This window comes from Antechinus flavipes, chromosome 1 (assembly GCF_016432865.1).
Source record: "Antechinus flavipes isolate AdamAnt ecotype Samford, QLD, Australia chromosome 1, AdamAnt_v2, whole genome shotgun sequence".
Taxonomy (NCBI): Eukaryota; Metazoa; Chordata; class Mammalia; order Dasyuromorphia; family Dasyuridae; genus Antechinus; species Antechinus flavipes.
In genome coordinates, this window is record NC_067398.1 from 497,012,611 (window position 1) to 497,300,968 (window position 288,358).

General features: G+C 34.5%; 3 protein-coding genes across 5 annotated transcripts; 1 reads left to right on the plus strand and 2 right to left on the minus strand.

Annotated features, from left to right (window-relative positions):
• Positions 1 to 3,568: 3,568 nt before the first annotated feature.
• Positions 3,569 to 17,375, minus strand: SNRPD1 (small nuclear ribonucleoprotein D1 polypeptide). The gene is made up of 4 exons (XM_051970355.1): positions 17,259 to 17,375; positions 9,872 to 9,948; positions 5,187 to 5,378; positions 3,569 to 3,750 (listed from the first exon to the last, which is right to left on the minus strand). Exons 1-4 carry the CDS (start codon positions 17,270 to 17,272, stop codon positions 3,674 to 3,676), a joined length of 360 nt encoding a protein of 119 aa, XP_051826315.1. The 5' UTR covers positions 17,273 to 17,375; the 3' UTR covers positions 3,569 to 3,673.
• A 7,046-nt stretch (positions 17,376 to 24,421) lies between these two features.
• Positions 24,422 to 77,150, plus strand: ESCO1 (establishment of sister chromatid cohesion N-acetyltransferase 1). 3 transcript variants are annotated; one of them, XM_051970357.1, is made up of 13 exons: positions 24,422 to 25,961; positions 37,267 to 37,313; positions 39,218 to 39,275; positions 41,844 to 41,941; positions 42,151 to 44,336; positions 46,233 to 46,347; positions 48,227 to 48,290; positions 49,573 to 49,690; positions 52,789 to 52,920; positions 65,777 to 65,866; positions 70,492 to 70,635; positions 73,039 to 73,226; positions 75,931 to 77,150. In XM_051970357.1, exons 5-13 carry the CDS (start codon positions 42,153 to 42,155, stop codon positions 76,076 to 76,078), a joined length of 3,183 nt encoding a protein of 1,060 aa, XP_051826317.1. In that variant the 5' UTR covers positions 24,422 to 25,961; positions 37,267 to 37,313; positions 39,218 to 39,275; positions 41,844 to 41,941; positions 42,151 to 42,152; the 3' UTR covers positions 76,079 to 77,150. The 3 variants fall into 3 exon arrangements, with proteins under 3 accessions (XP_051826317.1, XP_051826318.1, XP_051826319.1); XM_051970358.1 differs by having other exon boundaries at positions 41,902 to 41,941; XM_051970359.1 differs by lacking the exons at positions 70,492 to 70,635; positions 73,039 to 73,226; positions 75,931 to 77,150 and adding an exon at positions 65,093 to 65,214 and having other exon boundaries at positions 65,777 to 65,865.
• Positions 77,151 to 78,946: 1,796 nt separating this feature from the next.
• GREB1L (GREB1 like retinoic acid receptor coactivator) lies at positions 78,947 to 219,149 on the minus strand. The gene is made up of 33 exons (XM_051970360.1): positions 219,079 to 219,149; positions 199,704 to 199,863; positions 199,306 to 199,503; positions 192,117 to 192,293; positions 185,210 to 185,386; positions 181,942 to 182,064; positions 160,438 to 160,566; positions 154,193 to 154,309; positions 153,779 to 153,898; positions 152,639 to 152,776; positions 149,183 to 149,368; positions 142,858 to 143,184; positions 141,572 to 141,700; positions 141,118 to 141,252; positions 137,786 to 137,983; positions 129,128 to 129,308; positions 127,275 to 127,467; positions 125,576 to 125,709; positions 116,470 to 116,809; positions 108,650 to 108,765; positions 106,580 to 106,824; positions 104,282 to 104,838; positions 103,149 to 103,251; positions 98,118 to 98,273; positions 97,582 to 97,721; positions 94,996 to 95,157; positions 94,717 to 94,921; positions 91,891 to 92,056; positions 91,144 to 91,371; positions 89,951 to 90,092; positions 87,647 to 87,847; positions 85,996 to 86,134; positions 78,947 to 82,729 (listed from the first exon to the last, which is right to left on the minus strand). The coding sequence occupies exons 2-33, from the start codon at positions 199,858 to 199,860 to the stop codon at positions 82,566 to 82,568; spliced, it is 5,883 nt and encodes a 1,960-aa protein (XP_051826320.1). The 5' UTR covers positions 199,861 to 199,863; positions 219,079 to 219,149; the 3' UTR covers positions 78,947 to 82,565.
• Between the last annotated feature and the right edge of the window lie 69,209 nt (positions 219,150 to 288,358).

Genomic DNA, 288,358 nt, shown 5'->3' on the forward strand with positions numbered 1-288,358 from the left:
GGAATTTAAGTGGTTCACTAAGGGACCAGAATGGAGAAATCAAGTGCAGCAAGAGCAAGTGTGATATAAATACAGGAGAAGAGGAATTAATGATGAAATAAACAATAGAATTAAGGGTAGGAATGAACAGGGAGAGATGGAATGATAAAAGATGACAAAAGAAAAAAAGTATTTCAAGGTTTTGAACATGCAAGTATAATATTTGTGGAAAATGATAAAATGAAGGCTATGACCATCCTTCTACATAGTTGGGAAGGAAATTGAAACAGCTAAATGGAAATATGGTATATCAATATGCATGTGTCAGGATCCCCATGCCAATACCACTCATCTTTTTACTATTAGGACAGTTTTCTAAAGCTAAGGCCCAGCACGCAAGCTGTGCTCTTAACTTAATGTAACAATTCTTACCCTCTGGATAAACTAAGCTGCAACAAAATCCCAAAATTGTTTCATACCAGGCAGTTCCTCAGTTCAGAAAAACACCTGCAAAGATGCATGTTCCAGTCAAAAAGTCCTGCTATTCTGCTATGAATCAAACATCTCATTGTCGCTATATCCCTCATTGTCACTCCATAACCATTGCTATATGTATTAAAATTTGCCGATGCTAAAGGATTCCTTCTAGAAGTCCCAGTATGTGTCCAGTTTATCTCCTTCAAAAGAAAAAAGAAAAGTTTTTTGCTTTGACTGCTGTTGGCCCTGTTTTTATTTTTTTTTTAAACATTAACAGTGATTGTGATAAACTATGTGAGCTTCCTGGGTGTTTTTTTTTTTTTTTTTGAGTTGGCAAGCAATTGATAACCCCTTGTGACTCTTTAGTCATTTATTTTCAGAGTTAATACATTAAAATTTATGTAAGGATTTGGAATAGAAAAGAACTTTGAAGTAGATATTGAACTCATTGTGAAAGGAGGCAAACTTTTGGGAGACATAAAGAAGTTAGTAAAACTTACTAGATTTTAGATTGGGTGATAAATTTAAATAGCGTGAAATATAGTTTTTAAATAATGGTAGAAAGGGAAAAAGAGTCTAAAATTAGCAATGGATGACGAAGAATGATTCCTGCTTGGACCAAAGTTCAGGGTATGAGAGAAAGTGCAACTAGTACTAAAAAGGACTGCCAGAGATGCAATGATATTACCTAGAGGTAACTAGTCTCAGTTTTATTAGACTGAAGAAACAAAAGGAAATTTAAAATTAAAAGAAATTTGTTAACTATGGAATGGGAGTTCTAGAAGATACACTTGCAAAGTACACTAGCAAATTTAGAATGGATACTAGAATGTAGAGGAATAAAGAAGCAGACATCAAGGAGTCAATAATGTGGATTCAGTATTACAGGATGGGGCCTGATAGAATAAAAGAGAATAGGAATATGCTAACCACTGGAGACTGAGTTTAGGCAGAGAAACAGCAGGTCCTCAGACAAAAAAGCGTAATATAGCTTCTGGTGGTATTGTTTAGGGAGCTTCCAAAAGCCCATCTCATGATAGGCATGAGCAGGAAGTAGTCTGTTCTAGGGTGTCCAGGAACTAAGTAATGAACCACCAGAGAACACTGAGTAGGTGACAAAGTCACAAGGGAGTTTTAGAAAAATCGTCTTAGTAGATATATGGATGGATTAGAGTGGATGAATTAGGTGTTAAAAGTCCTGACAATGCACCATCACCACAAACTTTTAACCATCAGATTCTGTATCACCAACTTTCCCACAAATTTGCATGTATGCATGCAAATCCATAGTACAGATAGCGATGGAGCTATATAACACTGCCCTCTAGTGGGATAATTCAGTAGTACTACTGTGGTTTACTTCATATAGTATAACACCTATTTACTGTATTAAATATTCATGATCACACTACATTTATGCTGTAGATTAAAAGCTAATAAAGTTCATTTAAATTTTGATAGAATTAATGGCTTATCACCTAATGTGATTTATAAAAAGACTTACTGTATATTTGTCATTGTAAAGCCTGTGAATTGTCTCCTTGGCTAATTTTTCTGGTAGGAACCATGTGGTAAATTAGTAAAAAGCAGAAGTCAATGAACTTCTAAATATTAAGGGCTAACAGGAAAAGACAAGACGTAAGGTCATCTTCATATGAGGTAAATTTTCATATATTATTGTTAATAAAAAATTAATCAGAAAAATCTATCTTAATGATAGTTTTCTATGTGCAAGGATAGTCTATATAAATTGTGCTAGTTGATTACTTTAATCACTTCTGAACTCACTTAAGGAATATGTTATAATATAATTAACTTATTAGTGTACAGTTCTATACTTGAACATTCTCAAATTATAATACCTTCTCTAGGCAACTCTTTTTTAAAATAAAAAACAAAAACAAAAACAAAACACCCACCACAATGCTCTTGGCTAACTTTGAAATCATTCTTAGACTTTTAAAAAAGTGTTACATATGACTTCCTTCTCATTTACAAAGAAATCATAATTTAATACAGATACAATAAAAGCTACATATTTAGTTTAATTTCCTATTTTTATTTCTTCCTACCACACAAATAAAATAGCATCGATATTTGCAAAAAACCATATATAATGAAAATGAGCAATTTTTCTCCAAACCCTTTCTCTTGGAGACTAGATTTCTTCCTATCTTGCACAGGCTAGAAGTGCAGTGCACACTCAGGCCCAATCCTAATAATGATCAGTATGGAAATCTTAATTGCTCATTTTTCCAGCATTATTAGGCAGACCTCCTTAGCCCAATTGCACTCAGTCCTAGGGGATCACCATATTAGTCAAGACTCCAAACTTTGATGTAGTCCTATTGAAGTTCAATAACCCTGAACTTAATGCCTCTTTTCTGTAGCAGGAATCAGTCATATACCATCATGCCAAGCCTAAACTCTTAAAAAAAAGACAATAAGGATTTTAATCAGGTTACCTTGCATTGGGAAAAATGTGAGTCTTCTTTAAAGGATCATTCTGAAATACCTGTTACTGATGACCAAACTTTCAAATAAATCAACAAAAAATTAATTTAAACAGAACCCACAACTGAGGATATATAAATGTATTTATAACTTCAATTTGAGAGTAGAATGTAAAATTATCTTCTGCTGGGAACTTAAAAAAATAAAAAGCGAAAACATGTAACAAATAATATTGATTATAACAAAAGTAATTCTTAACTTAAAAGATAACTTTTGCTTATAAAATATCAATAGCTTAGAACTTCCCTCACAATACTATTCACCACAGAGTGAAATTCAGGGGAAAAGAATACATTTTAAATATTCTAAAGTTTTAGTTTCAGATATATTAAACATAACTCATTTCACTTCTAGGTCCCAAAAAGAGGAAAATTATAATGAGTATTGAAAATCTTCCATATAAGAGATGAAAACACATTTTTAGGCTAGAAAAAAAGAATGATTAGAACATGATAAGTTAGTTAAGTCAGAATTTAAACTACATTTATGAAGTCTTTTTTGCAGCTCAACTATTTTACATTTGAAACTATTGTACTAATACTAAGAAGTAGACCTAAGAATACTGAAATCTTAATTGATGACATATTCAATAGACAACTCTTTGCCACATTTGTGTTTATTAAAAACCGATATCATAAACAAAACCTGTACAAAAAAATATCCTGACTTTTGTGGTATTGCATAACAGTATTCATGGAAGAAGTTATCGTCTGGGACCCCCTCTTCCTCTGCCACGGCCACGTCCTCGTCCTCTACCCCGACCTCGGCCTCTTCCTGCAACTAAGCAAATAAGAGAACAACAAAGTTAATTTTTCTCATGCTTTAAAAGTTACCTGAAGTAACTAAAACAATCTATTCTAATAAGTTAAGCTAAGGAAAAAACTTTTATAATCAATTTCCACTTCAACAGAAAGATGTTGTGTGGAAGCCATCATGTCACTATACATTCTTCTTTCTTAGTTCTTGCATTTGTAAATCAAGGGGCCTGAAACTGTTTTTGAATTTTGGTCTTTTTGACTTGAGGGCTGATGCTCTATCCCTTGTGCTATCTAGTTGTCACCCAAGAAAGTTATTCTAAAAAGGTGTGTGGTTTTTTTTTTTAAGTTATTTAACTCCAAAGATTTCCCCAATTCTATGGTAACAGAATTTTAAAAATTTGTCTCTGATGAAACACTAACTTTCACAAGCGTTCAAAAGAAATGTAGGTCATTACGGCATTTTAATGACGAAGAAACTAAAAGTGAAAGCTTATTTGCCGCAAATTACAAAATTAAAAAGAATTCTGATTACTAAATAAACTTGAGCTAATACTTTTCCCTTAAAATTGACTATCCAACTTCAACCTTTCCCAATACAATACCCTACAATTCCTTGCTTTTCTCCAAATGCAATATTTATTCATCCTATACCTAGTGTCTTCAAATTTCCATAAAACTTGTAATTAAGTCTTTTAAAATATTTAAGCTCTACAGTGTCACATTTTCACTGCTTAGCAGGGAAAGCCAATTTAAGTGATGATAACATTTGAATATATTTTTAGAGTAGTCCAATCTTTTTGTTTTCATAATCAACATAAGAAAAATAATAAAAAGTTTATTAGTATGCACAGTTTGCATATTCCAGCTCTGGCACAGCAGTTTCAAATGCACAACTTTTTCAGTTAAAACATTAAGGGAGAAATTCATTGAGAAATTAAAAAAATATATACACTACATCCAGTCATAGGTAACAAGACTATATCTGTAAAAGATTTTTAAATAACCAACATGATACACATACAAACAGTTTATAGAGAGGAGTTATAGGAAGTGAGGATAGAAAAACAGAATAGATCATTATTCTGGAGAGCCTAAAATGCAGAATTTTATCATTACTTAAAGGTCTAATAAGATTTACAAATAAAGATGAAGACAGAACAAAAGTAGAAATTGAAATCTAGAAATGTGAATTAAGAATATTCTCTAAGCCAAATATTTTCTCAGACAAGCAGATGACAATAATGATTTATAAAATTCTATTTTGACATATATAATAGTTGTTATATAATATAAGTGTCAACCTGACCATTTCTATATGCTAAGGAGAGGAATTTTAAATGTATAATCCTATTGGTTTTCAGAAATTTGTACAAAAATGTGTTAAAACTGTAACTTTAAAAAGCAATAATTAAGTTTTATAATTCTAAAACAAGAGTCTCTCAAGCTTTACCAACTTACCAGCTTCCCTTTTCTTAGATTTCACCTTTGGTTCAACGTCCACAAGTAAAGTATCCAGAGGTAAGCTGTCTGGGAGGATGAAGTACCGAATGTTATTTCCTCGTATGCTCAGTGTTTCCAATTGTACAGGCTCTCTGTTCTTAAGGGTCATTTTCACAGCTTTAAGATGTGTATTCATACTGACATCCACACCTGAGGGAAAAAAATTAAAATGATCAAGTATGGCAAAAATGTTACTGGTTTTTTAATTAAAATTTTATTTTCAAGACATATACATAGATAATTTAAGACATTCACCTTTGCAAAAACTGTATTTCAAATTTTTTCTCTTCTTTTACCCCTACTCCCATCCCTAGACAGCAAATAATCCAATATATGTTAACTATGTGCAATTCTTCTAAACATATTTCCACATTTATCATGCTGCACAAGAAAAATCAGATCAAAAAAGAAAAAAGTAAGAAAGAAAACAAAATGCAAGCAACTAACAACAAAAAGATGAAAATACTATGTTGTGATCCACACTCAGGTCCCATAGTCCTCTCTCTGGGTGGAGATGGTTCTCTCTCTTTGGAACTGATCTGAATCATTTCATTGTTGAAAAGAGCCACAGTTGATCATCACATAATCTTGTTATGGCTGTGTATAATGTATAATGTTCTCTTGGTTCTGCTCATTTTACTTAGCAACAGTTCATGTAAATCTCTCCAGGCCTTTCTGATATCATCTTATTGATCGTTTCTTATAGAAAAATAATATTCCATAATATTCATATAGCATAACTATATGAATAGATTAAAAAAAAAACCTGGAAATACTTTTTATCAACTCATGCAAAAAAAAAAAAAAAAAGAGAGAGAGAACCAGCACAATGTACACAGTTATAGCAATATTGTAATAATCAACTACTTAGCTATTCTGACAAAGGCAATGATCCAAGACAATTCCAAAAAATCCATGGTGAAAATGCTATCTACCTCCAATGAGAAAACTGATGAACTATGAATGCACATAGCCAAAGAGATTAAAAAAAAAGGGAAAAGGACATACTTGTACAAATATATTTAAATAGCAACTCTGATAGCAAAAAATTAGAAATTGTGGAGAATAGCCATTAATTGGAAAATGGTGGAACAAGTTGTGGTATGATTATGACGGAATACTATTGTGCTATAAGAAATGATGAAAATATGAAAAGATGCTCTAAATCATTATCAATCAGAGAAATGCAAATTAAGCAACTCTGAAATCCGACTACACACTTCTCAGATTGGCTAAGATGACAGGAAAAGATAATGACGAATGTTGAGAGGGGATATGGGAAAACTGGGACACTAATACATTGTTGGTGGAATTTGTGAAGCAATCCAGCCATTCTGGAGAGCAATTTAACTATGCCAAGAGTTACTGAGCTGTCCATACCCTTTGATACAGCAGTATTTCTATCGGATCTATATTCCAAAGAGACCTTAAAGGAGGGAAAGCAACCCACATGTGCAAAAATGTTTGTAGCAGCCCTTTTTATAGTATCAAGAAATTGGAAACTGAGTGGATGACCATCAGCTGGAGAATGACTGAATAAGTTATGGCATATGAATGTTATGGAATATTATTGTTCTGTAAGAAATGATCAGCAGGATGATTTCAGAGAGGACTGGAGAGACTTACATGAACTGATACTAAGTGAAGTGAGTAGAACCAAGAGATCATTGTACACAAGAATATTATACAATGATAAATTCTGATGGACATGGTTCTCGTCAACAATGACATGATTTACCCGGTTCCAATGGTCTTATGATAGAGAGCCATCTGCAGCCAGAGAGAAGACTGTAGGAACTGAGTGTGGTTCACAACATAGCATTTTCACTTTTTTTGTTGTTTGCTTGCATTTTATTTTCTCTTTTTTTTTTCTGCAGCAAGATAATCACATAAATATGTATGCTTATTGGATTTAATATATTTTTTTAAAATGATGAAAAGAACCCAAAGCCCCTGTTGCTCTATGACCATTAGGTCAACTGTGCATTTCCTGGTGTTTGTGAGATGGGCCCTTCCAGATTCCCTCTGGCCTATTGGGTTTTACCACTTGCCCTGCTGACTCCTGGGCATTGCTTTTTGATCTGATGATACAAACCAAGGACCCTTGGGCATGTTCACTTGCTCTGAAGTTGTATCTTTTTCTATGTTGTCTTCTTCAGGTACAACATAAGCTCCTTTAGGGCAGGGACTCTCAAATTTCCATTTGTAACCCTACTAATTAGTATAGTGCTTGGCTCTCAATAAAATGTTCCCCCCCCCCTTAAAAAAAAAAAAAAAAAGATGATGAATAGGATTATTTCAGAAAAACCTGGAAATACTTTTATCAACTCATGCAAAGAAAAGTGAGCAGAACCAGTACAATATACAGTTATAGCAATATTGTAATGATCAACTACTTAGTTATTTTGACAAAGGCAGTGATTTAAGACAATTCCAAAAAATCCATGATGAACATGGTATCCCCCTTCAGTGAGAAAACTAATTAACTCTGAATGCACACTGGATAATCTTTTTTTTTAATTATAATTTTTTATTGACAGAACATATGCATAGGTGATTTTTTACAACATTATCCTTTGTACTCACTTCTGTTCTGACTTTTCCCTTCCCTCCCTCCACACCCTCTCCTAGATGGCAGACAATCTTATACATGTTAAATATGTTACAGTATATCTTAGATACAATATATGTGTGCAGAACTGTACAGTTCTCTTATTGTACAAGAAGAATTGGATTCAGAAAGTAAAAATAACCTGGGAAGAAAAAGAAAAGTGCAAATAGTCCACATTCATTTCCCAGTGTTCCTTCTCTGGGTGTAGCTGATTTTGTTCATCACTGATCAATTGGAACTGAATTAGATTTTCTCTTTGTTGAAGATATCCACTTCCATCAGAATATATCCTCATATAGTATTATTGTTCAATGTATAATGATTTCCTGGTTCTGCTCATTTCACTCAGCATCAGTTCATGTAAGTCTCTCCAAGCCTCTCTGTATTCATTCTGTTGGTCATGTTTTACAGAACAATAATATTCCATAACATTCGTATACCACAATTTGCCCAACCATTCTCCAAATGATGGGCATCCATTCATTTTCCAGTTTCTAGCCACTACAAACAGGGCTGCCACAAACATTTTGGCACATACAGGTCCCTTTCCCTTCTTTAAAATCTCTTTGGGATATAAGCCCAGAAGTAACACTGCTGGATCAAAGGGTATGCACAGTTTGATAACCTTTTGGGCATAATTCCAGATTGCTCTCCAGAATGGTTGGATTCATTCACAACTCCACCAACAATGCATCAGTGTCCCAGTTTCCCCCACATCCCTTCCAACATGAATACTTTTTAAATCTTATTTTTATTATTTTACTTTGTGTTTTGCTTGCCTTCTCCAAGAGAAAGGAAGGGAAGAAGGAAGGAAGTGAATTTAGAACTCAAGTTTAAAAAATTACTTAAAAATTTTTATATGGTTTGGATATATTTAATAAATAAAATACATTAATATAAACAAATAAAATAAATAAAAATAATTTTAAAACAATACACTATACTGGAGTCTTGTTTAGAATACTAGAGCTAGAATACAGAATCAGATTCTATAAGAAAGAACCCTACTGAGAGTTTCTATCATAACTTTAAATAGGAAACTCTTTTAGAAGGGTAACAGATGGCCCTGCTTCATATCATAATCGATTTCTTTTAAACCAAACAATGCTGTCAGGAAATTATAGATATGTAGTACAATAGAAAAAAGGCTGGTCCTCAAAAAATTTGATGGATCTGAGTTCAAAATCTGATCTTGCCAACTTCTCTGAATCTCATATTTAAATGAAAAGGATGGACTAGATATCTGTTAAGGATCTTTCCAGGAATATCATTATTTGTTCAATCATTTTTCAATTATAATTGACTCTGTGACTCCATTTGGGGTTTTCCTGGGGGAGATACTAGAGTGGTTTGCCATTTCCTTCTCCAACTCATTTGACAGATGAGGAAATTGAGGAAAACAGGGCTCAGTGACATGCCCAAGATCACATGGCTAAAGTGTCTGAGGTCAGATGTGAATTCGGAAAGATGAGTCTTCTAGACTCCAGGCCTGGCCCCCTTTTAATATTGTACAATGTAGCCCAAGTCTTATAACCCACAGTATTCCTTAATATCTTTTTTTAAATACATACATTCACAACTTAAAATAGAATGTTTATTTTTCTCTAATGACTCTAGAACCAGAGGATTTGAGGTCAAATATGCATTGAAATCCATTTATATGAGTTGTCTCTTCCTTGAAAGGAACTCCTTGAAAGCTGACTTACTGGTCTATCTATGTACCCTGAATTAAGCACAGCATTTGGCACACAGGAAGTATTTAGCAACTGTTTTTTAATTTTCTTAATCCCATCTCTGACCCTTATTAGTGACCTCAATAAAGTCATTTATCCTCCAAAGGCCTAGCATAAAATTAAGTTGCACTAAATGATCTCTTTTACCTATACATATTTAATTATCATCCACTTAACTGAAATGACTATTAATAACAAAAGGAATATCCCCTTTTGCAAGTGCACTAGATTATTCCTTTACAAAGTACATTTTAGTCTAGCATTTCAGAAAAGCTCTTCATCTGCTTAAACGTTCTTACCTGTGATTGTTCCATGCACTTGCGTTCCATTCTTCAATTCAATGGTTACAGTTTCATGACTCAATTTCATCAAAAATCTGCAATTAAAATAAGTAGAACCATTAATTTCCATTTTCATTAATTATATGAATCTATTGACCATCAATTGGAGAATGGCTGAATAAATTGTGGTATATGAATATTATGGAATATTACTGTTCGTTAAGAAACGAGCAACAGGATGATTTCAGAAAGGTCTGGAGAGACTTACAGAAACTGATGCTGAGTGAAACGAGCAGAGCCAGGAGATCATTACATATTTCAACAACAATACTATATGATGATCAATTCTGATGGACCTGGCCATCTTCAGCAATGAGATGAACCAAATCAGTTCCAATGGAGCAGTAATGAACCAAACCAGATACGCCCAGCAAAAAACCTCTGGGATATGACTAAGAACCATTACATTGAATTCCCAATCCCTATATTTTTGCCTGCCTGCATTTTGGATTTCCTTTACAGGCTAATTGTACAATATTTCAGAGTCCAATTCTTTTTGTACAGCAAAATAATGGTTTGGTCATGTATACTTATTGTGTATCTAATTAATACTTTAATATATTTAACATCTACTGGTCATCCTGCCATCTAGGAGAAGGGGTAGGGGGAAGGAGAGGAAAAATTAGAACAAAAGGTTTGGCAATTGTCAATGCTGTAAAATTACCCATACATATAACTTGTAAATAAAAAGCTATTAAAAATTTAAAAAAGAAAAAAACAACAATAAAAAAAATTATATGAATATATATAAGTAACAGTCTGTTAATTATCTTTAATAAAAACTTAGGAAGCCCTACATTGTTCAAAAGCTTGATTAATGAATAATAATAATAAAAAATAACCAATGAATATCTGCCAAGAGCTGTGTGAAGTGCTGGGACCACTATAAAATGCTAACGCCATTCCTGCTCTCAAGGAGGTCACATTTTAATAAGGGGAGACAACATAGAGAGGAAATTTCAAATCCAAAAAATAGGAAAAAGCCAGTGATCCTTAGGGAGCAGAAAGTAATGCACCTTTCTTAATGTGATCTTCATAGATTAAACCATATCTATTTCTAATGCTAAATTCTTTCAAAGTGATAAAAGTTGGTGGTAATAATGTTGTCTTTGCACAATATCACCCACAAAAACACAGCACTTGGGGTTCCTTGTAGCAAGATATCCCATGCTGATCCCACAATAGAGCTCCCCAACTACAATACATTTGATGAGCATATGTCTCTCCCTTAATATTATTAATATTAATTTAATTACTCTTAAATTGTTTCATATTAATAATTTAAGCATCCAACACATTTACTTCTGTTATATTTTTCAATGAATTTTATGTAATTTTGAAAGGAGATATGATACTTTGATGAAGAAGCACTGTTAAAAAATTGAATCGCATGCATTTCTAAAGTCATTAAACAGTAAGCACAAGGAGATCTTGTCATTTTTTGCATCTTTTCAATAAATCCCGTGATGGTAAAAATTATTATGAAATAATGCTTATAAAATACGACTGGTTTCCTTCAAATGCCTATAGTCCAAAATATGATCTACATTGAATACAAAACCTTGCCTTCTCAAGGGGAGGGGAAGAGGAAGAAGGGAGAGAATTTGGAATTCAAAATTTTGAAAAATATAATGCTGCAAACTGTTTTTAGATGTGATTGAAAAAACATGTTAAAAATATAGTTCTTTGGCAGCACAAAAAGTTGCCATACTTATTCAATAAGTCAACAAATATTTATTAAATGCCTACTATCTAGCAATATGCTAAGTACTGGAAATTTAAAGAAAGGAAAAAGCCAGTCCCTGTTCTCAAGGAATTGAAAGTTTAATTGGAGAAACAACATGAAATCTATGTATAAAGAAGATAGGATAGTACAGACAGGATAAAATTAGCATTAATAGGAATCAGGAAAAACTTCTCACAAAAGGTTAGATTTGATTTGGGACCTGAAAGAAGTCAGAGAAATGAGAATGAGAAATCTTGGCATGAGGAATAATAGCCAACAGTGAATATAACATAGCACTGAATCAAGATACAAGTATCTTGTTTAAGGAGCAGAAAGATGATCATTGTCACTGATCAAAGGTGATCATTGTCACTGATCAGGTCAAAAGGCATATATATATGTAGAGAGAGAGAGAGAGAGAGAGAGAGAGAGAGTTTGGGAATTTCTGGGACATAATTCCAAAATATGTTTAATGGCTGGCCTAGCTAACAGCTCCAAACATCTACAGCATTTTCCCTTTTTACCAATTTTATTAATCTAAGTAGTGTGTTAGAACCTCTGAATTGCTTTAATTATTATTATTTTTTAAATCAGTCACTATTATTAAAAAGCTCACAGTTTAATGGGAAAAACAACTATGTACAAACAAGATATAGACAAAATAATTTAGAGATGACCTTAGCTGAAGGGAAGACAATAGCATTTAAGGGGGACCAAGAAAAGTTTCTTACAAAAGGTAGAATTTTAGCTGGGACCTGAAAGAAGCCAAGAAAGTCAGGAATCAGAGATGAGGAGGGTAAGAATTCTGGATATGGGGGAGGGGGAAGGAGAGGGAGAGAATTAGTAAAAATATGCAGTCAAGAAAAAAGTGTATTGTAGGAGCAGTAGCAAATAGGTCAGTATCACTGCTTTTCAGAAAATAGTTAAAACTGAACAGACCTGAAAGCAATAATTAAAGAACATAAAGTCCATGCTGAATAAAATACTTGCTGTAAATTTATATAAAGATAGGAGACACAGGTATAAATGCATCATTGCAGGATCATGCATAAGATCACTAATTAACTAGAACCCTACAAAAACAAGATATACCAATTTAACACTTAAAAAGTCTACAAAGTTATTTTTATCTCATTTGAACCTCACAAAACCCTGAGATTATTATTATAGGGTTGATTATTATTCTCATTTTATAGCTCAAATAACTTGCCCATGGTCACACTAATAAATGTCAGAGACAGGATCCTAACCCAAATTTTCTTGATTCCAAGTGTGTCTTCTACTCATGCCATAATGCTTCTTGTGGAGTTAGTCCAGCAGTAGATAGATGTACATTATAATAGATAAATGATAAACAGTCTGAGTAAGATCAAGATTAATAAGAGGTTGGATCACATTTATAAAATTATAATGTTTCAATAATCTCAAGCTGCTCCCTGCCACCAAAGCAAACCTTAGCAGCAATTTCTCCAGTAATGCTATTTTGTCTGTTCTCAGAAGAATCAAAATGGTGAGTGACTTATAAGGAAATGAAAATAAACATGTTAGGCTTAAATGGACTTTAGTTTGAAAAAACCAAAGTGTAAGAAGAATAAAAGACATTATCCCAAATATGATGAGAGGAAGAATGATGTAGCAGAAAGGACACTGTTAAACTTCATATTTACTGGCTATGAACTGAGTCAAATCAGTTATCTCTCAATGACTTTATTTCCTTTTCTGTAAAATAAGGGGATTAGAAGTTGGGACTCAAGAAATCTGTTAAGATCCCTTGAATTTCTAAATCTAAAATCCATGTATAATCTAAAAAGTGGTAGCCATATAAATAAGAGCAAGGAATAATTAGTATAGTGAAAAGCATCGAGACATAGAAGATTTCCAAAGTACAACATAGTTCTATGAAGAATTTATAAAAGAACAGGAATAATAATTTCACAGAAAGTGAGAAGGTAATGTATGGGTAGAGGTTCATATCTATTTTACTATGGGAAATTTTATTGTTTAGTCATTTCAGTAGTGTCCAACTCTTCATGACCCCATTTGGGATTTTTTTGGCAAAGATACTGAAGTGGCTTGCCATTTCCTTCTATAGCTCATTTTACTGATGAGGAAACAGATTTAAGGGTTAAGTGACTTGTCCAGGAGCACACAGTTAGTTGTCTGAAACCAGATTTGAGCTTAGGAAGATGAGTCCTCCTGATTCCAAGTTCAGTAAATGTGTGAAAATACATAACTACTATATGAAAATCTGTTGGGATATATGTAGATATCAAAACAATGCGAAATTACAAACAGTAGGATTTGTCCTTGTTAATGAAGGAGACTAGTGATATAAATAATAAAACACCCCACCTCATTTATCCAAATGGCAACCTCAACTATTTAGAACAAAGGCAAAGATCAAGAAATGACAAAATGCCTCTAAACTAATACTGATCTTACAGAGCCCATATTCTTTACTCTTAAGCCCTATATTCTACTTCAAACGGTCTCTGAAGAAACCTGGGTTCAAAAACCAAAGTCTTAGTTCTTCAGAGGTAAAAGAACAAAATATCCTTTCCAGTTCTAAATCTTTGATCCTTTGAATTACAAGAATGGTTATCTGGTTTCTAAGATGATAGCCAAACAAAAGTAACATAAATATATGCCTTAAGAAAATAGGTTGCAAGACTCACTGAAAACATTAACATACTACAAGGAGAGAGACGGAGAGAGACAGAATTATAAAAATAAACAGAAACCTTAAAAACAAGTTTAGTCCACAGGACAAATACACATTAACCTACCTCCCACTGTCTCCTATGTTTTCTAGCATTATAAAATCAAATAGATTAATGTCACATTTACCTGGCATATTTCGGTGATGAATAATCAAAGAAACATCAAATTACATGCAGAAAAATAAAAAGGTAAAAAAAGTATGTAATATATTTTAAAAATCCAAATTGGGAAAAAAAAGTATGTTTAATGTCATTACTTCAAAATTTAATTTACAGTCAGGTCCTGATTACTATACACTATATCTAAAAGATTCACCTTTACACAGAAAGGATGACTTAATTTGTTTCCTCCCTATTTATTCATATGTATCAGACAGTACAAAAGGAAAACTAAGTTATGCTTAAGAAGAAAAGACTAATTGTTTTTGCAAAGCTCCTTTAATAACCCCAAGCTTCCAAGGAAAGCAAAGGTCCATTTTTCTTAATATCAAAATTATACTGGTGTTTCTATATACTCTGATTCTCTGTTCATCAATGTCAGACTTAGCAATCACATGGGACAGAAATTTATGAAGAATTTAAAATCAGTGTTACAAAGGGGAATAGAGATGTATTGTGAGTATAAACAGGTAACAACAGAAAACCAAGGAGGGATTCCTAAGAACAGGAGTGAAAAGATGGGGATAATGATAGGGAATAAGACAGGAAGTGAAGATGGACTGGTCACATGGTGAATGACAGCATGACAAAAAGACAACTCAGAGTACTCCACTGACAACTTTCTGAAGTGAGAAAAAAATTTAGTGAGATCTCTGGCCTGATGGCTGGATATGGTGACAGATTTATAGAAGAACAGTGAGGAGAGGTACAAAATATGAACAGGAATGGATGGCTGTAATCTGTGGAGATGAAGAGAACAATCTAATTCAAAGAAACTAAAGATCAATTGGATATTCCACATAATTACAAATTCCAAACAACCTTTTTTACTTTGTTTACTTTTTGGCTGACTAAAAAAAAAAAAATCTATAAATTTATAACTGGAAAGAACATTAGAGGAAATTCAGTCCAATTTCTGTGTTTTGCACATGAATGAATGGATGTTGAGAATTTAAATGATTGGTCAAAGCCAGGCAGGCAATGATTAAGTGGATGAGCCAAGATTGTCTGAATTCTTTAAATCCAAAAGAGTGCGATTACCTCTCTTACAGAAGGAATGTTTTATCATTTTTGTCTGGATACAAGTTGGCTCCACCAGCATAAAATAAACTCTCTGAGGGGAAGCCTGCTTGATTTTTTTTTGGTGGGGTATGGTAGCCCCTAATGCCTAGTTTATACAACTAGTAATTATATATTGTTGATGAAAAATTTGGGGGTTAAGCAGAAAAAGTAATTTAAGCATACTTCATTTTGCAAGAGATCACTGAATTTACATTTGTTATTTGGGTGAGATTGAGTAGTTATTAAAAGTCATATTCCAAAACGTTTTCACATTCTGATTCTTAAGTTCTCATTTCTCTACACAAAGAAAATTTAATAGCAATACTCGGAGGACTAGCAAAAAGGAATTTTTAGATTTGGGACTTTTTCAAAATATTTTATTCATTGTTCAGTTACTCCTTTGAATGAAATTCCCTTAATGCACAACCCCCTGAATTGAATCCCATCTTCTTCCTTCTTCCCTTCCTCTTATTTTAAAACTCAAATTAGTCTCTGTATTTCTCAGAGACAAGTTAAGTTAAAAGTCTAAAGATGAAAGAAAATTCCCTTTAAGATTATTCTCAATCAAAGTAATCTAAATCTGAGAGAGTCAGTTAACTGTAAATTTATGGTCCACTTTTTATTTCCAAACAGTGTAGAGGTGGAATTTGTAAACTTGGATTAAGACCTGGAGTCTGTGTAATACACTATTAACTCTCCATTTACGCTTGGAATAGTATGGTTGGCTTATATTAAAAAGTTGAGTTTGAATGACTCCTCCAAACTAACTTAGAACCACTTATGGTAAAATTTAATCCTTTAGTTTATGCGATTCTCTATAAAGTTGACTAGCGGAAATGTTCAATTGAGGAGAAACAATTTAAAAGATAGAGGAAAAACTGAATTGTATAACGGTTTTCAAATAATCAAGAGTGGATGCATAGCGCTGTCATTCTATAAAGTGGGTCCATTATGTAAGGTCCCACATTTAGGGAGCTGCTCAGATGCCACAATCTTCAGACGATCCCATTTCAATCGTTAATCGATGGAAAAATAGAAAAACAAAGCGGCCCCCGTTCATATCTCACAGGGTCTCCCCGTTTCTCGCACCCAAGGATTCCCAGGGGGAAGGCTAAGAAGGTACGGGGCTGGCATCTTAGAACCCAGTTGCAAACCCCGGCTTTCAGCAGATCATTTAGCGCTCCTGGGCCTCGGTTTTCCTAACTGTAAAATGGCAAAGGGAAGGGGTCCCCTAGCTTCGAAGTCCTTTAGAACTCTAATTCTACGATTCCACCACGTGAAACCGGTCAGAAGGTTTGGAAATAGTCAAGTTAAGAGGAGCCTGGCCAGATCAGAGGGCCCGGGAAGGGAGAAAAATGCGCCGTCACGTCTCGCGAGAGCTTAAAAGAAAACGGTCAGACCCACGAGTCCCCTATAGATAACGGCCGCCGCTTGCTTTCCTTCCCTTTCTCCCCACCCCGCTCTGAAGGCGCTCGTTTGTGAGGCACGAACAACTGCGCGAGGTATTGAGCGGGTGGAAGTACTGGCCAACGGGCGGGGAGGGGCCGCCGTTGTCCGGGCCTATCTCGCGCCCGCACGCGATTTTGGCGCCTCTTCCGACACTAGCCACACCGCGCCTGGTGACAAACCTTCAACCCAAACTCTGCGGCGGCGGCCAGCGCTTTAGCAGTTTCCTCACCTCACGAGCTTCATCCTTCACGGTGCCGTCAACCTTTCGGTCCAATAGGCCGCAAACCCACGACCACTACGGCGGTAACACGGGCTGAAGGAATGAATGGCCGGAAGTACTTCCACCAGGGCTACCGGAAGTAGAATACTCTACTGGAGGAAAACTCGAGACTGCTAGAGGCGGATGGAGTGGGTATACTTCCAGGCACACGGGGTTGCTGCAGCTCCCCCTAGAGAGCGGAGGTGGGAAGGGCGCCCACAGGATAGAAGACCTTAGAAAAGTTTCTCTTAACAGGGTGTTACTTTTACAACTTGAGGAAGCAAATAGCTTCTGTTTAGCAAAAACAGCAGGTTATTGGCCTTAGCACCTTCTTTCATAGAGTGCTTAAAACTAAAGTTTACTTAAGTTGAGAAAAACACAAGTGCCCTCTGCAATTAATTTTAAAGAAGGAATCACATTTAGTGGAATTTCTGAACTGTGCCTGGTATTGTTTATGTGTCCATATTTGAGTGTGTGTATATACACAAAGAAGGGCAGCTAGGTACGTCAGTGAATAGAGTGCTGAGTCTAGACTCAGAAGACATCTTCCGGAGTTCAATTCCAACTTCAGACATTTTTTGTGTGATTCTGGACAAGTCACTTGCCTCCTGTTTGCCTCAATTTCCTCATCTGTAAAATGAGCTGGAGAAGAAAAGGGCAAACCATACCATGTCTTTGCCAAGAAAAGCCTAAAAGAGGTCGTAAAGAGTTGGATACAATTGAAAACAACTAAATATACACGAAAATCTTTTTTTTCCCCCAAATGAGCCATTTTAATAAAAATTGATATGTCCCCAGGTAAGAAGCGTTTCCAAAAAGCAGTTAGAAAACAGTTCAGAAAGACTGAGGACAGCACCCACATTATTCATAATGGAAATCAAGAGGTCAAGGTTAACAAATCAGGCCAAATAGCCTTTGAAAAGATTGTATACATTGATTAGGCTAAATTCAAAACAATGATCCTATCTGATGGAAGGATCTAATTTGCCCCAAAGCAGAATGCTTTGGAAATTGCCAACAAAATTGGAATAATACAATTAAGTCCAAAGAGTCCACATACAATAAAGTTTTCCAATATTTAAAAAAAGAGTGGTAGCCATCTAAATTAAAGAAGCAAGTCTAAAAAATAGAAGAAATCAATGGTTTATGAAGGATAAACAAGGGACCACCTAGTTGCCCTCTATTATGGTCCTGGAGTCAGAAGTCTTAATTTCCTCAGTTCAAAATCTGTTCTCAGACACTTAGCTATATGGTTCTGGGCAAGTTATTTAACCCTTTTTTCCTGAGTTCCCTCATTTGTAGAATAAGCTGGACAAGAAAATGTCAACTATTCATAATATTAGCCAGAAAACTCCAAGTAGGGTCACAAAGAGTTAGATAGAAGTGAAAAATGACTGAAACAAGTATGAAAAAATAGAGATTAGTCATTGAAAACAGAATTCCTAACAAGTCTGTATTGTGTGATATTATACAGTATGTCAAACTTAAATCAAGCATTTATGAAATTCAGTCACTGTTGGGCCCTGGAAGCAAGAGGTAGAAACGAAATCAGAGAAAGATTTCATGAAGAGTTGATTTTTGAAAGAAGCAAACACTTGGGGTTCTGTTTTAAGGAATGAAGTTATCTCCCTTTTTTTCAGAATTTTTACCCAGAAAGCTATGTATTGTGTACAAACTACACAAATCACACATATCAGTGGAGCCTAAGTTAATGAAATTTCACCAGTTCCCTATGAAGATGTAGACAAATGTAGGGAATGTGGAGATAGGTAATGAAGAGAGCTGCAAAAAAGTATCCAAGGTGTTAAAAAGGAAGCAGGTTGTTAAAGTAAGTAGATAAGGGGGGCGGGGAGGGGGAGAAGGGGGAAGGGAAAAGAGAGGAGAGGGTGAGAAGGCAAGAATATAAAGTAAGACTGTGGAAAGAGCAACATTTGAGCAGATCATTAAAGCATAGTCAGGCATTAAGCAAGCTAAAAAAGGAAACATTCTAAAGAAAGGAAATTATGAGGAAAAGTTAAAAGGAAGAAAAATTCAGCATATTAGTGAATCAAGCATATTAATAAAACAGCTAAGTACCGCAGATTCAAAGGAAAGACTAACCATTTCCTCAAGGAAGTTACAATCTACTGTGGGAAAATAATAAAAAAAACAATTATATACAACCAAGCTATATGCAGGATAAATAAGAAATATCAGAAGGCATTAGAATTAAGAGGAGCTGGGAAAGGCTTTCTATAGAAAATGGAATTTTAGTTGGGGCTTAAAGGAGGCTCTTTTAATAAGCTGTCATTCATGGCAGGGTAATGAAAAAGTAAGTTCTTTTAGCAAATATATTGCATTCTTTCCTAAAACACAGTTCCCTTAAGTATATAAATAGCTGCACTAATCAGGTCTTTTCTGTACATATTATTTAGGTTTCCCCTTCTAAGCCTACAGAGAACTTGAAGGACAATATAAGCAACCACTGAGATTTTCTCTCTCAGGCTATGAATGTCAATAAAAAGCAATAAAGCTAGACAGTTCTTCAAATAACAGATTCTGCCTTCTTCCTATCAGTTTGGAGGGGCTATAGCACACTCCTCCAAAGAAATAGTTCTGTATCAACTGTACAACCTTTTTTTTTTTTTTGCTGGGCTCAGCTCTTGTATTTTTTTTCTTTTTATCTTTCTGCAAGGGGCTTCCCTTGTCATTTTCTGTGTCTTCCTGTCTCCTCCTGCTTTTTCTCTGGTTACTTCTGGCTTTAATCAGGCCCTCCTCATCAGTAGTGACCCATCTCCAATTCAAGTGGAAAAAAAACTAAAGTCCACAATTCTGTCAGATGTGGCACAATTGAATATTTTCCCATAGTTCACAAATAGCTCTGTGATTTATAATTTCTCAGCTGTTTCCTTCAAAACCCTGAAAATAGTTATTTGTAAATGAGCTAATGGATAGCAATGAGCTCCAGTTCCCTGCCACTCCTCTATCTTCAGCATGAGAGATTGTTCTATGTGCTCTGCTGAGAAGCATCTCTGTTTCTCCCCAAGTCTTATCTGATGGGCTGCATTTCCTTTCTGGTTGATTTTATCACACAAATATCCTTTTTTTGATCTTTTCAGCAACCAATATGTCCACATTATAACTAGACCCTTACCAACAAAATGTTAAGAATTGGACTAGATGATCTCCAATATTCCTTTCAATTCTCTCCTAGGACTAAGAGACATATAAAACCTTGGTTATATATAGTATATGCTCTGTTGATCATCAGTAGGAAATGTAAAAATAACAGGACTAAATATAATCCCATTGTATAGTAGAAGCAAATAGGGTGAAAGATAAATATGTACAAAAAGAAGCTGGGACACAAAATCAGCAGGTTTAGAAAGTTTCTATTATTGCTTAGTCAACACAAAGCAAAAACTAATCAAGGAGAATATGCAACTTAGTAAGATAATTTTGCATTAAATCAGAATAATGAAAAGTGGATTTAATTCAAATGGATTGAAACCTTATTGATGAGAGTATTCCCTCCAAAAGCAGAGATGGAAACTCATTCATGTTGGCCTATCTTACATTGTTCTTGTCCATGTCTTCCAATAAATTTGTTATAGATGTCCGAGCAACACAACTCATGAAACAAAATTATCAGGGTATAAGCTGAATGATTATAGATCCACATTTTTAAAAGTCAGGACAGGAAAAGCAAATTTTAATCTTTCTACTTTAATCAAAATAAATTCAAGTTCCCCAAAGCCAAATATTAAGGTAGACTACTTTATCCTATATTCCTCTCTTGAAATGGCAGACAATTATTTTATAAAACCTTGAATGTAATCTGGTAAGAAGATAAACATAGATAAGATCCTGGCTATGTCTTTATGTTATCTATCTAAACAGAAATATCAGAGCAACAAAAGTGTGAGGTATTTCAAAATCCTGTGTCTGAAATTTTGGCCAAAGAAATTTTAAAATGTCCCTAAGACTACAATATGGAAACCATATATTTTAATTAGAAGTAATGATTTATTTTATGATATCTGGAAGCAACCTTCATTTACCAAAAGTTGGGAACAGTTTATTTTTAAATTTTTACTGATTTTTCTAATTTTGCATAATAATAATAGGAAATATTTATATGTGCTTTAAGATTTGAAAAATACTTGAATCTCACAACAGCCTTTTGAAGTAGCTGCTATTATCTTCATTTTACAAACGAGGCAACTGAGGTTGAGAGAATAAGTAACTTTCTGAAACACAGAGCCTATAAGTGACTAAGGCAAAAACAGAACTTTGGTCTCCTTGAGTCATACTAGATGAGCTTAGGGGAGAGCTAATGGATCAGCCTTCCAGTTCAATTTATACCTAAATGAAATCTAGATTGAAACAAACCAGACAGATACCATCTTAGACTCTGCCTGACCACATCCAAAAAGGGGGAGCTCACTACCTGAAGTAGCCCATTCCATTTGGACATATTTAGGTGTTAGGCTATTTTCCCCAGGGCTACACCTAAATTTGCTTTACCCACCACTCCTTATTCTTCCTTCTGTGGCCAAACACAATTAAGCTGATCTCTCCTTCCATATGACAGTCTTTCAGAACTTGAAAATAATCATATCCCCTCCCTCTCAATTATGCTAAGCATCATTGTATCTTCACTTGATCCTCAAATGATTTGCACTCAAAATATTTCACAATCCTGCTTACTCTTCTTTGGAAACCACCTATATTACCAATATCTTTCCTTAACAGTCATTCACAGAAATAAACATAAGTACATTTGTATTTTATAGATGAGAAAACTAAGAATTAGGGTCTTGTATTTGTCTAAGTCCATACAACATGTAGGGGAAACAAGACTCAAGGATTTCAGAATTGGTAATTTGAATTTCTCATGTGTATAATTCAAAACAATGTTAAATAAGTTATTGAAAATTGACAAGAACTTCAATGGTAGTGAGATTTTTCATATAATCAGATTTAAATCTCAACTTTAAATTGTCATATTAGCAAATACCTGTTATTTATTTATCTTATAGCTTATTTTCAAAATATTTTCAACATTCACCCTTGCAAAACCTTGTGTTCCAAATTTTTTTTTCTCTCTCCCTACCTTTCTTCTCCCTAGACAGCAAGTAATCCAATATAGATTAAACTTGTGTGATTCTTCTAAACATTTGTTATGCTACACAAGATAAATCAGATCAAAAGAGAAAAAAAATAAGAAAAAAAAAAGCAAGTAACAAAAAAAGGTGAAAATACTATGTTGTGATCCACATTCAGTCTATACAATCCATTTTCTGAGTGTAGATGGCTCTTTCCATCACAAGTCTATTGGAACTGGCCTGAATCACTTCATTTTTGAAAAGTGTCATGTTTTTCTTTGATCATCAGAATTGATCATCATATAATCTTGCCACTGCCATAAAAATGATCTCTTGATTTTGCTCTTTTCACTTAGCATCAGTTCATGTAAGTTTCTCCAGATCTCTCTGAAATTATCCTCCTGATCATTTCTTACAGAAGAGTAATATTCCATAACATTCATATACCATAATCAGCCATTCTCCAGCTGATGGGCATCCATTCAGTTTCCAGTTTCCTGCCATCACAAAAAGGGCTGCCACAAACATTTTTGCACTTGTGGGTCACTTTCCCTCTCTTTAAGATGTTTAAGATCTCTTTGGGGTATAAACCCAGTAGAAATAGTGCTGGATCAAAGGGTATGCATAGTTTGTTAATTTTTTAAGCATTGTTCCAAATTGCTCTCCAAAGTGGCTTAATCTATTCACAATTCCAACAAGAATGTATCAGTGTCCCAGTTTTCCCACATCCCCTCCAACATTTGTCATTGTCTTTTCTTGTCATCTTAGCCAGTCTGAGAGATGTTTAGTTGTAATGGGCCAGAACTCTGTAAAATATACTTAGGCAAGGATTCTTACAACGTGTTAACTTAGTGGAATTGATAAGACAATGGTTATCTAGTTTAGCAAGGTGATTAATAGTTCTCTAGTTTAGTTCATGTACTTAGTACTTACTATAGTTCTACAAGATTCACACCTATGAGGATGTAATTAGAATAGAGAATAAAAGAGCCAATACCTTTGTGGTGGCTGGCCTATCCTCCTTCATTTCTCCACTGAAACCAAGTCCCATCTGAAGACCTCCAGAAAGCTAGCTGAACCCCAGGCAAGGAGACAATAAAGACTTTTGGACTTTATCATCTGCCTATTCTCGAGGTGATTACTCTGCTAAAATGAAGGCTGGTCCCAGACCTCCAGAAAGCTAACCAGAACTTTATTTATAATGGTACCTCAGAGTTGTCTTAATTTGCATTTCTCTGAACAATAGTGATTTAGAGCATCTTTTCAGTCTGCTTTTCATGTAATATTTAAGACTGAGATAAAATCCCATCCTCTGCAGGCCTTTCCTGTTCTTTTCCCCCAACTCCTTTCTAAATCACCTCTCATTTATACCATATGAATGTATGTATATTTGTAATTATTTTCATATTGTCTCCTCATTGGAATATGACCTCTTTGAGAGCAGGAACTCTGTTTTTGACCTATTAAATTATTCTATTAATAACTGTTTCTTGACCAATAATATCTAATGTTGGTAAAAATTATGAACAATCTGACAATTAAATGATTTTGTAAAGCTTTTTAAATTATAAAATAGATTTCAGAGTTCTGTAGGGAAAATAATGAATATAAAATAAAAATTTACTACAAAAGTTGAACTTAAAAATTCATTAACTATATATATATTATAAACTTATTCCTGAGATTTAAAATGTATTTCTGAAAGACTATAGGTAAATATAATTTTATTCATTTATTAAGGATTATTTGAGAAAAATGAGACATGTGAAAGTATTTAGATTTTTTTTTAATTTAAGGAAAAATATTCAAGCTGTTAAATACTTAGAGAAGTCAAGACATTTATAATCTTTGAGATTTTTATATCTTATTTGTACTTCTATATAGTAGACATAAAGATAAATAGTAAATAGTAAATAAAATCATGAGGATAAATATAGAAAATATAAAGATAAAAGCATACAAATAATATATTATCAAAATAATACAAATAGAATATAACATCAATAGCATAACATTAATATGTAATAGCTGTCATTTAAACAATTTTTGCAAAGCCCTTTCCATGTATTATCTCTATTTTATCTCATAACAATGGTATTCTCTCCATTTTATATGTGAAGAAATTGAGGCTCAGAGAAATTAAATGATTTGACCACAGCCAGGAGAGAAAATCAGTTCCTTTCTTTCTTTCAAAATTAATAGATTTTCCATTACGCCAGTCTAGAGAAACATCATAAATACTAAGGGTGTGGTCCATGCCTCATGCCAGGTCATGTCTGTCTCAGAAATGGGGATAGCAGGGCTGGTAATTAAAGACACAGAATGAAAATTCTATCCTGGATTTTAAATTTCAGCTTGAGACCAGAGTCAAGCTGGTCACATCCACTGATTTGGAAAGAAAGGGTTTAACAAAGTGGGAAATCTGGGTTAAAAACATTGTTAATGTTAACAACTCTAGGATTGTGTAGAGACGAGTTTAAATATACATGTGTGGATTTTTGTATGTGTGCATGTCTTTTCTCCATCTCTAGTCCAATGAGGCAGCTAAGTGGTGCAGTGGACACAGCAGGGCTTAACCGCAGGAACACTAAGTTCAAATACAGTTTCAGATCTTTACAAGCTATGGGATCTTAAGTTCTCGCCTTATATCGCTCCTCCTTTTTGTTGCTAAACTTCTTGAACTTCACAATACTCTCCTTTATGCTGCACTATTTCTCACTGGAGAGTATTAAATAGCATCTATCTCAAAGAGTTACAACGATCAAATGAAATACGCGGCAAATTCTCTGTAAACCTTAAAAAACACTATGTAAATGTTGTTATTATTAATAATGTAGTGACAGTGGACTTTAGAAACCTGAAATCCATAATAGGGGTAAGAGACATCAGACAGGGGCAGATAAAAGAAAGATACAAGGGAAAAAATGGAAATAGGACAAAATGGAAGGTCTGGGACAATCTTGGATGAAAAGCTATGCAGCAGCCCAAGAGCTTCAATCTGGCCTAAACAACAGAACAATTCCCCTCCTCAACCGCCAGGGGACGTTGCCCCACAGCTGTGTCCCGCCTCACCCCGCCCCTTTACTTTCATTTCCTTCCTACATGCCTCCAAATGGGGGCGGTCTCTAGACATTCCCCACGCTACGCCTGCGCGAAGAGGAGTCTCAGTCGCCAGGTCCCTCGAAATTGAGGGCGGAGGTAGCTGGGGAGGGGGGTGGTGGTCGAAAAGTCCGGCCCTAGGCGAAAATCGGCTTGACGCGCACCTCGCGTGGCGGCCATCTTTAGCCCCCGGTAAAAGCAGTCAGCTGAGTAAGGTCTAGGGGGCGAAGACGAATCGCTGCGCAAGCGCACCCAGGAAACTTGCAGGTAGCTTTCCATCTGACTAGCGAGCGAGGCGGTGCCCCCGCCGTCGCCGTCGCCGTCGTCTCAGTCGCCGGAAGTTTGGGGTTTCCGCGCCTCAGAGTAGCCGCAGCCGGAGAAGCAGTAGCTGCTGCCGCCGCCGCCGTCGCCCCCGGGGCTGCTCGCGGTACCCGGATGTGAGGTGACTAGCCGGCTCCCGTTGGAAGCTCGGCCGAGAATGAAGAAGGTGCGCTTCCTTTCCTTCCGAACACCCCACCTCGGGCCCCCGTTCGAGCGCCCAGCGCTGCCCCTCCGCGTGTCCCCACGGTCGCTCCTCTCTCGTCCGGGCGGATGCCGGCTCCTTGCGCCTGCCTCTGGGGGTGGTGGTTGAGCGGGGCCGCCTCTGCCGCTGAGGTAGGCAGCCTTCTGGCCGCTTCACCTGCCACCGCCGCCGTGGGGATGAGGGAGTCCCGGGCTAGGGCTTGCGCTGCGGGCCAGGATGGGAGCGATCCGGATTTGTCTCTGGGATCCCGGTCGGAGGTCCAAGACGCCTTCCCCGGCTCTTCATCCGCCTCTGTCCCTCGTTCCCTTCCCGCGGTTTTGGACCCTAGCCCAGCCAAAATCCCGAAGAATCGGGGCCGTATCCTCGGGATCCGAGGAGGCCTCTGCTTCCCTGCGGGTTAGGATGCTTCCCAGATGGGGTGAGGGATTAATGAGCCCGGGAAAGCCGGACCAAGGTCACAGGGTATCCGGGAGGGAAGTGGGTGTGGGAAAATGGATTGCAGAGCTCCTCATCCTCAGTCAATTTGGGGGAGCCCCGATGAATGGAGATTTACTCTTTAAGGGGGATGAACCCTTCTATTCTAACCTTCATTCCCTTAATTCTAAAGAATGGTAATTATGAAAGTCATGCCGTTGACTAGCGGTTGCAAATTCTCCTTTGTAAAGTTAAAATGCTAGAATGGAGAAGCTAGTTTTCAAGCATTCTGAATACATTATTTTGTGGCTGAATTGGGTATCTTGAATAACATCTTTTAGCAGTATTTGATTGCAGCATTGATGTTATTTGTGTGACTAATCGATTTCCCTGAATAACTAGTGAGAAAAGAACACTTGAAGATGTATTTGCCTGGTAGCTGATGTTCTAAGTATTTTTTTTTTATTGTTGTTTGTTTGTTTCCGTATTTTAAAATTGGGGGGAGGGGAAGAAGAGTAGGGAAGTTAGAATTATGGTTTATCTTTCTGCTTTTTTTTTTTTTTTTTTTTTTTTTTGTGAGGCATTCGGGGTTAAGCGACTTGCCCAGGGTCCCACGGCAAATAAGTGTCAAGTGTCTGAGGCCAAATAACTCCTGTCCTGTCTCCGAGGTCGGAGCTGTATCCACTGCGCCATCTAGCTGCCTCTCGCCTACATTTTAAGACTCGGCCTTTTAATCAAGTATACACTTAACTATTCTAACTTAGGTGCCTAGACCTTGTGCAATATCGTCTTTCCCCTTGAAATTAGGAATCGGAATAGAATTGGAAATGTTTACACGTGTCAGATTAAGAATTAGGAATTTAGCCGTAATATTTTTCAGTATTATAAAACAAGTGTGTTGGAAAAAAGCAATCTCTTTTCCTTCCCTCTCATTGTAGACTTCCCTTTATTATCACTTCCTGAGTGATATTCCTGAGTTCCTGAGGTATTTTGGAAAGAGGTAATGTTGTGCAGGGTAGACTGAATGCATAATGTGGATTCAGTTTCACACTTGAAGTTTTGGGAAAGCTATTTCCGCTGGTTCAAAGTTTTCTTCCACATATGAATATATACTGATCAACCAGTCATTCAGTCAGCAAATATTAAATACTGTGTACAAAACACTAGGTTAAATTCTAAAAATCTAAATAAATTTAATTATAGAGAAATTCTCTATGCAATTATGTTTCTCCATGTTTTAGATTAGATTTTTAGATTTTTATCTTAAATAATATATTAAAATTACTTTTGAACATGCAAAAATGTTTTCATTTAAGTAGTTGAAGGGAACCAGAAATACATAGATATGTCTACTTTGAAGCGTAGTATAACTAAAAGGAATTATTATGTACTTTCGTAAACATATATAATATCAAACACTATTACTGATTGCCTGGCTTTAGATTTGGAGTGGTCCTTAGAAATCAATTAGTCATTCACCTCATTTTACAAAGTATAACTGAGGCCTAGGAAAAAAAAAGTTCCTTACTCAAAGAATACTTAAGATTCCAATGCTCAGCCATTCTGTCTAGGATTCTAATATTCTGTTTCTTAGTTTATATATTCCAAATAGTGATACTCTTTGTAATGTTTTGAATGAATGAATTTTTGTAGAATATCAAATTCAAATAAAGGAGCCAGGTTGCAATTCCAAAGTTACAATTTAAAGAGAAACCTTTAAAATTCAGTGATAAATATTGGAAACATTCTGTTTGGGAATTGTCTGTGGCATTTTTTAGTAAGTGCTGTGTGGTCTAACTTTCCTAGAACTGGTTGTTATTTCTGGTTTCTTTGTAATACTATGAACTTAAATTGATATGGTTAAGAAAAAATGACAATGTCACTGGTTATAAAGACTGTAAAAGGGAAGGATAGTTAGCATATTATCAAGGTCATAAATATGGCTTAAGACCTTTTCCACAGGAAAAGTTATCATGTCAGTTTATATCAGACTTCATTCCTTCATTGTGTCATTATGTGGAAATGATGAGAATAGGTTCCTTCTAAGAAATTTATATTATAATTCAGGAACAGGTACTAATGACTTGATAGTAACCCAGATCAAGGTAACAAATAGTTGGGAGTTGACAAGTGCTAAGATGTTCTTCTGTCTTCCCTTCCTACTAAGGACATTGGTCCTAGACTTTGAATTGTATATATACTCCAAACATATGACAGTGTAATTAAATATCTGGGTCTTGAAAACTTCAGAAAATACATTATTACATCCCTTTGTATTCTACACTTATCACTGACTTGTTTGATCCGAAGTTTGATGAGTTCATTATTAATGAGGACTTAAGTTGGTAGATTCAGTTATATATTTTTTTTCTGAATCTAGTTTTTTGGTATAAAATGGTAGCATGGAGCTGATCCATTAGTATGTCTGTCATGGATAGTTACTGCAAATGGACAGTGACCTGGACCCAGAATTGAGTGGGAGAATTGACTTGATTGCCTTTTAATAACCACAAGCATCTCATTGATATTAAGATTTATCTCTTAAAGTCAGTATTTTTTTCCACTTTAGGTCAGGGAAGGCCACATCTGAAAAATTAATGTTATAGGTCACCCAAAGGCCCTGGAAAGGTACATAGTGGAAATAAGTAGACTTCAGCATACTACTAGCAAAGAGTGAAGACAGTGTTATAAAGATGTATGAAGAGTTACAACCCACAGATTTAAGAAGCTGGGATCTAGAGGGCCCCGAAGGTCTCCCCCTCCCATTTCCATCCCTTGTCAATTGACCCCTAAATAGAATATCTTGAGGGAAATGAACAGAAGTAACATACAAGATGAGAAGGTTCATTGAATATGTTATGAACTGAATCATTGGAAACCACCAAATGAAATAGTATGATGTAAATGGGGATAACTTGCAGTACTTACCTCATAAAGTTATTTTAAGTAACACATCAGTTTAATCAAATAGCTCAAGTAAATTGCCTTATAAATATTATCTTTTCTTACCATTAATGAAGTGTGCCTGATTTTCACAAGTATGTGTAATATATTGAGTTTCTAGATTTCTTAGTCATAATACATTTCTTTGATGCTGGTTTCCAGACTGAGGTCTAGTATGAAAGCCATACTAATTGTAAGTGAAATCAGAATATAAGTAGTGGTTAGTTCAGCTCAAGTTCAACTTAAAACTCTGTTTAAAAAATATACTCATTCTTTATTGAATATAAACTTGTCATATAAACACATATTCCAGTACAGTCTTAGGGTCTTGGAGAAATTATGTGACTTTCACTAGATCACAACTATACCCATTTCTTCACATTTGAAATCTAGTTGGTTTTTAATATAACATGTTTCTCTAGAGTATAGATTTACAAAGAATTTGCCTTAAAACTCTAAGGTAGTTCAGTAAATAAATAGTAATAATATCTCTGCCTTAACAGTGAAGGGGGGAAAATTCTTAGAGAGGTCAGGTGATTTGCTTATGGTCATAAATGATAATAAATATAATTTTTAAATTAAATAAGTATTTGTATTTTGAGCTTTTTAGTTGCACATATAAAATGTGAAGCTTTAAACAAATGTTATATTATTTGAACCAGAGTGAGAAACTTAAAATATTTTTATGCAGGCAGTTCAGGCTTAAATTTCCTGTTGGTTGGAACTGCAAAAAAAAATAGACAACATTCTTTCTGTTTCCATTTCCAAATGATTTCCTAATATTAAATGACTTTATTCATATATTAACAGCTTATTTATTATTCACCATTCATTCAAGTGGAGACTTGGTGTGACTTTAAAATTTTATGAGCAAGTGTACCCTTTGTCTCATTTTAGGCTACACTTCTCTCCTTGCCTCTATATGGGATACACTCAGATTTCATGTTAAAGAATCAGTGTTGTTTTTCAAATTTATACCTACTAAGTGAAGAAAGTTAATTTCAGAATAATATAGATCAATTTTTCAAGAGAGTGAGAGCACAGACAACTGAGGTGATCAGGAAAGGCCTTATGTAAAATAAGATAGGCAGATGAGAACTGTCAAGCTTCTTTTGAGATGAGAGGAGATGGGCTCAATTGATTTGCTTCTCTTTGTGTCCTTAGGATTTGATTTTGTGTGCTTTTCAACATCTTGTGCTGACTTCCCTATAAGACTTTTAGGCCATACGATTCTAATTAAACGTTTTCTGAAACCTTTGAAATCTGCATTATTATCTAGAATTGTACTTTATTTTCTTATCATCCCTTTTATAAATTTTAAAATGGTATGGTCACTCCTCCTTCCTCTTCCCTCTCTCCCCAAGAGAGTTTCTACTTGGGGAAAAAGTGCCCAGGGAAAAGCAAAGTGGAATCTGTCTGTGAATTGTCATCACCCACAAGTGTTCCACTTGAGTATTTTATGCACTCTGTATTTCCCTTATCTGTTAGTAATTTCTTATCACTCCATATTTTTCCATGCTTTATTTAACCCTGTTCTTTGTGTTCACATGATGGTCAATTCTTCTGCTCTTTAGTTTCATTTTCAAAAATTTTAATTTAGTTTTTAAAATTAACAAAAATCAATTTTTCTCTCCTTTTCTTTCCAATAAGGAAAAAAAAAATCCTCTAACAAATTTGAATTGTCAAAATAAATTCCTTCTTTGGCCATGACCAAAAAATCTTACCATGGTAATATTTCACCATTACTCTGCATTGGCTAAACTCCTCTTTTCCCTGTCTTAACAACATAGTGAATCAGTTCAACACTATGTTAGTCCTCTACACTTATATCTCTTGCTCTTATTCTGTTGTCAGTCATGCCTTTCTAAACCCCAGCTTTGAACTATTCCTATTCTCTGACTTTTAGTGCTATATGGAACTGAGGAGATCACAAATACAGATTTATGTTACATAATCTCATCTAAGCCTTCACTGTTAATGCTTTCACATTCTGTAAATGATATAATACCTCATCACCATAGCAGCCATTCTAAAACTTTTCATTCCTCAAGTCCTTTCGTAGTATCCACCTTAGTTGAGCATCTTACTTCAAAAAAATTGAGGCTTTTTGTCAAGAACTCTCTCTTTCTTTTACCCCTCATCCTTTCTTACAGTTGATATACTCCCTCCCTATCTCTTCCTTTACCCCTCTATTGCATGAAAAGGTGATCATTCTTCTTGTCAATTAAACAAATGTGCACTCATGCTCTTTTCTCTATTAGGTTGCCATTACTACCATCTATGGGCTGACGACTCCTACTCTTGCAAACATGGCCATTTCCTCTTCATCATTAAAAAAAAAATCTTTATTTGATTCAGTCACTTATGTTAGCTATCATTTCTTTCTCATTCCTATTCTGGCTGGGAAAGTGGTTTTATCTGAGTCCCACTACTTCTTACCTTTTCCCTGGATTCTTTGCAATCTGGCTTCTGGCATCATTGTTTCTATTAAAAACTACTCTCTAACTAGAGTTGTCAATCTACTGGCTTTTTCTTAATCATCCTCCTTGATTCCTCTGCAGTCTTTGATGCTATCAATTATCTTTTCCTCATGGATTCTGTCATTTTTAGTTTAGTGTGTGTGTGTGTGTGTGTGTGTGTGTGTGTGTGTGTGTGTGTGTACCATTGTTCTGGCCTGGTCTTCTTCTTTCTTAACACTTCTCCCAGTCTCTTTGGTAAATCTTCAACTAGATCACATCTTCTAAAGTTCTTCTTTTCTTGTTTTCTTTTGTGTCTATACCAAAGCTTCTTAATCTGAGATCTGAGAATTTGGTGGTGGTGGGTTTTTTTTGTTTTTACTATTTTGATAACTACTTTAAGATTAGTTTTGTTTGTAATCCTTTATGTTTTATCATATTTTGTTTTGTTTTTTATTTATTTTTTGACAGGGCATAAGAATGTTTTATTACACACAATATAGTAAGTTAGTGTATCTGTTTAGAGGAATCTGATACTATCACTCCTAAGGTATTGTCCATTGTCTTTCCTTGAATTCATCTCCACCCCCCCCCACTCAAAACAAACAAACAAACCTTATGTTCTTTACTTCCCCATTACTTTATTTTTGTTTTATTTTTGTAACACTTGAGTTCAAAGTTGTTTCCCTCCCTTTCATTCCCACACTGGAAAAGGACAGCATTACACACACATAAATAAACAAAACTATATAATTGATAGTTCCATATATTATTTCTTTTTCTGGAAGTGGATAGCATCTTCCTTCATAGGTCCTTTGTAGTTGATTTAAATATTCAGATAACTCATAATAGCTAAATCATTTACATTTATTCTTCAAACAACATTGTTGTTACTGTATATGTAACATTCTTTTGATTCTTCATATTTCACTCTTCATTTCATGAAGGTACTTCCATGTTTTCCTAAAATCAAATTACTTATTATCTCTTTACAAAGTATAGTAGTATTCTATTATCCCTATGTATTGTAACTTGTTCATTCATTCCTCAATTAATGGGTATCCTCTCACTTTCCATTTGTTGTCACAGAGCTGCTATAAATATTTTAGAATTCCTTTTTCCCTGATCACTTGGGAAACAGATGTAATAGTAATATTATAGGTCAAAGAGTACATCTATCTTACCTATTTGCAGGTTAAAGAGTATATGTATGTTTGTATCTATCTACATACACAATTGTAAAACTTTTTGAGCAATTATTCTCCAAATCGATTGAATTATTTTATAATTTTGCCAGTTATACATTAATGTCCCAGTTTTTCCACATGATCTTAACGTTTATCATTTTTCTCCTATCATTTTAGCCATTCTGACAAGTATGAAATAGTTTCTTCCAAGTTTTAATTTGCATTTCTCTAATCAGTGCTGATTTAGAGCATTTTTTCCATATGATTACATAATACTTTTGATTTCTTCCTTCCCAACTACTTTTTTATTTATGTAGTTGGACCATATATCAACTGGGGAATAACTCTTTGAGTTTTAATGTTTTGTTTTGTTTTTTAATAGTTTTTAATTTTTTCCCTATTACATGTAAAAATAGTTTTTAGCATTCTTTTTTATTTATATTTTATTTTGAGTCCCAGATTCTCTTACTCCATTTCCTACCTCTTTCTGAGATGGCAAATAAGTTATATAAGCTATATATTTGCAGTCATACAAAACATACTTCCATATTAGGTTGTGAAAGAAAACACATACCAAAATCAATACCACTCCATATACAAAAAGATAAAATGGAAAGTAGCATACTTCACTTTGCATTATATTTCTATCATTTCTTTCTCTGAAAGTGAATATTACTTTTCATCATGAGGTCTTTGGAATTGGCTTGATTTATTGTATTGATGAGAATGACTTTCTTTCATAGTTAATCATTATATAATATTGTTATTACTATGTGCAGTGTTCTGTTTTTGCTCACTTTATTTGGCATGAGTAATAATTATGTCTTTCTAACTTTTTCTGAAAGCATCATTTCTTATAGCACATTAATATTATAATTCAGTCATAGACCACAACTTGCTCAGCCATTCTCTACTTGATGGGCATTCCCTCAATGTCCACTTTTTGCCACTACAAAAAAGTTGTTAAAATATCAAATAGATCCTTCCCCCTTTCCCCTTTTTTGGGTGGGAGGGAATGGGGGAATCTTTTTGGGATACAGATTAGTAGTGGTATTGTTGGGTCAATGGTCTGCAGAGATTAAGAGCTATTTAGATATAGTTCTAAATTAATCTCCAGAATGTCTGGATCATTTCACTCTTCCAACAGTGGAATGACTCAAGTTTTTAATTTGAGTCCTTACCCTCAAGTTACTTACAGTCTAATGGGAGAAACAAACAAACAAGTTTATACAAAGCAAGTCTTATATGGATGAAACAAAAAAATAATTAACCGAAGGGAAAGCATTTGAATTGAGGGATTGGGCAAGGTAGAGAATGGGATTTTTGTTTGGACTTTAAAAAATGCCAGGGAGGTCTTGTTAAAAGTGAGGAAGGTCAGTATTTCAGTCTTGGGGAACAGCCAGAGAAAGTGCTGGAAGCTAAGACTTGCATTGGCTTTTTTCTCACCTTCAGACTTGTAGTTTCCTGGCCTCCTTCAGAGACTCTACTCAAATTCCTCCTTCTGCAGATCTTTCTTCTTCCTTTCCCTCTCTTTACTCATTGCCTTTCCTTTGAGATTACCTTCCATTTACACTGGGTGTGTTTTTATAGTTAGCTGTTTCCCCCTCGAAATTGTGAGGTTCCAGAAAGTAGGGACTGTTTCTGATTTTCTTTGTGTTCCCATTGCAGAGCATAGTGCTTGGCTCTAATATAGTAAGCTTAAATATTTCTTGTTGTATCATGCTTATTCTATCTAACCCCAGAGAACAAAATTCAGACTAAAGGATAGAAGTTGCAGGATGTAGATCTTCTGCAATTTAAGGAAAAGTTGATGAATAAATAAACCTGTCCAAAAAAACCCCAGAATGTCTTGCTTTAGGAAACAAACTCCCCATCTCTGGAGATCTTGAAGTGTACAAAGGGGATGTTGTAAAGAAGATGTTTTCAGTATTGACCTAGATGGTCTTTTAAGTCTTTTTTGATTTGTCATGTATTTTATATTTCATTTGATAGTATTTGCAAATTTTATTTTCTCCATATAAATAACTAGAACAGGTAAAATATTTCCATGTGGTTGAAGTTGGTCCTTCCATTTTATTTAAATGAAAAAGAAAAGGGTATATACTTTAGTGACATGCTTGTATTTAAAAATATTAAACTATATAACATACAAATTTAGCAATCATATCCTCTGAGTTTTAATTATAAACTCTATTGTCACAAACAATCTTCACTTGAACTGATTGTTAATTTAAAAATACAAATAGTTTAAAATTCAGTTAGGATTTCATAAAATATTTTAATATAGCTAAAATGATCTTAATATTTTTTAGATTCACAGCATAGTTGGTCCATACTGAGCTTGCAGTCAAGCCTAAGCTAACTTTTTTCCAACACAAGTTGTTGCTAAGCCAGGTCTCCATCATCCTATTTTTCACTAAAGTTTCTGGATTGAAATAAAATGCCTTATGTTTTGGGTTTTTTTTTTAGCCTATTAAATTTTCTTAATTTTGTCTACCATTTTAGCTTGCAAAGATAATTTTAAATCTTGATTTTTTCCACCCAGCATATATCATAGCCAGCAGTAATATCCACTTGCTTCTCTTAGCATTGTCTTTGCAATTTTAATCAAGATGTCTTCTGTGTCTTCATGCATATCACTATTAAAATATTGTAAAGGTCAGAGAAGGTGACAAAGTCCTATGACATATCACTCTACCTTCCTATAGAGTGACATGGAGTCATCCATTTTAGCATACTTTCCCCTCACTGTACTTTGATTCAGTCTACATTCTTCCATCTTGTTGACAAGGATTTCATGAGAAGTATTTGAAATGTCACATAGAGTAGGTTGTCACGTGTTGCTTCATGAATAGGAAATAGGAAAAATAGGATGGAAGTCAAATTAATAAGCATTTATTATATGCCTATAATGTGTCAGGTAGCTTTAGTTTTAATGTAAAGAATCACTTTTTAACAATCTTCCAGAGTAGGCTGTCTTTTGTCCTTGTCAGGTCTTTAAGGAGATGATGAAATACCACTTTTCACTGTTAGAAATTACTGTAAAAGTTGATTTTTGGATTTTCAGATATGAGTTAGAGATATGTACCCTTTTGAGAACACTTCCAACTCCTGTGATTTTTGAGTTGATACATTTACTTTATTACCTTTTAGAAAAGAAGTCTCTTTTCCTTTCTACCCATATATAGCATTCACAGTCATATAATTTGAAAATAACAAGATTTCATCCTCTGTCCAGTTATAGAATCTCCATGTAGAATCTCAGTCTCAATGAGGCTCAGTAAAGCCTCAACTGTGGTGGTCTCTGGTTGCACCAAAATTTGAATTTGCCAGTGCCAGCTCCTCATAATTACTGTTGGATGCTAATGATGGTGTCAACCCCTCTCTTTCCACAACCTTCACTCCTAGGAAAACAGAATCATATCATCTAGCTTTAGGATCAGAAGTTTTAAGTAAAGAAATAATCAATAAATAAAACAATACATTTCTTGTGAGAAGTACTTCTAGAATAGAACATCTAAAAGTTGCTTATTCATGCAAATCTGATACTCTAGATATAGATATTACTTGAATCTATTACATAGTTTTAGGAGTTTTTTTGAATAAAAACTGAATAGTATATAATAGCTTATTTATTTTCCTAAAATAATTAATTAACAGGCTGTAATGAGTCTTAGAAATAATTCAGAACATACTTGAAAAACCTTTTCAAATTTATGGCCACCTGAGAGATCAAATTATTCTTTGGCCTATCCCAGGGGGTCTGCTCTTTCTATGTCATTTCTTGGGTACAGAATTAGATCTAAAAGCCTAATTGTTCATGGAATCATCTTAGCATTCTGGGGTTATGTGTGTGAGGTTGACTAAAGGAGAAGATTTAAGACATCTTTGTCCATCTAAACTTTTGTAGGCTGTACTGGATATAACCGTCAATGTTTGTGGTTGAAGTGGCATTTTCTTGTTAAGTATCCTTGTTTAGTAATTGCTTCTATTTTCCATTTTCTTTCATTAATTTGGAGCCATGTAAATTGGTGTTGAAAATGGATTAACCATTAACATTGCTTTTTTCTTAGGCTCAAAATAGAAATAAATGTTTCCAAAAGTTTAAAATAATTGTTTTTTAAAGTTTCACTAATTTCTTTTGTCTGGAAAAAGCCACAAAGAAATAAAATAACAGTATTCTTGCTGATTGTATACTATAGAGTTTAAATCATATATTTTATTAAGATCTAAACATTTTTGACATTTTATTTTATGGTTTTAAACTAGATACTTCATATTTTGCTGGGCTTTCTTCGTGGAGCTTCCTTTCAAATGTGAGTATTATATGTAAGTTTTATAAGTAAGTTTTAGGCTACTTGTTTGAAATCTACATATTGGCTATTTTACAGTAATACTAAAATCAACATTGTTAAAGTAGAGACTATTATGCAGCTGATGAACTAAAAGATTTAATTATGGTTTTTCTTATTAATTTTATACTTAGTTATTTTCTTTCCAGGATAAGTCAGTATTGAGCTACATTTATAAGAAACATTTACTTCATTACCTTTTAGAAAAGAAGCCTATTTTCCTTTCAATTCATATATAGAATTCATAGAATTCTACATATTGAAAATAAGATTTCAGTCTCTGTCTAGGTATAGAGTCTCAATATCTGAGTTACATCAATTAGATGTTGGTAAACCTATAGCTTAATTAAAAAATTTTTTTTTGTACACAATTCACATTATTTTTCTTTTATGTTCTAGTAAAACAATTTAGGGATTAGTATTAGACCTCTTGTATATTGCCAATCAGATCCTTGGCTAGAAATGTAGTTTTGTAAGCTGATAGTTTTGAGGTTAGTTGTTAGCAATTGATTTATAAGGTGGTTAGGAAATTAAACAATTTTATAAGATAATTGGCTCTATACATCCTCAAATTAGATCTAAGCCCTAGGCATTTGTCAGCCCCAATTCTAATCATTTTTAGAGGAAGCTAAAAAACATAAATCGAAAGGTAGGTTCTTCTCTTCTTTTCTGGGTAGAGATCATTAGGGAAAATGAAAGGAGTTGTGTCATATATAAATATATTAGCCAGTGTATAGTACTAGCACAAATGCCAGACTATAGAGAGGAGTGGAGCTCTGTAGAGAATCCATTTCACAAGAGATGAGCGATGAAGACAGGAAGTATAAAAGCATCTAGTTCCAGAAAAGTACTGTCATGACCACTGAAGAATTTAGGATAGTTCTAGAAACTTTGCAGCAAAATAATTCAAAAATCTTTGATAAACACTTGGCCCTAGAGTTGGATAGTTACAGCTTGTTTAACTATTGCCATGCTAATTATAGTTTGTAACTTGATCACTGTAATATAAAAACCTAATGACCACAGAGTATCAAAGTAACAAGTATAAAATTTTAGAAACAATGAGATATCTCAGCACTACTTCCTGAATTGTTTGGTACCCTAGGAGAAAATACTTTTTCTTTTTGTCTTTGATTCTATAGAATCATGACTTTACTGTAGTATTCACTTTCTGTGTAATTTTTTGATTGAGGCAGTAGCCATAGATGAGTTGTTGCAGGTCTGAATTGTATTTGAAAGCTATCAATGGGGATTATATATAAGGATTCATGATCTAATTAACCAACAACTTTACTTCCTTAGATGTAACATTATACAGAAGAAATGAATGTGATCAAATATTAAATTAGAGAATTTAATACAGGGTGAAATTTATATAACTAACAGTTTTGGTGGATAATTAAAGAATTATCCATTTTTCTTTAGCCTGGAACTATTCTAATTTTGAAGACATTTAATGAGCTAATTTAACCTGAAATATTTAATATAGAACAATGTACAAGTTAATGCATCTTCTATTAAATTATTACTGGTAATATAATTATCAAAGCACATTTTAAGTGAACTTTTTATGTATTTTCCATAATTATTCTACCCTTAAAGCCTACCCTATGCTAAGTTAAGAATCCTCCTGGGGGAAAACGGAATGCTATGAAAAAATGGGACATTGGGTCTGATTGAAAAGTGTTTGTATTTTCTGAGCACAATTATAGAAGACAATGTCAAGCCAACGGGCAAGTCAGCTTTAGTTTTTTAAGATAGTTTAGTGAATCATTTTAATGAAAATTCTTATAAAATATTTTTATGATGGCTTTTTTAAAGAGTTCATTGATGTGTATTAATGTACTATTCTCCCCCTTTTTTTATAGAATTATAAAAAAATTGGCTATCCAATTTTTAAAAAGTGATCTCAAGTGTTATTGTGAGGTAAGTACTTAATAATTCTGTTTTCCAGGATGAATTACTTGATGGTCAGGGTGTCATGTATTATTACTACTTTATTGAAATTTTAAAAGGGGAAAAAAATTCACTTAACCAACTCACCACAGAAATAGAATAAATTGTTAACTCAGTTGTATTAATATTATTCAAATAATTTTAATTGTCCTTTTATAGAGAGTTGACACATAATTTAAAACTACTAAAAATAATATGTAAAATAAGATTAATTGTAAGGAATCACATTTGGAATTTTAGTTTTGACAAAAAATTTCTGTCATTCTCAGTCTCTAGATGTCTTTTAAGTAGAGATTGGATGACCATTTATTAGAGATTTTGGTTAGATTGCTCATGCTTTAGGGATGAGTTGTATTAAATGATCTTAGGGATCCCTTCTAATAATGAAATTCTGTGATTCTAGAAAAATGTTATTGAAAATTTTAGTACATTTAGATATTAAATGAGAATTTTAGTGTCAGATAGCCATACAATCATATAGCGTATTTCCTAAGAGCTTTTAAGACTTGAGAAAAATTTAAAAGCCCTTACTGTTTTTCTGTAATCCACTGCTTTGGTTACATCTTAAAATTAGCTTATATTTCTTTTATCTTTAATCATTATCATGAAAATTTTCAACATATTTGTTATATTAGCTGTAGTGATCTCTTCTTTTCTAAAATATATGATTGTTCTCTCTGGGGGAGCAGGTTTCTTGGGGAGGTTTTCTGGAGGCAACCTTAGTTTCAGTTTAGTTCTGAGTAATAATCATTTCAAATGCAGCCAGCTGATAAAATCCAAACATTTATTTTCTCCTTCCAAGTCTTGTCTCTTTCCTTGGGCCCGATTAGCTTTCTTAGAGGCCTATCTCCTTCCTTGGTTCCAAGAGCTCTTGCCGCTTGTCCTTTGTCACCTCCAGCTCCCTCTGAATCTTGGTTTTGAATCTTTATAACTGTCGCCTCCACTCACTCCCCTCAATCTCCCAGAGTGCTCTTTGGCCTTGAGAGCTTCTTGCTTATATGCTGTACACTGAGTACACACCAATCATTACATCACTGGGAAACTATTATTTGTTGTAGGATTAAATCAATTCTAAACTAGATTTAAATATTGTCTCCTCAATTCCACTTAGTACCTTGTTTCAAGTTCTGGCACATAACATCTCCTTGTAGGATCAGATCAATCATACTGAACCATGCTAAATTAGTTAATTATTGTCTCTATCACTTCTAATGGCTTAATACTTTGTAAGGATTCCAACAATTAACTATTTGTTTTGAAGAATTTAAGTTGCTAAATCATGGAAGTGATTCCCAAGTTCAGATATTGTGGCAATTTTTTTACTACTTGCTTGCCACATGCAAAAATCATGTCAGATTGATGCTTTTAAAGGAGACTAGGAAATATTGATGTAATTATATCTACTGGAACAAAAACTTCCTGGTTCTTTCTTTAGAACCTTTTGGGATAAATAAGTTTGTTATTCTTGTACCCCTTTCCCAAAGCTTGACAATGATAGTATATCATCTAGACCAGATCCTTTCAATCTTTCTTCTCCCTTTTCTGAACTCAGTTTGAATATTTGACTGATGGTAAATAGGATGTATTGCTTAGCATGGTATAAGCAAAGAACAAAATTTGTTGATATATCATTGGATTATATCCTTTTAAATCTTTATACCATAGTTATTCTAATTTTACAGGGGTGTCAGACTGGAAAGATGGCATTTGAGGGAGAATGAGAGGCAGTTCTGGTAGTCCAGGTATGAAGAGATGATGACCTGTATCAGGATAGCATTATTAAAAGAAAAAAGGACATTTGTAAGAGATGATACAAAAATAATATTGACGAGCCTTGACAACAGACTGGATATGGGTGAGAGAGAATTGGGGAGTCAAGGATAACATGTAGGTTGTTAGCATGGATATTAAGAGAGAAAAGACTGAAAAACATCAGTTACATAGATGGAAAACCAGGAGAGAGATGATAGGGAACTCAGAAATCATCTAGTCTAGACTTAAAATTTTTAAATTAAGATTAAGTGACTTTTCTAATGTCACAAAGATAGTAAGTGATAGAATAAGATTAGATTTCAACCCACTTTCCTCTGATTTTTCAAACTTGGTATTATTTCCATTCTAACCAGGCTGCCTTCTAATGATTGTTTTAAATGTGACTAAAACAATTCAATACTGACTATTTAGTTGTATAGAAGTCAGGAAGTAAGAAGTATTGTTGGAACCATGTAATAGTTCTATAAATACTATGATGATTCAAGTTACAGAGTACACTTTTTACATATTTGATCTTTTTTAATTTTCACAATTGGAATTGGATCATGAAGGTTTTAACTTTATTTTCTGCATAATTGAAGCTCAGATATATAGAGGATTTGCTCCAAAGTTTTATAGTCATGAAGTAGCAGACCAGGCTCCAGAAGTCAGGTGATAATTGATATACTAATGCTTCCCTGCTAACTCCCCACTATCTTAGGAGAAATATTGCCATTGTTTTCTTTCATTAAACTTAAATGTTTTCATACATAATCTTCCTTTTAGGTAAAATGTAATGTGTCAAGAGCAAGTTTATAAGGAATGCTTTTTGTCATATTTTCAGAAGTTAAGGTGGCTGAAGTTACGTCCTTTAGGGAGAAACTGTAAGTAAAACCATTGTATATATTGAACTTAAACCAAATTGTAGTCAAATAAGAAAAGTTATAGTTTAAATATAAAGGTCATCAATATGTACCATCTATGTAATCCTGTATAGATTAAGTCAAATTAAAAGTTTTAAATGTTGGTAAATTGAGGCTATTTATGTACATTGCCTTTGTAAAAAAAAGTTTGGTTTTTTTTTAACTTGCAGAAATGGCAGCACAGAAAAGGAAATCTACACTAGTAGAACATTCTGCTAAACGGAGGAAACTAGATAACAGCAAACTGACAAACTCAGCAAACAGAGAAAGAAACTTTGAAACACAACATGTATCAAATAAATCAAAGTCAAATAACTGTAAAATACAGAAGAAAAAATCTCCCAAAACCTTTGTCAAAGCTGACAGGTCAGTGACCAATAAAACCACCAATAATTTTGCTAGGTCATCTTATCAAACTAAGTTAATTGAAAAGTCACAATCTGAGCCTGAATTAAATAGAACCAACCATAAATCTTTGTCATTAACAAAATCGGCACTAAAATCTCCAAATAGGATAAATTCACCTCAGACTACCCCCAAATCAACCAAAATAAAACATAAGAATCCTTCAGAGTCCAATCATACCATTTCTAGTAATGCCCCAGGAAAGACAGAGAAATCTAATTTGAATGAAACTAAAATTTATTTTGAAAATGAATGTCAACGTCAGTTGAAAACAGATTTTAAGAACAGTTCTGGAATTGAGAACACCAAAAATACTAGGCATTCAGTATTAGATTCTACACGGACAAAAAAAACTATTCAAAAGGGCCCTGAATCAGAAATGAAATCTACAAAGGGAAAATCAAAAGAAAACAATTCTGCTGCATCAACTAAAATAGTAAAAAATAACAATAAAAAAGGACAAGGAGTTAAAAATTCTCAGAGGAATCTAACAAAATCAGCTTGCAAAGAATTAGAAAAGCCATTGAATAAATCTTCCAGTGGCTATAAAACAAATGAATATGAATTAGGAACACACATGGCCACCAGGTCAACAAAGGCTTTCTTTAATGAGAAAAAGTCTAGTAACTGCATTCACAAAACTGAGGTGAAGAAACATTCACAAGAACCAAGACAAAATAGGAAACCTCAGAAAAAATCAGTTAAAGAAACTCCTAAATCAAAATGTGGCAATCAGTTGAATGAACAGCTTAATCGGAGATCACAAAGATTACAACAGTTGGCTGATGTTTCAACAAAGTCCTTGCGTAACAGAGAAATTAAAAGTCAAATTCTTGAAGTAAAGCAAAGTATATCAACTAATAGAGCAGAGTCCTGTAACAAAGTGAAAACTAAGCTTAATAAGATTAAAGTTACACAGAAAAATTTGAAACGAAAACTCAAAAGCTCAGGCTCTAAAGATGAAAGCACAGCAAGTGAAGTATCAAATTCACCAGAAAGAAAGAAAAGTAAGGTAAATAATAAATTAGATGGTGCCTGTGATCCTCAGTGCAAACAAGGATCTCAAAAAGATCATCAGCATGAAATTAAAAAAGAAGGAAAAAACTCAGTGCCTGTCATTTCTTCCCGAGACAAAAAAGCAAAAGTGACCACTTTGCTGATTTCAAAACGGAATGAAGAAATTACCAAGAAGGAGCTAGTTCATCCAAAATTGAAAAGTAGAACAAAATCAAAAAATTGTCAACCAACAGTACCTGAAGGAAACACGGATAAACCTTCAGAGGAAGTTGTAAAGACAAAACGTTTTAGCATCCTTGAACTGTGTGAAGAAATTGCAGGTGAAATTGAGTCAGATACAGTTGAGGTGAAGAGGGAATCTTCATTAATTGAAGATGGAAAAGAGGATGAGAAACCAACAAAGGTGGAGCTGACTGAAATTGAAACACAAATGATTGCTCAGAAGGAACCAAGTGAAAATGTTCAGTGCAAACGTTTCTTCCCCAGTAGAAAAGCCAATCCTGTAAAATGTGTATTAAATGGTTTAAACAGATTAGCTAGTAAGAAATCCAAATGGACCAAAATTAAACTAGGGAAAGCCAACCACTTATGTCAGAATAGTTTAGGTTCTCCAGTTGCTCCTAAATTGGATCTATTAAAAACTAAACCTAAACTTCCACAAACCTCAGTTCATCTGATAGCTTCAGAAATGCGTCTTCCAAAAAGTCAAAGCCAGTCATTAATACCGAAACCATGTGATGACAAAGATTTAGCTTACCAGGAGGAAAAACAAAAAGAGATTTATTTTCAAGAAGTCAAAAGTAATGGTAAAACAACTGAAAAGAGCAGAATTACAGAAAGGACTATTGAAAATGGTCAGTTGGATAATCAAATTAAACTTCACAAACCAGTGGATAATCAGATGAAACATTCTCTTGAACCAACACTTGATGAGGTAATCAATTTCATTGTGTATAATATCAGAGGGACATGGGTACTTGGTAAAAAATAATTGGCCCAAATAACTTAACCATCATGATTTTCTCTAATTAAAGTGTTTTAGTTTATAAAAAGTTATTAGTTAAGATTAGATTATGTGCATAAGAGAAGTACAAACCAGGTACTAATTAAGACATGAACAGGTAAAGGTCTTTATTAATTTGGTAAGAAGATCATGAAACCAGTGGAAGGTACTTCCTTTATAGCCTTGAAATTTTCATGGAAATTCCAGTATTTTTTGTGGTGTTATTTTTTTTTTTAATGGTTCCTTATTTATAAATTTTTTGCAGAAAACCTGTTTGTCTCCTGCTTCATTTAACACACTGCCCACATACTCTCTTAATTCCTGAATTATACTTGAATATATAATTTGATAGTGAAAAAGTCAAATCCTATGAGTTGAACCTGCTGTTTTTAACTAGAGTTGTCTAAATTGAATATAAATTGGACAAGCCTGTTTTTATCAAAATTTTTAGTTATATTTTAATAAGTGGTTTTAAAAACCTGAAACATTGATACAGATTTAACTATGTATGACAAAAAAAAAGGTTCAGCCAAAAGGTGCCAAGCAAAATAAATGGAATCATTTAGGCCAGATAAGATTTATATGTTTATAAGTTGTGACTGTATTTCTTCCAATTCATTTCTTCTTCAGGTGAAATAACCTTTCATTTCTTTCAAGTGATTTTCAATTCATGTCACTTCAAACCCTGTATAACTTCATCTGGCTTTTTAATTCAGAACTTGAGTTTTATTACCACAAGCCTGAAATGTAAATCAGTGTGTCTTAGGACACCCCACAGAGTGAGAAAAAGGAACATAACATAAACTTTTTTGTTCCTTTTTTCATTTCCCTTACAGTTTAGTAAGGAAACAGTAGCGTATGACCTTTAAAAAATGAATGCTAGCTGGAGATATGCTAGAGCTAGCCATTTTGCTTTGCTAACAGAATCATTATTCATTGATGATTTCATCACAAAAGTTGCTATACTGGATTGCATCATACTAGTTTTACTCTGATCTTTCTAGATATTTATGTAAATTGTCATATCATCTCATAACCCAACAAATTATATCAGGTCACGTTCATAGATGACTTTGAAATTAACAATAGACATACTTTTTTATCTCAGTTCTTGAGTTATTCTGTGTAAGTATTATACTCCATTTTACAGAAAAGGAAAGGGTCTTGAAGAGTGTTGTCAGTTTCAAAACAGATTTTAATCCAAATCATCTGACACCATAGTATTGCCTCAGTTATAAAATAAGATAAAAGACTGACATGATTAAAAAAGGGGCATAAGAATGGGGTATGCTGACTTCAGGAAGAATAGGAAAGGAAAGGAAAAATTGCCAGAGCCAAACTGCTTTCTTAATAATAATAAGGTCTGATTAAGCCATCCATAAGCTTCTAAGGTTAGCTCATTCAATCTAGTCCATCCTGTGGTGAATCACTTGGTTGTTTCAAATGCTATTCTTTGTCACTTGTGCCATAGACCACTAACCCTTGAAGAAAGAGGAAGTCATAATTGGGGAAAAGGTAACAGTTCCAGAGTTGATGTAGGTTTTTAAAATTATGCTGAATTTTTTTTAGGATTGACAAGTCTTGAAAGAATCAATTCTCTGAACTTGTAGTTTATTAGAGTAAGAATAGCTCATGAACCTTGTATTTTTGAAGGACTTCCTTAATATTAGTGAGTGAATTTCTTTGTGAATATAAAATGTAATTTTCTCTTTATGTATTCTCAATCACTTTATCATCTAGTGCCTTGGGTTAGGGGATAGAAATTAATATAGAAGGAGAAATGGTTTGATTCAGAATGTATTAAAATTTTGAATTGTATATGTTCAGAGTTTCAGCTTATATTTGGAATCTAGTCCAGAAAACACTCCAATGAAAAGTGCTGCAATAGTGCCACCTCTTCTTAATCAAACCAAAAATGATGCAGCAGAAAATAAATCTCCAGGTAAATACTTTGAAATTAATTTACTTGAATTTATCAAGGGTCAGATATACTTTTTGTCAGAATAAAGGAAAAAACTTCCTCCATAATAACTTGTTAACCTCATTAAGCATTGTTCAAATACTTTAGAATTACAGGTTATTTATTTCTAGATAATGTGCTGCCTTTTATAGTGAGATTTCATTTTCCAGAATATTAAACATTTTGCGCATTTATCTAAAGTATTCTTATATTGCTTATTTATTCTTGTTTGTTTTCCGAGAGCTTCTTAATCTCTATTCTAGTACTTTTTGTTTTTATTTCAGAATATTTATAATACTCTTAAAGCTAGTCAATAAGCAACTGTAGAGCATTGAAAAATATGAACTTTACTTCATATCCTCAATTATGACCTTCAATTACTGAAATTGTACTTGTTTAATGCTAACTCAATATTAGGTTCTTAATAAATTTAAGAAATGATTCCACTTTGATCATACAAATATGTATGACAACTTAGAGAAAACTTGTAATCTTGGTGAAACCTATTCCCTTGATAAAATGATCTTATTTGAACCATTTGGTCACTGTTTTCTTGACTATATTGGCAGTTAAAGAGAAAGAAATTTATGATTATTATTCTGTTAAAGGAAAGTGTGTTTATGACAAAAGAGAAAACTTAGGCAGGTACAGACATGTACCTTTCCTGAGGTATTTTCTTAAAAAGAATAGAATAAATCCAAAAATTAGTAGATCAGTTGAGGAGCAGGTTTTAATTTTTTAATTATAAATTTAAATATAAGGAACATAAGTATATTTCATTATACAAAGAATAGAAAAAGATTATTTATAAAACTTTTTTGTTTCGTTTTTTGGTGTTTTTCCTTGTTTTTCTTCTGCCTCTCATTGGCATTATTTTTTTGAAAAAAATTTTTTGTTACAATTTTTAAACATTTATTTTCTCTCTGTCCCATTCTCCTTCATCTATCAGTGGCTGGGAGAAGAAATGCAAAATCTCTTATTTAGACATAGTCAAAACAAATGTCCACATTGGCCATGTCCAAAAATATGTTTCTCACAAATCTATCATGAGTTTGCAATGTTTTTTATTGTCAGTTTTCTGGGGTTGTGTTGGTTATTGCATTGACCAGAGTTTGGTTCTTTCACAATATTCATTTTTTCAGATAGATGTTATAGTATAAATTGTTTTTCTGGTTCTGCTTACTGTAACTTCATCAATTCATAAAAACCTTTCCATATTTCTCTGAGATGGGCTTAATTTCTTATTGCACAATAGTATTTCATTACATTCATATATCATGATTTGTTTAATCATTCCCCTAATAATGGGTACCTACTTGGCTTTTAATTCTTTACCACAACAAAAGGAACTGCTATAAGATTTTTGAGATTTTTTTTTTTTTTTTGGACACATGTAAGCTTTTCCTCTTTATTTGGATGTATAGACCTAGTCATGGTATCCGCAGGTGAAAGAGCATGTTCAATTAAGTAACTTTTGGAGCATAACTCCAAATTGATTTCCAAAATGGCTGTACCATGTTACAATTTCAATGATACTGCATCAACATACTTGTTTCCTGTTGCTCTTCAAACATTTGTCATGTAGTTCATTTTGAAAAATGCATAACTCATTATTTTATACAGGGATAATTTTAGATTTCTTACTCTTTGTTCTTTTATTCTTACAATTCTCTTGTATAAGACCAATATAACTTTATTGTCTATTAGTAGGAAAGAAAAAGAATCTAATGATTTTATTAAATGAATTTATTAAATAATAATAAGTTTATCTTGTATAACATTTTGACTTTATGTAGTAAAGTTTGACCAATTGTTAAGTAGCTAAGATTGTGATCTTTTTTTTTTAAATATTAAATTACAGATATAACTCCTAAGCAGCTGATAAACACTTTTAATAACCAAATATCTAAGACCAGTGATAACAGGTAATGATGTTACCTTTATTTAGATGAAAAGATGAATTCTTAAGCTATTTATGACATATTGAAATTTTGGGGTGGTAGAGGAATGTGTACTGTTCCAGTGGAGGTCTATAGCTGCTTTGTATCTTATAGTCTTACTGGGTCACTGACAAGTTAATTGGATTCACAAAGTTAACCCAGTATTAATCTGGCTTCACAGAGCCAATATTTGTTAAAGGTGAAATGTGAACCAGCTCTTTTTAGAATTAGCTCTCTTTTATACCATGTTGCCTTTCTTAATTGGTTTATAATTTGATAAAGCATTGTGTTATGTATTGAACAATGCATTAGAGAATCAAATAAAAGGGAAACATTGTAAACTGACTCTAAACCTGTATTTTGGTAATCCTTGGGGGAGAAACTGATCCAAATTTATTTTGTAGTTTTTACCATTCTGCCTGTGTTACAGTTTGAACTACTATTTAGATGTTCAGCAAGGCTTTTTATCTTTTGTTTTTTTAAGAAGCAAGTAAATTCCTGCAGAAAAAAATTATAATGATAGTGTTTGACAGAAGAATACTTGTAGCAAATTGACAAGTTAGGTAAATGAAAAATCAAGTTCAATAAGAGGAAACTGAAGCTAAAAGATGATAGATGTGGAAGTATAATTAACAGAATACCTAACTTTAGAGCAAAGAGATGTGTTCAAGTTTATTTACAGAGATTGTGTAACGCTAAGCAAATCCCTTCCTTATGCAGTATTGCAAGTGATTTTTAAAACTAAGTTTCAGAACATTTGTTTAATCTGCATTGGTAGAGGGACTTTCTTATCTATCATCTCCTTACACCAGCTAAAACATAGATTTAATTTTTTTTTTAAATCATGACTAAGATTATTAGCTCCTGTATTTGATCATATTAATGAAAACTGAAAAAAATTATTTAAAATTCTCAAAATGTAAAAAGTGTTGCAGTTTTTTTAGAATTTTTTTCCTAGGTTTTATGGCAGATTTATTTTTGTGCTGTAATAATATGAAAATGTACATGTACTTTGAAAGACTATTGTACATATTTGAAAGAGTAAAGAAGCATAAAGCTAACAATTTTCAAGATTGAAAAATGCACAATAAGTCATCTGCTCACTTTCAGATTCTTGATTAGCATGCTCGTTCATCTAGAAAAATCTTTTTTCTTAGAATTCATTATTTATTAATGAATACTATCGTAAATGCTATATTGTTTTAAAAAATGTTTGAAGTTACTAGGAGTTATAAAATTCTATGTAATTTATTTTTTAAATTTGAAGGGGGAGTTTGCCAAACCATTCATCATCAACAAATTGCAATTCACCTTTGGAAATAAAGATTTCAAAAGATTTAAAACTAAAAGAAGCAGAGAAAGATGGTGATAAGCAGTTGATCATAGTAAGTTATTTTTCTATCTTAGTCATTTCCGTGTATACCCATAATTTCCCAGCCAACTCTTGGAACAATAAGTACATTTTCACATATGGCTGACTTTTTTTTTTTTTTAAATAAAAATATTTTATTGATTTTTTTTTTAAGTCCAATTTCTTCAAGTAAAATCTCTTTTTTCTTTAACTTCTTTCTCCCTTATCTCCTCCCATTAGAAAAAAAGTCTTTGTAAGAAATATAATCAAGCTAAATAAATTCATGCATCAGCCATATCCAAAAAAGTAGACGTCTCAGTCTGCACCTGAGTCTTACCTCCTTTCTCTCAGAAAGTGGTACATTTTATCATTAGTCTTTTGGAAATATGGTTCTTCATTGGACTGATTGAAGTTCTCAAGTTTTTTAAAGTTACTTGGCTTTATGATATTGTTATATGAATTTTTTTTTATTCCACTTCTGCACATTTAACTATCAGTTCAAATAAGTTTCTAAAAATTTTCAATTTTTTCATTTTATCATTTTTTACAAACAGTAATAATCTATTAAATTCATGTTTCATAATTTGTTCAACCCTTTCTCGTTTGGTGGACACCTTTTTATTGTCTGATCTTTTGTTGAGGTATAGGCCCAGTAATACTATTGCTTTGTCAAATGCATGATTTAGTGAATTTTTAGACATTGTTGTAAATTCCTTTCCTGAATAATTAGCCTTTTTTACAATTCCCTTAACTATGCATTAATGTATTTTTTCCTCACATTCCCTTCAACATGTATTATTTTGTTATTTTTTTTTTTTTTACTTTTTTGTACTTTTTTATTACTTTACTTTTTTATTAACTTGATTTTGTCATTGAAATTTATCTGATAGTAATAAAGAAGGTAGTGAAAAATTTATTACGTAATGATTTGTATTCCATAATCGATTACGTGAGCAACCTGAGGGTATTCGGGCTTTAGAGTCCATCTTTACATTGGTTAAAAATTAAAATTATAGTAGGTGAGCTTTTAACCTTCTCTTGCCTAGAAATAGGTTTCCATGTACCACTTCCTAGCTATCTCTACACTGTGCTGTACACCAAGCTGTTACTATTTTTTAGTTCTCATGCTCCCTTCCATTTCTCCCTATGTGTTTTATTCCTAAAATTGTATTATAAGCTTTTTTTGAAGGCAGAAACTATATTTGCTTATATTTGTATTCCCTGTACTTATTAGCACAATGTTATGTAGGAAGCATTATCTTATAAATATTTTAAGCTTAATATATCTAAAACTGAACTCTCTTTTCCTTTAAATTTTGCCCTTTTCCAAACTGACCAATTTTTGTCAAAGACCCTGCATCTTTCCATTGTGTAAAGTTTGTAATTTAGTTCTTACTCAAATCTCACCCAACTCTAGTGTTTCCTATTAGCTATTCTATTATTAATAGAAACTCCTCTGCTTAGCTTTTGAAGCCCTGGGCAACCTGTCTTTACAGCCTTTTTAAATGCAGTCAAATGAGCTTTTCCTCTTTTGCTTACACAAGGTACTCTATTTCACATCTTCTTATCTTTTCATTGACAATATTCCCTGCTTGGAATTCACTTCATCTGAGTGTCTCACTTTTTCTTTAAGATGTGTCACTCACTATTGTCAACATAGAACCTTAACTGATCTCTCTAGCTGCTGTTTTCTTTTCTTCTAAATTAACTTGTATTTAACTTCTTTGCATGTATTTGTATTTATATACTTAATTTTATGCCATCTATATTTTTATATGTATTCTACTTGACCTCTTCCCCTTTTATTCTAAAGTTCCCTTGTGAGTAGGGATTGTTTCAATCAGTCACTCAACTCACTGTTCAAGGACTGAGTGATAGGATACAAAGATTAATAAATATTCATTGATTAATTGATTTATTTATTTAATGCAAGTTTTTATGATGATATCAGAATAGTACAATTTCCATGGTAAAACTATTGAACATATAGTTTTTTTTAATTTAATTTTTTTCATTATTTTTGAAAAAAAGGAATTCTATATTCTATATTTCCCATGTTGGGAAAAAAGCAAGAAAAATATAACTTCTTTGCATGTATTTGTATTTATATACTTTATTTTATGCTATCTATATTTTTATATGTATTCTACTTGACCTCTTCCCCTTTTATTCTAAAGTTCCCTTGTGAGTAGGGATTGTTTCAATCAGTCACTCAACAATCACTGTTCAAGGACTGAGTGATAGGATACAAAGATTAATAAATATTCATTGATTAATTGATTTATTTATTTAATGAAAGTTTTTATGATGATATCAGAATATTACAATTTCCATGGTAAAACTATTGAACATATAGTTTTTTTTTATTTAATTTTTTCCATTATTTTTGAAAAAAAGGAATTCTATATTCTATATTTCCCATGTTGGGAAAAAAGCAAGAAAAATAAAGTGAAAAAATTATATTTTAGTTTGTACTCAGAGTACAATAGAGTCAAAGGCTTATATGTAGTTTTATAGTCCTTTGGGCATAGTTGCACATTATTCTCCATATTGGTCTCCATAGTGTTTTTAGTGTCCTTGTTTTTCCCTATCCACTTCAGCCTTTATCATTTCCTTTTCATAAAAGTTCTTTTGAACAGAAAAATATTAAAAAGAACTAAGTTTCAAATGTTTTGTATGTGAAATCCATAATGTGGTAGTAACATTTTTCTTTTGGTTATAATATTTTTACACTGTACATATATGCATGAAATTATTTCATTCAGGAAACATTTTCATCATTACAGAATATTTGGACTCTAAATATTGTAAAACTTAATGGTAAGGCCCTAAGATTTTTATGTGTATTTCTTTATTTTGTATTGTTCGAGGATAATATAATAATATAATAAGAGATCCATTATATTTTTAAAACTGCTTTTTTTTTTCTAAAAAATTCCACACATATTAAATGTAACAACTTCTAGTTCATTTATTACATATGGTTTTCAAATTACTCTTTTTAAAGTTCATTTTTGACTTTATCAATTTTTCTCTTCACATTTTATCTTTTATATAGTTTATTATATTCAGATTTGTACATTGTATTCAGTTTCCCAGAAATTTTTGAGTAACATATTGTATTATTCTTAGGATGCAGGACAAAAAAGATTTGGAGCCATTTCCTGTAATATTTGTGGAATGCTTTACACAGCTTCAAATCCAGAAGATGAGACACAACATTTGCTATTCCACAACCAGTTTATTAGTGCTGTAAAATATGTGGTAAGAGAATTTCATGGTTCTTTAAGGGTAAATGGTCAGATTTTTAGTGAAATAAGTTCTCAAAAAGATTAATTCTTTAATGGCTTTTAAAATAATATTGTATATTTTTCCAGTTATAATTACATAAAATAAAACATACAATTTCTGGAATAAACTGACTTTTTTTTAAAAAAGAAATTCACTACTTATGTTGGTCAGTATTGGTGGAGATTTTGTTTTAAATAAGCATTTTATTGCCTTTGTTCTGGGCTTCTTTGGGAAATAATGTTGTTCCACCTGTTTAGTTCTTTCTTTATGAGTTTAGAAAGATATCAAAATCCCAACTTAATAGTCCAATGACTTGGAACAACTTTGTATCTTGTAATTATACAATAATATTTTGAAAAATAGCATCTAGATGATTTTTACATTATTTCTCTTTTGCCTTTATAAGAGTCTACTCTGTAGAAAAGTACTTTTCTACTAGTTAAAATTTCTGAAAGTTTGTTAAAACTATTTAAGTTCTTTTTTCCCCCAGTTTAGTGGTATAATGAAATTTTGTATTTTTTTCTTTATATGTATGCATGTTAGGAATATTGGGTAATTTTTTTGCATTTGAGTTTAATGTAGGAAAATTTTCAGCAATTTTGAACTATTTTAGATATCTTGTGAAAATAGCGATTTTATGTACTAAAGCTGTTCCCACATAATCTGAAATACCAACTGAAATCCATATTTACATGCATGTTACCTTCAGTACTGTACACTCACATAGACAAGACCTCCAGGATATCTGAACTGAGATCACCTACTCATTTCATATAAGCATTCAGATTAACAGTAGATAATTATTCAGATGTTCTTGTTCTGGCCCAAGTTAGAGCCATTTTACCTTAAATTAAAAGACCTAGAATAATCACATCACTTCAGTCATCGAGTTATCTTCCTCACATAAAATTTGTATCTTTATAAGATACAAAAAAGTTAAGACTTTCTGTTTCTAACTTTTTTTTCCTCAAATATGCTAAGCAAATTCTCATTATGGAGAATCAATTGAAAGATACAGATTTATTTCATGAAACTTTACCTAATTTGCTTGTATCACTGCCCTTTAACAAAGTGATGTTTTAGTATGGGACTTCTCAGTTCCAGAATCCTTTTTGTAACCTGCCAAAAAAGCAATATATATGTATAATATACATACATCTATGTGTCTTTTTATATATATGTATGTATAATATATGTGATTCTGGATTGCAGCTCATTTTCAGTGAATATATTTCACTTGATTTTACTTTGAAAAATAGTTTAAAATTTGTTTACAATTTGATTTAAATTGCTACTAAAGCCATTTTGGTATGGTCAAATGCAAGTATTAATGTAATTAGTGTTAAATTCTCATTGAGGTAAAAACTAAGAGTACATTTCTGAGAACAGAATTGAAGGTTTTGCTTTAAAACATTTTGTTGAGTGAACTAAGAATTGGAGTTAGTATTTCACATTTCCTAGAATTTGTTAACTCAGTTGATTATCTTATGTAAAAAGAAATAAAATTGACCTTTTCAATAAGCTACGATTTGGGGGTGTGAGGGTGAGATTCCAAAAAGAATTCAAGGATATTTTTTCTTTTTCTTTTTCTTTTTTTTTTTTTTAATTGATGGGACAGAGCTAAGGGTTGCTGTTTAAACAAATTTTTTTTTAATGTAATTTTTTGTTTCATTTTCTTTTTAACTTTGAGAGAAGGAATTGAGTTTGGCCGATGGTCTTCCTTTGCACTGAGGTCCAAATTCTTATTTACCTTTTTATGTTATGTTTCCTATTTCATACATACGTGTAGTATGAAAAATAGAAATTTAATAAAAATTATTTTTTTAGTTTTTAAGAAGGTGAAAATATTGATGCCCAAAATATATTGAGGAAAACACATAGCTTTGATTTCTTATAAAACCAGAAATGAATTTCGATAATTTTGTCCTTTGACACTGATGATTTTGTTTTATCTTCTGTATTGCCTTTTTTTTGTGTTTCTTCAAGTGAAGAGTATGCTAAAAAAAGGAGTTTAGTGCTTTGGCCTTATTAGTCCTGTTAAAAGTCACATTCTTTTAAAATTATTCAGTATTTTTGTTACACTAAAGGATATTAAAATCCAAAATAAAAGGGATAATTCAGCTATTTTTTATTTAATTAGGAATCTTTACAAATTATTAATGCTTTTGTTTTTATATAATTATCATTTTCCACTGACTTTTCTCCTTCTTTAACCCATAAAACATGTTTATTTGTAACACATAAAATAAGCCAAATGAATGAACGTATTGGCCATGTCTGCTAATTTAGACCTCCTTTTGCACCTAATATCTGCCTGCTGAGATGTGAAAAGCAGTTTTCCCTATCAGTCCTCCAGAATAATGATTATGGATATTGTGATGAGAGTGCAGCAATAAAACAGTGTTTTTCTTTCTTTGGTAAGAATTTTCCCCCCTAAACTTATACTATGTATCACAGTGGTTAGTGGATCTAGGTGGTTTGGGGTTTTTGAAGGTTGTTAGCATAGTGGATACTCTTTCTGGATCCTTTAAAAATCCTAAAACTTTCTGTGAGTTGTTCATTAACCAAAATGAATTAGAAAGGCATTCAGGTATGGTCTTGTCAATGGATTGTGTTTGTGGTTTGAAGATCAGTGTCTCTCAAAGTAACTTGTTAGCAGAGATTGGGCTACCAGGTATTGAATTCTTTTTCTTTAACAGTAACTTAAAAAACTAATTACTAAAGTGTGTAGGTTCTTTATTGACGAAATCATAGATTATTGAAGTATAAAAAATTTTCTCTAGAAACTGGATTAGTATTCTTTTTTTTAAAATAGTTTTTATTGACAGAACATATGCATGGGTAATTTTCAACATTGACCCTTGCAAACACTTATGTTCCAGCTTTTCCCTTCCTTCCCTCCACACCCTCCCCTAGGCATGGCAGGCAATCTCATACATGTTAAACATGTTAAAGTGTATCTTAAATACATGAATTAGTATTCTTAAAATAGAACATTTTTTTCTTCTTATAAGATCAATAATATTTAATGATGTGACATAACAAAAATCTTCTTAGTTTTTTTGATAATCTCTTCTCTGATTTTTGGATACTGTTTGGAAAGAAACCTTTGGACTAAACCATTGGAGACTTTAGGATAGGTTCCCTTATTAAGGATCATAATAATTGTTTTTTTGGCAGAGACCTAGAAGCTTCCTTAATATATGGAAATATTAGTTTCTGTAGGAAAAGGAATTCAAGATGACTTGTGGACAGATTTAGCTTTTTTCTATATGGCCAAGTCAGAAATTTGTCCCAGATCCTCTCAGTTGTAACCTCAAACTCCCACTAGATGTCCTGAATCACCTTTAGTTTTATTAATGATTAATATGAATAGCATTTGGATTCATTATGAAGTTCTTGGTTTAATCTCCCCCTCCTTAAATCTTTCATATTTGGGTGGTGTTTTTTTTTTTTTTATTTCAATAGTATTTTATTTTTTCAAATATATAGATAATTTTTACCATTCATTTTTGTAAAATTTTATATTCCAAATTTTTTCTTGCTCTCTAAGACAGCAAACAATGTGATATAGATAAACATGTACAATCCTCCTAAACATAGTTCCATATTTGTCGTATTGTGCAAGAAAAATCAGACCAAAAGGGAAAAAAAAAACCATAAGAAAGAAAAAGGAAACAAACAATAACAAAAAGGAGGGGGGGAAATAATATGTTTCACATTCAATCTCTATTAGTTCTCTCTCTGGATGGCAATGGCATTTTCTATCCAAAGTGTATTGGAATTGTCTTGAATCATTGCATTACTAAGAAGAGCTAAGTCCATCATAGTTGATCATCGCATAATCTTTGTGTTACTTTATACAATCTTCTTTTATTTAGGCTCACTTCACTCAGCATCAGTTTATGTAAGTCTTCCAAGGTTTTTCTGAAATTTGTCTGCTCATCATTTCTTAGAGAACAATAACATTCCATTACATTCATATATCATGACTTATTTTTTATAATGGCTTTTTATTTTTCCTAATAGATGCAAAGATAGTTTTAAACATTCACCTTTGCAAAACCTTATGTTCATTTAGGTAGTCTATTTAGGTTAAACATGCACAATTCTAAACATATTTCCATAGTCGTTATGCTATGTGAGAATGATCAGATCAAAAGGGGGAAAAATGAGAAAGAAAAAAAAAAGCAGATACTACCATCAAAAAAAAGTGAAAATACTATGCTTTGATCCATGTTCATTTTCTATAGTTTTCTCTCTGGGTGTAGATGGCTCTTCTTTCATAAGTCTATTGGAATCACTTCATTGTTGAAAAGAACGAAATTCCTCTCAGTTGGTCATCATACAGTCTTTTTGTTGCTATGTACAATGTTCTCTTGATTCTGTTTATTTCACTTAGCATCAGTTCATGTAAGTCTCTCCAGACCTCTCTGAAATCATCCTGCTGCTCATTTCTTATAGAATAATAATATTCCATTACATTCATATACCATAACCTTTTCAGCTATTCTTCAACTGATAAGCATTCATTCTTGCCACTACAGAAAGGTCTGCTACAAACATTTTTGCACATGTGGGTCTCTTTTTCCCTTTTTTATGATCTCTTTGGTATATAGGCCCAGTAGAGACACTGCTGAATCAAAGGGTATGCACAGTTTGATAGCCCTTTGGGTAGAGTTCCAGATTGTTCTTCAGAATGGTTCACAACTCCAACAAAGCATTAGTGTTCCAGTTTTCCCACATCCCCTCCAATATTTATCATTAATTTTTTCCTGTCATTTTAGCCAATGTAAGAAGTGTGAAGTACCTCAGTTGTCTTAATTTGCATTTTTCTAATCAATAGTGTCAAATCTTTCATATTAATAAGTATTTGTATATAAGATTCTGTCCGAGGTATTTGTGGAGGATGCAAAAAAACAACATAGTCTCTCTTCAAGAAATTAATACATCCCTCCCAGTACTTCCCTGCATCCCTCCAAAAATCTTTTCCAGGTTAATCCCAATTCCTTCAATATGTTCATTGAACTGGTAAACCCTTTCCACTATATTTGTTGTACTGTTTTGGACCCTTTTTTCCTAGTAGATTGCTTTCCTTATTCATCTTGAATTTTCAACCTCCTCTCAATTGGTTTTTTTTTCCCTACTGATCACATATCTAAGTCTTCCTCATCCTTAAAATACCCACTAAGCCTATCACCCGTCTCTCCTAAAAAGAGAACTTTTTTCTCATCTTTAAAAAGCTAGTTATGTTTTTTGCCTCTAGTTTAATACCTTTCAGTCCTTTCAGCTTTTTGCAAGCTAGCTTCTAACTTCATCACTTATTTCAGACAGGATGCTCTTTTCACAGTTACTGGGGATCTTTCTCTAAATTGCCAAATGCTCTAGTCTTTTCTCTGTCATAGTCCTTTTTACAAACTATATGCTTTATTTGACATTGTTGATCACTCCCTTCTTTCTCTTCTTTCTAGCTTTTTATGATACACGTCTATCTTGGTTTGCCTCCTACTTCTCTGATTCACTCCTTAGTTCCTTTTTCTGGCTCATCAATCACATTATACCCTCTCATCTGTGAGTGATCCTGAACTTTCTAAATCCTCTCATGGTAACTTTGTTGGCTCCCATGAGTTTTAAACTTTCATCTTTGTGATGATTGCTTCTATATTTTTATACCTAGCTCCATTAGCCTGAAGCTAGAAGGATAAAATGGACATTTTATTACCATTTGTCTTTTTAACATTTCAAACTGGATGTCCTAGAGTTGTCTTAAACTCATTATATCTGAAACAGAATCTTTCCCTTTAAATTCTTCACTCTTCTAAACATCCTTACCAACCTTTCAGTGTCTCAGATTTATAATCTTGGCATCATCCTTGATTACTCCTATTCTCCCTACATATCTAGTCAGTTGCCAAATTTTGCCATTTCTTCTTTCATAACATCTTTTGAATCTAATACCACTCACACAGCGACCTTAGTTCAAACCCTTATTTTACAGCCATCCTTTACACAGCTGCCAAAGTAATTTTCTTTAAACACAGATCTGATCATAAGTCTTATTAACTTCAGTTGCTTCTAAGATAAAATTGAAATTCTTCTTTTTGATTTTTAACACCCTGTGTAGTCTGTTTTTCCAATCTATTGGACAATACCCTTCCCTTGCGCACTCTGGTCCAAAATGACTTTGTCTTTGTCCCTTACTTCAGATTCTCACTTTTCTTTCTAGATTTGTAGTGGTTTCCCCCCTAGGCACTTGTTTCTTTTCTGAATATTTCTCTCTTTAAAGATGCTGGTTACATACTATGGATGAAATCTTTCTTGCTCCTTTCAACTGTTAAAACATTTTCTCCCAAACTACTTGGTTTTAACTATTTTACATATACTTAATTGATTATACTTATATGTATCTGAATTTGTTTATTTCCTTCATTAGAATGTAAGCTCTTTGTGAATAAGAAGTTTTATATCCTTTAACCTTATATCCCCAACCCTAGTGCAATGTCTAGTGCTTAATATAATTCTTGCTGACTGATTATTTTGCGCTTCTCTTTTTTTTTTTTTTTTTTTGAGAGGCAATTGAGGTTCAGTGACTTGTCTAGGTCATATAGCTAGTAAGCTTTGAATTTTTTAGGCTGGATTTAAACTCAGGTCCTCCAGACTCCACCATCAGTGCTCTATCTACTGTGTCATCTAACTACCCCTTGATTGATTTATGAATAGCCATCTTAAATTCTGGTGCCTTGAACTGAATACTGTGGACTAACCAGATAAGAGGGGCTAAGCATACTTTCTTATTACTTGAAACTGTATTTAATGCAGTTTAAAATGTGCTAATCTTTTTTGACTTCTGTATGACTAACTCTGTATTGAGCCCAATAGGACTCAATAAGAACCCACTAGGTTTTTGTCAATCAAACTGTTATTGAAACCATGTCTCTCTCATCTTTTATTTGTGAAGTTGTATTTTTTTGAACCCAAGTATAGTATTTCACATTGATCTTATTACATTTAGTCCATCACTTTAACTTGGATACTGCCTTCCTTTAAAGAGCTAAGAGCCTATAAATAATAATTAATTGTAGATCATAGAACCATGATAGAATTTTAAGTTAAGCACTTAGTGAACTTTAAAGTGTTACAGAAATGAGTTCTTTTTTTTAGTTTCCTTACTTTTCAGTATGATTGGCAAATATCCTACTATTATTTCTCTCCAGTAGATGTTTTAGTATTACTTCAGGTATAAAATGATCTTAATGGATCATTGGTTTGATTTAGTATATCATTTCTTAAATTCTAGTCATTTGAAGTCTGATCACTTGTGATTAAACACACAGAAGATCAGTGCCAGAGAGAGATGTTTTCTCTATATCATATTTAATAATAGAGGGTTATTTTAATATTGAGAGAATCTGTTATTTAAACTATAAAGATACCAGTATCTTAAAATATAGGCATTCATATTTGGATAATTAAGTTAACTTATATGACAATTTGGTTTTTTTATTCGAAAGAAAGTCACATGGGGTAGTTGAAAGAACACTTGATTTCTAAGTTGAGTTCTGACCCAGTCACTTAACTATATGTTCTAGAACAAGACATTTGCGTATGCCTCATTTTCCTTATTTGCAAAATTAAAAGGTTGGAACAGATTATCTCTACCTTTTAACATTCCAGGATTCTAAAATTATGTCAGTAAAAAGCACTACAAGAGGGGTGGTGGTGGTGATATTATGACATATATTTTCTGAGGAACTTATGCTTTAATTTTTTTTTAAGAGCAAAATTAAGAATTCTTACTTTCCAAAGCACAAGATAGATTTTCTTCAAGGTAATTTGGACATCACTTTCCATGAAAGCTGGACTAGATTATATCTAAGGTCTACAACAGTTTTGAGTGTATTCTTTTTTCTTGTATTATATTGTATTCCTTCTCTTAGGGGAAAATTTTATGTATACAAATTAACATACCTCATAGAATGACTTTGGTAAATTAAGACCTGAAGTTCTCTTATTCTTTTCAAATGCTTCAATGGATAAATATTATAGCATTGTAAAAACTGAAAGGTAATTTTTAAACATAACTCTTTAAAGCCTTGTAGGCCATTATCAGAATCTAGATTAGGAATTAAGATCCCTCCCCAAAATAAAAAAGTAATTAAGACCTATTTTATTTCACTAATTTTTTCTAATAATTGTACTTAAAAAGTTTAAGTAGAATATCCTTTAGTGTATGGGTAGTTTAATTTACAATTTAAAGTAGCCTGGTGGTATTGCTGTCACAAATTGTTGTATTGAAATGTAAAATAAAAGTCATTATGATGAATTATACATGGGCTGCTTTCTAAAGACAGTTACTTTAAAGAAGTAGCTAACATAGTCCTTTTAAAAATTAATTGTTTGAGATGTTTAGGTATTTACTTTTTTTAAAAGTTAGTTTGACCCAGATATATACACAACACACGCACACACTTAAAAACCTAAGTATGCTGCACTTGACATTTAAACATTTTTAATAGTACTTCTTTTACTTTTCAAAATATATGCAAAGATAGTTCACTCTTTTTTATTTTTTAAAGCTTTTTATTTACAAAGCACATGCATGTATAATTTTTCAACATTGACCCTTGCGTAGACCTGTGTTTCAGATTTTCCTCTTCTTCCCCCCCACCCCTTCTCCTAGATGGCAAGCAATCCAATATATATTACACATGTTAAAATATATGTTAAATCCAATATGTGTGAACATATTTATATAATTCTCTTGCTGCACAAAAAAAATCAGATCAAAAAGGAAAGAAAATGAATAACAAAAGACAATGCAAGCAAACAATATCAAATAGAGTGAGAATATTATCAACATTCACTTTTGTAAAACTTCATGTTCCTTATCCTCCCCCCATTCCTCCCTCTCCTAGACAGCAAATAATTCAATATAGGTTAAACATGTACCAAGCTCCTAAACATATTTCTACATTTATCATGCTTCACAAGAAAAATCATATCAAAAAGGAAAAAAATGATAAATAAACAAGTAAGCAAACAACAAAAAAATGAAAATACTATATTGTGATCCATATTCAGTTCTCACAGTCCTTTCTCTAGATGCAGATGGTGCTCTCCTTCCCAAGTTTATTTGAATTGGCCCGAATCATCTTATTTATGACAGATAGTTTTAATGTATTTCTTTCATTAAACCCTTGGCTTATCTTCAAAACAGATAATTGGCTAGATCTGTGAGTGTTTCTAAAAACATAGTTCTCAGTCCATTCATGTATTAACTTCCTGTGAGAAGCTTGTTCATATCCTGTAAATGTTCCATAGGAATCATATAGCATGAAAGTTTTTTGATATTATAGATTGTTTTGGTTTTTTTCTGTGCCCCTACTAGATTGTGTTGGGTATTTTCTGTGTCCCTACCTCCAGTGTTTGGCACATAGTATTTGTTGATTGATTATTAGATGTATAGCTTGAAGGGCTTAAAAACTATTTATGTAGTCCAACTCGTTAATTTAATGAGGAAATTGAGGCCCTGAGAGAAAATAGATGATATAGTTGTCCATTTAAACCCAGGTCTTTGTTCAGTTTGCCATATGGAGTCTTTGGCTGGTTTTTCTGATTTTATGTGGTTTCTAAGGCATTGTTGAGGGTATTAGTTCTCTTTCTCTTTTTCTATATGTTTGGCTCATCTTTTCTGATCATTTGACTCTTTGATAATATTTGTGGTACTACTTTTTCTTCAGTGTACTTAAACAAAAAATTAAATATTGCCATTAGTCCTGTGTTGCCTCTTTGTACTTTTGCAATGATTATGCAGGAGTAGTGAGAAAAGGTGCTCAATGTTAAGGATTTTTTTTTTTTTTGACTATAAATATGACCCATGAGTTGGCATACTATTGGCAAATACAACAAAGATGTTTTAATGCTTAAGAATGACTTCTGAAGCCCTAAGCATTTTAAGGGGACAAGTATTCTAAACTGAGTGAATATAAACATCAGTTTTGATGCAGAATGTGTTAATTATTAGAGATAGTGATTTTATTTTCAAACTTATAAGATTATTTTTGTTAGTACTTCTTTTTCCCTTCCACAGACACCTTCCTCCCTCTTTTGACAATAAAAAGAAAAAGAAAACCCACATAAACATTTATATCTATCAAAACAAGTTTCTGCCTTGGCTATGTCCAAAAATGTAGGTTTCCTGTTCTGTATTTTAAGTATCTCATCTCTCTGGTGACAAGAAGTATGTAGCATATTTCTTCTTCAGTCTCATAAAGACCTGTGACTTATTTTATTGATCAAAGTTCCATAATCTTCCAAAGTTTTTATAGTGTTACTATTGTATATGTTGTTCAAATTCAGCTATTTGACCTGAGCTCTCTCATTTTAAAACACTTTGACATCATTTCTCATTCTTTTCCCTCACAGAGGCAATGATATTAAAATCCCTGAATAAATTGATTTCTGATAAAGTGTTAAAACTGTTATAGTCCTTGTAAATATCCTTGTAAAGTAAGTGTGTGTGTGTGTGTGTGTGTGTGTGTGTGTCCTTTAAAGTTATCCTTCACAGTCTCCAGATAATCTTGAACTACAGAGTTCAACTCAGTTCTCCTTCAAGAAACCAGAAATAGCTTTGTCTTCTTTGTCTACATAGTTGTTGCGTGTGTGTGTGTATGACTAATCAGTTGAAAAGAAGGCAAATAAAAGACAGGCAGTTTCATATTCTTGAAGATTAGGCTAATTAGTTCTCTTGTTGTTTCTTACCTCTTATTTTAATATATTTAATAAGTCTATTTTTCAAGTATCAAATTATTAATTAGTAATATGAACAATATAATATCATTTAATCCTAACAAAACCATTGGTTATATAATTGGTAGTGTATATTGTTTTTTTGTTGCTCTCTTTTTCATTTGTTAAAGCCTTTTTTGTCAGCAGGAAAGGGAAAATTATATTTAAAATATAAATAAGTCATCACATTGTGATAAAATTTCTACTTCTTTAATTAAATTTATAAGCTTCTAATGAGACAATAATTTGTATAGACCCTCAAATTCATTGTCAGAACGGGAAGAAGGTTGAATTAAATGATGTCTAAGGTCTATTTCAGCTTTGATTCTTCTCATCTTGGTCTACATTTTAACTGTGAAATTATTTTAATAGGCTCTCATAAATGTGGACTATCGTTATTTTTTTTTTAAGTGCTTAGCAAATCATATAATAGCAATTGAATGTGATATTGACGTAACAGTTGAACCAAATGAAATAAAGTGCAGGGTTGGATTGTCTTCAAATAGCTTAGAAAGTCTTGCATTAAAAGAAAAAGATACTAGATTATTTGTTCTTTAGTAAAGAATTTATAGTTTAAACAAATGAAAACTTCTAGCTTTTAATGGAAATTAGCTTTATTTTCAGAATTCATAAAATTATTTGTGAAAATACTATGTTTATAAAGAGTGATGTGTATGTGCCTCTAATTTGCTGATTCTTTGTTATTTGTATTGGGATATATGAAAGAGAGTGAAGAAAGAGTGAGAAAGTATAATAGTGGTGTAATTTGTCATCTAGACTTAATTTCCTCTTTTAAAAAAATCTTCTAAGACTATTCTGCTTTTTTTCTTTTTTCCTTAGATTAAAATTTGAAGACAGCCATACCAAGCCAGAGTTATAGGATCTTAACTTGTATAGCCCTTATAGATGCTATTAGAGTTAGCAAAGAAATCTTAGAGTTTACTCAGAAATTTCACGTTTGATCAAATGTTCATATCATCAAGTCTTCTTCACAGACTCTTTCTAACCAACATAACAAAAGTAGCATCCCAGTTCATTAAATAACAAAATTATTCTAAGCTTTGTCAACAGTATTAAATGAAATTAAGTTTTTAAAAAGCCTTTATCTTGGTTTCATTCAGCTTTAACTTTTTTTAGAAAGCACAGATCTCAGAAAGAAGATGATGGTTTATTCTATTAGGAAGTACTAATATTGCTTCTCTAAAGGCCTTTTTGCTTGGTAAGACAAATGGAACAACCCTTTCAGCTCATTCCTTCTGTATTTATTTCGAACTTCAAAGCTCCTAGTTTTAACCTCTGGTTCAGTCCCATCTTACTAGATTTAAGTGGCTTTTTGTTTTTTTTTTTTTTCATGCAGGTTCTGCTCATTAATCACCACGAGTGTGGATCTGAAGAAGAATTAATTACCTCTATTTTTTTGAGTATGTTTAACTTCAGATACACACAACGTAGCCTCCTTCCCCATTAGATTCTTAGAAGGTAGTTATATTTTTTATAGTCTCCTTCTTGTGACTCTTGATAGTTGTGAACAATAAGAATAAAAATTATACCTTACATACTGGGCTACTGCATGCAAATCAGTTCATTTAAAACCTCCTGGAGGTCTTTCGCATGCCAGACATAAAATCATGAGTGTGTGTTTGTGGAGGTAACCATGTTCAAAATAAATTTGAGTTAAGTTCTTTTCACAAGAATCTGGGGAAGGGTTACTTATGTTGGGGGACCAGTAACTATTAAGGGGCTTCATGCAGTATGAGTTAAGACCTTTCAGAACTAGTTTCAAGTGGGAAATGTTATATTGATATTTTCTAAATTAGGAAGTGGGAGGGTATGTTTGTTTAAGTAGAGTTTAACTTGAACTTACATTGTGCTTAATTAGGTATGTTTAAATGGGCTGACTAATTGTGCCATGCCCTTGTAACCAATTGTTAATGTATAAGAAAATTCATATTGATGAAAATTTCTAGATAAACTGATGCTGCTTTTTTTCTTTTAAATGGTTATATGGAATAAAGTATTTGAATGTATCCAATTTGTCTAGGGATGGAAAAAGGAAAGACTTTTAGCTGAATACCCTGATGGAAAGATAATAATGGTTCTTCCTGAAGACCCAAAGTATGCACTTAAAAAGGTAAATTTCCATTATAATTTAATGTTGAATAGACAGTAAATTTCCTTTGTGGTTTTATAATAATAACTAGGTATGTATGCATCTCCGTACTAACTTTTTTTCTTCTTGGTTTCCAATTTCTTTAGATCACCAAACGATGTGTCTAAAGCTTAGGGTTTGTGGACTCTGATTTTATCTCTCTTTGCCTCTCTTTTTGAAGAGATCTCTGATTGTGTTTACTGGTTGTTGATGTGCAAATTACTTTGCTCTATTACCTTTTATTTAATTCCCCCTAGCAGCTCTTCTAGTTCTAGGTATGTGTTTATCCCACTTACTCATGCAGAGGAAAGAAACTATTTGACATGAGTTTCCTTAACTCCTCCCCTTTTCTTCAGAACTTCTTAGAATCATTATATGTATTTCCCTTTTCTGGTTGATGATAAATAACCTGGTATCTAAAACTAATCTCTCCCCCACCCCTCCATCGTTGGTCCCATTTCTTCTTTTCTTTTCCAAGACCTTGTTCTATCAATCATCCCTTTTCTTAAATGCAACAATATCTTCCATATATATTAAGCCAATGCCTCGTCTCTCTTCCTCTGTCACTACAATTTTATTTATTTACCTTAATTTTCTTCTGAAAATGTTCTCTCAAATTTTACCAGTGTCCTCCTAGTAGCCAAATTCAATGGCCTTTTTTTTTCCTAGTCTTTATTTTCTTTGACTTCTTCAGCTTTAGCCACTGTTTGACTACCATCTTTTATTTTTAAAAAAAATTTTTATTGATATCTTTTACATCATCATAGTTTACTCCACACTCTTCCCCTCTTAGAGAGCCATCCCATCTAACAAATGCTTTTTGACATTAAAGACAAAAAAGGAAAAGGAAAAAAATTAGTACAACTAATTATTATGTTGGAAAGTCCAAAAAAAAAAAAAAACCTCGGAAGGAGTGAGATTGCTCACTGATATTTCTTCTTTTGAGCCATATTTGTTCTTTATAGTTTTGCAACACTTTTTATTTGTGTGTGTGTGTGTGTGTGTGTGTGTGTGTGTGTGTATGTTTTTTTCCTTTCCATTTGTTTGTTGTAGTTATGGTACATATTGTTTTCTTGGCCCTGCTTATTTCACTCTGCATCAATTCATATAGATCTCTCCATGATTCTCTGCATTTATCATGTTCTTCATTTCTTACAGTATGGATTCTTTTGCATTTATGTATCACAATTTTTTTTAGCTATTCATCTGTCATTGGATGTCTACTTTGTTTCCAATTCTTTACTATCACAAAAAGTGCTGCTACATATTTTGTTGTATGTGGAGACTTTCTTCTTATTAAAGCCCAATAATGGAGTTTCTGCTTCAAAGGGTATGAACATTTTAGTTATCTTATTTACATGATTCCAAATTGCTTTCTGAAATGGTTTAACCATTTAATAGTTCCACCAACAATGCTTTAGGATACCTGTTTTTCCATAAGCCTTTCAGCATTGATTTTTCCCAGTTTTTGTCATTCTCCCCCCCTCCCCACCCCCCAATTTGCAGGATTTGAGTTCAAACTGCAAGATTGTTTTGATTTACATTTCTTTCTTTTTTTTTTTTTTTAATAAGTTTTTATTGATAGAACGCATGCCAGGGTAATTTTTTACAGCATTATCCCTTGCATTCACTTCTGTTCCGATTTTTCCCCTCCCTCCCTCCACCCCTTCCCCCATATGGCAAGCAGTCCTTTACATGTTGAATGGGTTGCAGTATATTCTAGATACAATATATGTGTGCAGAACCGAACAGTTTTCTTGTTGCACAGGGAGAATTGAATTCAGAAGGTAAAAATAACCCGGGAAGAAAAACAAAAATGCAAGCAGTTTATATTCATCTTCCAGTGTTCTTTCTCTGGGTGTAGCTGCTTCTGTCCATCTTTGATCAATTAAGGCTCTCTTTATCGAAGAGATCCACTTCCATCAGAATACATCCTCAAACAGTATCGTTGTTGAGGTATATAATGATCTCCTGGTTCTGCTCATTTCACTCAGCATCAGTTCATGTAAGTCTCGCCAGTCCTCTCTGTATTCATCCTGCTGATCATTCCTTACAGAACAATAATATTCCATAACATTCATATACCACAATTTACTCAACCATTCTCCAATTGATGGACTACATTTCTTTTATTACTAATGGTAGCATTCTTTTCATATCATTGTGAATACTTTGCCTTTCTTCTTTTGATAACTGTTTGTTCTTATCTTTTGACCATAGCTCTTTTTTAGGAATGGCTATTGTTCTTTTATTTGTATCTGTTAATTATGTATGCATCTTGAATACCAAACCCAAATTAGAGAAATCTATTGACTATTTCCTTTTTTAACTTAGGTACATTAATTTTGTCTAAGCAGAAGGGTTTTGGGTAAAGTTATTTATTTTATCTTTTATAATTGCTTCTATCCCTTGTTTGGTTAAAAATACATATCTTATCCATAGCTCTGAGAAATATATGATCTGTTTCTCTTGTAATTTTTAAAAATAATATGATCTTTAATATTAAGGTTATATATCAATTTAGAACATATTGTGGAATATGAGATAAGATGTTGACCTAACCCTAATTTCTTTAAGGTTGTTTTTCAATTTTCTCAGTTGTTCATAACTAGGGAATGCTTTCCTAAGTAATTTTATGTTTTCCAGTTTACTAAACACTGGGTTATTAAATTCCATTGTCTTTTTATTCTCCTATGTCTAGTTTGTCCCATTGATCTGCCTCTTTTTTAAAATAAATATTTGATGGTTTTGTTGATTGATACAATACAGTGAGATCTGGAAGTGCTTTTCCCTATTTATCCCTATCTCTTTTCCTTTAATCATTGTTTCCTTGATATTCTCCATCTTTTGCTTTTCCAGATGAATTGTTGCTTTATCAAGTTCCAGAAAGTATTTCTTTGATGATTTGGTTGATATAGGGTTAAAAATGTAAATTAACTTTGATTGTATTGTCATTTTTAGCATGTTGGCTACAGTCTAGTCATGAGCACTGAATATCCCCCTGTTACTTCAGTTGTTCTTTATAAGAAAATTGAATCTGAACAAATTCTCTGTGGGTATTTTTGTAGTCTGATCACTACATACTTTATGTATTTTATAGTTATTTAGAATGAAATAGTTACTTTTTTTGTATAATTCCAAATACTTTCCAGAATGGTTAGATTAATTCACAGCTCTGCTTGTTTTTTTTTTTTTTTTTTTTTTTTTTTGTGTGTGTGTGTGTGTGTGTGTGCATGCACATACAGGGAAAAAAAAGGCTTTTAAAAAAATTTCATTATATGCCAAGTCCTTTAATTCTGTAAGTGTGACTATTGCATTAAACAGTAAGCACCAAATTACATGTTATATGTGATACAGAAAAAGAAAGCCTACATTTATTTATAGCCCAGAGATCCTGGGCAGGTCATTACCCTTTTCATGCTTTAGATAGCTCTAATAGATAGGTTTTTGCTAAAGATCATATTTTCTTTTTAATCCTGTATATTTTATTTTATGCATTTTACTACATTTGTCAAAATTGTGACACAAAAAGATCAAGAACTCCAGCTCTAAAGCTATAAGTTGCTACAAAATTCCTGACTAATAATAACACTGATAATAATGATAACACAGTATACATAGGTTCCTGTGTGTGTGTGCGCGCGTGCATGTATTCACATGCATATTATATATATACATATAGGACTTATAAGTGCTTTACAAATATTCTCATTTGATATTTGATCCTTACAGCAAACTTAGATGATATTATGAGGCAGATGGAGTAAAGTAAGCAATTTTTTAGATGGTATTACAAGGCAGATGGAGTAAAGTAACACAACCAATAAATGTCTGAGCTAGATTTGAAATAATGCCAGGTTCAGCATTCTTTATCCACTATAGCATTTATCTGCCTAAGTATATTTGTAGAGGGAGTTCTCAAAATCTGTGAAATCACAGTTATCCCTATTATGCATAATCTCCTGAATTCAACATAGAATTCCGTTGTATGCAGGATATTTCCTTACAGATTCATAAGTTCATTAATACAGAATTGGAAGATCATTGAATCCATTGGTGGAGTGGAAACCAATTCCCCTAAGTGCATATTGACTTATAAATCACAAATTAGCATTGTCTGTATTGTGTTGTATTTTTATTTTTGTTAAACTTTTCCTGATTGCATTTTAACCTAGTTATGGCTCCATTGAAGAGGCCTTGAGTTTGACACCTCAGATCTAATCTTAATTCTTTCATTTTATACATTAGAAAATTGAGATTGAGGAAAATTAAGTAGTTTGACTGCATGAAATAAGCACTCATTAAGCACTCGTTATGTATAAAAAACTGTGCTTAGCACTGAGGATACAAATAGAAAAGGTAAGATAGGCACAGTTCTCAAGGAACTGGAATTCTAATGGGAGAAAGAACACATGTGGAAAAGTTCTAGCACTTTAAGGTGCAGTGAATATTCTGCTTCTTTGAGAAATTTACATAGATACATACACATAGACATACACACGAGAAATAGAGCCAAGATTTGAACCCATACCATCTTACTTCAAACCTAGCATTCTTCTGTACATCATGCTGATTCTTATTTTAAAAAATTTCTCTTTATTTTGCAGGTTGAAGAAATTAGAGAGATGGTAGACAATGACTTGGGATTCCAACAAGCTCCACTCATGTGCTCTTCTAGAATTAAGACTCTTCTCTTTATTTCTAATGATAAAAAAGTTGTTGGATGTTTAATTGCAGAACATATCCAGTGGGTGAGTAGTTTGTTGAAAACTGATTGCAGTAATTTAGAATACAATGAAATAATTTACAGGTTATTTTTAACAGTATGGTTTAGATAAACCTGCTCTATTTCAGGAAAGTGTTGAGACATTTAAATTAAACAGTCATAATCTACACACTATGATATTGCTCTTTGAATATTTTAATATTCAATGCACACATCAAGTCAGTGAAAACATGTATTTGATAAAATATTACAACATGAGCAAACAGAATTATTTTGATTATGATAGATGATAGGATATTTTGTACTTTAACCTAAAACTCCAAAATTTTCTAGATATTATTTAAATAGCAAATTACTAAATATTGAATAGAGTTTTTCAATTAAAAAGCATTTGTTGTCTACTCACTGTTTATTACACGTTCACCTCAGGTGCTACTGAATCTATGAAGCCTTACCTGATTTTCCCCAGATGTTGGTGCTTCACTCATACTGCCCATATTATTTTGTGTTTAATCATCTTTGAATGTATTCACTGTAAAATATAGAATCGTTGGTGGCAGTCCGTGCTTTATTTTATTTTTCTTTACAAACCTAAAATACAGCTTATATCTTGAACATAAAGATAAAAATGGGAGTAGGAAAAGGCAGTAGACCTATGTTCCTTTGTATAGGAACCTATACATATAGTATACCTATGTACCTATATATAGAACCAAGCCTATGTATAGGCTTTGGACCGACCCTCGAGGTGTACATACTTTCTCTGCATCTTAAAACTTTAAAGAGTTGCCTAAAGCACTGAGAAGTCATATCATGAGCTTGTGACAGAGGCACATCTTGAACCCAGTTCAAGTTTCTAGGGTTGTTTTCTGTCTGCTCTGCCTTGAATAACAAAAAAAAGGGTGATGCTTTTTGTGTCTTTAAACTAGTTAAATATATTCTTCTAGCTAGTAATTTGCTATCTTAAAATAAGTAACTTATTTATATATGATGCTTTGTATAATAAATTTTCTCATTCCTCATAATAATAATACTATGACATTAATATTTCAAGTAGTAACCATTCACCAAGTATTAATTAATCCATTACTCTGTTCCAGTCACTACTAAACACAGTAAGTGGTGAAAAACGCTCCTATTCCTAAGGAGCTTATATGGGAGAGAGATAGAGAGACAGAGCCATATGAAATATATAAATAAAAACAAGATCCATGCAAAATTTGTAGGTGAGACTCAGGTTAAATGATTTAAAAGTCCAAGACACTCAGTTGTCAAATGGCAAAGCCAGTACTAGAGCTCACATCTGACTTCATATACAATTTTTCACCTGTTGTGGCCATCTTTTAAGAGCTCATGGCATATGAGCCCTTTGATCTTAGAGGCGAGATGAATGAGGCAAGGAACTCATAGGGTGTGAAAAGAGCTCTAGTTTATTAGGCCACAGAGCCTTGTTGATATACATTTTTGCAAGTGTGATTAGTGCGTGGACAGTAGGCAATCCCCAGTTACCATTCAGAGAAGCAGTTTGTAGGTTTTGTGTATGCATGGTATCTGCCAATGGGAGGAGAGCCAGTCCAGCAGTTCTGCAACTCATTCACAGGCGAGAGGCCCTGTCAAGGCATCCCTGCTCATGATCAACTAGCTGTGATCCTCTGGCTTAACACTCATTCTCATGATCATAAATTATTGCTCCTTGCTCAACAAGGATGTTTCTGCAACGTGACAGAAAACTTATTGTGCACCCAAGGTCAAAGTGGCCTCGCTATTCCCTCTTGGTAGAATCCCATAGCCTGGCATTCCCCTTCACACACCATGAGAATCTCTGTAAAGGAAACTCATTTTTTGTTGAGGCTTAGGGCCCTGATTTTCCCTAAACAGGAAAAGAATGGTAACCTCTGAAGATTCAGTTTCAGTGACCAGTTTAGTGAAAATATATCTAGTGACAGAGAGAGAGAAAGAGAGAGTCCATATTTACTTATATAGTACTTTGAAAAAAGTTTAATTAGAAAAAGAATTTTTTTCCATACTCTGTGACTGCATTTATTCTTTTATGTATTCTGCCTCATCCCATCATTACAGTTGCCACATCCAGAACTGAGCTGGTTTGATCTCACAGAATTATGAAGAAAGGTTAAAAAAGAGAACAATTTCTGGACTCTAAATTCATCAGAGAGTTTGGAGGATGGGGCTGGGAATATTCCATTGAGCTTTGGAAGAAAGGAGATAGTAATTATTCACATAGTAATTATATCCAATGACCCTGGTATGCTAGAAAACTAGAGACTGCAAAGGTAAAAATATATTCTTAAATTTAGTGGAATTTGACAAGATACCAGACTTCATACTTGGTAAGCCTAGTTAGGTCAAAGTAGATATAACTTAAATTATTAAAATTTTTTGTCATAATGTATTTTAAATTTTATTATAGGGTTATAGAGTTATAGAAGATAAAGTCCCAGATGTCAATTCAGAAAAAGAGAAAGTTATATTTGAACGGCAAAAAGCCTGGTGCTGCTCAACCTCTCCTGAACCAGCTGTTTGTGGGATAAGTCGCATCTGGGTATTCAGCATGATGCGTCGAAGAAAAATAGCTTCTCGAATGATTGAATGTCTAAGGTAAATAATTTAACAGTGTGAATTTTTAAAGTGTTTTTTCTTGTTTATTTATAGTTTATTTTCAATAACAAATCAATTTCACAATATGAAAGTAGTTATCATGAATCAAATCATTTAGAACACAAACACAATATAGAAGAATCCTAAACTATGTATATCATTCAATGTAGAGTATAGGAGAGTGTGTCCATTCACATAAGTATAGGAATTAGGGACATTTTTTTCTATCAGTAAATTTCTGAATTGTCTTCTAAGGCCAAAAGATTTTCTTTGCTTTGTTATAAAGTTAGGATACTAGAATCATAACTTAGGTCTGCAAATCTAAGCAAATCTCATATGAACCAGAAAAGCTAAGTATTTCTTTAAAAGGTTTCAACACTTTCCTAACTGTGTGACCCTAGGCAAGTCATTTAACCTAAATTGCCTTGGGGTGGGAGGAGGGCAAGAGGGAAGGTTTCAACACTGTGGCAGTTATACTATATTAGATATCCTAAATAAAGCCAGCTTTATAATTTACCTCTTTAATTTTAATATTCTGAAGTAACGAACTTTTACAGTAGGCCATCTTTAGAATATAAGGTATTTGATATGTACAGAAATAAAACAGCATTTGAAAGTTATTAAAGAGGTTATGCTTTAAAATTTTTTGGAATTAAGGAAAGCAAGTTAGTTAATCTAAAATTTGGTTGGCTTGGGTAGTAATGGGAACAATCAGGTTTTAATTAAAGTTATGCAAGTCATTTCTGAAATACATGAGAGGATAAAGCTCAGTGATTCTCTTTTTGGTATCCATTTAAATAGAAATGTGAATATTGTTTATGCCATCTAATCATTTTATAATCATAGAGATAGAGTGGACCAAAATGAAAAGATGACTTCCATACCTTCTCTTCCTTTTTACTGACTGAACTCTATTTATTCTCAAAGCAAATTTCTAATTCTCCATATTTTCTAGGCCATATTTAGTGAATTTTTTTTTGAACTAAGTGGTTTTGAGTGCCAAATCTTTTCTTATACTGGGAAAATCTAACTGCTTTAATCACTAAAGTCCAACATCATTTACTTCCCTGAAATCTTTCAGATACTTCTCAAGAAACTACAAATTTGGAATCAATCCTTTGACCCTCTGATTACAGATATTCATAAATTTATAGGGATGGAATTGAATGGAGTTGGTCAAGAATATTGACTTGTTTTGTTCTGCCCAACACTGATTTGTAGGTGCAACTCATTCAGATGGTTTGGGAAGATGGTTTAGGGAGCAACACAGATTATGTTGACTGAGTTTCTTACCGGTAGAGATATAGAAGGAAGAGTATGAGGAAGAAGACACTGGCAATTAGTCATCTGCACAGAATTTCTGCTTCCCCAATTTAATAGACCTGTAAATGTGTAAATACTGCAAGAGTGGTGATAGTCCCAGAAGAATTGTTGCTTGTACTTTTGCCTTTTTGAGAATAAATCCACTTAGTGGAAATGAACAGACTTTGTCTGAGGTTGTGCAGATCAAATCTCTTTGTGATTTATCTTGGCTGCTTGCTTCTTCTGTTTCTCCTTCCTCTCCTTACTTATCTTGTACAGCTTTATGTGTTAAAATCTCTTTCTGAGGATGGCAATGATAGAGGAGACACAACTCCAAGACAAGTCTGCTTTCTTAGCAGCTTTAATGGATTAAGAAGTTGATTTTTTTTTCCCCTCAGACAATTGGAGTTGAGTGACTTGCCCAGGGTCACACAGCTAGGGAACGTTAAGTGTCTGAGGCCATATTTGAACTCAGGTCTTCCTGACTTCAGAGCTGGTTCTCTATCCACTGAGCCACCTAGCTGTCCCAGAAGATGAAATTGTTAACTAAAATGATCATATGTTTAGCATGTTTAGCAACAAAAAGTGAAATCTTAGCCTGACTCCCTCATTTTACATATGAGACAACAGCCCAAGAGAAAATGACTTGTCCAAGATTATCCCTGGAACAGTGATTTCAGTGGGATTTGAATCCAGCTCCTCTTCCTTCCAAATCCAATCACTCCACTCCATGATTCCCAAGTATTATTATGAATTTTGTTTATTTTATCCTGGCTGTTCATTTCTACAGATGAAACTGGGTGCTACTTTTCTTTTTTATAATTTAGTTTTCCAAGAATGAGGTCTCTACCAGTTCTTTATGAACTCATTATGGAAGTTATTAGAATGGCATGATGGCTAGTTTTGAGGGTGTTAAGTATTCTTGCCTTTCCTTCATTCTAATGAATTCAGAATTGGTAGTAACTAAAGTTGTTAGATTTTATAAAAATTGGAAACATACATAGCCAGAAGAGCTCTACATAGTTCCAAAAGAGTTAATAAACTCTTTTCCTATCTCTCTCTTCTCACTGTCACTTTTCTCAGCTAAATTATTCTTCGTCCCTCTTGTTATCGAGCGCTTCAGTTACACAAGCACAACTTACAGTTTTGAGGCTAGCCATACAACAGAATGTTGTTTTTAATTGAAAAGTAATAGATTTAGGCAAACTTGTTAACAGTATGCATGATGAATAAGCATTTATAACAGTTGCTTTGGAATTGTATTCTATTACTGAAGGTATCTTCCAATCCATTTGTCTCCTGTGATTTAAAAAATAAAAATTATTGTAAAATAATAGTATTTTTAATGTGGTACCATGTTTCCTCATTCCCCTCCCCCCCTTTTTTTTTCTTTTTAACTTAGGAGCAACTTTATATATGGCTCATATTTGAGCAAAGAAGAAATTGCTTTTTCAGATCCTACACCTGATGGGAAGCTCTTTGCAACACAGTACTGTGGCACTGGCCAGTTTCTGGTATATAATTTTATTAATGGACAAAAGAACTCTTAATAGAATCTTGTTTATGTTGATTTGACTACATCTGCTGGATATTTGGATTGGTTGCTGTCTTTAACCAGGAACTAGGGCCATTTTTATTACAATGAACTCAGGACTGGTAACAACCAAATGGTTGTTCCATTTTAATAAAATTGGAAACAATGCAGTAATAGCTTAATTTTTTGTTTGTTTTTTTTAAAAGAAGATATTTTGTTATCTTTTACAGAAGTTTATGATTGTATTTTATCTATAGTTATTTAGTCATGTTTACATGCAGCAGATAATTAATTGTTCATAGTGGACTGTAAACTAATGCAAGGACTATGGTCTCAGTGATAAGTATATATATTGAAGTTCCTAATATGGTAATATATCAGTGCTGCTTAGTACTGTATCTTTTTATACTGAACTGCTGATCCTAGTTTTGTTTTTTTAAATATAAAAGTTTAAAGATTGTATTTTAATGGAACTGAAATGCTTCTGGGAGATAATTAAAGGAGGGACAACACTATGTTTTTTAGAAAACAGTGGCTAAGTTAAAAACTCCAGGATGTTTGTATGTACTTGCCCTCATTTGCACTTGCACTGAGGAAATAAGTATGTGAAATATTAAGACTTTTTTTTCCTTGATAGGCAAGAAAAGTGAAGTAGGACTTAGTCAAAAGAGGATTGGGTCTTTCCCTTTGGAAAATTTCCTGTAACTTGAGTTGAATGGGGAAAAATAACCTGTAGGAGCAGACTATCATACATCTTGCTCCCACTTGTTATGAAATGCTTTTTCTGCATATTCTACAAGAAGACGATAGCCCAGTTATGTCAAGTTTACCAAATTCCCAAAAAAGAGTTTTACAATTTATTGATAAGATTGAAGCTAAATAAGAATGGTCCTGGTATCTGCTTTATTTTTCCTCTGAAATACTGCACTGGATGTATGCCTTTATTACTGGACTTCACTTTTATACTTGTCTGTATAATGCCCTCTACTTTTAAAGGGTTTATATGTTGAAAAACTGCTGTGGCCTTTCTTGATCTGTATATAATGTAGAATAAAAGAATAAATAACTTGATAGACTTTTCTAAACGATACCAGTACTGGAATGTTGTGAAATATTTATTGTTGTTTTGAATTGTCATTGAGTTCAACCCCTTGAAACTCTATTTAAAAGTTTTTCACCAAATTGGAACCCACCCACTCATCTCCCACCACTTTCCATTTGTCTTCCTGATACCTTTGCTCATTATCCTTTCACCGAAAGTGTTTCTTAATCACCCTTTTAAGAGATGCTTGTTTGTCCATGAAACTTCCTGATATCTTAAGTGGAAGGGATCCCTGCTTTTTTAGAACTTCCTAAAATGTTTGTACCCCTCACTACTTTTTCCTCCTGGTTTTTTAGTTCTCTCTGTGGCTCTAATACCTTCCTTTTCAAAGCCACCCTTTCTTCTTCTGTAAAATTGAGGTAATGCTTGTATACTTTTATTACATAAAGTAGTTGTCTCATAAGATAATGTATGTGAAAAACCAACTATTATGATGTTCCTATTTTACTCTAAACTAGACACTCTTCTTAGCTCCTTGAATGAATTAGATGATCAATTTTTTGTTCAGTGACTGAGAACAGAGGCCAGAAATATCTAGCATTTATATAGCACTTTGGGGGCTGCAAAAGGCTTCACAAATATTGTCTAATTTTGTCCACACAGCAACAGTGACTGGTAATTGCTCCTTTTATGATACAACTTCATTTTACAAAGGAGGAAATTAGGGCGTGGAGAGGTTGTGACTTGCCTAACAGTGTTTAAGGCTGAATTTGAACTTGACTTCCTCACCCCAAGTCCCAAACTGCCCACTGTGCCATATAGCTGCCTTTGAAATGCATGTGCTTAACAGAATGATGAAACACATTCATCTTCTAAAGATCTGGGGTATAGAGGTACTATAAAGGGTGTTTTCAAAAGATAATTTATTAGGAGATCAAGGAGCCACTTGCCTTGAAGATTTTGTATATGTCAATGCATTTTGGGGAAGAAAATCCCTCTTTTGTCTTAGAAGCCTCACTAACTGGGAGGTATGTCCATTTAAATATGATCTGATTTTTGTTTTATATGAAACATGCCTTTGTTCTTAGAACAGCATGCTAAGCCCAGGTTATATAATGCTTCCATCCCATGTGGGTTAGAAGACAAGGCAGGACTCTCACAGTCAGCCATCACCTTCAAGGATCCCAGAGGAGAGTAAGTTTGGGTAGTTTCCACTAGCATGAAAATGACTGGTGGGATCATCTTGGTACAAATGGGTACACAGAGCCAGGATAACAATAAAAGCTTATTCACTGAACACAATCAGATGGAAAGAGAATTGGACTTGGAGTCGGAAGGCCGGAGCTGTGTTGGAACTCTGCCACATACCAACTTAGGTGACTCTGGATAAACTACTTCACAGTCTCATTTGAAAGAGAAGCTTTACTGTATACATCTTTGCTCTCTGGACTTGCTGTCTTTATTATAAGTCTAGGTCTTTTCCAGTGACTCAGGCACAACTGCCATCTCTTTACTGACTCTAGATTGGTAAGGAAGGCCAGGGAAATGAGAGTGTTGTGGCCATAGTCTCTCAGCTGTTTTTCCACTCCCCCTAGAGTTCTAAATGAGCTCTTTATAACCAAAATTTATTATTTGCACCTAACTAGAAACTCCTTTGTCCTCAGAATCATACCTCTGGTGATTAAGAAAGCAAATGTCTGTGATATTAAGTGTAGTCTCTTTGTAAACTGAAGTGGATGAGGAAGGACCAAAAACACCTCAACAAAATCTGGGCAGATTGGTAGGTAATCCCGGGTGGCTAATTCTAGTCAGGTACAAAGCTTTTTTCACCCATCAGCAGAATCAAACACTCCAAAATGACTGATTTATTTGACCCTTAACAGAACTAAAACAGAGACTAAGGCCAGAAATGACAAATAACATGAAAAAACAAAATCTTATGCTGCCATTATCTTGCTGCAGTCTGAAATTGAAACTGGAATTACTTATTGGCAGAAAATGCCTTGAAAGTTTGTTTGTTTGTTTTTTGAGAATGTATGCCTTCATATTTGAAAGGTACAGAATTCCATCTATAAATCCATCAGTGTTTCATTTAGCTCAGATTCAGCCTCAACAAGGCCAGGAAAGACACATTTTTTTTCTAATGATGGATCTAAAAAGGCAGCCTTAGAATTTCCTTAATTTTTTGAATAAGGTTTAATTTGATGGCCAAATATGCAAATGAACACGGATAAATAATAAGCCTTGGCAGAGAGCTTTGGGCTATTAAATTGAAATCATCACTTCTTAGAGTAGATAGTACTTAAATTCTTCATTATGTTGAACCAGAATTCTAGACTTAGCAATATTATATAAGCTTTTTGTTCTAAAAATTTAGCAGAAATGAAAATTGGTTCTTCTTCCTTTAGGCAGTAAAACTAAAAAATACACACATATAGATATGCTTTTCTCAGATTAACTTATTCTAGAAGGAGGCTTATAATTTAAAGAAAATGCAACTTCTTATTAAAGGGAAATTTAATACATTCACCAAATTAAATGAAAGTACATCATAAACATACTGTAGGCACAACTTCAGACAATTTAAAATCATAAACAATAAAATGTGAGGTAGACTGACTAGTGAAATTCACCAAGTTTTGGTTAAGAAAATTTTACAGTAATAAAGTAACACAGGTGCCCCCATTTCCAAAAAAAAAAAAAAAAAAATCAGAAATTACATAAATTACAGAAAAAAATCGAATACAATGATTCTCATTCTGATTTTTTAGTTTACATTCAGTATTAACCTGTGAACTGTCAAACATGCCAAGATTTAACATGTCTACAGGTAAAGTATTATTTGCTGGCCTATTTAATACATTCATACCACACCAATATTCTCAGTGATGGCAAGGCTTAGAGCTAAACACACCAAGCAACCCAAACCATAGCCAATATGATTGTGATGTCCTTTGCTTGTGCAATTTTCTCCTTTTTGTATTAGGATCTAAAACACTAAACAATTCTATTGACAATAGGACATTTTCAAGTTTTGGGTTGGTTTGTTTTTTTTTTTTTTTTTTCACTCAAAAGCTTAATAAAAGTTTTGGAAAGGAAAACAGGCCAAGTTGGCATCTAATGTGTTTTTTGGAAATGGTTTGATTTTTTGGTTTTATTCTGGCACTGCCACAGGGCTGAAATTAGTCACTTGTATTCTTCGGCCCATATTAGAAACATTTAAAGGAGTCCTACATGTACAGTAATAACTCTGGACAATGTCCTAAGATCACGGAGCCAGAAGAAACCATAAGAGGTCCTCCTCCAGATAAGATTATTTCTAATGGTTTCTTTACCCTAAAGTAAAAAGAATATAACATTCAAAATGCAGTATTGCACAACAACAAGTTAACTTGATTTGGTCAGCATCAAGCCCTGCCAGCAAAACTGGAACTTTTGAAATACATTCATATCTAATTGAAAACTTCAGAACGTACCTTTATGTCCAAAATTCTGCCACATACAAATTAAGGTGTATCTTTAAAGCATAAGGCAGGTCCTCTTTGAAGGACAGGTAAAAACAAATATTTAAAAATTGTTCATTTGAAATGTGCTACATTTGCAGCATTGTAATTATTAGCTCTATTAAAACCCAAAGATCTGCAAACCATTTTTCCTCAAGCTTCAATCAAATACATTTTGTTTTGTGATTAGCTGTAAACATCTTTCTCACAAGATAATAAAGCTGCTTGATTAACACTATTTGTTCTAAGTAAATGCAGTTGTAGCAGGCCCTTCTCAGTAGTTTCAGATCAGGGATCAAAGGTTTTTTGTTCAAGGGGGAGATCTAAGCCATTTTTTCACTTTATCATAAACGGTGTGTTCAAAGGAAGATTGCCACTTTTATCACTTTACAAAATGGCAAAGAAATGTGTGCGGGACAAAGTAGTAACTAGGTTTTCTGAGAAATTTAATCCAAACTGATTTTGTAAAATGAGAACTTTTTATTTTCCACAGCACCTTGGCTTAAGACCTATTTACCAACTAAGCCCTAAGCCTTTGTTCATTCTTGAATACTGAAATGGAATTTGGAGAATTGTGGAAATCTTTATGTAGACACAGACATACCTCATCACCAACTAAACAAAATGGATCAAAAAAAATTTCCACATCAAGAACAAAGCTATTTGGGATGACTGCTTCCATGGTAGTGGGGTTTTCTGTGAGCTAGAGAGGAGAGGTAGCAGGCTTGGCCCTTCTGCTGCCCTGTCTGAAACCTGGCTCCCCAGCCATCATTCTGCTTTGGTATTTGTACTTGGGAGCAGGGGATGGGAAGGAGGAAGTAGTTTTCTTTAGCATAAAGTTGACTTTACCTTCAATGAAACCTGTCTTGAAGTCTTGCTATGTATGAAGATGTGAGAAGAAACAAAATTGCACTGGCTCCGCTATGTACAAAACTAAAACATGACATTTCATAAGAAATCAAAGTCAAGTAAAATCGGTTTTGCTGGTGCCCAACTATACAGAAACTCAAACCAAAAAAGACAACAGTTTGGGGGGGGGCAGGGAGGGGAAGAAGAGATTGGATGGGGAATCCAAAGTCTCTAAATGGCCCCCCAAAATTCTCAGGTTACTCTTTGCACAGGAAGTAGTATCACTGCCAAACCAAACGGCTTGTTAGAGATTCACGTTAATGCAACGTGCAAAGGATTCTGAAAATTTTAAAGCTAACAGGAAGAGCAAAGACTAGGAGAAGCTACACACATGTGCAGGCACAGGATGCCTGCTCTGCATTTACTGCCTTATTTGTTCAGGTTTAAGTAGTAAACTTTTAACTCCTGTGGAAATTTTGCCAAAAGTTTCAATACATATAAAATTACAAATCTTAAAACTAACACTGCACAGAGAAAGAACAAACGCTACTTTTTTTTTTAAATACAAGTATCTTCTACATTCTGTCATTTCAAACCCCTGAGTAATACTGTACCCGCAAAGTACAGTTTTGAAGAAAAACTGAGGATTCAGACCTCGGACGTTAATCTTCACCGTGTCACACCCCTGGTGTGAATCTCATGTAACACATTCAGGCTAGCTGATATTGAACATCAGTTTTTTTTTTTTCTCCTAGCACAGATAAGTCAAAACAAAACACCCCCCAAACAAAGCAGTAAGACGTTGAGAGCCGCAAGCTCTTCCATCTCCAAAGCATGTCACTTCAGTCACAGCTGGCAGGCCGTTTTCTAAGTAGTTTGCATAACTGTCTAGGGCTGGGGCCCTTAAGTCCCAGGTCCTGGGGTTGGAGCTGAAGTGGCACAGATGCCCTTGGGGTATCCAGGTCGGGTGGGGGAGTCTTTGGAGGGCATCCCAGAGTCACAACCGTTGCACTTTGCTCCACAGTGATTGTACTTAAGGAAAAAAAAATCCCATTTGATCACCTCATTCCCTCTCCCACCCCCACCTTAATTGTGGTCTCTTTTCCTGCTCAGACATGGCGTCCAGTGAGAAAGTAGAGGGGTTTGTCCTCGCTGCTGTTGGCTGTTTGAAATTCATCCCGAAGTCGGAACTGCCATTCATCTTCTAGTTCTAAGCGGACGATTGTTTGCCGTAAAGAACTTCTGTCTTGGCAGATGACGCACAGGGTAGCACCTTCAAGGAAAGGTAGAGACTCCCCGTTAGACAGAGATTATACCTTTTAAGGTACCTTCCCTGAACTGCAGAAATGCATACTCATGGTTTTACATCTTTGTCTCCAGTGACAAAAGGGTTTAGGCTGCTGGGTCATTGTGTGTCCTTAAGGAAATTCAGTAATACCTGACGTCAAACTGCATATTTATATTTTTATTTCCTGCTACCCTGTACATGGTAGTGATGGGGTAGTACTGTCAAGGCAGGGAAATGTAGCATGCAACAAATGTTTTGTTGTTGCTTCAGTTATGTCTGATCCTTCATGCCCTGTGGGAGGGTTTTCTTGGCAAAGACACTGGATTGGTCTGCTTTTTTCCTCCTCTAGTTCATTTTACTAATGAGGAAAATGAGGCAAACAAGGTGAAGTGACTTGCTCTGGGGGCACACAGCTGGTAAGTGTATGAAACTACATCTGAACTTGGTTATTTCTGACTCCAGGGCCAATGCTCTATCCATTGCCTCACCTTAATCTAGTTAAATTAACCTGACAAGCAATAAACAAAATTTACTCAACTCTTATTATATGCACGGAACACTTAGAACTTAAATGCCTCATTATATTACAATAATAATGTTTTTTAAAAAGTATTACAGGTGGATTTCTATGTGCCAGGGTGCCATAGTCAATTTTCTTAACGTTTACTTAGCAGATTTAAGAATCTTAGGGAGTCAATATGATTTTTTTAGATTATTTCTTTCTAAAATCAGTAGCACTGATTTAAAGTATAGCCATAACTTAAATTCATTTTTTGAAGACATAGCTATATGAGGGATTATGCTGGCTTTGCAATCTAAAGAGAAATAATATATAATATAGTAAGGGGATAGGACACAATAAGCTTCTAATACAGTAGAGGGGTAAGTACACAAATTACTGTGATACAATGTAAAATATGGCAAGGGCCACATGAAGGTATACAAAGTACAAGGAGGGAGCAAACGAGAACAAATCCTACCTCTTGTTCTGTTCTCTGTTTACTCTGTACCACATGACATTCATACTGAGTCACCAAAGTTTTTTGAAGAGGGAGTATGTAATATGCCATAAGTTTCTACAGCTAATTATTCCCATGTGTCATGAATTTGAGGCAAATTATTCAAGTTTTCCACCTCTGGCCAATTTCTAGTTTACCAATACCTTGCTCAGAACAGAATATAGCACCCTTGTGAGCAGAGTACAGCAGGATCATCATCTCCTCAGATGCTTCTGGACAGCATCCCTTTATGTCTTTAAGACTACACTAATTTTTCTGGTTGATCTGTCATCCTGATGACTTATGGAATTTGTAATCCATAAAAATGATTAGTCCTTTTACCAGATACCTCTATCTTCTAGTTGCAAAGATGATTTTAACCTCAGACTACTTCTGTTAAATTTAATCTTGATTCATTCAAACTTGTCTAAATCTTTTTTTTGAATCCTCACTCTGAGGTCCCAAATATTGCTATCCCTTTTAGCTTTGTGTCATCAATGAATCTATGAAATGTAATCGTGCCATTGATGTATACAGTCAAGTCACTGATAAATGTCAGCTTTGAAATCTGCCTTAAAAATCTGCATTTGGCCTTGGGCTAATTACCATTTATCATTAATGATTTCTTTAGATCTAGCACTGAAACAATCTCAAATTGACTTGTACTTATCTTGCTCTCCTTTTTTTCATATTTTCCAGAAGAATTGTAAATCTAGGTAAACAACATCTATACTGTTTTCATCTGTTATTCTAAATAACTTCATCAAAAGTTAGTCTGACAATCTGTTCTTAATGAAACTATGCTGACTCTCTATGATTATGTTTTCCTTTTCTAAATGTTCAATTAACATCCCTGTGATAATAACTCTAGAACTTTTCTAGGAACCAAAGCTTATTGAATGCAGACACCATTCTTTTTCCCTTTTGCCCTCGTTCAAACTTGTAGTACCTCTCTAATTCTCCATGACCTTTCAAAGGCCAGTGATAAGGGTTCTTCAATCACACCTGCCAGTTCTTGTAGTGCCCTAGGTTATAGTTCATCTGAGTCAGACTCCTAGATGCTGTCTCGTTTATCTCGTTATTTACCTCCTCATTATTGGGGTATCATTTCTCAATACTCATTTTTATTATATCTATTCAATTCCAAAGTCAGTTTTTCTTGGCAGAGGAAAAAAAGGATACAAAAAATTTTAGCCTTTTTTCTGTCATCACTATTATAATTCTGTTCAATTTTAAGTGGCTTGCTTTCTTTTCCTCCTCCTTTTCTTCTCTTCCCCAATATAGCTAAATCTAGTCTTATTAATCCAAACTCACCCTCGTCCTTATTACCTACAGCACTAGTCTTATCATGCTATATTTGGAAGTCATCCTCCATTTGCCATTACTTTAAATAGGACTCACTAAAGGTTTATGAAAGAGATTAATGATCATGGCCAGTTTTTAGAGTGATCAATCTGAGAATGGTGGCTAGGGTGGACTGGAAGTCAGATCAGTTAGGTTATTTCAGCACCAAAACTGAAGTAGAAGCTGTAGAGGAGACAGTAAATTACATTATCTTTTGTCACAATCCTTCTCTAGTTCAATAATAAAACATTACTTTTTATGTCGTGAAGCAGTTAGGAGAGAACACAGTGGATAAGACAACAGGGCCTGGAGTCAGGAAGACTTGAGTTTAAATGTGGCCTCAGGCATTTAATAGCTTTGTGACCCTGGGCAAGTAATAGCCCAATTTGCTTCAGTCTCCTCATCTGTAAAATGAGCTGGAGAAGGAAATCACAAACTACTTCAGTATCTTTGTTAAGAAAACACCAAATAAAATCATGGAGAGTTGAACACAACTGAAAAATGACAGAAAAACAATTTACATTCTGGGTTTGGACAAAATGTTACTGACAAAGATCAGTATTTCTTATAAGGAAGCCCCCCTTTTAAGGGGAAATAATGAAATGGAAAGAATGATGCTATGTCAGAACAAACTTGGATTTAAATCCTGCCTCTGGCACCTTTGTGTGCCCATGGACAAATTGCTCAGCATTTCTGAGCCTTAATTTTCTCATCTATAAAATGAGAGTAATCCTACTTGTAGCTGGTAAACTCCTACATAAGCTGAGCCTTATGTAAACTCTCAGGTAAGATAAAGTAGAAGAAACACTTTGGAAACTGTAAAGAAGGAATTAGTCTTTTTAACTGATCTTAGAAGAGAGGGAGAAGGCAGGGAAGAAAATAACTTGCAAAGTACTAAAGCAGACCTACCTTTAAGGAACTTAAATTTCTTAAGAAAGTCAGCACCTACAAAAGAGTCACAGAGGTACAAGAGGAGTCCACTGAAAAATACCCCTTCACAGTTGACATTGATAGAATGTGGTCTGGAGCTCACATAGCATATGGCCACCTGAAACATCAAACAGAAAGAGGAATATTTTACTTTCAAAAAATCGTTTACAATATATGTGTGTGTATGTGTATATATGGATATACATATGCGTGTATTTTGTGTGTGTGTATGTATGTGTGTGTGTGTGTGTGTACATGCCATTTGGGTTCATGTGGCTTAGGGCAGTACTATCTGCAGGAAGTTTCTGGGATAGAGAATATCAAGTCATAAAGACTTGAATGGAGGAATCCACAGGAACAAAAGACATTTTAAGCTTTGTGTAATACAAAGTGACCCAAATTCCAAGTCTATTTTAAGCTATTAAAATTTAAATAGGTTAAAACCACATTGAGGCTTTGGGGACACCTTATTTAACCAGTGTGAGGAAAACAGAGGATTTACGAAGGAAAAAACTAAAATCACTAAAAGCAAAGGCTTAAAACATCATTTCCCTCTGTAACATCCTTTCTCTCACCTCCCCTCAAAAAGATTAATTCCTGAGAAACTATCAAATGAAATATCTTGTTACAATCTGAAACCTATATCAAATTAAATTTAAACAACACCGAATTAGATAAGGACACTTTTTATGTAGACAGAAAGAAATGTGAGCTAAAATATGATGAGTACTCTGGTCCCTTGAGATTGGAATGTCAAACTTTAAAAATTCTAGAAAAGAGATGTCAGAGAAGCTCACGAGTTAGAGGAAAGCTGAGAAGCATCGGAGGTAATGAGGCACAGTGCAGGGCTCCTGGTGGAGGCTTTGCATGTTGGCAGACACTTTTGCCTCTCTAGTAGCTAAGAAGTAAAACACTTAAAGAACTGAAATCCAGAACCCCCAGTTCTGGTCCTGGCTCTGCCGTCACTTAGTGCAAGTCTGGCCTAGTTCTCCAATCTCTCTGGCTTTACCTTTTGAACACATCTGTAAGATGAAGCGTTTGGATTAGAGAGATGCTCTCTAAGCCTCCATCCAGCTCCACCATTCTATGAGTTACACTCATAGTATGGATTGTTCTCAAAATTGGATGAGAGTGCCAGAGGGGAGAGTCCAAATAGGACTAAATCACCTTTTTAATACCTCAGGGCTGCTACTGAGACCAAGCAAAGCATGAAAGGTTCCCCCTGTACCCCTGGGAAGGCCTTTAGAGAGGCAGGAAAGTGGGACACAGAAAGAGAGATGGCAGAAAGAAAACTGAAAAGGAGGAAAAATAGAAAAAAAAAAAGAAGAGAAATTAGTGTAGGGGTGGGTTGGTGCCACAATGACAGTCTCAGGTGCATCTTGGTAGCTTCCCAGAATCACGAGTAGACATCCAAGAGAATTCTAAGGTTCCAGAGATCTTTACATTCATTTCATTCCAGATAATTTGAACTTTGAAGAAAGATACTTGGCCACCTCATAGCCATGAGGAAACAAAGAAGGAAGGAAGGAAGGGAGGAAAACAAAGGGAGGGAGAAAGGAAAGAAAGGAAGGGAGGAAAAGGAAGGAAGGAAGGAAGGAGTGTTTTTTTTTTTTTTTTTTTTTTTTTTTACCTCAGGTCCAATGTTCAGATAGCAATCGATGGCCAAGATGGGGCTCCTGAAATTGTGGATGGCTTTTGGAAAGAGTTTGTATGTGGCATGCTGAAGGAACTTCTCAAGAAGAAACTGGGCTGGAGCTGCCAGGAGAGTGTGCTCACTGTCTGGAGCGCAGACATACTGAAGAGGCAAGATGGGTGCTATGCTTTCCGATAGCTGTAATCAGATGCAAAACAAATATTTAAAATACACTGTATGTCCCTTCAATGCAAGGGATAAGATCACCCCTTGTGACCACCTCCCCAAATACAAACTGTAGCATAGTCTTATCGTCCAGGGTAACTCTATGCTCTTGGGTTTAGGAAGGAATGGAACTTATTTGTACTGAATGCTAAGGGGAGAAAGATGAAGAGCATGCTTGGGCAGTAATCTACAAGGAGAACATCAAACTTAAGTCGAGCCCAAGGACCGATGGAGGTGTGCCCTTCTATCTCGTCTGTTCAAGTCTGAGGGGTCCCCCCACAACAACACTCAGCTAACAGTGACAGAGTATTAATAATGTTTACAAACTGTCCGACACCATCAGATAGTGCAAATATTAACCCCCCTCCCATTTTACAGGTGAGACAAAGCTCAGAGAGGTTATTTTTCCATACTGTCACAAGAATAATAGCAAAGAGTTGATCCCAGAGCTTGTGATTTGAAGAGTAGCTATCTTTTCACAACCCAAACTGCCTCCTATCTCTCTTGTGACCAATGGCCCACATTTTCCAACTGTAAGATAAGACACAACCATGCTTCAGTACGAGGGAATTCTAAGTCTCAGAGCTGAAAGGTACCTCAGAGATCATTTAGTCTCACCTGGGTTCAAGCAGGAATTCACTGCATACATCATCAACAAATGGCCAGCCTGCCTTAATTTGAAGGCCACCAAAAATGGAATATTCATCTCCTTCTGACTCATGAGCAGCTCTAATTGTTTGAAAGGTTTTTCCTTATATAGTTGTAGAGTCTAATTCTATAATTTCTATTCACCATTTCTAATCTTGCTTCTGGAGCCACTCCAAAAAAAAATTAATCTCTCTTCCATATACTCGAAGGCAATTATCATTTCTTCTAAGTCAATGTGCACAGTGCCTGGCACCTATTAGGCACTTAAATGTTTATTGATTGACTGATTGACTGATGAACACTTCATCAAGATACCTGATAAAATGTTGAAGAGAAGGATGGCCAAAGACAGCACTCGATACTCCTTCCACAGGCATTTCTAAGTGGTCACTGATTAATTATCACATTGCTCCTCAAACTAGTTCTGAATCCATCTAACAATACTACTATTCTCCAGCCTTTTATCTCCCCATCTCTCATCCACCAATATATCATGAGGCACTGTAAAGACCTTGCTGAAATTCAAATTGCCATGTCTATAGGATTCTCTTAATTTGCCAGAGCCATCTCTTTGTCAAAAGCACATGAATGGCATCAGTCTGACATGTTTCTGTTGAACACATGCTGATTCACAGCAGTCGTCATATTCAATTTTTATTCTACATCATCCCTTTGATAATTCATCCTAGAATTTTGCCACAAATCAGGCAATTCACTTTTCTTTTCTTTTCTTTTTTTTTTTTTGCCTTTTTGAAAACTGGAATATTTGTTGATCCCCACTCATGTGTTATCTCTTCCTCCCATTCGCCATGATTTTTGAAAGATCACCAATGATAGTCCCTCAGTCAAATCCCCATCTTCCTTCAATACCCAAGGATACATAGAGATCCATTAATTTGAGACTATTGACCATCTCCTTATTTACCTTTGTTTTCAGTTACCTGTTAAACCACTTTTGATCTACATTTTACTCTGAACACTGTCCTACTTTTTAGTAAAGAACACAGAAATAAAATGGAAGTTGGATATCTCTTGCCTTCTGTCTCCTTCAAATTTTATCACATTACTATTCAGGAAGGACAGGAATATAATGTCACATTGAAATCTTTTACCAATGTCGTTCTAATCTCATTATGGCAGTTTTCTGAAATTCAAGGGCCCAGAGTAATAACTGAGAAGTAAGTATCAGAAGGGAAGGACATTTCGTTTACAAATATTTTGTCTCCTAATAAAAATTTACCATAGACTAATACTAGTCTGTGTATTGGAAAATGGAAATACCTCTCAATGTCTACTTCATAATAGTAATGACATTTTTCTCTTTTGTTGTTTCAGTTTTTGAAAAAACAACCATTTAATATAAAAGATATTAAAGGGAAACTTTACTCTCAAGAAAATAATTCTCTCTTCCAAACTTGAAAAACTTACACTGATTTTTGGTTTGACATTAAAGTCCTTTTGTCCTCCAACCTGGATATGTTTCTTCATGAGACTGAAGTTGTTAAATCGGCAAATAAGCAGGCCGCTGCTATTGGTTCTCAAGTTAAAGTCAACATCTTCACAGAAGTACCTAAAAGTTAATTATAGCAATACAGAGCTGGGATTCAGTAATTTATTCTGTCTCCAAAAAACCTCATTTAAGATTATTACAAAAAAGAGAAAGAGGTAGAAAGTATTAGAAGACAGCCTAGAACAAAGATGACCTCCCTATGATCCAGAAAAATTCAAATGTGATCTGCAATGGTGCCCGTGGATTGTTAACTGAACTAAGGAAAAAGGAAATTTCTTCAGTCAGTGGAATGGAGAGAGATCTGATGGAGGATCAATGGAGATGTTTGGCATACTGTTGTTCAGTCGTGTCTGACTCCCATTGGGGTTTTCTTGGCAGAGATGCAGGAGCAATTTGCCATTTTCTTCTCTACCTCATTTGACAGATGAGGAAACTGAAGCAAAGTGACTTCTCCAGGGTTACACAGCTAGTTAAGTGAACTGTCCTATCTGACATGCTCATATGAGGAAGCTCTTTATTTTCCTTCCTCTTGTACTCCAATTCCTACCAATATCTGATTTATAAATCTGGCAACCTCTTCCCTTCTCTCTGAACTTATTTTATGATAGAACCTTTTGTGTCTGGATCACATATCCAGTTGGAGCTTATCTTTGTATAAGCTTTTCTATTATCCTGTACAGGAAGGGAGGGAGAAATGAAGACGAGAAAGAGACAGAGAGAGAGAGAGACAGAGAGAGAGAGAGAGAGAGAGAGAGAGAGAGAGAGAGAGAGAGAGAGAGAGAGAGAGAGAGAGAGAAAGAGAAGCATGTGTGTGTGAGAGAAGGGAGGGGGGAAGGAGAAAGAGACAGAGACAGAGATGCAGAGTGCACATCAGAGTAAGATACAAGACTTACATGAAGTAAGAGTAAACATATTTCTTTGGGTATCACTGGTACTAAAACCACCTTGATTAGAGAGGTATCATTCATTCAACATTCATTCAATCATGACACAAACTTAAATCGTGCCTTTTATCTGGGTGTACAAAGACCTACTTGCAGGCTAACAAGTAACAGCACAGTGAAGACCCCAAACCTCAAGCCGGGAGCCGAATCTGTGGGGGATTCTTTACCTGTTGAGATCATATTGCACATTCTGCGTCAAGTCTATGTTGAGCAGTATGAAATCATGCACGTGGCACCGGGAGAAGGGAGTCCTGAGGCTTTTAGAACTCAGCTTGCTGTTCCACTTCTGTATCCCCAGGGTGGCATACTGTACAATCTTTGGGGTGGCTTCCATGTGCTGCAGGACACTCTTTAAGGACACATTCTTACTGGTAATTCCTGGATCCACAGACTGGCTGCTAGATTTAAAATGGAACAAGTGTGAGAGGGAGGCCGCAAGGGCATCCAAGAATGAGTAAACCTACTGTCTCCAGAAGCAGCACAGCAGAGATTCTGGAGTTTTCCTCTTGGGTAAGATTGAGGATTCTTCTTTTGATTGAGCTTTCTCCCAAAGAGAAAGCTCATTCATTATGTATGTCTGGTTTACATTCTCCTACATATCTTCTCTGATTTCTGTTTTGCTATAATTTAGATAAATGGATTTCTTTGCTATTCACTACATGTGTTCATCATGGAATTAGTACTAATTTGAGAAAAGGCTTACATATGGTCTTCTCTCCCTTTCAATGTAAGCTTCTCTCCTTGAAAGAAGAGATTGCATTCTTTGTATCTCCAAGGATGATTTCATTCTTTTTAATGTCTAATTCTAACACTGAACTCAGGGCCCGGCACCCAGCAAGAGCTTGATAAATGTTTGTTGGTTGCTTGATTTTCCTGTCTCACTATAATCACTGTGTCCATAACCAGTACTATACCTGGACTGTTCCTGAACATTGTGAATGTTCCACAGGACGCAGGAGTCATCCATGACCACTATGAAAGGCCAGACACATTGGCGTTTGACTCCCAGTTCCTCCAGGCGGTTTCTCTCCAGTTCCAGGTTGTGGTAGGAGAGCTCTTTAATGAGGAACCTTGCAGCACCTGAAAAGCAATAAATACTGTTTGCACTGAGCAGTTCTGGCCTGAATATTCTCCATAGGATAAACCCTCAAGCCCTAAACCTACCCCCCCTGATGTTCATCTGGAAATTCAGGAGTCAAGCTAGGTCTCTGGGGATTCCATGTCCCCTTAATACAAGATATTCTGAATAGAAGATCTATTTTTTTTTTATCCACATGCCAATAGCTCAAAATAGCTGTAAACAAGGCTTTCCAAAATCCAAGAAGCCACTCCCAAGTGCTGACGAGATAACTGGATTCGGTACTTTGATTACTATTTCCTCAGCTCAGGTTTCATTCACTCATACATTCATTCATTTGTGCATTTATTCATTTATCAAAAACTATTAAGTTTCTATAATAGGCAGAGTCTTGAAGAAACAGAGTCTCTGAAAAGGGTCCAGGATACTGGAATCCTGGTAATGGCAAGAGAGACTTGGGTTTGAATTATTACCTTAGATATTTACTAGCTGTGTGACTACGGTCAAGTTACTCAGGCCCTGGAGCCTCAGTTTTCCTCATCTGTAAAATGAGTAATAATTATGCCCATAGTACCTAAATCAGTGGAATGTTGGGAGGATTAAGTGAGATAATGAATGTGCTACTGTTAGTATTCTTCTAGAAGACTCTCTTGCTTATTTTGAAGGCTAAAGGTCAATTCTGCTTTCTAAGTGGGCCTCCCTAGATTGTATTTTGTATTGCTTTTTACCCTTGGGAGTTTTCACATTTATCCTTCTCTTTACTATCATTTAACTAAATGGATGCAACATATTCTCCTCCGTTTATACTTTATGGTTTAAGCAAGAAAGCTCCTTGAATAAGAAGCTGAACTTGATGGTAGAGGGGATCACCTAGACTATCCCAGTCATTTTCAGAGAGAAGGGACAATACACGAGAAAGAAAGAAAAGGTGAAGAGAAAGAGAGAGAGAGAGAGAGAGAGAGAGAGAGAAAAAAGAGAGAGAAAGAGAGAGAAGAGAGAGAAAGGGGAGAGAGAGAGACAGAAAAGAGAGAGAAAGAGAGAGAAGAGAGAGAGAGAGAGAAAGAGAAAAAAGAGAGAGAAAGAGAGAGAAGAGAGAGAAAGGAGAGAGAGAGACAGACAGAAAAGAGAGAAAGAGAGAGAAGAGAGAGAGAGAGAAAGAGAAGAGAGAGAAAGAAGGGAGGGAGGGAGAGAGAGAGAGAGAGAGAGAGAGAGAGAGAGAGAGAGAGAGAGAGAGAGAGAGAGAGAGAGAATAGGAAGGGATAAGAAAGAAAATAATGTGAAGAGGTCAGGAAAACCATTCAGATTTTTAAAGTAAAACCCATCACTAAAGGAACCAAAGGCACTAGGATTAGCATGTTCTCCAAACAAAAGCAGAAGAATGATTAGAACCCCCCCCCCCAAAAAAAAAGAGTGTGCATATAAATTTGCTATTTATTTCTAGCTACAGGAGAGAAACTTTTTTTTTTAATCAAAAGCCACTGACAAAAACTCAAAGGAGAACTGATTGCAAGTAAAAAAATTGCGAGTAATTTAATTTTATTGGCTTTATAATGAGCTAATTATTTTTGAGAGTGAAATATACAAAAGGTTCAAATCCTCAAATTTAGAATCAAGAGCAGGGAATATAAACTATTACTTAAGACATATAGCTAATCTTTGAAAATGTGTAAGAAGTCAAGGGGAAAGGAAAAAAGAATAGGGGAGAAAAAAGAGACAGATTAGACAGAGGAGGGAGGGAAAAACAATTATAACAACAAAGAATACAAAAAGAGAAATATATAGATGATGAGAACTATTATTCTAAAGTTTTATTTCAGGTAAAGAATACTCTGGTGGCACTGTGACACAGTCATTTGGGCAGAGAGCCGAGTGAATTACTAGCTGTCATCACTTCCCCTTGAAAGGTCAATCTGCTGATTAACCACTATTGAGCAGCTTATTTTTAAACCCTGGAAAGCTTCATTCTGAACTGAAGAGCCACGGCCCAGTGCCCAGAGCAACTGGGCCATGCTCTGGATGGTAGCCCTGACTGGCGGTTTCCAGACATCACCCCTCTATTCCCTTAATAGGTCCCTAGAAGGAGCACAAACACCTTTATTGGTCAATCAGATGGATGTTATCAGCACCCGTGATATTCTGAAGTTGGTATCCATAAAACTGTAGGTGATGCAGACAGAATTGGGCCTCCTGGAGCCTTTTTTGATGGAACTGGCTCACTAGATATTACCCAGCTCAAAACTATCTCTCATGGAATGAGAATATGGGGAGAAGAGGTTCATCTAATTGTTAACTTAATGAACTATGGGATCATTCCATGACATTTCCTATCCTAAATCCTATCCTTTACCCTTTCCAGTCTGGTTTTTTGTATATACAGTCAGATGACTTCCTCAAAAACTAGTCCTTGGAACTACAAACCTTTTAAGAGAATATGCCGCTAACTAGAGTCAGGGGAAAAGTTAAACTAAAAAAATTATTTTTTAGAGAAAATACTAGTGCTAAGTCAACTTTAGAAATGTGACAAAGACCATTTTTTTAAAAGGAAGAACTTGGTATTTCTTAACCCTAAAAAACTGCTACTTCTTGGGTCTTAGGCTGTAAGGATGAAGTAAAAGAAGTAGCATTTCTCACTTAGAGTCCCCCAAGATGGGTAAGTGCTTACCGACGCCGGCGTTGTTGAACATGCCGGGAAGCACCAGCATGATGTGGTTGGGCCAGTACTTGCGGTACAGCGGCATCTCATACTCTTTGACTACTAGGAGGTGCAGGTGGCTGATGCCTTCCATTGCGTGGTAAAGGTTTAGCAGGCCTTGTTCGTGTCGCCCACTGGAAGGAGTGAAGATCGGGCTCTTGACCACATTCAAGTTCTGCTGAAAGAACTAGCATTAGCTGCTGCAGTTCTACCCCTGTCCCCCCTCCTTCCGGCTCAGCGCTCGCCCACCTTGTCAGACACCAAAGGCAGCCGCATACTCTCCAGGTGTTTGCCCTGCTTGCTGAAGACGAAATGACTTTCTTTGGATTTGGGGATGATGAAGTGGAGCTGAACCTCCTCTCCCAACATGGAGGAAGAAAACGTGAATGCGTGGAGGGTAGAATCGGACATCTGCATTGCCAAGGGAAAAGGAATAAACCTCTCAACTTGTTTTCCAATAAAGAAACAGGGTCGGCACTAAAAATAACTAACAAGAATTTGAAATCATCCCAAACCCACGTTTGTACACAAAAAGAACCACAGTGGACAAGCATTTCCTTTCTTGAGAGCTGTTGTTAATTTTTGGTGCATCTTTTCCACAGCTTTAATAGACCAGATACTGCTTAATTGAATTCTGTATCCATTTCCTTTGAGCTATAATTACTCTCATGCAAAATACCAAATTGCCTATGAAGCAGCTTGTCTTGTTCTAAATGATCCACAAACGGTAGGGAGAAAAATGTTTTCGTTTTCTTAAGATTACATCATAAGATTACAGAGTTGGTGGAAGGAGCCTTAAAGAGCAGGAAGAACTGAGTTAAATCTAGCTTCAGATACTTACTTATTAACTGTGTGACATTGGAAAAATCATTAACTCTATTTGCCTCAGTTTCCTCATCTTTAAAATGATCTGAATAAGGAAATGGCAGACCATGGCAGTATCTTTGCCAAGAAAATCCCAAATGGGGTCATGAAGAGTAGGACACACGAGAACAACAAAAAGCTGTGGATTTAGTCAGGACACATGACACACTCCAAGACAAATAAAAGTCCAATAACTTGAAAAAATTTTCTAAAGGGTACATTTTATTCTCTTTCAGTAACTGAATCCAGTGACTGATTATACCATTATCTTCACATGATTTACAAAAACTTAATGAAGCTGCCAAGACTTGACTCAATTCAAGGATAATTTGTCAAATTTATCTGTAAGGTACTAGAAGATAGTTGGGTATATTTACTTAGGAATAACTACTATATTCCAAAATAGAAAAGAATCATCCTAAGTATATTTGTCTAAATATTGTATGTGTGACAATTCAACAAAATCCAAACACACAGAAATAACTCCAATATTTTAAACTCCCCCCCCCTTTTTTTTAAAGAAAAAAAGCACATTTTAACACAAATGTCTTTATTAAAATGTGCTTTTAAAAAAAGCATTTTGTGCTCAGGTCAAATCTTTTAGCCCCATCATATTTTGGATAGCTAGAAGTCACAGTGTATAAAGTATTGGATGTGGGGTCAGGAAAGTGTCTAGTGACTAACCTGTCACTTAACCTCCACCTACCTCATTTTTCTCATCTGTAAAATGGAAATAGTAATATCATCTACCTCTCAGAATGGTTGTGAGTATTAAATAAGTTAACATATACATATTTCGTAAAATGTCACATAAACATATATATGCTAAACTACTGTTATTATTGACGAGTAAAAGTAAACCAGATTTTACCGATGCATTTATATTTTTTTAACCAACAGTTTTAGCTTAGCTTTAGCTAACGCTGAAGAACTATGAAAAAACAATGGTCATCATGAGCCAGGATATCTATCTTCTGCTTAATTTTTTCCTGGGGTGATAGCAAAAGATCTTTAAGGGAGAAATGCTAGTCTGATCCATTAACAGAATAATTTTTCTCCAGGTAGGGTGGGGAGGCAAATGCTTTATTGATTCCTCAAAGATGTGAGTGGCTTCTGCTTCCTTCTTTGCTGCTCAAATATGCCATAAGAAGATGCTATGATGATAAATGGATTCATGTCTCCCTATTTGATTCAAACTGCATACAGCAACAAATAATTCTATTTTCCAAGTTTTCTCATCAATTGCATTCCAAGCCAGGAATGCAGTGCTGGCCCAGAGCAACTTAGCAGCCAAAAGGGAAATATAACTTGAAGTCAATAGTCTTATTTTGATTAATGAAGGCTAATTTTCTTTTTTCTTTTTCTTTTTTTATAATAATAGTTTTTTTTATTTTTCAAAATACATGAAAAGACAGTTTTCAACATTTACCCCTGTAAAATCTTGTGATCCATTTTTCCCCTCTCTCTCCATCTTTCCCCTCCCCTAGATAGCAAGCAATCCAAAAAAGGTTAAACACTTTCAATTTGAAGGATACATTTTTAAAAATACAACTTTCCTACTTACCTATACTTATTTAATTTAATTATTTAAGGATAGTCTTTCTAGTCTAAAACCAAGTTGGACATGAAGGACTTTTGGAACCTCTAGGTAGAATGTAGATCTAATAATATTCTATTCTCTTCTCTGTCTAATAACTAATAAAAAATTATAGGTCAACTAATAAAAAAACAATCAGACCCAAACTCTGCCAGATTATTGAATCACACATTTTGACCACTAGTCAATAAGTTTTTGACATATTCAGGTATAAGTTTCTACCAAGAGTTTGCTGGGACAATCCTATAGAAAATCATAAACAGGAACATTTTCCATCTTTCCTTTCCTCAATTCATATCCTCCTTGAGATTCCCTGTTTAGCCCAGCTTACACTCCTATGCCTTTATGTAGTAGCAGGGATAGGTAAATGTTACCTGGGACGCCGGGCTGATATCCATGTACTGGTGACACTGTTCACAGTGATGGAATGTATTGTAAGCCGCATACTTGGTCAGCATCATAGAGAGAGTTTCTCGCTTCCGGGACTCCTCAAATTTGCCTTCTTTTTTTGCTTCTGTGCACAAAGAAGGGGGAAAACCCAACCCAGGATTCGTTCCTGAATACTTGAGAAGAACCCACTCCTGAGTCCTAATAAAATAGAAGGGGTTCTCTCCCACTACTAGGGATTTGAATTATAGCTTCAGAAAATCAAAGTTTGTAACTTATATATGATTGAGAAAGAGATAAAAATAGGAAGAAAGGAAGGAAGGAGGGAAGGAAAATAAGCTAATAAAGGGAGTGAGAGTTTATATAATTCATATAAATATGTACACCCACCCACACACAGACACACATACACAGAGTCTCCACAGGCGGCTCTTAGGGATCAGTTGTTCCAGGAGACTAACTCCCCAGACTCCCAAGAACCTTGACATTCAGCACTGGAAAGTATGATTCAATCTGCACTAACCTTGCTTGATTCCAGCCAACTTTTCAGTGAACACTGGACTCCTCAGATTGTACTTGGGATCATGTACACTGACATCAAAAGGCATTTTGCCAAAGTTCTCAATGTCGGGCCAGGGATCCCTCTCCGACAGAGTGATCTCACTGTTCTCACTGTGACCTAAAGTAGAGATCAGACAGAGGTGTCAACTTCATGCAAGTCAGAAAGAAAGGAAATTCATAAAAAAAAAAGACCGAAGAGGTAAAAAAGAGACATTTCAGAAAAATGGGGGATCTTCTGTTACAGGGTTAGGAGATAATCAGAATAATTATTATCAGAGCTGTGCACTGAAAAAATGCAGCTTTATTATGTAGCTTTGGGGCCTTTGTTTCTTGATTCAGAAATCTAGAAATCTATGGAACCAGGTTCTAAGTCCAGGCCCATCACCATACAATTGCAGGAGGCATAATACATTTGGCAATCAGCAGCTAACTGTGCAGGAACTGCCTGAACTTTCCCAATGTCCTGGCTTTTTAATACCAAACATTTCTCACCCCCAGACATTCTGAGCCGTTAGCTTAACCAGGTTAGAACTGCACATATGTAGAATCTTTCAAACTTAATGTCTTTTCAATTGTAAAATTCATGTGGGTCCTCAAATGTACATGTGTTCGTTCCCAAAATCTTTTCTTCAGAATGGAATGCTATAGTCAAAATTTGTAAGCATGGAAAAATAATTTATATTAACTTTTAGTGACAAAGAAAAAGAGCAAACTTGTTTCCAAAAAAAAAAAAACATGATTATGGGAATTACCCTTTTATCCTATATAGTAACATTATTTATTTATCCCTGAACACAGCTGCAGGAATATTTCAGTGTGGCTTTTCAAAAGTCAACTTACATCTATCTTAATATGGGGGGAAGAAGTAAAATTAACATTTTTTTAAAAGATGTAGATTTTTCCATGGCAGCTAGGTGGCGCAATGGATAGAGCATCAGCCCTGAAGTCAGGAAGACCTGAGTTCAAATTTGTTCTCAGACACTTAACACTTCCTAGCTGTGGGACAAGTCACTTAACCCCAAATGCCTTAGGAAAAAAAAAATAGAAGATTTTTCTTATCTGCCTTGTTCATAGCTCAATTGTCCTAAAGTCATTTTTATGGATTAAATGGTAATGCTATGATACAGAAATCATCACTAAAATTCTATTTAGTCTGGTGTCACATTCTGCCAAAGAGGTGGTCTTGGGTTCTCAAAGGTTATTCCTGGAAGACAAAAGTTTAGTGAGATCAGACCATCAAGTGATATAAGTCGATGATGGACTGTATGATCTGTTTAAGGACTAGCCTAGCTGGGTGGTTTAGTGGGTAGAATGTTAGGCCTGGAGTCAGAAAGACCCATCGTCATGAGTTCAAATCTGACCTCAGATGCTAGCTGTGTTAACCCACTTAATACAGTCTGCCTCAGTTTCCTTATTTGTATAATGAACTAAAAAAGGAAATCACACACCAATCATTGCCAAAAAAAAAAAAAAAAACCTCAAATGGAGTTATGAAAAGCAAGACACTGAAAATTGACTAAAGACATACACAAAACACATTAGCTAATCACTGGAAGGCTATCCATCGTGATTTTTTCTTTGCTAGAGTAATTCATGAAATCCACAAACAAAGGTATAAAGTAAAGAACTATACATTTTTAATATAGTACTTACCCTGTGCCAGACACTAAACTAAACACACATTATAAGTATTATCTCCACCGATCCTCTCAACAACACTGGGAGGTAGATACTATTATCATCTCTCTAGGATAGTTGGAGAAACTGAGGCAGGCAGCAGTAAAGTAACTTGCTTCAAGATCTCACAGCTAATAAACGATGTTGGATTCAAACTCACGTGATTCTGCCTCTGGGCCCAATGCTTTCTAGCCACCTCTGTGGCTCTAGCCCCTGTGATCTATACAAGTAGAGGGAATATTCAGTGGTAAAATCATGGATTCCACAGAACCTTGCCCACAGTAGCATTAATAAAGGTTGAGTGGAATGGCATGGAATCTTCTGAAGTAAGAAATTACGATGGTAAGGTTTCTTCGGGGGCATTGGGGATGTTTTATGAGTAACGAGATGCCTGGGATTAAGAGCATTTTAGGCCCTTATACTCTGGAAATAAATTTAATTCTAATTTAGCCCCAGGGCAGAGGCTTGAAGGATTAGTTTTGTGTCTGGAATAGCCTTTAGAGGTCTGCTCCAGGCCCATTTAGGAGCATGCCAGGGACATAGTCTGCAGAGTTCAGCTAGAGGTTTCAGCTCACTTTATTTTTTATATATCTGGAAAAAAGGAAAGTATTATAAGAGTAATGTTTCACATTACTGAGAAACAATGTCTCAGGGCAATCAGAAAGTAACCTGCCTAATCTCTGGTGGCTCATCTAATTCAGGCCTACCTTGGAGTGAACTCTCTCTCTGTATAAATTTTAAGAAATGACTCTAAGGCAGCCTAGAACTTAAAGGTCTAATCTATATTGAAGCAGAATTCATAGACCTTTCCTGTTGCGGACTGAGAGGACGGGAGGAAGAAAGAGCTGGTAAATGTTTAACAAATGATTTTCTGTAAAATTAATTTTTTAAAAAAGTATGCACAATAGTTTAAAGTTTAATCTCTATTATCAAAAATTTCTCAATATTATCCCCAAAGGGCTATGTGCATAACCTTTGATCTAGCAGTGTTACTCCTGGGCTTATATCCCAAAGAGATCTTAAAGGAGGGAAAGGGACCCACATGTGCAAAAATGTTTGTGGCAGCTCTCTTTGTAGTGGCCAGAAACTGGAAACTGAGTAGATGCCCATCAGTCGGAGAATGGCTGAATAAATTATAGTATATGAGTGTTGTGGAATATTATTGTTGTATGAGAAATGACCAGCAGGATGATGTCAGAGAGGCCTGGAGAGACTTATATGAACTGATGCTGAGTGAAATGAGCAGAATCAAGAGAACAATGTACATGGCAACAAGATAATGTGATGATCAACTCTGATGAACATGGCTCTTTTCAACAATGTGGTGATTCAGGCCAGTTCCAACAGACTTGTGATGGACAGAGCCACCTCCATATCCAGAAAGGATTATGGGGACCGAAGGTGGATCGCAACATAATATTTTCAACTTGTTTACTTGCTTTTTTTTCCTCTTATTTTTTTTTCTTTTTGACCTGATTTTTCTTGTGTAGTTTGACAAATGAGGAAATATGTTTAGAAGATATATTTGATCTAGAATTAGGTTAAATTAAACCTACTTAATTACTTGCTGTCTGGAGGAGAGAGAAAAATTTGGAACACAAGGTTTTGTAAGGTTTTAAAAACTATCTTTGTATATATCTTAAAAATAAAAATTATTAAAAAAATTTTTTTTTAATTTCTCCATCACTTTTTCTAAGTCTACACACCAAGATAATAAATCAAACCCGGATTTGTAGCATTTGCCAACTTCTTTGGTACAAGTGCTCAGAAAGAAAATTTTAACAATCAGTTCTCCTAAGCTAATACTAGCTGACTCTAGCATATTCCTGGTACTCTAGCATCTGCTCTGTTTCTAGATGGGGTTTGCCAGATAGATTTCTTTCTTAAGAATCATGCCTTAAATCCAAATCACTCTGGCTTTCATTGATTGGTCAACAATAGGTCTCAGGCCAAGCCCCACTTGGTCAGTTTGGGCTCTGATTGGCTCAGAGTAAATGTAAGTAATAATTGTTTCCTTTTTGGCCAGAAACCCCGAGTATCTTCTCCTCCCAAATTGATTATATAACTATATCTACATATTTTTGAGTAGGTAATAGAAACCATTTTCGGCCTCATTTCTCACCTAGTTTAAATGACTAATTGGAAATTGTCTGTCAAACTGAGATCTGTTAAAGACCTTAGCTTAAAAAGGCCCAGTCATCCCAATCTATATCTGGCCACTGGACCCAAATAGCTCTGGAGGGGAAAGGGAGGCAGATGACCTTGCCCAATCCTCCTTAACTTAAATCCAATTCACTTGTATGTCATGGTATTACCTCCTTGAAGTCTTGGTCCTCTTTGACAAGACCTGTTCTAATAATAACAGGTATAAGCAAGTTAGGAGATCATTTCCTCCCTAGTATCCAATCTTATTGTTAGACTTGAGACCAAGGAGCAAGATGATTACACTCAGGAGAGTGAAAACAGAGAGACCAAAATGGAAAAGAAATATGGGGAGATAAGGCCTTAACTTACTGAACTTTCTCCTTCTCACCCAAACAAAAAAGCCTCTCTTTGCCTACTTTATAGGGTTGAAAGCAAAGAACTTTATAAACCTTAAAGCACTTCATAAACTTGAGTTTTTATCATTACCAGTAACTGGAGTCATTTGTTTGACTACTGTCCTCACCAAACCCTGTTCCCTATATCTTATTAGAAATAAGAAAAAGATTTTAAATTCTAATTTCTTTAGCCGTTTAATTGCCTTTTTAATAAAAATAGGGACAAAGCCCAAAAGAGACAGAGGCTGACTTAAGAATACATTCTGGCTCCTTGGACAACGTGAGAATATGGACACGTTAAATTTTATCCTATCCCACAATTCTCAATTCTTTGATCTTCTCATTACCATCTGCCTTGATGATATAATCTAAAAGGCCTTTCCATTTTCCCTGCAGGCAAAACCTTTTATATTTTTCTACATTCTCCCATTTTTAGAATATAAAATTCTTTCAGAAGCAGGGAGCAGCTCACTTTTCTCTCTCTCTGGTGTTCAGCACAGTCCTCGGCACATAGTAAGTAGTGAACAAATGCTTTTCCATTCATTTCCATTCATTCACTCAACAAATAAATTACTAGGCATCTATTAATTCACTCAGTATGATGTCTGTGGGAGTAAAAAAGAAGGCTTCATTCAAAAGGCTTTTACAAATGAAATTCCAGAGGATGTCAGAAACATGGGACAATTTAATTTTCTCTGTAATCTATACTCTCCCTTCTTTCCCTTCTACATTTTACTTCACAAAAAGGCCTTTGAGAATGCTTGTGCTACACTTACTGATGTTAATCTCCTCCTCATCATATACGTCGACCTCGAGTAACCTGATGAGCATGCGGAAGAGAATCCTGAGGAACTGCAGATAGGAGCCAGTTTTTCCCACCTGATGAAATCATTTTGAAGCAGAAGGAGGAAAACAGAATGGAAAAAGGAAAAAAAAATTTCATTAATAATAAACTAATATTACCTTAGCATAAAAAAGGCATCAGTTATTTCTAACTCAGAAGGGATTATAATAAGGATATTATTTCTTTTCTTTTTCTAAACACATAAAATACAACCTTTACTATAAAGAACAAAATAATATAAAATAAATATGCAATTCAATAAAATATTTTCATCATCATTTTCATCATTTACCTATGGGTAAAACTGATGGGTTTTAGAATTATAAAATTTAGACTTGGAGGACATACTAGAGATCATCTAGGACAAATCACATTAGGTAGCAATGTGGTGTTGTGGAAGACCTGAATTCAAATACAATCTCTGATACCTATCAGCTGTGTGACCCCAGGCAACTGATGTTGTTTGCTTCAATTTCCTCATGTATAAAATGAGGATAATTACAGCATCTATCTTTCATTTTATCCTTAATGTGAGTTAACATGTGTAAAGTGCTTTGCAAATATAAAAATGCTTATTATTAACTATTTTATCATATTATTATACCTTTCATTTTATCCTTGATGTGAAATAGCATGTGTAAAGTGCTTTGCAAATATTAAAATGCTTATTATTAACTATTTGATCATATGTATTATGTTCTGATGCTTTGGATTATTTCTTAAAGAGCTTTTCATATTTTTTATGTTCCTCGTACTGGAAATTTTAATTGTATTATAATGTTCTATAATAATATAATTTATTTAATTTCCCTACTGGAAATTTTTTTGGGGATATACATAGATTATTTCTGGTTTGGTGGGTGGGGTTTGCAATAGGAAATGATAGAGATTTTTCAGCAGAGAGCTCTGTTTTTCTTTTATAATATTCTTGGCTTATTTCCAACAGTTTAATTACCAGGTGACCTTTATTCTCTAGGTCATCCCTTATGCCATTCCTAGATGTTCCTATCCTACAATGGGTCTCTGGCTTCCCTGCCCACTTCTCCCAGTTAAGAGGGCACTCACCTGCGGGGGCCCTGTGAGCAGCAGCCTGCGGGGATGGAAGCTCCGGGAGCCAGTGGCATCCCCCTGGTTGTTGTAGTCAGCGTGATGCTGCCGGGCAGCGGTCCACTGTCGGTAGTAGAGGGACTGCTCCTCACTGGTCATGTCCTTGTGCAGAAAGGGTCTCAGAGAGCTCACCCATGACACGTCGGCGTGGGGAAGGAGTGAGGAGGAAGAGGGCATCTGTCCGCTCTTCTGAGAGCCCAGGAGGCTGTAGGCGGCTTTGGACAGTATCACGATGCGTGGAAGGGACATGTGCAAAGACCGGCAGTCTTTGTTGGGCTGTCCTGGCCATTGGAAAGTCCGGGACATGGAGGAGGAAGAGGAAGGCTTGGAGCTGGTGCTGCTTGCCATTTGATGGCCCAGGGAGTCACACTCCTGCTTCAGGGGTTCCCCCGTGGCTGGTTCCGGAGAAACGCCTTCCTCAAGCCTCGAGCTGTTGGCTGCATTGTGGAAGCTGTGGGTTGAGGACTGCTTCTGGGCTGCACAAGAGGAGCTCACTCCGTTCTCTGCTATGGAACCTGGAAGAGATAGAACAGATACCGTCCCACAACCGCCCATCAAGGATGCTCGACAGGAGCACTGCCCAACCTTGCAGAGTCTGGGGAAGGCAATGTTGGCTGCCTGGTGGTAAAGAATCAAAACTATTCCTTCAACGATTCAGACCAGTTCCGATGTGATGGAGAGAGCCATTTACACCGAGAGAGAAACTGTGGGGACTGCGTGTGGATCATGACATAGCATTTTTTCTCTTTTGTTGGTGTTTGCATTTTGTTTTCTTTCTCATTTTTTCCTTTTTGATTTGATTTTTCTTGTGTAGCATAACTGTATAAATATATATGCATATATTGAATTCAACATATATTTTTTACAGTGTTTAACATATATTGGATTACTTGCCATCTACAAGGTCTTGCAAGGGTTAATGTTGAAAAATTATCCATGCATATGTTTTGAAAATAAAAAAAGCTTTAAAATAAAAATAAATAAATTTTTAAAATAAATAAAAGAAGGAAATTACTTTAAAAAAACTAGTTACTCAAAATCCCTGTGTCTCTTGAGGAACTACACTGAGCCTGAATGTGTAATACCAATAAGCTAGAAGCATTTTCTGGAACATGGAGGCTGGATAGAGAATATTATTGGCTTTTCAATGAGCAAGGTGTTACCACAACCAAAAAGAATAGTGTTTTCCATACCTTTTGAATCTCTAAATCATCTTTGGAAGGGCAGAAGATTTTAGGGATCATTTCCTCGCTGATTCCCAACAGCTACTACCAAAAAATACCAACCAGAATAAAAAAGCAGTATTGTTTTTGATGAGGTACTAATTGGCTATGTAATTGTAAGCAGACTATTAATCTGGATCAAATTCTGTTCACATTACATTACAAATATTTATATAAGAGAGTAGTCTGCAGATCACCTGGAGGATTCTTATAAACTTTCAGTAATGAACTTCACTACCTCAAAGAGAATCCTGAGACTCGATTACTCTCTCCCCCCATTACATTTGAGCAACCAGTTCTTGTGCAAAGAGGTCTAGGGGAGCAGTAGGGAAATGAAAATCTATTAGCAGCTATATCACTCTCATTAGAACACAGCCAAGAAGAAGGCTGCCCATATAAATTACCCATATTCTACTTAGAATCACCAATTTGGTGGCATATTGGGTAAAGGAAAAAATGTTAACATCATAGCTGGGTTAATATTTATCACTGGAGTAGCTAGCCAAATTATTTCAGCAAATGAACATAAGCTCAAAGCCTCTGCACTGGAAAGAATTTGGCTATGGACAAATAACATTGTACCCTACCATAACATCCAGCACGATTTCAGTATTTTTTTTGCTCAAGCAATTAAGGTTAAGTGACTTGCCCAGGGTCACATAGCTAGGAGTGTTAAGTGTCTGAGGTCACATTTGAACTCAGGTCCTCCTGATTTCAGGGCTGGTGCTCTATCCACTGCATCACCTAGCTACCCCTACTTCTTGATACTCTTAAGAATGAAGGGAAATTGTGAAAATGGATGTGAATACTCTGGGTGGTTAACAGCTTTTTCATGAAATGCTTTGTTATATTACTAATTATTGTTTTCTAGAACTCTGTGACTGAGGTCATTGAAAGGTACTGTAAAAGCAAAATCAAATTCTATCTGCTCTATAGTCCTAGCTAGCCCTTCCTAATTCTTTATACCTTATGCCTCTTTGCCTGGAGAATCCCTCCTAATGAAAGACATAAGAAAAATGAACAAATCACTAACCTGATGTTCCAGTGACTACACTGCTATTGCTCTGGGGTCTCTCCAAATCAATCAGCAGCTCATCAGAGTCATTTTCACTGCTGCTGGTTCTCTCATGCTCCTTCTCACTAAGATCCAGGGCAACAATGGGCCCTCTGATGACTTCTTTGGAGACATAGCAACATGCCAAGCCCACCTCCTGTTCTAAGGCTGTTCGAGTTAAATAGCTTGAGTCGATTAACCGGAGATCACAGTACTTCAAGGATCTGTTTAAAAAACAAATGTGTTCACTTTCTGAACTTTGCATTTTGAATGGAAACAGCTTTGTACAAACGTTTGTTTATTTGCAAGAGATATTTCAAATGTCTATTGGATCTGGTATGGGACATGTACCATTTCCGCCTCCATCCCTTCTTTATCACTGACAATGACACTTCTCACCTCCACAAAAAAGTACATGGGGAATAGGGTTGCTTAGGGAGACTACTGAGGTAGACATGGCTACTGCTCCAGCAATGTGGTTCTCTGGGACTTGTTTTGACCCAGGGAGGCAAAAATCCTTCCTATTGCTGTCTACACTTATAGGCTCCTCCTCTGAAACTGACAAATGAGTGAGGATGTAAGGGATGCTCTCCATCTCTGGCTCTGTCTGTCTGTCATTCTCTAGATTATAAATTCAGCACTGGGACAGCATTCTCATGGATTTTTCTTAAAGGTTCAGGTGCATCCAAATTTTAAAAATGTAGCCTCTCCCCCAATAATAGGATAGGGGCTGGATGTGTGATTCTTCTGAAATAGGAAATTTCCAGATCAGTTGAGGAAATTCCTCTGTCAACACAAGTTAATTACTTTCCTAAAATTTTAAAGGTCCAACAACTTGCTAGTATTGGTCAGATCAGTACAAGTCAAAGGTGGGAGGACCCGAGCACAAATTTTCCTGGCTTCAAGGCTCTGTCTCCATCCATTATGTCACATTATTCCTTTCCTGAACTTCTCTCAGGTGATAATTAAACATTTTACTAAATGATCCATGAAAGGCTAATTTGACTAATTCCTCACACTGTGAGACTTTGCTCACAAATTTAATATGGTCTTTATTCAAGAAGGATTATTTCCCATTATACATAGCAACAATAAAACTGTGCGATGATCAACTATGATAGACTCAGATCTTCTCAGCAATTCAGTGATCTGAGGCAATTCCAATAAACTTTGGATGGAAAATGCCATCCACAGTCAGAGAGAGAATTGTGGAGACAGAATGCAGATTGAAACAGACTATTTTCACCTTTTTTTCTTCCTGTTTTTCTCATGTTGTTCCCTTTTGTTCTGGTTTTTATCTCCCAACATGACTCATATGGAAGTAGATTAAAAAAATGAATATATTATATTGGATTACTTGCTGTCTGGGGGGAAGAGGTGGGAGAATGGGGAGGAAATTGGAACACAAGGTTTTGCAAGGGTCAATGTTGAAAAATTGTTCATACATATGTTTTGAAAATAAAAAGCTTTGATAAAAAATGAATGTACATGTATAAATCTAAAAAGAAGGAAGAAGGGAGGAAAAAAAGGAGGAGAAGGAGAAGGAGGAGGAGAAGAAGAAGGAAGACGAGGAGGAGAAAAAGGAAAAGAAAGAAGAAGAAGAAGAAGAAGAAGAAAAAGAAGAAGAAGAAGAAGAAGAGGAGGCAATGATGACATGTTTCCAAAGCAAAACACATTTGTGTTACATATTTGAATCAACAGGAATAGACCTAACAGGTCAACAGGATATATTGTTTCAGCCACCCAGAGTACAGGGTACTTTTTCACTCACAGTAGGCAATATTCTCTTGTGCAGCTGCCTTCCCCATCTGGTTGCCTCTTCTAAGCCTGTGGATTTCTCCAAAACTAGGATATCTTTTATTTTTAAGGTAGCAGCCTCTGGATCTTACAGATGGAAGAAAACCAGACAATGTTTCCTATCCTTCTTTACCAAGCTGTGCTCTAAGCACAAAGAATAGAATAGGTGGCCATTATTAACTTCTCTTGGCCTTAACCTTTCACTCTAAATAATGACTGGTGGAAGGTGAGAAATGGTTGTTTAAACAATACCTGGGAAAGGTTTCTCCAAGAGGGTCCTTTCCAGTTAATATTACAATACAGGGTAAACCTTCTAAATCTTGATAGGTCCGAGGAACCCATTCTTCTTGTTCATTTCTTCTCCAACTCTGCAAAAAAAAAATTCACTTAATAAAATTAAGCCTCTGTTATTTTCAGTTAAATCCATCTTCACTTAAATCTGGGGAACTAAATTCTAGACAAGGTTACAATCCCAAAGACATTTAGTTGATGAATATGAGGGATTGATAATTTTTAATTTAGAGTCTATGAACTTAATATATATATATATACACATACATACATATGTATATGTATGTATAGATAGATAGACAACTGTATCCAAATGGAACTGATTTTATTTATAATCTTATGTATTTTATTTTAAGCTTTTAAAAACATTATTCTGAGGAGCTCATCTATAGAGTTAAGAACTCTTGTAATACAGGGATGCACTATCCCACAGAGGAATATCAATTCAGTCTAAGGCAGAATGTGACATAGTTTTCATTCCAATTTTTAACACTGGATTACTATTAACAGGAAAGAGAATAGCTAATGTGAGCATCAGACAAGATCATATATTTGAAACACCATGTAAATTTTGAACAATAAAACAAATTTTAGCTATTATAATTTTATAGTGATATAAAATATGATGAAATAGGTAACATTATACATTTTCGGTCATCTGGTCTAACAATGAAAATGACCCCAAAGACACTCTCTTCACAAATAAACACCCTGGAGTTTTTGTCTGAAAAAGTTTTCCTTGCTTTCTAAATTGCATTCTGGACTCTCCTGTCTTCCTCTACTATGTCATAGATAACTCTTCACCATGGAAGCTCACTTTGCCCCGGACTTCACACACTGGAAGTGCCCTGCAGCTGCTCTCTTTGATTGACTGATTTCTCTCAGAATCTCCATTTAAGGTCAGCCACATCTTTGTTCTTCAGGCTATGCATCTGACTCTCCCATACTTTCTCTACAACATCTTGGTACCTGGTATCTTTATTTTTTCCTTCCTCACCCCTCAACCTGACAGGTTTCTTTTATGTCATGTCTTTCTCCATCAGAATATAAGTTCCTTAGATGCATTTAGGGACTATATTTCTTTTCCTTCTCATATTTGATATTTCCAATGCTTAGCACAGTGCCTACAACTTAATAATCCCAATAAATAAATACCTGCAGACTTGGACTCCCAAAAGGCAGCTTTATATATAAATGATGAATTTGTAAACTTCATTTAAATAGATACTACTTTCAATCAGAAAATTAATCACCAAATAAATATTTCTTAGAAGCTCTTTGCCTTTCCTTTGTCAAGTTTGCTTTGCTTTAGTTTAAAAATTGTAAATTGCTACATTTCTTTTAAGTCAAACAACATAAACTATTGCTACTTAGGACTTCAAACTTACTAGCCTTTCCAAAAGGTTATTCTCCTAAAGACTGAAAATATAACTTCTTTAAAGATTTTCAAATATGATAATCATGTTATTTCCATCTTAGTTGTGTACTATGCTACAAAAAGTTCACTCTCTAGCATAACTACAATTATTATTATTTTGAAATAAAATTCATAAGACTTTGTGTTTATGCTACCATTAAGGGTTTATACAGCAAGAATTAGGCTGGCTTAGTGACTATTGTTCAATTGTATCTGACTTATGACCCCATGGATCATAGCTAATGCAGGCCATGAGTTTTTCTTTTCAAAGATACTGGAATGGTTTATCATTTCTTTTTCCATTAGATAAAGGTTAGATAGTGGTTAAGTGACTTGTCTAGAGTCATATAGCTAGTAAGTGGGTAAAGGAAAATGAACTCCAGTCTTTCTGACTGTAGGCCCAGAACTCTATCCACTGAGTCCTATAGTTGTTTCTAAGGTCTGATGATACTGATAGTCAAAAGTGAAAACCAAGGAGCAGGGAAGAATGATATGGGAAATGATGAAAATACAGTCATGCATGCATTCAGAACACTTATACACTTAAAAATAATCAGTGGGTGACAAGTAAAAACTAGAATTTTAAAAAGCCACTGAATAAAATAATATTATGATAGAGAATGGGAATTTTCATCTGCTTATGTCCTGATAAAGAATGGAAATCTATTGAAAGGAAACTAATCTTTTTTTTTTTTCCACAGCTGATCATCTTATATTATTGCTGTTACTTTGTACTTTGTACACAGTACAATTCACTTTGTATGAACTCATGGAAGTTTTTCTAGGTTTTTCTGAGAGCGTTATGCTCATCTTTTCTTTCTTTCTTCCTTCCTTCCTTCCTTCCTTTCTTCTTTCTTTCCTTCCTTCCTTTTTTTGAATTCAACAATATTTTATATTTTCCAAATACATGTAAAGATAATTTTCAACATTCATTTTATGTAAGATTTTGAGTTTCAAATTTGTTCTTCCTCCCTTTCTTATCTACCCCTCCCCCCAAGACAGCAATCAATCTGATATAGGTTATACATGCACAATCATTTAAAACATATTAAGGAAACTAATCTTCATAAATGTATCCACAATTCCTTCAATTTGAAACTGTCATTAAAGAAATTCCAACTACAGGTGTCTGAAAGCAGAAGAGCATAGCCCAATTTGTTTAGCTGTCATTTGGAACCAACCATTCTGAGTTATTAGTTTGAAGGGCTTTTGGAATCTTATGATTAATTTCATCAGAAAGAAAAAAATAAAACAGCTTTAGGAAAAAGATGCTTTTGGAAAATATTTTTCCCCACATATTTGCCACATGAAAGAGAACTCAATATTCCTTCATTTGATTGATGCATATTTGCCGAATTACCTTGGTGAGAAAATTCTTTCAAAGAGGAATGATGCTGTTTATTTCTTTTTTCCTTTTTAAGCACTTCAGGGTTTATTTTGATGCTGATTGCTCATTACTTTCTTATCTACAGGATTTAAAGAGATTCTTCTGGGAACCTCATCAGTCTACTATACTGCCAAGTATGTTAGAATCAGGTCAGAATGGTGGGAAAACAGTAGCTACACTGAACAGCTACAAGGAGTTTTGTCTTCAAAACTTGATAAAAAATAACAAACATCATTTATAATCTTGGCTAGTAGCACAGAAAAGTATTTTTTCATTTACAATGTTACTTGCCCAGATATCTTTCCCAACTGATCACGGACTTAGAATGAGATTGCCCTCCAAAGGAGTTTTTAAACATTAAAACATTATCACTTTTATAAATGTCAGAACAGTGTGGCTAAATGTTTAGGCCAGGAAATGGCCTTGAAGGTCAATGTCAAGGAAGCCTATTTTTTTTAATGGCTTCATCTGTTCTAGAGAAATTTCTTTCTCTATTTGCTACCTGCCTCTCTCTCCATTTCTTTTGAAATTGAGGCAAGTAAACCGAATACAATATAAAATAGGGCAGTTAAAATTGAGACAGTGTAACAGAAATAGATAGGACAATATCTATTGTCCTACTTCCACCCTTAAAAGGGGAGGGAAATGGTAAAGAAATAAATTGGTAAATGTTGGACTATTTGACTGAGCTGCTACAGTTTTGCCTATGGTATGAAGATCTTAGAATATTTTCACATAGCTACTTCCCTCTCTGATAAAAGAAGAGGTTACCAAAAGGGTCTTGATCTGTCCTTATAATTTTAAGATTTTAAGTCATTTTGACATGGAGGGAGTTGGGTTGGGACCTGGAAGAGTAGGTGATAATACAAACTGTTTAAGTGTACTATCTAGGCGTTCTTTCAAGGTATCTCTAGAGCTGTTCTGGAGTCATGGGATACTATGTGGAACACAGTGCAAGACCGAAATTGAAATTATCTAAGGATATTCTAGCAGTCTGGGACTATACCAGGAAGCAAGCCTAGATTGGTTGAGTGTGGAATACTGAATTCACATGGATGATCTGACCCTGATTTATGCTGGTTTGAAGCATTTGGAAGGTTCACATAGATTCACAATCTCAGATTTGTTTGGATCTTAAGAGATCATCTGAGCCCAACTCCTTAAAAAGATTTCTAATAACAAAAAGTAATTTTACAAATTCTATTTCAATATTTCCAATGAAAGGAGAACCAGATTGGGTCTGGGCCCTGTGACTATTTGTATTTTTGGAGTTGTTTTTTTTAAAGGAACTTGTTATGGATGAAACAAACTATATAGTTGTCCATTGGGAAGTTCTGGATTGGGATGTGTTTTTAAACTCACATCTTTGGGACTTTGCAATTAAATAGGATGTCGGTTTGAGAGTTTCACAGTCAATATAAGCTTTAAAGGACAGATCTAACAGTGCCTTTAAAGACCCTTCACTTTTATTTTTGTTAGTGCAAAAAATAGCTTTAATATGTTTTAGTTTTCTCCTAAGGGACTCTGAACTAGTGACTGGGAGTATAAATAAGCCACCAAGTTAGCATGGATAAAAGGATAATTAAAACAGGATAGTATTTATTAGAAAAGAAATCAGAAAATATCTTTAATTCTAATTCTCACTACTCTGCAGCACCAGGACACGAAGCACAAGGAAGTAGTCTTACCTGCCTGAAGTCCTTCACCTTCCTTATTTTGTTATCACTGTTCAAAAAGTATATACATTATACATCTCATTCAGCAAATATTTATCAAGTGTTAATCTGGGCAACATACTTAATATATTGCTAGGCCATGAATATCTTAAAATCTTGCAGTTAGGTGGTGAAATGGACATAGCACTAGACCTTCAGTCAGGAAGATTTATCTTCCTGAAATCAAATCTGGTTTCAGACACTTATTATCTGTGTGACCTTGGGCACTTAACTTCATTTATCTCAGTTTCCTTATTCATAAAAATGATTGTGAGAAGGAAATGGCAAACTACTGCCAAGAAAACCCCAAATAGTGTCACAAAGAGTCAGAAATGACCAAACTATGATAAAGTGCAGATGCTCCAAATAGCCAGTGGCAGATTATAAGCAACAGGAGTTTGCAATGGTGATCTAAACTGCCACTTATGTGATCTGAGATTTTGTGAATAATTACAAGTCTTAGAACTTAGGAGAAATATAAGAAAAAAATGATATGTAACATATGTAACATTCCATGAACTCAATGTCACTTTACTAAAATCTCATAAATTACTATTATTCATAATTGCAAATGTATCATATTCCAACAAAAAATCAGAGGGAGATATGATATTTATCCAAAAAGTACCATACTTCATGACTCAATAAGATTGCTGATTTTAGTAAAAATCAAGAGTTTCTTCTACTTTTTGGTTTGTTATGTTATGTTCTCAATTGCTGTTCAACATGACACAAGGCACTCCACAGAATGCTTTTTACAGAAGAAAATTAGTGAATGGGTAATATTCTAGATAGGATCTTTGATATTTCAGAGAAATAAACCTTCCTTATTTATAATAAGATAAAGGTGTTATATTCATTCATCTTGAATAATCAGTAAATATTAGACCAAATATAGCTATTTCCTTTTTTGTACCCGTAGCATGAATACCAACTCAAGATGCTTAAAAGGGACATTAATTTTTGAGCCAGAAAAACTCTTGGAAGTTATTTAGATCAATTCTTTTAGTTATTTTATAGATGAAGAAACTATTCCAAATCATACAATAGTAAATAGCAGAATTAAGATTTGAATCAATGTCCTGGCTGTAAATATTTTGCTTTCATCTGTACCATTTCCTTTTGATTATTGGGTAGGCATATAAATTGCAGGATAACTGAAGACAAGGATCCTTGAACCAGAGGCTGAGCTTAAAATCAGGCAAAAACATGTGTATGTATACACACACACACACACACACACACATATATTTTTATATCTTTAACAAAAAATGCTCACTATTTTAGGAAAAGGGGAGGGGAGAGAGAAAAGGAGAAAAATCTGGAACTCAAAATCTTGTAAAAATGACTACTAAAAATTGTTTTTACATATAATTGGGGAAAATTATAAAAATAAGTTTTAAAAGAAATTGAATTAATCAGAATACTAGTCTGAAGATACCACCACTGAAGAAGTGGTGGGGGGTAGGGAAGAGGGACAGGAAGTAATCTTTTTCTTGAAGACATCCCAGAAATAACAGAACCTAATGAGACTCAGTAGAATCTATGGTGGGAGCAGTTCAGCCAAGATAGGTTAAAAACTGAAGTTAATTGGAATGAGGCTAGGTGAGGCTGGGATAATTCTTGCTCTCGGAGTATAGTTGTAAAACTATATCTATAATTATAAAGATAATTACATCCCTCAAAAAAGGAATCATAGATCTAGAACTGCAAGAGACCTCAGAGGGATCTAATCCAATTCTCTCATTTTATAAATAAAGTATCTTAGGTCCAGAGAGACTGAATGAGCTCAGATCACATGGTCAGTGTCAGAGACAGAATCTGAATCTATGTCCTCTAAATACAGAGCCAAAGGCTAAGCAGCAGACCCGACAGAACCCTGGACTTGGAATGAGGAAGGTCAGAGTGCAAATCCCACCTCAGATACCAATTTACTATGTTACCCTGCCCAAGGGATTTAACCTAAGCTTCAGTTTCCCTATCTATAAAATAAAAATTATTACAGACCCTACCTTATAGAGTTGTAGTGAGTATTAAATGAGATAACGTATATAAAGCACTATATCAATGCTGGTTATTATTATTATTATTTCCTCTCTATACTATACATGTTGTCCCCTTTCTTAAAACTGTCACAAAGATTAAATACTAAACATAGAATATAATACTGAATAATGAATTTGTTCATAGCTGTTGCAAAGATCAATTTTTGGAGCATCTGAATTGTGGCAGTGGATAGAGCACTGGCCCTGGAGTTATGAAAATCTGAGATCAAATGCAGCCTGAGAAACTTAGCTTATTATACATATTTATCTAAATATATATTATATATAAGCATATATATTTGTGTAAGTTTATATTATATATAAATATAATGATACATTGTATTTATATACTTAATATATGATATATTATATAAATTAATATTACATATTTGTAATTACATAAATATAACATATATAACATATTTATATAACATATAAAATGATTATGTAAAATTATATATAAATATGTAAAGTTATATTATAATATAAATGAATTATATTATACATAAAATATGTTATATAAATAAATCACACAAAATATATAAATTTTATAAATATATAATTATATTGTAATATAATTAAATTATAGTGCATATAAAATTATTTATAGATTATAAAATCTATATATAAATTACATTATGATATAAATTATATATAAAATATATTTATATGGATTATAAAATTATATTATGATATAAATTATATTATGTATAAATATATTTATATGGATTATAAAATTATATATAATTATATTATAATATAAATTATGTTGTAATTTATATTATATATAAAATATATTTATATAAATTATATATAAAATATATTTATACAAACTATAAAATTACATCACAATATAATTTATATTATACATAAAATATATTTATATAAACTATAAAATTCGATTATAATATAATTTATATTATGTGTAAAATATATTTCTATGGATTACAACATTATATAATAATATAAATTATAACATGTATAAAATATATTTATACGGACTATAAAATTATATATAAATTATATAAAATTATATTTATATATAACTATGTGAGGCTGGGCAAGTTACTTAACCCCAATTGCTTAGCAAAACTAAAAACTAAAAACACCTAAAAACAAATTTTAAAAATTAAACCAAAGATCAATTAGGCATCCATGCTAGACTGGGTTGAATAACTGGAAACATGAAGGATGGAAACATCTTATCTGTTGCTGACCCTTATGCGGGCTACGAAGTGGCTGGCGACTTGGAGTTCTGAAGCCGGGTTCCCGAGGATGATTTCAAAGCGGTACTGGAGGCCCAGTTTGTCCCGCACCTCCTGCAGCCGTTCCTTTGCCAGCATGGCCAGCTGCACCGAGGGCACCCTGATGATCAGCATGTGCCCCCGCCCACTCTTGTCCTTTCCTGGCGAGCTGATGAGGTCATCCATGATGCTCAGCGTTTCTGGCGTGCTGTGGTCTCGGAGGGACGCCATGGTGGTGAGGGCCATCAGTGCTTCTGAGTACTGTTGAATGAGAAGGTAGCAGCGAATAACCATGCTGTGAAGCCTGGGGTACCTTAAAGAAAACATGCACAATGACGTTACTTAGTATAGTCGGCTGAACTCGGGCATCTCCGGGAGGGGCTCAACGTCGGACTGAAGGCAGGCTGGTCACCTTTGCCGATTGAGGCTCCACCACACTGAGATGCTCTTCTGAGAAACTGGAAAGAGCCCGTGGCTAGGCTGCGAAGGGCTTTAAAAGGCAGATGAATTTATATTTTTGTCCTCGAGGCAACAGGGAGCCACTGGAGTTAATAAGAGAATGACACGATCAAATTTCTGTTTAATGATCACCATAACTAGCATTTACCTAGTATTTTAAAGTCTGCAGAGCGCTTTACAAATACTCTTATTTTTATCCTCACAAAGATAAGGAAATAGATGCTATTATTACCCTTCTTGTAGTTTAGTTGATTTCAATCATATCTGATTTTTTGTGACCCCATTTGGGTTTGTATGTTAGTTTTTTGCCAAAGAGACCAGCGAGTTCTGCCATTTCCATCTCCAGCTCATTTGACAGATGAGGAAACTGAGGCAAACAGGGTTAAGTGATTTGCCCAGGATCTCACAGCTTGTAAATATATGAGCCAGATTTAAACTGAGTTCTTCATAATTCTGGGCCAGCTGCCCATTCTTATCCTTATAGATGATGAAATTGAAGCAGATAAAAAGTTAAATGACTGCCCAGGATCCACTATACTATCTCGTCTTGAAGTTTAAATAAAATTGCGTTAGCAGATACATAGAAACAGACATCGAAGACCAGGGTCACTGCACTGCAGAGCCTGGAAAAATAGGAAGAGGTCAGATTATGAAGAACTTTAAAAATCAGAGTTGAACATCAGAAAATACAATGAACACATCTTTCTATAAAATATTCCCTTTGGGGGCAAGTAGATGCTGCAATGGATAGAGCACTGGCCCTGGAGTCAGGAATACCTGAATTCAAATCCAGTCTCAGATATTTTATACTTACTAGCAGACTCTAGGCAAGTCACTTAGCCCTAATTGCCTTCCCATTCTCCTATCCCCCCCGCCAAAAAAAAAAATACTCCTTCATTCTATTATCATAAACAGAATACTTGCCACATGGATCTGGCCGAGTTTTTTAATATTCAGAAAGAGACATTTATAGCAAATTACTTTCCAGAATTTAATAATAAGAAATATTATAAATATACATCTGTATACTGCCTATTGACTACTTCAATACCACCACAATGTAAACTATGAGAAAAAACATGGATGTAAATGTAATGTAAACTATGAGAAAAAACACTGGAAAAAAAACACTCTATTCCAGGCATTATGCTAAGCATTTTACAACTATTAATTAACTGAGTAGAAATACGGTCTTTTACTATGAGATAAATTCAATATAATAAAATTCCAATGTAACAAAAGATTTTACCCCCAAATCAGGCTGAATTTAAAGAAGAGTGAGAAGCCACATATTGCTTTTATGTAAAAACCTATTTCACAGAGTCACCTTACTAGGTCAACTCAGGTTAGGGAATCTATGTTTGAAGTCTAGCTCTCAGACCTATTTTTAAAAACAATGTTTTTCCCCCAATTATGTATTAAAATAATTTTTCACACTTTTAAAAAAAATTTTGAGTTCTAAATTCTAAACTTCCCCTCTTTTTCCTCTTTCCTGCCTGAAAAGGTAAATAATCAATAATCCAAATGTAGGCTATCCATATCACATCCATTTCCTATATGTTCTTGAATAAGCTTCTCTGGACTTAAATTTCTTCTTCTGGAAAAAGAGAAGAGACTAGAGTAAATGATCTATTACATTCCTTTCTGTGATCATATACTTACTTCCAAGTCCATTCCAACAAACATTTACTGGGAATCATTATTAAGTATTGAATTAATATTAAGTGTATGATAGGCATTAGAGATATAGAGACAAAATGAAAAAAAAAAATTTCTGCCCTCAAGGAGCTTACATTCCACTGGGAACAAACAACATTTAAACAAGCATATCACAAAAATTTGAGGAGGAAGTGAGGTCAACAGCTAGAGGGATTAGGAAAGGGCTTCTTGGAAGGAAAGGTGAAAAAGATGAGTATTGAATAAAGTTAAGGATTCAAAGAAGTGGAGATGAGAATGAAGAGAATTTTGGGATAGTCAACCTGTAGAAAGGCAGAAAGAGGTGACATCTATTTCTGTTGATTAATAGGAGCAATCTCGTTAGAAAAATGTTTGATTTGTCTTAATGGTGTCTCTGCTAGGGAATTTATCTTTTTCCTTGTTACCTGCTAAAACTGCTTTTAAAATTAGATAAAATTAGCTTTAAAATAGCTAATTGCCAAAAACCCATATGGATTTTGCCCAGTCTTAGCAAGCAGTGTAATAAAAATTTTGCCCCTTAACTTGGGGAAAAAAAAGAAAGAAAAGATGAAAGATGCTATGAGTTTGGAATTAGTTAGATATGATCGATGTGTCACTTAATTTTGTTTAGCTGATTTTTTTCTCCTTTTGCTACTGAGAGGGAGGAGGGAAGGAAGATGTATGCTGGAATGATTGTGTTGTTAAAGACATAAATAGAAGACTTAAATAAACATTTAAGACATAAATAAAATTTTAATAACATAAAATGACTAGATAATGAAAAAATAAAGAAATTTGTCCTGGATGATAAAAAAAAGGAAAATGTATGATTCTGTTTACATTTATCCTGTCTGCATTTACAAGTATCAATAACTTTAGGTGACCTGAGTTTCTGGTTTGTCCTCGATTGCTTGGGCAGGTCATAGCATCATAAGATTGCAGATTGATAACTGGAAGGGATCTCAGAGGCTATCTGTTCCAACCTCTTCACTTAACAGATGTGTAAACTGAGGCCTAGGAAGGTTAACTAGCTTGACCAAGGGCGTACGAATATTAAGCATAAAAAGTAGGATTTGAACCCTTTGTCTCCAGAACTGAGACCGCACCAAATTGGGCAGTATTCTACCATAACTGTAGATCAATTCTCTTTGTTAAGGAGGCCATACATAAAATTGAAATGGTCAAAGGGTCATTTCATACTTAAAGCACTAAATTCTATTTAGAGCTTGAAGCTAGATAGAGCTAATTAACTGGGAAAATAATACCCCCAGGATTTTGAAAATGTTAGGTTAAGATAAGTTTCCAGTGCCTAAACGGAGATAAGATAATACACATCTATATGTCCTTGTCTTCTCCCTGTTGCATCAGTCTGGGAGTTTTGGTTAGATGAAGGGGAGTGGTTCATTATCCACTCCCTCCACCCTCTCCTATTATCCACTCCTTCCACCCTCTCCTTGTCACTTCCATTACTGTGCTGATGGGTCAGTCAGACAATAAAAATTTATTAAGCGCTTAGAATGTGTCAGACCTACAAGGATACTGGAAAAAACCACTCTATTCCAGGCATTATGCTAAGCATTTTACAACTATTAATTAATTGAGAAGAAATATGGTCTTTTTCTTTTTCTAATTAGGACTTTCCTCAATAAGGGAAAGTGTAAAATAAACTTCTATTTTTATTCTTCATGGAACTCTTCTTTTGAGACTCTGAGCTACTGTTGTGATGTCCTGAGACATTCTGGGTGAGCTTATGGTCCACTGAGGTTTAACTGCTGAATTGTGTGATATATACTCTTGTTATTTAATCAAACAATCAATACATATTTGTGCCATGTATAGCGTGCTAAGCTCTGGAGAGCAAAAGACAAAAAAAGAACAGATTTTATACTCAAGGAAATTATATTCAAATAAGGAGAAAATGTACATATATTCTATATGTAAAGTGATGTAAAGTTGTGGGGGCAGGAGAAGCCACTCTAGCAGATGGGAAAGATTTTTTAAAAGGCTCCATGTAAAATGTATTGGTTGAGCTGAGTCTTGAAGGAAATCTAAGAGACAGACATGAGAAGAAAGTGCATTCTAAGCAAACAAAACAGCCAGGGCAAAGGCATGGAAATGACAAATGTATTACCCATATATGAGGAACAGTAAGAAAATTAGTATGGATGAACTATGGCATATGTGGAGGGGAATAATATATAAGAAAACTAGAAAGGTAATGAGGAGTCAGGTTGTAAAGAGCTTTAAATTACAAACAGAAGAATTTAAATGCAATAATAAAAATAATAGCTAACATTTATATAGTGCTAACCATGTGTGCCAAGCACTGTGCTAAGCCCTTTGCAACTGTTATTTCATTTGTTCACAACAACCCTGGAAGATAGATGCTATTATTATTTTAATTTTACGGATGAAGTAACTGGGACAAACAGAAGTCAAGTGAGTAGACAGCAGAGAAAGACCCAGTATATATAAAGTGAATGATGATCAGTATGTGTGTATGTGTATGGGGGTGGATAATATTGGGGCAATCTACTGCAGAGACAGAAGGGATGGAATCAAGCATAATATGAAGAGGGGTTGATCTTGGCAAGGCAAAGATTAAAGTAGCAGCTAAAGTAATGAAGGAAATAGTGGAGGATGATATCAAGGGCTTGTAAAGTAAGGAGAGATGGAAGAGGAGGTCTTCCTAATGGCCTCAATTTTCTTGGTAATGGAATAAATGGAATAAAAAGTTGATTCTCTAAGAGGATGAAGGGAAGAGGTATTATGGAAGATTTAGGAGAAAAGAGAATGTTTTATAACAGTTGCATGGAACTTCTGAGCCTGAAATTACCTTAATGATTAACTATTTCAAATTTTCTTACCCTGTTTTATAGATGAAGAAAATGAGATCAGGAGCATTATTAACAGATCTAACACCAGAATATAGATCTCCTGATTCCCATCTAAGTATTTTTGATGTCTTATAAGAAGTTAAAGTGAATATACTGAAGAAAAGAAGGAATGGTTTGGTCCAGACCAACACATTTAGTTTAGATATTCAGAAAAATGATTATAATTATAAAGTTGGGAGGTACATGAGACCCTATTTGAGTCAAACTGAAGTGATTGAAATAGAAATAGCTCTGCAATACAGATATCTATTTTATACTCTGAAAGAGGGTGTATGTGTATATGTACAGAGACAGAGAGAGAGAGAGAGAGAGAGAGAGTGTGTGTGTGTGTGTGTGTGTGTGAGAGAGAGAGAGAGAGAGAAGTTTTGTCTTAAAATGTATATGTAGTGTTTTAAGTATTTATAAATTGTAACAGAAATGAAATAAAGATTAAATATAAATGATAAGTATCTGAATGAAAATATATTGAAGGGAGATATAGACCAGGTGGCCAGTTTTGGAAGGGGAAGGCATAAGATCTTGGTGGAGGTAAGGAAGCTTTCATCTGGGCTAGGTGGATAATTATAAATCCAAGAAGAGATTATTATTATTATTATTGCAATCATTATTGCAAATCTACTAGCAGACTTCTTGTGCTAGGCCAAAAAGCACTAGTGAAGGGAGGAGAGACCCAGGTTATAAAAGGAAGAAAAGGACAAGTAAGGATGAATGCAGAATATCCAGGAGGCTTTAAGACAGAGGAAACTCAGACAGACATTGTTAACAGCAAAAGAAGCTTGAAAAGGCTCGTGTAAGTATGAGAAAGTAAAAAGAGATTTCTGTTGATTTTATATTCTTAGACTAAGAAATTTGGGGGATTTTTTTGCCAACATTATTTTTGATCATTCTGTATAATTTTGACACTATAATTTGACACACCCTCTTTTTGATCCCTTTATATGGGTATTTCCTAAGAATCTGTCCTTGGCCCATTTCTCTTTTGGAGCCATATTGTCCCTAGGTAATCTCATTCTGTCCCAGAGCTTCATTGTATAACTCCCAAATCTAGTTTCTCTGTTCCTCATCTTTCTGCTAAGCATTGGACCTGTATGTCCGTTGCTTTACAGTGACATTTTGCTGGTGTTTCAAAGTCAACATGTTCAAAACCAAACTTATTATCTTTCCCTGTAAACTAATCTCTCTTACAACAGATCTTAATATTTCTGTCTAAAGAGCCCTATCATTCACTCTGTCTCAAATGCTTACAACCTTCAGGTTTTCTTTTGACTCTTCTCTCTTTATCACTTCTGATGTTCTATTTATTAAATCTCTATAGGATCTGTCCTACTCTTTTCCCCTTCTGTGTTTTCACTATCAATATCCTAGTACTGGCATTCATTAACATTTGCTTCCCCTGTTACCTGATGAGATCTCCTATATCAATGCTCACTCCCCTTTCCAACTTATCCTATATAACATTACCAGAAAAAAAAACTTTCTTATGCATTCCTGGGATATGATAATATTGCTTCTTTTATCAATCATCTCAAGAATAAAGTTCAAATTCTTTTGAATTTTTCAGCTAGATGATGTGGTCAGCATGATAGTAGATAGAGTAAGCTCTGTATAACTTGGACAACCCACTTAAATGTAGCCTTTGTTTTCTCATCTGTAGGGATAACAATAGCACTAATAGTACCTAAAGCACAGAGTTGTGAAGATTATATGAGATAATATACGTAAAGTGCTTTGTAACTCATAAAGTCATGTTAGCTATTTTTGACACCATCATCCACTTTCAGATTTATTTCATATGTTATGCAATCTATAATGTAGACAAATTGGACCAGTGTCCAATGCATCTCCACGCATTTGCTCCCTATGCCTAGAATGCTCTCTCATTTATTGAAATTTACAATTTATAAATACTTAAAACACCACATATACATTTTAAGACAAAACTTCTCTCTCTCTGTGTCTCTCTGTACATATACACACACACTCTTTCAGAGTATAAAATAGATATCTGTATTGCAGAGCTATTTCCATTTCCTATCTTGCATTATCTTCTTTATGTTGCTCTTGTCAATCACTTCAGTTTGACTCAAATAGGGTCTCACGGATCTCCCTACTTTATAATTGCAATCAATTTATTTATACCTTCTCATTTATTGAATTCCTGCCTATCCAGAATTACAGAAGCTCAGAGGCCTTATAGTTCATTTATACCTAACCAAAAATCCTTTCTATAGTATCTCACCTTGAAAGCTTCAGGCAATTAGTCTAGTCTACATTTTGATAGCTCTAATTTGAGCTGCATGTTTCACACACATGGCTGAAACCAGGACTCATGGTTTCTGGTTCTACTCTTTGGGGGTGCAAATCAATTATTTAATAAGCAATGCCAGTGTCCGCATATCCCCATCTAGTTTCTGAGGGCATTCTGTCAGTGTATAATGCATTATCTATTAAATATGTACTATGTATCAAGCACATCCAGGGATACAAAAAGAGGCAAAAGATACAAAAAGAGGCAAAAGATAATCCCTGCCTTTATAGTTAATGGTTGAGACAACAAAAAATAACCTATACTAGGGATTAAAAGGAAATAATTAAAAGAAGGAAGGCATTAGAGCTAGGAGTTCCCAACTAGAGGATGGGAAAAATTTCACATAGAAGATGGGATTTTAGTTAAAACTAGAAGGAAGTCATGGAAGACAGGAGTTGAGAAGAAAGAGCATTGCAAACATGGGCAAACAGCCAGAGAAAATGCTCAGAATCAAGGTCAGTGTCACTAGCTTGAAGAATATGTAGCAGGAATAAGGTATAAAAATCTAAGTAAGGGGATAAGTAAGGAATAAGGTGTAAAAAAACTAAAGTAAAGAATGAATATAAATTTCAAGATTAATCTCTCCTGCAGTCTTCTTCCTCCTATCTTTGGAACCCTCTTTGATCAATTTGTCTCTCCCTCCCATTCATCTTTAAGCTGCCTCTATTGGCTACTTGCCATCAGCTTACTAATAAGATAGTCCTTTCTTTTGATCCTTCCCCAGGCTCTTTTACCCACAAATTAATCATTTGCCATCATTGTCAAGCTATTCAGCAGTCACTGTCTCTACTTCTTAAGCACCACACTCATTCCTCAAACCACAGCAATAAATTAGCAAATGTTTCTTAAGTGTCTGCTATATGTCATGCACTGTGTTAGATGTGGGGAAAACAACTAAAATTGAAATAATTCTTCTATGCAAGGACCTGCATTGTAAAAGGGGAGATAACAGACACGCATACAGACAAACATACAGACAAATATGTTGTAGAGGTAGAAATGAAGACATTTAGCAACTGTTAGCTATGTAGGGTAAAGGAAAATAGGAGCTAAGGATACGACCAAGGTTGCAAACCTGAGTGATTAGGAGGATAGTTGCGTCCTTGATAGAAATAGCAACGTTTAAAAAAGAGATGGAAGGTAGAAAGGCATTAACCAAGGGTTGTTATCTGGAGATGAGCCCAGAAATGCCCTTCCCTAAAGGTTGGCCCTTAGATGATAAATATTTTAAGCCATAGCAGTTCATGGAACTGTCCATTAAGATGTGGAGGTGCCTTGGTCTACACTTGGGAAATATTGGCTCTTTTGAAGTATGGAGTTTATAGACCAAAATTCCTCATACTACAGTGAAGTTTGATCTTGTACCTAATCCATTTGTACGCATTAGATTGAAGTAAGCTGGTAGAAGAAAGATTGTTTACCCCTAGAGAAGCCACAAAAAATTGGTAAATAGGCTCACAGTTTTTGATGAAAGAACTTGTCTCAATTTTTACCTCTAGGTGGTGGCATTTGAGCACAAAGCCAAGATCATCCAACACATGGAAAAAGAGACCTGTTTTTACCACACCCACAGCTATTCACTGCCATTACATAAAAGACTAATTTTATTCCAGATCTTCAAAACATCATTTTCACAGGTTACAACATGTCCATCACAACACTGGGATTCACTATATGCTTGCTTGTTTCAGTTATGTAACTACAGCTGGATCAAAGATTATGCTTTTTCATTATTTACCTTTCTAAGAGCGTGCTGACCATTTTCTCAAAAGTTTCATCACATCTTAGAAGTGGACTAGTGATTCCCCACTGCAAGGACTTGCTGTACTCATTCAAGCCAAAATACAGTTTTTCTTCACCACCCATTTCCTCCTAATTAAATTTTTTAAAAAGAGAGAGAGAGAGAGAAAAAAAAAAAAAGAGCGAGAGATATGGTGAGGATGTCATTCCCTGAAGGGTGAAAAACTTGTTTAGTCTTATAATTTGTTAGTAGTTCAGCAGTTGTAGGATTATGGCTTCAGAAATCTTGTTCTGCATTTATTTTAACATATTTAACATGTATTGGATTACCTGTCATCTAGGGAGAGGGGAAGAGGAAAGAGGGGAAAATTTGGAACACGAAGTTTTTGCAAGGGTCAATATTGAAAAATTATTCATGTATATGTTTTGAAAATAAAAAGCTTTAATAAAAAAAGAAAACTTCTTCAAAAGGACTTGATGGATGAGTAAAATTCTAAATTGATTTCTTTGGATATTTAAATAGAAAATCAATGTATTCTTTCTCCTTTTTTAAAATTGTTCCCTAAAAAAAATACACTTTTTAATTTTTCTTGAATTGTTCTTTTGCTCACTTAGAATCTCAGTCTGAAATTTCTGCCATACATTAGCTATGAGCCTTGGACAAATTTTTTTTGTGTCAACTAATGGTTTATTTTAACACTAAGGAAGGTCTTTTTGTAAGACTTTGTGCTCCAAATTTTTCTCTCTCTTTCTCCTCAAGACAACAAGCAAGCTATTATAGGTCAAATGTGTGCAATTAGACAAATCTTTTAATCCTCCTGAGCCTTAATTTTCTCTCACTGGACAAAATGGGTACAATAGTGATTTTTCTCTTACCTCACAGTATTGTTGAGGGGATTAAATAAAACAACCTATTAAAGCATCTGGTAAACTATAAAGCATTATATAAATTTTAGTTACTATTAAGATTAGTATTCTCTTTCAGAAAGCCTTCAAAAAATTAATTACTACAGAACAAATGATTGAGAGCCATTTAAAATTTTGTCATATGGGTTGTCATGGCTAAAATATATGTCACCAAATGGCTGACTTCTTGGATACATGCTGCTCTATCAGTGAGTCAATATACATTTATTAAGCACTTAGACTAGGCACTGTGTCAAATGTTGATGATACAAAAAAGGGCAAAAGACAGTTCCTGTTGTCAAAGAGCTTACAATCTAATGAGATATAGTCTCTGTGACTGGATAGACTGATTGGTCTTTAGGAAACAGACACTATCTGTCACTAGATCATATGCTAAACTTTTTGAGCATTGTCAATCTGGCTAGGGTTTCTTCTGGTGGATAAAAGCACTGAAGCCAGTCAGAAAAACGAATTCAAATCCAGTCAGAGATGTCACTATGTCACTTAATTTCTTTCTATCCCAATTTCTTCCTCTGTAAAATGAGGACAGTATCTTCCAGGGATAAAATGAGACTATAGTGGTTAGAACTTTGCAACTTTAAAGTACTATATAAATGGTATTTATTATTAAGAATAAAGGACCGTTGGCCAAGGATTCATTCATACTATGATTTTCACTTAAAATGTTTCATTTAAAAGCAATGGTCATTATTATAACACCTTTCAAACTTCTAGAAGAAGGGCATGTCTAGGAAGATAAGTTCATCTTGGACAAAAGAAAGCAAACTTACCACACCGTCTAGTGGAATCCAGTGCACTTCATTGGCAGAGCTTATTCTGGACTGTTGTGTTTGCAGGGCATATGGGAAAGAGCTAACCTGAAGTACAAGGAGATTGAAAGCTTCGAGGACTTCTCGGCAATTGATAACTCTATCAGCCAATCCATGACTTGGCTCCCCATGTGACAGAGAACCTGAGATGACACTGTGAAAATCAGCAAAGGTACAATTAACATCTTATACAGATTAAAAATTAATGAATACTACATAATTAATAAAATTAGGGTTAAAATCAGTATTTTATATATCTTCCTTAATTAAATTAGATGAAGAAATAACAAGAAGGAAGGATATACAGAGAGAGAGAAAGAGGAGGAAGGACAGGGTGAAGGTGGAAGCGAGAACAGAAGAGATAGATTGAGCAAAAGGCAGGGTTGGGAAGGAGAGAAGGAGAAGGAAGAAGAAGGAGAAAAAGAGAAGAAAAAGGAAAGTTATTATACTGGTTTCCAGAATAATGCAATTTCAGGTGATAACATTTTAAATTTGAAGCAAAATTGAAAACACCACAAATTTAGCTTAGAAGGACATTTATATAGATTTCAGAGATCCTTTGAAAGTTTCTTCTGATATAAATGTATAAGATACCAATTTGGGAAATTCTCCCTATCATTTTCTCTGCAATGTATATTCTTCTTCTTCTTCTTCTTTTTTTTTTTTTGCTGAGCCAATTGGGATGAAGTGACTTGCCTAGAGTCATATAGCCAGGAAGTGTTAAGTGTCTGAGGCCAGATTTGAACTCAGGTCCTCCTGACACATATGCACACACATATGCATACATGCATATATATGTTTACAAATATTTATAATGGGTTTTGTTTTTCTTGAGAAGAGAGGGGGAACTGAGAAGGAAAAAATAAAAATTAATTTAATGATAAGGTAGGAAGGGAAAAGCTTATGAAAAGAAAAGAGTTTTGACAATTTTCCTTTCTAATACTTCTCCTAAAAACTCCCTTTTTTCATCCCTGAGAAAGAACTTTTGAGTTCTATGATGTTTTAAAGAGGGTATTTAATTTGAGTATGTATGTGAATTTGTTTTTAAAAATTTTATAATTGATTTTCAATATAATTGGTTTTCTTTGCATCATATGTATTTTATGTATCTAAAAACATTCTTCTGAGAAGGGAACCATAAACCTTAAGAACACTTATGTTAAAGTAATATTACCTGAATAAAAATTTCTGACTCATTCCAATTAACTCTGCTGACTGTCTGTCTTTATATCTATCTATCAAGATGTTGTTTTTCATGAGCTGCATGCTCCATCTTCACCTCTTTAAATAATATTTGTTAAGCATTTACCACTGTGCCTGACAAAATATATGGTTAATAAATGCTTGTTCCCTTCCTTTCTTTTTCCCTCTTTTAGTTTTCCTAGCTTCCTACAAAATTCAGCTCAATTCCTACATTCTACAAGAGGCTTTTTCCAAGTACCCTGAGGAGTTAATGTTTCCCCTTGAGATGAGTTTTAATATTCTCTGTACCTATTTTGCATGTACCTAGTGAATTGCATGTTATCTCCCCCATTAGAAGGAGGCTGAACTCTCAAAGACCAGGACTATTTTTGCTTTTTTTATGTCCTTGACATTTAGTGCAGAGCCTGGCACATAGTAGGCATTTAATAAATACTTGCTGAATCACTGCCTTGGTAGTTAAAGGAATTTTTAAAATTGCCATCAAGGTAAAGAACAAATGTATATGAGGAGATACCAGAGGTTAAAGTCCTGAGTTTTCTTAACTGCCACCTTTTGACCAATGACTCCTGCCTGAAAAGTAGCTTTTTACTTGCTCACTCTGAAGCAATCACCTTGTCAGCTCCACATGAGAGTTGTCATGAACCAAGACAAAGAGTGTGTATGGATTCTGTTTGACCCTTCTCATAAAAACTTCAAACTTGGCTTGAATCTCATTGTCTAGCCGAACAACGTATTTTTCTGCTCTCTGATAAGCCATTCCATTTTCTTCCAGACCCAAGTCTACAAGAACACCTGCCCAAAGGAAAAATAAAAAACACGTATTTTTTTATTTGCATGGATAAATACAAAGAAAGTACATTAGGTGAAAAAACAAACAGCTTTAAATGGTGATTCCTGATCTGTGGAGCAGTGTTAAAAATAAGCCTTATTATTAACAAGTTCCTGGATTTAGTAAAAAAAAAAAAAAAAAAATTCCCTCTGTGCATATTGCCCATCTCAAATTTGAAGAGCAAATATATGATTTTCATTCCTCTGTTCAACTTCCATCCCCTCCTGTGCCACAATCCCCTCCTGCAGTTGGCAAAGTGGTTTTGAAGCTTTGAAGCATTTGTAAAAGCAGTTGAAAATATGTAAACTGAAAATATATCTCATTAAAAGCTCTTTCCCATGAAGGTGATTATTGCTGTTAATAGTCACTGAAGTCTGCAAGGGAAAATCTTGCTTGGAGCTGTAGTTCCTCTAGAATCTAGCAGGGAATTTAGAATCGTTTGAATCTAGCAGGGAAATTAGATGATTAAACAGAACATGGGGATAGCTCTAGGAAAGCAGAACAAGGATTGCCAATTCTTCTCTTGAAACTTCCACTTGCTGTTTCTCCAGAGAGAGACTTTGTCTCCAGAGAGAAGGAGAAGGGAAGGGAATAAGCATTTATTAAGTGCCTCCTGTGTGTCAGGCACTGTGTAAGTTCTTTACAAATTTCTAATTTGAGTCTCACAATAAGGAAACTGAAGCAGAGTTTAAGTGACTTGCCTAGGGTCACACAATTAGTGTCTGAGGTGAATTTGAATTCAAGTCGAAATCTAGTACTCTATTCACTGTAAAATGTAACTACCAAAACAGCTGCCGCTGCCATATGTTACTAAACTTTCTCTTGGCCAAATTGCTAACATTATCAGGGGGACAGAGTCAAGAAGATTTGATTTCAAATCTTCATTCATACTTTGTAACCACTTAACATTCTTGGATATTAACTTTCTCATACATATTTATATATGTAATTGTTATTTCTCCCATTAGAATATAAAATCCTTATAAGCAGGAATTGCTTTATTCTTGGTGTTTGAAAGCTCAGTGCCTGACATATCATTGACACTTAAGAAATGATTGTTGATTTGAAATGATTGAGAGAATTGATAGAATTAAGAAATGATTGAGAGATTGAGAGATTTGTAAAGAACACTGTAAGGTATTGTAAAGATAGAGATTTGGACGTGGAGTTAGGAAATCTCATCTTTCTGAGTTCCAAACTGGCCTCCAACACTTATTAGCTATGTGACTCTGGGCAAGTCACTTCACTCAGTTTCTTCATCTGTAAAATGAGCTGAAGAAGAATACTCAAGTATCTTTTGTCAAGAAAACATTAAATAGTGTCACAATTGAACAAAAAACTTAAAAGCACTATGTAAACGTGAGCTTTTATCAAGATCTAGTCTCTAGCCGAAGCTGCTGCTAATCTACTGAAGCTGCCTTCAGCTGTTAGGAGATCTTACATAAAGGGAATGTTATCTCTTTGGGGATTTTGTTCCTGCCAAAAAAAATATCTAGGACTAATCAGCGCATCTTTCAGTTCCTTTGTTACTTAGGATAATAACTACACTTGCCCAGCACAAAAAATTGCAACTCTGGTCAAAGTCTTTCCTTGGACCAATTTATGACCCTTCAGCAAGAAATTCCTCACAAGCCTGCTTGATATGTAGGTTGGAGTAAGTGAATTCCTTTTAATTCTTATCATACTTCTGGCAAGTAGGGCCAACCCAGCAAAAATTAACTTGGAATCTAAGTGAAAAAGTCTGAAGGGAGAAGGTGGAGCTAGTAAAGTTTTCTTTCATTTTCTGCAGCTATATATAAAAAGATCTTTGAAATGATAAACTAAAGCTATCCTTATGAAAAATTTAAAATGAAAATTTTGATCCTCTATCCTCAATTTTCATAAAGTCTTTATCATTTTTACTCCTACTGTACTTCATAGGAAAAAATAGTTCATTGCCTTCCAACTATATGTGTGTGTGTGTGTGTGTGTGCGCGCACATACATGCATATATAAAAATATATACATATAAATATATATGATATCTACATTACATTTAAGCTTTCTAAAATATCTTATAAACAATATCACTTGATCCTCACAACCAGAACCATAACTAGTAATTCTGTTGCCTGGGCCAGATTTATTCTGCTGTAGTTGGGGGAAGATATCAGAAGACAGTTCATTCTGGTCAAGTGCAGTATCATCAGGAAAGGCGGTCTCAGGCCTTGCAATCCCAAGAAGGAAGGTGGGGGGAGATTTGCAAGGTAGTGGAATAAGGGGTTACCTATGGAGAACCACAACATATGGTTGTGGTTGGATAGCAAGCTGGACAACTAACATGAGGGAGAAGTTGACCTCCTAAATGTTAGCCCTCTGGACAAGGTTTTGGCCACTCCACCCTAGTTACAGCTCTGCTCACAATAAACTTGTCAATCAGGGGCTAATGGCTTAATGATCACCATTCCACTGATGCAGAAGCTGAGACACAAGATACTTTTAAGTGAGAGACCCTCAGCGTATCTGAATAGAAGTATCTCAAAAGTTCTCAGTTTCTACCCTTTGACATGAAGCTGTAGAATATAATTGTTAAAAAGCACTGAGTCCTTATTGCATACTAAAAAAACTGAGTGGCTCATAAAACTTTTGGGGCATCTTTTTTTTGATGCATTCTCTATTGCTTGTCCTTCCATTAATCCCATCCAGATTGTTATTTTTTTGTGTGAATTCATATTTTTACAATTTAAGATGGCACAAAAAGGAAAGGGATATTTTTATTATACAAAAGCATTAATAGGGACAGAGAAAACCATTACATCACGAAATGAGTAGAGCACTTTTCAAGCACCTTTTTACCACTTCTATACAGTTTCTGCCCCTATAGTTTAGACTAGCAAATGACTTGACTAGAGTCACACAGTAAATTTCAGAGATCTCAAGTATTCCTAATTCCAGGCTGAGCACTCTATCCACCTATTCACCAGCTGCCCTGAGCATATAATAAGTGGTAAATAAATATTAGCTGCCGTTATTATTTAAATGGAGATAACAACAGCACTTATCTCTTAGGATTGTTGTAAATGAGATAGTATGGGTAAGCTATTTAGTAAATTTAAAAACTCTACACAAATGCTAGTTTTTGTTATTATCACTATTGCTATTTTTCATCTTTTTGAAGTTCAGTTTTCTCATCTGTAAAACAGAGGTAATATATACTATATTATATATATGTATGTATAATATATAAAAACAGAGGTAATATATAGTATATCATATATACATAAATGTGTACATACATCTATAAAACAAGTAATATGTGCTATATTATATATATATATGTAAATGTATAATATATCTGTTTAAAAAATTCCAGAGGTAATATATACTGCATTATATATGCAAATGCATCTGTATAATATATCTAGAAGATAGAGATAATATATACAATATCTACTTCACAAGATTGTAAAAATAAAGAAGAAAATGATTATAAATAATAATATGAATGTCTACTATCAATCTCACTAAAACATGAATTCTGTGATGGCAAAGACTATATCTTGTATAAACTTTTCATTCTCCTTCTACTCCTGCCTCTTACTCCTGACACAATACTCTGCATACAGAAGGCGCTTAGTATTGAGTAAATGTTTACTGAAATTGAATTCTGATCACCTTCTTCTCTTCCTCTTCCATGTCTTCATTTACTGGCTCCTTTTCTGCTGAAGCCTTCCAACATGTCCAAGTCTCCTTCATCTTCACAAAAAACTTTTACTTGATCTTTCCATTCCCTTAAACTGTCTACTCAATTCAGCTTTCCTTTTCCCACTTTGGCACTTTTGCCTGGAAGGTAATCCATTCCTGCTTCTGTCTTTTAGAATCCCAACTTTTTTTTTCTACTAAGCTCAGGTTGAAGAAGCTTTTACGGATCCAACCCCAACTTGGTGCCATCTTTCTATTACTACACACTACTGAAATGCCCTAATACTGACTTGTCTGTATGCTGCCTCTCTCATCTCCATCAATTAAATGTGATTTCCTTAAGGAACAGGGCTGTCATTTCTGTGCTTATTTCCTCAGTGTGCTATATACATCTAGACTCAATAGATGTTTGCTGAATTATAACATTTCATGCTATAGAGAAAGGACTTTGTGCTGAAGGAACCAAAGTTATCCACCTCACCCTAGACCCTAAATCAAGTTATAAAAGAAAATTGTTCAGATATCCACACATATTACAATAAGGAATGATCTAGCCACAAGAGCCAATTTTTTGCTTTAAATTAAAATGGAAGTAATGTGAAAAAGACTGTGGAAGGGCAAGAAAAAAAGAACTCTCTGTCCTTAAATGACAAGCAATAGAAACTTCAATTCTTTCCTGCCTCTGAAATGTGAGTGGAATAAACCCAAGAAGTCATATGTCAGTAGTAAGAACAAAAGTAGATGAACAGAATCAGAGGGGTAAAATCATCCACTGTCCATCACTAAAAAGAGATAATCAACTATAAATACAGTAAGAGTTTCAAATATTTCCCTTCTTCTGCAACTCAAGGAAAATTGATATGGATTGGGGAGTTCTATGATGTCCATGTATGAAAAAGATCAATCCAATTTTTCTCATGTTTATTTCAAGATTCATGTTTGTCATGTTTATAAAATATGTTCAGACTTGTAAGGTGTGATTTTTTTAAAAGCATATATACACAAGAGTTTTAAAATCTTTCCTCTCTTCCTCAAAAACACTTCTTACATATAATATGTCGTAGAAAATAAAAGGCAATCTATTTTAGCTGCCTTCCCTGTGAATCCAAATATTTGTTTAATTTTATGAAGTTTTAGATGTATCAACAATTTTCTGACCTTTCAAGGGCTTAAAGATAAAAGGAAACCTTAAAATAATCACTGCACACTCATTTTAAGTATGGAATGTTTGGAGTCAGGAATCTTTGGAGAGATGTGTTGAGAGTGAGTAAGAAATTTTTAAAAGCAGATCTCTGATCTGCAAAATGAAGGAATCTACTGATATATTTGGAGGCCTGGGGCACTTACAAATCTTATAGCCATCCTTCTGTTTCCCCACATATCTCAGTGACAGCGATTAAATAATTCTTTTCTGCACCCCAACCAGAGGAGACCGTTGTCTACACTTGGTACGGCTGGAGACATTTGGCTGTGTTCATACAAAATACTCTTTCTTGGAGTATTAGTCCTATAGCTTCCTTCTCTATTTTCACTGAATCAAGAAGGAGTGGGGTCAGACTTTATCCCTCAACCACTTGCAACCTTCTTGAATTTCATTTTCCTAATCATTTAAGGGGATACAAAAGCTTATACCACCTGCCCACAGGACATTGTTGTAACCCCATTTGGGATTTTTCTAGCAAAGATACTGGAATGGTTTGCCATTTCCTTCTCCAGCTCATTTTACAGATGAGGAAACTGAGGCAAACAGGATTAAGTGACTTGTAAAGGTTCACATAGGTAGTAGACATCTGAGGCTAAATTTGAACTCTGGAAGATTTAACTCTAGGCCCAGTACTCTGGCTGCACTCCCTTAGGATTACTAAGGAAGCAAACATAATGTAAATTGCGGTATGCTACATAAATGAGTTATCTACATATCTTTCTAGCTTCCACTTGGTCGAAAAAGGTATGTAATGCATACATAAGGGACAAAAATACTTTGTTTCTCTCTTTCCTATGTACTTACCTTAGTGCCTGGCCTACATAATAATAAATGTTACTGAATGAATGAATTCTTCTGGACTCTATGCACAAAAATGTTTATTACATTCATATTCTTTATATATTTATAAGTATAAATGTGTTTTCTATTAAATATTATTTTACTTTTTCCTTTTTAATCCCCAGAGCCTAAGATAAATGCTTATTGATTACATGGTTGATTTAATGCCCACATTCTTTGTTATTTTTTCTCATCAAACACAAGTTTTGCTAAATATATATATTCATATATGCACACATATATATGTATTATATATATAGGTTATTTGTTGTCTGAAAACTGTAATTTTAATAACAATCTTTATAAAGGATTTTACTGTTTATAAAAGAAATTTCTTCATAAATCTGTGAAGATAGGCAGTGTATTATTCTTTTTTTGGGGGGGTGTGTGTGGAGAAACTAAGGCTTAGAGAGTTTCAGTGAACTACCTATCCACCTAGCAAGTTCCAGTGCTGGAATCTGAATGCTGATTTCTGGACTCCTGATCATCTATCTATTACATCCTGCTGTAAATTTCTTGGTTCTCAAAACATGAATTCATTTTTCAGGTAGATTTATTCAAAGCAATTCTCAGTTGTTTTTTCTCCAAAAGCTTTATAGTATGGCCAGACCATGGAAAAATGGCCTTGAAACCAGGAAAATGTGTGTATTTCAAGTCCTACTTTGGACTTGATGTCTCATTGTTCCAATCACATCTCCAGGAATATAAATTACAGTGAAGGTCCCAATTTGCATTGGAAGAGGGAGTTTCCTATGTGTTCCTGTCCATTCTCTACCTCTGTTTTTCTCTCCCTTCTTCTCCCTCTTTCCTTACAAGTATAGGGTGGTCTGTAATTTACATGCAGCAAAAAGTGAGAGCTGAAAGAGCACTATCTTTAAGTTATACCAATGAACCAACTTAAAGGAAAGAAATTCAAAGCAAGGAGAGGTATCCAAAAAAAAAAATGGAATGTATTGCTTTTCCCTATTATCGGAGAACTCTAAATGAAAGATGGATGACAGCTGTTAAGTATATGGGAGACAATATACACATTTTAGACAGTAATTGGATGAAATGACTTCTGACTTCCAGGCACCTCATCATTTCTCCCTAGCACTGTCACAGTAATTCCCTCATTGGTTTCCTCTGTCTCAGGTGTCTCCCCTTTCTAATTCATCCTCCATATAGTTGCCAAACTGAAATTCCTAAACACATATCTGACCAACTCACTCAGTTACTCAATGAATCCCAGTGACTCCTCATTGCCTCTAGAATCAAATGCAAATTTGATATTGGTTCTATTTTGCCAACTTGTTTCCAATCTATCTTTCTAGGCTTGTTATACATTATTCCCCTTCACTTACTTGCTACCTACCAAACCAGTTCTACACATGACAGTTCACTTGTCTAGCTTTGCCCAGGCTCATATCTAAAATGCTCTCTTTAAGAATTTTTTCTCTTCCAAAGCTCAGCTCAAAACCTACCTCCTAAATGATGTCTTTCTTAATTCTCCCAGCAATCAGACAGTATCTCCCCCACCTCTCAATTATCTTTAATAAATGCTTGTTGAGGGATTAAACTGATGAGCCTTCCTTCAAACTCCTCAGTGTCTTAGAAAGCACATTAGCCTGAAAGATGGAAGTCCAAGGTTTGGGTTCCAGCTCTGTCATTAACTACTTGGGACAAGTCCCTTTCATTTTCATGTTCACATCTGTCAAATAAGGGGGCTAGAAAAAAGATTATTAAAATTGTATTCAGCTCTAAAATTCTAACATTTAACATGAGTTTCCATTTTTATTCATTTTTATTTGCTTTTTTATTTGCAATTTTCTAAGAACATCTTAAGTTTTTTACTTTGTATTTTTCAAACTATAGAACCTTCAGTTTTGTTACATGCCAATTCTGCCTGTAGCTACATTTATTTTGCAGCTAAGGAAACCAGAAGCAACTTCACATTCACACTTCTTTTCATGTTGTTTTAAAACTTGATTATTTTCACAAGTACTTTTCCAATGTTCTCTTTTTCTCAGAAGCACTTCTATTTTCTTACATTTTTAGGAACAATCTTTATTTTAAATATCTCTTTATTTCTCTTAGATTTCTGAAGCTTTCTGCTTCTACCTAGACAAAATAGCATTTTCGTGAAATGAAAAATAGCATTTTCTTCTCCTTTGGATTTATTTTGTTTGAACAAACGTACAAGAGGCAATTTTATCTTTTTTTTTTTTAAGATAAAGCTTCTTCCAAAGTGAGTCAATCTGGGCAGGTTTGGGGGTTGGTATAGCACTGTATTTCTAAGACAATTTATTTAATTGATCTAAACAAATCTTTCTAGAAATTCTGGTGGCAGAGAACTTTCTATTCTCCATCGGGGTACTGTTGACCCAAGAAGTTTCACTGTATAATTTAAATTATCTCTCAATTAGCTGGTGGTGGTGGAAAGGTACAGTTAAATAAAATATCAAATATCCCATTCATACTGGTTAACTCAGGTTAATTGCCATGTTTAATTCCCAAATAAGTAAGCTGCGCTGTAACTGACATACATTTTCTAGAAGAAAAATAATGACAGTCCTTTGATGGAAAAAGACTTAAAAATTCCAAGTACTGTCACCATCAGCACAATAATGCAATTGGCCTATGAGCACTTGGATTAAAAAAAAAGGGGAAAAAAAGGCGGCTTTTATTTAAGTCTGTATTTATGCTGGGGGTTCTCTTTATGTGTTTCCAACTTACCTGATTGTCGAATTCGTTGAAGAGTTTGTTGGACTAGAACTTCTGAACGTGGGACTATAATGATAAAATCCACCTTGCTGAAGTGGCCCAAGTCCAAGCTTTGATTGCCGCTGTCTGCTATGGCACACACCTGAGATAAGAGTTTCCTGGCAACTGTGAGCTGTGGTTGATAAATTTGGAAGGTGTCATTATCTATATCTAAAATGAAACAAAAAAAGCCATAAAGATAGGATTAATTTGCCTTGATAATGGCAGTTAGTAAAGCATCCCACATGTCATGGAGCCTATCACACAGAGTAGAAGGAAAAGTGTCCCATTTTTCTAAAATTAGCACTTTCTTCTTTAAATTTTTATTTTTAAAAATTTAGTTATATAGTACCTTCATTTTTTACATATTTCCAAATGAGTTATGTTGCGAGGGGAAAAATCAGAACAAAAGGAAAAAATACAAGAAAAACAAAGCAGAAGGAAAAACAGGTGAAAATAATATGCGTTGATCCACATTCAGTCTTTACAGTGCTATTTCTGGATGCAGATGGTGTTTTCCATCCAAAGTTTATTTCAACTACCTTGGATCACTGAAATGCTGAGAAGAACCAAATCTACTATAGTGGATCATCACACAGTCTTGTTGTTGCTGTGTTCCTGGTTCTGCTTGCTTCATTCATCATCAGCTCATGTCAATCTTTTCAGTTTCCTGATACTTGGCTATTCTGATACCATTAGAAAACTGGGACAGTTCCCTTCCCAGTTTATCTTTGAGATCCCTGAGAGCAGGAATCATCTTTTCTTTCTCTGTATCCCCAGACCTTAACACAGTGGCTGGAACATAGTAGGGGCTGAATAAATTTTTATTGAATGACTGTGAATCTAATTGTTTAAATGTTCTCTCCCTCATTAGAAGGCATGCACTTCAAGGGTGGGACTTCTTTTGAGGAGGAGAGGGACATTTTTGTATCCCTAGTACTTGGCATAGTGTCTGATACAAGCATTTAATAAATGTTTGTTGATTGATTGACACTGTTCATATTAACTATTACAAAGGAGTAGCTGTACATCATGAAAAATTTGTCTCTCTTTAATTATCCATCCAGCAATTTTTACATTGAGAAATAGGAAAAATGCTAATAAGTCACTAGTTATCTAGGAAAGAACAGAATTTCTTTAGGAATACCAGTAACATTCATAGAATAACTGTGACTACATATGCCAGAATTTAGGTATCTTAGGATATGGAGGGATATTGCCCAGAAAAAGGTGATTTGAGCCATTAAAATATTTTAATATATTTAACATGTATTGGACTACCTCTCATCTAGGGGAAGGGATGAGGAGAAGGAGAGGAAAATTTGGAACAGAAGGTTTTGCAAGGGTCAGCAGTGAAAAATTACCCATACATATGTTTTGTAAATAAAAACCTTTAATTTAAAAAATGGAATGGTATTATGCCTGAGAAGAAATTTGAGGAATCATGTGACTGTATATTTCACTGAATTTTCCTGAACTCTGTAGCCTAGTCAACATCCGGTAAACACTCTCTTTCATACCTGACTAGTCTGTGGTAACATTCTAAGAAGTTCCTTTCTCTGTGATTTGATAGAAAAAGTTTTACTTTTCTTTTACTGTTGTTATAATTTTGCAAATGGACAGTGACCTGATGTCTTTAGATTGTTCTAGTAGGATTCTAATGTTAATGCTTGTACTTACTGAATTGATATGAACCCTACCATAGCTGGCTGGTCCCTAAATAGGTAACTCATTTGAAAAACAACATCACCTCATGCTTTTCAGTGTGTTCAAGCATGTCAGTGACAGAACAGGACTCAGTAATTAGTTAGGAATAAAAGGACAAAACCCCGCCAAATAAACCTAAAACTAAAAAAAACCCTCCACCATACCTACTTTGCCAAAGACCAGAGCTCATGCCATTTAATTGCTTTTTCAAAGAGCTGGCTTTTATATAGAAATCTATAGGAAAGCTTTATGGAGAAAATACTATAATCATCCAAATAATATATGCTTAAATGTTTTATGGAATCAAACCTAAAAGCAACTCAATTTAAAAAAACAACCACCCCTGAATACCAGGGGATATCTTCTCAGGGAACTTGTTACTTCCCAGGGAGCTTGATGACTACCAGGAAAGCCCAAGCCCAACATCCTGTTACTTATAGCACAATGCTGTTGATATTTAATGCTGATAACCAAGCACAAAATTACTATAAGTCTTCTGACTTTTATAAGGTGATTTCTTTTGTGGGTTGGTTTTGTTTTGTTTTGTTCCTTGGAGAAGAGAAGGGAAAGCACAAATATTAACATGAGTTAAGAGGATTTAAGACAGGATAATAGATTAATTCAGTTTCAGCACATACAAAAATCTCTTATGTTTTCCCTCTCTTCAGAGAGATGCTCCATATTCTACTCATAGTTGGTAAATGTTACAGCATTAATGGAGAGCATTACTTTATAAGGTATGAGTAAGAGAGAGGTCCAAGACCATTTTTCTTTATAATGATCACCTTGGCCCTCTCAAACAGCTTCTCTAGATTGGCTTCTTGTCTGTTTTTTCTTTTGTTCTTTCTTTTCAAAAAGTAGACTGGATGTACTTAGAAATTTATGCCCTATACCCTATTATCCACCCAGAAGCCACTTTCTCCTGGATCTTCCCTCCTTCACTTCCTCCATGTTGCTGAAGCTTCAAATTGGAGGCCTTCTACTCACTGTACTTCGGAACTATTTGTTCAATGAGTTCCTCATAGCTTTCGTGATACAGAAGGTATACAGATTTTGTTGCTGTATATAATAAAATTAGTCTTTTACAGGTTAAGTATTATTGTAAAAGGCTATGAAAGAAGGCCATCAAAACACAAGACAGAGTTCATCAACTCTGGGAACATGGACCTTGTCCAGACAAATCTTGTGAAGCACCAAACCGAAACCAGAGAAATATAACTAACAACTAAGGAAAGAACACTGAATTCAACTGAAGTCTTTTGAGAAATAAAAATGAAAATCTTAATTTTTTTCAAATTCTATTAACTCATTAACCAACAATATTAGATTGATTCTACTGCTAAAAGGAAACAATTTCATATGGTAAAAAATAAAATTATCCAAAAAAAATCAAAAGACTATATCCATCCCCACCCCCAAAACAAAAAATGAGAGAGCTTATGATTTTTAGCATTTTCTTTACAGAAATATTTTCTCATAATCACCCTGAGATATTACAACTATTATTTCCTTTTTATAAAAGAAGCTCAGGGGACTTAAGTGATCCAGATAATAAGTACCAAGAACTTATTTCCACATCTAGTTTAAAGAAACATTACCCAAGCTCTGTGTGGGAATCATGGCAGCTGCTTCCTGAGATGACACACATTCATTAACGTCTCCATTGAAAGGGGTAACCACATTGTCCCCTCTTTTTTGCTGCATCTTCTCTAATAATTTATCTAGATCATCACCTGTGAAAGAAACGATGACAGAGAGAAGGGGAATAATAAGGAATGAGGCTTTCATAAACCAGAAGTCCCAGGGTGATTGGGGCTTTCCAGTTAGACCTGGCACTCAGAGTGATTGCCAAGCATTTGGCATTTTTTGACAAGGAGTTCACAGCTGGCTGTCACCATAGCTGTTTACTTGTCAGGCTATTAAAAAATTACTGAGAAGTGTACACTCTGAACCTCCAGGATCAAGGAGAAAAGCACAAGTCTCACAAGATAGGCTATGACAGAATCTGAGAAGCAATCCAGCACAGAGCTCCTAACTTCTGTATCCACTTACCTAAAGATGTGTTTTTGAAATGGGATGCCAGGAAGCTGACTTTTCCTGTGATGAGTTCATAACTAATTTCTTTCAAAAATTCACTTGTGGTAAGCATGCTCTCTGCCAGGGCTCTGGATTGATACTGACCTGGAGGGGAGGACACAGAAATGAATAACTGCAGCAGGCTGTCTGGATGAAGCTTCTGGGCACATACTTTTATCAGCCTATTACATAGTGTTCTACATAGAGTGATTATTTAATAAATGCGTGTTCATTCACTCCTTCAATCCATAGGTTGCCAGGATTACAGTCATGAGGGAAGGAGAAGACAACAGTGAAAAAAGGGACAGAACTCTGAAAACTCTATGGATGACTTCACAAAGGTCCCATCTCCTTTTTTTCTGAGATATTTATAGAGATATTTGATAAGATCACTTGATTTGATTTTTTTAAAGTTCTTTTAATACTTATAGAAAAATAGCATCAATGGAATCACATTCTATAATTTCCTGCCTTTTTATCAAGTCAGCCAATTATGATATTAAAAACTTTCCACTGAATAAATAAACCCTGATGTGTCATAAGCACTCTGGGATAGTTTGACTCACTGAGCTTAATCCTGTGTTATGTTATCCAAAATTTCTCATAATGAAAGTTACATATGGCAGTCAGTCAATAAATAAACATTTATTAACAGCCTAACCTGTGCCAGAAAAGTGCTAACAGAAAGGCAAAAAAATTGTTTCCTTGTTTCAAGAAGCTCACAATGTAATAGAGAGAAGCAACATGCAAATTACTAGGAATAAACACAAATAACATAGAGCCAAAGTAAATTGGGGATAGTCAACAGAAGAAGGCACTGGTAGTAAGAGGCATTAGAAAAATCTTGTAAAAAGTTGGATCTTATTTGAGACTTGAAGGCAATCAGGAAGGCCAGGAGGCTGAACTGGGGAGAGAACTGCAGGCATGGGGGACAGCCAGTGAAAATGCATGGAGTCAGGAAATGAGGTGTCTTATATGGCAAATAGCAAGGAGGTCAGTGTCACTGGGTCACAGACTACATAAGTTGCAAAGTATATGAAGACTAGAAAAAGGGCACCTGGTGCAGTGGGCAGAGCACTTTTATATTTTATGTTTTATCTCAGAGATTGGCCAGAAAACACCCAACTAAAAACCAAGTAAAACAGAAAATTATACCTAAACATGAAAGAAATGTACAGAATAAGGAGAAAGAGTCTGCGTTAGGTCATTCAGCAAGAAATGTTACTACTTTATGTTGGTGCCACATTCATAAAATTACTCACCTAGGACCACCACACAAAATTCATTCCCTCTGATCTTTGATGCACAGATTGCCACCACGTAGTCTGGTAGTCTTTGTTGATGTCTCATTTCACTAAGAGTTCTCAGTGTCTCTGAAATGCCCTCAGCCAGAGAATTCTGGGTGACAATCACATGAACCAAGTCTTGAGATACACTGGCAATTAGTCTAGCAAGCCAGGGGAGTTGACCTGGCGACACAGAGATACACTGAGCATTCATCTGCAAGGATCTCTCTCTCAGAGTAAATTCCTGCATAGCTTTCAGCATGATCTGCTCAAATTCTTCCCTGAGAGGTATCTGATCAGGACCTGAATTGAAGAGAATCACACTTGAAATTAAAAGCCTGTCCATCAAATAAAGAAAGAGAGAAAGAGGGAGAGAGGGAGAAGAGGGAGAGAGAAAGGGGAGAGGGAGAGGAAGAAGGAGAAAGAGAAAGGAGAGGGGGAGAGAGAGAGGAAAGAGAGAGAGAGAAACAAAGGGAAAGCGACAAAAGGGGAGAAAGAAAGGGGGAAAGAGGAGAAGGAGAAAGAGAAAGGAGAGGAGATAAGGAGAGGGGGAAAGAGAGGAGAGAAAGAGGGGGGAAGAGGGAAAAGGAGAGGGAGAAAGAGACAGAGAGATGAAGGGAGACAGAGAGAGAAAGAGAGAGAGAGACATCATAGGCTAATAAATTAGCCTATGGAATGGACTTTACTGATCATTTTGACCAATATTCTTATTAATGAGTTTAGTCTATCTCAGGCCAGTCTACTAATGGTTCAGATTCAATATGGAACAAAATGAGATACTGATAGGTCATTTAACAGTTCACAAAAGGAGATTGAAGCAGGAGAAGTATATTTAACACCTTAAATGGATGCCCCTGAGTAGTTTTCTTGTCTTCAAAGATTGATCAGGCAAACATCAGCACGTGTGCCTGGAGCTCCTCAAGACAGTTTTATATTCAGAAAGTGATGTCAAAAACCTGACCTTTAGTCCCTATGAAGCAACCTAATCTTAAAATTGCTTCTAACATCTTTTAAGGAAAATCTAGGCCAATTTACATGAAGAAGCAGGAGTTAAGATATTATTCCTCCCAAAACATCTCCTAATTTCACAGTTTACAAGAGTATAATAGTCATTCACAGATCGAATTGCATTGCTGATTAATGCATAAATTTGACTTAATTTGTTTCTAAACTAGGTCCATTTGCCCCTTCTAGTTTTCCATTCTTAGGGGCTCACCATATAAGCCTTGCACTTGGTATGGATACTCATTGGATATTAGTCTTACAGCAATCTTCAGTGTTGGACTCTAGAATTCAAACAACCTACCCACCACAGCCTCCACAGTAGTAGGGATTATATACAGGTTTGTTGTGGGTTTTTCTGGGGGGTAGGGAAAGAAAAGTTCTCAGCTTTTTAGGGAACTTCATGTTTTTCCCCAGAGAAAGAATGCGTTTTCCTTTTATTAGTTAAATTTTCTTCAGTGCCTCTTCACTCTATTCACCATGATGGTAACTGTATATCATAAACCATGGCCGAAATTTCCCGAATCCTATTTTCTTTTTCTGTTTTCAAACCCAAACAAGTTTTAGAATATAATAAGCAGAATGGAGTATGATATTCAGGGAATATAAATGAATGGATATTCCAACTTTTAGTTTATACTTAAATTCAAGAAATGAAAACAAATACTTTCCATTCCTTGCATTAGAACCTGTTCAGTTTTATTACTGTCTCATGACCAGTGAACTCAAGTGAGGTATAAACCTGTTTCCAGGGGACCTCAAATGCCACAATACTACAGACAACATATATTTATTAACCCAAATTAAGGAAGACTTCTATTGTATATAAACTTCACAGAAACAAGCAGGTCTCTTTGGTCAGATTAAGGTTCAGAGGAGGCGCTGATCTGCCACCCTGTAGGGAGCCATCCCCAGTAACTCTAGAAATTATTATCTTAATAAGATGATTTAAATAAGGAAAAAAGGGGGGAGGAAAGAGAAAAACCATGAAAGATTATCCATTTTTTTAAAAAAGTCTTTTTTGGAGTGGAGGGAGGGAGGGGAAAAATTGGAACAGAACCAAGTGCAAGGGATAATGTAAAAAAAAAATTATCCTGGCATGGATTCTGTCAATATAAAGTTATTATAAAATAAAATAAAATATATAAAAAAAGAGAAAACAAGCAATTTGACATAGTTTATACATTGTAATTATGCAAAACACATTTTATGTAAGTCATTTTGTGAAAGAAAACACAGACCAAAAAAAAAAAAAAAAAAACAAACCGAGGAAAAATAAATTAAAGTAAAATTTAAAAAAAAAGTCTTTTTTTTAAAATTAGAAAACAACTTTTTTTTTCTGCAAATAAAAGTAGGCATCCTAGATACTTTTTTCTTTCTTTATGTATAGACGTACATCAAGTCAAAATATTCTGTCTTCTTACAGTTGATTTCTACTTTCTACATCATTATTAACTATTACTAATTAACTACTTTTATAATACTCATGAAGGTCACAACTAGATTAAAATTTGTCATTCCCCTCCTTCTGTTATCAACTCTAATACTGGTATTTTAACCCATTTAGAAGAAACCAAAGGTCTAGTATTCCTTTGTTCTGCTAAGACTGCAAATATAAAGGAATTCCTGATTTCTATTCTGTGTAAGCATCAGAATTCCTGGTTTCATTTAGCTCAAATGTGTTAAGATTGTGGTCAGTGGTAAATAAGACATGGTTCTCAAACTTTATCTGCTCATGTTTTAGTATTATTTGCTGCCTGAGGAAAAGGGATCCAAGAGAGAGAAAGAATGCATACACATACACCTCCAAAACAATAGTTGCAAATGTAATTTCCTTATCATTCACAAATAGGTGATACAGGCCTAGAATGAGAAAGCCCTAAATTCAAATGCATCCCCAGACACTTAGCAGTTGTGTGACTCTGGGGCAAGTCACACTAGCACCTACTTTCCATGGTAAGGATCAAATGAGATAATTGTAAAGCACTTAGCACAGTACCTGGGCCCCAGTAGAAGCACTATATAAGAATTAGCTATTATTTATTTAAAAAACTCAAAGGACACTAGTGGGCAGTACCTTAACACCCTCTTCAAGAACTTTTGAGTTATCTATCAGTTGATATATTTAAAAATGCTGAATCTAAAAATGTAATAAATTTGTCTAAAGTGTTCATAATATTCACAATTCTCTTGAAGTAATTTAGTATAATTAGGCAGGCACTGAGCTAAGGGAGCCAGGGTAGGATGGGAAAGGATATAACAAGTTAAATCAGGTTAGTAAGCTTCTTCAAGAGGGGAGAGAATAACAGGTTTCCATTTATTTCCAATCACTTTCTTAGGCTCAACCACTAATGGACAAATGACTAAGTCTGTCCCCCATCACCAATCCCTTTCACCAAGCCTGACAATAATATTAATTTTTTTCTTTTTCAACAAGCCTGACAATAATATAATTTCCCCCCCCTCATCAAGTACTGATCTTTTCTGACTATCTTCAGCCCAGATATCAATTCTGATGAGATTTTCCACTACAGTTAGCTACTTCAAGAGGAGAAGACTGGATCCCAATATATTCTGAACACTCTTAACAACTTAATCAGACCCAGGATTTGGGGCATTAGCCCTTCTCATAGTGTGGTTCAAAAGATTTTTTTGATAGAGAAATCAGAGCAATTGGAGAAAGTGAAAATTATAGTGGAGAGTACTGATTTCGCTAAAGAACACTATCCTAGCTTATAAAATCATTGAGCAGTGATGCAGCTACCTGAAGATCAAATGTCAATGCTGATCATTTAAAATGGATAACTCTAGGTTTGGATTTCCTTTTTTTTTTTTTTTTTTTTTTTTTTGGATAAAACCATAATGTGGAAGTATTATCTCTGCAAACAGTCACTCAATGCCTTGTTCAAGACTGAAAAATTTATCTAGAAGAGCATTACCTTCCAAAGAGTTGGCTGAACATTATGTCCTTGGGGGTGAGCAGGAGAGGGGCAAATGTGAAATTGATTAAGATTTTTAAAAATATATTTACAACTGCATACAGGGGAACCTCTGCAGCAAAAGGCTAAGAAGGGTGTTTCAGAATATGCATCATGGAACCCAGCTTTTCTTCTTTATTTAGAATAAAATGTCTCAACATAAAAGTGAAGTGATTTTAAGCATAACCTGACTTGTCATTAAAACAAACCAGCAGGTATTTTGATTGCACATTACATTTCATTCACTAGAAGTGAATTTTAAAATTTTCATCAATTTAGCAAAAAGAAAAAACAACTTAAGCCTAATTTTCTCAAATGTCTAGACTATATAGTCTTGTCCCTTTGATTTTTGAACCTAAATTGTTTGGTCATGAATACATGATAGTCAAATTAATGCTATCAACTGACTTAAAGATTAGATTCAGGTGGTTTCATAATTAAAAAAAAAACAATAGTAATAGAAATATCTATCTTATTACTTTAAGGTTTCTGCAAAGATTTTCACATGTATTATCTAATTTGGTCCACATAACAATACCCCCGTGCAAGATATATGTTATTATTACGTCTAATTTACAGATTAGGAAACTGGAGCTAAAAGAGATTAATTGCTTTGCCAGCATCACACCACAAGGATTTCCTCTGTGGTATTTCTCCATGTCTGGAATGCCCTGCCTCCTCATTTCTGTCTTCTGGCTTCCTTCGAATCCCAGCAAAAACCTCATCTTAGCCATCCCCCAAACCTTTGCTGATCTCCCTTTAATTCTTGTGCCTTAGCTCGATTGATTAACTCCAATTTAGCCTGTACATATCTTATGTAAGCAGTTTTTTCCCCACATTGTCTCTCTTAGACTGTGAGCTCCTTGAAAGCAGCAGCTGTCTTTTCTTTTCTTTATATCCTTATCACTTACTATTAGCACACAGTAGGTACTTAATTAGTATTTATTGGCTGACTGTGCGCAGGTAGAAGGATTCTAACTCTTATTTCCCAGACTCTTAAATTAAGGATTAAAACCTATTACACTACTTTTCCTCCAATGTGCCTTCTTTCTTGTTATGTAAATGAGAATAATTGCAGATCTCAGGCTTCCAAAGAAAGACTGAGGAACATAGGAGAAGATCTGGAGCCCTAAAATATCCTTAATCTTGTGCTTCTAGGATCTCCCTTAGAGCACTCAATTATACAGTATTTTTACAAATCTCCCTAAGCTGCTCAATGCCTTGAAGGCCTAAAGTCCAGTGGGGAGCCTTTAATTAGCTTGCATTTGGGATGAGTCACTTTGAGTTTGCACAATACGGTTCATTTCCATGTAAATGTTGCATAGCCTAGCTGGAGGTAACTGCACACCTGCGAGCACCTGCTGTGGAGCCCTGGATTATCCACGGTGTGTGGCCTGGGACTGTAGCTAGAGAGGAGGTAGCAGTAAATATAGGGAATGAGGGCCAGGAGCCCTCACTTTATACCACCCCAAAGGTCCCCATGGACTTCCTTAGTCCCAAGTGCAAACTGTGCTAAAATTGGCCATTATTCGGGAGAGGGTTGGCGGGTAATGGTGTAGGCTAAGGAGAAAAAACAAAGCAGGACCTGGGTGTGAGGCAGTGTTCTTCAAACAAAATACAACATGCAAGTAGGTCCATTTGCATATAAGAATGACTGCATTCCCATGGAATCGACAAAGCTAGTTTTCCCAGGGAAAGCCTGGGAAACTAATGCACCATTCTTGCTTTTAGCTGGACTGGCCAAAACTCTAGAAAAAAAAATCTTTTCTTCCAAGTCCCTAAAAAGTAGAAGGCAGGAGAGGGGAAATAACAAAAGTAGAGGAAGGACCTGAGAAGAAAAAGAAGCGGAGAAGAGGGGAGAGAATGGATAGTAAAGGGGAAAAACACCAACTGGAACAAGAAATGGGAACAATGTGGAAAAAATACTGGTGGATGTCCTCTCATAAGGATAAGGAAGTGAGGAGAGAGAGGGCGAAGGAATGGGAGATTGAAGGGAATGAGAGAGGAAAAAAAGGAATGGGAGAGAGGGAAAAAGAGAGAGACAGAAGACAGAGAGGAATGAACGAAAGGAAAGGAGAGAAACAAAAGTGAGTAGGAAAACAAGAGAAAAGGGAATGAGAAGAAGATGGTAAAAGGGGGAAAGAGAGGAGAATGAGAGAGGAACAGAGGAGGGGGAAGAGATAGAGAGAAGACAGAGACAGAGAAACAAAGAAAGAGAGAGGGAATGAGAAGGAAAAAGAAGTGAGAGGGAGAAATAAGAAAGGGAGAGAAAAGGAACAAAAACATTAATTACCAAACACACAACAACAGAAATAGCTTACCAAGCCGTACAAGGTACTGTATAGTTAAAAGAATCATATTTTCCACGCTCAATAATTGGCTTCCATTCAATCCCAACTGCTCCAAATCTCTATTTTCCAGATGTGGAATCTTGTAGCAATTCACAAGCAAAGGACTGACTACAATGTCACCAACATTTCCATAGAAATAGGGTAAAGTGCCATAACCTGTAGTAAAAGGAAATCCCCAAAGAACATTAACATTAGAAGGATCATCCAGCTTGTCCCAGTTCTAGCTATAATGGTGCTGTGATAGTCCACCAAGGAAAAAGGACGCAGGCCCTTTCAGAAATATCTACACCAAGTTACAATTTGTTTTCATACTCTCTGCCTTTACAAATGCTAGATTTAGGTGACAGCCATTATCCACGTGGGAAAGGAGTCTTATCTAATGAATGGACAGGGTGTCCTGGATATACTAGACTGAGTGGGGGGAGAATTGGGTTTGAATCCTGGCTCCAACAACCCTGTCACCTTGATCAAGTCACTTTCTGAACTCAGTTTGCATCCCTGTAAAATGGAAATGATGATAATCTCTCTATCACAGTGTTATGGTGAGGAAAACCATGAAGTTATAGAAATGTGAATTTTTCATTTCAACTAAGGTTTCTGTATCTTTTTATAAAGTTCTAATTGAAGATTTTGTTCATTGTGTTACTCTATAAACTTTATAAAAACCAATAGCATAAAAACCACTGCTTGAATTTAGTTCTAGAAAGGAGATCTGTTCCTGGAGAAAAATTTTTGCATTTCCTCTTGTAAGATGACAAAGCAGAATCCTATTTTCTTTTTTTTTTTTTCTCCTTAGCTGGAATCCCAGAGCTAAATCCATTGCTCAGTTCAGGGGATCTATTTACTAAGTGTCTGGTAGACCTCATTCTGTGTTATCCTTAAATGTCTTATTTTACAATGTACTAACCTGTAAGCCACTTTTAAGTTTTCTTAGAAGTAGGGATCAGAATGAAAAAACAGGATTAGTTGAGATTTAAAGACTTACTCAGCCTAACATTCTGAGCTTCTATAGAACACATTCTAGTTAGGGTAAACTGCTTCTTTTTTCTTACCAATAACAGAAACTAGAGAAATTAACAACAACAACAAAACTCCTGAGGCCTTTATAACATTTTGGAGAGGAATTTTCCTGCAAAAACTAACGGTATTATTGGGAGCCCTTATAAGCAGCAAGGTGCAACAGGATAGAGTGCCAGGCTTGGAGTTAGGAAGACTCATCTTCCAGAGCTCAATTCTGGCCTCAGACACTTACTAGCTGTGTGACTCTGGGCAAGTCATGTAACTCTCTGCCTCAGTTTCCTCATCTGTAAAATGAACTGGAGAAGGCAATGGCAAAAAACTCCAGTATCTTTGCCAAGAAAAACCCCAATAGGATTATGAAGAGTTAAACCCATCTCAACAATAGAAGTCCTTTTTCTCCTTTTAGATTCTATATGTCTTCAAAGGCAATAGTCCAGAAAACGCTATGGTATTTTAGCAAAATTTTAATTTCATAGTGTTAGTAGTTTTTTAATACAACTCTTTTAACAGGAATACTACACAATTACACAGTAAATAAATATTAATATAATGATACTGTGATAATTAGATAGTGTCCCTGCATACAATGCAGCTTCTGTATAAGAATCACTTTGCACACACTTGGGATCTAAGTTAAATAACTCATGTCAACTAGTAGAGGAGAGATAAAGCCCCAACTCTGTCCCACATCACTCTAGATAGAGATTTTCCAATTACTTGGAGATTCTCAGGATTAGGGCACAGTGAGAATTCTTTCTCTGGACCAAAAAGTATGATAGAGGGACAATTTGTGCTAAAGAATAACCTCAGAAATTAGGGCTGACTGTGATGGGAAGGAAAGCAGTGTTAGTTTAGTAGGGTCTTTAGGGATCTAGATAAAATTAGGTTCTTCCAGAAATACCAGAAGTCCCTAGGGGGTCTTGAATCGAATACCAAGTCTGGTTATACCCTTGGACCAAAAAGGAAAGAGACCCTTAAAGTTGTCCTAAAATGGTCTCCTAAAAGCATGCACTAAATTTTCCAAATTCTTGTATCCAAATGGGATACAGTCATAGGATCCTAGAATTGAAAGAGAACCCAGAGTTGACTTAATCCAATCCTTATTTAAAAAGCATGAATCTCCTTAAATTAAGAGAGTTTTTGCTATTTCGCAGTAGAACCAATTCCATTTCAGGACAGCTCTGATTCCCAGAAACTACATCAATATACTGAGCTGCAATTTGCCTTTAACTGTACCCTAGTTCTGCCCTCTGTGACCACCTGTTATAGATATAATCTTTTTTTCCACATGATAGTCTTTTAAATATGTGAAGATAGCAATCACAATTTCTCTAAGGCTCTTCTTCTCCGGGGTAAACATCTCCAGGTCATTTAAGTAATCCTCATCTAAAATGGTTCTGAACCTCTTGTTCAGGTTAACTGTCCTTTTCTCAATGAATTACAGTTTATTAATTTGTCTCTCTTAAAATGAGAAGCCCCAAACTTAACAGTACTTTAGATATGTTCTGACAGGCAGAGAGCACAAATAGAACTATTATTTCCCTTATTCTAAATATTAAAATTCTTTTAATTCAGCCTAAGATCTTCTTTATTAAGCTATATAGCGTGTGCACAGGTGGATAAAGTGGAGTTTAGAGACAAGAAGGCCTGAAACACTTACTATCTGTGGAATCCCATGCAAATCACTTAACTTCTCTCAGTCTCTAGTTTTCTCATCTGTAAAATGGACATAATGAGTACCTACTTCAAGGATTGTTTGGATCATTTGTGATAACCTGTGCATGGAGTTTGTAAACCTTAAAGCACTATAAAAATATAATCTTGACGGAGAGGCTTCCTCAGTAGAACTAACTGGCTAGAAATGCTTGCTTTTTCTCCATTGTTTGGGGAGAGCATTTCTAAACTGTATTCAGGATGTATACACTCCAGAATGACCTCTCAGGTTCTTTTATTGACTTCTCCTTGATGGTGATAGTGATTCTAAAGTGGGTTTTCTTAAAGGATGGAACACTTAGGTAACTTAATGGTACTCTCAGGCCTGGTTTAGAATTCATAAGCAATAGTCTCTGGAATAATTAAATACTGATGGTTTTCCATCTCCATTTAAGAAGGACTTAGTCTTTAAAAAAAGATAGACAGGTTATAGACCTGTGATTTCACGGATACAGGGAATTAATTCCGTGATGAGGAAATTCTCTCCTCCAACAAAGGTTGACACCTTGTCGGCAATTTACAATTACCTAAGTGGAAGTTATACTACTTGGGCAGAGACACAAAGAGAGGACATGTCAGAGATAAGATTTGAACCCTTAGCCCCAAAACTGGCTCTCTTTCTCATCCTGCCACACTGCCTTTTGGGAACATTGATTAAGAAGGCTTGAAGAGTCTAGAATTCTTTGAGCTTACCTATCAGAATCACAGGTCTGATTCCTGAGTTACTCAGCAAGTTTTCAGGAACAATTACAGTTTCCCCTGCAGGAATGGGTCGAGGTTGTAAAATTCCAGTTAACATAGACTGAGGAACGGGGACAGATAAAAGGGGCTCTGCAAAAAAAAAAAAAAAAGGGAGGGGGGAGGAAAAAAATCTGTTTGTTAAAGAAAGTGAAACACAAATAAATCTATCTTTTCCAACCACCAATAATATCAAATTGAAAGCATTAAATTTTCTGCAATATTTTAAAAAATTGTTTATATGTTTTTTGTATGACTTTCACATGTATAATTGACATCATATTGCTTGTCTTCTCAAGGGCAAGGGAAAGGAAGGAAAGAATTTAAGACTCAACATTTTAAAAAAGAATGTTATTTTTACATATAATTAGTAATTATTTAATAAAATAAAAATTTAGGAATCTAAAAAAAATTGCTAAATTCAAAGTCAGTAATTCTTCTATATCACCATAGAGAGAGACAGATAAAAACAGAGAGACACACACAACATACAGAGACACACACAGAAAGACAGAAAAAAAGAAGGACAGGCAGAGAGAGAAACACATATACACACATAGAGACAAAGAAAGAGTGAGACAGAGGAGGGGGGGAGAGGGAGAGAGAGAGAGAGAGAGAGAGAGAGAGAGAGAGAGAGAGAGAGAGAGAGAGAGAGAGACGAGAGAGAGAGATCGATCCAGGGAGAGGGAAAAAGGAGGAGAGACAGAGGGACAAAGAGACACACACTGAAAGACAGAAGCACAGAGACACACACAGAGAGAGAAACAGACTGACAGAGGCAGAGAGAAACAGAGAGATAGAGATAGACAGACAGAGATACAGTGAGAGAGAAACAGAGACAGAGAGCATATAAAACTTGTGTATATATGAGACTTGCCCATGCAATAGGGGTTCCTAAAGACATAACTGGGCATTATTTTAATCGAAACCTATTATTTTCAATAAGCAAACATAACAAAATAAGTAGCATCACATTATATGAGTTCTGAATCTTGTTAGAGATAAAACCTGGAATCTACTGATATAGTGAAAAGAAAAAGCAACACTACTTGTCAAGAAGATCTTTAAAATCAGTTTCCTATTAAATAGTCTCACCAGTTCTTGCAAGAGGTCGGACTGTAGGAACAGGAACAACTAAAGCAGGTGGAGGGACAGGCGACCCAGGATACCATCCCCGGTGTCGTTTCTTTGGTGGCCCTGAACTGGACATGGATGCTGTGAATATAAGAATAGAAAACCAATATTTTAGAACAAAAATCTCAGTGGTTTCAGAAATCAGCACTGGTCTGTCATCCAAAAATGTACAAAGTGCCAAAGGATGAGAGACTTTAACAATGATGGCAGGATGCACAGACTTTAAATTTGGAATGTAACTTTGATTTAAATGTTATAATAGGTAAGAAGTGCTACATAAACGTGATGTATTGTCATTATTGGCCTTCTAGGACGGCCAAAAAACTACCAAAATTAAGCCTATCATTTCCAGCCTCCAGTTTGGTTTTCACGTACCTTGGTCTCCTGCAGCAAAGCCAGGTCTGGGCGACACAGAATGAGGCACTGGGCGAGCGGGGGTGGAGCTGGATGTATTTGTTCTCCCTCCATTACTACTGTTCCCATTAGCAGCATCTGCAGGACACCATGGAAGGAGAAGAGAAGCTGGTCACCACAATGTACATATCTGCTAGTGATCCAGAGAGACTGGATTCATATGGCCAACATCACGTTGAAGGAGTCAAGGTTGACATGACATGAGGCAGTCTAGATAATTTAAATTACCTGCCAAGATGTATCAATTAAGTTAGACTGGATCATTAGCTGTTCATTCCTATTCTACAGACTTAGAAAAGTCATATATATAACAAGAACTCTGAGGGTGATCAGGAGTTGGAGAGCCCTTAAAGATAATATAAAATTAAATTTTTCTGGCAAAAAAAGTTATTCTAGACAGGTTAAGTGGGGCAATGGATAAAATGTTGGACTTTGAGTCATGAAGCCTCAAGTTCAAATTCTGATTCATACACTTACTAATTTTGCGATACTGGGGCAAAGGACTTAACTTCTGTTTGCCTTAATCTTCTTATGTATAAAAATGAGAATAATAATAGGATCTCCTTCTCAAGGAGTTATAAGTTGCTATTACTACTACTACACTACAAGAACCATCATTATCACCAGTACCACCACTATACTACAAACTACTGTTATTATCTAAAATTTCAGTGTCTTCCTGCTTATAATCATAATATATTATCATATATGGTTATAATTATTATAATATATGCATATGTCATATATAAAATCATATAACTAGGAGGTATCCCCCCAGGAGTATAAAACTATTAACAGATTGTCAATTACCATAATGTTCTACCCATAGGCTGGCCAGAATCATTATTAAGGCTAGTTGACCATTGTTCCTCATCGTTTCTATCCTCTTGAATTCCTCCCAGAAAAGTGCTGAATTTCAGGTAATAAATTCCCAACTACCTTAAGGCATGGTCCAACTTGGTTGCAACCAATCCCCATGTTAGTGTAAGCTACAATAGCTTGTGGTAGGGGCATTAGATGATGTAGGAAATGGCTTCTAATGATAGAATTTAGCTTAAAATATAATTATGGTGGGCTCTTAACAGAAAAAATCGCCTAAGTATATTACCTGAGAACCTCCTCTTCTCTCCTCAAGTGTGTTATGATACTCCATCCTTGCACAAACTCAAACAAGGATCTTGCCCTGTAAGTGCTTGACTTTTCACATCATCTCCTACTTCCTCTTCCCTTGCTCCCTTCTCTGATGAGGAGGTATGGCCTTTTGTCTTGTCTGGGCTAAGCTAACTCTTTATGTGTGCCTATGATCCCACCTCTTCCCATCTTATTCAGGAAACTCCTCTTCCAATCATCCTCTCCCCATCCTTTACTATTGCTCTCTCTCTGTCTACTAGTTCTTTCCCTATTGCCTACAAACATGCCCTTTCCATAAAAAAAGCAAAAAACAAGAGAATATCTTTAAATATTAACAAACCTTAAATGGTATCATCCTACAGCTCTTCTTTCTTTTAATCCAAAATTCCTTAAAAACAATGCCCCTCCCAAAATGTCCACATTCATTCCTCCTCTACCTTTGCAATAACTCTTTTCTAACTCTTTACCAATTTGGCCTCTGACTTACTCAATTGGAAGAGCTCTTTTTAGAATTTACTAGTCATCTTTTCTTTTCCAAATCCAATGGTCTTTTCTCAACACTCATCCTCTTGAGTCTTTTGTAGCATCTGACACTGTTTACCACACTTTTTTCTTGTATGCTTTTTTTCCTTTGGGTTTTTTAAAAATACTGTTCTTCTTTTTAAATTTTCATTTCCATATAATATCCCTTAACTGTGGATGGACCCCTCAGGGCTCTTTCACATATGTATATGTGGGTATATATGAACACATATTACATATACAAATATTATTCTTAAATTTATGCATATAGTCCTAATCTTTCTTCATTGCTCCAAGTATCAACGACTTCCTATTATATATTTCAAATTCTCTACTCTCTAGGTATCTCAAAATCCAAGGTGTCCAAAACAGAACTCATTATCTTTCCCCCCAAATCTGCCCCTTTTCTAAACCTTCCCTTTCCTGAAAAAGATACCCACCATTCTTCTAGTTATCCAGGTTAGCAACCTTAGTGCACCATCCCTAACTTTGTCCTTTCCCTCATTATATGACTATATACCATAAATCCAAGCAGGTGCCAGAGCTTATCATTTCTACCTCCACAACACAATCTCTTATCCATTCCCTTTAATTCAACATATCAACATTCCTTTTCATGTTCTCATCACCTTCTGGATTATTGTAATAGCCTCCCAATTGTTCTCTCTGCCTCAAATATCTCTTACTTCTATCCATCTTCCATACCCTTAACAAAATGGGTTTCTAAAAACACAAGTCTGACTGTAGGAAAACCATGGAGAACAGCTTGAAAGGGCACTGGTTTTGGAGCTGATTGGCCCAGGATCTTATCTCTGATATTGCATTGCCTTGGACAAATGGCTTAAACTCATTGGGTCTCAATTTCTTCAACTACAAAATGAGAAGACTGTAATAGATGGCTTCTGATCTCTTTTCCAGCACTGAATCATGAGCCTATCCATTATACTACTCCCTTAGACAATAAGCTCCTTTAGCTTCCTATTACTTCTAGGATGAAGTATAAATTCCTCTGTTAAATTTAAAGCACATCACAAACCAACCCTCCTTCTTTGATCTTTCTTGTCCTATTATCATTACTTTCATAGCATATATTATAGTCTAGCGAACTGGTCTTCTCATCAGGTCTTATCTATAGTATTCCATAGGGTAGCTAAGTCCTAAAAATGGTCACAAAGAGTTAGACACAATTGAAAAATGACTGAACAAATGATACGTTATCTCCTATCTCCACCTTCATGTCTAAAATAGACTTCATCTCACTTCTGCCTTTTATAATTGCTAGTCTCCTTGAAAGTTCAGCTGAGACATCACCTTTTACATGAAACCTTTTTTGAGCCCTTCAGCTGCTACTGTTATTCCTCTCCAATTTTCTTTTATTAATTTTGAATATGCTTATTCTGTCTGCTGTCCTCCTTCTTTAAATTATAAGCTCCTCAAGGACAGAAGATAATTCACTTTTGTCTTTCAATCCCCAGCACTTAACAAAATGCCTGGTGCATAGTATGTGCTTAATATAAATACTTGTTGGATTTTAATGAAGTAGAATATCATGAAGAACAAACACACAGTAGGAAGAATAGCAGTAGAGATACCCAGAAGTCTCCAGGATCCCAAAACAAAAATGAAGATTGCAGTAAAATCTATATCTTAAAATGTCTACATACAAATGCACAAAGTATAAGGTTTTTTTAATGATAAACTAGAAAATCTTAACACAAAATTGATTTCATAGCTATCAGTGAGATTAAGTAAAATGGAACTCATGGTAAGAATACTGTATTTGAAAAAGAAGATGACAGATAAAAAATGAAAAGAAGTGGGAAATAGCTAACATTTTTTGTTGTTCAGTCATTTCAGTTTTGTCCAATTCTTCAAAAGCAGAGAACAGTTTTCTAAGAATTGGGTCAAAATGAGCCTAGCATGGGAAACTAAGGACCACAAAAAGATAGAATTCTAAGGTTTTCTTTCCAAGAAGGGAAAAGAGCCATTATAAGTAGGGAGATGGGATTATGAAAACTAAGAATGAGAAGGCATTGATACTCAATGATTAATTTATTTATATCTAAGATAACTAAGAGTATGGGAAGAAAATATGTATCTGTTTTCATGAATAAAAGCCACTAAACTCAGATGAGTTACAGGCTAGAGTATTAAAAAAAGATGAATGTGATGGCCAACTAATATTTTTAAACATGAAAAAGAGATGAAGATGAAACAAATATGTGCCACAGAAATAGAAGAGAACAAACTTTGTTCTTAGTTTTTTAAATGGAGGTGCGAACTATAGGTAAGAAAATATGTTTAATACCTGTCCAAATTCTGGAATTTAATGTTATTATAAAGATGGTTAGTCAACATTAGATAGGGAGTTAGTGATGAAAAAGAACAATTATGATCTTTTTCATTTTTTTCTTTTTTGACAAAACTACCAAACTGGTGAATCAAAGGAATACTGTGGATATGGCTTAACAGGATTTTTTAAAAAGCATCTGGTAAAGTCATTCATATTGTTAGTCAGGAAAAGAAAGATGTGGACTACAAAATTATATAATTATCTAAATTAGAAATTTTCTGAAAATCCTAATACAAAGAGTCGTCATCAATGATTCAATGCCAACTTGGAATGAGATTTCCAGTGGAGCTCACCAGGCATCTCTACTTAGTTTTATATTATTTCACGTTTAAATCATAAATTGGATATAGGTATAATTACTTACCAAATATACAAATGATTCAAAGCTAACAATCTGAATGGAAAAGTCAGGACCCCAAAAGATCTTGGCAGCCTAGAATACTGAGCAAGCTTTAAGATGAAATTTCACAATGATAAATGCAGAGTCTTACAAGGCTTAAATAACTTCACAGGTACAAACTGGGATGGCAATTTTTGTAAAAAGATGTGAGGGGTTTTAGTGGGCTCCAAACCCAACAGAACCAAGAATATAATGACAATATAACCAAAAAAGTTAAGACTACCTGAAAATAAGTATAGCGTCCAAGACAAGGGTGTGACTATCCAATACTTTGCCATGATCAGACCATATCTGTAATTTCCTATTCTTGAAGTCCCTTTTTAGGAAGGATATTAATGAATTGGCCAGATGAGGGCAACCAGGATGATGAAGGGCATGAGATCATGCCATATGAAGATGGCTAAAAAGAACTTGTGATATTTAGCCTGAAGACATTACTTAGAAGAGTTATGATAATTATCTTCAAGTGTTTGAAATGTGGTCATGTGGGAGTGGGATCAGGCTTATTCTCCTTGGACTCAGAGGTCAGAACTGCCTTGGGGAACAGTGGTTTCCCCAGCACTCTAGGTCTTAAAGAGAAATAACCATCATTTCACGTGCTGTATATGATATTCTTTTTTCAGGGAAGAATGGATTCTGATGGACACTGAGATCCCTTGCACACTTAGATTTTGCATGATTAGATCCTAAAACTTATCTCCATTTCAATCCTAAAAATAAACACTGTTGTAAATCACAATAAGATAGCTTCCCTGGTGGAGGTATATTCTGTTATTATATCAAGTTAAGAAAATAGAATCCATGTTAGAAGCAAAGGAAATCTTTTCTTTCACAGAAGTTGAAATTGGAAGAGACATAATTCCAATATAATAATAGCTAGCATTTATATATAGTGCTTTAAAGTTTGCAAAGAGCTTAACATATATTATCTCATTTAATCCTCACAACAACATTGGGGACTCCAATGCTATTACTGTTCTCTCTTTACAGATGAGGAAACTAAGTCTGAGAGGCTAAATTCTTCTTTAGGATTACACTATTGAATCTAAGTTATTATCTAAAAATCAACTATTTTGTTCACTGTTCTACCTAGCTACAGAAGTATAATTCCTTCATTTTACAATGAGAAAACTTTGTATATAATTTTGTCTATAAAGAGATTAAGTATTTTGCCCCAAACTGCCCTCAAATTAATATAAACTAAGACTTGTCAATCTGATTATACATTCTTCTGAACAAAGATACAAAGGGCTATATAATATGACTTAGGGAACAGTTAAGTAGTCCTATATGCTGGGAAATTGATAGTTCTCTGTCTCCAGACTTCATCCAAACAGTATCATTATCATACCTGAGTAGTCACTTCTAAAGCTTTGTGGGGTTTTAGTCCTGGAATCACAAATCTAAGAGGCTCATGGAGAGAATTCTAGCTCTCCACTCATCCTATAACAACCTCTAAAAATTATTGAAAGCAGTGGAAAAAGTCTTTGAGGTTCTTCTATAACAAGGACAACCAAAAGGCCTTGAGGACTCACTGACAGAGGAAAAAATATCTCTTTGGAAGAGGAGAAATTGGAGGAAGCAATTCTCTGAGCATAATGCAGAGGACACAAGGCTTCAGGTCTCTAACTCTCTCTTTCCCTCTTTTTTCATTTGACAAACAGGCATCTATCTATTTATCTATTTATATTTACATATGCATGTCTTTTTGCTCTTTTCAATTAGTCACAAAAATTACACAAAGAATTCTTTTTGGACTATGGTTTTACAGGAGAATTGAAATAACAAGGAAAACATTACCTGAAGCGTACGTCTTCCCTACAATCTGCAGAGATAAAGCCAGTGGTTTCACAAGGTTCTTGTTCCTGGGCAGCTCTTGAGTTCCACTTAAATTAACAGCAGAATTAGCTGGACTGAGGACTGGTGAGTCTTTAAAAAGAAAGAAGTTTTCTCACTAATAATATTTAAAACAATAGCTGACTAGTCAAAATAAATCAAATTAATAAACTTAATGAGGGCTGGGCTGGTGGGGAGTGGAGGAAATACATGCATGGTATTTACTGATGGCAATGAAAATTATTAACACAGTCTTTTTGGGAAGTAATCTGGTATGTACAAAATGAGTGATGAAACAAATCCCACCTTTTGAGCACACTATTGCAATACAACCTAAGAAAAAAATTTAAAAGAAAAAATATCTACAGATTGCTTTTACTTATACGATTATATATGTGTACCCATGTATATACAAACATATATATAAACATTTATGTGTATTATATCAATATAAATGTATACATAGCAAAACAATTAGAAACCATCTAAAGTTCCAAAAGTGGGGGAATAGAAAAATATATCAATATGGCTATTGCCATAAAAAACTATGAAAAATCTTAAGTAATAAGAGGAAAAGAAGGAAAAGGGAATAAATAAATAAATATCTGTATATCACCTACTATGTGCCAGGCACTGTGCTAAGTGCTTTTACAAAAAATATTTCAATTGATCCTTATAATAATTCTACAAAGTAGGTGCTATTATTATCTTAATTTTACAATTGAGAAAACCAAGGCTACAAAGCTTAAATGATCTGCTCAGCATTTCACAGCTAGGAAGTATTAAATATTCAAGGCGATATTTGAATTCAGATCTTCCTGAGTCTGGGGCCTGTGCGCTATCCATTACACCATTTAGCTACCCCAGCATGTCTCTGTGGAATGCTTCTGCAACGCCTCTCTAGGTGTAATGTCTCTGTTAGATGGGTTGCTTAGCTGGTCTACTAGGTTTTGCTCCTTCCTACCACCTGACTTTCTTGAATCCAAAATCTTGAATGATTTAGATCTAGATTTAATTTATTTAGATTTAGATTTAATTTCTGTAAATTTCAGTGTTTAGTTGTTTTATATATATATGTATATATATATATACTATCTATTAAGATATATATATGATTCTGTATACACATATATGTATATAGAATCATTAAAATGATTATTTAAACAATTTTCTCTAGCTCTTTCTACTGGGTTTTATTGGTATTATACAAAAATGTTGATGTTATATTGGATTGCTTGCTGTCAAAGAGGGAGTGGGGGAAAGGGATGGAGAAAAAAAAATTGAACAAAGTTTTGCAAGAGTGAATGTTGAAAACTATACTTATGTTTTGAAAATAAAAAGCTTTATATAAAAATAAATAAAAATAAAGTGTTGATATTAAAAGCTCCGTGTATGTGAACTTATTCCATATTCTACAACTTTGCTAAAATTACTGTTTCAGCTGAATTTTTGACTTACTAAAGTTTTCTAGATAAATTATCATATCATTCCCCAAAAGTAATAATTTTGATTCTTCTTCACCTATGTTTATTCTCTCAATTTCTTTTCCTTTTCTAATTGCTATAGCTAGCAATTCTAGCACTATGTCAGAAAGAAGAAATAATAATGTATTAAATGCCAATGGATGTGTTTCATTTACCCTGATCTTTTTTGGAAAGAACTCTAGCTTATCCCCATTATGGATAACGCTAGCTCTTTGTGTTATGTTGCTTTAGCTTCTTTGAAATTTTTTTCTATCAAATTTTTGTATTATATAAAGGACTGCTTGCCATCTGGGGGAGGGGGTGGAAGGAGGAGGGGAAAAATCAGAACAGAAGTGAGTGCAAGGGATAATGTTGTAAAAAATTACCCTAACATGGGTTCTGTCAATAAAAAGTTATTTAAAAAAAATTTTTTTGTATTCATGTCCACTATGCTTTTCTTTCTCTGTTTTGACTCTACCTGCTTTCAATATCAAGATCATGCATGTCATGAAAGGAAAATTTTTGCTGTTTTTGCAAACTCTAATATTGGAATTAACTGTTCTTCATTTGATAGAATTTACCATGAATCCCTCTGATTCTGAGATTTCTTATTTGGAAATTCATTGATGTCTAGTTCAACTTCAGTTCTCTTCCATTAATTTTATTATTTTAAGTTTTTAAAAATAACCACTAATTTTATTTATCAGTTCTATGAAAAGTTTCATGAAGCTAGGCAAAAAATAGTTCAAAAATATTCTTTATTTCTTCATTTGTTGTGAATTTCCCTTTTTATTTTGGAACTTAATTTTCTTCTTTTTGCATTTCAATCATATTAGCTAATTGTTCATTTATAATTTTTAAAAGCTCCCAGTTCTATTTATTTTTCAAACATGTTTTTTGTTTTCTATTTTGTTAATCTTTTCTTTGTCAGGATTTTTATTCTGATGTTTAATTGAGTCTTTTTAATTTGTTGGAGTTTTTCTAGTTGTATGCCCAACTCAAGACAGTTTACTCTCAAGAAACCATTCCTTGTTTGAGATAAGTCAAGAGGAGATAAAGACTGTTTTTGCTAGCTAGAGTTTTCAAGGTTGAGCACAGACCAAAATTCGTCTCTGACTTTGAAGTAGGAGGGCAACTTATTCAGCTAACACAGGAAACAAGCCAAGGGATTGAAGGTCAGAGACTCCTAAGAGAATTACTAATCCAACTCCTTTGAGAGCTTGAGAAAAGCTTACTAAAAGAGTGGTTTTATTTTTAGTATTAGAAATAATTCAAAATAATTTTAAAAATAAATTTAAACTTAGTTTTCTATCTCAATTAGTTAGTTACTTCTTCCCAGAAAATCTGAGGGGTTTTTTGTATTGCTATATTTATTGCATTGTAAACTTCAAGGCATTAAATGATCCTCTGATGGTTATGTAACACTCCACTCTAGAGCTGCTTCCCTCTCCCTTCATACTTAAAAAGTGAGAATTTTGGATGGGAGAACAAATGAGGGGGTACCAGGCTCAAACTCAAAGGAGGTAAATGATATTGATGCAAACATGACTCCTTCCTGTGATTGGATTTCAAGTCCACTCATCTTGTATCACACTGGACAGTCTGAGACTGAAGGTGATCAGGTAGCCAGCACAAAATTAAAGAATTGAGACCGGAGAGAGCATTAATGCTCATGAGATCCAGTTGTCGCCAGATATTAAAATTCCACACTGGCTGAGCTGAGATAATTAGCCTACAATTTCTGTTTCTTCATCCAATGACTAGCCTACTGGATGAATGAATTGAATTTCTATGTTGTTGACTCTCTTTTGCACACTCAAAGAGAGTAACCATCAAGAATGGTTCCACTGTGTATTTCCTAAAACTCCTGCATTAGATTAATCCTTTGGGAAGTAACTTCCAGAGTATAGGAAAATGTCAAGCTTGCAAGCTGCTTAGTAGATGTTTATCATTATCATCATCATCATCATTACTATAATGCAGTTTTCTAATTATGATGTTACATTTGTTTATCAATTCTATGCTAAAAGTAAAAACGGCTCTAAGTAGCAGCTAAGCATATTTGTCTGTTTTTATGGTGGAAGGTTACATTATGCCATGTTCACATGACCAGAATTCAATGTAATATAATTTGTTTAGAAAATAGGTCAAGTTTTATAGGTAGATGGGGCCTTAAGATAGGATTTGGGAAAAGCACAGTTCCTATACCCTTTGATAACAACTCAGAGATGTCCTGTGGGAAGAGAGATGGAGCTGAAGTCTCTGACACTCAGAGCATCACTCTGAACACAGCACTTAGTCATCATTTCTACAGAGTGAGACATGGGCAAACTACCCAGGTGAGAGTGGGGACTCCTAGGGAACAGATTTTCAAAGTTAAATCAGAATCAAGTTACCAGCTGTCAATGACAGGGTGGTTAAATTTGAAAGAGTTCACTTATCTACACAAGCATTTAACATCACCAGGGACTAATTTTAAGTTTTTTCTTCAGAATTTAAGTGTTATGAATACCAACAAGTTTTTAAAAGTTCTAAACAATAGGATAGTCTTTTTTCTAGAATTTACATCCAAGACCTGAAGGATTTGTGATTGTACTGATGGAAAACTAACATGAAAATATCAGATCCTTCTATATCTTGTAGTCATAAAGAGTTGCCAGAAATTCAGGCAAAAGTTAAGTCACTTGTCTGTAGTCATAACCAGTAAAGAGGAGAGAGTTTAAACTTAGGTCTTTCTCTCTACAAATCTAGCATGTGCTATATACAACATTCCTGAATATAGTCAGAACTAGACTAAATTGCAACTGGAAAATATTTAACAGAAAAAAATTTAAAACAATAGAATAGAGAGAATATTAGTTTGATGTTTTCTAAGTCAATATAATCCATAGGGATTCTTATGTATGGTTTAATGACCTCTTTACTATCTGAGATTGATACCACTGTATTATACCATGCTCTCTTTCTATTTTTTTGGGTTACTATGAAACAATTTAATAAACTGTTTTGCTAGTGTGTCTAATGAATTAATATAGCTTCCATATTTCTAATTAAAATCTGGTTAATAAAAATCTAAATTTTAGGAGTTATGGAGTGTCATAGTTAATGTAAAACTTATCAATAATGAACAAAGAACATTATAAAAAGGGGCATAAAAATGGGCTATAGTTCTGGTAAATAAAATCCTATCAAAAGTATTTATACATAAGTACCAAGTGGGTATCTGCTTCCATTCTGACAGTCATTTCCTTAGAGGGAGGCAGGCTGTCAACCTGTGGGATCAAGGAGCTGTCCAACAGAAGCTAATTTAGGGAAAACTAGAAGAGAACAGCTAAGTGACTGACCTGGTATTAAGAAAAGTTTTCTCTCTGAGTTCAAATCTAACCTCAGACAGTTACTGACTATGTGATCTTAAACAAGTCAATTAATACTGTTTTGCCTCAGTTTCATCATCTATAAAATGAATTAGAGCAAGAAATGGCAAACCATTCTGATATCTTTGCTGAGAAAATCCTAAATAAGGTCACAAAGAGTTGGACATGACTGAAATGACTGAGCAACAAAGAAATGGAAGGCTGATCTCTCCTTCCTACATATAAAAACATGCAAATCCCTTCCATAATTCTGAGGTTAACCAATTATTTGGGACTTTTTAGAACTTGAATTTCTTGATCTTTCTAATCTCATCTTAGACAACCTCTTTTCAACTATACTTCTAGCTCATGATCACACCTCTGATCAGTGTCTTGCCTCTTGTCTCTGAGCTCTCAATTTAGCAGTCTTTATCTCTGGTAACATATGCCTCACTCTACATTAATAACCCAGCAGTTGAGTCATTTCCCAGGCTGAAGGCTTCTAGGTAGCAAAGATTTTCCTTGTTTCTCAGCTAGAAAAATATAATCTGGTCCCAATGATGCTTATTCTCTCCACAATAACAGCCATTAGTGGGACTAGGTGAAATTTTAGGGTGGGTATCCAAACTGTTTTAGCAGTCAAAATAAAAACAAACAAACTTTTATTGTAGCCACAAGATGCCAAACTTAAAAGAAGTATTTTATTCAGTTTATAAGACTTGTACAAGTAAATTAAAATCTTTTAAATTAAAATTTTAAAAATTTAAAAAATTTAAAATAAAATAAAATTTAAAAATAACAATCTAAATGAATATACCATAAAAGGTTTAAGATCTATTATATAAAAATCTGTAGGCATGATTCTCATTTTAAATTAGCTATTGTTTTCTACAGATTCATTATAAAAGTCATTATTTTGCATTATTTATGAACTCAAACAAATTTATGAGTGATGATACAAACTATCATAGGGTAAGAGATAAATTAATTAAACATGAATTGGCATTGAAGTTTAATATCAATGGTCTTTATAAGACTTTAGAGGGGAAGCCAAAAGATGTTGACTTCTGAATATGAATGATGATCATAATCTTTACTTCATTTGCTATTATTTTTCATTTAATTTAGTCCGAGGTGTTTCAATCTGGGTCTTTTTTGCTGTCACTACAAATTACATATAACAAAAACAAAATTTCTTATCCCTTAGGGGCCCTCCCTCACTTCTGTACCACCTAATTTCTTTTAGTGATATGTTCAACAGTCCTGGGCCTAAGCAGACAATGATGAAGTCCTTTTTAGTTCTCTGAATGTAACTTTTCCCTTTCTCTTCTCAATTCTAAATTTACTGTCAAGCCTCCCTTTATCTCTAAATATCACGGTATTTTTTTTCTAGATTCTCTTTCCTACAATTATTTATAAATAAAAGAGTCAAAATAATGTTCCAGGATCAGAGAATTTTGAAACCTCATAGTTGAAAGAGCTCTCAAAGATCATCTAATTAAATAATATTTGATTTAGAAATTGGGGGGACTAGAATTGTGATTTAATTATTATAGAGGGAATATTTATAGAGAAATCTCTCTAATAATGAAAACTGGAAATTATTCTGCAATTTTTAGTCTTAGAAAGTTTGTTGGAGCATCTGACCAGGTAGGATTATAGTCATTCTGTGGAAAATGTGAGACTTGAACCAAGTTCTTTCTTATTATCAGTTCTCTATTCATTATTCAATAGTATTTCAAAGTAAGAATACCCTCACAATATTCTCTTGACTGCAGGGCTGGTGCTCTATCCATTGCACCACCTAGCTGCCCCCCTCAACAATATTCTTAACAAGTGGTCCTTTGACCCATCCTGGAAGATTTATTTTGCATCATATCATATTGCAGTAAAGTTTCTGTTAGCTCAATTCTCCCTGTGCAGCGGGAGAACTGTTCGGTTCTGCAAATATGTATTGTATCTAGGATATACTGCAACATATTTAACATATATAGGACTGCTTGCCATCTTGGGGGGGGGAGGGAGGGAGGGGAAAAAATGAAACATAAGTGATTGCAAGGGATAATGCTGTGTAAAAATTATCCTGGCATGGATTCTGTCAATACAAAGTTATTATTAAATAAAATTAAATTTAAAAAAAAAGTTTCTGTTAGCTAAGATCATCAGGGTATAAATTATTCTGCATAAAGAAGTTTTTCAGGTAGCTAAGGATCTAATCCTATGTGTCAATTATGCATGTTTAATATACACATATATGTACATGTACATATATGCAGACACATGTTTATACCTATCTATTTATTCAAGTCATTTATGGTTCCCATTAGATTCGGTGAATTTGTGCACAGGCATGAACTTTTGTACACACACACACACACACACACACACACACACTCACACTCCTAAAGTTCCTTCTGCTTAGGCTGATGATAACTCACATTTCTTTACTTCAAACAATACAAAAAACTGTAAGATAAGTAATGTACAAATTCTTATCCCTATTTCACAGATGAAGAAATCAGTAAATAGGCTGGATCAAAAAAGAGACATAGACATAAAGCTAGGAGAAACTCGAAATTCCTCCCCCTCATACCCATATTGAGCACTAATTTTTTTGGCCAGCTAAAACTCCAATGCCTTTTCCAAAGCTGATCTGATCAAAGAACACTCTGGGATTTGAAAGACATTATAAGATCTTACATGGTAATGCTTCTGAGACAAGTGGAGTCTAGAAATTTGGAAGCAAAATGGAACAAATTAAATCTATTTTTTGCACTAAATTTTTTTCCATAGAGCATTTTTATGTATAATTTCCAACTGAATATTTTGGAAGAGATTATATTACTAATATGAAAAGTATAGAGAACACAGTCTAGGAAACATTTCCCTGTTGTCTTTTTTTTTTTTAACACGATCTGCTTTAAAATCATCTCCCCATTTTATACTTGTGCAATTGATTATTTAAATATCAGTATAGGATTTAACCTCCTCCTTGTCTCATAGTTGTGGCTATGGGGTCTCCATTAGTAAAGAATAAGTCCCAGCATAACATAAGAGTAGGGGAGGTTTCATAGGATAATGTTAGCAATGCAAACGAAGTTTGCCACCAAAGGACAAGCTTAAATTCAGAGTATCACTACATAAAAATAATAAATTTTTGGCTACAGCATCTCCCAATCAAATAAAGAATAGAGGGGTCACAATCTCCATTAGTGGAGGGAGCATTCCCAAGAAGGAAAGAATAAATTCTTGAAGTACTATAAAATATTAAAGAAAGGGGATTTAATATTTATTCTTGCTACCTTGATTTTTTTAAGATTGCCAACAGCAGTTCTACAATACTATCTATAAATTCCTTCAGTAACTGATCTGAGCCTGAAGACATAAGTACATTTGATGTAGCATGGGATTACTGTCTTAGTAGCTTCTCTTATATCTCAGGTTCCAAGTCTTCCTTCATGATACTTACATTATCTTTTATCCCTATCTTCCAGTCTCAGTTAAAGTCTCATATTTTACAAAATTTCTCACTTTCTAAAAATTTCTACAAAATATCTTTTTTGATCCTCTTTTAATGCTAGTATCTTCTTTCTGTTGGTAATCTCCAATTTATTCTCTATCATTTTTTCATGTTGTCTCTCTTATTAAAATGTAAGCTCCTCGAGAGCAAGAGCTGTCTTCTGCCTTTCTTTGTATCCCCAACACTTAGCATAGTGCCTAGCATATAGTAGACACTTAATAAATGTCTGTTGACTGACTGACATATGATTATAGGGGACTTCTTTTTACATATTATAACAAATCTGAAGCAAAAAAAAAAAAATCCTTATCTGATTCCTTATCTCACTTCTCCCAGAAGCTATTCTAAATCTTTTCTTCCCCTCCTCGTGCTCCCTACCCCCATGTTCTTTACCTCCACAGCCTATCAACTAAAGACCTTGTTTCTTTACTGAAAAAAAAAAAATGAGGCCATCTGATGTGTCTTTCTTCATTCTCTTCTTCTCAAAACCAACAGACATCATCACCTGATTTCTCTTCCTTCCCTCTAGCCTCTCACAAGGTAGGCTTTCTCCTTCCCAAGGTCAAACCATCTGACATTGATTTTATCATCACCTGTATTCTCTAGCAGATTATACCCTCACTTATCCTTCTTCTCTCTTGAACCTTCGACCTCTCCCTATCAACTGGCCGCTTTCTTTCTACTTTCAAAAATTCCCAACTTTCCTCCATCCGTAAGAAAAAATTAACTACCCTATCACCGCCCCCCTCAAGCTATCATGTTATATCTCTCCTAGTTCTCTGAGCCAATGTCCTTGAAAAAGTTGTTTCTACTCAACTGCTTTCACTTCATCATTTTTCACTCATTCCTCAACCCTTTCTAATCTGATTTTCAACTTTATTATTAAGTTTTACTCTCTCTAAAGTAATCAGTGATTTTTAAATTGCCAAATGTCATGGTCTTTTCTCAGCTTTAATCCTTCAAGATTTATCTGGGTTTTTTCTTTTCTTTTTAATTCATGAAATAATAAGCTTTTTCATAAAATAGAATAAAAAAGATGATTGCACATCAAACTGCAAACCTATTATTCACAACTTGCTAATCCTTTTATATATACAATAAAGCTTTAAAATATGCAATAAATAAAAATATACATGTAACTTCCCTCCCACTCTAGAAACCATTACTATCAGACACAAAGAGGTATGTCTATATATGCATAAGTATAAATGTATAAGTATGATATATGTCCTTCATTTGTCCTTTATAGTTAACCTGATATTTATAAGTCAAAATGATTTACTCAAAGTTGTTCCCCAATTGAAAGGCAGTCCCACAATTTTCAGTTCTTTGCCACCACAAAGAAAGATGCTATAAATATTTTCCTTTTCCCCTCATCATCTTTAGAAATTGACCTCATGTTAGTATTGCTGGACCAAAGTATTGTTGTTCAAGGGTATAGACAGTTTAACAACTCTTTGGGTATAATTTGAGAATTATCTGTTGCATTCACACTGCTGACCACCCTCTCTGCCAGGACACACTCTCCGGCTTTACTAACTACCTGTGAGACCACATTCCTAAGTCTCCTTTCTTTACTGGTTCATCATCATCCATATTATGTCTTCTATCAGTGCTCTCTACTAAAACTTTTTTCTTTCAATACTCTTTTTCAGTAACCTTATGAATTCTCTAGTGTTTAATTATTATTTCTGAATAGATGCTCAGATCTATTTATTGAACTCTAGTCCTTTCTCTGAGCTTCAGTCTCCTATTATCAATATCTTATTGGACATTTCAAACTGAATGTTTCAGAGAAATGTTAAATGCAACATAAATGAAGTCATCATCTTCCCCTTAAACCTTCCCCTCTTTCTTGCTTTTCCAGACTTTCAATCTACCAGGGTGGTAATCTTAGCATTCTGGATTCCTCACTTTTTTCATTCCAAATATCTAATCAGTTGCCAAATATTGACATTCCTCTCTTCACAATATCTGATCCCTTCTCTTTACTCACACAGTTATTGCCTTAGTTCAGGTCCTCATCATCTTTCACCTAGAATACTGGAATAGCTTCCTAACTAATCTCCTTACTTCAAGTCTTTCCCTATTCCAGTTCATCCTATGTACTGTTGCCAAAATAATTTTTCTTAAGTGTGGATCTGACCATGTGACTGATTCCCCTACTTAAAAAACTTCACTGGCTTCCTAATGCCTCTAGAATAAAATGAAAACTGTCTTGTTAAGCCCTGCACAGCATGATCTTAATCCATCTTTCCAATGTTATTGAACATTACCCTTATTCTTATACTCTGTGAATCAGACAAATTTGCCTTTCCTCCATTGCTTACACAGAGAACACCATCTCTCTATCTTTGTAGTAGCTTTCCTCTATTTCTTGAAAGAATCCCCTCTTTGCCTTTTCTCAGAGAATCCCTCTCTTCCTTTAAGATAAAGCACAGGTATCATCTTCTGCATGGAGCTTTTCCTAATCCTTCTAATTACTAATATCCTTCTTTCTAACCTCCTTGTGCATATATACATGCAATACATACATACATACATATATACACACACACATATATTAACTTTATTTTTATGCTGTATGTATTTTTATATGTACTTTTTTACCTTACTAGAAGAGTAAGCTCAATGCAACAGCACTTACTTCATCCTTTGTACTTATAATGGATAGAGCATTTAGTCTGGAGTTAGGAAAATCTGAATTCAAAACTAGCCACAGACATTTATGACCCTGGGCAAGTCAGTTTATCTGTGTATCTCAGTTTCCTCAATTGCAAAATGGGAATTATAATAGCACCTATCACCTTATTGTAAAGATCCAATGAAATATTTGTTAGTACTAGCTTAGAACAGTTCCTGGTCCTATAATAGGTATTATGTAAATACTTTTCTCTCTTACAACACCAGTATCTATGCACAGAGTCTAACACAGTGCACACTTAAAAATACCGCTGATTGACTGATTATTGTCCCGTTTAGACATCCTGCTGGTGCATTATATTTTTTTAATTTGGGAAATCATAGAATCACATCTTGTACTAGGAAAAATCTAAGAGGTTATCTAGTTCAACCTCTTCCCCTAACTTCTCAACTCCATTTTAAAGGTATGAAAACACGTCCAAGTTTGTTGGTTAAGGGACTGGATCAAAGTCAGATAGGTGGTAACTGCTAGAGTTAGGATTCCTAAAGAGATCTTCTGACTCCCAGCAGAAAACTCAAGTATGAGGTAAAAAACAAGTTCTATGATCCGCTAATTATGAAGACCAAGACCAAAGATAGATGAAAAGAGTTTAATACAGAAATTAAATAAAATTCAGTATAATATTTAATGTTCTATATGATAATATTGCTTAAGTGATATCACTAATGTAAATTAAAACATTTAAGAATCAAATAAAGCATTATTATGATAAATTATGAAAATGTGTTGTCTTGGAGGTAGAAGATGGAAGAGGTTTCTTGGAAAGGCAGTGTAACATAGCAGGAACAGAAGTAGATATCTGCTGAATGTGCACTCATCTTTCCAATCATCAAGATTTATGACCTTGAAGTCACTTTAGACTCTTTCCTCTTTCTCAAGTCTTGTCTTCAGGGAGTTTCTATCTATTTTGTGTTTATTGAAATGCCCCATCCCTATTCTCCTCCCATAGAATCTAAGCTACTTAAGGACAGGAACTACTTCATCTTGGTTGTGTTACCAGTAAAATTTCCCCTCCACCCCTTCCATCTATGATTTCATAAGAATATAGAGCTCTCTCTAAACTTCAGTTTCTTCATTTGTAAAATGTCCTCAAGGGTCCCTTCTAGCTCTAAATTTTGGGATCCTACAATCTCCTTCCAAGAGTCTGCTACTATTCTCTTTCTCCCCCAACCACGCCTGATCTTAGTAAAGGGTGCTTGCCCAATCTCAAACTAACCCAGGCCCAGACCCCCAAGAATCATCTAAGGAAGTATCTATAGGGACTTGTGCCCTGAAGGAAACAGCCAATTTCACATATAGATCTGTACCCTTTAAAAATTTTATGTTATTGGTTACAAAAGGAAGTAGTGAGAGTAAAAGTCTGGCTCAATTACATCCCTATCACTAGCTAGAAAAAAATAACAAATCAGGTTCTCTACTTCTCTCCTGTCTCAGAGGACTAGTACTTTTTTTCTTGTCTAGTCTCTTTCATCTATGTCTTTGTTTCCATTATATTTTGCCTCCTCCAGGATTTTGGCTCCCCCCCACACCATTTAAAAATATTATTACTGATATTTCTCATTTTTATATCACTGACATTTCCTTCTTCTTCTCCTCTTCCAGAGCCTTCCTTTGAAATTATTTTTAAAATTGGAAGAGAAACAAAATTCAGAAAAACCAATCAACCTATCAAAAAAAATCTGATGTGATATGCATTATTCACTATATGTAGCCCCTCAGTTCTGCAAAGATGCTAAAGAAATATCTTTTCATATCTCTTCCTGGGAGCAAAGCTTGATCTTGATAATTCTCAACATTCGCTATTAATGATTTTTGTGTTTGTTTTAACTGTTGCAGTAATAATATACATTTTCACCAGTTTTAAAAATAGGTGTTTTAGGTTTTTTTCCTTTTTTTTCTTAACATCAGTCATCTCCCATATATTTTTCCACTTTTCCCCACCAGCTTTTTAACTCGAATCAGTAACAAGGAAAAACAACTAAACAAAACTAACAAAGCAAGTAAGTCTACAAGTAGATATAATGCTTAGAACCCATAGCCTCTCACTTCTAAAGTGAGAAGATGTTTTATCCTATTTTCCAGATCCAACTTTGTTCTTGCAATTAGTCTGAATTCAGGTGCCTTTTAATATTTTTCATTAATATCATTTAATCTTTTATGTTTAATTAATAAATAAACATGTACATATATATATGTGGAAAAGGAGAGGGGGGGTATATGTGTGTGTGTTTGTGTTCTGGTTCTTTATTTTGTATTATTTCATAAAATTTTTCCTTGTTTCTATGAATTCTTCATATCTATCATTTCTTACAACAAAATTCCATTCATATGACCGTAATATGTCAGCAATCTCTTCATTTCTGTAGTTTCAACTATTATCTCTATTCAAATAACTATAAAAACTATATTTCCCACTCTGTGTTCTCTCCTGAGTTCCAAACCTACATTTTCAAACATTGGATATTTCTATGTAGATGTTCTATTGGCACTTCACACTTATCATGTCCAATACCATCCTTATACTTCTCCTTGAATATCCTCCTTTAAACTTTCTAATCTTTGTCATTGGTATCACCATTTCCCTAAACACTTATAATTGAAAAGTTACTATTTTCTCTAATTCAACTTAATAGATGCCTTTTGTAACAATAGAGGCTATTTTCTTCCTTTCTTTTATCTTACAAATACAATCAATTGTCAAGTCTTGTAAATTCCATATTCAGAATATATTTCCTTTAATTGTCCCATTTTCTATTACTACTGTTATCATTAATCACTAATGACAGTTGTCATTCCCTCTAACATGAACTACTGAAATAGCCTTTTAAATGAACCCACTAGTCATTCTCCTCTCCCAATCCACTCCACATTCCATGACCAAATCTTAAAAGTACTAAATAAAATCTTAGCTATTATATTGTCATGCAAACATCATTTTCCAATCTTGTCATTTTCCTATTCGATTCACCAGCTAAACCTTCTTATACACTTCCTAGTTGACAAACAAATCATCTTCTGCTTCCCTGTGTCCAAGACTTTATGCCATTCCCTACATCTAAAATTCTGTCTTTATGACTCCCCTGTAGAAATATTATTCATATTTCCAGACCCAAATGTTTCACCTACCTTTGAACATGATCATGATGTATTTTTTGAACTCCCCAAATGGAAATAAACTTCTCTTTCTCCCAATTTTGTTGCTTATGTTTTTTAGTTGTTATTGTTGTCATTTGTATAGCTGCTGTTACCTACTATAGTAATACAAGCTTCACCAGGGCTAGAACTTTGCCTTATGTGTCAACATTCCTTAGTACTTAGTTCATAATCTTGTAAATAGTAGCTCACAGTAAACAATTATTGAATTGAACATCCTACGATAATGTTCATCTTTGAGATGATGATGGTATCATCTTTATATTAAAAATTACAGCACTTATCATTAAGTTAATAATAATTGAAGACATTTACATGTATTTGGAAAAAACTGTCAAATAAAAAAAATAATCTCCCAAGACACAAGGCATTAGCTTAGTGGACTGAAAAAAAAAGCTAGATACATAATTGGCACTCATTGCACACTGATGAATTGGTCCAAACAAGAACATCATCCTATGCTTAGGAAAGTTTACTCACCTGGCAACATCTGTCTTAATAATTTGCAAATTCGACAAGAGATTTCTAATTATGTACAGAAACTGAATGCCATAACAAAAGAATAATGAGGGCAAGTTAAAACAAGGTACCAGCATAAGGACCTGTAACTATCATCAATACCAAATAGCAAAAAATTTTCTGTGACCAATGGAATTTTGTACTGATGGATAACTGGAGTTTTATAAAGAAAGAAATAGAAATGCTATTATTAAAAGATATATTTAAAATACCAGGATAAAATAATGATATAGAGGAAAGAGGGGCCTAAGCTACAAATTTCTGGGACTCAAGAAAATTGGAGAGAATAAATAGAAAAAGGCTGAAATGCCAACATGTTGGCAAATTCGAGTTTCATAATGGAGTTGGTTGAAGTAAACATCTAATTTTTTTTGCTATCTCATTTTTCATCTTAGAGAAAATTCATAGAACAAAAAAAGTTAAACAAGGAATAAAGTTGAGATTGTCTTAAATGCTAAAATGTCACAGTACAGTCAATAGCAATTATTAAAAAGATGGTTAAGTACTAAAAAAGAATTGAATGTCATAATTGCTAGTTATACAAAATATGTTAATTCTGTTAATTTTGTATTACAGATTTTATTACTATAATTTCTTATATTTTATTATTATAGTTTTACTTGAAAACTTATTATTTAGTTATAATTATTTACTAAACCCATTTCAATCTGGAAATTTTTTCTTTCAAATTATTATTTCCCTGATCAAGTTGGATTTTTTGTATACATGGTATTTTTAAAAGAGAGGACAGTATGAATATTTATAAAATCTTGTTCATTATAGTATGAATTACCAAACTAACTAAAAGTCAGTGAAAAGACATTTGCAAAGGATGAAAGGAAAGCAGTACATAATACATAAAATATATATACACAATTATTATAAACCCCTGGAAAGTGGACTCAAGAAAAAAACTGTGTAAATAAGATGTCCTTTCCTCTTCCAAATAGAATGCAATGTGTGATCCAAACCACTCCTTCTAAGGGACCTTGACCACAAGCCATGACTAAATGCAAATTTGTTTAAACACTGTGTTCCTCTAGCTGATTAGGGAGTATAATCTCCTAAGAAAGGATGAAGCTTGCTATGTCAAGCAAAGTGCCTCTGTAAACATTGACTAATGTTTATAGGAGAAATGGAATGCTAATGTTCAATTATGACCATCTCCTATTTTCTAGCATTTAAGGGAACCAACAAATTAATATTTAAGCATCAAGCACCCTGTATAAAAATTTATTGAACTGAAATTTCTAGTTTTGTGGGATTCATTTTCAGTCTTTCTTTTGAGCAAGTTTTCTGAGCTGATCCTGCAATTGCTTTTAATAACCAATTTCAACTAAAATGAACTGACTATATCTTTACATTGTTGGAAAACTAGATAGCAGTTGGGGCAAGCAATAAACCGTATTGGCTCAGGCAAGAAGTTCTCGGTTTAAAGCTAACCTCAGATTGTTATTAACTGGGTCATCCTGAACAAGTCATTTAACCTTTCTCAGCCTCAATTTCCTTACTTGTAAAATGGAGATAATAATAGCACCTACCTCACAGGACTGTTGTGATGATCAGTGAGAGAATATATATATATACTGTTTGGCAATTCTTTAAATGTTATATAAGTGCTATTCATATGGAACAATAAAAAGTCGAGAATCTCAAGGGAATTAATGAAAAAAAAATCAAATGAAGGTGGTCTAGCTGTACCTGATCTAAAATTATATTATAAAGCAGCAGTCACCAAAACCATTTGGTATTGGCTAAGAAATATATTAGTTGATCAGTGGAAAAGGTTAGGTTCACAAGACAGAATAGTCAACTATAGCAATCTAGTGTTTGACAAACCCAAAGATTCTAACTTTTGGGATAAGAATTCATTATTTGATAAAAACTGCTGGAATAACTGGAAATTAGTATGGCAGAAATTAGGCAAGGACCCACACTTAACACCATATACCAAGATAAGATCAAAATGGGTCCATGACCTAGGCATAAAGAACGAGATTATAAATAAATTAGAGGAACATAGGATAGTTTATCTCTCAGACTTGTGGAGGAGAAAGAAATTTGTGACCAAAGATGAACTAGAGACCATTACCGATCACAAAATAGAAAATTTTGATTATATCAAATTAAAAAGCCTTTGTACAAACAGAACGAATGCAAACAAGATTAGAAGGGAAGCAACAAACTGGGAAAACATCTTTACAGTTAAAGGTTCTGATAAAGGCCTCATTTCCAAAATATATAGAGAACTGACTCAAATTTATAAGAAATCAAGCCATTCTCCAATTGATAAATGGTCAAAGGATATGAACAGACAATTTTCAGAAGATGAAATTGAAACTATTACCACTCACATGAAAAAGTGTTCCAAATCACTATTGATCAGAGAAATGCAAATTAAGACAACTCTGAGATATCACTACACACCTATCAGATTGGCTAAGATGACAGGAAAAAATAATGATGAATGTTGGAGGGGATGCAGGAAAACTGGGACACTGATGCATTGTTGGTGGAGTTGTGAACGAACCCAACCATTCTGGAGAGCAATCTGGAATTATGCCCCAAAACTTATCAAACTGTGCATACCCTTTGGATCCAGCAGTGTTACTTCTGGGCTTATATCCCAAAGAAATACTAAAGAAGGGAAAGGGACCTGTATGTGCCAAAATGTTTGTGGCAGCCCTGTTTGTAGTGGCTAGAAACTGGAAAATGAATGGATGCCCATCAATTGGAGAATGGCTGGGTAAATTGTGGTATATGAATGTTATGGAATATTATTGTTCTGTAAGGAATGACCAGCAGGATGAATACAGAGAGGCTTGGAGAGATCTACATGGACTGATGCTAAGTGAGATGAGCAGAACCAGGAGATCATTATATACTTCGACAACGATATTGTATGAGGATGTATTCTGATGGAAGTTGATTTCTATGACAAAGAGACCTAACTGAGTTTCAATGGATAAATGATAGACAGAAACAGTTACACCCAAAGAAGGAACACTGGGAAACGAATGTGAACTATTTGCATTTTTGATTTTCTTCCCGAGTTATTTTTACCTTCTGAATCCAATTCTCCCTATGCAACAGGAGAACTGTTCGGTTCTGCAAATATGTATTGTATCTAGGATATACTGCAACATATTTAACATATATAGGACTGCTTGCCATCTTGGGGGGGGGGCGTGGAGGGAGGGCGGGGAAAAATCAAAACATAAGCGAGTGCAAGGGATAATGTTGTAAAAAATTACCCTGGCATGGATTCTGTCAATACAAAGTTATTATTAAATAAAATTAAATTAAAATTTTTTAAAAATGTTATATAAGTGCTGCTATTATTGGAAAGTACAGGAATATCTATACTAGGAATAACTCCTTATATTAACAATCATTCTATTAGCCCATGGCCTATGGGATAGCTGGACTTTTCTCCTAAATTTCTAATAACCTAATCTTGATTCTCTTTACTTTTTAGAACAAAAACTTCACCTTTCCAAGAAAATTTTGCTAAGCATAGTTAAAACTACACTCTTGTGATGTTTTGATTTTTAGTATGATCACATTTTAATACATCTAGATTGAAAGGAAATTAATATAAATTTATTTTAAAAACAATTCTTTAATCTTATATATAATTTTGCCATTCATTAAAAATGAAAGCAAATTTCCATACTATGAGAGAGATGTGTTTGTTTATTTTTACATAAAGAAATAAATTTTGGTAAAATATTTGATACTTTTTTACTGTTGCAAAATAATGGTTTATTATTGTAAATGTCTGATTGTACACTTATTTTATGGATCTCTACACCCAGGATAAAGAAAAATTTGGGGGACAAAAAGGGGTTGTGAGTTGAAAAAGTGTAAGAAGTGCCGATCTAGTTAACACCTTCGTTTTAGAGATAAGGGGACTGAGGTCCAATAAGATTAAGGAATATACTCAAGATCAAACAGATAGTAAACACTGGAGGTGAAATTTGGACCCAAATCCTCTAATACCAGCCAAAGTCAGCACTCTTTTGACTCTACCTCTTCTCTTTGGCTGCTCCTGTGATTTATGTGTTTGTGTGGAAGCCATTGTTTAAAAAAATCCCTACTGATATAAATTGACACCTGATCTCCAATTTATAGTTTTAAGAGAGCTGTTGAGAGCCCAAGGTCCTACAGTCTGTATGTCAGAGTCAGGACTAAGCCAGGTCTTCCTGATTTTGAAGACCAGCAGAAGCTCCATCTCAAGGACATAACGTCACATTTTTGCTTATCTCTTAATTCTCAGTACTATAGTTCAAGAATTCCATTTCTCAGGCTCCACATTAAAAGCATAGGGTAGAACAAAGAATCAAGCTAATTACCAATGCTAAAGTTCAAGTGCAGTCATCTGTGTCAACAATTATCGTGTGTGCAAGAATGAAGCATTTTTAATGCCAATATAAATCCCATTTCTTGTCCCTTTCTCTCTTTTTCAATCCAAAGACCTATTCTCTCTCTTACCCTGGTTAGACTCACTAAGAAGAGCCACAATCTTTTGAAAAGTTTCAAAATTAGGCTTTCCTAATAAATGTGGCATTAAAGTTAAAACAAAAATTTATTTTACGAATTTTAAAGAGAAGATTGTAAAGATGGCATCATTGAAAAAAAAAGTGACATAGAGCAAAATCCTATTCCATTGAATTGTATGTAGTTGCTGCAAATGTTGCTGTTTGCCAGCAATACATTTAATTAAACGATCTTATATTTATAAAGAGCTCTGACTCTGAAAATATCTATTCCTTGCTCTCTGAGCAGGACCACACTAATAAAACATAATATATTCTTTTCTGGAAAAGATCCCAAGAGTAAGATTCCAAAACCTTCCTAGGTAACAGACACTAGATTTTAAAAAACATCTCCATGAGGAAGTTCTTTCCTATATAAACCTCAAGTCCTCTATGGTCCTTTAAATAAACTTTCTCTTTCTTTTCCTCTCAGCAGAAAAAAATGACTACTCTTTTTTTATATAACTAATAATGTCTTTCAAGGCCTTTTACCTTTCTCTTCTACAACCTTCATAATCTTGGACCTGTTTGCTTTTCCCCACTCCCTCCTATTTTATGGTTATCTTCTAAGTCCTCCCCTTCATTGTTCTTAGGAAGGTCAGAATTTTATATAGTCTTTAGTTTGATCAGGTAACAATATTTACTGAGTGGTCAGGACCAGACTGACCATCTAGTAGTTTTGAAAAAATAAAAAAAAATCTGTGTGTATAAATGTGTGCATATAAATATATATACATATATACACATATATATTTACACACACACTCACAAAAATATGCGTCTATTTATGTATGAATGTATATACACACGTATATGTATTAAATATAATTTTGAAGTCAAGTAACTTTCCAAGACCAGACTATCTGTAGTCTTGAAAATGTTATTTAAATCTGTGTGCATAAATGTGTGTATATACAAACATATATACATATATATTTCCACACAAAAGTGTGTATATAAGTATGAATATGTACATATTCCTATATATACACACATATATGTATACATAACACACATATATTCACACACATATATGTACATATTCATGCATACATATATGTATACATAAAATATATTCATGCATATATGTACATATTCACACACACATATGTATACATATCACATTATATTCATACATACATGTGTACATATTCATACGTATATACACACTTTTTGCGTGTAAATATATATATATATGTATATATGTTTATATATACACACATTTATGCACACAGATTTAAAAAAAATTTTCAAGACTACCAGATAGTCAGTCTGGTCTTGGAAAGTTACTTGACTTCAAAATTATATTTAATACATATACATGTGTATATACATTCATACATAAATACACGCATATTTTTGTGAGTGTGTATGTGTAAATATATATGTGTATGTATGTATATATAGTTATATGCACACATTTATACACATAGATTTTTTTTATTTTTTCAAAACTACTAGATGGTCAGTCTGGTCCTGACCACTCAGTAAATATTGTTACCTGATCAAACTAAAGACTATATATATATATATATAATTTTGAAGTTAAGTAACTTGCCTAGGATTATATACACATAAACTTCATAGAACCTGTGAATTAATAGCCACTCAAATCATATACTGTACCTGTACATAGAAGCATATATTTCTATATAAATATCTCTATGTGAATACCTATGAAGATATACATATATCAGAAAGAAGGAAAAAGGCATTTATTAAAAGCCTACTATGTGTCAGACATAGGTACTAATCACTTTATGAATATCACTTCACTTATTTATACATTAAGCACACATGATATACACCTGTGAGTGTGTACATATATGCACAAAAATATGATTTTACTGATACAGGAAATTCTCATTAAGAATTTCCCTCTACTAATTCAGGTAAACAATTACCCTACAATTTGCCCAGGGTCACACAGCATTTGTCAGATGGAGAGACCTGATGCTATGATTCAGGTTTTCTTGACTGAGGCAGAGAAATGCATGCACAACACACTTTTGAGTTTGTACTATTAACATTTTCTAAAGTCTAGACAATCAAAAAGTAACAAATCAAGTCTGATTTGAAACACCTGCCAATTTCTGAGGTACAAATGCTCAAGATCATCAGCTCTACTCTGGTTCTAGCTGCAGCAGCACGCCTAAGTCCCTCTGACCGAATGCACATTGGTACACCTGAAGATGCAAAAGAAAACAATTGCCCGTACCTGTTTGAGTGAATCCTGATTTGTATCCATTTGTTGTTCCATTTTCTGAGATTATCGTTGATGACACTGAAGAATTTGGTTTAGCAGAGAGGCAAGCAGCAGAGGATTGTCGGCTTCTACATTCTAGAAACGAGTAAGAGCCACATTGCATGAGGAGGAGGCACCCGTCAGGCTTTTGGCGATGTAATGACAAGAATCTGGTGGTTACAGCTGTGAAGATTAAAACCTAACTGGCAAAATAAAGAGCTGGCCTTCGAGGGTAAATCATTTTATCTTCATAAAGCCTCCATCACTTGACCCTGACTCCCATGGAATGAGTACCAAAAAAAAAATTTTTTTTACAAATTACAAATTCCTAGTCTCTTCTCATGGTTAAAAAGTATGTATGTGGTGGAGGTTAAGAGTAAAGGTCGGAGGGGGAGCACTAAGTGCAACTTGATAATTTAAGCCTTATTTCTACAAATACCATCATATTCATTTTTGTGAATCAGGTTGAGCCTCCTCTGTAGGAAAAGTTTAACAGACAACAATGAAGAAAATCTCAATAATCTTCCAAACTCTAGTTAATGACATATACCAATAAACTCAGTCAGATGATCTCAGAAGGGTTTTAGGTCTCCCCACTCAGTCTCAGCAGACCTTCAGTAAATGCAAGGTTTTATACAAGAAAAACAGAAATTACAAAGCTCTAAGATCTAGGCATGTTGAATGGACATGAAATTAGCAGACAGATATTAAATTTCATTAATGGTATATCATCTTTTCTTTCTATACTGCTTCACTTGATGATTTCATCAATTACCGTGAATTCAATGATATCTATGAAGATAGCCAGATATATATATCCAGCCCTCATCTCTCTCTTGAGCTCAAATTCTACAATTGCTTTTGGATATCTATAATTTGATGTTGTATAAGCATCTCAAACTGTCCAAAAAAAAGAACTTATTATCTTTTCTTACAAAAATTTCTTCTCTTCCTAAATTTTCTTTACTATCAGAAGGATTAATGGCATAGTGGATGGAGTACCAGTCCTAAAGTCAGGAATGTCTTGAGTTCAAATCCAGTCTCAGATACTTCCTAGCTGTGTGACCCTGGAGAAGTAACAAGCCCAACTGCCTCACCAAAAAAAAAAAAAAAATTACTAAAATAGGCTTATATTTTGCACTAATTCCATGTATCTAAACTACTGCCAAAATTGTTTCTGCCATCAGAACATCTCTTTTATATATTCATTTTCCTTTACTCACAGAGCTAATACTCTAGCTCAGACCTTCATCACCTCTTCTTCATCAAATTTACAATTGTAATGGGCTTCTAGCTGTTCTTCCTGTCTCAAGTCTTTTTCCTACTTCAGTCTGTCTTCTACGCAGCTACCAAAGAGACTTACTAAAGTGTAGCACTGATCATTGGGTAGTGCAGTAGAATCTGCACTGAGCCAGGTATAGGTTGAGTTCAAATCTAGCCTCAGATTACTAGCTGTGTGACCCTGGGCAAGGAATTTCACTTTTGAATATTTCAAGTTCCTTCTCCATAAAATGGAGATGATAAGAGCACCTTCATTCTAGAGTTGTTTTGAGAATCAAATGAGATAATAATTGAAAAATGTTTAGCACAGGGCCTGGCACAAAGTAGGCATTATGTAAGTGTTAATTATTATTATTATTATGAATTTATCATCCTCCCCACTATCCAATAACCATAAGTGGCTACCTATCAACCTTTAGGATCTCTCTCTCCCTCCCTCCTTCCCCCCTTCTTTCTTCTCTTCTCTCTCTCTTCTCTCTTTCTCTTTTCCCCTCTACCACCTATCTCTCTCTCTCCTTCCTTCCCTCCCTCTTTTCTTTCTCTCCCCTCTTTCCCTGTCCCTTCTCCTTTCCCCACTTCTCTTTCTCTCCTCTGTGTGTGTATATACATTATATATATATATGTATATACACACATATACATATATATATATATATATACACACACACAGAAAGAGAGAGAGAGAGGTAGATGGATATAGATATAGATATAGATATAGATATAGATATAGATATAGATATATATAGTATAGTTTATATGGATTTGAGATACCACCTAGGGAAAAGTTTCAAAAATTCTTAAGGGATATCTGAAGATGGATGCACCAAAACAACAAAAACAAAGAGGTAAAATGATCTTAAGTCAAGACAATTTCAGATGGAAGTTCAGAGAAATAGAAAGTACTCATTTTATTTTTACTTGGATTTCAGGAGTAATTCGTTTTTTACTTTTCTAAAGAAAAATTCCTCAGCATAATTATAGTCAAGTATGTTTTCAAAAACAATATTTTACGTCATCATTGCATGAAGGTGTGCCCAAAGCCAAGACACCTAAGTTTTCATATCTGAAAATACTGGAAATAAGAGCTACAACTACTTCCTGAATAGGCAAATAATGCGATTTCCATTGTAGTTCTGTGACTTATCGGAAAGGAGACATTTATAAATTTACTATACCATCATATTTGTTGTCTGCTTAGAAAAGAACAATTACACATACATTTAGCCACAACAAATGAAAGCTTTCAGGAAAATTGCTTTTGAAAGAAGAAAAGAAGTCCTTTTTTTGAAATATGCAGTGATGTAAAACTGCTGTACTTTCACTGCAATTAGAACTACTGGCTGTAACTGTGACAATTGAAGGAATGACATTTGAATCAAGTTTCACTTCTGATGAAAAGAAATATTTTTGAGAGTGCTTAGCACAGTGTCTGGCACATAGGAGGAACTATATAAATACATATCCCACTCCACTCCCCATTCCCACCTCTCCAATTGCTGGTCCTTGATTCAAGTTCCTAAAATTAAAGGCAAAGCAAATTATTCATATTTGGTTACTATAAATATGTTAACTGAATACCATTTTTCTTCGGAAAAAATAAAGTGTGTAAATTTTACTGGAAATAGACTCGGATAAGGCTGAAATAGGAAGATGCAAATGTTTTTGAGATATCAAAAGATTATTGCATAGAAAATGGTTATTTCAATAATTCCCCCCAATTTGTAGGAAGAGGAGAGATTTTATGGAGGGTTCTTTGGGGGGGAAATTGTAAAGGCTGAAAATTACCCCCAAACACACATGCATATATACTTCTCACTCCTAGACTAATAACCACACCTGAAATGTTGACCTTGGGAGGTCCACTTGTCATTGTCATCAAGTCCCTGTTCCTCTCTCCTCCTCCCACTTTGCAGGGCTAGACAGAGGAGCTGAACATGTTGCTGAACTTGGGACACCTCACCTTTCCAACAAATAAGAGGCCCCTTGGACAGGACTCCCTGGGAGCTTCTGACTAGGTAGTACTTTAAGTGCTTCTGCTTTTTGGGCTGCGTGGTGAGCTTCAAGTTGATATGGTTGGAAAACTCCGTGAAATACCGAAATCCTCTTTCTCCACAGCCTATGCAGTTTCCAGAAAATCCTAAAAGGGGGGAAAGGGGTCAAACACAAAACAGTCATTCTATTGACAAATACCAGAGTGCTGGGAAGGAAGAAGCAGACTGAATATGCTTTGTAAATCAACTGGATAGGTGAAAAGATGGAGTGGACAAAGTCAAATCAGCATTTTTCCCCCAAGGTTTTAAGGTTAGTGAAAATACCTTTCAGCCTCAGTTTCCTCATCTATAAATGAAGATAAGAGGTTTGTTGTGAGGATCAAATGAGATAATACATACAGCACTCTGCAAAGCTTTAAGTGATGTATAAATACTTTAATGATGATATACAAGAAATAGGGTTTGGGGAGAAAGATAATATGCTTGGTCTTGAATTTATGACTTTGAAGAACAGTGAAATATCTGGGTGGAGAATGAAGGTAGAAATGATAGTTTCTTAAACTTTTTCCATTCACCACCCTTTTTTTGCCCAAGAAATTTTTACATGACTCTAGGTATACTGGTAGAAAAATAAGTACACAAATCAAACATTTAGTTTGTAGCAGCCCTGTTTGTAGTGGCTAGAAACTGGAAAATGAATGGATACCCATCAATTGGAGAATGGCTGGGTAAATTGTGGTATATGAATGTTATGGAATATTATTGTTCTGTAAGAAATGACCAGCAGGATGAATACAGAGAGGACTGGCGAGACTTACATGAACTGATGCTAAGTGAAATGAGCAGAACCAGGAGATCATTATACACTTCGACAACGATATTGTATGAGGACATATTTTGATGGAAGTGGATTTCTTTGACAAAGAGACCTGAGTGTCAATTGATAAATGACGGACAAAAGCAGCTACACCCAAAGAAAGAACACTGGGAAACGAATGTAAACTATCTGCATTTTTGTTTTTCTTCCCGGGTTATTTATACCTTCTGAATCCAATTCTCCCTAAGCAACAAGAGAACTGTTCGGTTCTGCAAACATATATTGTATCTAGGATATACTGCAACATATCCAACATATAAAGGACTGCTTGCCATCTAGGGGAGGGGGTGGAGGGAGGGAGGGGGGAAAAAAATCGGAACAGAAACGAGTGTCAATATAAAGTAATTATTAAATAAAAAATTAAAAAAAAAACAAATCAAACATTTACTGATAATAAATTATACTTTTGCAAATCCCCACATTCAGTTATAAGATCCCACATTGAATCATGACCCACAATTTAAGAAGCTGAGCTCTAGAGAGTTGCATATATAGGTATGGAGTTTGGGAAGGAGATCAGGGTTGCAAAATAACCTTTAGAGTTACATGAAGAGGTGGTGGTGGTCAAAGCTATGGAAGTGAATGAGAAAATTTACTATTTGCAAGATTTAAGGAATACAACTCTGCTCTTTATTTTAAGCAGTTTAGGACTTCGGTATACTAGAAATTTGGTTCAAAAATAATATATGCCTGTAAAATTATATCTACTTCCCATTACCACTTTATCTTTCTGATTTTGCTGTTAAATAGAGGGACATCATATTCTTCATTTGCATGACAGATTTTTTTTTTTTGGTTATCATAGGTCAATATGCTTTAAGAACAATAAGTACATTATCACAAATACACTTCTGGAGTGTTTTAATGCTTATCAAAACCATCCATCAGAATTATATACTTCTATAGTTTAAAGGATCATTGGCTGGTGTAGGACACCCTATCCATGCCTTCTTAGGATGTGCATTTCTTGTCTTTCCAACAATCTCAATGGAAGGTCTATCTAATATGAAGGCAGAATTACTCTAATTCAGGGGCTCTCAACTTCTTTGGCAGTCTGATTGAAGTCTTTTGACCCATTCTCAGAATAATGTTTTTAAATGCATAAAACAAGGGAATCCAATTATATTGGAATAGTTATCAATTTATTAAAAAGCTTGTGGATAAGTTAAAACTCTCTGCTCAACATCTATTACTATTTCAGATAGATTAGTGTAATGTGTTGCTAACTTACTCTTGATATACAACCAACCTTTTTTTCTAAGCATACACAACCTTGATAATGCTTTTTAATGCTATTTTTCATGTATAAGTAATGACCAATAACATGTGGCATCTTATTTACACTCACTAAGCATTTTTTCATTGCCCTTTGTTTGACTGACAATTTTGACCCCTCTGAGATCATGGTGTTCCATGATTTGTAGCTGTGAAACATCACTGGAAAAATACTGGTGTTAAAAAGATTTTGTTTTTATTTTTGTAATGAAGACTGACTTGAGATCATGTGAAATTTTCTAAATTCAATTTAATTCTCTACTTCAATTCTAGGCCTAGTTCTTTATCTCTCTGAAGTGACTAGTCAATAATCAACAGTCAACAAAATTTCATTTAGCACCAAACACATACCTAGCACTGTGCTAAACTCTGGGGATTCAAATAGGAACAAGTAATATAATTCCTGCCCTCAAGGAATTTACAATCTAATTAGGGAAGACAATACACAAAAAAAGAAGCTGAAACGGAACTCCTCTTCCCCTCACCTAGAGCATTTGGCCTGGGGGTAGGGAAGAAATGATTTTGTGGGAAGCTAATGGATAATGCAGAATCACTTAGAAAGTGAGCCCTTTCTGAATGATAGCTTTGGGATGAGTTTATTGCTCTTCCCTCCAAACCTCCAGGCAAAGAGGAAAGGCAATTGAGGGTTCTTAGAAAGTATCAAAGATTAATCAATTTTCATAATAATGAGATTTCTGGTGTTGAAGTAATTACTCAAGATACATAATCTGGAAGATAACTATTCTCTGTTCACAATCTTTTTTCTTATGTGAATTGTTAAACCAAAGTTTTGTGAATAGTTGGAAAATCACTAAGAAGGCTTATGCAATCAGCAAAATGGCAGATACAAATGGGATCATCTGGAGAAACTTAGGATCTCTATGGAGTCTCCTTTCCTGTTTGGAAATTGTTCAAGTCACTTTGCATAACATGGGACAATACCTTTGGTTAGCATATTTGCTTGTTTTATGTAGTGCAAGATATTTAAATTTGGAGGTTTGCTGAATAGATTTAAATCTGTTGCTATATCTCAAGGAATGTTATTATCTGAAAAATACATATGAGAGACACCCTGTTGGAAGAGACTCTTTCAAGTTGCATTTGTCCTACAGAACAAAACTTTTTTATAATGGCTTTTTAATAACTTTCTTTAAAAAGTAAAATCAACAAACAATCATTATATTGGAATCTGGATTTCTCTACATGTCCCTCTCAACTATAGGACTACAAGCTGATGTGCTGTAACAATCCATCTGGGAAAACCAACTTGTTTCTTTTTCTCATACCTTCACCATGTCTATAAAAATTTTATGTAGATGAGATAGATGGATTGATTGTATTCTTTGCCTGCTGGGTCACCTTCTTTAGCAATGTGATCTGTAATCTTTTCCATTTTAAAAAATATTTCCCTCTTTGAGATGTATTGAAAACTTTCCCGAGATTCTTTAATTATGTCATCTCCAACATGGATTTCTTTTGTTCAGTTTAGCTCATTTTCCCAATTTCATCTTATTTCTTTATGCTTGTTTAGAACATTAGGTATTGAAGTGTTAGAATACAAATATATTTCCATTGTTAGGACTGATAAGAAGAAATTACTATAGAAACACTGGCTAATATGTTCCATTTCATGACTGCTTGTTATTCTCTTTGCAATTTCATCTATAAATACTCTCATAATGATCTGATTTGGTTGAGTCTTGCACAATTTGTTTTTTACTGTTTTGTGAAATGACATGTTGATCATGATTTGTCATCTTTCTCCATAATACATTTTATTAATTGAGCCTGTGTTCTTAAACCAGTGTTTGGTTTGATAAATAGGTCTCTCTGTTTAACAGAGAAATAAAAAGTTAGCAAGTCAGTATCCAGGCTCCTTTAGCGCCTCCCTCCTATTTAGTCAACTGTTTTATATTAACTAAATTTAAAGAAGTCAAATAATTTTTAAAAATTTAATTTCATCAATTTCACATTTTTTGCTGGAGCTACTGTAATAACTGTGTATAGCCTGGTGTACTGAGTAGAGAGCTGGACTTTTGACCCTGACTTATATACTTATTATCTGTATAATCATGGGCAATGTATGTAACATCTCTCAGACTCAATTTTGTCATCTGTATAATGGGATAGTTTATGAAGTCAAGGTAGCTCGGTGGAGCAATGGATAGACCACTGGACTCAGAATCAGGAATACCTGAGTTAAAATCTGGCCTGAAACACTTACTAGATATGTGACCCTGGGCAAGTCACTTAACCCTGTTTGCTTCAGTTTCCTCATCTATAAAAAGAAATGGCAAACCATTCTAGTATCTTTGCCAAGAAAATTGGAATTTTCCAATTTTAACACTTCACAATGAGTTTAGGGTAGGAGTTTAGCAGGATACTCTTTAAAATTATTTTTGGATTATTTACATTTTCTCCATTCCTTTCTTAAGTCTAGACAATCAATAAAATAGTAAATTAAGTCCTGATTTTTAGCATTGGACAGGACTTAAGCAAGTAACAACAACAATATCAAACATACAGGCAGTGGCATACAGAAGTCCAGCTCAGAACCAATTGTTAACTTTTCAGTGTGTGCACTGATATCACTGGAATGAGCAATGCTAAAAATTAGGACTTAATTTACTATTTTGTTGATTGTCTAGACTTAAGAAAGGAATGGAGAAAATGTAAGTAATCCAAAAATAATTTTAAAGAGTATCCTGCTATACTCCCGCCCTAAACTCATTGTGAAGTATTTAACTAGCACATCTCTGTATGTAGGTTCTCCTACATGAATCTTCTTACCCTCCCAGTTGCTAATATCCTTTCATAAGGATATTACGTCTGTATTTACTTCATATACATATGTATGTATTTTTTCCCTAAAGTAATGTAAGCTTCTTAAAGGTAGGGGACTTTCCTTTCTCTTTTTGATGTCCAGTGTCTAGCACATAGTATACAGTAGATGCTTAATAAATAAAAAAATTTAAAATGAGATATCAAGTTCTTTGAAAACCTTAATGTGCTGAATATATATTTGTGTGTACATAAAAGGCAGCTATTATTATCTCTCTTCTCATAATCATTGATATTGACCTTTGTATTAATGATGATTACACACACAAATAGCTGTTATATCATTTATTAAAGGCATATATATGTATATGTGTGGGCATATCTATACACACATATGTGTGTGTATGTATATATATGTATGTGTGTAGGTATATATATGTATACATATATATCTACACACACATATATTAAGTACTATAGATACAAAACAGCTCAAACAGTCTTTGCCTTTTAGGAATTTACATTTAATATAGGGAAAACACTAATAATTATGGAGGAATTGTTAGGAATATTATCTTGGCATCTATATAGAGCAGAGCTTCTTAAACTTTTCCTGAAATTTTCCAAATGCCTCTTTTGGCCCAAGAAATTTTTACCTGACCGGGATATATAGGTTTATAAAATAGATATACAAATGAAGCATTTACTGATAAAATCAAAATTTTGTGACCCCCCATTCAGTTATAAGACCCCATGTCTAGGGACATGACCCAAAATTTTAATTTGAACTCATGTTTTCCTAACTCCAGGGCTGCTATTCTATTCATTGAATCACCTAACTGCCCCTGGGGAAGACTATTCTTTAAACCATTCCAGTTATATAGGTCTATGCTATTTTTAAAGTCCTTCAGAGAAGTTCCATCATATTGAGAAATTAGAAAATACATTTTAACTAGTTTTTATATATGTTGAAAACCTACAAAAGTCTGCTAAACCAAATCTCTTAGTTCAGATAAATATTCTGTTAAATGCGTCACCATTCTTGTTTAGTTTTTCCTCCTAAAGTGAATTCCTTTTCAAATGAATAAATTCCATGTGAAGAACTATCATATATATGTATGTACATATGAAAGAAAAGAGTGTGGAATGTAGTCAAACCAAGTGGTTCATGTACATATATAGGAGTCTAGTTATATGCAATCACTTCATCCAGAGAAATGTGCATTTCTAGGAATATTTACAACCTGTTATGACTGGTAGAGAGTAAAAGTTTCCAAGAAGAAGGTGTGACAGAGAATATTTAACTAATATTTGATGATCTATATCTACTGAGAGGAGGGACAAATATTACTGTGGAACTAGCTTACCTCTGTGGTTCATGTTTCAGTACCTTCCCTCTTAATTATTTTCTATTTGTCATGTATATAGTTTGCTTTTGGTTATATTTGTTTGCATGTCATCTCCTTCATTAGATTATAAACTACCTGAGGGCAAGTATCATCTTCTGCCTCTTTCTGTATACCCACCCAGTTCCTGGCACACAACAGGTGCTTAATCAATGTTTAGTAATCGACTGATGTGTTTATGTTGTTGATTGTACTTTCTAAAAGACTGTTATGGCAAGAAAATTTAGGTCACCTAGGTCTGACTGCTTTTCTGAGCACTTCTTGTATGTGTCCTGCTGCATATCTCAAGACTGGAAATTCAGAGTAACCATGTGGCTTGAGCTTAAACAATTCCTTACCTTGTTTCTTTTTTTGCTTTGTTCAATTAATCATACTTTGTTTACCTTCCTGTGATAACTTTGCTGGTTTCCACTGTCTCAGCTAGACAAATACAATGAGTAAATTCTTACTTTTCTTTCTATGACTGTAATTTTAAATAAATGTAGATTTGAAAAACTCATTTTGAGCAAGAAGCTAAGAAGGTTTCCAGATACTCACCTAAAAGTGCATTTTTTCCATGATCATCTGGCAGGAATCTCTTGTCTACAGCACAAACTAAAATATGTTCAGGAAGATTTGGAGACTTGGCACCCACTAGAAGAAAACCTGCAGGGATCTCAATTTGTTCCATACACAGGGACACTAAACGTAAATCTTTTCCTGCTTGACAAAAACCTAAAAAACAGTCCAGGAAAGAGAAAAAAAAAAAAAAGAAGAAGAAGAAAAAAGGTTTAAAAATACAGAAAGAATAAAGTTTTTGGTTTTTCTAAATAACCCGTGGGTTATATTGAAGGTAGAGTGATTGCCCAAAGAAAATAGGATATGTCACTAATGAACATTAAAATAGAGGCCTCCAAAATGTAGAAAAACACATATCTAACAGATATTTCAGTAGAAATCAATCTGTTCAGTTTCAAGGCAAAGTTGATGACTTATATGACCTACTTTGACCTACAGAAGGAGTTCTTCAGACCGATATCAGCAAAGTTTGATCCACCAATAGCTCCTAACCACTCCTTGGCAGTCTGGTAAAACCTATGGAACTCTTTTGATAGTCATGTTTCTAAATGCATAAAATAAATGACAGGATTACAAAAGAAACCAATTATATCAAAATGCAATTATAATACACACATACATACATATATTTATACACACACTTCCATATGTATGGATTCACAGATCCCAAATTAAGAGCCCCTGCACTAAAATGACAATGTTATGTCAGTTAATAAGCATTTATTTAGTGCTTATGATGTACCAGGGATCATGCTAATCACTGGGAATACAAAGAAAGGCAAAAAGCAGGCCCTGCCCTCAAGGAGCCTACCGTCTAATGGAGGAAATAACATGCAAACAACTATGTTCACATTATGATAAACTGGCACTAATTACTAGAAGGAGGGCACAATTGTTAAGAAGGTTCTCAAAAAAGTTTTTGGAAGATGGGATTTTAGCTGGGGCTTGAAGGAAGCCTCAAGTCAAAAGGTGGAGATGGAGAAGGCCTTTCAGGTATGGAGGATTGGAGTGTCTAACATGAGGATGAGGAAGTTGGAAAAAAATGGAGGAGGAGCCCAAACTCTGAAGGGCTTTGAATATCAAACAGAAAAATTAAACCTCATACACTTTAATGAAATTCTCAAAACCAGTAGCATAATCTTCCCCATCCCCTTCCCAAAAAGGAATTAAGTAAAGCAAGATGATGAAATTTTTGAGTTTTTTTTCAAGGATTAATAAATAGGGAAAATTTTAAGGACGCTCTGAGTCATAAGAGGTAACAAAGAAATCACAGTTATTGCCTGAAAATCCAAAATTATTGGAGCAATGAAAATTAGTTGCAAGTGTAGGAAAAAGACATTGTCTTCAAGTGAAGTCCTAACATCTCCTTTATAACCTTTAATATACTGCTTGTCCCTGTGTGTGAAGGAGATCCTTAAAAGTGCTGTAGTGGTTGTTATTATTAGGCCAAAATATTAATTATTATTTGTTGGGAGATTTCTCCAGACAGTCAGCAAGGCCCTGGTCATTTTCCTTAAGGAGTAAAAAAATATGAGAACATAGGTAGATAAATAGATGGATAAATAAATAAATGTATATGTATATTATATATAATATGCATGTGTCTACACACATATGTAAATATGAACACATACAGTTAGTAATTTCCCTTCTGATTTTTATACATATATGATTATATATAAAACTTTTCTCTTCTCTCCTCATATAATTGTAGGTAACACATAATAATTATATATATGGATTACGTACATAAACATATATAATCACTAACATTTATATAGCACTTTAAAGTTTATAAAGTATTTTAAAAGTCATCTCATGTGATCTTTACAACAATCCTATAAGGCAGGTGCCATTTATTATCCCCAGTTTACAGATGAGGAAATAACTGAGAAAGTTTAGCTTATAAGTGTCTGAAGAAGGATGGAATGAGGCTTTCTGATTCCATGTTCAGTACTCTATCAACTATGTCACTTAACTGCCACATATATATGTATATGTGAACAAGTATATAATCACCACAGATGTGTTTATGAGTATATACATACATGTATAAACACACATATTATATATACTATATATACATATATAAACACACATATTATATATACTATATATACATATATATAAACACATATTATATATACTATATATACATATATATATATAAACAAACATATTATATATACTATATATACATATATATAAACACACATATTATATATACTATATATAATATATATACATATAATTATACCAAAGATACAGACAGAAGCAAACACATATAAATACATAAATAACTGGACAAATTATACTAATCTGTGACATTCCTAGATCATAGGTTCACAAGATCAGTGATAGGGTAAAAATTCTGTACAATCAATCAGTTCACAAACATTTATTCAGCATCTGCTATGTGCTAGGTAGTATGCTAAGCAGTGAAATGATAAAGAGAATGCAATCTCTATCAACCAAAGTCTGAGAAGACCTACATAATGATACACTATGCAACAGACCTAGTTTTCTGGCTCTAATAATGGGGCTTTCTGCTCCTTGCCCATCCCTCTGAAGTATACATATATATGTATGTATATGTGTAATACACAATTGGGCAATGGAGTGGAAAAGGAAATGGAGAGAAACAATTTTCCCTAAATAATAGCAGATTGCTTAGAAAAATCAAATGATGTGTACTAGAAAAAGTTCTGGAACTACCACTGGGCATAGTAAATTACTGGAGACTGAAGGTCTGCAGCACTGGCTCAGTGGTTATCTCAGATACATCCATTTACACATACACACAGAGCAATGGAATTTGGGTAGAGAGCAAAGGTACCTCAAATGCTTACTTTTAGATCAGAAAAGCTTTGTTCATTCCCCCTCTAATATAAAATCCTTATCTTTAGGAGATAGGTGGATACTTTTGATAGAAATCTATTATCCTTAGAAAGCATAGTTCTCCTTCCTCATGTCTAGGTCACCAAGGCAATGGGCTGGTAAGGAAATGGCAAACCCACTCCAGTATGTTTGCCAAGAAAACACCACATGGGGTCATGGAGAATGGAACACAACTGAAATGATTCAAAAACAAGTTAAAATCTAGAAACCTGTCAACAACCATAAAATTATCTTATCCAGTGACAAAACTAAGCTTTGAATTTAGGTTTTAGGACTCTTCCTTTTTCTCACTTTCTTGTCTTTCCTGTTTCCTCATAGCTATTCCAACCATGTGGCCTTGATTTTTCAGAGTCCCATTTTGAAGAGGGGAAGAGAAGAAAAAAAACAATCTTTTTGCAAGACTTTGCAAAAAGAATATTCTTGGTTAAACCATATGTTCCAATTTTTGGTTAGGAAAATGTGGTCACCATGTCTATAAATTTCTCTGTATTTTAAACTCACAGAAGACAACTTGGCTCAAAGAAAAACAGGAGGTAAGGGCCCAAACAAGTCTTAAATCAGAGAAAATGTGGAATGAGCTTCAGGATCAAGGATAACTGTGGAATCAAAAGAAGAGTCTGAACCAGGTTTGTAGCTATGGAAGAAAATAAATCTGTCAGAGGTCAATGATATTGAGATCATGTTATGATATGATTTTACTTTATTAAAATTTTAATTCAACTTCTCATTTTGGGAATTTGCTTCCACTTATCATATGTATGTAGACTTTGATAAAACTAACTCACAAGGAAAATCACAATATAAAAGCTTCAAGAATAGTATGCCATGTAATTCACTGTTTGTTGTCTTGGGGAGGGGGAACAGGAGAACAGAGGGAGAAGAATTTGGAATGCAGGGTTTTGCAAAGGTGAATGTTTAAAACTATCTTTGCTATATTTGGAAAAATAAAACAGTATAGAATAGTATATTATAATTATTGTTTTAAATGAAAGGGAGATGTATGATAAGGCAGTGAAGCTGAAACTGTTAGTCATCAGTCAAAATCTCAATGGCAGAAATATGCAGACTTCTTAGATGTATGTCCCTGTGTGTGTGTGTGTGTGTGTGTGTGTGTATGCACACGCGTGTCCGCATTAAGCCCATAAAGAGCGAATATCAAATACTCAATTAAAAACCTAAACCTCAATATTTTAAAAAACGTACACTACAGAAGCAGCAGCAACTCAGATATACATCTGAAATGATCTCTGAATGTGACCCTATGTAGGGAGGTTTGCAAAAGGTTCACTCTTCTGGTGAGGGGGCCCCAAGGAAGCAATCTCAGCTTGGAATATTTGCTGTATTCACGTGATATAAGAAGACCAACACCTGCACACAGAGATAACAGCTTCTTTAGTTAGCCTTGCTAAGAAAATACTTTTGTGGGAACAATACCAAAAAATAGAAAGCAATGGAAAACAAAACATTACATATGTGACAGATAAGGAAAAATAGAAATTTCTCACAAAAAAAATTTTTTTTTCTGTGTCAAAAGTAAAAGGGAGATAGCAGATAGCTGTTAAGACCTTCATCTGCATTTCTTTGGAAAAACAATCAAGGATTTCACTTCACAGGGTTGGATTTGCATCCTTCAATTATCTCCAACTGGAAGCTTACAGAGTGAGCTAAAAGCAGGGAGGGGAAAGTTTACTAAAACAGCTCTAAACACAAACAAAAGTAATCAAAGCCAGTATTCCAAAGTCAAAGATTTTCCTTCTCTTCCAACCAAAGGTATATAATCAATAGCCTCACAGAGGGATACAAACTTGCAATGGACTTGGAAATTTACATAAGATATTAGCAGCATAAATTTACATCTAAATAGTAGTTTCTCAGCAACTCATCGGGTGTTAAGTACCTGTTTATCTAATTGCCTCCAAAAATGGTCTTTATGTCCTAGGTAAATGGAGGATTTCTTAGTAAAGCTAAGTCTTCTTTATTAGCAGTCGTCATTATAATCATGGCTATTTTAAACTATCAAAATGACAATGCTATCTTATGGATAACATTTCTCTCAGAATAGGCCTTTCTGAAATAAGAAGTCAGAAACTTTCAGGGAGGATATTCTACATGGGGTAAGCCTCAAACAAATGTCTCATTTTAAAAGTACATAATTTACTTGCGAAAAATTTTAAATCAGGAAACTTGGGGGGGAAAGGACATAAAACAAAGAGGTTTGATGCTTCCCAAAGTGCCGGCAGGAATCTAAGTTGAAGACCAGAATTTAAGGTAGCTTTCAACTTGGAGGCTGTGCTTGACTATTCTCAGGAAAACATTTTGCCTCCCACTTTCTCACTTTCCTTATTAGTTAAATAACTGTTATCCCCATTTCTAGTTTCCTTGAGTAACTTCATGGTGAGATTATGCATCAACTGCCTTAAAATCCACCTCATTTTTATTCTCTGAAAACAAGAATTTTCTAGGTGGATCCAGAGTAACTTGCCACACTTAATTATTCTCCTGCAACTTAGTTCTCAATGAGAACCTTAAACTACTTAAAAGGACTTTAATGTTGAATTTTAGTATATATTGGGCACAATTTTAGTATATATTGTGGTTAAAGTTATGACACCTTCCTTTCTCAATAGTTTAGATACCTGGAAAGATTACATCTTAAAAGATAAGTAGAAAAAAAATATTCTGAGACAACTTCCATACAAGATTTTTAGCCTGTTCTACATTGATAATAACCAACCACTGATCATACTGACTAGCATGGAACACGCCTCCTTCTTAAAGTCTATGTTAAAGAAATTGTGAGTAATCGATTAAAATCCCAAGTCTGATCAGTAATACTTGGAAGTAGGACCAAAAGAAAAAAAGTCATCTCTAAGGGAGGACTATTAAATTTAAGAGTATAGCAGCTCCATATACTGATTTACATTTAATAGTGCCAGATTTTAATTATACATAAAATCTATTTAATAATATAGTTAATTTATTTTGAGGATTAGCTAGGTCTCATCTTTGAGCTGTCTTTTGGCTATTTTACTTATCTATGGCAAAGTGTACCAGGAGGGACAGGATAAGCAAATTACACAGATTTATATATTATAATACAGATAATACAGATCTAACTTTTCTGGCCTTACTTATTAAAATTTATCTCAATTGTTTTCCAAGCACAAGCTCTGCAAGGAAAGGTTTGAAGATATTCATAAGGATCCAGGTATTCAAATATCCCTATTTTCACTTTGATGCATGCTTTTTTTTTTTTTTTAAATCAGAGTGTGATTCTAGAGGACAGAACTATGACCAATAAATGGAAACCACAGAATCAGATTTTCTATTTAGAATAAGGAATGACTTAGTTACCATTAGAGCTTTCTGAAAAAGAAAGTAGCTGGTCCACTCTATTTTTGTAGATGTTCATATAAAGAGTGGTGACTACTTGCCTAGGATGTTGCTGGGATTCATATTTTGGCATAAAAATGAATTAGAAAACCAATGAGTTTCTTTCCAACTATAATGCTAAAATTCTAAGATTACTTGATTAATTATAGTTAATTGCAATTAATTCAATATATGAGGTTTGACTATAGTTATTTTGTCAGAGGTCATGTTAAAATGGACAGCTAAATGATGGAGAAAGAGAAGAAGTAATTTGACCTGCAGTATAATGCATATATAATATGAATTATATAAGCACTTTACAACAGACCTTTTCATTTTTGTTAGAATGAAGTCAAAGTGTCAGGAGAGTAGATGGACTGTAAATTAAATTTTAGTAAATTTAGTAAGTTAAAATTTAGGAGATTGTTGGGATATATTGGATATTGTGATATATTGGAAGCCCTAGATTTGCAATCAGAAGACCTACATTCAAGTCTTGATCCTATCATTATTTAGCATGTTACCTTGAGCAAGCAATTTTACATCATTTAGCTTCCATTTCCTCATATGTAGAATAATGGCTAGCATTTATATATCACTTTAAAATTTGCAAATATCCTTAAAAATATTACCTTATTTTATCCTTACAACTATTCTGGAAAGTTGGGATTATTATTATCTACATTTCAGAGATGAAGCCCAACACTCTAGTTGCCTATTAAAATTTGTATAAATACAATCTATTATCATTATTACTGTTGCTAAAAATTCGTTGAGCAGAATTTTTTTTTAAAAAAATTGTATGCAAGTCAATCACTAGTTTCCATAAATTCCCAGAATATATCCGTTATGATCAGAAACTAATAGTTCAATAAAAAAGAAAGAAAAGAAAGCTCACCATCTGTAGTGCAAGACCCTTCTGGGGCAGGCTTTTGTGAATAGGGAATTGGTGGGCTATTTGAATCTGACATTTCATCGTCTTCCTCTTCATCTTCCATTTCATTAGCAATTGGGTTGTTAGAAAAGTCCAGACTCCCATTTTGAGTGTAGCGGTGTACCAGTTCTTTATCCAGATCTTCCACTTTGGGTTTGACATCTGAGTAAGCAAACAAAGTGGACTCACTAAAAAAATGCCTTGAAGGAAAAAAAATTTCAGCAGAAAAATAAAATTCTCTGGAAGTTGTGTCTCAAGGAAGTGAGACAATTTCAAGCGATTGATTTAGAAAGCTCCAAAATTGGAAACTCTTTTAAGAGCAAGGAAGGCCACAATGTTGGTATTGTGTTTTGGGAGCTTACCTGCAGGAGAGAAGGGGTGTTGGTCTGGGTCCAAATAGAGCTGAGAAAAAATTGGCCTTGGTACAACACTACTACATCTCAAGGAGGCTTCTATTGAATTGTGAAGGGCTTCTTCAAATCGGGCAGATTTCAGTTGCCCTGCATATGAATTCCCCATGATCTAAAACAAACAAACAAATGACTGGATGAATGAATGGAAAATATATACAAATGAATGCAGTAGGGAGAGATCATCTATGTAAATTCTATTTATACACATTATAAATTCTGTCCTACCTTTCCTTGTTGACAAAACACTTATATGATTATGAAACTAATCTATTCAGGGTTATTGTTTTTAATAGTTTGTGGCAATTTTTTTAGGTTGCCCAACTATTCTGGTTAAAAAAAAAGGGGGGCCCTCTCTATATAGAACCTTTAGAGATTCTCATTTAATGAAGAACAAAAAACAACCACCTACTTATTCTATTCCTCTCCCCAGCTATAACAAGGGAATTTAATATTATGGCTGTTTCCACAAGCATTGGTTGGTTCCCCTAGTATTGGCACAGCCTCACTATGAGAGCATAACAAATGATGATAAACTTTCCAGGCACATAGTACCAATGATTTTTTAATTTGTTGGCTCTGGGAATAGATTATTTTTAAGTTTCACAAAGACTATATCAAATGAACTCAATCTCTGCAAGCCCCAAATGCTACAGAAAACTCTGTAAGGTCACAGACAGAAAGATGCATTTTCTAACTAGCACTATATTCTGAGCTCTGTTAATCTGTAATATACGCTTGGATACATACATCAAATCATGATCTCCTCAGTGCAAGTAATCTCTCTAATAATGCAAAACCCAATTCATGCATACTGTCATGTCTTCTCAAGCTGTGGAACTTTTGTTGCCATTCCCTGTGATTCTTTGTGGGGAGCTGACCCAAAATGAATGGGAGACTTTTTCAAGATTCTTTGATACTAGGTCAAGATCTCTTCATAAAAATTATCTACTGGACCTCAACTCATTACATGACCAAGTCACTACAATTTCTAGTCATAAATCTCTCTGATGACATCCTTCATATTATTTCTCCCATGTGATTCTTTTTAGTAAATATACTATATATAGTATGATATATATATGTATATGTATATATACATACATACTATAGTATATAGTAAATATACATATAGCAGTATGAGAATGCCTGCCATATAGAGCCATAATTAGGAATTTCTACACTCAGAGCTAATTCACTGAGGGAGGTAATAACATGAAAGTTATATATCCCTGCAGTCAGATGCAGTTATATTAGGGAAGAAGGCAAATATTTATTATAGACACTGCAATACGAGATGACTAATGAATGACAATTTGTAATTGCTGGGTTTTAGTAATTACAATTGCAATTACTTCACAATTATTGAATATTATATAAACACATCTCTTTATCTCTTGATGGGCATCCATCTTTGTCTAAGTCTCTGACTTTCAGATATCTTTGTCAGTTATCTCTAGCTATAGCCATATGTAATACAGATCTTAGAACCTTGGTAGCATTTAGCATATGATTGTTGATTGAACTAGTACTATTTTCTTAGTCACTTTGAATAAGGATTTGATAATAAAGGTATAAAGGCAAAGTCATTTAATGCCCTAAAACCTTGTTATATATAAATTCAGGAATGCTTAAATAAGTCTCTACAACTCATGCGCTGCCTTTCTTAACTCTTGCTCCTATTTTTATAGCACAGAGGCCCTCTACAGCCGGGATCTCAAACTCATGTAAAAATTGAGCCCTCTAACCCATGTATAAGGATCCCTGCCAGTTTCATATTGACTTAGAAATTTGATTGTATTTTTAAAATTTATTTTAAAAATATTTCTTATTTTTAAAATATATTTTAATCTAGTGCTGCTGGTGTCTGACACCTCTCCTCTACAAATTTTCTAAGTGGAAGGGAAAAAGTGATTCTCATAATTTCTTAAGATCTAAAAATGTGAAAACCCTGAGGTCTTAGGTTAACAAAATTTACAGCATATTCCTCCATCAATGTTTATTTCTCTATGTAGGGCACAACCACAGAAGTTGATATTATACATAAACATTATGTTTTATAATGCTTCAGATCCTTAGCCCTTTCATATTTGGGATTTGCTGCATTATGTAGTAAAAAAGGGTAGAGGAAACTGGTCTTGCTTCAGATGAGGGAGAGCCCTTTTTGGTTATAATTAATTGATTAACAATATTTAATCTTTCCAAATCTCAAAGGGAAACATTGAAATTTGGATTTTTTTGCATTAAAACTACATGTGATAAAGATAGTAGGAGCATAGAAGATAAATTGACATATATAATGTAGTACACATATAAAGATAATTTTTTTGACAGGTGGATTTTAAGTATCAAAATATTTTTTCCTCACCACCACCAGGCAATCTTTTTGCCCCTTCTTAATTGATTCTCTGGGTCACTCCCCACAAGTTCGATATTTTTTTCTTCTTTCATCAAGGCTCCCTCTGACCTTTCCCCTCCTTTTCATAATAACAGTACCTACCTTGTAGGATTTTACTTAATATGGTATCTGGTACATAGTAGGCACTATATGAATGCTAATTCACTCTACCCTGCCCTCTCAGTCTCCTTCCCTGGGAAAAAGATAGTCGAGTGGTTTTGCCATTTCTTTTTTCAGTTCATTTACCAGATGAGGAAATTCAGGCAAACAGGGTTAAATGACTTGTCCAGTGTCACATAGTTAGTAAGTGTCTGAGGCCACATTTAAATTCAGGTCCTGACTCCAGGGCCTTTTCTCTATTCACCTCACCTACTAGCTGTTCCTAGTCCTTTCTTGATTCCCACAATTGTAATGATCCTCCCTGTTCTCCAATAATTTTGTATCTATTTTGTATATGATTCAATAGTTAGTAATTTGTGAATGTGTTATATATTGCTAGTAGAATGTAAGCAACTTGAGGATAGAACTGCCTTTTGTATTTGCATTCTCAACAGTTTCCACAGAAAGTCTTAGTAAATGTTTGTTGATTGATGAGCTATAACCAGAAGAGTGGAGGTTAAGATGTCTATAGAGCACTGAGACAGATATTCAAAACAGGCATTTGTTGTGTAGAGCTGGGGCTCAGGAGAAAGATAAGATCTGGATATAAAAATTCAGAAGGAACTTACAAAGCCCTGATTTTGAACTATTGGAAGTTCATGAGATCATTAAGATAGAGAAAAGAGCCCAGCCAGAGTTTTGGAAGACATAGGTGGTTAAGAAATAGGGCACTGATGATGGCCCAATAATGGAGACTGATAAGAGAGAGCCAAAAAAGCAGAAGGAAAAGCAGGAGAGAGTTAAGTTTTAGAAGAACCACGAGGGAATAAAGTATTGTAGGCTGACAGTAGTGTCAAAACCTGCAACTAAATTAAAAACGAGGACTGAAAAAAGGCCGACAATTTTAGCAACTAAGGATTTTTATTGCTACCTTTTATTTCTATAGACCAGCCATACAATTCAATTTGACAAAGACTTATTAAGCACTGACCTAGGAACTGAACATACACAGACACAAATGAGACAGCTGGTAATTTCAAGGAATTTTGAGGGAAGCAAAGGGAAGAGGAAAAGGGATATAACATATATAGAGAGAAATAAATAATTCACTTCTTTCCAACCAGGGTCTGTAACTGTCTCTATAAAACCAGATGCTGTCATCAACTACCTGTGCTAAAATAACTTTGCACCTAAAGACAATTTTATGAGTCTCTCAGGATGTAGGATTATGAGTCTTCAAAAGTACAAAAGACAAGAAAAATAGAGTGAAGCACCTTGACTTTATTAAGGAAGTTGCCAAGAGACTTCAAATATTCACAATACAGACAAGAGTCAATCATTGAATCCTACACATTTCTATAGAGTCTATACCCTAGCTTCTTAAATTGTAGGTTGTGACTTCATATGGGGTCTTGTAACTGAATGTGGAGGTTGCAAAATTATGATCTATTATCAGTAGATGTTTGATTTGTATATCTATATACCAGGAATCATGTAAAAATTTCTTGAGTGAAAAGGAGTCCCAAATGGAAAGAATTTAAGAAGCCCTGGTCAACAGTATCCTGACTACTGGACATTCAAAAGCATTTTCATCTTTCTGTGATATAGAAAGTAGACAGCAAAAACAAAAACAAAAACAAACCAAAAAACCCAACTTACATTCCACAATTCCCTGGATTCCAATGTACTTATTTCTGTATGGCAGCAAAGTAATAAACACACACACAAATGCACAAATACATATACATACACATGTGTTTACAGATAAATCATTAATTTTGCTGTTGTTGCTTTAAGGGGAAAACAGAGATGAGATGATAAGTGAGATTGATTTTTTTTAGTGTGTATATGTGATTGGATGTAACTTTGAAGGCAATTCCACAGGAACATTCATTCTCTCCCTTTCTGTCTCCTTCTCCCTTTCTTCCCTTCTCTTTTTTCTCCTCCTCCTCTCCACAGAAAGAAACCCTCCAACAAATGTAAATGAACAACTTCTCTGGAGCAGACAGTCCTACAAAGTTGCTTCGGAATAAAGGTTAAGTCACTCATTGTTACTGAATATGTATCAAAGGCAGAATTTGAACTGAGATCTTTCTGACTCTAAAGTCAGCCACATTATTTTTCTACACAAACACTTATAATTCATGAATGTAACTGTATATCATAATATTTGTCTCTAAAACATCTATTCTCATATACTTTTCAAATATGTTAAAAGTCAATGTTTTACATCCTACAGATACTGATATTGAAGTAAGCCTTCCTGCTCCACTACATAAATTAAGGCATGGTTATAATACTTTGAAACAGAAGATAGTGGTAACACTAATTCTGACACATGGAACAGAAGAAAAGCAGGAGAGCATGGTAAATCAAATATAAGTAAACACAAAGTGGAGAAAGGACTGGGAAGATAGAGGAACTATCTATACCTTTCAAAGAAAAGGACTAATTTCTTCCTCAATTCTTCCTGGTCTATTCTATCAAATGTCTTGCTGCAAAGAGTGCATTAGACACTTATTTAATACCAAGATGTGACAATGTTGCAAGTATCCCCTTGGTGCTTGTAAGATTGTGTATGAATCCTAAAAAAATCCAGTCATAGAATCAAGTAAGAATATTTGGCATTAGGAATGAAGAGACCTAGTTTCAAGTGCTGACACATAATAACTATGTGACCTCAAGAAAGTCGCTTCATCTCTAAATCTCCTGGGGAACTAACGCTTGTCAAAAACTACTGAGCACATGGCTGATCTACATTGGTAGAAGAATATCTTCAGCGGGTGTTTACATATAACCACAAAATCACAGGTCTGGCAAGAATCACTATCATAATAAAAACAATGGTCCATTAATCAGTCAGTCAATAAACTTTCCTTTGAGGGAATTCTTTCCAGGAAATTTCTGTAGGAAATACCAGGAAAGCTTGCCATTCCACAGAAATGCTGAAGGGTCTGGGAGGTAATCAACAGTACTCCTTAAATTGTCCTGTTCCCCCCGCTTTTATGTGTCCCTTAGTTAGAATCAGTAAAAGATCCTCAAGAAAACCTGATTTCAAATTCCGCTTCAGTTATTAGGTATGTGATCATGAGCAAGTCACTTCACTTGTGCTTCTGTTTTCTCATCTGTAAAATGGGGATAATACTAGCACCTACCTTTTAGGGTTACTGTGAGGTCCAAATAAAATGACACACACAAAGTGCCTTGTAAACTTTAAAGCATTATATAAATGCTAGCTATTATTATAAAGATATGAAGTGCTATAAAGATCTTGTCTCATATCTTTGAAAGAGTTGCAAAACTGGTCTTAAGCACAGACTTGATGACCAAACTGACTATCAACTCATTGCAGAGGACTGACTTAGCTAGCACATATTAGTTCACATAAATGAACTCATTAAATAGATGTTCATTTAATATAGTAGGTTTTTCAAAAGATATTTCTTAAAATCCTAATCCAATGGCATTCTATGAGACTGGTAATATAGGAAACCTACAGTAATTGACCTCTTTTGCCTTGATTCTCAAAACAAATCAAGCATGAAGTGCTCTTCAGCATTATATTTGTAGAGCTGGATCTGGCTGAAAATCAACCCAAACAAAATAAAAGAGAAGCTAACAGATGGAAAAATATTTTTAGGCCACAAAAACCAAAATATAATAAGGCAAAAATATCTGTAAAATCCATCACATAAACAGACCTGTCCAATGTTGGGACTCTATTTACTCTATTACTGAATTTCCTTTGCAATCTGTTTTATATAGGAATTATAAAGGGTAGAAGGCATATCTATTTTTATTTCCTTTGAACAGCACTAGGTATTTACAATTCCCTCCAAAATGTTTTCAGTTAATAATGATGCTTCTAAAACAGAGGAGTCATTTCACCTCCATAGAATGTTGTATGCACCCAGATAAATAGTAGATCCAACATAGTTTTTATAAGAAGTGCCTGTAAGTCTCTGTAAGTCAAATGAAGACCAAACAATTATTATACATTCTACTAATCCTTTATCCTTTTTGGAGAGAAAGGACAGCTGAAAAAAATTAAAGTAGACCTCTACCACTTACCAAAGTTTCCATCAACTTTTTTCAATATCAGTCTTTCTCTTGGGGTATTTAAGGGAAATAACAGAGGGAAACATAATAGTTCAGTTTGAAGTGTTGGTATTGTTTAACCATATCACCTGCGTCTGATTCTTTGTGACATCATTCCAGGTATTCTTAGCAAAAATATCAATAGTTTGCCATTTTCTTCTCCAGCTCATTTTACAAATGAGAGGCAAATAAGAAAACTGAGGCAAATAAGGTTTATTTTCTGCATTTCTGCAGTAACTGAGTAAAAGTCTGAGGCTAGATTTGAACTCAGATTTTTGATTCCAGGCCTGACACTCTATCCATTATACCACTCAGCTTCCCTGTAGTGTTTGTACCTGTACCAGTACAACCTAAGATTGTAAATATTTTTGTCTTAATTTTTGTTGTAAGATTGTCAATATTTATAAATAAATAATTCATAAAGAATTACATGCTTACATATAAACATGCAAATATTTACAAGTTTATGTAAATGTTTACATATTTATAAATAATAAGGTTGTAAATATTTAAAGATGTAAATATTTTCATCAACCCCAAAACTTCTTAAGCTGTGGGTTATGAGCTGATATGGTGTTGTGTAACTGGAATGTTGGGGAGAGGGGTGTATCACAAAGTTATGATTCATTACCAGTAAATGTTTTATTTGTATACCTATTTTATATACCTAAAACCCAGGGTTGCATGAAAATTTCTCAAGTGAAAACAAGTTGTGAATGGAAAAGTTTAAGAAATCCTGATCTAAACAGTAAGTAAAAATAAGAATACTATTCTAATTGATAATATTAATATTCACACATGAAGCTGTCTATACAGTGAATCATTATTTCTCTAAGTATACATATGTAGATATGAAGACTTCATTCACTGACAACATATTTATTGTATATCTCCCATGTACAAGACAGACCTAAACAAGCTTAATGATTTTCTCATAGTCTAAAAAGTAAGAGTTTTTCCACCAAAAAAAAAAAAAAAACTCCAGATAAGGCAATTTATCCATATTTTGATGTAAAATAAGTATTCTGGACTCACAGCAAGTTATACTCTGCTATAATGCTTGTCCTTTCCATTCCATCAGCTACAGCCACTTAATTAAGGAAGAGGACAAAAGGAGGGGGGAAAAGAAAAGGAGACAGGAGACCTCTTTCTTTACACACTATATATAAGCTTCCCATGTTAACCACGTACTTGAAATTGTTCTTTCCAACAAAGTATAAACATTGTCTACAAAAACAAAATACAATGGACTCATCAGGTAAAAGCAAGTACATTTAAGAATACTACTGAAATTATTTCAACAAAGACTCTTGATGGCAGAGAGTTTTTGTAATTGCTTTGTCCTTGTCAATATACCGCAGCTGTAGGACAAGGAGCAAAACAGAAAGATCTAACTCAGGACAGGTGGCTAATAGGCATGAAGCTAGATAGGCATGAAACTAGACTACAAAAAAAAAAAAAATGCACTCCAAATACTGAAATAAATGGGAACAATGAACCAAGGATGACTTGCCTGAAAGAAAAAAAAACTTGAATGCACACTAGGGTACCAGAGGGAATGACAGTGTCAGGACCAGCACGAGTCTTATGTCTCTAAGGATGTTAGAACTATTTGTATCCCAGCTGGCTGAGAATGTGATTCTCTTTTCCATTTCATGTGGACTTAATCTATTAGATGCCACATCTAAAAAGAAAAGATCCTTTTAAATCATTTTTAATGCATATTAGTGATATTTGTAAAATTCTTCTTAAATATAGATGCTTTTGTTCTTGTTTCTGTTTTACAAAAAAAAGGGTTTTTTTCCTTTTTAACAAAAACTTTAATCATATAGTAAAAACTGGATGTCTCATATAAAATGAAATTGATTTTCTTTTTCTTTCTCCTCTACTCTTATTTCCAGGTATTCCCTCTAAAACCAGTTCTCTTACCACTATGCTACAGCAACAAGACAACACACACACACACCATACACCTTTATTGTGTTTTAAAATAACTTGTGAAAGAAATAAACTTTATGCTTTACTATGTTGATACTCTATAGATTGTACAGCAGCATATTTCTAGTTGTATCTATGGTAAAGGTTTATATGATTAACATATGTCTAGAAGCTGCATTGTTTGAAAAGAGTTTTACAATTAGTTATATTTTCAGAAACTAGGCAAGGACTACTAGATAGAGAGATGGTGTAAGAGGCTATCATATCAAGAATTCTTCTGTTTAGACTCAGAATAAGAAAAATTTCAAGGAGAGTGGTCTGACAGCTCCCTTTGAATACTGTCTTCCTTTCTATCTTGGGCATTTCTTCCCAACGCTTCTTCATTGCCAAGGCTAATCTCTCCACTCATGTGTCTCCTCTATTCCGCCCCCTAACTCCCAATGTTTTCGTATTCTTCTAGGACTTGACTCCATATATTATCTCCTCATGCTAATGTATCTTTGGTTTTTCAATCTCCATTGCTTTCTACCCATTGTCTACAAATATGCTCAGATCTCTATTATATAAGAAACAAAGCAATTCCCTAGATCCCTGCTACATATCTTGTAGTTGCTGTTTTATCCTCCTACTGCATTTCACTGTCAAACTTCTTGAGAATACTTTTTTTGTTTGGCTCCACAAGGAAGAAATAGGAACAGAAGGAGAAAATACAAAAAACACAAAGGTAGCCTGGATAGAGGAAAAACTTCATAAAAACTAGAGTCACCCCAAAATGGAATGCTGTATGGATTCCAGTGATCAACTGCATTTTAATGAAAATTTTTTTTCACAAATAGATTAGATGAGATAGGTCCTATCTGGGTCTCTTTTGACACCAAAATCCCGTGATTCAATTTTAACAATCATCCCTACACAGATATCTGAAATTTCTATCTACTCTAACCTTCCTCTGAAGCTCTAAATTGATCTTTGTATTTGACAACTAATAGCAACAAATGTTATAAAAAAGTACTAGATTTGGGGTCATAACACGTAAATCCCTATTTCTGCTACCTAGCTACCTATGATATAAGAAAAATCACTTAATCTTTCTGGACCTCAAACAGAACAAGATAGAATTGTAAACTGTTCAAGTGATTCTGAAGAGAAATGTGGAATTATGCAGAGAAAGTGACTAAAAATGATCATATCCATCAACCTAGAGATTCTACTGCTAGGAAAATATTTATAGCAGCACCTATAGCAAAGAACTGGAAACAAAATATATGTCCATCAACCAGAGAATGGCTAAAAAGTTGTGGTATGCCAATGAAAGGTAATACTACATAGGAAACATTTAAGGGGAGAAACATGAGAAAACATGAAAAAAATCAAAGTAAGCAATAGCAAGAAAATGATACACACAATTATTACAACAAAGTATAATGGACAGAAAAACTGCCAAGAAACTGAGACAAAATTTTTTGCAATTATAAATGACCAACCTTGGCTGCAAAGAAAAGATGAGAAGGAACCTCCTGCAGCTTCTTTATAGAAATTAAGGTATGGAAATTATAGGTATGGACTACTGATACTTTTTCAAAAAATAGGTTAGTTTTAACAGCCATCCCCCCCTTTTTTCCCTAAAAGAATAGATATTCTTTGGAGGGTGATCCATTAAAAACTTTTAAAAATCAAAACAAATTTATTCTTAAAAGACTAATAACATTTCCTTAGTGATGCTGTGTGGATGCTGATGAAAATCTAAGAATAATTGCAAGTGACTCAAAAAAAAAAAAAAAACAACTAAAAGTCATATCACAGGTATAACTAGGCATACCATATTGCATCAAAGAAGTTAAATAAAAGGCATTCAAATATATGAAAAACAAAGCAGTTGGGTGTGTCTTATAGCAAGAGCAAGGGATACCAGACAGACTGAAGTTTGAAACCTGATAACCACAAAATGTCAAAATATCCAGAGAAAGGTTCTACTGACTTAGGGAGATTTCTATGGAAGATTTATATTTCTTTATCAAATTATGCAGGGGCAGGGAGGTTGTGATTTTCATTCTGAGGTAAAGTATCTCTTGAGGAAGTACTCTTCATCAAAAGACAGAAGTATTGAAGAATTAATCTTTCATGGAAACTAAAATGATGGTGACAGTTTACTGAGATAGCAATTTACAATTTATAACATCATTTCCTTACAAAAACCTCTGAAGTGGATAATGTAAATATATATGAATTATTGTTATAATAACATATTTATATATACATATGTATGTTGAGTTTTTGACTTACACATACCCACAGCCCCATATATGTATGTATTGTGTATACACATATGCACCCTCTTTGTAGCCGAGGGAAAATTCAGTTTTGATTGCACAATAAAACAAAAAGTAAATTAAATGTTTTTTTTTTTTTTCCTCAATCCTTATCCTTCTTGACCTTGCAGGCTCTGAGTCAGCCATTCACCTTCTTTCTCTTCTCCTTGACTCTTCTCTTTAGATTTCCAAGACATTGCTATTTTTTGTTTGTCTTTCTTCTGATCTTAACACTCTTTCTAAATTTCTTTTGCCGATTCTCCATCCAGTTTATGCATATGAACAGTGGATGTCCCTCAAGACTTCATCCTCAGTTCTCACCTCTGCTCACTCTATACTCTTTCTCTTCATGATCTTATCAGCTCCATCGATTCAATTATTACCTCTATGGGATGATTTTCAAATCTGCTTACCCAACCTTAACTTCTTTCCTGATCTCCAGCCACATCTCATCCCTTTACTCCTAGACTACCTTAGAGTCTTGTGAGTGGTCTCCAAGTCTTTCCCCACTTCAATCTTCCACTAAGCTATAAATTTATCCACTTAGAGTTCAGTACTGAAAATGTTACTCCTCCCAGCATGCTATTCAATAAATTCCTATGTCTCTACAGTATTTCCAGGATCAAATATATCTGTTTTTTTTAAGTCCTTCACAATCCTCTCCTTCCTTCGCCAATCTTGTTGTACCTCATTCCCTCCCATATACTCTGCCATCCAGTATTACTGATCTCCTTGAAATCATCTCCTCTATTAAACTGAGTTACCTGAGAACAAGGAGTATATTTTGCCTTTCTTTTCAGTCTTCAGCGTTTAGCTTAAGTAGAGGCTTAACAAATATTTATTGACTTGACCTGACTGCGGATAAATAGGTACTGGAAGGGAAACCTTTTCTTCAAACTTCCATCAGCCTTCACTTTTTCTACTCTAAGATTCCTGTAGAACTGATGAGCTTTCTCTCTTGGCCAAAGCTCAGTCTCTCACATGTGCTGCAGTCTCTCAAGTTCCTGATACTCTGAATCTCTCTCTCCTTCTGAGATTACTCCTTTCTTTTAGATAATTTCCTTAAGGCAAGACCAACTCTCTCACACAATGTTTTTGATTGACTCAAGGAAGTATACAAGCAAGCCTTGTTCACACTTGATTTTGATTCATTGACTTAATAAGAATAATAAATAAAAAAAAATAATAACAAAAAGCCTCCATCCAATTTATGCCTATAAAGAGTAGGTGTCCCGAAGGACTTTGTCTTGTATGTATAAAAACATTAACTCCAATCCATAAGGTTGAAGATCAGGAGTTAGAAGAGCCCTCAGAGTCAATATAATTAGAGGCTTCATTTTTTTTTAAAATGAGGAATTTGAAGCTCATACTGATTTGAATCCAGATCCTCTCACCACAAAATCAGCTCCCCTTCTACTAGTCTACCCTATTTCCAGTTGTAACAATCTATTGGACAGGTAGGTATGCTGTGGATAGAATGCTAGACTTGGGGTCAGGAAGACTCTTCTTCCTGAGTTCATATCTGGCCTTACTTAACAAAGGCAATTTTTAAAAAGATTATTGCTTTATTCATATTATGTATTTCTACCAAATTAATTTTTTAAAATCACTCTCTGCCCATAATCATTCATGTCTTCTTATAGGTTATAAAGTCAAAGCCCTTTTAGTCCTTTACAATCTGTCTCTGAAGCCCTTTTAGTCCTTTACAATCTGTCTCTGACTTTTTCTCATTCTATGCTTCTTTATAAGCTCCATACTAAACTAAACTATCCCTCAAATTCATCTTATAATATTCTACTTCAGAATGTCTTTGGTCACAGAAAGGATTTGAATATAACCTTAGAATAATTTCCTTTCCACTCTGCCTATTAAAATCATATCCATTCTTTCAGGCCCAACTTAAATGCCATCTCTTAAACATAGCTTTCATTGTATCCCCTACCATTCCAAATCTAAAGTAATCTCCTCCTCTCTTGAATGCTCATGAAACTCTATTTTTTCCAGTGCCCTTGGCATTTTCTAATTTCTACTGTTTTTAGTTACAAACATTTTATCTTCCTTATTAGATTATAAAGCATATACTCCTGTCTATCTCTTTCTGCTTTGGAGTCAATCATACTAACCCCTCACACACATAGATAATTTATAGATTCTTGAATTGAACAGAATGTGTAAATTCAGAGTCTTTTAACTTTTAACTTTACTAATGAGTATATCCTTTTCAGTAGAAACATTCCCAGACTCGATGATTTTATGTGAGAGAACTATATGACAAAGTTAAAACACAGTTCCCTGCCTCAAAGAAGGCAAATTCCAAAAGAGAAAACTAATGCAAGTTACTTTTTTACCTAATTTTAAACACACCTGCAGCCCCATATATGTATGTATTGTGTACAAACATACACACATTTGTGTATGTATGTATTTTCTTTGGGAAAAATTCAGTTTTGCTTGCAAAATAGAACAAAAAGTAGATTAAATGTAATGTTGTTTTTTTTTTTCTCAATCCTTATCATTCTTGACCTTGCAGGCTCTGACGTCAGTGCTCACCTTCTTTCTCTTCTCCTTGACTCCTTTCTCTCTAGATTTCCAAGACATTGCTATCTCTTGTTTGTTGTCTTAACACTCTTTTTGAATTTCGTTTACTGAGTCTCCATCCAATTTATGCCTATAAACAGTGGGTGTCCCGAAAGACTTTGTCTTGTATGTATAAAAACATTAACTCCAATTCATATGGTTGAAAATCAGGAGCTTGAAGAGACCTCAGAGTCAATATAATTAGAGGCTCCATTTTTTTAAAATGAGGAATTTGAAGCTCATACTGATTTGAATCCACATCCTCTCACCACAAAATCAGCTCCCCTTCTACTATTCTACCCTATTTCCAGTTGTAAACAATCTATGGGACAAGCTAGGTATGCTGTGGATAGAATGCTAGACTTGGGGTCAGGAAGACTCTTCTTCCTGAATTCATATCTGGCATCAGACACTTGCTAGCTATGTGACTCTAGGCAGGTCACTTAACCCTATTTACCTCTGTTTCCTCATCTGTAAAATGAACTAGAGAAGAAAATGGCAAACCGTTCCAAGATCTTTGCAAGAAAATCCCAAATGGCATCATGAAGAGGTGGACACAACTGAAATATCTTAAGAAAATGATTCTCATAAAAGATAGTTGCGACATTGTAAAAAAGAGCAATAAATTTTAACTTGGGAAATCTTAGTTTTACTTTGAGTTCAGTCACTTATATAATGGTTGAATGACTGAACACATTTTTATCTTTGAATCTTCATTTTTTCATTTGTAAAGTAGCAACATGTTGTGAGAATAAAAACAAGATTAGGTGTAGAAAGTGCTTTGTAAATCTGTAAGGATTAAATAAATATTAGCTATTAAGAGCATCTGGGCTCCATCCCAGCTCTGAAACTTATGTAAAATGTTCATTCATTCAAGAATTCAGTATTTATTAAGTATCTGCTATGTGCCAGGCCCAGAACTAGGTATAAGGGACACACACACACACACACACACACACACACACACACACAGAAACAGAGAAGGGAGGGAGGGAAAGAGAGGAGAGAGAGAGAGAGAGGGGAGAGAGAGAGGAGAGAGAGAGAGAGAGAGAGAAACTCCCTTCTTTCAGAGAGTGTATACAATCATTTAATCTCTCTGAGCCTCAGTTCTCTCATCTGTAATAATAAGTCTTATAATGCTAACCTCCCAGAGTTGTTATATAAATGCTTTGCAAATATCAAAGCATTATATAAATATATTATTTTTAATGTTACTGTAGATCAATGTTTTCTCATTTCATTTTCTATAATAAATTTTATTAAAATTATAAACTTAAGTGATTTGTATTAGAAACTATTCATAGGAAGTATTGTCTATTCAAGAACATCTCCAAAAAAACTCATGGACATTCATTTCATTAATTTCATTAAAAATAAGTGACTTATACTGTTTTCATGCTCTTTTCTTCAAAATGTTCTAAATATATTATTGAGTCATTTCAGTCATGTCTTAGTCTTCATGACCCCATTTGGAGTCTTCTTGATAAAGATACTTGGAATGGTTTGCATTTCTTATCCAGCTTATTTTACAGATAAGAAAAGTCTGAGAATGGATTTGAACTCAGGGTTTCCTCATTCCAGGCCAGGCATTCTGTTCAACTGTGCCACCTTCAAAGATATAAATCATATTAAGAGTTCTCCAACTATTTTCAATAGTCTGTAGAATGCAAAAGTTGTCCTAATCTCTGTTTTGGAAACTTTTTAGTCAAAACTGTAAGTGTAATTTGTGTAACTATATATAGCAACTTAACTCTAAAACACACACACGTATGTATGTGTGCATCTCTTCCATACCTATATATGAATTCCACAGGTATTTTCTTCTTTCTTAATTTACTAGAAATACTGTTAAGAAGCAACTGCCATTTCTGAAAATTGTCACAATAAAAAGAAATTATTTACATATTTTTTTATATTTCTATTCTCCATCTTCTCCCACCCCCATCCTACTAGTAATTCTCCCATGTAATGAAGAGTTATTTGTTACTTCTGGAAGTCTTAACTTTCTTCCTTGAATACCATGAATTCTTGTGTAAAATAAACAAGTCTCTGTCAAGAATCTCTAGAGCTAGTGTAATGACCAGAGGCTATCCCTGGGCAACATCAAAGATACAAAACAGTAATAGGCAACGTGTGACCACTACCATGCCACCAGAGACCAATTTTTCAACATAGAGCAAAGCTAATCAGCCAGAACAGAAAACATTAAATACAGGGAAATGCTTCCAAAGTGTGGCTTACAGCATTCATCATACTTGCCACACATAGAGCTGTCCATACAACTTCAACAAAGAACCAAAACTTCAGGTGCTTATCATAACAATCATTAAAAATTTGCATGACATGCCTGAGGCAAAAACTAATTCCTCCCCAACTAGAAACGAATTTCAAAAGCTACTTCTCTTCAATTTTTCAAACTTGCAGCTTTTGAGTTGTTCTGGGACAAGCACAACTATTCACCTGCATCCCTTCTCTTTTCTTCCTTTTTTCTACACTATTTCCTAAGTTTTGAAAATGGAGTATCCAGACTAACAGTTAATTAAATGAGATCATTTTTCATTTCATTGGTCCCTACATCGAGAATTGGGTTTCATTTTTCATTATATGCTTCATTATATATTTGGATGATCCATTTAAGAAAATCCAACAACTTGTGTAAGTGAAAGGAAAAACAGATTCCCTACTGTAGTATATCATCTTTTAAAGATAAGCTAATTTTAGATTTACTTTTTTTTTAAAGTGCAGCAAATCAGAATTATTTTTTTTCTAAAAAAAAATCAGCATAATTTTCTATTTTTCCATTAGAATAAAATGTTTTGTCATCCACAGAGGAACACACTTACATACATCTGAATACATATTTTTAATGACATCCTGCAGAGAATCTATTTACAAAAATAAATAATATACCCTAAAACAACTTGAAATTTAAAGTGACATTTGACATTGTCTGGAACTGTCATTCCTACCAACTTTTATCTTTCCCTTCCATCTTCTCACACAGTATTTCCATATTCTATCCCTTAAAGATTTATTAAAAGTTTCTATTTGTCAATTTTGCCCCAACTTTAATGTTATTTAAGAGTCTCTATATTTGTCAAGCTATTGTTAACCAAAAGACTTATGATCCTAATTTTTTTAAATTGTGCATTGATTTATCTTAAGAAATCCAAAATTGAACACATTATCTTTTCCAAACATGTATCTTACTTTTAGAAAGTATACTTTTCTAAAAATGTAGAAAATCATCTCCACAGTTCATTTGTCCATCAAAAACCTACTTCCTACTACCCATTTAATCTTTATTCTCCATACTGTATAAATTATAAAGTTTATCACAGAATTTCCATCATTGCACTTCCATTTATATATATATATATATATATAGAGAGAGAGAGAGAGAGAGAGAGAGAGAGAGAGAGAGAGAGAGAGAGAGAGAGAGAGAGAGAGAGAGAGAGAGAGCGCCTTTTTCTAAAAGTCTTGGAGTCACAGAAGATCTGGGTTGACATAAAAAGTCCTTCCTGACACTAGAGGGGTTTCTCCCCTCTTCTATAGAGAGTGAATTTTCGTTGCTGTTGTTTTTAATCCTCTAAGGTCTTGACTCTGACATTGTGGTTCTCTATCTACTAATTTTAAAATGTGAAGACATTTATTCTCTTCCTCTCCTTTTCTATTTCTGTGAATCTCTTTCTGAATCTCTCATACTACTCCATGCACTTAATCATTTTTCACTTTTATTAGTTATTTGTACATATGTCTCATTTCAAGGCTGCAAGTTACTAAAACGAAGTAATTGTGTTTTTTTTCATCTTTGTATTTAGAATTTAATTCAATGTTGCTAAATAAATGACCAAATAACACTTAGTCATCAACTAACTCCTTTTTCTTTAAAACTCATCACAACTAAAATAAACCAAAAATCAAATTCCTCTTCCAGAAAACCCAATCAAAATTATTTATTCAGTTCAGAAAATCTAAAATAAATTAAAAGATGTCTTTTACATTGTATTAAGTTCTTGTGTTTTAAAGTTTTTCTTTAAAAATGAAATAATTTTTTTGATAAATGCAGCTTAAAAGTTAGCTTTTAAAATAAAATTTACCTTAAAAATTGTTTTAAAAGTATGTTTGTCATACTTTTAGACAAACTTAGTTACTGCAAAGAGACATATTTGTCAAAAACCTATTCTCTTTTCTCGAAAATTTATTTGGATTTAAGTCTGGAGAACAAATGGCATTTCACTAGCAGAGAAGTATTAAAATGATAGAGTATTTTGGAAGCCAAAGTACACTTTAACCTTAACTATCCTTTCGGACCTATATTGACTGCTTATATACGTTGCCAACATTTGGTAAGGATTATCCTTGCATTCAGACAAAAAGCAAGCATTCCTTAGATAAATCAGGACTTTTTGCCATGAGACTCATAAAACCTTTTCACAACACAGATTTTTCAAGAGAATCCTTTAAGGTTTTAGGAGGCTGCTCCTTTTACTAAGTAACAAAATACACCCCATGGTGTCTCACTGACCCCACTCAGCTGTCCTTTGACCTCTTCCATTGTTGTGTCCTAACTTCAGGGGCCACAGAATTTGCCTCCCATATCAAAAAGGCTACTGTTGCTTCCTCCTAGCACCTGGTGAAACAAAATTCAACAGTTCATATGTGTTTCTGTTTCTCTCTCTCTCTGTCTCTGTCTCTGTCTCTGTCTCTCTGTCTCTCTGTCTCTCTCTCTCTCTCTCTCTCTGTCTCTGTCTGTCTCTCTCTCTCTCTCTCTCTTCTCTCTCTCTCTCTCTCTCTCTCTCTCTGTCTCTGTCTCTCTCTGTCTCTCTCTCTCTGTCTTTCTCTCTTTCTTTCTGCCTCCCCCCCCCCCACTTTCTCCTCAAGTTCCCTCCTCTGACTATTCTCCAGATGTTCCAGGCTCAAATGTTAAGCCAACAACTGGGTTTTCGTAATCTTCCTGGTAACCCTAAGTAACAAACAGAGCCCGGACCCTAGTGGTAATGACCCTCTTGTTCTTTTTGGCCTCAAAAGGATACGATGGGTCATAAAAGTGAAAAAGATCTTTGGCCTCTCTTGGAAATGCTGGGTCATTTAAAGCACATTGTAACCTCCCAAAAGGAGGGAAAGGCAGTATCTTAGGGTCTTAATATATTATGCTGCTGCTCATAGGCAGGGCTAGAACAAACCAACAGCCTTAAAATTCTAAACTCCCAAGAAAACTCTGAATCTTCTTTGTCAGAGTGTGAGTGCCACCTTTGATAATTCTGAGTTCAAAGTGGCCTATTTTGGTGGCAAGCATTTTTTTTTTGGGGGGGGTAACCTCTTTAAAAAGCACCCTCCTCAGATTGGTGTTTTGCATAGAGCTTTTCAAAGAAAGTCTATTATAAACTATTTGTTTGAACCAGCAGCAGTCTGGGAAAATTTCCAACTTAAACCAACAGCCATGTGAAATTTTTATACATTAGCTAACATTTATATAGGGTTTACTATATGCCAGGCACTGTACTAACTACTTTACAATTATCATCTCACTTGATCTTCACAACAGCGCTGAGAAGTAGCTGCTCCTACATATTTTTGCCCATTTTACAAATAAGGAAACCGAGGCAAACTCAGATATTGAGGGAAAAATTGCCAGCAACCATCTTCCCTATTTGCTGATAACGAGATAGTTCATTAAACATTTTTGAGGATAGAAATGGATTCTTCCTAAAATATGTTTTCCCCACTCCACGTGTGTTTTGAAGAGTAAAGAATAATAAAATGTTGAAAGAGATCAAAGCAGTTCAAGAATCGATATAGTAGCTTCATTCAATTCCAAAATGAAAGAAATAAAAAAGCCCACTTATAATAAATCTTAATTCAGAGGAAAAGTCATTGGAAAAAAAAAATCGCGTTGTGATAGTACCTTAGCTTCTCTGTGTTAACCTTTCTGAGACACGTTCATGGTTGAGGCAGGAGCAAAGACTTCACGGAGCCTGCTGCTGCTGCTGCTCCTGCTAACAAGGCTGCAGCTGCTTGCTCTTGCTCCTGCCTGCTCTTGCTCCTGCCGCTTCTGCTGCTGCTGCCGCCGCTTCTGCTGCTGCAGCCCCTGCTGCTGCCGTCGCCGCTGCCGCCGCCGCTGCAGCTGCCGCCGGCCCTCGGGCCGCCTGCGAGTGCCTGAGCTCACCCAAGGCTCTTTCACACCTGCAAAATTAGCAAAACCAGAGCATAAGTGGAATTCCAAAAGTTTGATATTCCATATTTATAATTGCATCTAAATTTACATCCAACACCACAGGCTAAACATAGAAACAGCCTCCTTCCCTAATCTCCAAAGGTGACCAGATTTCCAAAGGCATAAACGCAAAAGTAATTACTGCCCTTGGGTTAGTTCTTGTTGAATATAAAACAAAAGGAAAAAATTTAAATTGTAAGTCAGTATTTTTGACGGGTGCCCTTAAGATGCTAAGAATTCTTTCCTTTGGAAGTCGTCTTGCCAGAAGCACAAGTGAAAGTTAATGTCACTTCTCCCGGTATTTTTACTTTACACAAAAAATTCACAGTCCCTGGTATCATTCAAAACATTATTAATTTAATAAAACATCAATATTAAATGCTGTAAAACTGCTTTAAAAGTTATTTGCCTAGCTTTGCTATTATTATTTTTATTTGCTATTATTTAGAAGTTTACATAACTTCTAAAGGAAAAATATCTGCTTGCTGCAAAGGGAAAATGGCTACTTTCATCACAGTATTAAGCTGTAATCCTAGGGCTTCTTGTTTTAAAATTAGAATTAAATAAAGAATTATATTAAAAGCACAATCAGTTAACTATAGTCTTAAGGAAAACTAAAACAAAAAAGATTATATAAAATAAAAAACTTTCTAGAGCAATTTATGTGTACTTAATATGTAAGGTTTCCTATCACTTTGTTACCATTTAAAAAATTGAACAGTACATTTTTTTTTAAAGTACAGTGACTAACAAAGTAAGCAAAGATACCAGGAAAACAATTTAAGAACTAAATATTATGCATTTTTCAGGAAAGTGACTTTCAGTTTTATAATCACAACACCCCACATTTGGAAGGAAGAAACAAGGAAGAGAAAAGAGAAAAATAAAACAAGGCAATTTCAGGTTTTGAAATCAAAACAGTTTACTTTACCTCTCTTACTGATGAGGAAGAAGATCATCAGGAAAAAACGAAAAAACAAAACAAACCAACTCCAAACTAAATGAGCAAGATCAAGGCTTTCTTGCCCGTCTATTTTCAACGCCAAATAGGCATCTTATTCTGAGTTATACATCCTGCCTATACCACAGCACCAACACTCAGACTGTCACAGATGGTCAACAAGGTCAAACTCCATTACTTCCCCTGAAACTCCAAGGCTCTATGAGACTCCCAGTGATTAAAAAAAGTCTGTAATCCAATTCCAATAGCTCCTGGGTCTAAAATTATTGCTATTTTTCGGCCACGTGCTGCACACTTCACCTGCTAGTAATGACATTTTTGTATTTTCTTCTAATTACACTCAAAGCTAAGACCTTTGGCCCAGGGCCACAGACCTCCATTCAGGCTGCACACATTCTGTTAAACGCCCTGATCCTTTGTTGTCAGTCTTCCCCTTTCATCTATTATTTACACCCATTGAGAAGGAAGATCCTCCACCATTTGTGTGGTTTAAACCTTCTAATCATCTTAATTTCTGCCTTTCAACCTGTGCTCTTATCCATAGAACAATGCCAAATCGTTTGACAAAATCATTTTTCAATTACATTTCTCTTTATATTTTTATTCCATTCTAGCCAAACTTCTTGTCTTAGAAAGCCTCCTTTAGGTGGGGCTTTGGTTTCATCCTCCTAAATGTACACATTTTGACTTCTCAGAACCACCACAATGGATTGATTCTTTTTTACATAGTATAAAATCTCCAAGTTCAGGCATTTTACAAAACCAATAATCAATAATATATTTCCCTACTGTCATTGAAGAATCTATTAAAAGTAAGTTACTTGTTGTTTAAAATACACTAAAAGAGCCAGTTCAACTATCCCCAAGGGTTGAGCCTTAGATATTTCCAGCTAAGAATCATCATTGCCAGGCAAAAAAAGTAATTAGCATTCAGAAAGGAGTAGGGAATGAAAGGGGGTAGATGGGGAAATGTCTTGTTGCAATTTTAATACTTTGAATAATTATATATGTTCATTTTTAAATGATAATATCCAAAAGGCTCTTATATTTTCAATTAAAAGCACTAACACAAAAAGACTAATAAACTGCTATAATTTTTCCATACAACTTTCCTATTTTTTCCCATTGACGATCACAGAAAAACAACAACAACAATAAAAGCAGAGTTTTGGGTTTTTTTTACCATGATGCAGATGACCACTTAGATTATTGCAGTTAGCCAAAGACGCAGATTTCTAGGTGGTTTAGAAAATGACATATGATCCATCTTTGTTCTTTCTTCTTCTATTGCCCGGCTTACTCTTGATTTCTAACAGTGTTTCCTTGTCGTCTGTCCCCTCTGCAGACCCTCAACCCCCTTGTCTTTTCTTATTTTCACCATTTGCTTCAACCAGCAGCAGTTCACTGGAGACTCATCCATCTTGTAATGCCTATAGTGACAGATGCTCTCAGGAACAACCATACTGCTGAGTGAACAAAAGATAACATCACCTCTAGGAACTCAAGAGAGAAATACAACTACAACCGAAGACTGGGGCTGTTCTAACAGACATTGGACCATAAACCTCTTCTAAGTGAAAAAGAAAACAATTGCCAAAAAGAAAAAAAAAATCTGACACAATCAAAGGCAGAAAAGAGTGATTATTTGAAGATTGCCTTTCTACTCTGCATTTCACTATTCCTCCACCCCCAAGCTTCTATATTGGGGCAATTCACTGGGCAAAGACTAAGGGTTAAAAAGAGAGAGAGATTTTTCAAGTGTTTTTAAGTGTCCTCTTTATTTGGCAAATTCAGAATAAAACTCATTCACATATATTTCAATAAAATTTAAGATATATTTATAATATCCATTTCCTAAGTTTTCTAGTCCTCAAAAAACAGTATTATGATTGACTACTACATAACATCTGATTTTTATTATTCCAAAATCTATATACACTTATCAAAATTAAATATTAAGAAAGTAAAAAGTGTATTGTAATATGCTAGCATAAGGTCCCCAATATACATAGCTCGAAATATAAGAACCCCACTCATCGCACAACCTATAACTTGGGTTATAAAAGACAACTAAGAGAGGATTCTGGGAAATAGATTTCTTCTCTAACAAAGGAAAGGTCACATTAACATCTCTCAGCAACAAACTGAGGAAAAAAGAGAGTAGATGCAGAAAACTCTTTCCTTGTTGAAATCATGATTATTTTGTTTTTTTAAACATTTTATTTAGTTCTTAATACAGCAATGACAAATAAACTTTGCTAGAAACTCTTAAGTTGCCAATTTCACATAAGTTGAGGGAAAATATTGAGAAACAGAGCCCAGATGAACCCAGAGTTCAATTAAGAACATCGTCTAATCAATGACAATTAGGGAAATATTCATTTCAGCAATAGTTATTTAAAAGAGCTATTTCCCCAGCAAACAGCAAAAGTACTGCTTCATATAAATAATTTATTTTCAAGAAGAGTAGCTGGTTCATCTAGATCTTTTTATGCTAATTCTAAAGCATTTCTTCAATTAAAAACTGCTCTAGACAACTACTGTTTTCTCCCAACACAAAAGTATTTTAGATTTTTAAAGAAAACAATAGCGTCCAATGCTTTCAGAATAGAACTTTACAGTGGTAGTGGTGGTGATGTTTTGGTAAATGTGATCAGTGAATCCCTAGGTCCTTCTGATTTTCCTGAAAGAATGTGATTTTCTTCATTATTAGTTTTATTTCATGTGTCTATATTAAAGAAAAGAAATTGTACCAGCCCAAGAAATGAATACTCTATATTCTTATAAAATCCTTTGTAACATCACCAATGACTTGTCTTTAAATCTCTTGAGTACAACTGTATAACTGATAAAAGGCAGCTATTTCACATCTTCAAAATTTCCTATTTTAAGACATCACAAATATAAGGAGGAAAAAAAGAATGGATACAAGAAAATCATCTGGAGGAAGGGAAAAGGAGAAGGAGAATCGGGAATGGAAGTGTTCCCAATTGTATATAACACCTGAACTGTAACATGAGCTAAAAAAAAAAAAAAAAAAAAATGTTGAAAGCTTAGCAGCTCTCAACAAGTAACAACTCAGAAAAAGTTGTCTTCATTGTTTCCAAACATAAACTTAATCCTTTAAAACTATACAAACTAGTTTTTAACTAAAAAAAATTTTTCCTGGCTAGCCTCAAGTTTAAGCATTTGCTAAACTAAGGAACTCAGTACAATTACTAAGTGTAATATCCTAATCATATAGTTCAACATTCTGCAACTTTTGACATTAACACTAATTACCGAGAGAGGCATGACCTTGAAATGACAGCTTCATTAATGCAAGTCTTATTGGTGAAGGCTTTAAAAAGACCTAATTAAATGAACTACTTTAAAACACAATAGGATCAATATGCATGTAGAAAATGTACACCCCAGTGGAAAGTTCTTATTGCCTGATTGATCAAAAACAAAACAAACTTTTTTTAAAGTCCCTATTCCAGATCACAGTCAGTGCCAGAAATCCACACAGGAAAAAAAATCCATCAAAATGAAACTAAAAAGGTTTACCCTTCACCATCCTATTTGCACTTCAAAACCTTCTAAGTCCTACAGCTAAACCCCAGGGCTGAACCATTTCAATAATAACAGAGGGGACCAGCAGTGATTTATCTGCCTTTTGGCCTCTGGACAGAGTTGTAACGTCTGCCAAGCTTTCTTGCCACTGACTCTCCCTCCCCCTCACCCCCAGCCCACTTTTTTTCAGCCTTGTATATGTAATGCTTTATAAACAAATTTCTGACCATGTTTAAATGTAGAGTATGTCTCTCACAATCAGATGCAAGAACAGTTTTAATTAAATATTTGGGTTCAGTATTTTTGGCATAGATTTTTTTTAAAGGGAATTATAATGAATAATCAGGACATTAAAAACAACAAGATTAGATTTTATATCCTATTTTTTGAGGGGAGAACCTTTAATTCCAATCACTTTCTTTTCTCCACCACCATTAACTGCTATGAATAACTGTTAAAAGACACTGATTTATATCAGACTTTTTTTTTTCACCATGTGAGCTTATAGCAAACCAAATCTTTAGGGGTTGGTGCAAATTTAAATATCATGAATTTTAAGCTATCTTAGAAAAATCCAAAAAGACTTAGGGGTTTCACAGGCCACAAATTCCTGGGTCACAAAGACCTTACAAGCAGCTATCAGAACGCTATGACTCAACTGATTTACTCTTGTTATCAAAGTATACACTGTAGCTGCCATCCTCCAACAATAACATTTCCTTCCATTAAAAACAAACACCAACAGTATCAGTGCTATTACTTAATCTAAAATCATTTACTTCAATGCAAAACAAAGCAAAGAAAACAATTTCTTCACATCACCAAACCACTAATATTTTCTTTCCTGAATGAACAAAAGCCTACTTCAACCTTAACTTTCCTAAGGTTGAAACTTTAATCTTAAATTATCACCTCAGGGAGAAAGGGAAAAAATGTTTATTTATTTCCAATCCCCTATTCTTTTTCACTTAAATGAAGTAATTTTATCTTTTTCAAAATGTACTGATTGATTTAGAAAAAAAATTTGAATGTCAAATTAACAAAATATGCAAAAGATTACTGTACATGCATCCCATGCAGGTTAACTGATTTGCCCAAAGTCATAAAGGTAATAACTTTCAGAACTGAGATATGAATCCAGATCCTGTAGATTGGTGACAGAGCCAGTTTTCTTTCTGTCAACCTAGATGTTCCCACTGAATTAGCAGATACCTTTTATTCAAATACAATTTCAATTATAAATGGTTAGATATTAGAAAATTAAATACAAAGCTGGCAGGCAAAATTAATTTGAGTTTTCTACTAGTAAATGCTCTATCACTCCCTTTTAACTATTTCTTTGTCAACACTGTAGATCAAATTCTCATTATTTCTACTCTGCCCAAAGAGGCAATTTCTTACATAACCTTAATCACTGAATGGGCATTGTTTCAGTCAAACTGAAACCTGCTAAAGTCCTTAGCTTAAAAAGGTCAAGGTCTCCAATTGCTTCCAGAGCCATCTCTAGTCGTTCTGATCTATATCTTTCCACTAGACCCAAACGGCTCTGGAGGGGAAAGTGAGGAACATGATTTTGCACAGCCCATCCTCACTTAAATCTAATTCACTTGCATGGTATGATATGGCAATTAAGAACAAACAGCAGTAGCAGCAACACTGTAGTTATCACCGTAGGCAACCAGATGGTACAAGAGTTAGGGAGACTTGAATTCAAATTTTGCCTCAGACACTAGCTATATGCCTTGGGCAAGTCACTTAATGCTGTTTGCCTCAGTTTCCTCATCTGTAAAATATGCTAGAGAAGGAAAGAATAAAACAGTATCTTTATCAAGAAAATCCCAAGTGTGGTCACAAAGAGTTGGACAAGACTTATTTGAAATAACTCAATAGCAACAAATAGTTGCTTTGAGTCTATTCCCCTTATGATAATCTGTTCTACATATTGATGTCTCAATGTGCAGCTCTGACCATGTCATTTCTTGGCTCAAAAAATTTCAGTGGTTCACAAATTTCTTTCAAATAAAATCCAAACTCTTTAGCCTGTCATGTAAGTCCTCCTCAATCTAATTCTAACCCATCTTTTATAAACTTTTCCATATAAATCCTCTTCCTATCTTCCTAGACTACAATCTACTTGTTATCCCCCAAATGTGCCTTTGTTCTGTTTTAATACCTTTGCACATGATATTTTCTAGAAGTAACTACATGGTACCATGGACAGAGGTCTAAACCTAGAGTCAAGAAGACATGAGTTCAATGGTCACTTTAGACACTAGTTGTATGAACTTGGGCAAGTCACATAACTTCTGTCTCATTTTCTCATGTGTAAAGTAGGAATAATAATTTTCCTGGAGGGAAATAAGTGTGTATACAGATAAAGTATACAAAATACATATGTGTAATTTTTTGTAGGATGAAGCCCTAACAACTGGAGAGAGTGAGAAGACTTCAATCAGTTTCAGTGAACCCACATCAATTAAGGTAGCTAGGTGGCACAGTGGTTAGTGAGTAGGTGCTAGAATCAGGAAGATTAAATTTTCTGAGTTCAAATCTGACCTCAGAAACTTACTTGCTATGTTACTCTGGGGAAGTCCCTTAACCTTGTTTATCTCAGTTTCCCCATAAGTAAAATAAGCTGGAGAAGGAATTGGAAAACCACACAATATATCTGCCAACATGACTGAAATACAACTGAACAGCAAAAAGAATAGAACAGTTATATCCTTGTAGACAGAAATTGTCTAAGTCATCTTTTTATCTTTACTACTAGGTCGAATAATACACTGTTCTCTGTCCTCAATGAAAACTTTTATTTTCAAAACATATGCATAATTTTCAACATTCACCCTTGCAAAATCTTGTGTTCCAAATTTTCCCCCATTCCATCCTTCCACCCCCTTCCCTAGATGGCAAGTAATCCAATATATATTAAACACATGCAATTCTTCTATACATATTTACACAATTATCATGCTGCACAAGAAAAATCAGATCAAAAAGGGAAAAATGATAAAGAACAAAATGCAAGTAAACAACAACAAAAAGTGAAAATGCTATCTTGTGATTCATACTCAATTCCCACAGTCCTCTCTCTGGTTGCAGATGGCTCTCTTCATCACAAGACATTGGAACTGGCCTGAATCATCTCACTGTTAAATAGAGTCAAGTGCATCAGAATGATTTAGAATGCACACTGAGCATGGACTACTGATGATTGATATAGCACCCATCCTTCAAGTTTACTCATCAAGTATGCACTTATGAATTGGATCCCCAGAGAGCTGATGATGCTCCTGGATCTCAGAAGTAGTGTGGGAGTTTGAATCCCTCAAAAGCCCCTGTTTGTATTGCTACATTTTATTGTATGGATTGCTACACTTTAAATCATCTATCTCACAGACACAATTAGGTCTTAGCAAAGGTTTTTTATTAAAATAACAAAATAAGATCAGTAGCAGAAACAATCTTTCATGATTTTACAATTGCACTCTGGAGTTCACCACGATGCCTTTCCAGATTAGAAAATCCCTCTACTTCTATACCTTTCCTCCGCACCCATTGATTATTTCCATATGAATCTCATTCTAAGGAAGCACTCAGGCTATACATATTTCATTCTTCCCCACTTTTTTGCTTCTGTACAGCACCAGGCTCCCCCCAGCCCTTACTTTTCAGTTCTTCTATATGCTGTCTTCCCCATTAGAATATAAGTTCCTTGAAGACAGAGACTGTCTTTCTTTTTGCTTATATTTGTATTCCCACCATTTCCTGAAACAAAATAAGTACTTAATCAATGCTTTTTGAGTTGACATGATAAAACATTCACTCTAAAATCTGGGGCATACTCTTCCATAAATCAACAGAGGTCAATGGGATAAATGGGTTAAAACTGATAATATGATGGTAGTGAGGCACATATTTAAGGAAAACATGTGCTCAAGGTAGCTCATAACTCAGAGCTCTCAGCAGCCATTTAATCCAACCTATTTATGAAAGGAATCAATTCCTACTGTAATATTATTAATGAATGGTTTTCTAATCTCTGCTTGAAGACTCCAAGAAGGGGGATGACAGTACAGGAGAGTCCAATCCACTTTGGTGCAGCTGTAAATTTGAAGAAATTAAATTTCCTCACATCAAGCCTAAATCTGACTATTAGCAACTTCCACCCATTCTTCCTGGGTTTATCCTCTGGAGTCAAATGGAATAAGGCTAATCCCTCCTTTGTATTACAATCCTTCAAATACTTAAAGACAGTTATCAGTATTCCCCAAATTTTTTTTCTTCCTCAGGTTAAACACATTCTATTCTTTCAACTAGTTGTCATAGGACATGAACTTAAGGTCTTTTACCAATCTAGTTTCTTGGTTCTGGGAATTCTCAATATCTTTGAATAATCTATAACATTATAATTATATATATTTATACATAATTTATATAAATATAAGTAAATATATAATATAATAAACATTATTATATACGATATAAAAAATAAATGATATAAATAAATAATATAGTATAATTTATATAAATATAAATAAAATTATAATTATATATGTGTAGATATAGGTATATATGTATACATATATGTAAAGAAATGTAAATCATGTATATAAATATATAATATATACTTGTGTATGTGTACATTAATATATTATACATATGTAAATATATAAATATAATATTACATATCATATCATATTGTATCTCAGTATAAATATCCTTACTCAAGACTATCGTACTATAACTGAACATAGCATTCCAGAGAAAAGACAAGGGAAAGCAGAGGACAATGAAACTATCACCTGCCGATTCTTAGAAGCTAGACCTCTTTTAATGTGACCCAATATTGCATTAATTTTTGGGGGGTTGCCAGCTCTCCTTTTAGCTTGCAATCCATGGAAACTCCTAGATAGCTACTTTCATAATAACTGTTGTCTATTCACTTCTCCCTGTTTTATACTTTGCCTTCATCCCTACTGAAGGTCATTTTATTAGATTCAACTGACAATTGTCTCCTCATAGAATATTTACAAAGCTCACTTTTGGGTCAAGTCAGAGAGGGGATGGGTCAGGCATTCTGACTTTGTAAAGGCATAACAGGATATCAGTGCCTTGTTAACACATTAACATCACATCATTCTGTGAATACATCAACTGAGCTGAGGTTGGGAGAAGGGCAAATCCTCAATCCCTTAATCTTGTATATGAGAATTGATGAAAAAAGTGGCTTCAGGAACATGTGAAACTGGAAAACGATATATGGCAAGAGTGTGCAATGATATGTATGCGAACCAGACTTGAGAGGAAGTAGACATGCTGGTGGGTCATGAATCTAAAGTACTAAAACAGTTTTTTTTTTTTTTAAACCCCAAATGAAAAAAAAAAAACTTAGGAAAAAGGAGGAGCTAGGTGGCACAGTGGATAGAGCACCAGCCCTGAAGTCAGGAGGATCTGAGTTTAAATCTGGCCTCAGACACTTAACACTTCCTAGCTGTGTAACCCTAGGCAAGTCACTTAACCCCAATTGCCTGACCCCCCCCCTTAGAAAAAACCCCAAATTACTACTCTGAACCTTATGTTTGAGGTAACTAGAAATTGATTGATTTTATTGCAATCTGATTATCTTTAAATGTAAAGTCTCTCAGCATGGCACAAATACCATATCAAAAGTTGCAAGTGCAGCCTACAATTTCTTGCATGAGAAAACATAATGTACTGTCCCTATTTTTCTCCCAGTTCCTTTTTTTCATGCATGCTTCATGAAAGTAACTTGATAGCAAGTTGAGTATCCTTACTATCCCCATGAAATTGGATAAATCTAGATTTTCTGAAGGAAAACATTCCTCTCCAATGCATATAATATGTCTTCAAAATATACTTTTAAATGACAGTAGTATAGTGGTTGCTTGCCTCATCTCTCTGAATTGTTTTTCTCAAGCTGGGGAATTTGATTAATAAGAGTTCACTCTTATCTTATACTTTCAATTTTGATGTAAATTTTGTAATGATCCTGACACAAAAATTCATATACAGAGAGACACCCACAGTTAGAGGACAGTATCTATCAAAGAAGACAAAGAAGGAATATTAAATAGGTAGGAAGAGAACCTAAAGAGAGTGATGACCCAAAAATCTAGAGAGAAGAGATAATCAAGGAAGAAAGAATGATCAACCATGTCAAAAACCGAAGAGCATTCAAAAAGAGTAAGAACTGAAAAAAAGTCATTGGATTTTTTGGCAACAAAGTTCACTAAGAATTGGAAAGAATAATTTTAATGGAATGATTAGGTTGGAAAACAGATTGGAAGGGGTTATGAAGAAAATGACACATGAGAAAGTAGAGGCACCTATCATAGATCACCTTTTTGAATTTGGTTACAAAGAGCAGAAGAGATATAGACTGAAAGTAGGAATGAATGGGTCATATGAGGATTTCCCCTCCAAATGGAAGAGACATGGATAGGCTTGGAGGCAGTGAGGAATGAGTCAGTAGAGAGGAGAGGTAAAAATAAGTGAGAGAGTGGGGATGACAGAAGAGACAATGTTTTGGAAGAGATGGGATAGAATGAGATCATTTGGACAGATAGAGGGGTTAACCTTAGTATGGAGTAGGGGTAATTCATCATGTGAGAAAGAGTTAGGAGGAGATAGCATGACAGGAGATGAGTTCACAATAAATAGCCTCAATTTAATAAGGCAAGCTTCTCTGCTGAGAAAGGAGGAAGGGGACTCATGGTACGCTTGAGGAGGAATGAAAAGGTTTGGAAATGCCACTGTGAAGGGAATTGGGAGTTAAGAAAGATGTTGCCCAACAGCACTGAGGGGTCAATTGAAGCTTGGTTTGAATTTATTAATTTATATTGGATTACTTGCACTCTCGGGAAAGGGAGTGGGAGAAGAGAGGGAAAAAAAATTGGAACACAAGGTTTCAGAGAGGTGAATGTTGAAAACAATCTTTGCATATATTTCAAAAATAAGTTATTATTAAACAAAAAAAATTAAAGGCAGCATTAATCCATGTAGGGGCCAATGTTACTCTGAAGCTCATGAAGGGAGCTTATCCTCCCCCATCTTTGTACCTTTGTAACAAAGTCTCATATCTTGGAATAGCCTTCCTTCCCCATTCTTCTCCCCCTCCTCATGCCTTGACCCACCTGACCTTTCTTCAAATTCAGGGGCCTTCTTGTCCTATAATCCAATAATCTAATCCTGCTCAGGAAGAAAATGTCCTTTCCCTACTTTTGAAATCCTTGGTGCTTTGCCTAGACATCTCCTTTGCAAGTAACTCACTGTCCTTTATATCAAAAGTATTTGTATACATGCCTTTCTCTACTCTCCTATCCATGTGTGTCATATAATTATATCCTTCATTTCTAGCACCACACCCTATATGTTTTGGTGAGGAGAGAAAATCCTATGATTTTATCAGTGTAGGGAATTCCTAATTTGGAAACTCCTCACTATTCATGCTGATTGATAATTTAAAGTCTTGCAGAGTTGCTTGGGGGTTGAAAGATTACATGACATGTCCAGAGTTGTGTTGTCAATGAGTCAGATGAAAATTTTGAATCCAGATCTTTCTGCCTCTAAGGTTGATCTACTCCAATCCTTATGCCACATAGTCTTATGCCACTTAAGCCACAGTAAGAGTCTAATAAACATTTTCTTAATTGTTGAATTCTCTAACTTAATTAAATGAAGAAATTTATGTGTACCTGCTTTTCTGTATTTTTGTTTTTTAAGTAGGAAAATTGCCTAAATGTGCTATGAAAGTAATTTTTGATAAATTTCTCATTTAAGTAGAAATTATAACATAAGTAGTGGGTATGATTTCCTAAAGTTTTTTAAAATTTCATCTTGGGGATTGTGGAGAAGGCCTCTCTATCTAGCCCAGGCTGGAAATACAGGGCCTCCCTCAGAGCCTGATCCTACTACTGGGCTCTGAAGCCTTGATTCACTTGGTAGCTGACATGGGCTGAATCATTTCTCCTTTAGGAGATGTAATGGCGCTCCCACTTCCAGAGACTTACCAGGATAGTGTTTGGTTGAGTGCTGATACCCAATATGCCTAGCCCACTTTGGCTGGCAGCACTCCAGCAGTTTTACCTTCTCCATAAGCAAGAATGAAAGGTATACAGCCACCCCATTCAGCAGAATTCATTCTTATAAATTATGTGAATCAGGAATTTTACTTTCAAGGATTACAATTCCTTAAAAAAAATTTTTTTTTAATATTATCGTAATTAGGAGGGGTAGAATATGTGAGCAGGAAAGCAGCAACAGCTGGAATCTTTTGGAGAACAGCAGCCTCTGTCCTAATAGGTGGCTTTGATAAAAATCAGGGAGAGTCAGTGCCCCAGGCCAGTACTCCTAAACAGGCTCTCATTCAGTGGCTGTAGAGGGACTGCATTCATGGGAGGAGAAGAGGAGATGGGAATAATAAAGAGAAAGAGAGTCAGGAAGACGTTCTCATGGCAGAGAAGTGTGACTGAACATTCTGGTTACCTGGGTAACTCTTCCTATGCATTTGGCTTCAGTGTACTGTGTGTCTTTTGGGATATTCTTATAAAAAAAAAAAAAGATGCAACCTGTCTGAGATTTTTCACTACAGTATATTAAATAGATAGTGGTGATTATTGTCGTAAGTTCAGGACAGCGATTTCCTTGACAATAACTTTCTAAGACCTTCCTATTCTCTTTGCCAAAGGTTGTGAGACCTCTGCATCCTGAGGTTATGGGACCCTGCATCTTGGATTCTATTCTTCCCTCTCCTTTCTCATTGCTACCAGTCTTAGTTCTTGGTATGCTGTGGAAAAAAGGCTGGCTTCAGAATTAGAAAACGCAAGCTTTGGCTAAGTCCTCCAACAATTGCCATCAAGCCACTGACCAACCAATCAGTCACTTCATAAGTATTTATTAAGTGCCTACTTCAGGGTCAAGAGTCAGGAAGACCTAGGGTTTAAATTCAGCCTCAGACACATATTAGTTGTGTGAGCCTAAGCAAGTCCCTTAATTCTGTCTGCTAAATTTTTCTCAGCTGTAAAATGCACTGGAGAGGGAAATAGCAAACCACTAGAAGAAAGCTCCAAATATGGTCACAAAGATTTGAACTCGACTTAAAATGACTAAACAACAACTCTAAGCTCTGGAGATACAAAGAAAAAAAAAAAACAACTGTCTATGTTAGCAAGAAACATAAATACTCTCAGAGGGCACAGCATGCATGTATAAAATTTGTATTCAGGTATACTAATTATAGTTACATATGGTTACATAGTTATATCTATATGTATATTTGAATGATTATGGTCAATACTCTATTATAAGCCTCAATTTCCCTATATGTAAAATGGTAATAATAATAATAACACCAACTAAGTAAAACCCCTAGCACAATGCAGGGAACATAGTAAGCACCTTATAAATGTTAGCCATTATTATTATTAATTGTTGAATATCAATTTCCTCATATAATGAGAGTAATCATATTTATATGACCACTTGACTAGACTTGTAAATCAAATAAAAATTGTAAAGATGATGTAAATGAGAACTACTATTACACTTACACATTTCAAAGCATCAGAGAAAACTAGTTTCACATAAATCTCACTTCCTCCAGTTCAGGGATAAGAGTCTTGAAGACAGGAATAATAACCTAATACAAGTGCTCTTCATCTTGGATCTGGAGTGAGGAGCACTTGAGTTTGAATGCTGTCTCAGATACCTAACAGCTGGATGACCCCAGGGAATTCATTTAACTTCTATCTGCCTCAGTTTCTTCATTTCTTAAAATGGACATAATAATACTGCTAACATCATAGAGCTATTGTGAAACTCAGATAAAATAATGGATATGAAATTTGCAAATCTTAAAATGCAATATAATTGTTAGCTATTATCATTGATTTGAATTAAATATTTTTACCAAGTAGAACCAAATAAAATAAAGCCAATGTGGACATTTTACCTATTCATGCAAAAAAAAAAAAAAAAGAAAGAAAGAAAGAAAAGATAATTTATCTTACTTTTTCTTGCTGAGGCAATTTGGGTTAAGTGATTTGTGTAGCATCACAGAGCTAAGAAGTGTAAAGTGTCTGAGGTCACATTTGAACTCAGATCCTCCTGACTTCAGGGTTGGTACTGCACTATCCACTGCACCATCTAGCTGCCGCTATCTTATTTTTTTCTTAAAATAAAATCGGCTTTTATCACAGTTATTTATAAAATGTTGGGCTTTTTTAAAAAAAAACAAACTTTTCAACTTTCTTGCTAGCATTTTCTGATACCTGATTATACCTTTCTTTTTGGCCTTATCTCTCACTATCTAATAGCCATTAAGCTTATTTTTCCCCCATGAGAGAATTTTTATTTTAGTGTTTCCATTTCATCCAATCTCTGGTCCCTTCCCTTGGCAATATATGACCTCCAGCCAATCAATCAATAAGCATTTAATAAGCATCTACCATGTGTCAGATACTGCTAGACTCTGGACAGAAAAAAAGTAACTTTCTTTGCCCTCAAGAAACTTGTATTCTGGAAAACAACCAGAACTGTACAGTCAGCAATAATGAATGATCAATTGTGAATGACTTAGCTATTATTAGCAGTACAATGATTCAAGGAAATTCCAAAAGACTCAGGGTGAAAAATGTTAACCACCTCCAGAGAAAAACTTATGGGATCTGAATGTAAAGCAAAGCATACTATTTTTCACTTTTTTTTTTGGTGATTTTTTTCTCCTTTGGATCTGTCTTTTTTTATATGACTAATATGGGGATGTTTTGCATGATGGCACCTGTATAATCTATATTAAATTGGTTACCATCTCAGGGAAGCTGAGATGAGGCTGAGAGGGAGAAAAATTTGAAACAACATTAAAAAATAATAAATGAAATTGTCCTTACACATGACTGGGGAAAATGATATGTATGTGTGTAGGAAGAAACAATACTGTAAACAAGAAATTTGTCAATCAGCACTTGTGCTAAGTATTGGGGAAATAAAAAGCAAAAGCAAAAAATTCCTGCCTTCAAAGAGCTTACATTCTAATGGGTCAAAGGAAGAATATAAATCAGTACATACAAAATCAGAAATATGTAAATCAGAATATATTAGAGAAAATAAGTGGAAGGAAACCTTAGAAGGATTATGTACTAAGTAACAGCATTATTGTAAGATGATCGGCTGTGAATGATATAACTATTCTCAACAATACAATGATTCAAGACAGCTCGGAAGGAATTATGATGAAAAATGCTATTCATGCCGAGAGAAATAACTGATGGTATTTGAATACACATTGAAAAAAAACCTTTTAACTTTATTTTACTTTAGGGTTTTTTGTCGATGTTTTTCTTTTGCAAAATGACTATCATAAATAAGTTTTATATGATTATACATGTATAATCTATACCAAATTGTTAGCCCTCTCAATGACAGGGGATACGAAGGAAGGAAAGGAGAGAATCTGGAACTCAAAAGTTTTAAAAACAAATGTTAAAAATTGTTTTTACATATAACTGGGGGAAAACAAAACAACTGATTAAGAAAAATAAACTGAGCTTTGAAGGAAGCTATGAATGCTAAAAAGTAGAGGCAAGGGGAGAGAATATTCTAGGCATTGGGAGTAGCCCATACAAAGGCATGGAAATGGGAGATGTGAAATGTTATGCATGAAAGTAAGCAAGTGAGTGGTTCTAGATAGAACATAACATGTGTGATAGGGAATAATATATAATAAATGATGGAGCTGTATTGTGAAAGGCTTTAAGCACAAAAGAGAAGAGAAATAAAACAAACAAACAAACAAAAAAAAAAAAACCCTAGCTTTAATTAGTTATTTATAAAATGTTGGGCTTTTTAAAAAACAAACTCTTCAATTTTCTTCCTAGCATTTTCTCATATATGAGTACACCTTTCTTTTGTCTCTCAGTATCTACTATTATTGACCTGTACAACATTTTGATGCCTTTATCTTTCACTGAATAACAGCCATTAAATTGGGTAGAAATGCAACGAGTTGGAATGTCTAAGACCAGCAAAAATTTCAATTTGTATTATGCCTGATGAGGAGTAAGATATAAAAAAGGTTAGAGCGATGTTGTAAGTGGTTTTAAATGCCAAAACAGAAGAATTTATATTACCTCCTAGAAGTAATAGGGAGCCACTGACAATATCATTTTGACATAAGAGTATGGATTACTGGAGACATGGAGGCCAATTAATAGATTACTGTAAAAATATAAGCAAAAAGTTGTCTGGACCTGCTGACTAGAGCATTTCAATACCAACCCGAATCCTGATCATGGGTGAGGAGTGAAGAACCGGAACTCACAAAGATGGTCAAACAGGAGTCCATTTATTTAAAATTTTCTCAGTCTTATATACCCTAATACACTTACATAACTATAGCACACTGCGCACGTACCTAACTATAGGATACTGCACATATGGGACCACATAAACAACTCACTATTGTGTGCAAATGTCTCCTTGCCACTTAGTATAACTCTGTTTTAATTACAACACATGTTATCATGCCCCCTGACTTCACAGGAAGGCCAAGACGCCCCTAGGGGGGATGGGGAGCCAAACCAGACACCTCAGGAGAGTTCCACTGGATTAAAGGGTCTTATACCTCACCCAGGGTTCCCCACTATCTGTGACCCTCTATAAGAAGTGATGAGGACTTTGAATATCTATAACCTTTTCTAAATTATATCCCACTTTAAAAAAGTGGGATATAGCACCTCAATTTCCTAAGACCATAAGGTATACCCACAATGAAAAGAAGGCTAAAATTATTCTTAATTATAGCATATAAGCTCAAAGTTTCATATCCATGAATGATTCTTCTCTCTCAATCTTCACATTTAATCAATTGCCAATTCCTACTATTTTTACTATATATAATATGTATGTGTATATAAATACATATGTGTATATGTGGCTCCATCAATGCCTTCTCTATTCACACTATGAAATGAGTCTTATTATTTCTCACACTATGAAATGAGTCTTATTATTTCTCACCAATGTGGTTTATTTTTCTTTAATATCAAAAAAAAAAAAAACACTTTTCCAAAAATAAAAAAATTTCCTAAATAAAAGTATCAAATTAGTTATTTGTAAAGAACTTAGCACACTGCCTGGCACAAAGTAAATGCTATTTAAATGCTTATTCCTCTCCCTTCCCCTTTCCTAAAGTAGTAATCTGATCCCATCATTCATCTGTTCAAGAATTCTCAATGAATGAACCATCCTGATGCATATTGCTTTAGCTTGGCATTTAAAGCTCTTTGTAATCTGGTTACACCCTACCAGATAACTAACTTTCTAGTGATGAGGATGTCATGTATTCCCCAAGCTAAAACTAGGAGTCGAGGTCTATATTATAGTAAGAAAGATGAAGATGCAAAATTGGATGAAAAATAGATAGCAATTTTCTTACATTAGGTAATATATAGCTAAACAAATAAGTATATACAAGCAGCTAAATAAGTACCTTCTATATCTCTTTAGGTCAAAAATAGGGATTTCTACCAAGATCCATGATTGGGGGGGGGGGGAACTAAATAAAAAAAAAAACACAGAGAAATTTAATTTTGCTTTTTTTTTTTTTTTTTTTTTTTTTTTTTTGGAAAAGCAATTAATGTTAAATGACTTGCCCAGGATCACACAGCTAGTGTTAGGTCCTTCTGACTCTAGGGCTAGTGCTTATCCACTGAGCCAGCTACCTATCCCCAAAGAGAATTTTTAAAAGCAATCTAAGTTTTTGATGGGAGAGAAATAAAAGTGTTTTCATTTACATTTGAATTAAAAACAAGGAATAAAAACTAAGCTTTTGTTTTTTCCCAGAATACAACAGACATTTAAATTTTTCTTCAACTTCATATTATGGTCATGTTAGTGGTTAAAGAAAAGAGAAAATTGAAAGAAAAAATGAGATGGAAACAGAACAGAAGAGAAATCCACAGGGAAAAAAAAGAGAAAAATGGAGGGAAAATGTGTCAGCTATTAAGTACTAATTAGATAGTTTTGAAATTTCTACTACATGAAATTTATTATTAATTTAGGCTTCAGGGTATCAGTTGCTCTTTAAGTTTTGCTACTTAGGTTACTGAACACTATTCACAGCTTTTTGTTACAATTGTTAACCATCAGTTGAGTCCATTCTGAATCGGATAGTGTAATCAACAATGGAGGAAATGATTCTGCCTTGCAAAGGATATTGACCAGATCAGTGTTTCTTCTTCCATTATCCAGAAGAAAAAATATCATACCTGCTTTATAAACATATTTTAAAATAATCCCATTAAATAGCTTGAGTTCAACTCTGCTACAACTTCCCAAATACATACAGTGTTAAATTAAGACACATGTTGATACAGACAGGAAACAAGGACAAGAAGAAATCAAAAGAGAACCTCTCATCCAGCCCCCTTCCTTATATGAATATGGTCACTGATTGATCCAGAAGTTTAATTAATAATTGTCACAGAATTTCAAACCCTAGTTCAGTCCGTTATCTGATTTTAAAAAATCATTCTATTATGCCTCTTAAGTGCTCATCCTGATCCAGCTCAAAATCTAGTTAGCAGGAAAACTGTATCATCTGAGACAGTCTGACTTCTGGACAGTTCTAAGTATTTAGAAGTTTGTTTTTCTCCCCTAATACTGACTTTTAATTTTCCTAAGAAACTGCTCATCATTCTGTCCTCTAATATCACACACACACACACACATACACACACACACACACACACTCAAATCTATTGCCTCTTCTACATTCATCAAAATTTTAAGACAGCTCTTCCTTATGCTGTCCATCAACTATCTACTAAGTGTTTTCTTCTACAGGCTAAATAAATTTATTTCCTCTTATTGAAAGAAAGATTGCCAAAGGGAACTATGATAGATAAAAGATAAAGAACCCTTGCTATTGTGTTAGTATTTTTCTTTTCTAAGAGATGATCTTTTATATTTAAGTCATATATCTAGTTGAGTTTTATTATGGTCCAGTGTAGAATGCTTGTCTAAACCAAATATCTGCCAATTTTTCTAACCAATTATTTATTAGCAGTTCTTCTAAGAATATCTCTTAGTAGTTTTATGTACTTGACTACTTTCCTCATTTGCATCCAATTGTTGTAAATGTAACACTCTGGTTGGAACTGATGTTGAAAATTTCATGAGGCAAATATTGTGAATGATAATTACATATCTTGAAAAAGCTGCAAAAAGTTAGAGGGGCTCTGTTACAGGAGTCCAACCATGAAGAAAGGTTGCTCACATTTATCTAGTTTGTTCCAATGAATAGATATTTATTGGAAATAAAGATTATTTAATTCTTTGTATTTGTATCCCACAGTGCCTGGCATAGTATCTGCCAGAATGGCACTTAATAAATGCTTGCTGATTTGTAGACTGAGCAAATTTTCTATTTTTTAAATAATTATTTTTAAAAAGGATTAGTATTTTAAAACAGTTTGAGAACTGCATTCCATGATCCCATCATTTCTGCCTCATCCTCCCTTATTTCCTTTGAAGTTCTAGACCTTTTGTTTTTCCAAATGAATTTTACTATCTTTTTGTCTAATTCTATAAAGTAACCCCACCACAGTTTGATTAGTATACACCAGTCTCTATACAGGTGTCCCTTTCCTCTTGCCTGTAATAATATCTGTTTGTTCTTGGAGCTTTTTTTCTTTTGGGGCTGACTTTTGAATAATTTTCAGTGATGAATTCTACCTAATATCTTTTTCTGAACTTCACTCTCCCAAATTCTGACATTTTCAGCAGACTATTTCCTGGCTTTCCTCTCCTTCTTTATCATGAATCTAAGATGGAGTGATTAGCTATCCTCAAAGTTCATGTCTACTTCAGCAAACAGTTCCTCATTGTTGGTATTTAAATACAAAAAATTTAATAAATCCTTCCAAATGTCAGCTTTAGCTAGTGCTATTACAAAAATAATTATCATCACATTCTGTATACATAATGATACAAATCTGTATCTTTTTAAAAATTGTCATGAAAAGTCATAATGATAATGACATTATCATTTTTATTCCATATTCAGTAAACTATATTCCTAAAAATATATTTCCATCTATATGAAATAGAAGAATTTTCATTTTAAAAATAGTAAATGTGATCTGAAGACCTCATTTAGTGTCATTATACACCAAATTTGATTGAAATGTTAAAAATTACAAAAGATACATCTAGTTAAAAACTTTTATTGAATACTATCTTATATTTAACAAAGACTAATCATAAACTCAAGTTGGATCTTGACACTCCAATTTAAACACAAAGTACAATGCAAGGAGGACTAACTTGTAAGTCAAGAAGAACTGATTTAAAAATGCCTTTGATACATACTGACTGCATCACCCTATGTAAATCACTTACCTTACTGTGTTACAAGCAACACTATATTTATATTATAAATTGCAAAACTCATTAAAAAGTTTGCATTGGTGAAAGAAGATTTTCTGTTTTCTTGGGTTTTTTTAATCTGAAAATCCCTAAACTAATAAAATCACTACTCTGGAGCAAAAAGCCACTGCAAAAACCAAAACCTATTCCTTCACAATTTATGTACTGTGGAACACACAGAAAATACAAAATGTGGAGCTATAAAACTGAAATACAAATTTAACCTGTTGCATTTTTATGTATTCCTAAAAGATCTCTTACAGTGACAAAGCAGAATCAGATTGAAAGGGGAAAACATCACTGACTAAATAACTGTAGTCTTACAAAGTTGTCCTGTTTATTGTGAACCCAAAAGAAAAGAAAATAGAAAAGAAGTTTTCAAAGTTTTTCAGTTCAAGAATGGAACATTTTGGTGGATCCATTGATTACCATCTAATAGGTTAGGTCCAAAAGAAAAATAAAAGTGGCAAAGAGATATTTTAAAGAGGACCATGTTTGATGGGAAAGGGATGGAGCTGAGGTTTATTCAGAAGCAACATCTTTTAACTCACTCCACTTTGGGTTTCCTGATCTCTGTAATTTGTGGTACTATATAAAGGTAAAGAAATCTACTAAGGACCAGGAATCAGAACACATAGATTCACAACCCCAGGTCTGTTATTTTTATGACTTTGGATAAGCCACCTACTCTCTGGACTTCAGTTTTCACATGTGTAAATGAGGAGATAGGGTATAGATAACATGAAGAATTTAGGGAAAAGATGCTAGATTACCTCTCTAGGACCATGAGAGAGGGAAAAAGGGGAAATCAGTGATGTTGAAATGAAGACCTCAGTTTGTTCTTCCAATTATCAATAATTATAATGATAGTCATATTTTCACATTTATTATTAAGGTAAAATAAAAATACATCATGTGCCAAAATGTTTGTGGCAGCCCTGTTTGTAGTGGCTAGAAACTGGAAATTGAATGGATGCCCATCAATTGGAGAATGGCTGGGTAAATTGTGGTATATGAATGTTATGGAATATTATTGTTCTGTAAGAAATGACCAGCAGGATGAATACAGAGAGGCTTGGAGAGACTTACATGAACTGATGCTAAGTGAAATGAGCAGAACCAGGAGATCATTAAATACTTCGACAACGATATTGTATGAGGATGTATTCTGATGGAAGTGGATTTCTTTGACAAAGAGACCTAACTGAATTTCAATTGATAAATGATGGACAGTAGCAGCTACACCCAAAGAAAGAACACTGGGAAACGAATGTGAACTATTTGCATTTTTGTTTTTCTTCCCGGGTTATTTTTATCTTCTGAATCCAATTCTCCCTGTGCAACAAGAGAACTGTTCAGTTCTGCAAACATATATTGTATCTAGGATATACTGCAACATATCTAACATATATAGGACTGCTTGCCATCTAGGGGAGGGGGGTGGAGAGAGGGAGGGGAAAAATCGGGACAGAAGCGAGTGCAAGGGATAATGTTGTTAAAAAAAATTACCCTGATACCTAGAGAACCCCAGAGATTCTACTAAAAAGCTATTAGAAATAATTCATAATTTTAGCAAAGTAGCTGACTACAAAATAAATCCCCATAAATCCTCAGCATTTTTATACATCACCAACAAAACCCAACAGCAAGAGATACAAAGAGAAATTTCATTCAGAATAACTGTTGATACCATAAAATATTTGGGAATCTATCTACCAAAGGAAAGTCAGGAATTATACGAGCAAAATTATAAAAAAGTCTCCACACAAATAAAGTCAGACTTAAATAATTGGAAAAATATTAAGTGCTCTTGGATCGGCCAAGCGGACATAATAAAGATGATAATACTCCCTAAACTAATCTATTTATTTAGTGCTATACCAATCAGACTTCCAAGAAAATATTTTAATGATCTAGAAAAAATAACAACAAAATTCATATGGAATAAAATATAAATAAAAAGTCGAGAATCTCAAGGGAATTAATGAAAAAAAATCAAATGAAGGTGGCCTAGCTGTACCTGATCTAAAATTATATTATAAAGCAGCAGTCACCAAAACCATTTGGTATTGGCTAAGAAATAGATTAGTGGATCAGTGGAAAAGGTTAGGTTCACAAGACAGAATAGTCAACTATAGCAATCTAGTGTTTGACAAACCCAAAGACCCTAACTTCTGGGATAAGAATTCATTATTTGATAAAAACTGCTGGGATAATTGGAAATTAGTATGGTAGAAATTAGGCATGGACCCACACTTAACACCATATACCAAGATAAGATCAAAATGGGTCCATGACCTAAGCATAAAGAACGAGATTATAAATAAATTAGAAGAACACAGGATAGTTTATCTCTCAGACTTGTGGAGGAGAAAGAAATTTGTGACCAAAGATGAACTAGAGATCATTACTGATCACAAAATAGAAAATTTTGATTACATCAAATTAAAAAGCCTTTGTACAAATAAAACTAATGCAAACAAGATTAGAAGGGAAGCAACAAACTGGGAAAACATTTTCACAGTTAAAGGTTCTGATAAAGGCCTCATTTCCAAAATATATAGAGAACTGACTCAAATTTATAAGAAATCAAGCCATTCTCCAATTGATAAATGGTCAAAGGATATGAACAGACAATTTTCAGAGGATGAAATTGAAACTATTACCACTCATATGAAAGAGTGGCCAAATCATTATTGATCAGAGAAATGCAAATTAAGACAACTCTGAGATACCACTACATACCTGTCAGATTGGCTAAGATGACAGGAAAAAATAATGATGAATGTTGGAGGGAATGCGGGAAAACTGGGACACTGATGCATTGTTGGTGGAGTTGTGAACGAATCCAACCGTTCTGGAGAGCAATCTGGAATTATGCCCAAAAAGTTATCAAATTGTGCATACCCTTTGATCCAGCAGTGTTTCTATTGGGCTTATATCCCAAAGAAATACTAAAGAAGGGAAAGGGACCTGTATGTGCCAAAATGTTTGTAGCAGCCCTATTTGTAGTGGCTAGAAACTGGAAAATGAATGGATGCCCATCAATTGGAGAATGGCTGGGTAAATTGTGGTATATGAATGTTATGGAATATTATTGTTCTGTAAGAAATGACCAACAGGATGAATACAGAGAGGACTGGCAAGACTTACATGAACTGATGCTAAGTGAGATAAGCAGAACCAGGAGATCATTATACACTTCGACAACGATATTGTATGAGGACATATTTTGATGGAAGTAGATTTCTTTGACAAAGAGACCTAACTGAGTTTCAATTGATAAATGACGGACAGAAGCAGCTGCACCCAAAGAAAGAACACTGGGAAACGAATGTGAACTATCTGCATTTTTGTTTTTCTTCCCGGGTTATTTTTACCTTCTGAATCCAATTCTCCCTGTGCAACAAGAGAACTGTTCGGTTCTGCAAACATATATTGTATCTAGGATATACTGCAACATATCCAACTTATATAGGACTGCTTGCCATCTAGGGGAAGGGGTGGAGGGAGGGAGGGGAAAAATTGGAACAGAAACGAGTGCAAGGGATAATATTGTAAAAAAATTACCCTGGCATGGATTCTGTCAATATAAATTTATTATTAAATAAAATAAAATATAAAATTAAAAAGTAAAAATAAAAATACTATCCTAAATTTATTTTTATGGTAGACTGATTTATCCACATCTTAGTTGACTCTGAAAATTAAGTCAAAAGCAAATAAGGAGGATTAACAAATACTCAGAATAATCTGGCTTCTGTATTCTGAAAGAGGAATGAAAAACAAAACAAAATCCCTGTGGATTCATTAGCAACTAGGGTGGCAGGCCCCAGCCTAAATTCCCCTTATAAAAGCTCATGATTACCTGCAGAGCATGGGAGTACAAATCACATTAGTGAAGACACCAGATGACCAAAGAAAGCATTGGAGGGACCGGTGAAGCAAGTAAACAAAAGGCAACATTCCACATGAATGCCATTGCAGGAGTCTGCATTGTGAAATGCTTAGATTTGATAATCCCAAAGCAGATTAGCATCAGGCAACAAAGATTCAAATGAGAAACAAAGAACTCATTGGGACACATGGTGAAACTATCTTCATTAAGTCACTGTATTTACTATGTAATTATTAAAGCTAGTCCTACTTTATGTGATAATTAAGGCAATGAAGCTATCACAGTACAATGACTTTTCAAAAAGCTGCTGAACACATAGGATAATATTCTTTTCAAAGGAAAGATGGCCTTTTATTATCTTTTTCATTTTTGGAATGAATTTTAAAGGCCTATAATGATTTGGAAGTTTTACATGAATTTTTCAGCTCACTATTCCACCCAGATGTTTCCTTTTCATATAACTACTGTGGGAAGAAAAAAATAAAATAAAAGAAAACCAAAAAAAAACAAATCTCTTCAACTTTAAGTGTGGGTTTTTTTTTGGGGGGGGGCATCATTCCAAAGAAGATAACACTATTAGGACAAATATCACTGCAAATGGTCAATTTTAGTTAATGATCCTACAATGTCAACTTCCTTGAAAATTTTGCCAATATCAGATTTATTATTCAATTGGGACACAATCCCTTTTGGTTTTTATTTCACACTTTCATTTTTAAAAAAAATTAGATATTTTAGCTAATGAAACCTGTAAGGATAGTCATTTTTATCTTATTGAGGGAAAAAAATTTAGGATCTTAAATTTGAGAATAAATTGTCTTTACTAAAAAATTTATAAACTGATTCAAACTCAAAAGAACTAGTCATTTGAAAACTGTACAGACATTGTGATCTCCATAAAAATTTTATGTGGTATGCATCATTAGACCAGAACTACACACTGGCACTGGACAGTATGAAGAGTTAGGAGAAACTAAACCAACAATTCTATGTGTGTTGTTTAGATAACTTATTGATTACAGCCATGCATCAACATTCATGCTATAGAATAGTACTTTAATTCTAAAGCTCAAAGTGGGATGTCATTAATCCTCTGCCTTGTTAACTTCTCCAACTTCTTCCAAACCAATAGATTTGGCCTTTTACAGTATCAGCCTCATTCTCATGAATAAACAAGAGTTCAACTCTTTTTTTTTTTTTTTTTTTTTAATGTTACTGGGTTCAGAAGCAGGGCTGGACTGGGTTTGAAGGTAATGAGAGAGACGCAGTAGGCAGGTGTCCCTCAGAACTTCCCAACACAAGAAAAACTCTAAATTTGTAATAAAATTCTGATATTTTAGTCTTCTAGTCATGAGTTTACATGCAATTTGACTATTTTACAGGTCTAGCTCCAAAGATAGTGGGATTCCTAACTCTTGTTTGTAAGTTAAAAAGGTAGGCAAAAAGTTCAGTTGTAGTCCATTGCTCACTCCCATTCCTCCACTCTAGCCTCTGCTCCTGCCTAAGATAGGAAACTTTAAAGTGCTATATAACATCATCTGTAATTTTAGAGCTTTAAGGCTTGCAAAATATTTTCCTCACTGCAATCCTAGAAGATATGTATCATTAGTCCATTTTACTGTTAAGAAGGTTGAGATTCAGACTTTTTTGTTAAAAAAAATATTCCAAATTATGATCGTTTACAGACCTTAAATTTTCAACTTGATGACCTCAGTCAGGGTTCTTGTTTTCTGGATTCTGGATCTTGTATTGTGGATTCTATCACAATAATAGGTGACATTTATAGAACACTTAGAAATATGCAAGGCACTCTACATGTTGTATCATTTGATCCTCACAATGATCTGGTGAAAAGGATTATGATCCCCATTTTGTAGATGAGGGAACTGAAAGAGCTTAAAGGAGTTGTCTTGAGTTACACAGCTAGGTGGTGTAGTGAGTAAAGTGCTGGGCCTGGAGTTAGGAAGACTTATCTTCCTGAGTTCAAACTCAAGCTCAGACACTTACTAGCTGCATGACCTTGAACGCATCACTTAATCCTGTTTACCTCAGCTTCCTCATCTGTAAAAAAGCCGGAGAAGAAAATGACAAACTATTCCTATATCTTTGGTAAGCAAAAATCAAATGGTTACAAAAAAAGTTAGAAATGACTAAAATGTCTTAACAACACACAGCTAGTAAATGTCTGTGGCATGATTTGAAATCAGATCTTTCTCATTCTTAATCCAGCTAGATTCTAGCCACTGTAATCACATCTAGCTGCCTTGATCTGCTTTGTCTCCTTTCCATTTTTAGGACTCAGACAATGGGGTGGAATGCGTTGCATCAATTAGTATTTACTGTTTAATCTTTATCTGTCAAATGGAAGTTAAAAATAGAATAGTCTCACAGGATTATTACAACATTCAAATGTTAATTTGAATTAAATATGTTAAGAAAACATATTTGGAGTGCTTTACAAACTGCTTAAAACATATAAATGTGAGATATTTTTAGAATCCTCCCTGTCACTGACAGGACAAAGAAGAGAATCTCTTTCCTACCTTTTCCCTCTACTTCCTCTTTCCTCTATGTTTCCAGTGATAGTCCATATGGCTTCTAATTCCTCAGCCTACAGAAAGTTTATGGAGTGGAGTACTCCATAACTGGGAATGGGGGGGCACAAAAAGGAAAAAAAGATAGCAGGAAACCCTTTAACCATTCCTTCTGAACACTGTCCACCTTTGTAGTATAGTGGCAAGAATAGCAAACTCTGGGGGTATATTCTAGGTTACATGAATAAATGTGTCCTGCATAAAATGGAAAATTTTCATCTAAATTATTTGGTAATATCTTGGGTCTCAAAACTCAAGAAGAGTCATTATTTTGAAGAGGCTGTAGAAAGAAGGTCTGTCATTTATTTACTAGTTATATGACCATAGGCAAATTATTCCCACTCTGTGAGATTTAGTTTCTTCTTGAGGTTGCTAACATATGCTTTAACTCTTAAGTTCTATAATGCTATGAATGACATGGGACCTACAAGGCAGAGAGAAATGCCACAATGACTACTAAGGAAATTTTACCCAATGATATATTTAAACTGTAGGAGAGAAATGAAAAGAAAAATTAACACCTAGATCAAACACCAGGAGAAGTTAGTGATATTATAGAATCTTCCTAATTAGCAACTTCTAACATTAGTAACCTAAAACAATTGATTTAGCTATTGAAAAAAAAAAGGTAATCAATTTCTGAATTGAGCCAGGACCTCAGAATATAGCATGATGTCTTTTCTATAACTTAAAAAAACCCTATTATGAATATTATTTTAAAATTCAAAGCTTTAATATGTATTTCTCAAAGTCTCACCTGTGACAAATATATGTGGTATTAGAGCAAGTCACTTAACCTCTCATTATTCTAGGTAATTTTCTAAAACTACAAATTACAAAAAGATATTGATCTTCACTGGATAGAGGAAATTTCTCAATATGGAGTTCCCTTTACAAATGAAATAATAGGGCCAGTCCCTATTTATATTGTTAAACTTATAAAATTTTAATAAGCGCTTTCAAACTTTCCTTGAAAGGGCAGCTTTTCTTTGGAATATCTGCTTTTTTCTCCTCTACTTTTTCCTTTTAAAATCTTGATAATCTCTTATTCTATCACTTAGGATGCCCTCACACCTAGGATACCTGTATGGAGAACCTGAAGTTAAGGAATGGGAAGGGCCTTCAAGGAAATTTTAAGAACAATTCTCATTTTGAAGAAGAAAACATAGAAATACTCCTAAGGAAAGGCAGAAAAAGGTGATAAAATACTTATAGTTTAGGAGAGCAACATTTAGGATAGAGAAAAGTGATAGGGTCAGCATAATAGAAAGAACATTGGTGATATATTTAGAGGGCCCAGACCCAAATGCTAATTCTGTAGCCTTCTATCTTGGTGAGCTGAGAAAGTCACTTTAAGCAATTTGAGCCTCAGTTTCTTCATCTGTAAACTAAATTTGTAATAGATAATATCAAAAGTCCTTTCCAGCTCCAAATTTTATAATATTATAAATGAAGGGGAAAAGAAGCACTTATTACAGAGGGTTAATGAATGAGATGAAAGTCCTAGGGTAGTCAAAGCAGCTGGAATGTTTTGGGTGAGGAAGGGAGGATTGAGAGGAAACAGAGGTGGTACTGAAAGCAAAAGGAAAGGGGAAGACGACAAGAAAGGAAATTGCCATCTGTCTTAGCATCTGCTATAGAGCTGGATCTATGGAGAAGTGGATGAAACCACCAAATGCTCCCTCTGATCTGAGGAATGGACTTGTGACAGCACTGACGGCCAAAAGCACTCAACTACAAAAGGACAGATCCAAAGGTCCAATTTTTTTCATCTCTCACAAATTCAACAAATTAACAACAATCAAATACTGAAGAGAAGAAAGAAAATGATAGGATAAGAAAAACCCTAAATACCTTCATCTTCTGATCTTTGGACAAGTTATTTAATTATTTGATGAATCTCCTCATAACACAATACTATGGTAGTTTCCATGCCACACAAATTGTAAAATAGTGGCATCAAAAAACTTTTCCTAAGGTTGCATTCCACTTGTCAAAAGTCCAATCTGACTCAAGCACAAAGAATTTCTTTACAAACCTCCAAATACTTATAATTCAACCCCTTATTACACAGAGGACATATTCCTAAAAAGCCCAATGTATCTTGAAACTTTGTAACTGTAGATATTAAGTCCATGGAAAATTAGGGGGATAGGAGATAACAGTTAAAATATAATTACCTTATTTCATTTTAAATGAAATTGAATATCTTAATAGAGTAAATAAACTTATAAAAATGATTACCTACTAATTTAAGAAGGAGCCCTATAATGTGAGAGAAAATAATGAGTTGCACAAAACAGACCAGGTTTAATGTAAAAAAATATTAATATAAGCATACTTCATTTTATTGGGCTTCACTTTATTGCACTTTGCAAATCTTACTTAATTTTTCATTTTTATATTTTATTTTTTTATGATATTTTATTTTTATTAATTCATTTACTCATTCATTCATTCATTCATTTAAGAAATTAAAGGTTTGTGGCAACCCTGCATCAAGCAAATCTGTTGGGGCCATTTATCCAACATTATGTGCTTGCACTATGTCTTTGTATCACATTTTAGTAATTCTCACAATATTTCAAAGTTTTTCATTATCAGAGTGTTATTTGGGGCACACGATCACAGATTGCCAATTCCTGGCATAAAATGAAGCAAGCTACCCCGTTTCAAAATATTAGCTACAGTGTGTAGTAAGTTCTACTTTTTCTAAATATTTTACACCAATATTTGTAAATCAATACCATAGGTCAGTGGAAAAGAGCCAAAGACTTTGTTCTACCACTTGTGCAGAGGTCATTTTACTTCTCTTAACTTCAACTCATCTAGATGACCTCCAAGTGCCCTCTCAAGCTCAAAATCAATGAACTCACTAGGATGTTCATTATAATAATCATGAATTAGAGCCAGTTGTTCTACTATTATCTTCGGTTGAAAAATGTGACTTGTGCACTAATGAAAGTATAGAGGCCAGTGTGTGATATATAGTTGACCCTTAATGACTGTTTGTTGAATGAATGAATGAACGTTAAAAAAAAAAAAAAAAAATCAAGGTCTTTATCTATCACAGCTATTCCAAGCATTTTATGGCAGTAGGACAGACACCTGATTCACAGACCAAACTAAAACACAGAATATGTGAACTTCTGACAAACTAGGAAGCTTTGAACCAGATGTGAAGGGAAAAGTTTATTTTTTTTTCCATTTAATTTGTTTATTTAAGTAAGGGGACCAGGACAGCTGCTGCTTCCCATTCCAACTGCTTAGGGAATGACTTTTCTTTCTTTCCCCATAAACTAACAAAGCTGACGATTGCAGTTGTCCGGAGTGATTTGGAAAAGAACCAAATCATTACTTATTACATTTCATCCACAGTTAGTTTAACCTTTGAAACATGCTAATCAAGAGAAAAAGACCCTAAGTAGGGTAAATGAAACTTTATAAAGCCCAGTATTTTCTCACTGTATGTTCTCAGAGAATCATCCCACAGTAATGTAAAATATACTACAGAGATCACAATTACCGGTTAAACAAGATACATTTCACAAAATAAAAGGGAATGCATGAATTATTATACTTAATCATGAAAAAATTCATCTCCTTTTTGCATATGGAAGGATAATTATGAGTTGTTTCTCTTACTTTTTTTAAAAATTTGAAATAAAATAGGCTTGGGTCTATGATTTCACTGATAGAGAAAAATGCAAGCTAAGAAAGCTTCCAGTACAGAAACTCTGTGCAATTTAATTTCAATATGTAATTTTCATAAAAGGTTTAAGAAGTCTTCATTTGGAAAGTATGCTAATATTTATTCAAACTCTACTGCAAAGTAACAATCGTGCTGCATTTTCATTATCAGAAGACTTTGGGAACACTAAATAACCATTCCTTATTAAAATGTTTGAATGGGAATTTTTTTTTTTTGAAGTATGGTTTGGCTTCTGAAGTTCCTTCCAATTTTAAGATTCTGTGATTTGCACAACCATCTTTTAAAAAGTGTTTTCCTCTCTCTAAAATACATTTTCCCCTTCCTCATAAGTAGCCCTATTCCTGTTTCTTATTAGGAAAAGGGGTGTGTTTGTGAAAGAGGAAAACACCATCACTAAGACTAATTGAGCATGGGTAAAGTATTTTAGGTACAAATGACCCACTTTTATGTACTGCTAGAACTACTCAGCAAGGGTTTAGTGAGGAGAAAACCTGTGGTCACTTTCTATTGAATTCATGCAGCTGGTGGGTGATAAATTGATTGCTCTTCTTTTATGGCAGGGTCAAAAAGACAAAGAAAGAAACATTTTATTATAACTGGCTATATTTTCTATTAATTAGTAAACTGTTTCTTCTTCAAATGTTCCTTGTCACCTAGATGAATTACTTCCAGTTTCAATCCTCACTTATTTTCAAAGGTTAATTCTTTTCTTAAAGGGCCTGATGGTGATAAAGGGGGATGCTTATTCTTCTAAAAAGACAACTTGAGACAGAATTGTTGGCTCTCACTCTTTAAAAGGAAGGAAAAGAATGGATTGCATTTATTTCCTAGAATGCTATCTTAAAGAACTGGAGATTCTCTGAGCACTTTTAAAATACTACAGTGACTTCAAAGAAGCAAACAAAACCTGACATTAATTGGGGCTATGGAGTAATACTGTTGAGATTTAAGATGAAATTAATGTAATCGTTAAAAATAGTGGGTTTCCTAAAAAAAATTGGTCTTCTCAATTCTTTTCATTCCCAACTGATTTGTTCTTCCAATAAAAAAAAGATAAAAAATGTGATCAGATGACTTAGAATGATTAGAAATTTTAACAATTCACTAATCTCAGAAAAAGTACATTTTATAAATACACATTCACAAATGATGTTTCGTTTTCTCTGTGTATATGTCTACATGATAATACAAAAGATTTAAGAAAAATTTAGAGGACCTCTCTCTGATACTCAACATGAGTTAATTTTTTAGAGAAGATGGCACAATTAAAGGGCAACAAAATAATGGAATTTATCACGGACAAGTGCATGAGATAGTGAAACTGATAAGGAAGCAACCTAATCTTAGAGACTCACTAAAATGGACTGTCATGACAAATTATTAATATGTGTTACAAACCAATATGAATTTTCTTATTCTCATTTTTTTGTTAAATAATTTCTTTACTTTTAGAAGGTAGAAAAATTCCAAGTCTTATTCATAGGATAAGCACTACCCTTCAGCAAGCTGAAAGCACAATGTGCTTAGTTATTCTAATGTAGAATTTTTTAAAAGAATGTTAAATTTTGAACTTGAACCTTTTACTCAAATTATGACTTCTTACTGTAAATTTTTTGGGCAGCTAGGTGGCGCAGTGGATAAAGTGACAGGCCTGCAATTAGGAAGACTCATCTCCTAAAATTCAAATCTGGATTCAAACACATCTTTACCTGGGAAAGGCACTTAACCATGTTTTCCTCAGTTTCCTTATCTGTAAAAAGAGCTGGATAAAATTCCAAACTACTCCAGTATCTTCTCCAAGAATAACTCAAATGGGGTCACAGAGCTGGTATAACTGTATAACTGAACAACAAAAAAACCTATAAATTTAAATTGGTTCAAACTTTCTTGTATATGAAGTTATCTTTGTGTTACCAATATCTGCAAAAATTGAAAACAGCTTATTATCACTGTGATGTGGGGAAGCAATTCATTATTCTAATTATCGGATCAGATGACTTTTGACATCCCTTTCAACTCTGAAATTCTATGATTTTTAAGTGTCAATCATTATTAATCCTCTAGATATCAACTATCCAGAATTATTCACTTATTCTCATATTACTTTAGTAGAATGTACATCAGTGTTGCTACTATTGAAGCTAATTTTTGGAACCATTAAATAGTTGGTAGAGTAAAAAGAAAACACTGGGACAACACTGTTTATAAAATTTTTCAGAATTTAAAAGACACTATTTTATCCATTATGTATCCATAAAACAGTACACTACAAAGTATTTGCATTTTATATAATATATAACTAAAATCTTTATGTATGTGTGTATGTATATCACATGCACGTATAGTCAAATAACTGCATTTGCAGGAAAAAAAAAATCCCACTCCAAACCTTAAGCCAGAAGTACATGAAAAATCTGGTTAACAATAAAGAAAGTATAAGTCCATGAATTTTATTCCATGACTAGCTTCATCCTACCTTTCCAACCTTATGTGCTATATCATGTTTTAACATGATAACATGTTTTAACATGATATAATCCCTTTGTGACTTCTAAGTCAAGACAGTAACTACTCATTTCTGAAATTCAAAATGCTTTTTCCTCACATGTCTATTTAAACATATTGTCCTCAATGTCTAGAACTGGCTCATTCCACTTTTTCTATTGTTCAAGGTGCCCTTTCTTTTTTTTTTTAATTTTCAAAACACATGCATAGTCTTCACCTTGCAAAACCTTGTGTTCCAATTTTTTTCTCCCTCTCCCCCCTCCAGATGACAAGCAATCTAATATATGTTAAACATGTGCAATTCTTCTATAAATATTTCCACAATTACCATGCTGCACAAGAAAAATCAGATAAAAAAGAGGAAAAATGAGAAAGAAAACAAAATGCAAGCAAACAACAACAAAAAAGTGAAAATACTATGTTGTGATCCATATTCAGTCCCCTGAGTTCTCTTTCAGGGTGCAGATGGTTCTCTCCATCACAAGACCATTGGAACTGACCTGAGTCACTCTCTGTTAAAAAAAAGCCACCTCCATCAGAACTGATCATCACATAATCTTGCAATTGCTACGTACTAAGGTATCATTTTCTTCATGAAATCCTATCTGAACGCTCCAATTAGAAATCCTTTCCTCCCAGAATTTCTTAATCATCTGAGACTTGTCTTACACATTTATCACATTTGAACATAAATTATAATTATTTGAGTTCATTAACAACAAAGACTATTGTTTTACTTTCATTCTTTCAGCATCAGTCTCACTACTTTGCTCACAGTAGTCACTTAATAAGTGTTGATTTTTCTGTTGTTGAGAAGTAGAGACACTCAGACTCCAGGATTGGAATTAATAGAATTAATGCAAAAATAAACTAGCCAATTAGAAAAAAGCATAATGATAGAAACTTTAAAAGTCATTCTGAAGACGGAAACTATAAAAATTATGAGAAATATAATGTTAACAGGAATTTATTAGGTGCGTACTATTATTAGGTGATTTGAAACAAGTACTTATAAAATATATACATACCATAATTATTTAATTACATAAATTTAACAACTATAAATACAAAGTTGTTGAATAAAATCATAGTGTTATTCAGTCATGTCTTGACTTTTCCTGACCTCATTTGTGGTATTCTTGGAAAAGTGGTTTTGTCATTTCCTTCCCCAGATTATTTTACAGATAAGGAGACTGAGGCAAACAGAATTAAATATCTTGCCCAAGGTCATACAGCTATAAAGTGTCTAAGATCAGACTTGAATTCTGGAAGACTAGTCTTTCTGACTCTAGGCCTGGCATTCATCCTACTATACCACCTAGATGCCCTCAAAATATAGTAAAAACAAGTGACTCTCATATCTCAGTGGATCTTAATGACAGAGAAAAACAGATTTAGGGCTGGAATGGACCCTAAGAGATGTATGATCAAGTTCAATGTCCTTACTTTAGAGACAAGGAAATTGAGAAGCAGAAGAGTAAAATAACTTCTACAGTAATAAGTTATAGAGCTAGGATTTGAATACAGGTCCTCTAATGAAAAATCCATTGTTATTTCCACTATTTTACACTATAATATAATGATGGCCTTAAGTCACTAAAAAAAAGTTAAAATATGGCCAATATATTATGTGTTAAAAGTCAAGGAGCTGTTTAACATGTTGCAAGCAGTGTGGGTTAGTAAAAAGAAAATTGCTTTTGGAGCCAGAAGATCTACTTTAAATTTATTTGGCTGTACAAATTATTAAGTTTTTGATCTTATATGCGTCACTTCTCTTTCTCAGTCTTAATTTCTTCATTAGTAAAATGAAATGGAATTAGATGATTTCTAACTTTTCAATTTTAGAAAAATTTAAATTGTGGAAATATAAAGTGTAAGATTCCTATCTAGAAAATTATTTATGTAGAGCATTGATACCATCTTTCAATTATGGACTTCAGAGATATTTACCAAAATTGAGATGTTAGTAATCAGAATTTTTTTAAGTAAGGGAAGTGACAAATATGATTTTCTCAAAACGAACTAAATAAATTCTTAGGTAGAAGTTTTCCAGAATAGCCTTTCAGAAATTGAAATTATCTGATATTTTACAATACGTGTATCTGACCAACAGTGTCTTCATATATTTATTTAGTAAAATTTTGAAGCATTTTTTATGTATCCAAAATGTCTTTATTGTTGACATAAGGCCTTTTTTTTTTACTTGTGATAATTTATCATGTATGATGCAGTAACATTATTTTTAACTAACTTGTATATATTCAGGGAAAAATTCCAGGGAAGTACTGGCTCATGGAAGAGAGGAAGAACTGAAGGCAATCTTTTTTCCCCCTTCAGAGAGCTTTCAAATAAAAATGCTTGATTTATTAATTACCAGTTGAACCTCACAATGTCATGGATGTAATCCAAGGGTCTTGAAGGATGCTTAAGAGACACAGAATAATGTTCTTGAAATCTTTCAACCTTCTTTCTTTGGAAACACTCTGTCACAAGTCAGAGGATAATGTCCTTTTTTATTTTAATCAAATGAAAAAAGTTGTTCTCACACGAGCATAATTAATCTTGTGACACCCTGACAAAGAAATTCTTTAAAAGGATTTCTCCGATTTCCTCTCTAGACAGAAGACTGTCTTTATCCATCATCTGTCCTTCCTGATCCCTTGTTGCTGAATATCCACATCAGCAGAATTGTCCATCAGACTGGACAGCAGGAGGTAAATCTCTGAATGATTGATAGGGCACCAATGCTCTGCAGGCCCATTTAAGTATAAGCATCTATTGTTGCCACCTTACTTTACAGCAGTTAAACAAATATAATAGTCACGGATTCAACCATTGTTCAGCAAGACTTGACTAAAAAAGTAGTAAGTGAAGTTAGTGAATGACAATGCATTGATTTTAGAGACAGATAGTAACACTGTAGATAAATTTAAACCTGAATTTCCATTTATAAAAGAACTAAGAAAAAAAAATGATAAGGATGCCCCAATGTAAGAAGAAAGTTATCTCCTAAAACCATATGTATACAGACACTCATGCAGAAAATGAAGAGCAATTAATACTATTTGGTTGATTTATAGTGTGATTTTCTGCACACACAAAAATAGTGTGATTTTTGTATGTGTGTGATAACTTTTTTCTCTGCTAAGTAATTATTTGAAAGAAAATATTGGCTAGGCTACCAATTGGAAGATATTAGAGTAACAATTAAAAGTGTGTGAGATGGGGTAAAGGACTAGCACAGTTTTGAAAAATATGGCATACCTGTTACATTATCAGCAGAAGACTTCCCCACTTTAGATGAACACCGGTGACAAAGATTTAAGTTTACTTGTATGGTTTGACTCCTATCTGGGAAGAAAAATCAAGAGCTATAGAAGACTCCTTTGGAGTACCAGTTCCTTTCCTGGGTAGAACTAATTAAGTGCAGCAATATAGGTCAGTTTTAAGCGGGGCAGGGAGATACACTGGGCATAGCTCCCAATCCACAGAAAATGTCAGTTTGGCTCAAGACTCAAAGCAATCTCCTCTGAATGGAAATCAGTCTAGAAACTACACTAAGCTACGGTAAAAGCACACCCAATAACAACAGTAAAGGTTATGACAGTCTTTTTGTTCTTTGTTAACGCTGCCAAGAAGGGCTACTTGATCCGAGACACTAGAACTCACTGACATCGTATGTTCTATTTGCACCAGAGTGACCTTGACTATTCAGTCCTGGACGCACCCTGTGAAAATATTTGTTCATCCTTTCTATTGCTGGATACTGCTTGAGGCTGGACTTCATAGGCCACTGATTAAGCTAAGTGGGGCTTCCTCTGGCACACTTAGGAGTGCCAGTGGACTACTTGTCATGTTGATAGCCATCCTTTCTTTAAGTGTAGAAATCAGCTACCGGCAGCTAGCCAGGGTGTCAGTACTCTGGTGGTTTCCTTTTGTTTTTGTTTTTCTTTCAAGAAGAAAGGTTGTATCCACGATTGGATTAGCTTCATCAGGAAACTTGAAAACATCCCAAAAGTAACAGTGGCCAACCAGGCAGTAGGAATCTCCAGGAACTGGAGGTAGAAGGAGGGTCAGTGTAATAGGAATCTGAAATGGGGAGGGGGAAAGCAGAACTAACTGGAGGAGGGGGAGAGTGAAGGCAGAAGTAAGTAGACATGAGCAAGAAATGAGAGTTCTGAGCTTTGTTAGCCACCTCAGCCCACAATAATCTATTCTTCTGAATTCCCCAAACACGAATGGTCTATGATAGCCATCCTTTCTTTAAGTGTAGAAATCAGCTACTGGCAGCTAGCCAAGGTGTCAGTACTCTGGTGGTTTCCTTTTGTTTTTGTTTTTCTTTCAAGAAGAAAGGTTGTATCCACGATTGGATTAAGCTTCAACAGGAAACTTGAAAACATCCCTCATTCAGGGGACCTATTACTTATTACTAACATTTCATGTATATGCATCAGGGGGAAAAGGCTGCATGAAGTAATGGAAAGAGATAGGAGACCTGAGCTCATTTACTATCATTCGACCTGGGGCAAGTTAATTAGCCACTCTGTGGCTGTAATCTCCTACATAAAATAGAGATAATTACATCTACCCTATCTGCTTTATCAAGATAAGCTAGGTGGTACTGTGGACAGAAGAGACTTGGAAGGGGGGAGGACCAGAGTTCAAATCCCACACCTGTGAGATGTGTGATCCTGTATAAGCCTCAGTTCCGTCATCTGTAAAAAATGGGTATAATAATAGCACCTCCTTCACAGATTTGTGGTGAGGATAAAATGAGATAATATTTGTAAAACTCTCTATAAATAAATGCTGGCTATTATCAAGATGCCATAGAGACTGAATATATCAAAGTGACCATGTGGAGAATAGTGCCTTGCACATAGTATGTGCTTAATAAACACTAGTCTTTGCAAAGATATTTGTGTAGTAAGCTGTTCCTGTGGTTCACGCCTAGTTGGGCCTGGAGAGTGTAAAGACCTGGATGGAAGAGCTCATGACAGATAAAATCAAACAAAGGATGTTTTCCTTGCTTGTAAAAAAAAGTAGGCACTTGCCTGCAAAAAGTTCTCAATTTTTCTTTTTTCAGTGAATTAAAAAATCCTAAGCATTCATTTTTTTTTCTTTTTCAAGCACATACTGGCTTCAGTCAGTGAACCAACTTAATACATAAAAAGGTCAAATGTTTAGGAAAATATTAATATTTCTGGTATGATCATTTTGTATTATTAATGAATAAGGATGAGACTTATTTGCCTCAAAACACATCCGAAATTTTTTAAAATAATTTTTTATTGATAGAACGCATGCCAGGGTAATTTTTTACAGCATTATCCCTTGCATTCATTTCTGTTCCGATTTTTCCCCTCCCTCCCTCCATCCCTTTCCCCAGATGGCAAGAGTCCTTTACATGTTGAATGGGTTGCAGTATATCCTAGATACAATATATGTGTGCAGAACCAAACAGTTTTCTTGTTGCACAGGGAGAATTGAATTCAGAAGGTATAAATAACCCGGGAAGAAAAACATAAATGCAAGCAGTTTATATTCATTTCCCAGTGTTCTTTCTCTGGGTGTAGCTGCTTCTGTCTATCTTTGATCAATTAAGGCTCTCTTTATCAAAGAGGTCCACTTCCATCAGAATACATCCTCAAACAGTATCATTGTTGAGGTATATAATGATCTCCTGGTTCTGCTCATTTCACTCAGCATCAGTTCATGTAAGTCTCGCCAGTCCTCTCTGTATTCATCCTGCTGGTCGTTCCTTATAGAACAATAATATTCCATAACGTTCATATACCACAATTTACTCAACCATTCTCCAATTGATGGACATCCTTTCATTTTCCAGCTTCTAGCCACTACAAACAGGGCTGCCACAAACATTTTGGCACATACAGGTCCCTTTCCTTTCTTTAGTATCTCTTTGGGGTATAAGCCCAGTAGAAACACTGCTGGATCAAAGGGTATGCACAGCTTGATAACTTTTTGAGCATAGTTCCAAATTGCTCTCCAGAATGGCTGGATAACACATCCGAAATTAATCAACAAGGAGGAAATGTTATTGGAACTGATGTGCTCATTTTAATTCGACAAAATACTGAGAAATTGAAAGAAATTAATAATAATAACTGGTCACAATGGATAGAGTGCTGGGCTTAGAGTTAGGAAGATTCATCATCATGAGTTAAAATCTGGTCTCAGATACCAGTTGTGTAATCCCTCTTTGCCTCAGTTCCTCATCTATGAAATAAGTTGAAGGAAATGGCAAACCACTGTAATATCATTGCCAAGAAAATCCTAAATGGTGTCACAAAGAGTTGGCCATGACTGAAAAATGACTGAATGACACAACAATTAATAATAAATTTGATTGCTATTACTAATGTTAATAAGTCATTTTTGTAATAATTTAAAATGTTTTTCCATTTCTGAAATTATGGAATGTATTCAGTATAATGAACTCAATATCTGAAATTATTTAAAGAGCATTTCAGCTTAGCCTTTTGAAATGAAGGATTTGCAATTAGGAAATTTGCCAAGAAACTATTCAATGTTACAAAACCCCTATGTCCCCACAGAAATAACATACAGGGTTAAGAGAACTGTTGAACACAATACCATAGACTCATAAACTAAGAGCTGGAAGGGGACTTAGGGACTAAAGAGACCAAGTCTCTCATTTTATAGATGAGGAGCTTACACAGCCAGTGTCAGAGGTGGGATAACACAACTAAAATGATCAACAACTTCAAGAACAACAAAGATGAGTGGTGGATATGAGTAGCCTGCCGCGGGTTCTTAGCAATGACCTTTGTGTGAGCAATGGAATTTAAAAAAAAACAAAACATTAAAATGGCTGATCATAGAGTGAGGAAGACCTACATCTCAGATACAATATATATGTGACAGTGTAATAACAACAGAAAGTTTCACCTTCGAATATTTTTGTGGTGTGAAAAATTCATTGTAAAACTTGGGCAAGAATGGCAGAGAACAAGAAGGCATGAGAGTGTTTAATTGGACACTAGGAAAGAAAATGCACACTATGGAAATCATGAGTGATTCCAGGTATTCTAAGTAAGCCTTACATATCAAGTTGTAGAGCATCCAAATGAGATGTTTAGCAGGTAATCAGTCAGCAGCAAGTCTGAATCTTTGTCAAAACTTACTGGTCTCCACTCCATTAGAATGTAAGTTCTTTGAAAAAGGAAGACTACCTTGCTTTTTTCCATTTGAATCTTCACTATGTAGAACAGAGCTTGATACTTACTAGATTTCCCCCCCTTCCCATTCATTTTTACATTCATTCATTCATGATTTCTGTTGTGCTATGGAATATTAATCAAATCATTGCTCATTCTGAGAAAATATAATATCTTAGTAAAAAACATTTTGAATCTGTGACAGTTGAGGGCTATTCCATAAAACACGTAGAAGAATTAATAAAATTTATTTCTAAAACAATGGACAACATAATAGGGTTGACAGTTAATTCACAAGTAATCTTGTTAAGAAGGCTGGTACATTTTCAATTCCATTTCTATTACTTAATCCAAACTGAAGATAAAATATTTCTGCAAATTTTTAAACCACAGGAGCAAAAAAAATCTGTCATTTCCTTCAGTAAAATTAGGAAAAAACTGAAATAATTCAACTCTTTCCCCAGTAACTTTTCCAGATTTGAAATTTTTTTTGAAAATGTAAAATATGCTTTATATCTCCCAGTTTACTCACAAGATTATTTTAATCTAGATTTTGGGGGGTTTTTTTGGTCCAGATTTTTTTATTTTAAATGCTTTAGGAAAGTCCCATTGAAAAAATTCCTTTTACAGATACAGATTACTAATTTTTCTACTATATTGCAATATATTACTTCAGAGATTCCCTGGAAACCTTGAAGAGCTTGATTTGACCAAAATCATACAGCCAAAATGCATGAAAGATGTGGGACTTCACCTTAGGTCTTTTTCTGTTTGTTTTTCCAGACACAATGGGGGTAAGTGTCTTGCCCAGGGCTTTGACTCTAACATAGTGATATCATTTTGGTCCTATTCAAGAACAAAGGATAACGATAAATTAACTAACCAATCAATCTGAGACTGAACTGGAACTCAGGTCCTGACTCCTGCATCACTTCTCTGTCTACTGCACCACTTAGCTGCACTTAGTAACTGCACTACTGAACTTAGGTCTTCTCCATGTAGTGGATAGCTCTCTAGCCACCATCCACACAGCCTCTCTTAGATAGTTTATGAAATTTAAAAGTATAATTTATTCAGATTATAACAAAATTACTCATTGAATTTACTTTTAAATGTCTCAAATGGTTATAAATGGAGATGCTGGCTGTTGAACTTAAAAGAATTCAGCATTTTTTTGTGTTAAGAATACCAAATTAGGAGAAATAGGTCAAATCTCTTCCCCAAAACCTTAGAAAGAAGAAACAATTTCAGAACTTTATTCTCAGTCCTCTGGGACTAGTCAGGTGTCTTTCTTCTCTTGTGAAAAGAGCAATATTTCTAGAAGACTCAAAGTGCTCTTGTTTCTCCATTTGAAAATGGAGCTATACTGTATAGAAAGTACGATGATCTGAACTGTAAATAAGTTGATACAATTTTCTGAACAAATCATATAAGAAATAATTTTGGAAGAGTGAAGCCTGAGTAGCAACATAAGATTTTACTTTAAACACTTTATTTTAAAATCATTATATCCATCTATCCATCTATCTATCTATCTATCTATCTATCTATATTTTAATTCTACCCTCTCAAGTTCTTTTACCTTCCCTTTTCTCCCCTCCAACATAACAATTCTACTTTAAACACTGTGTTGGATAAAAAAACGTAAAAGACATATCACCATCTTGGTTATCTATAGTAATCTCAAAGGCAAATGCTTTCTTTAGAAAGCCAACCTCAAGAATTGGAATGTGAAGCAGTTAGGACTCTGAGATACAAGATGCAGGAGGAGGAGATTGTACTAGAACTAGAAAAAGGGTCCTGTCCCAGAAAAGCTATGGCTAGGATAGAACACTCTCAACATTGAGCTGAAAAGGCACATGAGAAGCACTGGGGCAACTTCAATCCTTTGTTTTTAAAGCATGATTTATGGACGCTTAAAAAAAATTCAGAGTCATTGCCATTCAATAGTCTACCCCCTCCACATAAAAAAAAAAAAAAAACCTTTAAAAAAAAAAGATTTAAACAATCAGAATCCCATTCTTTTCCCCTCAATCTCCACTTATTTTAAAAAAATTTAAACCAAACTAAACTACTTTCAAAGTATCTACACATAAATGGCACAAACACAATAATGCTCAAAGAATAGCTTCAAAAATCATACAAATATTACATTTGGAGTTAAGAAATCATTCAAATATTCTTTCTCTAATCCAAGCTTTAATTTCATGAGCAGGTGTGAGAATTTGGGAACAAAAAAAGGTAAAACATAAAGCAGTAGTAAAATATTTTTCCCTTTCTCAGGAACACACCTAGATCTTAAAAGTAAAGAGAATGGAGGGGAATGAGTCACTTAAAAGACTTGGAGAGGAAATCTATTTGTTTCTCTGACCCTTCATGTCACAAAGTAAGGAGGCTTATTTATAGGTAACACAGTACTAATAATTTATGACAATGTGATTCTGCATCTAATCTCTCCTACCTCTTTGCTTCTCCTTTTGAGAACACTTTTCCACAAGTGGACATACCTTAGTCTGTCCGTCCTTCAATTAGTCTTTGTATCCTGGTGTATACATGTGTGAAACATATCAATCCTCAGAATTCCTATGGCCTCAGCCACAGCTATTCAGAAGGGAAGTTGAACTGGACAACGGCGTGCTTAGTTCTGGTGAGGTAAGTGAGCCAAGAGCTGGGAGGTGGAGAAAATGAAGCTGAGTTGGGCAGGGCAGGGTGACACCCAGGCTGGGGTCAGACAGCTCTCCCAGGATTGTGTTTTAGCCTGCTGCTTCTAACCCCAGTCCTGCCCTACCCAGTTTTTAGCCTCCTCCTCCTCCTCTTCTTCTTCCTCCTCGTCCTCCTTCTCTTCTCCTTCCTCCTTGTCCTCCTTCTCCTCGTCCTCGACTTCTTCCACCTCCTCCTCCGCTTCCTCCTCCTTCTACTCCTCCTCCTCCTTTTCTTCCTTCACCTCTTTTTCTTCTTCCTCCTTCTTCTCTTCTACTTACCATTCTACCTCAACCTAATCCTCACCTTTAGGTCCTTCCTGAAATGTACATTTTGTAACAAAGAACATTCTGTCCCCTCCCCCTTTTGATTTTTGGCCCTATTTTAGTGCACGTGTATAACCATGAGAGTATGTGTGATCTTCCTTAGAACAATCCTGACCTCCCTAGAAAGATACTCAAGGGCAGATAGCCCTTAAGGAAATAACCTTTAGCATTTGTTTGTTATTTCGTAAAGAAACACAGAATTACTTCCAGTTTCTCTACTCCATCCAAAAAATTGGTGATCCTGGAGCACCCATTATTAAAATGTCTATAATTCTAATTCTGTCCAGGAATTCAGACTTGACCTGCTGCATCATGAACTGAGAATTTCTGCAGCCTGACCAGCTTTATTAAGCAGGAAACTTTTAAGAAAACAAAACAAATGCCTGCCAAAAGGCAAAAAATGCCAAATGGGTAAGGGTTAAAAGGGGGGATGGGGAGGAGGAGGAGAAAGAACAACAGTCTGGTTATATGCGACCCAGTTTTACTAGAGAAGAAAAACAACAACAACAATAACAACAACAAGTGGTAAGGAAATAAGATTTAAAAACCTGGTGTGTGTGTGTGTGTGTGTGTGTGTGTGTGTGTGTGTATACACACATAGGTTCATCTATCAGAGAATAACAATTATTATTTGTAGTATTTTCCATTGTGATTTTCATCTTACTTGATTAAGCTTATATTATTGAAAAAAAAATTAAGTTTTATTATTGTTGGAGAAATCATGACAAAAAATATCCAAAATGTCTATATTCCTTTTACACAAATTCTATGGAAACAACTACCAAATTATAGCTTTCAATGTAACTAGTAAAACATTACAAATAATCATACTTCACTTATATGAACAGCACTTAGGAATATGTTCTTTCACAGGTGACTAAAAATAAAACAATGTCATCACTTGATGTGATGTTTTGCTCAGCATTAAAAAGTAAGCAATAAAAACAAAACAAACTGGCCAATCTCCAAAAGACACATTGTTGCAATAAACAAATAGGTGGAAAATTCAAAACAGGGATACTAAGTTAAACAGATCACTAAGGCACCCTGATGTTCAGGGCCAGACAGAAACCAAGCTGTGAAGTATATAGTTTGCATTTGGTGTTCCTTCTCCTCTATTTCAGCACTCTCCTCTGTTCTCCTGTGACTTTTTTTTTTCATCATTATTTCCTTATTTCAGTTGCCCTTTAGATAGCCTGAACCCATGGCTCATGGCTGTCTTTCCCAAGCAGTGCCCCATCTTTCAGCTTTGCCTCTCTAAAATTTCCTATCTACTTCTGTCCCTGCTTGACAATGACCTTCAGAAGGATATGATAAACTCATTTTCACTATATTGAAGTTGCCTCTTCACAATGAGACTTATTTCGTTAGAACTGGGGGAGGTGGGAAATGTTTCCTAAGACAAAAACCTGCTACTCTGATAGTATCAAATCCATTGCCAAATCTTCTCATTTATTTTCCTACAACATTTCTCCTATATGCTGGAACCAACTCGTTTGAGAAACTACTGTTAAATTCTTCAGAATGAGCACTTACATCTTGGAAATTGGCAAATGCCACAAATCAAGGCTTGATTTATTGTTTTATTGATTGGTCTAGACTTTAGAAAGTGATAGAGGAAGTTAATGAAAAATTAACTTAAAAGTGTGTCATGGCTTTTTAGAGAATCAGTTGTTAAATATATGGGTATTCTGGTGACATAGTTTGTGATATATATTAGGAATTGATCTATGTGTATGCACATATATACATGTATATATGTAAGTGTGTGTATATGAATATATGAATATCTTCATGAGTTCAAAACCTGCCTCAGACACTTACTAGCTATGTGACTCTAAGCAAGTCATTTAATCTTATTTGTCTCAGTTTCTTCATTTGTAAAATGAACTGGAGAGGGAAGTGGCAAACTATTCCTGTATCTTTGTCAAGAAAACTCCAAAATGTAGTCATGAAGAGTCAGACGTGACTCAAATGACTCACAACAAAAACAACAATAACATACATCACTTTTCTCAATTCATACAGCTATCATGCAAGTTCAAGCTCTCATAATCTCATTAAAATGCAGCAATAGCTTCCTAATTCATATCCCCATCTCAAGGCTGTCCCTATTCCAATCCATTCCTCACTCATGCCAAAGTGAGTTTTCTAAAGTGTAGGTCTGTGTCACGTATACTCCCTATTCAATAAACAATTGTGGTTCCCTATTACTTCAAGGATCAAATATGAAGAACTCTGAAATGTATAGCTATTCATGACCTGTTGCTTTCCTATATTTCCAGTTTTTTAGCTCTTTATTCCCCTTTCACCCACTCTATAGTCCAACCACACTAGTCTACTTACTTTCCCTCTTATATAAACACTCCATTTTCTGCCTTCTATGACTTTGTACAGTGTCTTTCCTGTCAGCTAATGCTCTCCCACCATTTTCACCACCATCTCTCAGATTCCCTCAATTTTCTATAAGACGCAATATAAATTCCATTTTTTTGTGGCTCTTCCTAGTTCCTCAAGGAAATCATCTCCTATTTATTTTGTATTTATATTGTATAACTCAGTTATTTATATATTAAAATGTGAATTCCTCAAGGGCAAGTTTTTAACTGTTTTTTGCATCCCCAAGATCTTAGCATAGTACCTGACCATAGTAAGCCCTCTATAACTACTCTAAGGTTAATCAATTGATATAGGATATACCTATTAAGCTAATCTATTTTTTATGATGGTTTGGAGTTTGCTCATTGCTTCAACCACCTAAATTTTGTGAAGGAAAGGTGAAGGGAGATGTGATGTGAGAAAGACAGAAGGTCAAACCAAGAAGACACTGGGACATTTGTATATTAGTCACTGATTAGTCTGTGCTTATGGGGAAGGGAAAGAAGGATGAGAAGAACAGATCTTTGTCTGCCAATCTCCACATCTGTTCCACTCCTAACCTTTCCTAACTTTCTCCCATGGGATAGTATTAATGAAATCTCATTGCACAAAAATTCTATATTCCAGACGTTCTACTCAGTGACTTCGGGTTTTGAAGAAATGCCCCCAGTCTAAATGAGCAGATAATTACACCTTGAAAGAACAGGTAACTGCTAGTATTTCATTTATTGTTTAATTCATTCATTCTAAAAACATTTCTTTGATACTTAATTGCCACTTTCAGGATTTTAAGTTGTTATTGGGAAAGTCAGTGACCAAGAAGAAATATTTCTTATTCCTCTAAACACTTTGAGTTCAAGTATCTGACTAGGAAAATTTAAAACTTTTCAACTATTTCCAAACCTGGCATGTGAAAGACAAATCACAAGAAAACAAGGTCTTAAGAAAGATATTGTCCCAAATAAATCTCAGCAATTTCTAGGGGATATCTTAGAGTTATACATCTTCATACCAATCTCTGACACCACATGCATCTACATTTACACAAGTGTACAATAAGCATTCATAAGGAGCACCTAGGTGGTGCAGCAGATAGAGCACAAGCCCTGAAGTCAAGAGGATTAAAGTCAAATGCAGCCTCAAATGCTGAGTGACCTTGGGCTTTTAATCCTGATTGTTTTAAAAAACAAACAACCCAAAACCCAAACTCATATCCAGAAAGATGACCTGAAAGCCATATAAGATTTTTTAGCAATTAAAGATGAACTCATATAGAATATATTCTATTTAGAAAAGCAGAAGGAAAAAATAAAGCATTGTAGAAACTTTTCCAAAATGAATTGAAAAAATAGGAATTTTCAAAATAATTCTTAGTGGATGGATGTCCTTTAGGTATCTCAAACTCAACACATCCCCAACAGATCTCATTATCAACCCTTCTTCCGAACAAGGGCACTACCATCCTTGGAAAACTTGAAATCATCCTGTAATTCTAATTCTCCTCCATCAACCCACACATCCAATATGTTCATTCTACTAAGTCTTGCCATTCTAACTCCCAGAATATCTGTCTCTTTTCCATTAATATGGATATGCTCCTAGTTCAGGTGCTCATCAATGCTTACCCAAATTATTGCAATAGCTTAAACTTAGTCCCTCTTTTCCAATCCTTAAAAAAGGTTGCCAAAGTGAAATCCTTAAAACACAGATCCATGTCACTGTCTTGATCAAGAAACTGTAGTTGCTCCCTATTCCTTCTAAAACCAAATACAAGCTCTAATATTTAGCACTGAAAGTTGCATTCCTCAATCTGGCTCCAACTTAACTTTCCAGGTATAGAATACATTATTCCCCTTCACACACTCTAGAGTCCAGCCAAATTCTTTATTTTTCTTTTCTCTCATGTACAATGTTCTATTTCCTGTCCCTGCATGCCTCTGATATAGGCTGCCTCCACACCTGGAATGTACTCTTTCTCTTGCTAGGCTTGAGCCAATGCAAATTTTACATGGTTATACCTTTTATTCACATATTAAGCAGCTGAGAAACAAAGAAACAGAAAACATTTGTTGAGATAGGTAGTATTTATTTTGCATAGATTGTTCTAGGATTGATAAGAATTACATTTTTTGTGTACAAAGCTCCATGTATGCCATAATTTGCCATATATGCCATAATTTGGGGATAAGAAGGAGAAAACAATTTTAAGAAAGAATTTATATCCTTGAATATTTTATAATTCAGTTAGGAAATACAAAATATACACCTAAAACCTAACAAGAGCAATTTGCCAACAAGAAAATGACAGAACACAAGCTAGTGAATGTTAGTGAAGGATTAAATAAAGGCGTAATGCTAGAAGGACAGGGTTAATCCATTTCTGAACTCACTATGTTCTTATGATCTGTACCCACCACTTAACATTATTGGGTTTTAGTGTTCTTAGAGCTTCAATAAAGTCCTACTTAGATGCTTTATAATGATATTAAATGGCCCTGAGTTCTCAAAAATGATGCCAAAAGAAAACAAGTTTTAACAGTACTTCCCAAGCTGGAAAAACTTTGAGTCAATGTCCATTGAGAGTTCATTTCCCTGAGCAGAACCAGGAGATCATTATACACTTTAACAACGATATTGTATGAGGATGTATTCTGATGGAAGTGGATTTCTTTGACAAAGAGACCTAACTCAGTTTCAGTTGATAAATGATGGACAGAAGCAGCTACATCCAAAGAAAGAACACTGGGAAATCAATGTGAACTATTTGCATTTTTGTTTTTCTTCCCGGGTTAATTTTACCTTCTGAATCCAATTCTCCCTGTGCAACAAGAGAACTATTCGGTTCTGCACACATATATTCTATCTAGGATATACTGCAACATATCTAACATATATAGAACTGCTTGCCATCTCACATATATAGGACTGCTTGCCATCTAGGGGAGGGGGTGGAGGGAGGGAGGGGGAAAATCGGAACAAAAGCGAGTGCAAGGGATAATATTGTAAAAAAATTACCCTGGAATGGATTCTGTCAATATAAAGTTATTATAAAATAAAATAAAATATATATTAAAAAAAAAGAGAGAGTTCATTTCCCAAGATTCACTCTTAACTGAAACGCTAAAAGATTTAGCAGCAAAAGATTGGCAACTACATTATTCACTTTATTTACCATCATTACTCACCAAGTTCCATTTACAAAAGGGTTGTAACCTGTTTTAGTAGATAGGAGACATAGATAGAGCCTTTTTAAGAATTTGAAGATTTAATTTCATCAAAACTAGAAAGGACTTATGAGATAAATTACCTGATCCACTTGAGAGACCACTGTTTTACACATACAGAGTATTAATGTCAGATTTAAAATTAGAATCCAGATATTCCAACCTTAGTTCTGTACTGGTTCCATTTCGTCAATGTGCCTCACATGCTAGTGTTTTTATTTTCCCAACAAGCCACTGAGTTCTTTGAAGACATTCTATCTTTTGTAGCATCTTCTTGGCAATATCTATAGTCTTAGAGGTGCCCAAGATCACAGAGCCAGTATAGTCAAAGATAGACTTGAGGGCAGTTTTATTCAGCAGCCACATTTTGTCTTCGGCTGCTTATGTTGGCGGGTTTTGTTGTTTTTTTTTCCCCCAAATATGTCACTATATTTGGCATAATACTTTGACATAGCAACTTCTAAAGAAATAACTGCCAACTAATTGAAGACACAGGGCAGCTAGGTGCTGCAGTGGATAGAGCACCAAACCTGGAGTCAGTTTGTAAAATCACTCAGTCACAACAAGACCCCAACCTATCTTACTGATCTTATTCTTATCAATCTTCAAGCCTTCCCTCACTCTGTAACCCAACCAAAATCAATCTCTTGCTGTTGTCCTCACACAGAAATTCATCTCCCATATCCAAACCTTTGCAATGACTAGTCCTCATTCCTACAATACATGCTCACCTTAACACAGACTTTTGGACTCCTTCATTTCCTTTAAAACTCTGCTCAAGAAATATCTATGTGAAGCCTTTCCTAATTCCTCCAGTCAGGCGTACCTTCCCTTCAAAAAACAAACAAAAAAAACCCCAAACATTAATTTGTTTTGCATGTATTTCTTTGTGAATACTTCTTCCTCCTCAACTGAATGTAAGCTCCTTGAGGACAGGAATTATTTCACTTTTGTTTTTGTATCTTCAGACCTTTCACTGAATCATAGTAGATATTTAATAAATGCTTAATGATTTATTAATATATTAATCTAGTTTTTGAACACCAGCCCTGTGATAAAAGAAGTATTATTACTGTGTGACTACAAATGGGAAAACTGAGGCACAAAATCTTATAGTTAAGTTACAGACCCAGGAACAAAAATCCTAGTATTCTGTCAATCTGAACCCTTTCTTCAGGTATGATCAAAAATATTCACTGTCATCTTACTGAAACAAAAAAAAAAAGATCAAACAATCAAGATCAAGGCAATTTTAAGACAAAATCATCCCAAGAAAACATTAAAGGACTTTCTTGATCTTCTACTATTTGTGTAAATTCACTTTTGGCCATAGAAGTCAATCAAAAGACTGGAATAAAAGGTAAACAAATGTTCACACCCTAATTTTGCTGATTCTTAACAGTAAATGATCTTCAGGACACTAGGTCTGTTTTAATCTTTGTCAGAATGAAGATCACATTATTTCACTAATCCCTGTCCCTCTTGGCTCAACTCTAAGTAAGCATATTCTCATTGAAAAGCAGGGTGAAGTCAATATCCATACCCCATTCTTTATTTCCAGCTTTTACCCTGATTTCTAATAACAGATGTAAACAGTCTTGTTTTGGCTCTGGAAGAGCTTTGTTAGCTGAATGTACTATTCTAGTCTATAAACAAAATATATTCAAGATATGGGTACAAAAAAAAGATAATTTCTTGGGTCATAAAGACTCATTAGAGATTTCAGAATCTGTCAAAGTATCCTCTACCTTGATAATTTTAACATACAAAATTATTTTTATTTTTCAGGTTGGCCCAAAGACTAGTCACAATAGGCACAGTAACCTCAGACACAAAAGAGATTCCCATCACATTCTCTTGAGGGGTTTATCCCTCCCATTAGGCCCGCTTCTTCCTAGATTTATTGTTTCCTATCCACTAACTCTTTCCTTACTCCTATAAACATGTCCAGTTCTCCCTAATACTTACAAAACTTTCACTTAGTTCTATCATTCTCTGAATCTATAATCATATACACCTCTTTTCTTGATCTCCTTTGTTCATCTCTTACTCACTTACAACCAATCTAACCAACCCTGAATTAATTTCACATTTTCTATATTTGTACCAACCTGGCTTGTCATGATCTCCTTATATATGACATTCTGTGTCCTGACTCTGTATCTTTGCATAGTTAATCCCTCCACAGCTACAATGATCTCCCTGTATATCTCCACCTCTTGTAATTCCTATTCAACTGGAATCTCCTAAATGAGGACCTTAGTGATTCTTCCTGTTGTAAAGTATTCTCTTTATCTCCTCTGTTAAATTATCTTTTTGGGAGGGAGTTAGGAGACATATATTTTACACTTATTTATCTATGTATGTGTTGTCCTCTAAAGTAAAGTGTAAGCTCCTTATGATAGGGAATATTTCATTTTTGCCTTTGTATCATCATCAACAAGCAAAGAGTCTGACACATAGTAAATGCTTAATAAGGATTTGTTGAGATCTCATTGGAATATGAAAAATAGTGAAACAAAGTCAAAAAAATTGAAAAAGAAACAGAAAAAAATTTAAGACAGCAAAAAAGAATGTGCAAAACAAATGCAGAGAAATTTAAGGATCAATAGACTACAAAAAAGGGAGCCTAGACAACATATTTAAAGAAATTACAAAAGAAAACTGCCCAGATCTCTTAAAACCAAAAGGCAAAGTATAAAGACAAATAATCCACTGCTCAACCACTAAAAGAAATCTTAAAATAAAAACTTCCAGGAGCAGTTTAGCCTAAATACTGAGCTTTCAGGCAAAAAAAAAAAAAAATTAGGGCAAACATCCAGAAAGAAAGAATTAAGGAACTGAGAAATCACAAAATCACATAAGATTTAGTAGCCAGAACTTTAAAGAAGCAATAAGCAGCATGGAACACAGTATTCTAGAAAGCAAAGGATAAAGGCCTTTAGTCAAAAGCTTGTTATCTAGCAAAATAAAGTATAATCCTATAGGGAAGAAATGAACTTTTTAATGAAACTATAACTTTCAAGCATTCCTGATGAAAAGACTAGTGTACAAGCTCTGAAAGGAAAATACAGAAATCAAGAGAAACATAAAAAGATATACATGAGTGAACAATCATAAATGACTAAACAATGATAATCTGCTCACATTCTAAAAGAAGAAAATGATACATATGTCCCCTCTGAGTGGGCCATAGGGTGAGTCTAATTAGACAGAAGTTCTGGGAGTGAGTCTTTTATGTCTTGATGATTTCATTATTTATTTATTTATTTTTTGCAAGGCAATTGGGATTAAATGACTTCCCAAGGGACACACAGCTAGGCAGTATTAAGTATCTGAGACCAGATTTGAACTCAGGTTCTTCTGACTTCAGGGCTGGTGCTCTATCCATTGTGCCTCCTAGCTGTCCTGTCTGGATGATTTTAAAAGAAGACTAGAAAGTAAAGGAAAGAAGAATGCACTTGGAGAGGAAGGTTATCTCATATTCAGGATTTGAAAGGAGGAATAGAAGGAAGGAGTGGAGGGAATGGCTGACATTTGAACTATACTCTCATCTAAATTGGTCAAAAGATGGAAGAAGATGCATATTGCAGAGGTGGTATAAAAATACATTTTATTCAACAGGAAAATAGAAGAAAAAGAGAAGCTGGAAGGGAGAATCAGCAGGAAGATAATATGTTAAGGAATGGATTCATTCTAAGCAAAACAAAATCTAAGGATTTACAATAATATTTATAATAACTCTTTTTGCAATGGGAAGGAATTAAAAACGGAGGGGATATACATCAGTTGAGAATGGCTAAATAAGTAATGGTATGTGATAGAATACTGTTATTCTTTTTATTTATTTATTTTTTATTATAGCTTTTTATATACAAAAGATGCATGGGTAATTTTTCAACATTGACTCTTGCAAAAACTTCTGTTTCAACTTTTCCCCTCCTTCCCTCCACCTTCTCCCCTAGATGGCAGGTAGTCCCATACGTGTTAAATATGCTAAAGTATATGTTAAATACAATATATGTATACATATTTATACAGTTATCTTGTTGCACAAGAAAGATTTGATTTAGAAAGAAGGTAAAAATAACCTGAGAAGAAAAACAAAAATGCAAGTAAACAATAAGAGAAAGAGTGGAAATGTTATGTTGTGGTCCATACTCATTTCCCAATGTAGAACACTGTTATTCTATGAGAAAGAATGAAGGAGTTGGTATCACCTGAGAAGATCTTTATGAACTGAGGCACCAACAAGATTCTAAAGTCAAATAACTTTGTGACTTAGAACCTCTGATTTTCATTATGACCAGATTGCAGAGAACTAATGATGAAACATGTCTCTCATAGATAAATGACTTACGATACAAAATAAGAGATATTTCTTTTTGGACATAGCCAATGGGGGAGTTTGTTTTGCTGGGCTACAGATGCCTTCTGGAATCAAGTAAAACAATTCTAGTTTGCCTTCCATAAGATAGCCTTTTGAATACCTGAATACAGATAGCTAAGCCTTTTTTACTTTTGGCTAAATATCCCAAGTCCCTTCACCTAGTTCTTGAAAGGTATGAATTCTATTCTTCTCATTATGTTGATCACCCTTCTCTGAAAACATTCCAGCTTGTTAACGTCCTTCTTGAAATGTAGCCCTAAGAACCGAGCATGGACCCTCCAGATGTGCAGGATAACAAGATATGCTTCAGTCAGCCTCTTGCCTCTCTTGTTCTGAACACTTACGCTTCTCAACATCATTTAAGATCAAACTAATTTTTGTAGCTGCCAAGTTACACAGTTTCATACTACATCAGCAGTATCTTTTTTACATGACCTAATGTCTAATCATACCATTGTCTTTTTTTTCTTAATAACCCTGATAAAAATTTAGCCAGGCCATTGCCTTGTTCTTCCAAGTTGGTTTTCTGTAGGATGTCCATAAACCCAAAAGCTAATTTTCATATCACAAGTAATTTCTTAAAATAGTTTCAGTATTCTTTAAATTTCCAGAAATGACATATAGAGGAAGCAAGATTTACAGAGAAAATGCAGCAGATCAGAGGACTTTCATAAGGGGAACTTGATGTTTCATTTAGTTCAGTTTAGAAAAAGTCAGTGCAGGCAAAAGTGGGAAGAATGGTAAAGGGTTAAATGTACAAAATCGTCTCTTCTGTGGTAATTTAATTCATTTTCTCTGTTCTTCAAAAGTTCTTAAAAGCTAAGGAAAGGAACTCTTTACCCACTTTCAGGCTCCAGGCCAACAAACTATAGTTAGCCAGTTTTTCACCAAGGCAAAAATTCTCATCGAAAAAAGAAAATTCCTTAGTACACTGCTTGTCCTTTTCTGGAAGCTCTCCAACTTAACACAGTATTACAGTCTACAGAACTGGCCTTACAAGGAACTAAAGAAGTCACCTTCTCATCTACCCACCCAAAACAAAATACCCCTCTGTGATCTTTCCTAAGTAATTAAAATTCCATCATTAAAGATGTGTTCCTAAAGTTTTTTATATTGCCAAAAGCTCCTAATAAAATGCACAAGCCCTTGGGAAGAACATCAGAAGACCTTATCAGTTAACACTTCATCCCCATTAGTTGGCATCTATTTGAAAAATCAAGGCTGAAAATCTCACCCAATATGGATTTTAAAGAAAATTCTGCCACAATTTGCAAAGAGTGTGCAACATTTACATTCATGACACAGCTAGGTGGATTTGCGCTGGAAATGCAGGATGATTTTCTGAAGGATAAGGTAGAAAGGATTTAAAGAATGTTCACTTATAATCCAGGTTGTTAGGAAGTATTAAGTATTTCTTTTTTTTTTTAATTTAATATTTATTTAATAATTACTTTATATTGACACTCGTTTCTGTTCCGATTTTTTTTCCCCTCCCTCCCTCCACCCCCTCCCCTAGATGGCAAGCAGTCCTTTATATGTTGGATATGTTGCAGTATATCCTAGATACAATATATGTTTGCAGAACCGAACAGTTCTCTTGTTGCATAGGGAGAATTGGATTCAGAAGGTATAAATAACCCAGGAAGAAAAACAAAAATGCAGATAGTTCACATTCGTTTCCCAGTGTTCTTTCTTTGGGTGTAGCTGCTTTTGTCTGTCATTTATCAATTGAAACTCAGGGCTCTTTGTCAAAGAAATCCACTTCCATCAAAATATGTCCTCATACAATATCGTTGTCGAAGTGTATAATGATCTCCTGGTTCTCTGCTCATTTCACTTAGCATCAGTTCATGTAAGTCTCGCCAGTCCTCTCTGTATTCATCCTGCTGGTCATTTCTTACAGAACAATAATATTCCATAACATTCATATACCACAATTTACCCAGCCATTCTCCAATTGATGGGCATCCATTCATTTTCTAGTTTCTAGCCGCTACAAACAGGGCTGCTACAAACATTTTGGCACAGACAGGTCCCTTTCCCTTCTTTAGCATTTCTTTGGGATATAAGCCCAATAGAAACACTGCTGGATCAAAGGGTATGCACAATTTGATAATTTTTTGGGCATAATTCCAGATTGCTCTCCAGAACGGTTGGATTCGTTCACAACTCCACCAACAATGCATTAGTGTCCCAGTTTTCCCGCATCCCCTCCAACATTCATCATTATTTTTTCCTGTCATCTTAGCCAATCTGACAGGTGTGTAGTGGTATCTCAGAGTTGTCTTAATTTGCATTTCTCTGATCAATAATGATTTGGAACACTCTTTCATGTGAGTGGTAATAGTTTCAATTTCATCTTCTGAAAATTGTCTGTTCACATCCTTTGACCATTTATCAATTGGAGAATGGCTTGATTTCTTATAAATTTGAGTCAGTTCTCTATATATTTTGGAAATGAGGCCTTTATCAGAACCTTTAACTGTGAAAATGTTTTCCCAGTTTGTTGCTTCCCTTCTAATCTTGTTTGCATTAGTTTTATTTGTACAAAGGCTTTTTAATTTGATGTAATCAAAATTTTCTATTTTGTGATCAGTAATGGTCTCTAGCTCATCTTTGGACACAAATTTCTTTCTCCTCCACAAGTCTGAGAGATAAACTATTCTATGTTCCTCTAATTTATTTATAATCTCGTTCTTTATGCCTAGATCATAGACCCATTTTGATCTTATCTTGGTATATGGTGTTAAGTGTGGGTCCATGCCTAATTTCTACCATACTAATTTCCAATTATCCCAGCAGTTTTTATCAAATAATGAATTCTTTTCCCAGAAGTTAGGGGCTTTGGGTTTGTCAAACACTAGATTGCTATAGTTGACTATTCTGTCTTGTGAACCTAGCCTTTTCCACTGATCCACTAATCTATTTCTTAGCCAATACCAAATGGTTTTGGTGACTGCTGCTTTATAATATAATTTTAGATCAGGTACAGCTAGGCCACCTTCATTTGATTTTTTTGTTTCATTAATTCCCTTGAGATTCTCGACTTTTTATTGTTCCATATGAATTTTGTTGTTATTTTTTCTAGATCAATAAAATATTTTCTTGGAAGTCTGATTGGTATAGCACTAAATAAATAGATTAGTTTAGGGAGTATTGTCATCTTTATTATGTTCGCTCGGCCGATCCAAGAGCACTTAATATTTTTCCAATTATTTAAGTTTGACTTTATTTGTGTGAAGACTTTTTTATAATTTTGCTCATATAATTCCTGACTTTCCTTTGGTAGATAGATTCCCAAATATTTTATGGTATCAACAGTTATTCTGAATGGAATTTCTCTTTGTATCTCTTGCTGTTGGGTTTTGTTGGTGATGTATAAAAATGCTGAGGATTTATGGGGATTTATTTTGTAGCCAGCTACTTTGCTAAAATTATGAATTATTTCCAATAGCTTTTTAGTAGAATCTCTGGGGTTCTCTAGGTATACCATCATATCATCTGCAAAGAGTGATAGTTTGGTTTCCTCATTGCCTACTCTAATTCCTTTAATATCTTTCTCGACTCTTATTGCCGAGGCTAGTGTTTCTAATACGATATTAAATAATAATGGTGATAGTGGGCAACCTTGTTTCACTCCAGATCTTACTGGGAAAGGTTCCAGTTTTTCCCCATTGCATATGATGCTTACTGATGGTTTTAAATATATGCTCCTGACTATTTTAAGGAAAAGTCCATTTATTCCTATGCTCTCAAGTGTTTTTATTAGGAATGGATGTTGGATTTTATCAAATGCTTTTTCTGCATCTATTGAGATGATCATATGGTTTTTGTTTGTTTGGTTATTGATATAGTCAATTATGCTAATAGTTTTCCTAATATTGAACCAGCCCTGCATTCCTGGTATAAATCCTACTTGGTCATAGTGTATTATCCTAGTGACGATTTTCTGTAATCTTTTTGCTAATATTTTATTTAAGATTTTAGCATCAATATTCATTAGGGAGATTGGTCTATAATTTTCTTTCTCTGTTTTCAGCCTACCTGGTTTAGGTATCAGTACCATGTCTGTGTCATAAAAGGAGTTTGGTAGGACTCCTTCAATCCCTATTTTTTCGAATAGTTTATATAACATTGGAGTTAATTGTTCTTTAAATGTTTGGTAGAATTCACATGTAAATCCATCTGGTCCTGGGGATTTTTTCTTAGGGAGTTGATTGATAGTTTGTTCTATTTCTTTTTCTGAGATGGGACTGTTTAGGATATTTACTTCTTCCTCTGTTAGTTTGGGCAAGCTATATTTTTGGAGGTATTTTTCTATTTCATTTAAGTTGTCGAATTTATTGGCATAAAGTTGGGCAAAGTAACTCCTAATTATTGCTCTAATTTCCTCTTCATTAGTGGTGAGTTCTCCCTTTTCATTTTTAAGACTAACAATTTGATTTTCCTCTTTCCTTTTTTTAATCAGATTTACTAAGGGTTTGTCTATTTTGTTGGTTTTTTCATAGAACCAACTCTTAGTTTTATTAATCAATTCAATAGTTTTTTTACTTTCAATTTTATTGATCTCACCTTTTATTTTTAGAATTTCAAGTTTAGTGTTTGACTGGGGGTTTTTAATTTGTTCCTTTTCTAGCATTTTTAGTTGCAAACCCAATTCATTGACCTTCTCTTTCTCTATTTTATACAAATAGGCCTCTAGAGATATGAAATTTCCCCTTATTACCGCTTTGGCTGCATCCCATACATTTTGATATGATGTCTCATTATTATCGTTTTCTTGGGTGAAGTTATTAATTATGTCTATGATTTGCTGTTTCACCCAATCATTCTTCAGTATGAGATTATTTAGTTTCCAATTATTTTTTGGTCTACTTCCCCCTGGTTTTTTGTTGAATGTCATTTTCATTGCATCATGGTCTGAAAAGGATGCATTTACTATTTCTGCCTTACTGCATTTGAGTTTGAAGTTTTTATGTCCTAATATATGGTCAATTTTTGTATAGGTTCCATGAACTGCTGAAAAGAAAGTGTATTCCTTTCTGTCTCCATTACATTTTCTCCAGAGATCTATCATATCTAACTTTTCTAGTATTCTATTTACCTCTTTGACTTCTTTCTTATTTATTTTGTGGTTTGATTTATCTAATTCTGAGAGTGCAAGGTTAAGATCTCCCACTATTATAGTTTTACTGTCTATTTCTTCTTGCAGCTCTCTTAGTTTCTCTTTTAAGAATTTAGATGCTACCCCACTTGGTGCATATATGTTTAATATAGATAGTGCTTCATTATCCATGCTACCCTTTAGCAAGATATAGTGCCCTTCCTTATCTCTTTTAATTAGATCAATTTTTGCTTTAGCTTGATCTGAGATCAGGATGGCTACCCCTGCTTTTTTGACTTCACCTGAAGCATAGTAGATTTTGCTCCAACCTTTTACCTTTAACCTGCATGTATCTCCCCGCTTCAGGTGTGTTTCCTGTAAACAACATATTGTAGGATTCTGGCTTTTAATCCATTCTGCTAACCGCTTCCTCTTTATGGGGGAGTTTACCCCGTTCACGTTTATGGTTAGAATGACCAATTCTGTATTACTTGCCATCTTGTTAACCCCGGTTTATGCTTTTCTCCCTTCTTTCCCCTTTCCCCCCCTTCCCAGTATTAAACTTGTGAGCACCACTTACTTCTCACAGCCTTCCCTTTTTAGTATCCCTCCCCCCGCCTTAGAGTTCCTCCCCCTATCTTACCCCTTTCCCTCCCAGTTCCCGTATTCCCTTCCACTTAGCTTATTCCTTCCCTTTTCGCTTTTCCCTTCTCACTTTTCAATGAGGTGGGAGAAGTTTCACCATAGATTGAATATGTCTTAAGATTTTTCACTTAAAGCCAATTCTGAAGGCAGTAAGATACCCACTATATTCATCTCCCTCCATTCTTTCTCTCAGATATAATAGGTTTCCTATGCCTCTTCATGAGATGTACTACCCCCACTTTACCCTTTTTCTGGTACAATGTCCTTTCCACATCAATTTCTAGAACAAGGTATACATGTATTCTTTATATATCTATATAGTCAAAATATAGTTCCCAAGATTAATCTTTACCTTTTTAGATTTCTCTTGAGTTCTGTGCTTGTAGATCAAATTTTTTGTTAAGTTCTGGTTTTTTCATCAGAAATAGATGAAATTCGCTTACTTCGTTGAATGTCCATCTTCTTTCCTGGAAAAAGATGCTCATTCTCGCTGGGTAAGTTATTTTTGGTTGCATACCAAGTTCCTTAGCCTTTCGGAATATCATATTCCAGGCCCTTCGATCCTTTAATGTGGATGCTGCCAGATCCTGGGTGATCCTTATTGTAGCTCCTTGATACTTGAATTGGGTTTTTCTAGCCGCTTGCAATATTTTTTCCTTCATCTGAGGGTTCTGGCATTTGGCCACTATATTCCTTGGTGTTTGATTTTAGGATCCCTTTCAGTGGGTGATCGATGAATCCTTTCAATGTTTATTTTTTCCTCTGTTCCTATGACTTCTGGGCAGTTCTCTTTGATAATTTCCTGGAAAATAGTGTCCAGGCTCTTTTTTTCATCATGTTTTTCTGGAAGTCCAATGATTCTCAGATTGTCTCTCCTGGATCTGTTTTCCAGGTCTGTTGTCTTCCCCAGAAGGTATTTCACATTTTTCTCCATTGTTTGATTTTTTTGGATTTGCTTGACTGATTCTTCTTGTCTCCTCGAGTCATTCAATTCCACTTGTTCAATTCTGATTTTCAGTGAAGTATTTTCTTCACTCACTTTTTTAAAATCTTTTTCTAATTGTCCAATTGAGTTCTTTTGTTCTGTGGAATTTTTTTCCATTTCGCCAATTTTGTTTTTTAGAGAGCTGTTTTCTGTTTCCAGTTCACTAATCCTATTTTTCAAGGATTTTACTTCTTTATCCACTCTCTCTTTAACTTTCTCCAGGCTCTTTTGCCAAGCCTCACTCTGCTTTTCCCATTTTTCTTCTAGCTCCCTTGTGAGAGCCTTTTTAATCACTTCTATGAGGTTCATCTGTGCTGAGGAACAGATGATCTCCTCCTTTGGGGATTCACCTGGGGACTGTTTGTTTTTAGTCTCCTCAGGATTTAGAGTCTGCTCTCTATCTGTGTAGAAGCTGTCAAGGGTTAAAGTCCTCTTCAGCTTCTTGCTCATTCTGTCTAATAATCAGAGACAAACTACCAAAGAAAAACAGAAAAAACTGGAGTCTTTCTTTGGGGGAGGGGTTGGGTATGTTATCGAGCTTCCTCTACAGACTGCAGGGGGCAGCAGTGAGGCACTAGCAGGACTGTGAGCGCGTGGGCTCTGAGATCCCAGAGCATCCTGAGTCACTGTGGGGGGGTGGAAGGGGGAAGGGGGGAGCGGCCAGGTCCCGAGAGACTCCAGCTGTTTGGGGTTGTATTCTTCAGCCCCGGTGTTTTTAGTTTCTCTGCTGGGCTGCTGACTTGCTGCCGGAGCAAAGTATCCAAACCTGTAGCGAAGCTCTCCCCGCAGAGACGGCTACGATCACTCCCCACCCCCTCTCCAGTCTGCTCCCGTGCTCTCACTGCCGCTGCCCTCAGCCTGCGCCCGATCTAAAACTGCCCCAGCCCTCCAGTAAAGACAGACCTTTCTTGGCGAATCTCAAGGATGGCTTCTCTTGGTAACTATATGTGGGTTTTTTTCAGTCAAGCATTAATTCAGAGGCTTGTAATGAAGTGGATGGTGAGAGAAAGTGTGGAGCTTATGCAGCTGTGAGCCTCCTCTCCGCCATCTTAACTGGAAGTCATTAAGTATTTCTAAAGGAAACAAATTAGGTGAGGAAAGGGATCAGAAGTGGGGAGGGAGCCTCAACCTGATGAAAAAGATAGAAAACTGGAAAGTGTCATATAGAAGTGAAATTAAAGAAAGTGAAGAATTAGAGCTTTTTTTTTCCTTTTTTAAAATTTTATTTAATTTTATTTTTTATTATTAAAGCTTTTTATTTACAAAGCATATGCATGGGTAATTTTTCCAATATTGACCCTTGCATAGCCTTTTGTTCCAAATATTCCCCTCCTTCTCCCCACCTCCTCCCCTAGCTGGCAGGTAGTCCAATACATGTTAAATACATTGAAATACATGTTAGATACAATATATGTATACATATTTATACAGTTATCTTGTTGCACAAGAAAGATCAGATCGAGAAGTAAGAAAAAGAAAAACTGAGAAAGAAAACAAAATGCAAGCAAATAACAGAGAGAGTGAGAATGCTATGTAGTGGTCCACACTCAATTCCCACAGTCCTCTCTTTGGATGTAAATGACTCTCTTCATCACTGCACAATTGGAACCGATTTGAATCATCTCATTGTTGAAGAGAGCCACGTCCATCAGAATTAATCATCGTATAATATTGATGTTGTCGGGTATAGCAATCTCCTGGTCCTGCTCATTTCACTCAGCATCAGTTCATGTAAATCTCTCCAAGCCTTTCTGAAATCCTCCTGCTGGTCATTTCTTACAGAACAGTAATATTCCATAACATTGACATACCACAATTTATTCAGACATTTTCCAACTGATGGGCAGCCATTCAGTTTCCAGTTTCTAGCCACTACAAACAGGGCTGCCACAAACATTTTTGCACATGTGGGTCTCTTTCCCTCTTTTAAGATCTCTTTGGGATACAAGTCCAGTAGAAACACTGTTAGATCAAAGGGTATGCACATTTGATAACTTTTTGAGCATAGTTCCAAACAGAGCTTTTTTTTTTTTTAAATTGATTCAGACTCGTGCTATAGAGGTGGAAACTGGATGCTCTAGGAGGAAGCTACTTATCCATAGTAGAGTCACAGAAGCCTTCAGGTAATAGATCATTCAGTAAGAATCAAAGGAAAAAGAAAATAGTGGTGATTCCCTGCTCTGGAATACAGTATCTGTCAATCTGGTAATAACAATAAAAAGTTCTATTGTTTACCTTGGGCGTATTTCTATGAAATGACAGACAACCTCTGAAAACTTACTTAAAGAAACTACTATCCCTTTTTAATGATTCCCTTGGGGGAAGGGAATAAACATTTTATATAGTGCCTACTATGTCTTAGAAACTGAGCTAAAGACTTAAAAACTTTTGTAGTTAGATGATTTGCTCAGAGTCACAAATCTAGTAAATATCCAAGTCTGGATAAAAATCCAGGTCTTCTTGACTCTAGGTGCCACCAGATGACTCAAGGCACAAATGATGCTACCAGAATGGGCTAAAAATACATCCAGTAATTATCAGTCTTCAGCAAGAAATTGAAGAGTGTAAGGTAACAGGTTGTATTTTCCTCATTGTTGCCTATTCAAGGTAAGGGATCAAGAAGAGAAAATTTAGGAATTTAGGAAATGAACAGCTAGCTAGAAAGATGCTATTTGAAAATGGGATTTGGAATTATGTAGCATGACTCAAAACATAAGCATTACAAAATGCTGGCCAGAGATGAAATAAATCTAACAAAAGCTAGTAAAAAATGCATGCATCAAAGTTGACCAAAAAAAGAGAAAATGACAAATGTTGCTAGGACTGTAAAAAAGCAGATACATTGATACTCTGTTGGTGGAATGATGAATTGTATCAGTCATTGTATAAACCAATTTGGAACCATGACAAAAGAATTATTAAAACATGCAGACCTTCTGACCCAGTGATATTATCAGTAGGCTTATACCTCAAAGAGATAAAATAAAAAGGGAAAATTCCCATATGTAATGGAATAATTGTAGCAATTCTTTTTATAGTAGCAAAAAACTGGAAATTAAGGGGGTGCCTCATTGATTTGATGATGACTGAACAAATTATGTTATATCAATGGAATGGAATAAAATTGTGCTGTGAGAAATAAAGAAAGTGATGGTTGCAGAGAATTCTGAGAACTGTATGAATTAATGCAAAGTGAAATAAGTGGGACCAGGAGAAAAAATTTATACTATACCTTCAGCATTGTAAAAATAAGTAATGAAAGAATTAATAATTCTGATTAATGCAATGATCATATTTTTGGTCATAGCCAATGTGGGAATTAGTTTTGCTTGACTCTTATTTATTTAATGCAAAAGTTTTTGGTTTTCTTTCTCTTCCCCTCCCCCCACCATAGAGGTTGAAGGTAAGAAGAAACAATAATTGTTTGGTAATATAAAAAAATAAAATTTAATTTAAAAATATTTTTAGGTGTCTAATAAAAACAGCCTTAAAATAAGAATGGAGAAAATTACAGGTATATATTCCTCAAGCTAATTACCATAGATAGGAGCTAAAAAAGAAGGAAGAATATGAGTTAAGGCAACCAGAATTTTAAAAACAGAGGAGTTAGAAGTCCTAATAGATGTCAAATTTGACCTCAGAGACATGAGGCTTTATGGGATAAAATCTGTAACTAAATGATGACTCTGCATGGATAGACCTTATTCAAAATAATAGGGTGGGTAAAAGAATATACAAGATAATAACGGGTATTAAAAAGATACTTTCATTAGAGAGAACCAAAGTGGAAAACTATAAAGGAGGGTATTGTCAACAGGGGGGAGGGGGAAGATATTTAGTTTAGGATGGGGAAGATGATTGTTATTACTTATTAGAATATAGTATATTATTTAGACTACCTTGAAAGAAAGAACAAAGTAATATACCTAAGATGTTATAGGAGAAATCAGTCCAGAAGGGATTTATATTTGTAAAAACACAAAGGAAAATAATGCCAATGGGAAAAAGAAATAGATGGGATTTGTCTAAAGAGTTAATGTGGATGCAAAGGAAACTCACCAACCAACTTGGGTTTTTAAATGAAACATACAAAAGATGAAAGCAAGAACAGATAAAGCAAGATGAAAATAGAAAAGAGCATAGCATGATCCTGTAAAAAATAGTGTCAGGAGCACTAAAACTCAGAATGAAATAATGATAAAGAGGGAAACTAAGAACAAGAAAAAGCTGTTTTTTAAAATCGATATTAAAGAACAAGAAGGATAAATTAATTTTGGGGGGGGGGTATAGGGACACAGGAATCAGTAATCCATTACAGAGAAGAGAGATCTTCCCAATTCCCATTTTGACTTTTATATTAGAAATGACAAGACAGAAATAGCTTACAGGGAGTTGATATTCAAGATAAGTAATGAGACAGTAAGAGAGCACCTAGTTGCTCTTGATGGATTCAAGTCACCTGGTCTAGATGAATTTTATCCTTGGGTACTAAAAGAACTGGCAGTTCTTGCTGGAAAGAAGGCTACATTTCTTTCTGGGAAGAAGTGATTAATGAGCAACTGTCAGGGATATTTGAAAGATCATGGAAAACAAGGGAAGTATCATAAGACTGAAGAAATAAAGATCTTGTTCTGATTTTCCATCAAAGTGGGGGGGAAAGAACACAGCATGCAAACTATAGGTCATTAAATTCAACTTGGATTCCTAGAAAAATTCTAACATGGATGATTAAAGAAGATGTTTGGCAAACTTCTAGAAAGGGAAGTAGGGATTGCAGTGAGCCAGTATGATTTCATATCAGATAAATTCATTTCATTTTCTGACAGGATTAGTAAATTAGTAGATGAAAGAAATGCTATGGATATAGAGTTTACCTGGATTTTTACAAAGTTTTTAAAATTTTTTTTCTTCAATAGCACTTTATTTTTTCAACTGCATGAAAAGATAGTTTGCAACATTCATTTTTATAAGACTTTATAAGCACTTTTTCTTCCTCCGTCCTTTCCTCCCTCCCCCAAGACAGCAATCAATTTGTTATAGGTTATACATGTACAATAGTTTTAAACCTATTTCCATATTAGTCATGTAGTAAAAGAAAAATCAGAACAAAAGGGAAAAACAATGAAAAAGAAAAAAAACAAACTAGGAGAGGAAAAGGTGAAAATAGTATGCTTCAATCCACATTCAGCCTCTACAATTCTTTCTCTGGATGTGGATGGTGTTTTCCATCCCAAGTCCATGAGGCAAGAACAGAAGCAGGAAGTAGAAATTGAAAAAAGGCAAAGTTAGGTTTGAGATTAGGGGGGAAAACCCGAAACAAAAGAAACAACAACCCACACCCCAACACCTCTTAGCAATGATAATTGCCTGAAAATGAAAGGGACTATATGGAAATATGGGCTCCCCAATCTTGGAGTCTTCCAAGCAGAGGCTAGATAGATGGTCACTTGTTGAGTACATTTTAGTAAGAATTCATTTTATGTATAGGTTACAATGGATGGCTGCCAGAGTCCTTTTCAACTCTCAAATTTTGTATTTTGTGATTTTGTATGATGATATCTAGATAAGACTTCTTGGAGGAAGTGGAACTGGAGTATCCCTTGAAAGACAAACAGCATTTAGATGCATAGAAAGAATATCAGAGAAAAGAAGCACCTAGTTCAATTATGTAGAAAAAGCATGCAAGATCCATTCAGAGAACAGAGTGCAGAACAGTATGGCTGAATCTGAAACTGATTCATGTGACAAATAATGGGAAATACATTTGAAGAACTTGATTTTGTGAACCAGATTTTTATGGAAGGTTTTGGAAGAACTGAAATTTATTCTTAAAGGAAAAGGAGATTAATTGGAAATTCTTATCAATGAAATGACATAACAGTGTTCTATGAAATTTAATTGGTAACTACCTAATGTATGTAAGGTGCATTAAGGGAGAGATATTTGGAGCTGAGTGAGATAGGCAGAAGAAATGACAAAGAATGAATATATAGTGAAATGGTGAAGGAAAAAAAAAGAACCATCGGACTTGGTAGCTATTTTGGGATTTGTGGAGTTTAGTATGACTAATAGCATACCTAACTATTCACTCCTGAACCCAGATCAACAGAAACCACGTCTGGGAACATGGAATCTCATCTTTACCTCATCCAATTTTTGCTCTGTCATAGTGGCTGTACCCTTCTTCAACTTTGTACTTCTTGCTCTGAGAATTGTAATTAAATAAACACTCTCAATAACTCTAGAACAGGCAAATCAAAAGAATAACTTTGCATGTCCTCCTATACCATAGTTTCATTTATTATCTTTGTAACTTCCAAGGCCATAACTTCGTTCCTTGGCTACCATTTCCCTTATATGTCCTATCTCTCCACCCCTCAACATTAGGAAAGCTCCTGTAATAAGGGACTGTCCTACTTTTTTATTTGTATCATTGGTGCTTGGAAGAATGTTTTGTTTGGCATATTGTAAACATTTAATAAATGCCTTCCATTCATTCACTGATGTCATTATTCCCTTGGATTTTATCAAGCAATTAAAAAGTCTACTACCTGTAAGGCACAAAATAGTCAAATACTATACAAACTGTGAGCACTGGCAAAGTTTCTGTCCTTTCTTCTTTTATAGAATTAACTACCCTTATCTGAGATGTGTTCTTCTGTCATTTCCATCCATTTTTTTCAGTAACCATAATCCTCACTTTAGGATAAAATCAAACTGTCCCATATCAGACAGTTTCATGTTATCTACACGGACAGCAGCTTGGTCTTGAGATAACTTGCCTGCTGAACACTATAATGACCATGAAATAGCTATCAGGTGGCACCAGGGATAGAGTGCTGGACCCGGAATTGTAAAGACCTAAGTTCAAATCTAGTCTCAGACACTTACCAGCTGTGATCTTGAATAAACTTACTTAACCTTTTTCTACCTCAATTTCCTACTCTGTAAAATGGAAATCATAATAGGACCTATCTCTTACATATTGGTAGGATAAAATAAAATAACAATGCTTTGATTTTAAAGCACCTTCTCTCCTGCTCCCCACCTCCATAAAGATATATTATGTATGAATATGTGTGTGTATGGGTATATCTAATATATGTGTATGTGTGTATAAAACCTATTGCTATTATTACTACTACCATGGAACAATCCAGTAGAAGACTCAGTGGGGTTCAAAACTTCCAATGGATCCAAAGCCTGTACTAGAAAAGCCTCCTTAGTCTTACTCCTGTCTGAGACAAGACAAATTATAATGAAAACTTTCAAAATGCCAGGATGCAGAACAGGGGGCAACAGAGTGCTAAGCAAGCACTCTGGGCAGATGGGCACATTCACAAAGTATAAACTTTGGAAATATTTTCTGATCTTAATTGTTGTCAAGACTAGAGATGAAAAACCTGTATAAAGATGGAAAAGGGGGAGAGTTAAAGGAGATCACCAGTGAGAGAAAGTGGCAAAAGTTAAATAGAGATCACTGGTAAGGAAAAATGGATGAGAAAGGGGTCATAAAACTTAGCCATATACCTTTCTTTGGCTACCTCCTTATTCATTCATTGAACAAAGGATTATTAAATACCTATTACATTCCTAGCACTGTACTAGTCACTGGAGATACAGAAGCCTAAAAAACCCAAATCTAAAACCCAAATTTTATTTCATATCATTCCTTTTTAACTTGAATATCTGAACTTTCTCTTTCTTTTAGAAAGGGTCCTTGTAGCTTCTGTTGATGTCTAGGTCAGTTCTCATGAAATTAATTTCCCCAAAGCCTAACTAGAAGATGCAAAGTGGCTTTAAGTAAAAATAATAATAAATTCCTAGCATTTATATAGCACCTACTATATGTCAGGTGCTGTGTATACAATAGACAAATATTATTTGCATCAGGGAAATGGTGAGAAAGATTGAATTATTGCTTTTCCACCTTTCTGGAGTAGTTCCATCCCTAAATACCCAAAAAGACTTTGAATTTCAAGTTAGGAAGCTCAATGTCTGATACAGATAGCACTTAAAGATGGAAGGGACTAAGGATTCGTGTTACTTATAGTGTGCCAAGTGCTTTACAATTATTATGTCATTTGATCCTTAGAACAATCATGAGAGTTAGGCACTAGTGTTATTCCCATTTTAGTTGAGAAAACTTAGGTAGAGATTTTGCTCAAAATGAGCCATCTGGCATCTGAGTCTGGGATTGAACTCTCTTTTCTCTTTTCCCCTTTCCCCACCCCTTTCCCACTGTGTTTCCTATCTGTCTCTTTTTTGCTTTCAAGTCATTTCAGTTATGCCCTATTCTCTGTGATCCAAATTTGAGGTTTTCTTGGCAAAGATACTGGAAT

Bases quoted from the DNA above. Each gene is read 5' to 3' on its own strand.
- SNRPD1 (XM_051970355.1), bottom strand. The intron at 5,379-9,871 runs GTAAGAACGTTT...TTTTTCCCTCAG, and splicing joins AGTGCATGGAACAATCACAG to GTGTGGATGTCAGTATGAAT. The intron at 3,751-5,186 runs GTAAGTTGGTAA...TTATTTGCTTAG, and splicing joins ATCTAAGAAAAGGGAAGCTG to TTGCAGGAAGAGGCCGAGGT.
- ESCO1 (XM_051970357.1), top strand. From the start codon at position 42,153: ATGGCAGCACAGAAAAGGAAATCTACACTAGTAGAACATTCTGCTAAA. The intron at 65,867-70,491 runs GTAAATTTCCAT...TTTATTTTGCAG, and splicing joins CAAAGTATGCACTTAAAAAG to GTTGAAGAAATTAGAGAGAT. The intron at 73,227-75,930 runs GTAAATAATTTA...TTTTTAACTTAG, and splicing joins CGAATGATTGAATGTCTAAG to GAGCAACTTTATATATGGCT.
- GREB1L (XM_051970360.1), bottom strand. From the start codon at position 199,860: ATGGGGAATTCATATGCAGGGCAACTGAAATCTGCCCGATTTGAAGAA. The intron at 192,294-199,305 runs GTGAGCTTTCTT...ACTGTTTTTTAG, and splicing joins AGGGTCTTGCACTACAGATG to GTTTTTGTCAAGCAGGAAAA. The intron at 98,274-103,148 runs GTAAGTGTAGCA...TCTCTACTTTAG, and splicing joins TGAGGAGGAGATTAACATCA to GTCACAGTGAGAACAGTGAG.